Here is a 288,358-nt window from a genome sequence, read left to right on the forward strand (position 1 = left end):
CTATCAGGTATAAATATACCTCCCTTTGCCCATGTAAACCTGAGGAGACCAAAACGTCCATGCCTACAGTCTGACCTGAGACGCTGCAGCCTGCGTCATGCCACAGCTCCAGCTGGCAGAAGTCCATCCACCCATCCTGGAGGGTCCAGCTCGAGATCAGGATAAAGTCGCACTAAGGTAATGGGGTTAGACTAAATCCTAGGGGGATTCTTGGCTCTCTAAGACCTACACACATGCTATGTACACTTAGGTACATCTAGTTATTCATCATAGGGGTATAGGCTTTATCTTAAAGCATTCTGTATTTCATGTATGTGCTCATTACTATTGCAAAATGGTAGAACTATACAATGCCTTTTTATTTAACTGCACTGCTGGCCTTATTTCTCTGCTACTGTCCAACAGTTGTCGCAGCACATATAACCAGTACTAGAATAACAACTGTGCAATACATTTTATTGTAAACACACCCGACTGTTTCTTCTATGTACTTCTCTGAGATAAGTGACTGAATGAAAAGTAGTATATTGTTTCCACGATCCCGAGGGACCAGGGTTTTATGTTATGTGGTTGCCAGAAGCTATTCCCTTCTTGTCTTCAAGCAGTTTCTAGTGCCCTCTAAGCTAGCAGCTGGCACACAGTAATTAAGTTTAATATACACAATAGGGGCATACTGACCTCAGTCCTATGCCAAGCCTATCGTGTATGTTATTCCAATGAGCAGAACCTATCAGGGAAATAGAAACTACACTACACTACATGGCAAGAACTTTTTCCAAATTAGCTTGGTCAATTTGGCGTAGGCGCAACGCAGCCTCCATTTGTGATAGTTTCCACAATTCATTGTACGCTTCATAAATAAATCGTTTTGATCTAGGTGATTTGAGACCTAAAATAAATTCATCCAAATCGATGTCACCAGACAAAAGAGAAAGGTGTTGTTTCACTGACAACAGCGCAGAGTGACCTAACCATTGCAGACACTATTTACCCATCGAATACGTGGTGACTGAATGGGAATGCGGGAAACGTGGATCAGGTCTGCTTTGTGTGAACCCCGGAGTTGCATTAAGAAAATGCAGTTAAATGTTAAATGTTGTATACTTGTAAAGCGCACAGCTGCCCCAGCAAAGGGGCGTCCCGGCGCTGTATACCGCTGGGGAACCCGTCCTGGCTTTCCCTGTGGGATGGTCCCTACTGGGAATCCCCAAGGTGGAGCCAGGCATCCCCGGCGTTGATGGGGCCGTTGTGGAGATTAGGCAAGCTAATGCCCAGAGTTGCCGAGTGGGACCCCAGGTTAGAGTAGGCACCGAGGCGAGAATTGTCGAGTCCGCTGACCCTGGTCCACGACCCTGCCGCGTCGGGAATTGAACCCTGGTCCCGGGCCGACTTTTGCTCCCGGGTCTGCCGCCTCTAACCAGTGAGCCACACCACTCCATTGGTACTTGTTTGCAACAACATCCATCCCAAGGGGTCGACATTAGAAACATTTATACTACCATTTTAAAACAGGGCAGGAAACACATCAGTCGTAAAATTTGTGTGCGTATTCCACAAATGATCATCAGCTAATCAGAGAATAGAGGGGACATTCACATTTTTGGCCGTAGACAAACCAAAACAAGTAGTTTTTTGTACTGTGTCATTTAAAAAATAAATTTGAGTTGGAATTAGACATGCACGATGTAGAGCGTCTATGCCTCATACCTGCCAAAGTTTAGTACCCCAAATTGATTTTAAATCAATGGTGTTCTTCCAATGATTGTAACCATGCAAGGCCAAATCAGTCCTTAAGGAATTAGAATAAATCGATTTAGTGTGAGTTAATATGAATTTAGATTGAGAAGGCAATTTTAATTTATAGAAATAGGACTCTGGATTGGATGTATTGTAATCGAAAACTTACTCCATTGAGTTTTCGAACTCCCCTGTAAAGGAGTCGGACAGTGCTCCCACTGAGTCAAATTAAACCTCGGTCTTAACGTATTCGTTTTATGCAACAAATGATGGCCATAATGTTGGTAATAGAACAAATCTGCGTATTGGCTGAATTGAAATATGAGTCTTCAGCTTCAAAAGCAGCATAATATTTTAAATCAGAAAACAATTAATGAACTCCCAGGACATTTCAGTTGTCTGAGTGTATGTCCTGTGATACCACAACTTCTAGTGAAAGGCAGAACACAAATGGAATGTTCAGGATCTCCGTCAGACCATGGATATCGAATGCAACTTCATCCCAAACGATGCCATCTGCGACAGGAAAGGCCGAAATGTTCTTGAGGGCTTTATCTCTTTTCATTATATGGGACGATGTATGAGGAGCCAGAACTCCATCAATAAATTTCACAGCCAAGCGTTCAGGCAAATAATGACTGCTGATGAGCAAGGGGAACACTATCACACACCCAATCCACATGAAAAGGATTATTAGTGTGAGCACCAACCAGATGTATGTCCAGGGTGGGATCAGGTAAGCCTTTTTTTGAACCAAGCAATGAAAAGACATGTACGAGTCAGAGGGGTCGTCACAGATGAAGACGAAGAAGATGAGTCTAAGGAGAAAAGTGCACGATCCATATAATAACCACTCGCTCCCAAACGAAACAATGTAGGATGGGCAGCATCACACTGACCATGTAGAGTACTGTCAGGAATATCAATGACAAACTCAAATGGTGGAGAATCATACTCAATGTCTGTATTAGTGAAAGTAGAATTCATGACAGGCAAGAAATCAATAGAAGTCGACAACTCCCCCTCCATTTCGCGGGGAGTAGACGAGCAAACTGAAGCCATTGGATTCAGAGAATGATCTTGGCTCGGAATACTTCAGTATCGGCCATATGGTGTAGCTTGACATTGTCAATAGAAATAAATCTGTTTTTCTTGTGGCCAGGCAATGGAGGCAAAATCACTGTAAGAGTACCCTTCAGTTAAAAAACTGGGACAGGTGCTCAATAAGAAGGACTAATTCTTTTTTGTTCTCCATCTTTTCTCGGACCGGATCACCAACTTTCGGAAGCCAGGCAGTAACCGGAATCAGCACCACTGCTTCAGTGGATGAGGGCGAATAATCTTTAGCCAGTGTGTCATCGGTCTTTTGTGGTTCCTGCAACATAGTAGAGTGGTTATCTACGTCAAATGTCGCGGCACAACATCTACACCATGGGTACTTACGAACTTTCTGTCGGGCCAAAATTACAGCGTGGTTTGTGGCCGAGGGCCGCACCTGTAGGGGTGGGATCAGTAGGGGGTGGGGTCAGTAAGGGGGCAGGGTTAGAGTACTGCCATCACACACCCTTGATCTACTACCCACAGGCACTATCAGTGTAGCTGACTGTTCCGATAATTTTTTGTGGGCTCGCTTAGGACGGCTTCAGACATCTTTCACAGCTTTGTATACAATATAACATAGAGTGGGCTTTGGTTCAGCCCCCTGCTCATGATTGCAAGGCTTTTTGTTAAGCATGGGCGAATTTTGCGAATTCGCGATTCGCGAATTTGCGTATTCGCGTATTCGTGGATCCGCAAATTCACGAATTTGCGGATTTGCTAATTTTTTTAATGAGGGGGGTCTTCTGTGGGAGTTCAAGTGCCTCTTGTGTGTATAAATGCTCAGAGACCGATCAGAGCAGCAGATGAAGAGAAAGAAGCTCCTGGTCACAGGAACAGCACGAGGATTGCGCTCGTGAAAGTCAAGGATACAAAGGCCTCTATCCAGCATCACAGCTGATTTTCGACGGTAGATTTGGGAAGAAAGCACACCTGCCCTGCCCAGCCTCGACAACGCTCACTATTGTTTTTGGGCTGATAAATGCATCACTGAATTTGAGCTTCAACTGTCCATCATAGTTTGTAAATGGCGGGAACACTGTGCATACCGCGAGTGTGTGGGCGGGGCCAAACGGGCGGGGCTTCCATGCGAGTTCACATGCCTCTAGTGTGTATAAAAGGTCAGAGACCGATCAGAGCAGCAGATAAGGAGAAGGAAGCTCCTGGTCACAGGAACAGCACGGCGATTGCGCTCGTAAAAGTCAAGGATGCAAAGGCCTCTATCCAGCATCACAGCTGATTTTCGACAGTAGATTTGGGAAGAAAGCACACCTGCCCTGCCCAGCCTCGACAAAGCTCACTATTGTTTTTGGGCTGATAAATGCGTCACTGAATTTGAGCTTCAACTGTCCATCATAGTGGGTAAATGGTGGGAACACTGTGCATACCGCGAGTGTGTGGGCGGGGCCAAACGGGCGGGGCTTCCATGCGAGTTCACATGCCTCTAGTGTGTATAAAAGGTCAAAGATCGATCAGAGCAGCAGATAAGGAGAAGGAAGCTCCTGGTCACAGGAACAGCACGGCGATTGCGCTCGTAAAAGTCAAGGATGCAAAGGCCTCTATCCAGCATCACAGCTGATTTTCGACGGTAGATTTGGGAAGAAAGCACACCTGCCCTGCCCAGCCTCGACAACGCTCACTATTGTTTTTGGGCTGATAAATGCGTCACTGAATTTGAGCTTCAACTGTCCATCATAGTGGGTAAATGGCGGGAACACTGTGCATACCGCAAGTGTGTGGGCGGGGCCAAACGGGCGGGGCTTCCATGCGAGTTCACATGCCTCTAGTGTGTATAAAAGGTCAGAGACCGATCAGAGCAGCAGATAAGGAGAAGGAAGCTCCTGGTCACAGGAACAGCACGGCAATTGCGCTCGTAAAAGTCAAGGATGCAAAGGCCTCTATCCAGCATCACAGCTGATTTTCGACGGTAGATTTGGGAAGAAAGCACACCTGCCCAGCCTCGACAACGCTCACTATTGTTTTTGGGCTGATAAATGCGTCACTGAATTTGAGCTTCAACTAGGGCACATGCTTTATTGATATCTGTAAGTGCTTCCTGTTGAGGTTTAATTTTTGTGAAAGGACCATCGTGCCAGAATGAACTCTGCCCTTCATATCACAGATGTACGCAGGGGTCGCTTGAGTGAGCTGTCCATCATCCTGTAACTATTTTAGGATGGCGCCGGCAAGCTGCCAGCGCCATCCTAAAATAGTTACTAAGTTAGCTTCAACAGGAAGCACTAATAGATAAAATAAAGCAGGTGCTCGAGCACCAGCTTTATTTTATCTATTAGTGCTTCCTGTTGAAGCTAACTTAGTAACTATTTTAGGATGGCGCTGGCAGCTTGCCGGCACCATCCTAAAATAGTTACAACAACTTCAAGCTTGAAGGCTTGAACTTTTGCCCCCCCGGATCCGCCGCTCGCGGATTTTTGGTAAATTCGCGGGAGTTCACGGATCGCGAATTTACCGAAAATCTGCAAAATCCGCGAGCGGAACGGATTTTGTGCTCATGCTTACTTTTTGTCCATTCCATTGCCAGATGCTGATTTAAATTATTTTCTCTCTATTTGTGTGCTGGTCCAATTCCTAGAGGAATTTCGCTTTACCCTGATTGAATGAGTTGTTTCCTTGAAATGCTGATATCAGCGAACAACTTTTCTTTTATTTCCTTACCATTTAGGTTTACCACTCCAGGGAAGTGCATGTCCCCCCTTTCCCCTATACTTCTCTCTTTATTTAGCTTTACCTTTTCTAGCTCATGCTCTTCTTCATCTTTTGATGTTTCCTCCCTTTGGCACAAAAGTACTGACGTCTCTCTCTCTCTGTCTCTCTCTCAGCCAGTTTCTCTCTCTCTCTCTATCTCAGTCAGTCAGTCAGTCTCTCTCTCTCAGTCAGTCAGTCTCTCTGTCAGTCAGTCTCTCTCAGTCAGTTAGTCAGTCTGTCTCTCTCTCTCTCAGCCAGTCTCTCTCGCTGTCAGTCAGTCTGTCTCTCTCTCCCAGTCAGTCTCTCGGTAAGTCAGTCTCTCTCTCTCTGAGTCAGTCAGTCTGTCTCTCTTAGTCAGTCCCTTTCTATCTCTCTCTCTGTCAGTCAGTCTCTATCTCTCACTCTCTCTGTCAGTCTCTCTCCCAGTCAGTCTCTCTCTCTCTGTCAGTCAGTCAGTCAGTCTCTCTCTCTCCAAGTCAGTCAGTCTCTCTCAGTCAGTGTATGTATGTATGTATGTATACTTGTAAAGCGCACTGTTACCTCGTTACGTGGTGTCCTGGCGCTGTATACCACTGGGGAACCCGTCCTGGCTTTCCCTGTGAGAGGGCACCCCAAGGTGAAGCCAGGCATCCCCGGCGCTGCTGGGGCCGTTGTGGAGATTAAGCAAGCTATTGCCCAGAGTTGCAGAGTGGGACCCATGGTTAGCGTAGGCACCTAAGCGAGAATTATCGAGACCCCGGACATTGACCCAAGACCCTGCCGCGTCGGGAATTGAACCCTGGTTCCGGGCCGACCTCTGCTTCAGGGTCTGCCACTTCTAACCGGTGAGCTACACTTCTCCACCCACCAGTCAGTCAGTCTGTTTCTCGCAGTCTCCCTCTCTGTCAGTCAGGCTTTCTCTCTTTTAATCAGTCTCTCTCTCAGTCATCATCCCTCTCTCAATCAGTCAGTCTCTCTCTTTCTGCCAGTCAGTTTCTCTCTTAGTCAGTCTCTCTCTCTCTCTCTCTCTCTCTCTCTCTCTCAGTCAGTCAGTCAGTCTCTCTCTGTCAGTCTCTCCCTCAGCCAGTCTCTCTGTCAGTCAGCCTGTCTCTCTCTGTCTCTCTCTGTCAGTCTCTCTCAGTCAGTCTCTCTCTGTCAGTCTCTCTCTTTCTTTCAGTCAGTCTCTCCCTCTCTCAGTCAGTCTCTCTCTCTATGTCTCTTTCTCATTCATTCAGTGTCTCTCTCTGAGTCTGTCAGTCTCTCTCTCCCTCAGTTAGTCTCCCTCTCTCTGTCAGTCAGTCTCTCTCAGTCAGTCTTAGTCCGTCAGTCAGTCTCTCTCTCTCTGTCAGTCTCTCTCTCTCTGTCAGTCAGTCTCTCTCTCTCTCTCTCTGTCAGTCAGTCTCTCTCGCTCAGTCAGTCAGTCTCTCTCTCCCAGTCAGTCTCTCTCTCATTCAGTCTCCCTGTCAGTTACTCTCTCTCTCTGTCAGTCAGTCAGTCTCTCTCTCCACTCTCTCTCTCTCTCTCTCTCCACTCTCCCTCTCTCTCTCTACACTCTCTTATGTCACTCGTAATATTGGGTTTACCTTACCTGCAAGGTCCGCAGGCCACCAAGGAAGGCCTGCCAGGCCGCAGGCCGCCCGTGGGCTGTACTATGAGTACCACGGGTGTAGACCATTAAGGTCTGGCACAAACATCTTAATGCCAAAGAGCATTTCGTATGGGGTCCGCCCACCCAGAGATCCTCTAGGGAGATTATTTAGTGCACGTTGAACCCCATACAAATGAGTAGGCCAACCACTGCCAGTACCTAAGACTCTAGTTGTCAAAAGTTTATTTAAGTCACCGTTCATTCACTCCACTATAGAATTGTACTCAGGCCTGTATGGAGATGAAAACTGCACCAGCACCCCCAGAGACCTCATTGCGTCCTTGTATGCCTGTCAGTCAGTTTCTCTCTCGCAGTCATTCAGTTTCTCTCTCTGAGTCAGTCAGTCTCTCTCTGTCAGTCTCTCTGTCCCTCAGTTAGTCTCTCTCTCTCTCTCTGTCAGTCAGCTTCTCTCAGTTAGTCTTAGTCATTCTGCCTCTCTCTTAGTCAGTCTCTCTCTCTGTCAGTCAGTCCCTCTCGCTCTCAGTCAGTCAGTCCCTCTCTGTCAGTCGCTTTCTCAGTCAGTCTCTCTCCCTCAGTCAGTCAGTCTCTCTCTCCCAGTCAGTCTTTCTGTCAGTCACTCTGTCACTCAGTCAGTCTCTCTCTCCACTCTCTCTCTCTCCACTCTCCCTCTCCACTTTCTACTTCTCTTCACTCTCTTCTGTCACTCGTAATATTGGGTTTACATTACCTGCAAGGTCCGCAGGCTACCAAGGAAGGCCTGCCGGGCCACAGGCCGCCTGTGGGCCATACTATGAGTACTATGGGTGTAGACCATTAAGGTCTGGCACAAACATCTTAATGCCAAAGAGCATTTTGTATGAGGTCCGCCCACCCAGAGATCTTCTTGGGAGATTAGTTAGCCAAATCCTGCCAGTAGCTAAGACTCTAGCTGTCAAAAGTTTATTTAAGTCACTGTTCATTCGCTTCACTATAGAATTGGCCTGTATATGGAGACAAAAACTGCACCAGCACCCCCAGAGACCTCATTGCGTCCTTGTAGGAACTTGGTCAGAATAGAAGGTGCCACTGGCAAAACTCCCGACAAAGACATGCAAATCTCTAATGACATTTCGAGCGTCAGCACTGCGTTGCGGCAAAACCGAAAGGAATCTTGTGCACGAATCCACTGCAACAAAAATATGTTTATTTGCAGTGTCTGATGACAAAGGAACCCAGTGATCAAGATCATTACAACCAAATGGTTGATTTGAAATGTACAATTGTGTATGTGGTGGAATTGTAATCGTAGAGGTCTTAATCTGTTCACAAATGTCACCACACAGGACATAATTACGGGTTTGTTTGTTAAACCACGCCACCAATAACGTTGCTGTGAAATAGAAACTTGCTGAAAGTCCGGTATGTGCAGAAGCCATGCCTTCATGTGCGGCTATGATTAAAGGAACTCTGAGGTCCTCATTGCGTATCAGCTGATCTCCAACGGATGGAATCGTAGCAAATGGGACTTGTTCAGGTGACAAATGATAAGAATATTTAGAAGGGGAACCTTGCGGGAACTCCGTCCCACCATTCGTAGCAGCAGTAGTCATTTTGAGACAAAAAGAATATGTTATCATTGAAAGCCTGTACACAGTAGTAGGAATCACACATAACAAGAGTGTTCACATCAGGATCAGCGAATTCTAGAGCCAAAATCAATGCACGCAGCTCGGCTAATTAGCTGTACAGTCCCCAAGCACCTGTGTATGGACAATAGAAGACTTAAAACCACCATTTACAATCAAACCAGCTACTATAGCGCAAGCCGGCACATAAGCATGCTTTGACCCAACGGCTGGCAGAGCAGACCCGTCGGTATAGGTGATACATTTGTACCGGTCTAGAGGAAGCAATGATATCGGAGGAGGATGAAGATGTTCATATTGTAAAAACTCCTGTTTCTGCAAAGAAAGATCGAAGATAAAAGTGACATCAGTCGATGTCAAAGAACTAGCCCATTGTATCCAATGTCGATGCAAGGCTTTAGAATTCGGAACACTGGCCTTGGTCACTGCCTCTAAAGCAGGTACAGGCGAGACCATAAGAATGTGATTTCCCTACAACAGAGAGCGTTCTTTCAGAATCGCCATCTGCACAACCCTCAATATTTTTTCAATTATGGAAAAGCGCATTTCCGCAGAAGTGTACAAATGCAATTTTTAAGCTGTTGGTACTGTGTCACCTTCATTGAACGTCAAATAAGTGAAACCTACTGTCCCTGGCACAATTGGTATAACCAAATTCGTAGAATTTTCACGTGTTAACAAGAAGTTGGTCGCAAGCAGATCCGACTGCAAAGACCGAAGGATCATGCTATGTTCAGGAAGCCGGCTGGAAGACGAATAGGTTGGTTGTATCAACGCGTAAAGCGGTTTGATACGCTGGGCATAATCAGGAATGTATGTCCTCACGTAATTTAATATTCCCAGCATGGATTGTAATTTTTTCAATGTTGATTGAGGTTGCAACTGCACATTTCTCCAAAAAGTGGGGAGCTAACCTCCGACCTTCATTATTCGATTCCTATCCCAGAAAAAGTACAGCTAAGCAAGAGATATGGGATTTTGCAAAGTTGAATTTGTAACCTAAGTCGGCAAAACTCAGTATGATACGATCCAAGCAAACAAGATGTGGAATCAATTCGTCGTCCATCAAATAGATATCATCGAAGTAGGAGAAAGCCTCTGGATCGATCTCATGCAAAAGCGATACTATACGTGCTGCAAAAGTACCGGGATAATTCTTAAAACCCATTGGCAAACACGTAAATCATTTTGAGTGCCGACAGTGGTGAATGCCGTCCAACTACTACTTTCAGTAGCCAAATTGTGATTATAAAAACCATTGGATATATCCAGGGTAGTTTTATACTTTTTGGAAACAATATTATTCACTAACGCAGATCTGTGTGTGTTTTGTACTGCAAATTTACACATGACTGTTTAAATGTCTGTAATCTAAAACTATGCGATATCAACCATCCAGTTTAGATATCGTAAAAAGAGGATTATTGATTGACGATACAGAGGGTTCAATGACACCCTGGTACTGTTAACAGTGTCAAAATCTCACTTACGGAGCTTTTGTCTCCCATTTTATCAGATATTGTGATTGCGGCTGTGGCATAAATCGCAAAGGAATTTTTATGCACTGGTGAATCTTTATCCCAGCTCACCTCATTACTATACACACCCGGCACTAGAGCTAAAGCCCATTCTGACCTGTAAGCTTGCTTCGCCTTCTATGAAACGTAACAGGAAAAACTCAGGAGAATCACATCCTCCACTAGGGGACAAGCCAAAACGAATGGAGGAGGCCAATCCACCTCTGCCAATAAAATGTCATAAAAGGAGGAAAAGATGTCCCAGCAGACCGCATTAATTGTCCTTTTGATATCACCTTCAATTTGTAGGACTATTTCATAAAGCCTATCAGGGGTGCAACACGTGTATCTGCTATTTTTAGTTGCTTTAACCTCCAGACAAGGATGGAGTGCCTCTTGGACTTTGGTAACTTCCGCCGCGCTGTCGAGGAGTGTCACCACCCATCTCCAATCGAGGAGCAGCGTGCTCACTGTCTGAGGCATATTTCACTGTTAAAGCGGCAACTTTTGTCTTCTGAAACGGGGGTCAAAAAGGAGGCAGTCCCTCTGGTCTGGCTTTTATGTCAAACTAGCGTGGTGGATCACGTCGCTGCTGCGTGGTCTTGTCTTTTCTGCAATCCTGCACTCTACACCACTGAACTGTGGATCCGAAGATTCCTGAAAGGAACGAGGAGAGCACAGATCAGGAACTTGAAACCTCTCTGGTGTCTTAATTTTGAGCGGTCACGCAAATCATATCTATGTTCAGAAGCTTCAGGTATCGGTGAACCTGCATGCGAACCTTGCTTCTGCTGCTGCTGCCGCTGATTTCTATTCCAAGCCTTTTTAGGAACGACTGATGCCCCTCCTTTTCAGGCTGGGGCTTATTCTGCATTTGAGTCTGGTACTTAAACATGAGACCCCTGAGTGGCGCTTGTGCTTGTCCACAATACTCTCTCACCAGTTTCAGAGACGTCCGTGGTGCTAGGGAGTAACTTCCTATATGTGAAAGTTATAGGCTTTTCAAGCTTGAATTTTTAAATGGTTTTCTTAGTTCTAACGCCCATTTTTGAGCTACCATTTCTTCTGCTTGTTTCTAGCTCTTGTTACGCAATGGCTGCCCATCTTGTGGTATTGGGCAGACCCCGCCAATTGCAACTGTACCATGACCGAATGCAACAACTTTTTGGAGGCTTGCCATTGGTGACCCTTGGTGTGAGTTATGGACTTATATTTTGCTTGCCTACTTTACTTGTGTGCAACCTGTATTCTGTTGCCAACTGTGCCCTCTCTGTTGGGCTTTGGATATCTGCCTCTCCAATACATCTGGTGCTGAACTGGATTACGATATGTTAATGGATCCCATAGTAGCCCTTGAGTTGGCCTGTTCTGGGGACAGCCGTTTGATTTATTCCGCTGCAGGCTGGAAACCTGTGAGGCTGTCCAGCACCTCTTGGAACTGAGTTTAATCGAGTATCACGCAAGTTGCCCAGACATGCTCATGGAGGCATTGGATAATGAGGAACATGCGTGTTCCTCTGAACTGCTCAACTGGATGGCATCCCTCTTTGCGATGAATGACAGGGATGACCTTTTGGAACAGCTTGCATTCCACGGTGCACATAATCTGATGAATTTTCCAGACTCACCTTAAAAACGTTTTTTTGTTTTTTTCCTTTGCACTTTTTACAATTTTGCCTTTTTTACAAGCCCTTTGATTCTGCTTCCCATTGCATTCTGTTTTTCTATATGCTATTTATTCTGAACATTGTGAGCAGGGTTAATAAACAATGCCCTTTGTTATTCTGTTTTGGTCAGTTCCTAGAACCTAGACACAACATGCTAATGCAGCTGTTGCTGGAAACTCGTACTGTGATATTATGGGGATGCATGTTTAGGAAACATACACTTGGAGAAGGAGCTTTCCAGGGAGAAGAGCAATGTGGTTTCTATGATGTAGATCTAGGCATTAAGGTATGGGGTTGTAATGACGTGTTTCTCCTTATGTTTTGGTGCTTCTGTCAGTCACCAGGTCATTACTTACCACATCCTTTCTCAGGTTACAGAAAGACACCACATTTCACAATACTTACCCAAGAAAGGAATAAACACTGACAATATATAATACCATTGCTGAGGAGCTCGCAAATAACAACAAGTCACAACACCTCCCAATCTAAGAGGGTACGCAGAAATTCACAACACCTCCTAATCTAAGAGGGTACACAACGCATGCTCCTCCTGGCAATGTAATTTAGACATCCCTGATGGGAGGCATTTTCCCTTCCGTATCAACAATTACCCATTAGAGGGGAATCGCCCATCCCTCTGTAAGTACTTGGTAAAAAAAGGGTCTCAACCTTCCCTCACAAGGAATACCAACAAATGATATGCTCTAGGGTTTCTTTATTACATGATAATAGGATGACAAAAGAAAGAAATACCTCAACATCACAGTAAACATTAGCAGCAATCATAGATATACATAGAGCCTGAAAATAAAAGCATAGTTAGATAAAGTTAGATATACTTCGAACACCTCACCATAATCTTAGGCGTCTTGTCATCTGAAGAAGGGTCCGTCTCTCTTCCCCTCACTGGTTGGTTCCGGACTCTCTGTGGCACACACACGTTTGCACGTCTGCACCGTGATGTATCAGCAGACCGCCAAAACACCAGACCGGCATCTCAGCTCAGCATATCAGCATCTCAGCTCTCTGCCTCTCAGAAACTCTCTGAATCTGACCCTCTCTCGGACCCCCTTTCTCTAATATAGAACTCTATCGAAGCTTCTGGAAGAACGCGCCTACCTTTCTCACAAGATTCCTGTACTTTTCCACACCAAGCACCCAACAGTAGCTGGCCAAGCCGTTTGTTATGGCGCCAATGCGAAGAAGGCACATTCCTCCTGATAAGAACTGGTCTGCTCTGGTTCACTGCCGGTGAACAACACATGTAATCTCAAATATCACCTCTCACCTACAGAGGCTCAGAAGATGGCTGCAGTTTAGAAAATGGAGTTGCTCAAGCATAGGCCTCTACTACTTGGAAAGCAGAATGCTATTATACCACGTCAAAGCCAATAGGCTAAAGTCATACTTCACCTAACTCAAATAACACTATGCACTTAATCCCTCAGTATCCCCTATGGAGCACATGTGTGCACCATCACCAACAACACTGCACCTTGACATCCCATACCTTCTATTCTTTGGCAAGATTATTCTATTGCAAGACCACTCTAAATTAAGGCTAAAGGAGCATAGCATACTAAAGTCAGTACACAATGGTGGTGATCGAGGGTCATCACAGATCATCACACCACTAAAGTGGCTCATTCACTACAGGGGTCTGTGGACAAAAGCCCAGAGCTTGCATTCCACGGTGCACATAATCTGATGAATTTTCCAGACTCACCATAAAAAACTTTTTTTGTTTTTTTCCCTTTGCACTTTTTATAATTTGGCCTTTTTTAGAAGCCCTTTAATTCTGCTTCCCATTGCATTCTGTTTTTCTATATTCTACAGCCTTACCAAGGGGAGGGTGTCACGTGGCCGATAAGGACAGTGTCAACATCGCTAAGTTAGCATGAGCCCAGCAGCCATGATGCTGCTTTTCAGCACGTTCCTACATGGCTTTATTGATAAAAACACTGTTTATGTCTTTCACATGAGAAATGTCTGATGCATTTGTTTCTGCCTGCTCCTGGAGTTTATTCTGACCATTTTGAGCAGGGTGATAAACAATGCCCCTTGTTATTCTGTTCTGGTCAGACCCTAGCACCTAGACAAAACATGCTAATAATGTATGTTTAGGGAACAAACACTTGGAGAGGGAGCTTTCCAGGGAGAAGAGCAATGTGGATTCTATGATGTAGATCTAGGCACTAAGGTATGGGGTTTGCGGACAAAAGCCCAGAGATCTTCTATTATATAATAATTTCTTGTACTTACCAAGGGGTGGGTGGTTAGGAGTTATAGTCCTTTTTCCACTGTCCTTATAAGATGACATCTCCCTTTATGATATATGGCCTAGCTGCAATGCTAACTGTAATAGATATATGCATTTTTCTGCTGTTTGTGGCTCGTATTCTGCATTTTAGAACACGATAGTTAAAATAAACATTTTAAACTATATTCGTGTTTCAGTCAGTTCTTATTGTGGACAGGTATGAGGGTGTGAGCGAAAAGGTGTGTCTTGTTACCCCGATTCCCGATTGATCCGGGAGTGTTGTGTTCTGTGGTGTCTTATCATTTGCTTCTTCATGAGTGTGTAGGAGAGCAAGTGAGACACTATAGCTAGTCAGTCCTGGGTTCATGGGCATTGAGGCAGTGGGAAGGCTTAGCCCCTATACACCGAGGTCCCAAATTCCTACGCATAGTTCTGTGTATGTGTCGAATCCCTGCAACAGCAGAGTGTTCGTAAGAGACCAGCATCCTGAAAGCAAATTTAGACTGCTATTTCAGTACCATCCCTTGGTTGGCATGTAAATGTATGTAAATGTATTGCGACTTATATAGCGCACGTATCACCCGAAGGCATCAAGGCGCTTGCCTTGGGAACCCGTCCTGGCTTTTCCCTGTGAGATAACACCTACTGGGTATCCCCAGGGTGAAAGCCAAGCATCCCGCAGTGGGTGGGCCGCCGTAGTGGAGATTAAGCAACTATTGCCCAGAGCTGCAGCGTGGGACCCCATGATTAGAATAGGCACCGAGGCGAGAATTATCGAGTCCGTGGACATTTTGGGCTCAGGACCCTGCTGCGTCGGGAATTGAACCCTGGTCCCGGGCCAGAACTCTGCATCAGGGTCTGCCGCTCTAATCAGTGAGCCACACTCCTCTGCGAAGAAAGGGGTATCATGATCACTGACCAGAGACAGGACAAGGAAGTCACTTGCAACATCTCATTTTTCAAGCGGGCTAGAGGATACATTAATGATGAACACCCTCACTCCGTGTCTAACTGCCCTTTGCCCGAGTGACGTCCCCTGTTCTTATCACCCAACAACTCTGCCCAGGCAGAGAACCCTGATGGCCCCGTCTAGCAGGAACTTCCCCTGTAGTCTCATGCAGAGCCTCTGAGGAAGGCCATACCCTTGCCCCCTGAAGGATGGGATGGTTGTACTACATACTCTTTATGAAGCATCCCTGCGCAATCCCCCCACTTAAAGAACAATCCCGTGTTGCACTATTGAAGTACTTATGATTTTTGTGTAATAGGTTTTTGTTTAATTAAAGTTAAGGAGAAATGCAATGTGGTAGGGTAAAAGAAGTAAACTCCAAAAGACATGAGATAGGAAAACCAAAATTAGCTTTATTCCTGTAAGTACAGGAATTCACTACACCGAGCTCCATCTCTGTCTGAGTTCATCAAGCAACTGCCCAACGGAAGAATCGAACAGTGAGAGAGCCCACAATCGGAGTCACTATAGCAAAATGGAATGCAACAGTGGTGTAACGAAACTTGAGGGGGCCCCCCTGCAAAGTACATGGCGGCCCGGTCTACCACCTAACACTTTGCCCCACCACCCAAAAATCTGGCACCCTTAAGATTGCCAGCCTTTGCCCACATTGGGCCCCCTCCCTGCCAGCAATCAATCAGGAGAGCACCAGGACTCCAGGGCTGCCTCTCTGTCCACGGGACCCAACAGGATGTGAGGCAGCCCCAACATGAACAATTACAACACACAGATCCCTCTTAGCTGCCTAAGTGTGACACTGACTTGGGAATGGACAGGTACCATACTGGCAGTACTGCATTATCTACAGGCTGTGGCAGGAGCTGTGCAGTAATCCCACAGCAAAACCAACAGCTAGTATGACTGTCAGTGGAGACCCACCTGTTTTAAAGTACCCCCAAGATAAAAACCAATTACAGCTGCCAGAAAGCCAGCTGCATTTGCCAACAAGCTATAACATAATATGCACTCGTACCTGCGGCATTGCTGCCATGATTTTTTTGATTGCTTATGTGCGACATACATTTCAATTGCGATCATGAGGTATCTAAAATATAGAGAAATAATACCATAACAATACATAAGCACTATTCAATAAGATGTTATGGAGATTACACTGCAGGAACTTAAGTGGAGCTTGATTCATGGTCGGTCTTCGTTACAGCACCAAACTACAGCAGGCACCGTCCGCCGGGCATGATTTTGGGCAAGCCAGCCTCAGGCTCTGTGAGGCACACACTTGGTTGCAGCGAGAAGTCCACTGCCTACTGGCAGCCTGAGCCTAGAGCCTGCAGCCATGCCCAGCAGCCCAGGGGAGATTGAACTTCAGGCAGCTGATCGTGCGTTGCCGCGTATACTGAAAAATGAATTGTTAACTTAACACGCTGTTTGCAGGGCTGGCTGTCATTGTTGTCTGACTTACTTCAGCTTGCCACTGCCAGCCAGTCCCCGAGCTGCCTGTGGCGTGATCCTTGAACCAGTGACCTCCTGAAAAGGACACTAAAGAGTGTTTAGAACCTGCAGAGTCATTCAGCACGTTCTTGCTCTTTGTCTATGATTGGCTCAAGGGCATCTGATACCTTTTAGACTCACAGACAGAATGTAAGTAGCTAAGACACATTACAAGAATGGAAACCACATGGTACAACATGGAAAGGGTGTGACATCTACAGTTATCACAAGAGCAATCATAAGTAGACACTGATGGACGAAATGTAAATGCACACTTATGTACATAACACTGCAAACCGCAATATTTCATACCAAAGCGCTCCCTCAATATTGGCAGCCAGTATCACAAAATGTGCTGTAGTGGGGAACCCATGATCTTGGCCGACGTCTCCTCGATCCAAAGTATGCATCTTGGCCACAAGCCACTACATAATCTCCCTGAGAGGGCCACACGTTCTATCATGCTTCTTCAATCGCCTTCTTACTGGATCCCCATAGAATCAATCTCATGGCCAGTTTTGTCTATAGGCTTACTCATTTGTTCTTCATGGGGTCTGTCCTTGATGATATTTCCTCATATGTGAACGTTCCTCAACATAGCAAATGTCATGCACTGTTTTCACTGGAGGTTCCATTAATAAATGAACATCAGGAACGAACTTCCCTGCCAACTGCGCGAAATCCAGAACCTCCTACTACATTACAGGAAGCTGTTAAAAATCTTTATCTTCTGAGGTGTGTTTGTCTGGCTGAAGCACGCTACCCCAGCGCGGAAATATCCCTGACGGGGTGATTTGGGCCCTATATAAACATATAAATATCAAATATCACCGAAACCATATTCAAGGTAGGCAGTTACTGTAATAGCTTTCTTGCACAAAATTAACAAACTAGAACTGCAGTGACCGGCAGGAGTGTGTGACCCAGGCTGCAGTTTTATTTTACTCTACAGCACAGTGTATGTGTTCTACTTCTATACCGCACATCTCGCTGTGACTCTATTAATCTACAGATTCTACAGTCATCTGTGTCCCCTGCTGCACATCACCCTTTGGTGCCGGATGCACAAACTACACATCACTTAGTAGTCACCACTTTGTGAACAACACCCAATGCGGCCCTGGCACTAGCACTCACGAATCCCTTCCTGCCCATTACCCTGGGTTCCCCTGGTACATACACATCTGGTACACATCATCCTGTGGTCCCCTAAAGACGACAACAGTGTGCCCCTTTGACACATTACCCTGTGCTCCTCTGGGGACCATCGCCATATCAATCCTGCTGCGCATCATTCTGTGCCTCCTGAGTGTTATGTGCACATTATTTACCCCAGTGTGCATGGTGGCCCGTGTTAATTTTGGCCTGTTTTATGCTTGTTTGTATATTTTTGGACAGTATGCATTGGTGGCTGTCTGTTTGTTAGTCTCTGTTAATGGGTGCCTGTAAGTGTGTTTGTCTCTCTGCTCGTTTTTGTGATTTATGCTTAGTGCGTTTGTGTACAGTCAGTATACAAAAGCCAGACATATTGCCTTTGTCCATGCGTGTTTACCGTTACAGTCAAATGAATTAACTTGATTTTTCCTTTGCTCAAAACGAGAAGTTTTAACATTTGCATCAATAAATAAATGGAAAAATAAGCATGCAATTTGGGGTTTTCATTTCAGATAGAGTGAGAATTATAAAAAACAAAATGTAACAGCGACAAAACATCATAGAGTCACAATAGCTAAAAAAGAAGAAAGCGTGTATGTGGTATACATTCAGAATCCCGTTAGGCCACCTCTCTAAAACATAAACGTAAAAATAGCAAAATAAGTTTGAAGATTGTAGCAGTCAGATGAATAGTTGGATTGGGACTCAGAGGCACTGAGATTGACATAAAAATACCACCACAAGCAGTGACAGATTGGTAATGTTGGCACAGTTGCTGGGTACTAGCAGTCGAGCTGCTGTTATTGAATATTTCGTATTGGGGCTTCTTAAAACAGTCTTAATATACTGTGATATTACACTTTATACATTACGTGGCTGATTGAGTTTTTCTTAGGCATTTATCACAAGATTTTGAGAGCCCTCAGCCTCTCACACGAGATTAGGTAGATAAATACAGTTTTGCTTCAGTCGTCGCTGTATTGTGATATAGGGTATACGGATTACTAGAACCCGGAGTGTGTGACACGACATCCAGTCCCCTCCAGGAGTGGTCACGTCATGATAATAGCGCCCCGGGATGTTACACAGAAGACCATTGTGTCTGCGCAGGTGGATAATAACGAGAGGACTAGGTATTGAGTCATGCTTTAAAGTAAGGTTATTGTGGCCTACTCGGTGCTTGTGTGATGAGGGGATTAGTCTCAGATTACTGTGTGGGCTTTCAGGACCAAAGGCCTTCATGCAAATCAGGGGTTATGAATTCTGTACCTGCAACTGTGCCCCCCCATAACAGTTACTGTCACCCCCTTCCTGGATACCAGTTACTGCCACCCCCCTCCCCAATAGTATGTGGCCATCATCTCGCTATGCTGATGGTATGTGGTTTTTAATCATGATGATCGGGCAATAAACACGCCTCACACCAAGCTGGGGTAAAAGGCCGCTTTATTCGACAGGTAGGCAGAATAAAATATGCATACAACTTATACATAAACATTATTATGAACTAACACCCCATGTTCCTAAGCCCTGACCCCTTAACCACTAGTTCCCCCCCTTGTACCTCCTACGTCCTTCCCCAAGTGCCTAACTCAGTCTCCTGCCTACCTGTTGTCTCCAACTCCTCCCCCCCCTGCATCCCTATGTGGCAACCTGATCGTAATGCCCCCAACCCCTTCCTGCCTGTCTTACTTTCCTCCCAATCTGCCACCAGGAAAAACCCCATCACGGGCGTTTTTCCTGTCTCCCCAAGGCGAAAAAAACTTGCGGCCTAATAAGCAATGTAAATGAAAGAAACACTGTCGCCAAACAGAGTACAATTTATTACAAGTACATGTACCAAATAGCCTGAAAAACCAGGAAAACCTTAGAAAAAACACACTGTCGCTGTAACAGGGAGAAAAGTTGAAACCTGAAAATGAAAAGAAGGGGGAAACTGGGGCGGAGATGGGGAGAGAGGGAATAAAAGGCTTTAGTGTACAATGAACCAGAAAAAACGAGGAAGAATGTATCAAAAAACAGTTACACCTAAGAAATGATGAAACAACGTGAAAACACTGTCGCTGTAACAGTCTACAGTTCATCAGCACCATGGGTTAATACCCAACAAGCCGGCCAGTATGTCTTCGATATTTAGCAGATACATTTCATTTCCTAAAAAAGATAAATGCACCCCATCATGCCGGAAAAAGTAAAAGTCCATGGAAGTGACCGCCTCATGTACCAGCCAGGCAATTTTGTGAAAGGTGCAAAAACGCTGCATCTCCCGGTTGACTTTTCGTCGTGCCCTTTCAACGGCAGTGTAGCTCCCAGCACCAATCCAGATGTGGCGCGGCATGAGAGCCGTTAAAACGAGTTCAGTGTGTGGCCAACTTTTCATGAAAATTTCCAAATCGTGTTTCATTTCAATCATGAGACCCAGCCCCGAAAGTTGAACAAGATCATTTTCCCCCAAGTGCAGTAATAAAATGTCAGGCATATTGTCCCTATCAAATTCTCCCATCAAAGGCAGAAATTGCCCCCACCTCATACCACTCTGTCCCCGCCAAGAAAGAGCCACTGCCGTTGAAGAGAAACCGAGATTCCTCCCGAAATGGCATTTGTCCGCTTGAGTGGCTGCCCACTTAATAAAGGAATGCCCAATGAGCCACACCTGCTTGCACTTGAACCGCAAACCTGCAAAGAAAACACAATTAGCTTGCGAAATCAACTTAAATGTTCCAAACCTCTAATATAACGTAAAAAGCAATCTGAAGACAATCTCCCCAAATGTTTGATATCCCCAACAGAAAAATCCCACCTAGCAGCTTCAGAGGCCGCCCCAATGCGAAAGCAATGGGTTCCAAAATGTTGTGGGTTCATACCAATGTGTCCCAATGCCTTCCTACAAATAGTCAATAACTGTGGAGCTGTAAGGCGGGACCCATTAACGTGCCGAAAAACAAATAAAGAGGTTGCCCCACCCACTCCTAAAAATGCAGACCAGGCCTGTAAAGGGCATAACAGACCGTCAATAGCCTGCAACGTGACCACAGCACCCTTGCCAGTTTGGTCAGTCTTTGATTGCTCTAGAAAAATTTCAATATGGGAAGCAAATCTAGAAACATTAGAAACCTTTAAATATCCTTGTGTGGCAGAGCCCAAAAGATCCGATACTCTAAAGGCTCCAAAGAAAAGCTAAACCATGCACAATTTAACCAAGTGCAACTCAAAAACAGAAAAGCAAATATAGGGTAATACTGAAAGGAGTCTAGCCAGTAGCTTCAGGGAAATGGGCTCCCTATAACGTGCCACCCTTTTCTTGGTTTTCGCCCAACCATTTCTTAGCCCCAAAAAGCCTTCCCATAAAAAGCTATTCCTGCCAATTTCCCAGCAATGGTTGTAGGGGAAATATTTTTGTGAATGTTAAGCATGATAAAATGTACCACATCCTCTCTACGCTGTTGACAACCCAACCCAGTACAAAGTCTGAAAACAGCACCTGACCCTAAAAATTCCAGCCATGCTCTTCGGTAAGCCAATTTGGTGCTCTGCGCTAATGAATTTTCGATGAGCTGAGAAGCCGTCAGCTCCCCAAACTCCAAAGATCGCAGGGAAAAGGGGTCTTGTTAAAATCCGCTCCGGGCGCCAAACCACGGAATCTCTCCAACTGAAAACGAGATAGTGCATCCGCAATGTCATTAGAAGAACCTGCAATATGCTAAGCCTTAAAGACAATGTTAAATGTTAAGCATCCTAACATGAAAATCTGCAGCAGTTTTAACACATGTTTGTCTTTAGCTTTCTGTCCATTAACTAGATCCACCACTGTCTTGTTATCCACATTGAATAAAACTGTCTTGTTAGCCAAATAAGAACCCCAAACTTTGAGTGCAACAATGAGTGGAAAAAATTCCAAAAATGCTATGCTCTTTTTCTGTCTTAACCAACTTGCAGGCCACCATTCAGCACACCATTTTCCATCCCAAAAAAGACTGAAACCATGAGCACCGGAGGCGTTGGAAAAGAGCTGTAACTGCCAACAAAATTCTTCATCCAGTGACCAAAGGGAAATTCCATTGAAATCAGCCAAAAAGATGGACCAAACTTCTAAGTCAGCTCTCATATGTGCCGTCACCCGAAGTCTGTGATGCAGAAGGTGTAAACCAGACATCGAGAAACCCAACCTCCTGCAAAAGGTCCTACCAGCGCTCATGACTTTACAAGCAAAATTAAGATGACCCAACAAAGACTGCGCCTCTGATAATGTCAACTTCTGTGCTGAGCGTGCGTGTACTAAAAGGCTAGTAAGTTCAGAAATCTTTTTACTGGGCAAACGTGCTTGCATAGTAATGGTATCAATCTCTATGCCCAAATAAGTAAGACAACAAGACGGGCCTTCAGTTTTGTCTTCAGCTAATGGGACTCCCAGCGTGTGAGCAAAAACTTTGAAATCAGACAAAGCAGCTGCGCACTGGTGTGAATTGGCAGCCCCCAAAAACAGAAAATCATCCAAATAGTGTGTGACACCTGAGTGACCTGTCTAAAAAGCAAAACACTATTGCAAACAAGAGCTAAAGGCTTCAAAAAGCTTACAGGAGATGGCACAACCCATGGGAAGAGTTTTGTCAACATAGTATTTTCCTTCAAAAAATATGCCAATCAATGAAAAATCAGAAGGATGTATTGGTAGTAACCGAAAAGCAGATTTTATGTCACACTTCGCCAACAGTGACCCCACACCCATATCCTTGACCATGAGCAGGGCAGCATCTACAGATTCAAAATGAACCAAGGAATCCTCTTTGGCAATGAAATCATTCACAGAACAACCTGGCGGCCAGGATAAGTGTTGGATCATCCTGAACTCCCCTTTCGCTTTCTTTGGGACCACCCCTACTGGAGAAACAATTAAGTTGTCTAAAGGGCAATGATCAAAAGGTCCCACCATTCTCCCTTCACGGACCTCAGCTAACAACTTTGCTTGGACCACATGGGGAAAAGTCTGCGCTGATTTCAAATTCTGTGCAAATCTGGGATGTCGCGGACCTTGATACCCCAGCCTGAAGCCCTCCCGGAAACCCCAATACAGTAAATTAGCATTGTGGGAGTCTGGATACCACTGTAAGAAATCACATAGAATGTCCACCATGATGGGAGTAAAAGCCTTTGTTACCAAACTGTGATGGAAATCCTCTCCCTCTACCTTGGAAAGAGGGACCCCATTGTCCTTGTTCCCCAAAACATTGCAAAACTGCGTATTTCCCCCCACACCTGGAGCATTCATGCTTGTATTTACAGGGGTTTCTGGTGCAATATCCTTTGTTAAAGTTCCAGCAGGCACCGGAAGGAGGTATGGACTGTCTGTTCCAGGAACCCACCCCCCCAAGGGTGAGTCGGGCCTGAAAAGGCCTATAAGCTACTGCTAAGCCGCTGGCCGTGTGTAAAGACGGAGGCGGCCTTTGAGGGTACATCCATTGAACCCAGAGTTCATTGTCCACCTCCCCCCAAGGTTTGTGTGGCATCAGCGTGAGATGAGCCCTGAATTCTTCATCATAATGAAGCCAAGCATAACCCCCAAACTCATTAGCAGCTTTCCGAATTGTATCCATGTATTTAAAAAGGGAAACCGCCCTGTCAGGGAATTGCTCACAATATACACTAGCAAATATGAAAAAGGCATAAGTCCATGAATCTATGTTAGTAGGAACCCTGGGCCGCCTTGACAATTCCCACGCTTCTTCTTTGGAGCCCTCTTTAGCTTGAATGTCCCTGTGCAACAATTTAAAAATGTCCATAAAATCCCCAGACCAAATCTTTTCTTTGGTAGCCTTGCTCAAATGGGCAGCTAAAGCCATAGCCACCCCCATGTAAGGCAATCTCTTGAAAATAACCCGTTTAGCCTCCGAAACCTGTGCCGTGGCAGCTCCGGTCAGCGACAAGGTTGATACAGTATCAGAAACAGTACCCCTCTGATCAGGAATTTGAGACAAAGGCACAAGTCCCTCTCCAACTGCACCCCCAAAACCCACCAACCTGGAGCGTTTAGGCAATGGACAAGGAAGCTCACCTTTTGGATTGAGGGCTGGTGCCGCGAAAAGTTGGTCCATTCTGGAGCGCTGAGTAGGTGCTGAAGGACGTGCTTGTGCGCTACCCCACTTGACATTCTGTGAGTGAGACAGACTAGAAACAACTTTAGTAACCCCCCCTTCCCAACATCCCGTGACCTAAGGACCTCATTGTCAGTAGAATCCAGGATTTCCCCCTCATCCAAAGAAACATTATCGCATTCCCCAAGAAAAGCAGGAACAGACCCACTAAAACTGGGTAACTGACCGTCCCCTATCCCACAATCATATTCTGACCAATTGATAGCATCATTAGAAATGGCTGTGCTTGTGGAGTCCAAAGGAGAAGGAAAAGCCGCCTGAACTTTCCTCTGTTGTGAATTTCGGACGTTGCCGGACGCTTGAAGCCGGTTCGCCAACACCTCACTGCCCTCTCTCTAGTTTGGCAGAGTTGATCCCTCGATGGACTGAGAAATGCTAGATTTCGCAGCCGTACCCCTACAAACGCCGTGAAAATACGAGAGCCTATCCTTATCCACAATATCCTGGGGGATCCAGACCCACTCACCAGGCTGACCCGGCGGAGCGCTGCAAGAAACCTGCCTGTCAAATATAGGTGGAGGCTTAGTGCTAGGAAAAGGAAATGTAGCACCAGACAAAGACTGACCATGTGGCACAAAAGACAACTTTGCTCTGAGTGGGTGTCCTGAAACGTCTTGTGAAGGCATGGTATGTGAAGCCTCGTGCTCCAAAAAGAAATTCCCCTGCGCACTCGCTATCATAGGTGACAAACCCCTGTCCTGAGTTGAAACAGGAGAAAAAACAGAGTCGACCTTGTTAATAGGGTCACAAACACCAATATGCTCATGAACAGTACTAGACATGGGAGCTAAAACACAACCATTCTTACCATGCCTACTATGTATAGCCCTTTGTGCAAGAAGTGCCTTCTTAAGAGGCGCCCTCTTCGTAACCTTGTCCTTATTTACAACAGCCTTTGCTTTTGAAATGGCCACCTTTTCTACTGTACCCACGGGCTGCCTCCCTTGTTTGCCCTTCTGTGGTGCCCTGACAGGCACTGGTACTGCCCTTATAGCGCCACCCTGCGAACCAACAACATTACCACTGTCAAGCAATACAGCACAAGGAAGCTCACCTCTGTCAGAAGCAGCCGGCGAGCAGTCACTGGAATAGCATGCGACCACCGCCGCAGAAACACCTCCTGCCGCCTGACACTGTGTCTTCTCAAGGCCAACCCACGCTTGTGAAAGGGTACCTGGCACTATTAGGTCCGCTCTGCCTGCTGCTGCAATAACATGAAGGGCTTCTCTCACTGCCTCTGAAGCCTCCATGCTCTGTCACCACGCCCTGCCACAAAGAGGTAACTAAAACTCACAAACGTGAGCAAGAAAACCAAAGGGCAATAAAACACTTCTAAACGGCAAAAAACGCGACTAAAAACGCCCTTCACACCTCAGGAAAAATCCTCCCATGTGAAGAGACGCTCGCGCTGCCTCCCTAATGAGCGCCAACTGTCACAACAAGCTGCGCGCGTTACCGGCAAGGGGAAGGGGCGTACCACTGCCCGAAATATCCCGGGGGTGAACACGCTGCGCGTGTCACCCCCAGCAGCCCATTGTCACTGTGACAATCTCTGCCTCTGGCACCCTTTCATCCTTCATAATCCTGGCATTGTACTTCTGAAACCTGCAGTTGTGCCGGAGATACATTGGCAATAGCAACCATAACAACTGGAATGGTGGTGCAGACCCGATCAAGGCTATAAGGACAGGCCTGCGTCTGAGGCCTATGTGGCAGTGCCAGGCACAACATGCCTGGCACTTGTGAGTGGACTACAAGGAGCTGGTGGGACCGTTAGAAGGCCTAGTGGCTAGATGTGCTGGTGGAGGTGACTGTGTGCGAGAACTCCCATCTGGGGGACAAGACGTGCAGAGCCCAGGAGCAAACATAAAAAGGAACCCTGCCTGCCAGTGCGGGAACCCGGTCAGGAGCAATAATAGCCGTTATCTGCAGCACTGTCCCGCCTAAACCTCGGGTGGATGGATGGAGGCATGTGACTCTCATGAGTAAAATTTTTTATTTATTGCAGCCAGCCACGCCACGCCCCGCGACTGGTGCGCAAGCCGCAGTCCCCACCTCACTCTGCTCTCACTGAAACTGGAAAAATGTATCTTCACGGTCTCCATTACACAGAACCGGGCCGGGTCTATATTAACTTTAGTTTTTAATCCCAGACCGCCCTGCCCATGATAATGCATACTTCTCTCTCTCCCACATTCCACCAGACTGTTTGGAACCAACATACGCACCTGCGCGGGCCCCAGAAGACAGGGCAAACAGTCTCTCAATCGTCTCTGGCCTGGGATGCTCCTCGCCTCACCAGTCATGCGCACTTTTAATTGCCGAGCCGCAATGCGCATGACAATGGTTAGTCACACACCTGCCCCACCCTAAGACCCGCAGACGTGGCAGCAGAGACATCTGCACGCTGCGAAGAGTGCACATTACCATTTTTAAATTTTAGGGTTTACCATTTAATTTATGAAGACAAGTCTAGAGGCTTGAGCGAGCGTAAGTTTGTTACATAACTGGCTGCTAGTGCTACCTATTAATTGATTACCATCACGCCGGATGTGTAGGGCTGGCTGGAGCACAACCCCCCCTTTAATTTATGAAGTCTAGAGCGAGCGTATCGTAACGTAAGTTACATAACCACTACCTATTAATTAATTACCTATTAAAAACGGTCAAAGATGTGTATTGTGTAGTGCTTACTGGCTTTTTGCTGAGGGGGCCCCCGGAGAGCGCCCCCCCCCCCCCCGCAACGCAGGGGCTGCAGGGGCCTGTGTTAAAAGTCAAAAGGAAACATAGCACAAGGGAGCAATAAACATGGAAATACCATAAACTCCCCTTTTGAACAATAAACTAATAGAGAACATAGTCATGTAACCTAGAAGGTGGTTTGAGGATACGTTGAGAGTGAGAAGACACATTTTCCAGGCTTGTTACTTTTTGCATGACAGAAGCAACCAAACCATCATCAAAACTTTAAGAAATGGATGTCAGCACTTTGAGGAGTGTAGTTTTGGTTAGAGCATTTGTTCGAAGGACAGAATACATTCTTACAGCTTGGCTCGAGATCATAGCTCAAAGAGGAATCTTCAACACCTTCTCTATCAGCAGGGATACGATTGAAAAAATCAACTTGTTGTTTACTCAAACAAATAACATTGTCCTTGTTCCACCAACCTTTCCCTTCAAGTAAAACAGAAGGTTTGCTGACCCTTAGAATGCTTACAGGAAGAGACATTTGGACTGCCCTTTGGAGAGTGTACATGGTTTTTTAATCAGCACCCAATAATTGAAGGCAAAATGAGATCATTTTTGACCTTATGTTTATTGTCATGTAGTAGTTTTTTTGTCAACTGTTTTGGGGCCACTCTGTTTCTGACCAATTGGGCATTGCTCTCTAAATTCCTACTTTGAAGCAAGTCTTGATCCACAGAATACTTTTGAAACCAATCAGACATAAGACTAGAGTTTGGTTCCCTCCCTCTGAGAGCTTTGAATGGAGTAACTCCAGGGGTGGAGCGGGGAGAAATAATGTAAGCTCAAACCTTTTCTTGCAAGAAATCTGCTACACAGATGTTAGCTGCCAAAGCAGTTTGGATGCCCTCTTTGAGAAATCTATTAGCCCTTTCAACAAATCCATTTGAAGTCGGACTATAGAGTGAAACTTATAAATGTTTTACACCAAATTTCTTCAGAAAGGCCTCCATCTGTTTGGAAACAAAATGCAAACCATTGTTGGTGAAAATTGCACATGGAGGCCTCTCTACCTTAAAAATGTTTTCAAGAAAATGAATCACAGAAGAGGTGTTTGCTGTCTCGACAAAAGAATTATAAATCCATTTCGAGAAGTAGTCAATGGCTACCAACAAATACCTCATCTCACCAGGAAGCATGGAAAAAGGCCCAGCAAAATCCATTGGAATTTGTTCCCAAGGTCTAGCAGGAAAAAGAACAGGATGTAATAGTTTCTTGGCCATCTTCCAGTGCTTGTTGGACACTACACATTGAGGATAGTACTCTATTACAGTGACTACCTGAGAGTCCGTTCCTAGCCACCCAAACATTTGCCTCAACTTCTTGGAAGTGGCCGAAATCCCCAAGTGTCCCTTGTGAACTATATTGATGATCTTGGGTCTGAGTTTGGTGGGGGTAACAAAAAGACCTATCCTGGTACACATACTACCCTCAAAAGATAACTCTTTGGAAACCTGATTGTAACATCTCATTTCAGTGGAAAGATTTTTTTCAGAGGGCCATCTATATTATATATATTTTGTATAGTTCTCAACTTTTACAAAACTAAAATTTTCTACCATAGCTTCTTCCCACTCTTGTTGGGAAATGGATCCATGGCAAGGGAATACAGCATCCACAAGTTCAACCACACATTCATGCGAATCCCCACTTGAACCCAAAGGCAGCCAAGACAGACAGTCAGCTTGGACATTTTCCCCTCCTTTGATGTATTTAACCACCAAATCATACTCTTGAAGTTTGGACAACAAACAAACCAGGCAAGCAGAGGCCTGGCCCAAACCATTACCTACCAACAAGAATACTAATGGCTTGTAGTCGGTGAAAATTTCACGCAAGTTACCCCAAATGTAGGATTTAAATTTTTGCACAGCCCACACTATCGCCAATGCCTCTCTCTCAATGGTGCTATAGTTAGTTTCAGCACTTGACAACGCCCTAGAAGCAAAAGCAAAAGTATTCTCTTGGCCATTAAACCACTGTCCAAAAAAGCACCTTGTCCCTTGAAATGGGCATCAACCATGATGAACGGTTTGCCTGTGGAAACAAAAGGTTGTAAGTCAGGGGCATTGACCACCAATATTGTTAGAGTTCTTCAAAAATGTCATTAACAGTTTCTGTCTAAATTAATGTGGCTCCTTTTCTCAATATAGATCGCAACAGTTGAAATGTGAGAGCATACCCAGGATCAAATCTGGCATAATATTAGCATAGTCCCAAATATGAATGCAATTCATCTTCATCAGAGGGAACAGGGGCTTTCTGAATAGTCTCCACATTACAAAATGTTAGGTTTAATGCTCTTACTAGAGATGAGATGGCCCAAATACTCCACTTCTGCATCAAGAGTTTACAATTACTAGGTTTGACTGGCATCTCTCTGTCTTGAAGAATGCTTAATGCCTTGTGCAAAGTTAGCACATGTTGTTCCTCAGTTTCTGTGTAGATAAGAATATCATCCTGAAATGCTTGCACATGCGGCATATCACCAAACAAACTATCCATTAACTTTTCAGACACACTCGCTGCTGATGTGAGCCAGAAAGGCAACCTCAAAAACTTGAAGACATCAACTGGAGTCACAAAAGGCAGTGAAATGTTGAGATTCCTCTGAAAGTTGTACTTGGTGATATGCTGTCAAGGTCAAGATATGTAATCTTACCAAGAACTTGCACAGGAACATAGACGCTGGTTCCCAACTCCCTCTCAAAGATAATCCGGAGATCTAGTACCTAGACTCCAATACTACCTTCAAGGGGGAAGGGGGAGTGGATAAAATAACAAATCAAGAAGAGACTGGTCCTGAAACTCTGGTCCTCTCTTTGCTCGTCTACTTCTTCTTCAATTCTGTAGACTGTATGAGAACCTTAAAACAATAACACAGAATAATGACACCTACTCTACTCTACTTCTATGCTTTATTATGGTTCTACTATCTTACCTACCCTAAGTTTCAAGTACTGTGCCTCTCCTCTGTGTGTATTTTAAATGCAGATTCTTATTTCTCTGCTGTTCTTATTGCTGTCTCCCAACCTTGTTCACCTGTTAAACAAAATCTCTTTAGTCACTACCTTCTGTCAAGCCAACCTTTCATATATGTCTATATGAAAATGTGTACTGAGACTTTCTTATTACTTACTTCTTCTATGGGAGGATATATTCTCGATATTATCTTCACTTGAGCTTTTCCTAGTACTCTGTTATTCCTACTATTGTTTTAATATTCAACCATTTTATCTTCTAATAATGTTTTATGTGGTACAATAACATTCCTTTTGTCCTTCTTACTTTCTTTATCCTTACAGGTCAAGCCTTAGTCACTAACACAGGTAAGCTATATTTACGCTATTTAACTATTTAATATTTCCTTATTCACATCTTGCTTTTCACTCGACATTTCTATGTATCATTTTCACATGTTGTCTTCTTATTATTGTCCCTTAGGTGGCGCTGTGGTAGCAGGAATGCCGAGTTGAAGCTGCTTACTGGAAATAAAAACTGCTCGAAGGTAAGGAGCGACGCTCAACTTCTTCGTGGTTTTTTCTTGTATTTCTCTCGTGTTTCTATGAATGTCAAAAGGAGTTATAGCCCTAACTACTCCCGACAAAGGTATAGGGCGGAAAACCGTACAACTTCCCGATGTTTTGAACTGTCTAACTGTATTTACTCTGGAACTCTGATTTCTAGATGCGTACTGGGAATTCGCCTCAGAGAAGTGCGTGTTTATCACAGAGCGTGCGCTTCACCTAGCCTCCTAACACCTGTGGGGAAAAGACTGGACCGCCGCTATGAGATTGGAAGCAGCAGCCATCTTTGAATTCCTTTGCCAATTCAATACTGTCCAATGATTGCTCTTAGGTTGTCTTTTCACCTTTTGGCAATATTCTTTTTTTAGTATTGCGCCTACAATTGTCATGTCAGCATTCAGAGGTCTGACATATGCAGAGTCCAAGACAATTATAGAAAAGAAAATGGAAGAGGCAATGTTAGCCAACATCTCATGAATATATGGCAAGGGGTGACAATCCAAAACTATGTTATGGTTAAGGGACCTCAAGTCCACACACAGCCTGACATCCCCGGTCCTTTTCTTTGTCTAAACAATGGGAGAACCCCACTCAGAAGCATCAATAGGTGCTTTAATGTTCTCTTACTTGAGTTTATTCAATAAGATTTTGAGATCCTCCTTTATACTCAAAAGAACGGGTCTAACTTTATGAACCACTAGTAGGACATCTTTCTTAAATATGATGCAGTATCCAAAGTCAGACTCTGCCCCAACAACATCCTTAAAAACATTGGAATGAGCATCAAAGAAGTTAGGTATTACATTCCAATTGGTGTTCATGTAAGGCATGTCTATGGGTGGTTCTCCTAAAGTGAAGGAAGGATCTTGCCCAGGTCGTAGAATGATTCCAAGCTTTGCAAGGTCATTCCAACCCACAATATCTCTACCTTTGACAGCCATGTAGACTTTTGTGTTAATGGACCTACCCAAGCACTCCACAGAAGACCAAAGAAAACCAAGAAGATCAATGTCTTGCTCTCCAAACACTTTGGGATTGATGTCAGGAGGAAATAGAACGATCCCAGCAGGCCAAGCATTAAAGAAAGTGAGATCTGCCAAAATCGTAACATGTGCACCGGAATCGGCCATGACATGCACAAGTTTCTCATCAATACATGCATCCATAGTGGGTCCTTTGAAAATTCTCTCCGAACTGACAGATGCAACAGTGGAAAGATCCACTGTTAATAACACACTTGAAAACTTGGATGTATTATCACGCATCTCACTCTCAACATTCTCAAGATTCACACTGCTAATTCTAACTCTATTGTTGTAATTGCTTACAGGAGTAGTACTCCTGCATACTCCTTGAAAGTGACCTTGTTGCATCTTTTGCAAACAGCAGGACAAGAAGGATTGTTACTGATATGCTCTTGGAACCACATCTATAACATATTTGTTGACCACAAGTTTGTTGATTCCTGAAAGGCTTCTTATCATTGGTAAATGTATCTGAAGCAGTACACACAATATCTTCATTTACAATGGAACTTACAGAAGGCTGTGATTGCGGCGCATAATTTGACAAAACGTTTGAGGTCACCATGGACCTCTCAATACCCTTAGCCACATACAAGGGTTCTGCCAAGTGGGATTACGACATGTAAGCAAACGCTCTTGGATTTTTTGGGGAAAACAATAAAATACAAACTGGTCTTGTATATGGTTGTCAACATTTGGTCCAAATTCACATTTTGCTGCAAGTACCCTAAGGGTGGCTACATAGGCTTCAACAGACTCTTCTTGTGATTGTTTGAACATAGCAGAATTAAATCTCTCAAGTAACACACTAGATTCTTCGGAGAATTGTTTTCTCATTCTTTCCTTAGCTTCTAGATAAGGGTTCTAAGGAATACCCTCTACACCAGGTACAGGAACAGGAGGAAGGTTGTCAAATACTCTTTGCGCAGTTATGCCAAGGTGAATAAATAACACAGCCAATTTACTGGTGGGAGAAAATGTGTCAGCATCTATGGCAGCCAAATCATTTTCAATAAATCCAAGCCATTTTTCCCGTTTGACTTCCAGTCTGCCAGGCTTAGAGAGAAAAGATGGAGGTTGAATCAACCCTTGTGCAGTAGCCATTTGCAGTCAATAAAAGAATGCGAATATAAAAGATGAAGCGGTAAAATCTTAAGGAAATAAAGAAGTAAGCAATAGTTTGATGCAATAGCTGCTCCAAGAAATACTTCACACTTTCCACAGTGCAGGTACAAGTTAGTCAAAACAGAAATTGTAAATTTGCCCAAAAACTCTCACGTCGCTGGACTTGCAGAATACCCAGGAACATATAAAGCGCAGCACTACAGTATAACAGTTACACTCACCTCCGTAGTGAAATAATCATGGAAATGAGACTTTCAGCTGGCTGAAGCGGTGAAATCAGCTGAACTTGAGTTCAAAATGGCTGCACGTAAATGTGACGACCTGACGTAGCACCCGGTGAAAGAGTGGTGCTCAATTCCCTGCCTAGCAACCCCCGAAGGAACTCAGTCACAGGACGACGTCCCACTGTGACGTGATTAGCAGGGGTGGGCCAGGTGACGATTGCAGCAAAATTCCAGGCACGAGCTGCACGGAGTTCACATGCGCTGCATGCGACGACCCCAGAATTGACAGCTGGGCATAAAATAAATGGAACAGCTCACCCAATGAAGCAGGAAGTACGAGGTCAGAAGAGGAGCGTGAAATTTCCAGCGATTCAGTGATGATCGGAAGAGAAGAAAAGCAGGTGGGTGTGGCTCCGCGGTCGGAGTGTGAAAGCACAGGCAACACTACTCCTGGTACCAAAATGTGGTGGGGTAAAAGAAGAAAACTTCAAATGTCACAAGGTAGGAAAATCAACATTAACTTTATGCCTGTAAGTACAGGGACCCACAACAGCAAGCTCCCTCTCCGTCCGAGTCCAGCAAGCAACTGTCCAACAGAAGAATCGAACGTTGTGAGAGCCCGCAAACGGAGTTACAATAGCAAAATTGAAGCATTACAAAGTCAAAGGGAAAAATAGCACAGGGGAGAAATAAACATGGAATACCACACGTTACAGTGTAGGAAGAAAGGAAGAACCTGAGAATCCTGGAGAAACAATGGAGACAATCTTCATCCACCACTAATCTTTCTATTCTACGTTCAGCAAGATCAAAATACCTAAAAACACATCTTCCATGAAAAAACATCACACTTCAGAACCCTTCTCGACTCGCCAAAAACAGACCCAAAAAACTATTGTGACCTCATCAAAAATCCAAACTGCTCTCCCTCAACCATCAAGCCTGACGATTCTCCAAAGAAAGCAGCAGAATTCACCATATTCTTTTATTCACTGGTGGATCAGGTCATTTATCCTACCCCCCTAGAGGAGTGCGAATCAGTAGTAATTTGGCAGAACTTTCACATCATCTCGGAAGATGCCCTCCTCAAATGCATCCTCGAAACAAAACCCTCTAACCATTCGTTTGACCCCATCCCTAGTGACATTGCCATTGAGTTCTACACCCATTCTCTTTCCTATTGGACCAGTCTGGTTAACCTCTTCCTCAGCCAAGGCTCCCTTCCTGTTGCCCTTAAAACAGGACAGTTTACCCCACTTCTTAAAAAACCCACTGCTGATGCGAACGACCTCAACAACTTCCGCCCCATCACTGACCTCCCTTTTCTTGCGAAAATCAGAGAAAGATGTGTAGCGAAACAACTTTCCCTACATATTAAGGATAATAATCTTCTTGACAATTTCTAGTATGGTTTCACTAAAAACTGCAGTACCGAAACAGCTGTGCTGCAAGCAATCGACGATGCCCTGCATGTACTCGATTTGGGGGAGTCTTGTCTTCTGATTCTTCTAGGCCTTTCTGCAGCCTTTGACACTGTTAATCACAACACTCTCTTTAACAATCTTCAACAGAGAATGGGCTTTTAAGGCACAGTGCTTAAATGGTTTCCCTCATTCCTCTCGGACAGATCTCAAATTATCAAAATAGAGAACTGTCTTTCGTCTTCATTGGCGGTAGGTCAAGGCGACCCTCAAGGTTCTATCCTTGCACCCACTTTGTTCAATCTTTATTTGGAACCATTGGGAAATCTCCTAAGTAAATCTGTGATCCTTTACCATCTCTATGCGGATGACACTCAAATCTACCTTAAGGTGACTTCCGCACACACTATCTCAATTCTCAACTCTACTCTCATTCTATTCAAAACTGGAGGTTAGGTCTTCAACTCATTCTGAATCCTTTCAAAACTGAATTCCTCCTCCTCTCTACCTCACTCTCTCCTCCTCCTGTTCAATCTTGGATGGATCAGCTGAATGTACTCATCAATAAACCTATCATTGTCGACAGCGTAAAATCCTTTGGTGTAATACCTGACTAAAGGCTCAATCTACTCTCCCACATCAATTCCTTTGCAAAGAATGCACAATACCAACTGCGCCTTCTCTGGGGGATTCAACGTTTCTTTCCAAATCAAGACCTAAAAACCTTGGTCCAATCTCTGGTTCTCTCTACATTGGATCATTGCAATTCTCTTCTTGCTGGCCTCCCCAAATCTCACCTTTCCCTTCTTAAATCCGTTCTCCATTCAGTGACTTGTTTTGTCTTTGGGGCCAAAAGAAGTGACCACATCACACCCATTTTGTCTTCTCTTCGGTGGTTTCCGATCGAAGCAAGAGTAACCTACAAGACTGCCTGTATTACCCACAAAGCCTAGTACACTTCCTCCTCTCGATACCTGGCAATTAACTTCAAAATCTCTGGAGGCTCTAGACCTTCTCATAATGCAGACAATCTACTGCTTGAGCCCCCCACCTTCAAAAGGGAAAGATCGATGGCTCAATCCTTCTCAGGAAATAGGGTTAAAATCTGGAACTCACTTCCTCCACTACTACGTACCACCACCTCTACCTTGGACCTTCCCTTTTCGTGTCCCTCAAGGAAGTTCTTTCGATATTGTACATTTGTAATCTATGCCTGTACGATCTTCATCCTGTGTTTCTTGTGTGACTGCCATCTATTGTTTTATTCTACTTTTTCTTCTTTCTCGTTTGTTCCTGTAACATGTAACTATGTAAAATTCTACAAAAATCAAAATTAGGGAGTGAAGAGGTGGTGTTGATCAGCACCAAGGTGGACGCACCCTCCTCCCGTAAATGGTTCAGATAATCAAAAAGGTCCAACCTCAAGTAGTTAACTGTGAGTACAGATATTGTTGGCATACACAGTGTTTGTTAAAATACCCCTCACACACCAAAAGGGCCCTTGGTGTCATGCTTCATCATCGGGGTCTTCCCGTTCCGCTGCGGGACGGGGCGTGCTACCACTAGCGACTACGCTGGAGCACCTTAAATAATTGTGAGTGCTATGTGAGTTGGAGTGAGTGTAGGTAGTGAATCTAAAATGATACCTGGCTTTGTGAAAGCAAAAAACTATTTATTAGTCACAAGCTGGTGTCGTTAAAAACGGTGTAGTGGAGACTGATAGGCTTGACAATGCGCTTAATCTCCTAGTGGCTTCAACATGTTTCGAGGCAGAACGCCTCTTCGTCAGGACGGGGTCTGATCCATCTGTCACTCACTAATGTTGATTAACAGTATGTGCAATGTGTATATACAGGTGAAGATAATCTATACCTATGTGGTATGTATTAATTCCTATAGTGTTCAGTCCTATCAGTATTGCTGAATAGTGGGCTGTCACAAGCAGGGGTTAATGCCCCATGAGCCGATAGGGATGAGGGGTAAATGGAACTTCCATTAGGCCACGAATAGTTCTCGCATCCTCCCTCGTCCTCGGCTTCCGTGTTGTGTCACAAAAATGGATTGTGATTCTTTTTCTCTTACTTTTGCAGCCCTGATGATGTCCTAAGGAGGACTAAACACATTGGCTGCGTGTAACAATAAATTGTATTTTTGGATAAAAGGATTGGAATAACTGTGACATGGGATTGAATTACCAGAGAACCCACTTTTTGTGTTGGAATGTTTGAAGTTGTAATCTCCTGAACTTTCTTGCATTTGAATAAAGAAGATTTATTGATTCTTGAATTCTGACGCTCTTTCATTTTCTATAAACTGGAAAAAAAAGGACAGTGCGGTAACCAGGAGGGACTAAAAAGACTCAGTTACAATCAAAAGACACTGTTTACCATAACGAATGACGCAAACCAGTCACAATAACAGGCGGCGTCGAAACACCACTTCAGAAAGTGTATTGATTACAAGAAGCCCTCACAGAGCGAGCAGCACATGTGCTGCAAAACTAAGCGAGACCTAAAAACAGACGCACATGGGCAAAAGAGGGCAGTTGGGTCATGAGGTGAGGGCACAGAAGCATGCGGGAGACAGCAACATGCGGCACGGAGGTTGCACAGAAGCACACTTTGCTTGAGAGTGATAAGGGTGTGGTGCCTAAAGAAGGATACAATTGAGACAGCTAGTTAAAACATGCACTTACATGGAGAAAAAAAGAGTGCCCGAAAAATAAGCTCTCATAGAAGAACCAAAGGAGAAAATCAGAGAGGTGGTAAAGAGGCTATGATCCACGGGAGAGGCATAGACATACTGCATGGGCTAAAACACATAGGGGCAGATTTACAAGCCCCTTGCGACATCTTTACCACACTGTTGCGTCACTTCTGTGATGCAGCGGCGTCGTAAACAATGTGCCTCTATGCAACAGATTTAAAACCTGATGCATCTAGTGAGATGCGTCACGTTGTAAACCCCTGCGCTACATTATACCTGCATCCGGTATAATGATGTATGCAGGGTGGGCGTTCTGTCGCAAGGAAGCCCCGTAAAAGTGATGCAGTGAAATCTACAAGATTTCACTGAGTCACTTTTACGTCCCGCTGCGTCAAAACCTTATGCCTGCTTGTAGCAGGCGTAAGGGGTGACGCAGCACAATAAGTATAGGTCGCCCCTGAGCATTGATGGAGGTGTGTCGTGCTTGCGACACGACTCCAGCAATGTGCTGCCCTTCATACATAAGGTGCGACACGCATCTGACTATCCTTGCGCCACTGTGCGTCGCATTGTAAATGTGACACATCAGTGGAGGCGCAAGGGAATTCCTACATGTCGTATCTTTACTGGTACATCCCTGCTAATATGCAGGGATGGCCAGTCCTTGTAAATCTGCCCCTTAGAGCCACCAAACAGAAAATAAGCACCTGTAACCACAAAATCAATGTCAAGAAATGACCAGAATGCATTCTTAGATAAACTTTCAGCATGTCCCCAGTATTTGTTTGCAACAGGTAGGCTTTGACATAAATACCGTGCCCCAGTACTGGCTCTAGCCCATGAGGGGAGTGCCCAGTGGTAAAACAAGCATTTGCAATGCAATCGGTCTCGCCTTTAGGACCTTAAAAGTGTTTAGCCATGCAGCACATTATCCTAGGTGTTATATCTTCTGTTTTCATTTAGCCTTACACAATGCCCTGTACGTGAAACACTATTTGGAACTTGGAAGCAATGCACTGAAGCAACACATTTTAATACTCCTTCATTACCTCATAACGGTAGTATCCAAATACGATAATAAAATGCCATGTTTTAAGCGGCCGAGGCTATTGATAATTTGTACAGTATGGGAGTAGAGACATAAAACAAGGTGAATATGTGGTTTACTGCCCAAGTTGTGAACTATAGAACCACTATATTTATATTAAAAAACACGCCTACATAAAAGCATTCTTCCTAATTCTCAAATGCCTTTAGGACCTTAAAAGCATTTAAAAGCTGCTGACAATGGACACGGGCGCCATTGTTAAAGTGTGGCAATCTGGGGTTGTTGAAAAAATAAAACGATGTCTAAAAGTTGATTTTGACCAGCCCCAGAACAAATGAAAAGCGCGTGCCGCCATTAAAAATGTTTGCATTTGCATTGAAGTTCTCTCGGTGGAACCCTCCGCTCGTTTTCTCTGTTTTAGCTGGTGCAGCCCTGTCCTTTTGCATTCAGTGGTGTCTCACTGGCACATTAAATGACAAATGCATGTTTCTCAGTTTCTTAAATTCCATAGTAAATTAGCAATCTTCAGAGAATGTGGCAAATGCATTCATGCCATTGTAACAGTGCTAAATATAAAACCGAGCCAATGCAGAGTGAATGGTGGATGAGGAGAGCTGCCACTGGCTGTGTACACAAACATGCCCAGACAGGGAGTTTCTCCCCAGCAGGTGGCAGTCAAACAATCACATTGATCTAGCAGATTGCCTGGTTTGTGTATACACCCTGTGAAGACCAGTGCGGGGGGAAGCTTTTACAATTTTGCCAGCGGGGGCTGAAAAGCGATCACCTCTAAACCATCAGGTCTCCCCCTCCACCTTCCCCTCCTAATAATTCTAAGTTCTAACCCTGGGCGTTGTTTGGATAGTCGTGCTACGTGTAACTACGCGAACTTGCACTTGCGCTTCGTGAGATACGCAAGAGTGCATAGTTGCTTGTCCCGCTCGTTCGCGATGCATTTTTTCTTGCTCGCCAACTCATATTTGGTGTTCGATTGTCTGTTTGCGTACTCGGGGATAGTATCTTGCGAACTTACCCATGCGGTTGCCTAGGGGCGCGGCCATCTTGTTTTTCACTAGTCCTGCCCATTCGTGATGCCTTATTTCCTGTTCCGGGTCACGTATAGTGTGTTCGCGATGCGCATTTCATGTTCGGAAACGCGTTATACATGTTTGCGATGCTTTTTGCATGCTCGCAGGGCAATATTGCGGGATCTTACCCATGCAGTCGCAACAGGCGCGGCCATCTTGTTTTTTCACTGTCTGCTATGGTTCTGGGGCCTGCTTATCTATTCTCCCTCCATCTTTGCCATCCTTAGGTTTTTACACTGTTTTTCTGATCTTTTTTATTTATTATCTATCACTCTCTGTCCCTAAGTCTATATTTAGCATTTTATTTCTACTTTTACTCCCTTTTTTTCACTTTTCTACTGTTTTATATTACTTACTTCTTTAAGCTCCTACTTCTTCCTCTAACTTTATTTTTTCCCTTCTAATTTTTTTCCCGACTCCGCTCACCCCAGAACCATGCCTAAGGGCACTAACGGCTCCAAGAAGGACAAGGCACCTGCACCCAAGACCCGCCTGGCTTGCGGCAGACTGCTGTAGTGTAGTTCCTATATTCCCAATAGGCTCTGCGCATTGGAATAATATATCCTATAGATATGACTTAGGTCTTAGGTCAGTAGGTCTCTATGGAATAAACTAAACCTAATTGTGAGTGCCAGCTAGCTCAGAGGTCACTAGAAACTTTCTATACTACACAAGAAGGGATTAGTTTCTGACAACCGCATAAACATGACAACTTTGTTTCCCTAGGAATGGAAAATATCTTCAGAGTCATAGAAACAATAGATAACTATTAGACTCAGTCAATCGGGCATGCTTAGTTTCTACAGAGTTGCAGAGAAATAGTGAGAGGGGTGTTTTCAATAAAAGATTTATTGAACAGTCTTCTTTCTCATGCAAGAGAGGTGAACTGCTACAATCGCTATACAGAATGTAAAGTATAATGCGTAAACAGAGAATAGTATTATAAAATAATACTGTAATAGCATTGTATGGGTTCTAAGCCATATAAAAATACATACATAAATAACACAGGCTAAAATACTCAACTGGTGCTTCTAAAATACGCCTACCCCAATGTACCTAACCTAAATCTAGTACGAGGGAAGCAGTAAGTATTGTTTAGCATAAGTTTTAGTTCTGACAAGAATTGCCAAAGGTTTCTCTAGGTTCTAATCAGCTCCACACCTTAGAATGAAGGAGGTTGGTATCTCTGTCTCGGACTCGATTTCCCAACACCCCACAAGGGGAGTCAGAAATACTGGAGTTGGATTCTCGGCAGAGGAGGACAGCTTCTTGTCAGTGTGTCAGCTGGAGAGTCGGCTTCCTTCGGCACTTGCTGTAGTGAGCTGCGTGGGGCAAGTTGGTCGTTGAACTGCACTGAACCACACCAAGCTTTGCTATAGCAAGTGAAGGTATATTTACACCTTGAAGGTGTTTAGGAATGCCAGCTTTGACGTAAAGTCGGGCATATGAACGTCATGGATAAACCCCTAAGGAATAGTTGTTCATGCATAATAATGAGTTTCTTGAAGAAATCAATATCCAGGCTAGGGGAAGTCCCTTCTGCTTAAGACTCTGGTTTTTCAAGAAATCGTTGTGACGTTGATGAAAGGATGGAAGTAGCCATGCCTGTATTTGAGCCGCATGGGCTATGCCTAAATAGGAGCTTGATTACCATGCCTATATAAGGGCAACGTGGATTGTACCTATATAAGGGCAGGAATCAGGAAAATTCATTCGGAATCCAAAACACCATACACCACTGTGCCCTGCAGGGGTGCAGGCCAAAGAGCTTTTGGCGAGGCGGGGTAGCCACCTTGGTTTTTTTTGTGCAGCGCCACCACCCCTTGACCATGGCAACAGGCGGCAGGCCTGGCTCCAGGTACCTGACCCAAGAGGGTCACCGCCAGTGGGCGAAGGTGCGCCAGGCTGTATTTCGGCAATCAGGGGTCCATCACCAGCTGGCCCATCAGTGGTCAAACATCTTGGATCGTGAGTAGGACCTGCTACGTGTTGAGGTTGTGGGGCTTGGTGAGTAGCTAATATACTAGTAGTATAAGTATTGTGTATAGTTTTGCTCCGAATAGCAAGAATACTGCTGCTTACATTGCAGGTAAATTAAGTTTCAAAATCTTCTGTTATTGTAGGACACAGGTGCTCGGTGCTGCTCTTACTTGTTTGCAACTTTGCACTCGCTGGGCTGATTATGTAAGAGTTTATTTAGAGAACTTAAGTTAGGTAATTCTATTGCTAGAGAGACTCTAGTCCTTCCTTTGCCCTCCTGTCACTAAGAAGAGATAGTGGTGGATGGATTGATAGGTTTAGTTAATATTAGTTGGTAATGTTTTAGAGGTCTGCGTGACGTATCCTCTCTGTTACTGAGTACTGCTTACCCCAGTCCTTGGTAGAACCTTTTGTAGTTTGTTTAGTGAGTAGTAAGGCTTAGCAGTGTCACTATCATAACATCAGACGCAACCACCAACCAACAATTTGGTGTATGCACACATTTATGCATGTTTCCTACACCTATGCATTTTTTAGGGCTAAATTGAAATGCAGACTTATTGAACAATTGGCCCATCTGGAATATGTGGGCTAGGTCAGGTGGTAGATAGATTTAGTTAGTATTCTGGAATCATAATGGAACACTGGATTAGTGTTCATAAATAATAAGAAGACTGTCTGTGAGTCCCGCAATAATAATACTACTAGCCGAACTGATGAGATAGGTCAATTTTATTGCAATTGTTGTTTCCTAAAAGGTTTTTTGATCGTTTTTTAAAATATTTTATTTGTTTCACAGTACACCAATCATTAATGTTTGTCTCTTTCTTTGTTATATCTTACATGATCAGCACCCAGGGGCAAGACGACGGGGTCACAGGCGGCGGGACAAGAACATCAACATGCCTCCCATGGCCAGGACGGCGACTATACCGAGGGCTCTGCTGCTGGCCCCAGTAAGTCCTCCAGTGGTTATATTAATAATGATATTTCCCTAACTTTTACTGCACTTTATTTTTTTCGAACTATTATTTCTGTTTCCAAATTTCTTTTTTCTAAATCTTCTTCGATCTAGACTGTTTCTAAATTCTTGTCGTTATTCCTGCCTCAAACTGCCTCTGCTATGAGCCTTTGACTCTCTGTACTACTACTATTAGTCTGTCTGTAGCTAAGCTTGCCCAGTTGGCCACTTTTTATTTAAAAGATTTTAAATCAAACTCAGATTTACCAATAGCTCTATCAACGGAGTCTATTCCTTTGGGTTGTCCTCTTCTGGTCTTCTTAATCTTTCTTGAGGCTTTTGGACAATTCCCACCAACAAAATGCCCAACCAGATACTTGACTATTTTTGATAGGATATACTACTACTGTTGTAGGGATTCTGCACAGCCACATACATAACTATGCACAAGGAAATAAGATGTTGGTGATGGGAGGTTGGACCTTCCTCACACCTCAGTCGGAGCGCCCAATCCCCTGACCGACTATCTATACTCTCTCATTAGGTCCCCAAACACCTCCCTAAGATACCCAATGATTACACAACCCAGAACATAATAACACCCATTCACTCACTCACTCGTGTAGGTCCACCACACCAAATACCACAGAGTCTTTGTGTAAGTTGAAGTTCAAAAGGTTTATTTTCAACTGACAAGCTATGTACGTTGTTCTACAATGCATATCATTATACTATACGAGCCAGCTACAAAATGCAAAATGCATAAGATTAAAACAATAAACATTGTTACAAGTCCACAGAAGCATCATACAAACGATCTCTGTGCGAATTCTGAGGTACCCCTCACCTTAGAACATAGAAGTACTGGTTACATCATAAGCTCTGCAAAGCTCTAGTTCGTTCCTAGAAGGGAATCATCCGCCTGTTATGAGAAAAATGGTGCGCGTTAGATAGTATAATGCAAGCACTTCTCAGTCATGCCAAAAAGTGTAGCATTATGCCTAAGCAATACGGACTGACCAGAACTTCATAACAAAGTTGCTTGTTATGGCATCTAAAAATGTGTAATTTTTTTTCGAGGCGTACTACCGACCACCACCAGTGCCAGGGCCAGCGGCGATGCGACCACTCCAGAGAGAGAGCAGGAGATGAGGCAGCGGAACCTGCAAGAGCTACTACTACAGGGGGTGAGCCAGCAGCAGTGGTGGGCGGTGGTAAGTTATGTTCCTTACTTATTGACATTACACTAGCGGGAAGGGTGTACTGTACACTCACTGTACTGTTGAGACTTAGTAAGTATGAAGTTACAGTGAACATTAGAAAACAGTTGAAGACACCCTTTAATTAGCAATGGCATTAGCAACAATTGCATTAGCAGCGTGAGTTGAGTAACCAATGGCCTCTTCTATCTGTCTCCAACTCAGCTGTGAGCTTTATGGAGAAGACTAAAAGTCAGATCAGATCAGATGACCTTGATGGATGTGTTGAACAAAAAGGGAAATAAGGGTGGAAGGAGGAAAGACAGGCAAGATGTAATATGACTGGCAGAGAAGGATACTTTGGCAGCATGCATAGATGGCTAATAGGAATCAGATGCATGGGTTGTTGAAGGATGGGTCGAAGGTCAAAGAAAAGATGCCTGCATGGGTGCCCACACCATATGGGTAGGATAGCAAGAATCAACAGCGGTGTGTGGGTCAAACTCAAAACCATGGCAAGCAAGGAAGGACACATTGGTGGTTGTTGGTGAAACAAACTAAGGTTTGTTGAGAGATTAGTAAGAATGTTAGACGTGTACTTTGAATGAATGGATGCCTGGATGTATAGATAGCATAGGTGGCGCTGTCACTGGATGCAGACCAGAGTCTTTGAAGAGATTGTAAATGAAATCGCGCCACAGTAGCAAAGCTGAGGGGAATATATAAGTTGTATTTTCAGAATACTCCCTTGACTCACAGTAGTTTGCAAGCACATCATATATATATTGTGTATGTATGTACTTATCAGCGCCTTCCTCCGACTTAGAGGACCACTCCCTACCTATATTAATTTTACTGTCAGCCAGCCTGCTATGGGTGTGGCCTATCTGTTGGTTAACAATCAATCAAAATAAAGTACCTCATGTGTCGGCCCATATATAAGCAGTGCTCATTGGATCAGATATATAATCTGCAGTTTTAGGTTTTGCCTACACAGTGCGCATGCACTGCATAGGAGAGAGACCTGTAGCCATCAGCACAGCTTTCCCTGCAAATACGTGCACGCGTTGCATTGCTTGCCATATGGTCGCACTCTCCTGCAAGGGAATCTTGAAGGCCCCATCCCCTGCTGCCGCACGAGGCTCCCGCTTGTTCCCCAATTTAACCTCTCCTCGCCCTCGTCCACTCACTCCCCGGCTTCCCTTGATCACTCATCGGTTTAATGGTTTTGCATGTTCACAAACACCAGTCAAGGGGCGGTGTGCACTAGGAAATGAGTCACAACTTTTAAGGAAGCAGATAAAACCGCCAGAGGATGAGAAAAAAATACATTGGGCCTCATTTATGAGGCTGTGCGTCACTTTTACGCCGCTGGTGCGTCACTTTTTGTGACGCACCAGTGGCGTAAAAAATGCGCCTTGTTGCGCCTTATTTACAAAATGACGCATCTAGGTAGATGCGTCACTTTGTAAACCCCTGCGCCACATTATACCTGCGCCAGGTATAATGTATGCAAGGGGGGCGTTTTGACGCAGAAAGGGTCATGGAAGTGACGCCGTGAAATCTATAAGATTTCACTGTGCCATTTCTTAGCCGCTAATGCGTCAAAATCTTACGCCTACTTCATGGCAGGCGGAAGACTGATGCAGGCACTAACAACATGGGACTTGCCCATGTGAAAGTGCACATTGCTGGAGTTGCGTCGCTTTTGTGACACACTCCAGCAATGCGTCACTTTTGCGCCTATAGATACGTCAGAAATACTGATGTATCTGTAACTCCTTGCGACATGATGCGTCATATTATAAATATGACGCATCAATCATGAGGCAAGGAGTGCGCTCTGAGAAGTGACGCATCGCTGCTTTCACGCAGCAATGCGTCATTTCTCATAAATGAGGCCCCCTGTGTTTGTGCTCCTTTCTTTGTATCATTTTAAACATTACCCTCTTTACTTGAGAATGTGGAAACGGCATTGGGCGCAGACTGTTTTCAATAAAAAGCTACTTTCTCCTTCTTTGAACGGAAACCTTGTACCCGTGTGAACACACAAAAATCGCAGACTGTGAAGCTTCCAAGAAATGCCCAACCCCCACGCGGCTGACCGCGGACTGCTGGGAGCAGACAGCGCGTGCCTCGAGATTAGGGTAGGGTTTACCACCTGAACATGTCCGTTTGCAGCGAGTCTTTCGATATGTACCTAAACACGCCACGTGCTATTAACATCGTGGTAAAGATATCACGATGAGTTAATGCTCTTTCGGCAGAAACGCATGCTCACTCTCAATTTAACCTTTTAAGCCCAGTTTAAAAATTAATATGATTAAGGCGAACATTCATTCATTCATTGTTATCTTTATTTCGGTAATTTATCACCATAAAAGAAATTAGTATCCATTTCATATTTGTAAAAACAATAAAACAGTAAAACATTTCAAGATACGTCAGAGGCCATAGGAATGTTCAATAATACAGGGTATCACATTTTACTGCGTAAAAATCAATGACCAGCTTTGAGGCGCTGACTTCTCAGAAACCACATCGCACCTAGATATTTAGCTACTGCAAAGACAATATGATCCGACAGGTCTGTTTTCAGCACTCTAAACGCGGCCAGACACTCTACAAACCCCAAATTCCTGCATATAGGGACAATCCATTTCTTGCGGGTCGCGTTATAGGCAGGACAGAAGAAAATAACGTGGAGCTCAGATTCATTGGCCACTCTGCAAGCCGGGCATAAGCTGTCTGCTGATTCGCTCCACTTACTAGTTAGAGCTCGAAGTGGAAGGGTCCCATGCCTCCATTGCAAATAGAGTTTCCTAAGTAAGGCAGGATATAATTTGTCCAGGGCTGGTTCGAAGCTGTAAATATCCTTGATGCGTAAAAATGACTCTGTGAGTGTCCCAAGGTTTTGCCGACGACAGAGTGCCGCTATTTTGCTGTCGTAGTAGACCTTTGCCAGTCTCTTTTTGGGAATTAAGGGACAAGCGGATGAAGGATCAGACCAGAGTGTCGATAGGCCTAGACCCTCCAACTCAGTTTTAATATATTTAAGCCATTTAATTTTCCCAGCATTGGGCATGGCAAGCACCTCCTGAAGCCCCTGCCTATAGCTAATCAGTTCTGGGACTGCCCACAGCCTACGCCAATAGACCAAGGGGCGCAGTGCCAGTTCTTCACCAAGGGGTCGTAACCCCAGATCTAACCTTAGTGGAACAAGGGGCGTGCTGGGCGGGAGTTCTACCACCCGCCTAATGAACTTGTTCTCCTCTCTAACCAGGTCTGGAGAAGCTACATGACCCCAGAGCTCACAACCATACATGGCAGCCCCCCTTGCCTGTGCCCTATAGATCTGTAGGGGTGGGCCAACGGGTTTGATTGATGACCTGTTTTTTCCCATAAGCTTCATGACCCCTCCCGAGTACTGGACCAATTTGAGTAGTGCTTTCTCTTGGTGTGTGCTCCAGGACATATTTTCATTTAGCATGACTCCAAGATACTCAAAGGTTTGCACCCTTTCGAGTCTACTTTGCCCGATGCTGGGGCTAGATCGTAGTTTTGGTGGGGGGTTAAAAACCATATATTTGGTCTTTAAGGTGTTGATTTCTAAACCGTGTTCCCCACAGAACTCCACAAAGCCGTTTAAAACGCGCTGGAGCCCCATTGGGGACTTTGAAAGCAGCAGGGTGTCGTCAGCGAACATAATCGCCGGCACCCTGCTGCCTGCCAACTTGGGAGCGTCAGAATTGACAACCCCATTCAGGTGGGAGATTACCCCGTTGACGTAGAGGCAGAACAGGGTCGGTGCGAGCACGCAACCCTGCCTTACCCCCCTGTCAACGGGGAACCGGTTCGACAGTGCCCCCTCCTTGCCACACCTCACCTGAGCAAAGTTGGCAGTATGGAGACAAATGATCATCTCCAGCAAGCCCTTAGGGACCCCCAATTTGGCCAGCACCTCCCAGAGCTTTCCACGGGGAACCAGGTCGAAGGCCGCCCTCAGGTCCACGAATACAGTGTAGAGGCTGCCCCCCTCCAGCTGTACCGTTTTCCAAAAGATGAGGGCGAGACGAAAGACCTGGTCTGTGGTGGAGACCTTCCTTCTGAACCCCGCCTGGAATGGACTCAGAATATCATATTCCAACATCCATTCCGATAAGCGATCCAGAAGTAACCTGGTGAAGAGCTTCTGGGAAACGTCTATCAGGCTTATTGGCCTGTAATTGGCTAGGAGCAGAGGCGAGCCCCTCTTAAATATGGGGACTATCTCAGCCCCCAGCCAAGTTGAGGGGACCGTCATGCCGTTCAAAATTGCATTGAACAGCACCCTCAAATACGGGGCCCAGATCTTCATTTCGTGCCTGTAGAGGTCGCCTGGGAGCTTGTCCAGGCCTGGCGCCTTTCCAGCAGCGAGGCCCATGATAGCCACAGTGATTTCTTCCAGAGTAAACCCATCCATCGGGGATGTACTTTCAGGGGGTTTGGCCATTGCTGGTTCAGGAAGGTTCCCCAATTGATCTAAATGGGGCGCGCTATACAAAGTTTTAAAGTGATCCTCCCACACAGCAGAAGCAATATTTGCATCTACTGTCGCTATAGGTTCAGCTGAGCCGTGCCTGACGATATGCCAGAATTTCTGGGCATCTCGAAGTGCAAGGGCAGCCGACATTTCAGACCAGTTGTCATGGTCCCATTCTATTTTGGCATTGCGGAGGATAAACTTATAGGCCAGCCGCTTTTCCCTAATCTTGCTAGGGGTTTCCTGGGTTTTAAGAGACTCCAGTAGGTCGGCCTTTGCTCTCCTGCAGGAAGCATTGAACCATGAGGCTCTTTTCCCCTTGGCCTTTTTCGTCCTGGCCACTGGGTTCAGTACTTCCGCTAGGTTGGAACAAAGCTCAGAGTGAATATCCCCGAGCACGGAGAGATTATCAGGGAAGGGTAACTGAGGGATGAGATCCCCAACTTTTTTCAAGGACAGGGACAACAGCCGCATATAGCCTCTGGATATTTTTGGGGTTCTCCACTAGTCTTGGCCATCTAATCCTGCGTCTATTGCTGGTGGCGACTAGACCCACAGGGAATGCTAAATTTTCTTGTGTGATACCCGTAGGCATTCCTTGGACAGCGAACCTCAGTGACAATGCGTTGTGGTCACTGTCAGTCCTTGTGACTATCGTGAAATCCCTCACTTTGGCCCAATCATTCGTTGTGACCAGGATATAATCTATCCGTGACTCATGCCCTGGTCTACTAAAAGTGGGCTGGGGTGGGATATCTCCCTTAAGCCGCCCGTTACAAGCCCTCAATGAATGGGATAGGGTAAGAGATGTTATTTGGGTGGCTAGGGGTGACCATGATTTTACTGGTGGACCCATCAAGATGGGTATCTCCCACAGATCGTCCTCTTCGCCAATTACCCCTTCCAAGTAATCCGGAAGGGGCTCGTACTGAATGTTAAAATCCCCGCCAACTATGAGTGATGGACAGAGGGTGGCAGAGTCGAGGAACAAAGCTAAGTCTTCAATTGTCCCTGAAGTGCCTGTAGACCCAACCGGTCTAGAGTATAGATTTATTAATGCTACACTCGCACCAGATGCCCACTCCAGGACAACACACTGAAGGTCTGGTGAGTTGGTTTCGAGATTTCTCGCCCTACATCCTAGGTGGGAAGATACCCAAATCAGCAAGCCACCAGACGGTCGGCCCTTCCCACCCCATTTTGCCGCGGTCGCAAAGGAAGCGTACCCTGTGCGGGACTGTTGTTCTATAGCCCACGTTTCTTGGAACAGACATATGTCATATTCCTCAATAAAATCCACCCACTCTGGGGAATCTAGTTTGTTGGCCAACCCGGCAACATTCCGGGAGAGTATCGAAACTGCACCGGAGGCCCCCGCCTTATCAATAGTACCAAGACCCAGGGAACACCTGCTTGTCCTGCACTGGCTGTACTTGGGACAAAACAGTCCCTCGATTGCCAGCGAACGTGTTGCAAACGGCGCCTCAGGAAGGGCGTTATCCTTGTTATTTTGGGCAGCTAAACCTGAGTTGGTAATATAATCTTTTGTGGGCTCAATGAGTATGCCCCCCCCACAAACGAACAAGTTGTTACTTGTTTTAAGCATATACCAATATGCGAGTTAGCAGGCTCGAGATAAAAAAACTATATTACAAAATTACATCATGCACACAACTTTTTGTTGCAACTGACGCTATCAGCGACCACAATGTGAATATAAGGGAATTTTATTTATTTGTACATTTGGAATTTTTTCCCCTAAAGCACGAACGTGATCCCAACTGTGTGCCAGAGGCGCCACAACTTATAGAACATCATTATACAATGTACATAGGTGGCTTATACATTGCATGGTGGTAGTTAAGAAAGCATAAGGTACCTAAATAGGTCACATGTTGCATTCAAGGCTTCTGCCGACGATGTTGGTGGTGCTTTGTGCCATTTTAAACTTGACTAGAAGCTGTGAGGGGTCAGTAAGGATTGAAAACAGTAATGTGAACCTGGGAGAAGAAAGGAAGGCAGACTGAAGAACGCAGTTTTCATGCATTGATATTCCTCAAGGCGCTAGTATCTCACCGGATGGAGCAAGAATGCTTTGTGGCCATCTGAACGTAGGCGCCTGCCAGCAGATAGTGAGGGCGAAAATAGAAATAGGAAGCAGAGAAGGAAACAAAACGAGTAGTCAAGGGAAGCAGGGACGGGGCGGAGAACGGGCTTAAATAGAGGGAAATTTAATTTGCACCCGCCATGCAAATACCATTCATCCAAGTACAATGGTTTAAATTGTTCATCCCTGAAACCCTGAAAATATTTTCTGTCTGGAGTTAAAACTAATATGGAAGAAGTGCAGTTAGAGACTTCAAGCAGTTCAAAAACTTACTTAACAAGCGTTGGCATAGCCAATAGGTCTTGCTTTTGGGACCTTAAGTATTTAGTTACACAGCACAATATCCTTAGTGCAACAACACCAACTGTTGAATGGCTAAACACTTGTAAGGTCCCAAAGGCGAGACCTATGGGCTATGCCAATGCTTGTTATAGTAGTCAGGGCAGGGTGAAAGTGAAATTAAGCATTTGCCCTTAATGTAACAGAGAGACTATGTCCTCCACAGTGACACCAGTAATAGAAAATGACGAGCTTCCCCACTGCAGACAGTAGTAAATATAACTAACGTGAGTCTGCTTCATGAGTCAGACTCGAGTATGTTTGTCTTGGGTGCAAGCTGAGTGAGCTGGCATGCCGGATCCAACAAGGTTATGTAATTTTGCTAACTAACAGAAAAAGAAGACTGGTGTACTGTGCCATAGTGCTAGTATAATGCCTGCAACTCCCACAAATGTTAGAGGCTGAGGAAGTGGGAGAACAGATACATACCACAAATTATATGTACTATGCTTGCTAGTGCTACAGCTACTATGCCACTATGTGTTGAATTAATCTTGTGTTACTGTTTTGCTAAGAGTATTGGTAAAATATATATTTTTTTCTTTCTTGATATAGCTCCTCCAAAATCAATGAGGAAGGAGTTGGCAGTCATGGCCCGGCGCCGGAAGCTGGAGACCATCTGCCCGAGTACCGTTGGAAGGTGGCTCTGCCGGAGGAGGAGGCTGCAGCAGCTGCAGCCTCCTCCAATGCCCCGGGCTCCAGCCAGGCCCCTCCAGTTGTTCGGCACCGTGGTCAGGCAGCCACCTGTCAGCACCTGCCACCAACAACATCCAGCACTACTGCTGCCGCCCCTGTGGATGCAACTGCAGGGCATATGCGCGCCGCATGGTCCTCCGAAATGTGCAACTGGAGGAGGAGCTAGAGGAGGCCAAGAAGAGGCTCATGGTCATGGAGAGCGACATCAGAAGATTACGAGCCCGCCGCTCAAGATCCAGTTCAATTGCCCCTTTTTTATAGGTTTTTTTGGTGGGTGGGAATCGGGCATTGCGTTTTTATGGACAATTGGACATTTGATTTTTTGGATTTTTTCGTTTTGGACATTGGTTGGGGTTAGGGAGAGGGGTGGGTCAGGTGTTGTGGGATTTTTTTACGTAGTTTATTTTTGTTAGGGGATTAAATTATATATATTTATACTTTACATACAATGTGGTTAATTAATTAATTGGCTGACTTTTGTAAGACACAAACAGATAGATGTGGTACCCCTCACTGAGTGACTTATCCTACTAGTACAGTCAGTCTCTCCTCCTCCTAGTCCATTATTATACCTCCCCCAAACATCTTTTCTTTCCTGACCTGTGATTGATGTTTAAGTTAGGTACTTCGATGGCTGCACGACGATGCAAGTTGGGTTTCCGAAGAGAATGCAGAATCAGATGCCATGGTTGTGGTGGTAGTAGTAGTAGACACTGGCAGTAGCATTTACAAAAAAAGGAAAATGAGACAGTCAGTCACCTGAGAGAGACTCTGGGAGGAGTAGTAGAGCAAAGTAAATAAACCATAATGGTGGAGGGGATAGCCTAGAACAAGTTACAAACTGTAGTTGTTTTCAAGTCACTCAACTAGGCCTACACTAGACACACGCGTAACCTGTAGCCTGTGTGTAATAGTAAGGATGACAATCGATGCTGCCAATTAATGATGAATGGATTAGGTTCCTTTGTTAAAATAGTTAACTCACAAATATACTTATCATCATGAGTGGGCAAGCTGAAGAAGATCCTCCCACTGCCTTGAAATTGAATTAGTGTTGCTTTTGCCATGTCCGCCCTAGCAAGCGTGTGATTAATTATCGGTGAACATTTAGTTTAGTCACACCTCAATAAATCACACAGCCCGGGGGAAGAGGGTTAGGGTTTGATGAATGGTTGGGAAGAGGGGTTTGGGGAAAGGTTTGACAAAGAAAAAAACAGTACACTTGGACAAACAACAAAGGAAACACATTCTTTGTAGAATACCATATCCATAAATCAGTTAAGGGTGAAAACGGAAATGCATGCATGATGATGATTGATAACTTGATGGTTAATGATAAGTAAAACTACCACTAGACAATTAGACAGTACAGGGCATCAGTCTATCAATATTATGCACTGTTCTGTTGTACCGGGCTTACATTTAAAGATATCAAAGAAATTTAAAAATAGCTCTAGGGATGAATTATAACTAAGCAAAGAGCAAACATAATTAATAATAACAATAATACACAGTCATAACGATTGAAGACAAAAAATGAATCAAATGATTTAAAAGATTATGACAGTTGATACTGTTACTGTGTTATCCTTGGTCCTCAGTCCCTTCCATGGATGTTCCGTCCATCTTTCTTGGCTGACGCCACTGCCTGCCTAGCAGATGTAGATTCATTGGTAAGGTAAGTGTGCATTGTTTTTCCAAGTAAAGCACAGGGTAAAAGCCTGTAAGTGTAAATGGAAAAAAGAAATGGGATGTTGAAATATCAATGAATTAAAAAATGCATCAATTACGGCTGGTTGCAACAAGAGAAGAGAACACTTTCAAGACTATGGCGGCATGGATAGGATACATCATGTCTCTGTTTACAGCATTTTAAGTTAAAACAACAGGACAGAGCAGGTCCGCGACACCGGGCGGTGAGTGACCAAACCTCTACTTAGCTTAAATTTTGACAGAGCCAGACAAAGCACATAACCAGCAACCTATAATTTTCTAAATTAAGTGACTAAATCAATGCACCACTGTCAGTCATACCACTGCACTCGACTCCACCACTACACAGACATGTAGGTCTGGTGTAGCTCTTGTTGACTTATGTTTACCTTTTATGCCACTTCATGAAATGCAGTTCTTCCATCAACCATCTCCGATCCTACTGACTGACTGCGAAGATAGTATGGTCATCATCATGGTGTTGTACGTGTGTTTTTGTCCAAGTCCAAATCAGTCTGTAGTGTACCGAGTAGAACTCGAAGTCCACATTCCATATTAAAAAATGCAACGGATATTGGCCTGCAGTAGTAGGAATACAATTTGGTTATTAAGCAAGAAAGGAAACATAACAATGACTGTCACTTGAGTCCCTTTGAGTTGGTAGATTAATTACGAGTACAGTTCAACTTCATTCATGCACAATGTGTCATCAACACAAAAAACAGCAATCACTCTGAGTCTGCATACAACGCATGCTATCATTACCTGTCTTGATCTTCGCTTTGGCCATCAGATGCCTCATTAGTTCATCTGACAGGTGTGTGTGTTTTTTTAGTGAGGCAGTGGCCTCATTATTACTCCACATACATTTTGAGTGTTAGTCGTTGTGTCGGTTTTCATATTCATCTGTGTCACTTTGTCGCTGTTGAAGTTGGTTCACATTGTCAGTGCTGTGAGATGGGCTGCGGCCTGCGTAGCGGTCATTGGTCATTTGAATTTGCAGAAATGAAACATGTCAGGCGTCAGGAAGTTTCTTTGAAGAGTCCTGTCTTTCTCTGCCAAGTACCTTCTGTTCTGACATTGATGAGCTTTTGAATGCCTGCTGACTCCGAGGCGGTAGCCTAGTTCTGACAGTGATGTTTTCGGCTCGGAATCAAAAGGCAGATAGCTATAGTCACGTTCCAATTGTTCTGGAGGGACTGTTAGAGGTAACATTTCTTGTACTGTTCTCCATCCAATGTCTGGCTTCAGGGAAAAAAATGCATTTAGGGCGAGTCAGGAAGATGGAGCAGGACTCTGAGGAGTAGACAGTGAAATGCACAGAGGTGCAACTCCAATGTGGAAATCAAATAACAAGAGAAGACGGTTGTGGTTCGAACCAGAAAGACAGAGACACACACAAATAAAGTAAGGAAGAAAGTAACAATTTGAAAGCCTAGTTGTCAGGGAAGAGGAGCTTGTCCTCAAACTCTGGTGGTTCAACCAGAAATAGCAGGCCATCTAACAGTAACAAATTACTTCTGTCACTTAAGTCGCTCTCCTCTTCATGCTGTGATTCAGCTATTTTGTACTCCAGTGGTATAAAGTGAGGAGAGAGACTGGTCCTTTTCACAGTTACAATGGCGCCAGCAGCACTTAAAAAATGCTCAGAAGACACACTTGCATCAGGGCAAGCCAGATACTTTAGCGCCAGCCTGCTGAGCACTGGCCATTGGCTTCTTTTCCCATACCAATACACCAATGGTCTTTGATCCGTGAAGACCTCTGTTGTGTCATCCAGATAGGCCTGGACCATCCACTCAATGTTCAGGGGTGCTCTGATTTGCTTGGCCTCTTTTGCCTTTGCATCAGCAATGGACTTACCATAACCTTTCCATAGAAACCAATCAGTTGCCGATTTTGATGTGGCTGATGATCCTGTTGTTGCTGTTGTTGATGTTATTGGTAGTCTTTGTGACTGCTGGGAGCCAAACGTACTGCTCTCAGGCTCTGAAGTAGAACTTGACTATGGATGCCCTGTAGTACTTGTTCCGGCCTGGGGTGGTGGGCAACTAATTAAGAGCCGTTTGTTTTTGAAGTCAGCGGCTTCCTCAGCTATCAAAGTTTTGTACTTGGCAACATCCACTTCTGAAAAAGGAATTACTGCATTACTGTTCAGCAATACTTTGTACCGTGGATCCAAAATTGAGGCAGTAATGTAATGTGGATGTGACACAATGTTATTTTGAATCCTTGTATTATCAGATAAGCAAACGGCTAAGGGGTCCGCCAAATAATATGCGTTTACTTTGTCATCCACACCTGCGTACGTTTCAGAAACCTCCTTCAGCTGTTGCTCTAGCATGTGCCACAATGGGATAGCTTTGCCCATAGTACAGTCCTCCCTGCTGACTTCACGTGTGAAGACCTCAAAAGGAAGTAGCATCTCTGTCAGGCATTTAACAAGGTCCCATTGGCCCATCTTAATGGTCATGCCTCTCACAGTAGGATTTCCTAATCTTTTCATTACATAAGCATAGAGTGGTGTGTACTGATCAAACAGACGATCAAGCATGTAATAAGTTGAGTTCCAACGTGTTGGCACCTCCTGGGTGGGTGCTTTGACTGGCATTTTATGCTCACGTTGATTGGCCCTAAGCTGCTTCCGGGCTTTAAAAGAATGGTTGAAATGTGTGCATATTCTTCTGCAGGTGGTCAGTAAGTTGCTGACTTTGCATTCATTTTTCAGAAATTCTTGAACAACAATGTTAATGCAGTGTGCCAAACACGGGACCCTGATATAGCCACCATCTTTCATGGCCCTAACTACATTACTGCCCTGGGACCCATCCCAGTCCGGCTTCCGCAGCAACCACAGCACCAAGACCGCCCTCATTGCCGCCACCGACGACATCAGGATCCTTATGGACAAAGGAGAAACAACCGCCCTAATCCTTCTGGACCTATCAGCAGCCTTCAACAGGGTCTACCACAGCACCCTAACAGCACGCCTCCATGAGGCCAGAATCCAATAGAAGGCCCTGGCCTGGACCACGACCTTCCTCTCCGGCAGAACCCAGAGCGTCCGCCTCCCTCCCTTCCGCTCCAAGACCACCAAGATCATCTGCGGCGTTCCACAGGGATCATCCCTCAGCCCGACGCTGTTCAAAATCTACATGCCACCTCTCGCCCACGTCGCACGACAACATAACCTCAACATCATCTCCTACGCCAACGACACCCAGCTGATCATATCCCTCACGAAGACCCCCACATCGCCAAAGCCAACCTCCATAGAGGAATGAAGGCCATCGCCGAATGGATGAAGGACAGCAGGCTGAAGCTGAACTCAGACAAGACGGAGGTCCTCATCCTCGGTCCCACCCCCTCAGCCTGGGACGACTCCAGGTGGCCAACAGCACTAGGAATGGCCCCAGAACCAACCGACCACGCACGCAACCTGGGGGTCATCCTCGACTCCACCATCTCCATGACCAGGCAGATCAACACCGTCTCCGCCACCTGCTTCAACACCCTCCGAATGCTCCACATGATCTTCAAATGGATCCCCCCGATACAAGAAGTACCGTCACCCAGGCCCTGGTCATCAGCAGACTGGACTACGGGAGCACCCTCTACGCAGGAACAACAACCAAGCTCCTGCGACGGCTGCAACGCATCCAGAACGCCTCGGCACGACTGATCCTCGATGTCCCCCGACGCAACCACATCACACCCCACCTGAGAGGCCTGCATTGGCACACTGTCAACAACAGGATCACCTTCAAACTCCTCATCCAGGCACACAAAGCCCTACACAATGCCGGACCATCATACCTCAACAACCTACTCAGCTTCCACCCACCCACCCGCAGCCTCTGCTCTGCCAACTTTGCCCTCGCCACTGTTCCACCCATCCGGAAAACCACCGCCTGGAATACCCTCCCTACCAACCTACGTCAGACCCAGCACATGCTGGCCTTCAGAAGACTTCTCAAGACCTGGCTTTTCGATCAGTAGCTACCCCCCACAGCGCCTTGAGACCCTCATGGGTATGTAGCGCGCTTTACAAATGGTAATGATTGATTGATTGATTAACTGCCTTAATCCGTGGCAACAAAAGCAATATTATGCCCTCTTGGGTGCAGCCACTCAAAGACCTTGCTGTTAAACTTATCCAAAATGTTTGCAGCAGTACGAGATTTCTCCATAGAAAACATGGCTACAGTTGCATGTTTGCGAGAGTCATTAAAAATCTCAGCAGTGTCAACACCTGCAGATATCTTTTCTCCAACACTCGAAAAAGAGATCCAGTGTGCAGTGATGCACATGTAATCAGTGGCTTGGAAACTGCTCCACATGTCTGTTGTCAGGTGGATACCCTGAACAACACTCTGTTTTAAGGCTTTTCCAAGCAATTGCAGCACGTCATGATGTAGTGCTGGATCAGCAACTCTGGCGAAATAGTAGCAGCTGGGAACCTTCCATTTTGGGCTAATGGTTGTCACAAATTCCAGAGAACCCACCCCTTCAACAAAAGAAAAAGGGAGAAGGTCCAGTGCTAACATTTTAGCCAGCTTTGCAATGTATAAACATGCTATTGGGTGTTTGCATTCATACTGCCCCTCTGGCCTAGTAAACATGCTAATAATGGTAGGCTGCGTGGTCATATTTTCTGTTAGGCTCAACGCCGCACTTCTTTTCATTGCAGTACTCCTTGGTGTCTCAGGCTGACTCTTACTCTTGTACCGCTGAAATATTGCTGATGATGTGGGCGGTACCACTGCAGTGCTGGGGATAGGGCTACTTTGTGTTCCACTACCAGAGAGAATGTCTCCCTCTTCTTCCGGTTCCACCGTGATCGGACCTTCTACTTGTTTATCCCCACCAACAGCAATGGTTCCAGTTTTTATGCGCCGAAGGTGGTCCTCCCAGTTGATCGAGTGGTGTTTTTTCAGATGGGTCGTTTGGCCTCCGGTACCATAGTTTGTACCAAGCTTACCCCCGACTAACAGAGGTATTACAAATGGAGCATATAGCAATGTTCTCCTCCTTTTCGCTAACCGTAACGAAGTCCCACACTGGAGAGCTTAACTTTTGTCTCCTGCTGGAGGTGCCACTTCCAATGCCGGATGAACTGGGGGGTCCAGTGCTAACATTTTAGCCAGCTTCGCAATGTACAAACGTGCTATTGGGTGGTTGCTTTCGTACTGCCCCTACAGCCTAGTAAACATGGTAATAATGGCAGGCTGCGTGATGTTCCTTTCTGTTAGGCTCAACGCCGCATTTTTTTTCATTGCAATACTCCTTGGTGTCTCGGGCTGACTCTTACTCTTGTGCCACTGAGATATTGCTGAGGATGTGGGCGGTACCACTGCAGTGCTGGGGACAGGGCTACTTTGTGTACCACTACCAGAGAGAATGTCTCCCACTTCTTCCTGTTCCACCATGATCGGAACTTCTACTTGTTTATCCCCACCAACAGCAATGGTTCCTGTTTTTATGTGCCGAAGGTGGTCCTCCCAGTTGATCGAGCGTTGTTTTTTCAGATGGGTCATTTGGCCTCTGGAACCATAGTTTGTACCAAGCTTACCCCGACTAACAGAGGTATTACAAATGGAGCATATAGCAATGTTCTCCTCCTTTTCATTAACCGTAAAGAAGTCCCACACTGGGGAGCTTAACTTTTGTCGCCTGCTGGAGGTGCCACTTCCAATGCTGGATGAACTGGAGGGTGTGCGTTGAGTTTGACTCTGTGCAGTACCACTACCCGCATCTACTGAGGTGGAGCTTGTGCTGGATGTAGGACGCTGCCGAGCCTTTGATAATGTAAATATGGAAGCTGGGGGTCGTGTTGGTGTAACCTGTGTTGGAGGTATGCGTGCTACATCCCTCGCAGCCATTTTGGATAGGGTAATAATGTTGGTCTACATCTCATCAGGCTGGGAGTGATGTTTGTGATGACTGGCTCATCATCATTATCCTGCTGTTCTACATCGACCTCCATAAGTGTAAGGATTTCTGGAACCTTCCTTTTCTCTTGCCTGGTCTTGGGATGTGTCTCCCTCTCATGCTCAGGTTGTTGTGGCTCTAAAGTGACATCTAGATCATCAGAAGGGATGCTTGGTGAAGAACTCGATGGATTAACCCTCCTTTTCCTTGCTGGGGATTTGGAAGACAAGGGATCTCCTGAATGAGTGGCTTCCTCTTCTTCCTCTGCATGAGGCTCAATTTCCTGAACTGCTCCTACTTCAGGAGGAACAACAACTACTATTGCCGGCGGTAATAGCTGCTGTTGTTGTTGTTGACCACTTATCTGCTGTGTTTCCTCCTGCGTTGATTGTGTACTACTTTGAGATAGCTATAAGTTTAGGTCAGGCTCAGCATCACTGGTTTCCACCATTAGGCTGGCTACCTCTTCCACACTCATCTGCTTGGGCCTGGGTTGGTGGGTTGGGCCCACTGATGCAGAGGTGCTGCCCCCAGCTTGGCCACCGGACACCGCCGCTGGAGGCGCATTTTTGGTTTCCCAAAAAAGCTTTTGGGCGGCACACCAGACTTAAGTGACACTTCCTTCTTCTGTTCCTTCTTCTCAATAGCAACTTTCTTGGTACTGGAGGACCTGGTACTTTTTCTTTGAGGGCATCTTCTTCAGATGTCAGCAGCACTCAGTTGCACAAGTTGCAGAGATGTCTCGTCAGGTCACTCACACGTCACGTCATGTACAGCAGCAGGACGTCTGTCTGGCACCACAAAGGGCGATGATGACACACCTCCTCCTCAGTCTTTTGTGCACCTAAAAGCAAAAAAGCCAGAAGAAAATCATTCGAACGATAGTACAATCAAACTAATATAATATATAACTTCTTAGTGTGTGGTGGTCACAATTATTAAATTTTAGTAACTCAGTGAACAACAACAGTGTAGCCATTTATGAGACTTTGACAACAAGGCCAGGGCTTTCCTGGTGTACTGTACTGTGTACACTCAGGAAGAATAAGAATAGCAAATAACAAAAACATAAATGTAGTGGAGCCTGTTTGCCCTAAATTTGTGCATCACAGTGGGATAGATGCAGCATCAGGGAGCAACAACAACACATACACATGCAAAAAATTTATTTATTTAACGCACCCAAAAACTGAAATATACCCTAGAAAAAACCCCCACATTTTGCAATTCAATCCAATGCCATCCATGCCATACATTATGTTAAAATTCAACAGACAACTCAAAAACAGTTGTTTAACTTTCATGCACCCATGATGATTGATGAGTACCTCTGGGCCTACTGGCAGACCACGCCACAAGCTTGGAGGCCTGTGGCAAAAGCACAGTGGTTGGTCCCACAAAATGGTCACCACCACTTGGTCAGGCCACCAACAAAAACAAGAAAAGGAAAACCGTTTCGCTAACCGTAACGAAGTCCCACACTGGAGAGCTTAACTTTTGTCTCCTGCTGGAGGTGCCACTTCAAATGCCGGATGAACTGGGGGGTCCAGTGCTAACATTTTAGCCAGCTTCGCAATGTACAAACGTGCTATTGGGTGGTTGCTTTCGTACTGCCCCTACAGCCTAGTAAACATGGTAATAATGGCAGGCTGCGTGATGTTCCTTTCTGTTAGGCTTTTTCATTGCAATACTCCTTGGTGTCTCGGGCTGACTCTTACTCTTGTGCCACTGAGATATTGCTGAGGATGTGGGCGGTACCACTGCAGTGCTGGGGACAGGGCTACTTTGTGTACCACTACCAGAGAGAATGTCTCCCACTTCTTCCTGTTCCACCATGATCGGAACTTCTACTTGTTTATCCCCACCAACAGCAATGGTTCCTGTTTTTATGTGCCGAAGGTGGTCCTCCCAGTTGATCGAGCGTTGTTTTTTCAGATGGGTCATTTGGCCTCTGGAACCATAGTTTGTACCAAGCTTACCCCGACTAACAGAGGTATTACAAATGGAGCATATAGCAATGTTCTCCTCCTTTTCATTAACCGTAAAGAAGTCCCACACTGGGGAGCTTAACTTTTGTCGCCTGCTGGAGGTGCCACTTCCAATGCTGGATGAACTGGAGGGTGTGCGTTGAGTTTGACTCTGTGCAGTACCACTATCCGCATCTACTGAGGTGGAGCTTGTGCTGGATGTAGGACGCTGCCGGGCCTTTGCTAATGTAAATATGGAAGCTGGGGGTCGTGTTGGTGTAACCTGTGTTGGAGGTATGCGTGCTACATCCCTCGCAGCCATTTTGGATAGGGTAATAATGTTGGTCTACATCTCATCAGGCTGGGAGTGATGTTTGTGATGACTGGCTCATCATCATTATCCTGCTGTTGTACATCGACCTCCATAAGTGTAAGGATTTCTGGAACCTTCCTTTTCTCTTGCCTGGTCTTGGGATGTGTCTCCCTCTCATGCTCAGGTTGTTGTGGCTCTAAAGTGACATCTAGATCATCAGAAGGGATGCTTGGTGAAGAACTCAATGGATTAACCCTCCTTTTCCTTGCTGGGGATTTGGAAGACAAGGGATCTCCTGAATGAGTGGCTTCCTCTTCTTCCTCTGCATGAGGCTCAATTTCCTGAACTGCTCCTACTTCAGGAGGAACAACAACTACTATTGCGGGCGGTAATAGCTGCTGTTGTTGTTGTTGACCACTTATCTGCTGTGTTTCCTCCTGCGTTGATTGTGTACTACTTTGAGATAGCTATAAGTTTAGGTCAAGCTCAGCATCACTGGTTTCCACCATTAGGCTGGCTATCTCTTCCACACTCATCTGCTTGGGCCTGGGTTGGTGGGTTGGGCCCACTGATGCAGAGGTGCTGCCCCCAGCTTGGCCACCGGACACCGCCGCTGGAGGCGCATTTTTGGTTTCCCAAAAAAGCTTTTGGGCGGCACACCAGACTTAAGTGACACTTCCTTCTTCTGTTCCTTCTTCTCAATAGCAACTTTCTTGGTACTGGAGGACCTGGTACTTTTTCTTTGAGGGCATCTTCTTCAGATGTCAGCAGCACTCAGTTGCACAAGTTGCAGAGATGTCTCGTCAGGTCACTCACACGTCACGTCATGTACAGCAGCAGGACGTCTGTCTGGCACCACAAAGGGCGATGATGACACACCTCCTCCTCAGTCTTTTGTGCACCTAAAAGCAAAAAAGCCAGAAGAACATCATTCGAACTATAGTACAATCAAACTAATATAATATATAACTTCTTAGTGTGTGGTGGTCACAATTATTAAATTTTAGTAACTCAGTGAACAACAACAGTGTAGCCATTTATGAGACGTTGACAACAAGGCCAGGGCTTTCCTGGTGTACTGTACTGTGTACACTCAGGAAGAATAAGAATAGCAAATAACAAAAACATAAATGTAGTGGAGCCTGTTTGCCCTAAATTTGTGTATCACAGTGGGATAGATGCAGCATCAGGGAGCAACAACAACACATACACATGCAAAAAATGTATTTATTTAACACACCCAAAAACTGAAATATACCCTAGAAAACCCCCGCACATTTTGCAATTCAATCCAATGCCATCCATGCCATACATTATGTTAAAATTCAACAGACAACTCAAAAACAGTTGTTTAACTTTCATGCACCCATGATGATTGATGAGTACCTCTGGGCCTACTGGCAGACTACGCCACAAGCTTGGAGGCCTGTGGCAAAAGCACAGTGGTTGGTCCCACAAAATGGTCACCACCACTTGGCCAGGCCACCAACAAAAACAAGAAAAGGAAAACAAGACAGACAATGCAGGCCTATGGCAAAAGCACAATGCCTGGCTTCTCAAACTGGCCGCCACCGGAACAGGAAGTTGGAGTCTCTGGGGAACTTCCTCCCTCTTTTAAAAAATTGTAAAAAAAAGAAAAATGACTCCATGCTCGAAAAACTACAGCCAAATGACAACCTGAGGAGTGTTTTTAGCAAAATGAACAAAATCATCATTTTCGAGAAGGTTTTATGCTGCTGACTGACTGACTGACTGACTGACTGAAGTACTTATAAAGCGCTCGAATGCCGTGGCGTCTTGGCGCTGCAGTGACGAGGGGAGCGGTGAGAACAGATCTTAATGTGAGGAAAAAAGCCAAGTCTTCAGTGCCTTTCTAAAACAGAGTTTGGATTTTTGTGAGCACAGAGCAGGAGGCAGAGAGTTCCATAGTCTGGAAGCTTGGTGCGAAAAGGACCTGCCGCCCCATCGCATTCTTTTTATTCTTGGCTGACATATCAGATCAAGACTGGCTGACCTTAACGTACGTGAAGGCAAATATCGAGGGAGGAGTTTGGACATGTCTTTTGGTCCCGTGCCATGCAAGGATTTGTGGACTAAACAGAGGGCCTTAAACTGTATTCTGGATCTGACTGGGAGCCAGTGAAGTTCCTTGATGGCTTTGGACATTGGATGGCGGTAGGGTAGATTTAACAGAACCCTAGCTGCGGCATTTTGGATCGCCTGAAGTTTGTTCAGTTGTTTTTCTCCTGTGCCCAGATAGAGTGAGTTGCAATAGTCCACTCGGGACATTACCAATGCACTCAGTACAGTTTTTTTAGTGTTGGAGGGATGTAGGGTAAAACTTTCCTAAGAACTTTAATGGTGTAGAAGCAGGTGGAGGTAACCTGGTTAATCTGAGCTTTACAGGAGAGATCTTTATCCACCAAGAAGCCAAGATTTCTAACCTTGTCTGCAGGACTAGGGCAAGTGCCTGCCTCCGGAGGCCACCAGAGGTCGCTCCAGACGGATGATTTCTGACCGAATTCGATTATCTCGGTTTTGTCCGTATTCAATTTCAAAAAATTACAGCTCATCCAGTTTTTTACACCGAGAAGGCATTTCTTAAAACATTCTGCCGTAGCTTCAATGGACTGGGATACTGACACTATAATTTGAGTGTCATCTGCGTAAGACACTAATTGCAGGCCATGAGATTGGATTAGGGCAGCTAAGGGGGTCACATATAGGTTAAACAGGGTGGGCCACAGCGCCGAACCCTGAGGGACCCCACCGGGGAGGGAGAACTCATCTGATTGTAAACCTTCCCAGTGTACTTGCTGGATTCGAGAATCCAGAAAGGATGTTAGAAGAGTTAGGGCAGTACCAGTAAAGCCTACGGTTTTTAATCTATTTAATAGAATCGAGTGGTTCACGGTGTCGAACGCCGCCGTTAGATCTAGTAGGATCAGGGCCGTTCTACCACCCTCGTCCATTTTTCTTCGAATGTTTTCGGTTGCCATGATCAGGGCAGACTCTGTTGAATGGAAGGGGCAAAAGCCATGCTGAGAGGCGTCTAGGAGCTTGTTGTGGTCAACATATCGCATAATTTCTTTATTTATGGCTTTTTCCGGGATTTTAGCTGGCAAGGGTAGGCAGGATATTGGTCGGTAATGCTTGAGTACCGTAGGATCTAATGAGTCCTTCTTAAGGATTGGTCGAATGCAGGCTTTTTTCCAGCTACTGGGGAAATCCCCAGACGTGATAATATTATTTATCAGGGGGGTCAGGACAGCTGCCACCGTCTGTGGGATCATATGTAATATGCGTGGCGGGCATGGATCTAATGGGGACCCTGACTGCATCTGTATAATAAGGTCTGTCACCTGTGTCTCCTCTAATAAAGGGAAGCAGGAGTAGCTGGACCCGGTTCGGGAGGCAGTGTCATTGTTATCGTTGGACATAGTTGGTGCAGAAGAGCTCAGGTCATCGTAAACTGTCTGAACCTTTTGCTGGAAAAAGGTTGCAATATTAGTAACGAGATTCTGGTCAGGGCTAAAAACAATATCGCGGGGGCTCTTGGTCAATTGGGTGACAGTTTTGAATAGTTATTTTGTAGTGCTAGTGGCTGCCTGAATTTTGTTTGTAAAATATGTTGATTTGGCCTGAACTATTGCTGTCTTATATTCCTGCAGGGCTGTGGTATATGCTGTTTTGTTTTGAGCACTATAATCCGAACGCCACAACCGCTCAAGTCATCGACATTTCATTTTTACGTGCTTCACCTCTGCGGAGTACCACAGCGCAGTTGCAGATCGCCTTCTAACTTTTTTTTATTTCAACAGGCGCCAGTTGATCAACTGCCTGACTGATCCAATTTTGAAATTTGATGGCTCCCATATTTGTGTTGCCAGTTCCGAGAGCAGGAGGGTTATTAGCAAGTGTGTCAGCCAGAAGGACAGGTTCAAGTTTGTTCCAGGGGCGTGTTTTTTCAGGAAGTGTGAGGCCCCTACGGGGATTTGGCAAGTTATTCTGAGGCAGGTTAAAAAAGATGGCACCATGATCCGACCAGGGGACTGCTTGGATCGAGATAGCCTTGATATGGCTATTGTTTGTGAAAATGCCATCAAGGGTGGGAAAAATTTAAAAATAAGTTTTGTGCCAAAAACGAGTTATTTACAGTGGTATATACAGAGTAACGATTTACACATTCACCTCAGCACACGAGTCCCGGCTTTCCGCCTCAGGACTATCAACCACGCAACGCTCTCAACTGCTCTAGAGATATTCTTCACCAGATTGCAAATTCTGCATGTTCGGCATCGCGATCTGTACAAAAAGTCGTTATCGCGTGCGCGAACCCGCCTATTGACTGCGCGAAGAAGACAAAAACGGTAAGTCAGGGTTGCCGCGCTGTGCAGAGGTGCCAAAACTACGCAAGCTGAATGCCTAGGGTTACCTACTGGTTGAAAAGCCCTATTTATTTAACATACACCCAAAAACTGAAATTCCACCCCCAAAAAACACATTTTGCAATTCGTTCCAATCCCATATGTGATGTTAAAATTCAACAGACAACACAGAAACAGTTTTTATACACCCATGATGATGACTACCTCTGGGCCTACCGGCAGACTAGGCCACAAGCTTGAAACTGAAGCCTATGGCAAAAGCAAGCACTTTGCCTGGATGGCTCCACAAAATGGCCACTAGCCACCCACAACAAAAAGTAACGGAAGACAGACAATGCAAGCCTATGCCAAAAGCACACTGCCTGCCTTCTCAAAATGTCCGCCACCCACATGGCCAGGCCACAACAACAAGCATAAGCCAATGGGAACAAAGAAAAGACATGCAGACCTATATGGAAAATGAAGCACACTACTAAACTATCACCACAAAATGGCCCAAAGCCACATGGTCACTCACAGTCCCAACAAAGGAGGCCTGCTGAACAACACAGCTTTAATACAAATATGCAAAAACGAAAATCAATAGGGCTACGAAAGGTTGGAAAGTTACACATCAAGCACACACACACATCCAACAAAGGTATTTAACACACACACCTAAACAGTGAAATACACCACAACCACATTTAGCAATTCAATCCTATGCCATCCATGCCCTACATGATGTTTACATTCAACAGACACCACAGAAACATGCACCCATGGGTACCTCTGGGCCTACTGGCTGAAATTACAAAGAAAAACAACTAGGACCCTACTGAAACTACATGCCACCTACAACAATAAATCCCCAGAAAAATGTAGGTACAAACAAGCCTCAATCAAACAAACATGTACACCAATTCTCCAACTTAATTGTAAAATGAAATCTCAAATCCAATCCAATGATATGATGCAGCAGACAGACACAAAAAGTGATACTTCCAGCTCCAAATCCAAATGAAAGTGAACAGCACATGGACAAAGTACTGGGAGGAGCCTGCTGGGCAGGAACAGGAAGTTGGAGACTCAGGCGCACTTCCTTCCTCTTGAAAAAAGAGTTAAAAAAAAGGGACTCCTTGCACAAAAAACTACAGCCAAATCACAATCTGAGGAGTTTTTCTGAGCAAAATGAAGGTTTATGGTGCTCGAGATATATTCTTTGCCAGATTGTAGTTTCTGCGTGTTCTGCGTCATGATCTTACCAACACTGCCGCCGGAAGGAAGATAGCGCGTCCGAATGACGTGTTCGCACAGTCTCGCAGGATCGTGCGGCCGGATTCCAAATCTCGTGGTGCACGCGAACAGATAGAAAATCGAGTCGTTACCGGGCACTTGAGAATGCATATTGAGCATGCGAAGAAGAAAAACAGCTTCGCTACGTTGTAGATTGCGTAGTATTCGGTAACTACGCGCTGTACGCTAACTGCGAAGTTACCGAAACTTCGCAAACCCTGCAAGCGGAGCGTAGTTCACCACCCAGGGTTACTCGGGGCCATATTATCACCACTTTTATCGGCAGGAAACAAAGGATGCCAAGTGATGGATACAGAATGGCAAACAACAACATACAAACCTGAGACCTCTTCAATGGGAGCTAAATCAATTGGAAGAGGGTATAATTATAAGAAACACCAAAAGATAATTGTGAGGCCCCCACCCTTCCTTACAGTCCAGGAGAATGCAACACTTTAAAGCTGTTCAGACAAAAGCAAGATCAGGAGAAGAAGCTTTGGTAGTCCAGGACTCCGTGACAACTCAGATGTCTAGTTGAAGATTTGGTGAAAGGTTGTGAACTTCAGTTGAATGTTTAAACAAAGAATGAGCATTTGTTAGAGCACAGTTCAAATGAGTTAGTTGTGTACTAGAAGAAAGTCATTTAAAGTGCCTCATGTTCACATTGGGTAGCCCTTTGCTAGAGGAGGAAAGGAAATAAAGCAGGTAGTCATAAAAGCACAAAAATGACCGCATAGAAGTGTGGTGAGAATCTGGGGCCATATTATCAAGAACAGGCGATAAAATTATTGCCGCTTTATCGGCAGGAAACTGCCGCTAAAGCAGCGATAATGGGCTTGATAATATGCACTTGTGAATTCCCATAGAAGCCCAGGTTCTGGTGTTAACCTGGGCTTCTATTTGAATTCACAATGGCATATTATCAAGCCCATTATCGCCGCTTTACCGGCAGTTTACTGCCGATAAAAGCGGCGATAATGTATCGCCCTTGCTTGATAATATGGCCCTCAGTTCACTATTCAGACCATCTCTCCTGTCAGAACTAACCAGCCTTCTTCTTACCGGGCACCCTCATTTAGGAATCTTATCCCTATCGCCCTTACCAGCTCAAACACCACCATCACCAAAACAGTTGCATCAGAGCTGCACTGTTTGCTCCACAACTGCAGATCTGCAAACAAACATGAACTGGAAATTTCTGACACTATCACCCACCACAACCTTGACATGTTCTTCCTCACTGAGACCTGGTTTATCGACTCCTTTCATACTTTGTTTGATCCCACTGACTACTCTATCCTCAGAAATGACAGAACAGACAAAATTGTTGGGGTATCGCTATCATCTTCAGAAATTCCCTTCAAATTAAAGCCTTTTCTACCACCTTCTTCCATACATTCAAATGCCTATCCCTACAACTTCAAGTACATCAGGGCTCACCCTTCAGATTCCATGCCATCTACCACCCGCCCGGTAACTGCTATTCCTTTTTGGAGGAACTCACCAACTTCATCAGTGTCCAATATTCTCAAAGTGACAGACAGATCTTCCTGGGTGACTCCAATCTCCACTGGGGCTCTTTGGAAGACTCGGCTGCCAACAATCTTGCCACCTTTCAGCCAATGATCTCTTCCAACATTGCTCGGAAATTACACACTCCAAGGGCTCAATTCTGGACCTTGTTATATCCAAAGCAGACCTGCTTACTATTGCTTCCCCCATCCATGTAGACTGGTCAGACCACTTCCTCATTCCTTTCCGTTTTCATCAATAGCACATTATAATTCTTGGCCAACCTAAAAGAGCTTCTACCTGGTTCTGCAACACTAAATACTACTGAAGTTGTGTTTGCGGGAACCGCAGGTACATCCCCAATGAGGCACACCGAAGAATGATCACACAAAAGTGCTTCGTTTCTTGCTAGAATTTTTCACGTTTTATTTTCTTAAGAATTACTTCATTTGAGAGTTGTTTGTAGTTTACTGATATTTAAAGCATATCAAAAGACAACATCATTAGTCGGGTTCATTTTTTAACACAGGCCAATGTTTGCAGATAATCTTTTTAAACTTGCAACTAGCTGTTGAATACTTGGACACGAGCACCATGCGTTGTTTTGAATCCTTTTGAGACTTAGTCATACTGTCACTTCTAGAGATGGTGGTGACACGATCACGTGCTTGTTTCAAGATGTTGTGGGGATATCCTCGTTCAAGAAATCTGTTTTCCATTTCTGTGATACGTTCTTCTACCAGCTGTTCGTTAGACACTATGCGTTTAACGCGTAGCATCTGGGAGAATGGGAGGTGTTTTTTAAGGGAGCCTTGATGAAAACTAGAATAGTGTAAAGCATTGTTTCGATCAGTACTTTTCCTATAAACGCGTTATTCTGCAAGCTTTAAACCATCACGCAACCGTTTGTGTACGGAGCACGCCCACGTCGGCTTTAAAGTTAAAGTTTGTGTTCTAGACCTACATGTTTCCCATCAGTAGGAATTGCCGTATTATAGTTACGAGTTAACTACGTTTCTTCATCCGTTCTTTATCACTTTTGGTTACTATTTTTTCACGTCATCCACAACATATTATCCGTCTTTTTTAATCGCACTATGAGCACTTTGCACACACTATTTACGCTATATGCTTGAGCTTCATCCCTTACACTCGTCTTTCTTTACTCTTCCTCCTCAGCTTATCCGTGACCAAGGGCCCATCAGCCCGAAATGCATAGGATATCACAGTTCGGATGCATAATGATGTTGTCTTTTGATATGCTTTAAATATCAGTAAACTACAAACAACTCTCAAATGAAGTAATTCTTAAGAAAATAAAACGTGAAAAATTCTAGCAAGAAACGAAGCACTTTTGTGTGATCATTCTTCGGTGTGCCTCATTGGGGATGTACCTGCGGTTCCCGCAAACACAACTTCAGTAGTATCTAGTGGTGTGAAGACGGACAACACCACCCGGTGAGAGCACCCTAAAATTGCAACAACTTTTGCAAGAACCTCCTGAGTAACCTTGCTGTGCACCTCCCAAACCTTTGTCTGCAACACTAAAAACATTGATCTTGAGGCTCTTTGTGATTCTGCTATGCTCGCACTTCCTAGACTAGACCCTAACATGGATGTCAATGATCTTATTTCCCATTGCCTCTCAGTCCTTGCAGTCGAAATAAATCGATAATCTCGCTCCACTCCAAAGCAAAAGGAAAAGACCTTTCGAAAATCACAGAAAAATGTGTTCCAAAACAACTTTCCCTACAAATTATGGACAATAATCTCCTCGACGTTTTCCAATCTGGCTTCATTCAAAATTGCAGCACTGAAACAGCCCTGCTGCAAGTGATTGATGATGTGCTGCATATACTCAACTCTGGGGAATCGTATCTTCGGATTCTTCTAGACCTCTCTGCAGCCTTTAACACTGTTACTCATAACACACCTCCTTAACACTATCCAATGGAGAATGGGCTGGGAAGGCACAGTGCTTAAATGGTTTGCTTATTTCTCTCCGACAGATCCCAAATGATCAAGATAGCGAACCGTCTGTCGTCTCAATTGGCTGTAGGTCAAGGCGTTCTTGAGGCTCTATCCTTGCACCCACTTTGCTTAATCTCTACCTGGAACATTAGGGAACCTCCTAAGTAAATCTGGGATCCCTTACCATCTCTATGCGGATGACACTCAAATCTATCTCAAGGTGTCTTCCGCACACGATCTCTCACTACTCAACTCTACTCTCAACTCTATTCAAAACTGGATGTTAGCTCACCAACTCATTCTAAATCCCTCCAAAGCTGATTTCCTCCTCCTAACTACCTCTCTCTCCCCTCCTCCTGTTCAATCTTGAATGGATGAGCTGAACTTACTTAACAACAAACCCATCATTGTCGACAGCGATAAATCCCTAGGTGTCATACTTGACAAAAAAATCAACCTAATCTCCCACATTAACTCTATTGCTAATAACGCAGGTTACCAATTGCGCCTTCTGTTGGGGATTTGTCAGTTCTTCCTGGAGAAAGACCTAAAAACCTTGGTACAATCGCTGGTTCTCTCTAGACTGGATTATTGCAATTCTCTTCTGACAGGCCTACCCAAATCCCACCTCTCCCCTCTCAAATCCATCCTCCATTCAGCAGCTTGCTTTATTTCAGGGTCTAAACCAGGGGTACTCATAGTACGGCCCGCGGGCAGTCAGCGGCCCAGCAAGCCTTCCCTGGCGGCCCGTGGACCTTGCAGACAATTTACCCATGTTTAAAATGAAAAAATTAAGAGTGTCTGCAAACACTGCGTGCCGAGACTCTGCTGCTCTGTGGGGGCCCGGGCATTCCAGTGATGGTCCGAGTGGAGCTGCAGGGGCGCCAAGAGGTGAAATAAGAAAAAAGCCTCATTAACATAGGAATGGTCTTTTAACGACCTGTGAAGTGCTCGGGTGCGGCTGTGATGAAACCTGATTGACAGTTACGGCTGGGCATTGCAGGGCTTAAACCTAAAGCCCTTGGGCTGCCTGCAAGGCTGATGCCGGAGTGCGTCACAAATGGGGTGGGGGTCTAGGTGTGTGAGACCCCTGAGGCCAGGGCTGGGACTTTGCTTAATTCTGCCGCTCTCTGAAGTGCTCCGTCTAAATACTTTCAGCTTTGTAAGTGACTCAAATCGAGTTAAAAGTGAAGTTGAAAATCATACTGCCATTGTGCGGCGTTGTGACAAGAGTCTTTTGAGTTACTCATATACCCTTAAGGGAGCATCCTTAATGCACTCTATCATCAGTGCGCGTGCTCTGCATTTTCAATGCCTTGTTGTAAAATTGCATAAACAAGGCCCCCGTTTAATCCTGACTGTGGGTGTCCCTGCTGATCCAGATCTCGTGTGACATCCCCGGGGAACAGGGGGTTAAAACAGAGGCCGTTTGTAGCAGAGAGCCTCTCCAGCTCTTGCCTGAGCGCCGCGCTACTCCGAGGCCCGGGTGACGACATCGAGTGATGTGCACTTTTCACAAGTGCATCTCTACGGTGTCCCCGTTCTCCCAGCAACAGCATCCCCACATGACCTGGGAGGTAATCTTGTACATGGCATCCGCGTGCAGCCAAGGAGGGAGGGAAAGTAGGGAGGGAGTTAAAGAAAGGCAGCAGAGGGAGAGCGAGGGAGGGAAGGAAAGGAGGGAGGGAAAGGAAGGCAGACAGAGGGAGAGTGAAGGAGGGAGGAAAAGGGAGACAGAGAGAGGGAGACAGAGAAAGGGAGACAGACAAAGGGAGAGGGAGACGTACAGAGGGAGGGAGACAGACGGAGACAGACAGAGGGAGGGAGGGAGACAGACAGACGGAGGGAGGGCGACAGAGTGAGGAGGGTGACAGAGTGAGGAGGGAGACAGAGTGAGGAGGGAGACAGAGAGGGAAGGATAGAGAGGGAGACAGAGAGGGAGAGGTAAGGAGAGAGAGACAGACTGAGTGAGAGAGGGAGACAGATAGAGAGGGAGACAGAAAGAGAGAGAGAGAGAGAGGGAGACAGAGAGAGAGAGGGACTGAGACAGTCCGAGTGAGTGAGACAGGTAATCAGGGAGACAAAGAGAGAGGGAGTTAGAGGGAGTGAGACAGTCTGGGGGAGAGGGAGACAGGTAGGGAGACAGACAGAGGGAGGGAGACCGACAGAGGGAGACAAACAGAGGGAGGGAGACAGACAGATGGAAACAGAGAGAGGTCGACAGACAGACAGAGGGAGGAGGGAAGCAGAGGGAGGAGAGGGACAGAGGAAGGAAGACAAAGAGAGGGAGACAGACAGAGGGAGACAAAGAGAGGGAGAGGGAGGGAGACAGAGGGATACCGACAGAGGTAAACAAAGAGAGGGAGAGGGAAGGAGACAGAGAAAGGGAGAGGGAGGGAGACAAAGAGGGGAGAGGGAAGGAGACAGAGAAAGGGAGAGGGAGGTGACAGAGAAAGGGAGAAGATGACGGAGAACGGGAGATGGAGGGTGACAGAGAAAGGGAGAGGAAGTCTGAGAAAGGGAGACAGAGGGAGACAGAGAAAGGGAGTGGAAGACAGAGAAAAAGAGACAGAGGGTGACAGAGAAAGGGAGAGGAAGACAGAGAAAGGGAGATAGAGGGTGACAGAGAAAGGGAGAGGAAGACAGAGAAAGGGAGACAGAGGGTGACAGAGAAAGGGAGAGGAAGACAGAGAAAGGGAGACAGAGGGTGCCAGAGAAAGGGAGAGGAAGACAGAGAAAGGGAGACAGAGGGTGACAGAGAAAGGGAGAGGAAGACAGAGAAAGAGAGATAGAGGGTGACAGAGAAAGGGAGAGGACGACAGAGAAAGGGAGACGGAGGGTGACAGAGAAAGGGAAAGGAAGACAGAGAAAGGGAGACAGAGGGTGACAGAGAAAGGGAGAGGACGACAGAGAAAGGGAGACAGAGGGTGACAGAGAAAGGGAGAGGAAGACAGAGAAAGGAAGACAGAGGGTGACAGACAGAGAAAGGGAGACAGAGGGTGACAGACAGAGAACGGGAGACAGAGGGTGACAGACAGAGGGAGGGTGGGAGGGAGGAGGGTGACAGACAGAGGGAGGGAGGAGGGAGGAAGGAGGGTGACAGACAGAGGGAGGGAGGAGGGTGACAGACAGAGGGAGGGAGAATGGTGACAGACAGAGGGAGGGAGGAGGGAGTGGGAGGTTGACAGAGTGAGGAGGGTGACAGAGTGAGGAGGGCGACAGAATGAGGAGGGCGACAGAGTGAGGAGGGCAACAGAGTGGGCAGGGTGACAGAGTGAGGAGGGCGACAGAGTGAGGAGGGCGACAGAGTGAGCAGGGCGACAGAGTGAGGAGGGCGACAGAGTGAGAAGGGTGACAGAGAGGGAGACAGAGAGGGAGAGGGAAGGAGAGAGAGGGAGACAGAAAGGGAGAGGGAGGAGAGAGAGGGAGACAGAGAGGCAAGGAGAGAGAGGGAGACAGAGAGGAGACAGAGAGGGAGAGGGAAGGAGAGACAGACAGAGAGGGAGAGGGAAGGAGAGAAAGGGAGAATGAGGGAGAGGGAAGGAGAGACAGACAGAGAGGGAGAGGGGAAAGGAGAGAGAGGGAGACTGAGAGAGAGAGTTAAGGAGAGACAGAGAGAGGGAGACAGAGAGGGAGAGGTAAGGAGAGACAGACAGAGAGAGAGAGAGAGGGAGTGAGACAGTCAGAGTGAGTGAGACAGAGGTAATCAGGGAGACAGAGAGAGTGGGAGAGAGAGGGAGTGAGACAGTCAGAGTGAGTGAGACAGAGGGAATCAGGAAGAGAGAGACGGAGTGAGACAGTCTGAGGGAGAGGGAGAGAGAGGGAGAGGGAGAGAGAGGGAGAGAGGGGGTGAGAGGGAGAGGGGGGAGAGGGAGAGAGAGGGAGAAAGAGGGAGAGAGGGAGAGAGAGAGGGGGAGAGGGAGGGGGAGAGGGGGAAGGGGAGAGAGGGAGAGAGGGGGAGAGGGTGGGGGAGAGAGGGAGAGAGTGAGAGAGGGAGAGAGGGAGAGGGAGAGGGAGAGAGAGGGAGAGAGAGGGAGAGAAAGGGAGAGAGGGAGGAGGAGAGAGGGAGAGAGGGAGGGGGAGAGAGGGGGAGAGAGAGGGAGAGATAGGGAGAGAGGGAGAGAGGGCGGGGGAGAGAGGGAGGGGGAGAGAGGGAGAGGCAGAGAGAGAGAGAGAGAGATATGTGTGTATGCGGGGTCTGGTGGCTCAGTGGATGAAGCCGTCCGCTGGAGGGACCTGTGTTGAACCTCATGGTCACAGTTTTTTTTGTTGCTCTTGCCCCGCCCCCTCCCCCAATGACCCCACCCCCACTGGTGCGGCCCTCGGACACAACCCACACTGTAAATTTGGCCCCGAGAGAAAGTTCGTGAGCACCCATGGTCTAAACGAAGCGACCACATCACACATATCCTGTCTTCTCTTCGATGGCTTCCCATAGAGGAGAGATCTATTTTCAAAAGTGCCTGCGTCACCCACAAAGCCTTGCACACTTTCTCCCCTTGTTACCTGGCGAATAAATTTGAATTGTCGGGAGGCTCTAGACCTTCTCGCAATGCAGAAAAGTTTCTGTTTGAGCCCCCCTCCTTCAAAAGGGAAAGTTCAATGGCGCAATCCTTTTCAGGTAATGCAGTCAGAATCTGGAACTCGCTACTTCCATTGCTCCATGCCACCTCAAATTTCTTCTCTTCCAAAGACACTTTCAGAACTAATACTTTCATTCTGAGACCACTCTAGAAAGTTCGCTCATCATTGTAAATTTGCAATTTTTTCCTGTACATTCCTCACCCTTGATTGCTGTGTTGGATATTGTGTTTGTGTACCAAAAACCAAAAATATGAAAAGGGGTCCAAGGGGAAATCAGTATTTATAGACCTGCTTGTATCTTGTCCCCCAACTGAACAATATATTGACACACGAAAGATATCAAGGGTCTTTTGTAATTTACACTATGGTCGGTACCTATTGGTGGTATCCGAACTCACAAATACCAAGAGGTTATCCAGGAGGTTACAGAGGAGAGAGAAAAGAAGGATCAAAGATAAAGAAAGAATACCCATCAGCCCACCCATTGGCGGAGCTTCATCATCTGGGTTTTTGTGGAAAGATGGTGTCCGCTAGACACTTCCTCAGAGAATTTCTTGAGGATTGCTAGCATTGGATCATCAAGTCAGACCATCAACCAAGAGATGAGAGTTTTTAGGCTGAAGGGGCAAGTTGCAGTGCTCAGAAAGTGTGAAAAGTATAAACAAATATAGTGGTGATGTAAAAATACCTGTTTTGATGTCTAAGAAAGCCTTATTAGGTGCGACCATCAAGACGGCATATTTAAAAACAGAGTGAAAATAATATATAAAGAATTACTATTCATCAAAGATTGTAGTTGGTCAACATGTTTCAGCCCCCACGGGCTTTTATCAGGACCTGACTGTGAACAAAGGCTTCAGGGAGTCTGAGGGGATTCCAATCCCCTTACGCTCCAATAAGGCTCTGTTTTTTTTTTTAGAACATTCTGCCCTCTAGTGGCAGAATGTTCTATTAGCCCTATAGCCCTTCGTAGCTGGGCTTTACCGGCTATTAAAGTCCCTCTCCCTTGTTAAACGCTGGAGAGGGCCTTTAATAGCCGGTATAGCCCTTTACGGCGGGCTATAAGGCTATAATATGGTGGTACAGATGTTGCTGACCTGCAGAAGTGAAGCTGCCAAAGCAACTGGCCCTTATTTCCATCATCCGGTTCCTTAACATGTAAATGCTGCACAGTAACCAGCGGCTGTTTTGTTGGTAGTGAAAGCTCATACTACCACAGTGGACACGCGAGACACAGAGATATAAAGAAATAATTTTACAGGAAATGAGGATGAACTGAGATCGGCCTGCAGTACGAAGGAAAGAAGATCCCACTGTTTTCCACCCAGGAATCAGAAATGACGTGAAAAAACACTGAACATGAAGATAGAACTTTCAGAATATTTCATTGAAGGCTCAACATACGTGAATCGCAGAGTAAAAATTCCATATAAAAAAAAGCTGCCGCTCCAATTCTACAACTGAGAAAATCTGTAATTCTGCAGTTGGTTGTACTGATGATGAACAATGTGTCTGCTCGTTACTATTCCTTGTTAAAAGCAAGGCTGTCAGGGGCACCTATGAAGGAAGTAAATAAGCGCTGGCCGCTATAGTTAAAGTGTATCGAAATAATATTCAACTGTTGATGCTGCTCATCTTTAAATTAAACCAAACAGCGCCACCATGTGGCAGCTGTCATAAGTGCAGGTGTTGACAATTAAAAGCTGGTCCCAAGCACCTGAAACTACCGGCTCAAATTAAGCACTGATCAGCACCAGACCAATGTCTGGGAACAGCTCACACACTTGGGGCATCACAGTCAGGAAAACAAAAGAGAAGGGTGGAATTATTCAATTCCTCTCAGCAATGGCTGGAGGTGCATAGTGGGTGAAACATGGTCTGGAATGTGGCCCAGGTAATTACCAGTGGCTAGAATCAATTCAAGTCCTCCACCCACCACCATCGCTTCACTGGACTGGATGAAGACATCAGTGGACATGCAGCAGAGCTCACGTGCGTCCGCTCGGATCCATGCCTTCCTGCTTACGTGTATTGTTTCCTTGTAATTGTATGTATATAGCGCTTACTAACCCTGACGAGGCAAGGAGGCCCACCGAGTGCCAAGAGGGGGAAAGGACTAGCTTGCGTCCCCCCTCGCTAGAGAATCCTAGGAGCTAACCTGCCCCCAAAGCAACATATAACTGACCCTCTTTTACAGTGTTTAATTTGTAAAAAACGTAGTGCCGGGGCCCTCAATAGGAAGACACTAGAGCTTGCACCATCCATTGCCCCTGGCAGCACTGCCAAGGACAGCACCAGTACACTACTAATAATCACACTCTTAAAAGTGTGACAATTCATATTATTACAGGCCCCCAAAGCTATAAGAATGGCTTTGGAAGCAAATACTATTAATTGGAAATTTAAATTGGTATAATAAACAGAAGTTGTTATGCTTGTACCTAAATTGGCAGACACCACTATCATGTGGCACACAGATTTAAGCCCCGGATCTGGCAATTAAGTGCCGGTGCTGAGCAACGGAAAGCACCAGCACAAATTAAGATCTGCTTCTATTATGGTTACTGTTGGAACCGGGTCCTCCGGCCCTCTTAAGGTAGCATGGCACTGGGTGCAAAGGCTAAATCTGGAAGGCAATTGTGACGTGCTTGCATCATACACACTACAACACCCAAGTGCAGACCCACCAAAAAATGACACCACACCATCTTAGTTAAATAGAATATAGAGTAGCTTTATCTCTTTATATTGTGAAGGACGAATGAGGATTTCAATATTCAGTAAATTGTTCTTGGTCATTCCTACCAAAGATTAAATACAATATCTGGTCAGTACATCATATCACTTATAGCAGACCAAATGCCCAAATCTTAAATACATTCAGTTTGAGCTACAGCAGACAATATACTCTGAATGGTTTAACTGTAACTGGTTGTTATTTCTCTGATCAAGTAGGTACATTGACTAATATCATCACAAATATGTGCAACTGTTAAACATAAAAGATTAATGACATTCAATTTCAGCAGTGTTTTGTGATGTATTTCCTATGGGAACTGTACCAATATACCTGGCCATACAACGGCACAGAAACCCGTTTTCTGATTAGGTCATAGCGCATGCTACCACGTTAGGCAAGCACTATTCCCCCAGCCCCCATAGAAAGCATACCGAGTTCTCAAAACAAATCAAACCTCCAGCAACCTGGGAAATCCCCCGCAGCTATTGTTTTGATTTAACCAAGAACTCCAGTAAAGAATGTACAAACAACCAGTTCTTACGACATCCTTATTGACGTATTTATGTCCATCCTTACGTCAATCTCGGCACCTTTCAGGTATAAATATTACCGTCATTGCCCTAAGCAAACACACGGTGGTGACGAGATTGGAACAGCGATACTTGCCGAGGAGCCCAGCTGATGCAGAAAAAGCCCACGGACGCTGCCCCTCCCTTTTGATGCGCTGAGAGAGAGACGCTGCCTTTTCTCTTGCCGAGAAATCCAGCTCCGGCGTTCCTAGCCGCCCTTGCGGGCAACTGGGATATCGAGTCCTGAGATTGAGATACCAGCCCTCCAGCCTTCTAAATCCCAGGTACTGAACTGAATAACCCCTCACAGAGAATTCTTGAATCAGATCCATGGCAAAGCAAACTTAACTTAAACTACTTATCTACTCCCACCCACGTATTAGGCTTAGGTCAGGTACACCGGGGTAGGCGTAGTTAGAAGCACCAGTTGAGTACGATTAGTCAAATGTATATATGTATATAACTTTTATCCATTTTAGTATCATATGGCTAAAAAACCATATAAATGCTTTTACAGTATCATTTTATAATTCTGTTTTTACTGTATGCACTTTACTTAACTATAATTATTGCAATAATAGCGATTCATTTCTCCTGTATGAGAAAAGAGACTGATCAATAAAATAACATCTTTTTATTGAACCACGCCCATCTCTTATTTCTCTACAAACTGGTGAAACTAAGAATGCACGTACTGACTGAGTAAAATAAGTTGTCTTTTGTTTTCACACGACTCTAGAGATATACTCTTGATTAGGGGAGAGCAAAGTTGTCATGTTCTATGATTGTCAGAAACTAAATCCCTTCTTGTCTATCCAGGGAGGTTAAACTCCTCCTTGCCTATTCGAGAAAGTTTCTAGTGAACTCTGAGCTAGCTGGCACACACATAACTTTTAAGTCTAATATCGTCAGTAGAAGACCTAGTTAACCACAGTCCTACGTCTATACTATTGAAGATATTATTCCAATGCGCAGAGCCTATTGGGATAATAGGAACTACACTACATGGCGCCCAACGGTTTGGATAGGCGATAAATCTAACGCAAGACATTAGAGTAACTCAGTCGTGCTTTTTCACACAGACCCCTTTTTCCATAATACTCCAAAGACGTCTGGAGTGGGTGAAAGGTTAAATCCGCCAAAACTTCGTAGGAGGAGACTCCTATGTATGGTTCTTGGTTTATTCAACGTTGAAGGATACACTGTTCCAAAAATATTGTGCATCTAATTTTTGTTTCCATAGAAACCTGATCTGCAAATAAACAAAATAACCTTCCTGACAGTAAAATGTCAGAAACTGAAGAAGATAGGGAGGCAGCTAGAATAGCAGCTCAACTCCTAGCAAATGACAATAGTCTCCTACAACAAGACCCGGAGGCAATACTAATCCCGGTCAGCATAAGGAAAACTATAACGTTAAAACTTATAGAAAATGGACTGACACCAAGAGGTGGTACAGTCATATTCGTAATTGAGGCACACGAATATCGGCAGACAGAGGTATTCTACTCATGGATAAACTTTCCAGCAGCGAACGCTGTAACAAAAGAGTTCCACTATTATAAAATAGAGGAACCACCGGATATCTATACTCCTTTCGAGGAAGTGGAGATATCATTCAAATACCAAGAGCACCTGCTCTGGTTTAATGGCGCCCTAAAACATAATAATCACATCACCAGGCTCGGTCCACTAGGTAGACCAGGAGCAACGTGGCCGGTCCTAGCCGGATACACACTACATCCAGACATTGAAGAAATGTCTGCACCAGATCTTTTAGCACAGCTAAAACAACTGATTAAAATACGCAGACAATTAGTCCAATATATAATGCGGACTTCAACAGTCCAACCAGCTATTAAAGTTCCACAGCTGACCCCTCATCAGGGGAACACAAATAAAATTACACCACAGAACATGCAGTCCTGTTTAGGTAAAGTACCCGCAAAACGGGAACAAATTCCATTCTGGTTAGCACAAAAAATCACTCAAATAGAGGCGGTATTTCCGGATACCACCCCGGTTGAGAAACACAGGATTCTGACTATCTGTCTTCCAATGGGAATCGCACCACATGTGGAGGACTGTGACACTTGGGGTACAGTATTTGCTTCCGTTTACACAAATACACATGGTGTTCCATCCATGTCAGTAATACCAGATGTGCTAAAACAAATTCAAGATGAATACGGTCCAGAACCTGCCTTAACTCTTGGTATGAAATTACTAAAAGACTTCAAGCAGGTCTCGGCAATATTACTAGCCAATATAAAGGGAGAAGCAGCAAATGTGGCGATACGCCAGAGGTTGAAAGAGACAGATATAGCAGACCAACCATTTGAAATTGCCAGAATCATAGAAAAATCCTATGAAGAACTAGGAAGAGATAGTTTGGGTGGAATACCTGTGAAACCCCAACTAATTGAAAATCCTGAAAAGATATTTATTAAAAATAATCTAAACACTCAAAAAAAGAGCTGGGATGGAAATAAACAATCAACTGCTAAAGAAAAAAGATTCCAAACCAGAGGAAGGTCTCCTCGGTGGAGAGAAAGATCTCCGGACCAAGGACGCAAGTCTCCCGAAAGGGAGCCCTCTGTGAAAAAATTAACCCTGGGCGTAGTGTGCGGAGTGGGGCTCCGCGGAGCTACGCGAAGTGGGCACACAACTACGCCCACCCGTGCACTCCGCGTAGCCCCACTCCGCGCCGCCCGCCTCCCTCCCGCCCTCCCTAAATACATAAATAAAAGTATAAAAAGCTTTTAAAAACACTTACCTTGTCTGCCGCGTCCCCGGGGCTCCCTCTCGCCGTCCCGCGATTCGCGCCGCCACCGATTCGGATCCTAATGCGCATGCGCGGGCGGCCGCGCATGCGCATTCCTCATGAGAAATGCGCATGTGCGGCCGCCCGCGAATGCGCATTAGGATCCGCAATGGCGGCGCGAATCGCGGGACGGCGAGAGGGAGCCCCGGGGACGCGACAGACAAGGTAAGTGTTTTTAAAAGCTTTTTATACTGTTTATTTATGTATTTAGGGAGGGCGGGAGGGAGGCGGGTGGCGGCCGGCTATGCACCGTCTGCGGAGCGCGCGTAGTGCCGCCTGGCTACGCCCGCTACGCAAAATGCGTAGGAGACGGCACTCCGTGCACGGAGCGTAGCTGGCCGCCCAGGGTTAGAAAAAATACAACCTTAGAAATAGGGATAATATAAAGAAACCTGACAGATATCAAGATATTGATACACGTCCCTCTCAATCTTTTCAGACTTCCTCGCAGAAATCGGAAAGAAGAGGACGATCAGAATAGAGGGAAGAGCACGTAAAGTCCAAATACAAGGAACCTCCTCATCAAAATAAAAAATTACAATTTCCAAAGAAGAAGGTAGCCAGTATTAAAGTAATCAACCATGCCGAGAATACTGAGGACACAACTGAAAAACGGAGAATGGGCTCAGACAATGCTAGACAGTGCAGCAGAAGTGAGCATAGCTCGCAAGATCCTGATGAATCATCTGGAGACAGTGGACACGAATGAGTACATTCAGGTGGAAACTGCAGATACCAGAGTTAGCAAACCTCATAAAATATATGAAATAACATTGCGTATAGAAGGGGATAAGACTAGGAAAATAAGGGGTCTATTTTGGGATAATCTCTCTAAAGGCTATGACATCCTTCTAGCCGAAAAAGACTGGCCACCAGAGTTTGTCAGGGAGTGCCCTCATGGCGAAGAAATAATTATGCCTGCCTTCTCTAATCGTATTCCAATACATAAAAAGTATACACTTGCAAGAAAGTGGGCAGTAGCCCAAGCTCCTGCATTATATACAAATCATGTGGGATGGGATGAGGACTCTCCTCCTCACAAAATCCAGTTAAAATCACAACCTACTGCACAGAGGCAGTACCCAATTAAGCAAGAAGCTAAAAAACAGGTAAAAGAGATCCTAGATCAACTTGAATACCAGGGGGTGATTGAAACTTGCACCTCACAAATGAACAATCCTTTGTTTCCTGTCTCCAAACCAGATAATTCATATCGTCTTGTTTTGGACTACAGACACTTGAACTCATGTTGCAAAACTTTTGCAGTGCAAAACTCACACAGTGCAGCACTAATGAATAGCATAGTGCGCAAAAAATACAAAACAACATTAGACATCTCTAATGGATTCTTTTGTCAAAATATAGCACCTGAAAGCAGATATTTGACCGCTTTCTCAATAAATGGCTCGCAGAAAAATTTCTGTCGTTTGCCTCAAGGGTTCAAGAACAGCCCAGGATTATTCTCAGCAAGAGTAACAGAGTTACTACAAATGTATGATGATGAGGCATTATCTTATGTCGATGACATCTATCTAACAGACGATGACTTGGATACTCACTTGAAAAGAGTGAACACCATAATACTTGGGTTCGCAGCAGAGGGTTACAAATTCAACTTCAAGAAGTCAAGAATTGCCCATCTGACTGTCCTATTTTTAGGATATGAATTATCAAGTGAAGGCAAAAGCCTGGCTAAAGATTTCCTAGAGAAATGTGCTGTAATCCAAGCACCTAGGACACTGAAAAACTTGCAATCAATTCTAGGTTTCCTGAATTTCGGAAGAACTTACATTATAAACTATGCAGAGAGGGTTAAACCCCTCTATGATTTAATAAAACCAGATTTTAAAAGAATCAACTGGTCTCAAAAACACACAGAAATTTTGAGATCTTTACAAACAGACATGTTAGTTAAAACAAAACTACAAACACGTGACAACACACGCAACCTTGTGATTCGAGTCATCCCAGGAAGATGCGGATTCACATACCTGACCTCTAATGAGGGAGAAAAGGTACCGATAGCATACAAATCACATTTGTACACAGAAGCTGAAAAAAGATGCAGCATTAAAGAAAACATTGTTCATGCAGTTCAAACAGCTGTAGCAAGAGAAAAATACCAAGCTGACGGTAGACGTATTACAGTCAGAACAGCAGAATCAGCTTTTGAGGCATTAACAACCCCAGGTAACTTACCAACAACGGCACTGAATCCAGAATGGATACAGTGGGTAAATTCTGTTGCTAGAGACAAAATAAAATACTATTTTGATCCAAAAATGAATGAATTAAAATATATAGAATATGAGAGAGAATATCCTCTGCCAATCGACATTCTACCTTTACGACAGTACGCCTGTGTAATCTATACAGACGGACATGCTCAACCCTCAGTATGGGGAGAGCAAGCGTACAACGCCACATGCGAGATTGTAAAAGACGTATGGCGCGGAGGTAAACTGAGACCTCTATTTACAAAAACACACTCAGTAGAAAATAATTCAGAACAACAAACTGAAATAATAGCGTTAAAAATGGCGCTAGATAATGCCGATCGCGAATTCCCGACACTTATAGTGTGCGATTCGTATTACTGCGTCAAATCATACAATAACGATTTACAGAAATGGATTCAAAATGGTTACAAAGATGACACAGGTGCAACAATAAAGCAGAAATCGCTTTGGGAACAAGTAGTTCTTTTACAGAAAGAACTACCAAATACTCACGTGATACATTCACTGAGTCATCAACGTGATGGCGTTCACGTTGCAGGGAATTCATTGGCTGAGACAGCCACAGCGGTAGCAACTAAATCGGCTTCCGTAGCTACAAAAAAGCGTTCAGTAAAATACATTGACGGTGAAACAGTGCTGGCGGTGAAAACGTCATCAAAAGGCGATTGCTCAGCTTTACCGATCAACTATACACTCAATTATACATACATAATCGATGCAAACTCCGTTCCTTTTGCTCGAATCCCTGGAGTGGGGGATAGAGTGATTCCAAACATGAACAGGAGAGTCTTGTTAATAGAAGACGCACATATTGGCGAGGGTCTTAGACATCGCACAATTAAGGATTCTCTAGTAGAATTACAATCAACAAACTGGTGGCCAGGAATGAGTCTGGACCAACACGTATTCGCGAAAAACTGTTCAAACTGCAACAGAGATCGCAGTGGTGAACGAAACGGTGTATTCCCACGGCTTTTTTCTTAATAAGGAATAAGCTAACAACATTAACTCACCCAGTATGAATAATGCGTCTTATTAACATGTAGAGACTATTTTCACTTGTAATGTAGACCACAACTTTCGGCTGACGTCTGAACTGTTATAAAAAGATTTGCGAGTCTTTATCGGCACATACGCAATTGGCATGCTGCATTCTGACCAGGGTCCCGCTTTTAGCTCTCGGGCTTATAAGGAGGCCATGACCAGCATGGATATTGCATTGCGGTACCCTTGTCCCTTTCATCCTGAGGGAAACGGAATCGTGGAAAGAAAAAACCGTGACATAAAGCAATCGATAACAGCAAAGGTATTAGGTTCGGGAGCTGGGTGGGTCAAACATTTAATAAGTGTCCAACGTAGTCTTAATAATCTGCCAAGAAATTCTCTGAGAGGTCTCAGTCCGTACGAACTATTGTTTGGGACTAGAATGTTAGTCCAGGACTTAGATAGTCAGACTTCAGTGGTTAAAGAAAAATGCTTTGATATCAAAGATCGCTTGGCTATTTTACAGGACTTAAATGAAACAAGAAGAGACCTGAGCAACATAAAGTTGAAACAACAGCCAACAACCACTGAAGAGAAACCACCTGTCCCAGCAAGGCCTGTCTGGATTCCAAAAATCGGGGATCTGGTCAGAGAGAAGATCGCGGTAAAGAAGGAATTTGGGCCTTCTTACAGAAAAGCAGTTCCTGTCTTGTCTATCAACGGGACGAGATCAGTAGTATTACCGCCCCTTGCTGGTAAAAAGGAGAACCGAGTTGTATCCATCGACCTGGTTAAACCACAATCATGTGGCCAATAACAAGTAGTAGGCCAAGTGGACTCCCAAGAAGTAGTAGAACACCAAAGTTTGCTACATCCACAGAGGTTCCAACTGAAAGACTGATCACATTTGAAAAATCTACAGTGAACCAACAAGGACTATGCAACAAAGCAATAGAACTTGAACCTCTTAAAACCCAAATCAAAACTTTACATCAAGAAACTCCACTCTACAATGATGTAACGGACTATGCTAATGAAACAAAGCAAATCCTAAAAACAAAAAGTAATCCAGATGCAATTGAAACAATTGACAGAACGGCATCCGGCTACTTCATCAATTTCGATGATTTTTCTGAAGATCTGAATGAACCTGACGATCATCCAACAAAAAGAACTTTTAAAGACAAAGCAAAGAAACTTTTTCATCAACTGAAAGAAACCTATCTGATTTCTCCATGGATTGAAATTTGGGTGGCATTTGGTGCATTTATCTTCATACTTTGGCTCATCATGGTACTATGCTTGGGACATTTCATTGAGGAAAAATATGCTAAAATGGACACAGCAAGCCAGAATATCAACTTGGTCCTTAAACCACACACATCTTCACACGTCGAGAAAAGAGAACTTTCGTCTGTAAACTTCACAGCCAATCCTATACCCGGCGGGGTAGCATGGGACAAAACTGAATATGAAATATATGGTCCGGTTGAACTACTGAAGTACCCACACCAATTTAAGATTTCATTAAGTGACTTTGTAAAACCAAGCACATTCGCTGATGATTGGGATTTTGAAAGTATTAATGATATGATGTCTGATCTAGTGATGTCAGCCAAATTTACAGAACATGATTATTTACAAGGTTCATCAAATTACGATCAAATGTTTTGCTATAATCATTATGGTAACCATTATCTGCATAAATCTACCCAGCCTAGAAATGTTTTTAATTTTAACCAATGGGAACATTGTGCAACTCCACCAAAAGGCAGTTCAAAAACATTTTATGATAAATATTCATACTTTTCAGGGTTTAACACAAGTAATGCAGAAACATTCTATTTCAAATTGTTAAATAAGACAGGGGTTAAAACCATGCTTACAAACACAAAATTGATATATTCAGACTCATTTTTTGAAAAAATGAATACATTTGGTTTTGATTTCTGGAATGATAACATTGAAATGAAAATGATCTGGGGCACAAAAGATTGGCAAGTACAAGGTATAGAATCTTTATTTAGAGCCTGCATGATCCCAGAACAAATTATATTTTTGAATGACACAATTCAGCAGACCACCTGTCTTGGTCTAGCCAAAATCAAAGACTTAAACAAACCGTCTATTCCAAAGCCAACTATGGATAGTAATAGCACCTCTGATGTTGAGATAGACGTAACCAGTATTTTAAACCAAAACAGAACACATCTGAATGGAAACAATGGTTGATCTGGCCCACAGACACAAATAACTGTCAAGACAGATTCCTGAACAAAATACAGGGTTTCACATTGACCAGGCCAGACCCTAGATACTTCCAAAGACAACATCCAGGGATTGTAACTACTTACAGTGTGGGAAAGCTCTGCCTTCAATGGCTACATACATCCACACTGGCGGAAATTAAGCAACACCTAACTTTACTTAAAGAAGGTGCTGACTTGCGCGATTTCATTATGGGACCACGCAAACAGCGTCAAAAACGTTTCATAGCGGCCTCTATATATGCAGCTTATAATGAAGCTTGGAAAGTAACTCAAATTGAGACAGCAGAAAAAATACGGGAAATTGACAGTGTTAATTTGGAAAAATCACTTTCTGTTGTAGACAATGGGTTAATGACTCTGTCCTCCAGAATATATTCACTGGACAGTATTGTGTCTTCAGCAATCGATATAATAGAGCAAGACTTACTGATGTTACAACACGGTCAGTCTCAATTGCGTTCTATTGTACAGCTTGGCTGGACGTTACAAAAACTGCGTTCATGGTTGTGTGCCTTGGCGTTTAATCAACACAACGTCATTATTTAATATCTTTAACCTTACTGATAAACAAATCAGTTTGGCACAGAAGGGTGCTGACTATACAATTCTGAGCATTGAAAAACTTGAGAGATTACCATTGACAATGTCAGAACGACCTGTCATTGAATGGATAATACATGGGATAATAAATATTCCGATAACAACTTTCCAGTTTCAATACTGCCAAAAATATATACAGGCAGGCCAGTATGAAAGGTTGGGTAAAGGATACATTAAGTCGACATGGGACTTGCCCTATACACACACTTGTGTTAGTAACAAAGGACAGAGTGTATTTCTTAGTGGCAATAATTGTGCAAAATCACTAAGTGGTATACTTCTGTGTCAGGGTTTAAGTTTGCATGGGGCCTGTGAAGGGACTTCAAATAACCTTTCATGTCACCAGCTAGGCACACCTGCAACACGAATAGAACCATTCTTTAGGAGACTCTCGAACGGGAGTTACATTCTAATTGTAGATCGCAGATGTTGCAGCCTAATGCCCGGAAAACCTTATCTCGTGAGCGTGACTACCAGGGTCATGTGCTGTGAAAGAGTATTGTTCCCGAACGATACTCCAGACAGGGAGGCAAGGTTATGGCCCAGTTTTAATTTCTCTTCTATTCAAATTGATACTTTAAGCAGAATGAAGACTGTGCTCCTACAGACACCAACCAGGTTGACGTCATCAAAAGAAACGTATGATCTCCAAGTTGCAAGGACAACGGCAGAGATTCATTCACTGCTATCAACGAATAGCCCCCTACACTTCGCAGAAATACTAAACGAAATCTTAAATATTTCTGATGCCAGTGGTATCGCCAGTGTATTTAAGACAGTTTTTTCAGGCGCTTTAACACCATTCAAAGCGATCCTGGGTATTTTTCCAAACTTCGTCCATTCTCTCTTTGGCGGACTACCTCTCTTGTTGGGACTAGTAGCAGGCGTCCTATTTTTGCTACTTTTGCTTCGATATGGCAAACCGTGTCACAGACATGACTCCAACAACAATGGAAGAAACGATACTAGCTATCCACTACCGGGACCGCATAACTAAAGTCCTTGGATTAGCACAGCTACGCGATTTAAATATGACTTGGTTTCTTTTATTCAGACCCTTGTGGCAGACCTGTGTTATGCCTGTATTAAGGTGCTTGCTATGCGGCGAAGAATGCGTGTTGGACACCTGTCTCACACTACAATCGGAAGTGCCATTGGATGCAGAAACTTTGTTGAGTCCAGTTAAGGCTCATGCATTGTGCTGTCCCCAGCGGCTACCAATCCTGATGACGGCATTCGTGGAGACTTCACCACTGCGATTGAAGGGTAGTGAAGTACAAGATGAAAGCAGCATCGATCAGGTACGACCATCTGTCAGCTATGCTGATCAAACCATCACTGAAAGCAATCATGCTCATGACTGCATGGTAGCGTCATTTTCCAACCTTGTCGAACTCTCACCAGAAGCTGTTGACTGTTTTTTTGAACATCTAAATGATATGATGTTTTCACCAGAACAGAAAGAATGACTTTGAGCAAACGTGCACACAGCGTTCCCTGAACTCTGAATTTGGCCTTCAAATTTAAAAATAAAGCCACTAACAATTCTTCGAGTCTGCTCCTGCAAACAGGAACGTTCTCCAAACATCCAAAATATTTACCTTTCAGGCACTTATCTTCTGCTTAAAGTAAACTATTCTTAGAGAACAGACACTTCTATTTTTAGGTACCTCTAGGAGACATTACCTCGAACTCTAGGTTACTTACACATACGATTGTATTTCTATGTGATGAAATGGACTCGCACTTTTTCTTCTGTATTAAGAGCCATTTCATGTGTTATTTTCGCAAATCATTCGTGCAGATATAAAATGTGCATCCTCTTTGAATGATTACACTGCTTGAATGCATACAGTAACTATATTCATTTTCATGTATTACGCTAATCCAAAATTTAATGCATATTAATGTATTTTGGGCGGGTTTGAAAACACATACAATATTAGTTATGTTTACTATGCTTAGGTTAGTAAATATGGACATAGATTCCGTGGAGTGGGTGTGATGTATTTCCTATGGGAACTGTACCAATATACCTGTTTCTGACCCTTGTCCGGTTAATATATCAATAGTGGCCATACAACGGCACAGAAACCCGTTTTCTTATTAGGTCATAGCGCATGCTACCACGTTAGGCAAGCACTATTCCCCCAGCCCCCATAGAAAGCACACCGAGTTCTCAAAACAAATCAAACCTCCAGCAACCTGGGAAATCCCCCGCAGCTATTGTTTTGATTTAACCAAGAACTCCAGTAAAGAATGTACGAACGACCAGTTCTTATGACATCCTTATTGACGTATTTATGTCCATCCTTACGTCAATCTCGGCACCTTTCAGGTATAAATATTACCGACATTGCCCTAAGCAAACATACGGTGGTGACGAGATTGGGGCAGCGATACTTGCCGAGGAACCCAGCTGATGCAGAAAAAGCCCACGGACGCTGCCCCTCCCTTTTAACGCGCTGAGAGAGAGACGCTGCCTTTTCTCTTGCCAAGAAATCCAGCTCCGGCGTTCCTAGCCGCCCTTGCGGGCAACTGGGATATCGAGTCCTGAGATTGAGATACCAGCCCTCCAGCCTTCTAAATCCCAGGTACTGAACTGAATAACCCCTCACAGAGAATTCTTGAATCAGATCCTTGGCAAAGCAAACTTAACTTAAACTACTTATCTACTCCCACCCACGTATTAGGCTTAGGTCAGGTACACCGGGGTAGGCGTAGTTAGAAGCACCAGTTGAGTACGATTAGTCAAATGTATATATGTATATAACTTTTATCCATTTTAGTATCATATGGCTAAAAAACCATATAAATGCTTTTACAGTATTATTTTATAATTCTGTTTTTACTCTATGCACTTTACTTAACTATAAGTATTGCAATAATAGAGATTCATTTCTCTTGTATGAGAAAAGAGACTGATCAATAAAATAACATCTTTTTATTGAACCACGCCCATCTCTTATTTCTCTACAAACTGGTGAAACTAAGAATGCACGTACTGACTGAGTAAAATAAGTTGTCTTTTGTTTTCACACGACTCTAGAGATATACTCTTGATTAGGGGAGAGCAAAGTTGTCATGTTCTATGGTTGTCAGAAACTAAATCCCTTCTTGTCTATCCAGGGAGGTTAAACTCCTCCTTGCCTATTCGAGAAAGTTTCTAGTGAACTCTGAGCTAGCTGGCACACACATAACTTTTAAGTCTAATATCGTCAGTAGAAGACCTAGTTAACCACAGTCCTACGTCTATACTATTGAAGATATTATTCCAATGCGCAGAGCCTATTGGGATAATAGGAACTACACTACAGTTTTCCTTTCTTATCATTCTAAATTAATCTGGAGAAGGCATTTATTCTAGAGTCACCACTAGGTTGAATTAGAGTGCACTGTCTCTTTTATCCCCTGGGCAAGAAATATGCTTTAGCTGGATCTAATTTCGGGGGAGTTTGAGGTCTGAGATCCACTCCCACAAATCTAGTTAGTCACATAAAGAAGAACGAGTGAATTTCTCTGGGCCTGGTTCCTGTCACATCCCCCGTTCCTTGGCAGTCCCTCTCCCTGCACAGTTCCACTCTTTCCTTCCCCACCCTTCGGTGTGGGGTTCCCAATTTACCTTTGCGCCCGACCGGCGCCTTATTCAAAATTACCGGGGATCAAGCCGGCGGCCCGGTCTTCCCTCTACCTCCAGCTCAGGTCTTAACACACTACCTGAAGCGGAACAGGGACCGTGACCGGACCACGTTGTAACTCCTCTGTGGCCTCGCATCTGACAGGCCACACTCCGCGCACACTCCCGATCCTCCGGGGAGTCAGCCGCGGGACAGCCTGGCACCGCTGATGAACCGCCCTACTTCCGCCTCAGAAGAGCTCCGTCTTGACAAGGAGAGGCAATGCGCTGGGCGGGAGTCTGGTTGCTAAGCGACCCCGCCCAGCACCTCTCCTCGGCTGGCGCTGCTCCACCTCACCTCGCGCCTTGAGCGGGAATCTCTCGATCACGCTACCTCGGCAACACAAAAGCTCAGGAAGGGCATGAAAAGAGGGGGTAATATGAGAGCTCTGCCAGATACACTGGAGACAGAGCTGGCGACCTGCAACATCAGGTTGGACAGCACCACTCCAATAAGGCAAATCGGCCAGTCAGAGCAAGTTTTATGACTCCGGGTTATTTCAGGGGTATTAATCAAGGTTCCTGCTTCCACTTTGCCAAATCATCCAGCAGCACCACCCTCAAAGGTCCCTAGGGTAGGGCCTGGTCACTCTCACCGGTTGGTTGTGTGGTTTAGTCCTTTTTATCTGGTAGTCACCCAGGAATGGTATTCTCTCCTTCTCCTCAAGCAGGGCCAGACCAGCAGGAAGGAGGGCAGCACCACTACTAACTAGCAGCCCCTAAGAGCAATCAAGTCAGCCTGAGTCACAATCCCCCTACTCTGTAGTCTGCACTCCAGCCAGCCCAGTCATGACAAAATGGCCGCCCAGTGTCCTCCCTTATATAGTCTAGGCCTAGGTCACTAGAGTGGACTGGAAGGTTCTGGAACCCTCTAATGTAATCCTATGGGTCAGAGCTCTGAGGTAATTTCTAGCAGGCGTCCATCTTAGGTACTCATTCTACCCACCATTTTAGGAAGGCGCACCTGTGCCACAGCACTGATTAGCAGTGGGGGGCACTCGGAGTCCTAAGGCCACTCAAAAAGGTATGGTGGAAAAAATAATGGGAGGCAGAAAAGGACAAAAATAAGGGGAGAGCATCCAAAAAGCTCACAGGTCTAACATACGTCCCCCCCAACTGAAAGTGGGGAGAGCTACCCAATCCCTTGGGAGTTCTTGTCACTAAGGTGGAAAAACCTCGAGAGACCATCAGCATTGGCATGGTCCATTCAGGGCCGGTGTTCCACCCTAAAGTCCATTCCCTGTGGGGAGATGGACCACCTTAGCAACTTGGGATTCTCACCCCTCATCTGCATAAGCCACCAGAGGGGCCGGTGGTCGGTCTGAACAAGGAAGTGTGAACCAAACAGATATGGCCGCAACTTCTTCAGGGCCCAAACCACCGCAAAGGCTTCCCGCTCTATCGCACTCCACTTCTGTTCCCGGGGGAGCAGTCTCCTGGAAAGGAAAACCACAGGTTGGTCCAGACCCTCTTCATTGAGCTGCGATAACACTGCCCCAATGCCATGCTCAAACGCGTCTGTTTGGACTATGAATTCCTTGGAAAAGTCTGGGGCCCTGAGCACCGGAGCCGTGCACATAGCTTTCTTTAAGGTGTCAAAGGCTCGTTGGCATGCCTCAGTCCAGATTACCTGTCGAGGGTGTTTCTTGGATGTAAACTCAGTCAAGGGAGCACAATGGTACCATATCCCTTGACAAAGCGGCGGTAGTAACTGGTGAGGCCCAGAAAAGCCCGGACCTCAGTCTGTGTCTTGGGGGTTCCCAGGCCATGATTGTTTCAATCTTGGCCTGGAGGGGTTGCACCTTATTCATCAGAAAGGAGGGATGAGGAATTTATGTCCAATTCAGTTCCCCGGGAACGATACTATGGTAATCAATAGGAAAAGGACACTGGTATCTACTATAACCATTGGTTATATTTGACAACCCTCATAGGCGCTTAAGATTATAACGATGCAGTGTATTTGTTTCTCCGCCCCTCATCTAGCGTCATGGCATAGTCATTGGGTCGTCAAAAGTGTAATATGCCTGCCTCCCCGAGGCAACCTCTGGCAAAAGTAGAAGTGTCCAGAAATATTGTGACACCTACAGAGGAATGATGTCTGAAGCAAACTTAGAGGGTGGGTTTAAAAAACAGTTTCTCACCAAAAGAATTTTTTTTATTAAGAAAGGTGGATCCTGTTAGTAAAATGATTCGGTATATTCGATAATCGAGTTACTGGATTATCATATGTGACTCTGTAGGACGGTTGACATGTTTCAGCTCGTATGGGCCCAGCCGGGTCTAAAGAGCTTTCGTCAGGACAAAACAAAAAGGGGTACTCACACAACTTGTGTAGTATTCTTGTACGAAATGGAATTCACATACTAGTATTCCTGCATATTGGAAATAAGAACAGAACATAATACTATTCACTTAGGCATACATCACATGTAAAATCATTATTCATGAATCACAAAACCATAAGCAGTCATTATATTAGATGGGTGCTTATTTTTATCGTGCACGACAATGAGTGCACTAAAGCTGAAAAGGGCAGTGAAGAGAGGGGCAAATGGGTCCAGGTCTGTACTGGAAGTAAACTCTCCAAATAATGCAGAGCAGTATAGGTTGTGATAAAAAATCCACAGTGTGTTGTAATGGATCAGCACCTATTATTCATATGGAAGACTGAAGTCATGCAACAGCATCTAGGTGCATTCTTAATAATTTACCTCAAAATAACTTCTACCAGCATACCGTGATCATATTAATACGCTTTTACTACCTTAATGTTAAAAACGCTTTAAATACGCTTTAAATACCTTCGTGTCGAGAAAAATTCTCCTCTTCAGGGTGCGAAGAGTCGCTATAGTGGTAATGCATACTACAGAAGAAGAAGCAAAGAAAACGATATGTAAATACCTTCAAATAGCAGCAAGGCACGGCTCCCGTAAGGAGTCAGAGACGCCATTCTTACCCACGAGGAGTCTTTGCGCTCCTGTGCTGACTCTGCCCCTGGAAACAAGGGCGCGGTCAGTTCGCCTCGTCTATAGCCTCACACGTAGACATAGAAGAGGTCGTTCTTGAAGAAAAGAGACTTTAGTGAAGTAAACTTAACGTAGTTCTGATAGCAGCCAAATCTTTTGGAAGGTACTAAATACATACAATATTAAAAGGAACGATTGCTGATGTTACAGGGCTATTAGACATGAAATTAGTTTCGGGCATTGGATCCCAGGTATTTAAAGCGTATTTAAAGCGTTTTTAACACTAAGGTAGTAAAAGCGTATTAATATGATCACGGTATGCTGGTAGAAGTTATTTTGAGGTAAATTATTAAGAATGCACCTAGATGCTGTTGCATGACTTCAGTCTTCCATATGAATAATAGGTGCTGATCCATTACAACACACTGTGGATTTTTTATCACAACCTATACTGCTCTGCATTATTTGGAGAGTTTACTTCCAGTACAGACCTGGACCCATTTGCCCCTCTCTTCACTGCCCTTTTCAGCTTTAGTGCACTCATTGTCGTGCACGATAAAAATAAGCACCCATCTAATATAATGACTGCTTATGGTTTTGTGATTCATGAATAATGATTTTACATGTGATGTATGCCTAAGTGAATAGTATTATGTTCTGTTCTTATTTCCAATATGCAGAAATACTAGTATGTGAATTCCACTACGTACAAGAATACTACACAAGTTGTGTGAGTACCCCTTTTTGTTTTGTCCTGACGAAAGCTCTTTAGACCCGGCTGGGCCCATACGAGCTGAAACATGTCGACCGGCCTACAAAGTCACATATGATAATCCAGTAACTCGATTATCGAATATACCGAATCATTTTACTAACAGGATCCACCTTTCTTAATAAAAATTTTTCTTTTGGTGAGAAACTGTTTTTTAAACCCACCCTCTAAGTTTGCTTCAGACATCATTCCTCTTTAGGTGTCACAATATTTCTGGACACTTCTACTTTTGCCAGAGGTTGCCTCGGGGAGGCAGGCATATTACACTTTTGACGACCCAATGACTATGCCATGACGCTAGATGAGGGGCGGAGAAACAAATACACCGCATCGTTATAATCTTAAGCGCCTATGAGGGTTGTCAAATATAACCAGGGGTTGCACCTTACCCTGACCCACCAAATGGCCTAGGTACACCACCGACCCCTGCCCGATCTGGCATTTGCTGGCCTTGATCGTCAGGCCTGCCTGCTGCAGGGCCTGAAGTACTTTCCGAAGGTGACACAAATGGTCCTCCCAGGTGCTGCTGAAGACAGCGATGTCATCAAGGTAAGCAGCAGAAAAGGTCTCCATTCCGGAGAGGACCTGGTTCACCAGCCGCTGAAAGGTAACAGGGGCGTTCTTGAGCCCAAAGGGCATCACTCGGAACTGGTGTTGACTCTCAGGGGTGGAAAAGGAAGACCTCTGCTTCGTCCCATCTGGCAGGGAGATTTGCCAGTACCCTGACGTGAGATCAAAGGTACTCAAGTATTGGACAGCTCCCAGCCGGTCAATGAGCTCATCCGCCCTCGGAATGGGATAAGCGTCAGTCTTAGTCACTGAGTTCAGTCCCCTGTAATCCACACAGAACCTGAGTTCCAGTGTGGTGCCCAGTAGGGCAGCTTTTCGGTACCAGTACCACTGGACTGGACCAGGGGCTGTCGAAGGGTTCAATCACTCCCAATTCCAGCATCTTAGTGATCTCACTGTGGATGCTGGCCTTCACCTTATCTGACAGCCGGTAGGACTTGGACTTCACAGGTGGGCTGTCTCCTGTGTCCACATCATGGGTACACAGGTGGGTCCTCCCTGGGATAAGGGAGAACAGCGAGGAGTACTGCTCCAAGATTTGGCGGCAGTCCCTCTGCTGTTCGGGAGTCAGGGATGGTGAGGGGACCACTCCTCCCACTGACCCATCCAGGGCCGGACTGGCAATGCCGGGCACCGGGCAATCCCCCGGTAGGCTGGACGGGGGTGGGGGCCGGTTTGGTGACAGGGGGCCGGATTTATGTTGCTGGCGCTGATTTGGGCCCTGAGGCATGACTGAGCAAACACATGCAGCTGTTGGAGCTGCAGTGCACGCACCGTTCGGGACCGTGTCCGACATGATGTCACTCACCCGACTTTATTTTATTAATAAAAAATGCACCTGTGACCTGGGTTGGGTGGGTGTACTGTGATGCGCAGCGTGCAGTGACGTCTACTCTTAATCTAGTCTATCTCTCTTAATCTTAGTCTACTCTACTCTTAATCTGCACGCTGTAGTAACCTATAGTAACCACCCTTAGGGTGGAGTCTGAAGACAGCGCAAGCGCATTGGGGGTCGCGCTGCGCAACACAATACAGACAGACAGACAGACAGGCTGGCATGGAGCGGAGCCTGCTCCCGTGTCTGCCGCCCCGGCGCCCGCAGCCGAAGGTGAGTGACAGGCCGTCCCCTGCTTGAGTTTCCTGGCCAGGTGTGGGGCGTATGGTGGGGGGTGTTAGAGTGAGCGTGATAATCGTGACAGGGCCCGGGCCGCAATTTAAAGCAAAAGCCATTAGGCCCCGGCCTACCCATGAGGGCAGCGCTGGGTGAAGGAGCAGGTTGTGATTGCAAATCATGAAGGTCCGATCTGTGAACTCAGTACCAGATCCCAGGTCTTTCAAAAATGCTGGGGCGCTTTACTTTTGGATGGACCAGCAGCTTCCTAATGAACACGAGCGACGGTGTTGGCCCCTTTCTGATCATTCAATGAGGGCAAAATGAAGGTTTTGGACCCTTGTCACCCACTTTGATTTCGAGAATCATTGCGATTGCTTTGTAGTGACACACTCTGGAGAAGGCACTGTGGTAGTGAGGGACATGATCGCTCTACATCAGCAGTGGATACAGCAAAGATATTGCAGCGCAGGGGTGGAAGCTTGATCTGTAATTAATATTTGCAAAGTGCCAACACATCAACCCTTAAGGGTTTCTAGGCACTTGGGGCCGTTGAGGCCGTGAGTATTGCCCAGAGCGACATGATGCTGATCTGAGCTGCCGCCGGCGATCGAATTGTCAGCCCGTGCTCGGAGTCAGCCGCTCGAGGTGCTGCGCCACACCTCTCCCTTACTATTATGACCAAGAACAAAATGTGTCAATACAAAGTAAGCTGTTTTACTTTTTGATCTTTTCTCTTACAGCAGCTATATACTAACTTTGATTAAATTTCTTAAAATAAGTGATTTTCAGAATCTTTGGTATTTTACTACCATGTGACCAGTACAGTGCATGAATAATGCAGCATTATTAAAAAAGTGATGCTGGCACGATCCCTCATTGCCTGACTTTTTAGGGCATCGAAGAAAGATACAGTGTATATTACATAGTGCCTAATTTTACGAGCTTTAACTTCTAGAACATAGATCTGAGGCACAGGTAGACAAAATGGATTGTCTCGAATAATAGAGTTCATTTTGTCATTCTGTTTCCCAACCGACAGATTGCCAACTAGAACAAATCCCCTATCCTAAACTATTGAAGGTAGGAAAGTGGCAGGCTATCTAAATCCAGTATTCTACTGACTGTCTATGTTTCTATTTTCCTTGCTATTTTAGGAAATGTTTATTCTTTTTGTTTTCCCTGAGGCAATTCAAGGTAATTGTCTGAATAGGTGATCTGTGTGGTTCGATAAGTTAACTTTTATGTGCTGCATCATTATTTTACCTAGCTGATTCTTTATTATCACGTTTTCAAAATCTAACGGTCCAGCTGGTACACAGTCCATGGGAATTTATCAGAGTGTGTTTGCTAAACAGCCTGCCAGAGCTTGGCGTTAACCCAGCCTTGCAACATTGGGCTACTTTACAGACAATGTGACTGTGTTTGCAAACCGTATGTGGGTGTTGCACACACATACCTCACAGGCTCTTAGGCAGTGGATTTTACTATCACTCAACTTTATGGTGCTCCGTTATGTGTGCCTAGTCGCAGGGGGATGATGTAGCCTTAGAGCCGATTGTATGACAGAGGTCTGCATGGCTGAACCACGTGTGCCTCTACAATGCCATCCTCACCACGCATGACTATACCATGCAATTTTGTGGTAAAGGCATGATTGGTAAAAGGATATGCGTGGAAAAGATTACCACCACTACCCTCCCACTCCCCGCCCTCAGCCCTAAAATCCTATCTCCCTCCCCCCGCCCTTAGTCCTAACACCTACCCTGATCCTAAAACTACCCCCGACCCCAGCCCCCCTACCCGGAGCCCTAAAACTTACCCCGCGCTGTCCTTAGAACGACCCCTTCCACTGCCCTGAGGCCTAAAACTCTGCCCCCATTAAATAAACTACCCGGACCCCCTGAGCCCTAAAACCGACTCACACCCCTAAAACCTCCCCCAAAACCCAGCTCCTAAAACTATCCCAACCCCCTCCCGGTCCTAAAACCCTGCTCTTTCCAAAAAACTACACCGACTGCCCCACCCGAGGCCTAAAACCAAACCCCACCCCTGGAAACTATCCCACCCAAACCCGTCCCCAGTCCCAGTTATCTGTCTGGAGCTTCCTCTTCTTCTCCCCACCCATCTGAACACTAGACGCTATCTGCCTTAACCATGCATATGTGTAGTTAAGGCAGATACGTGGTTCAGGCAAGCACGGTTGCGCTTGCGGGGAAACGGCACACGTGGCTCAGCCCGAGTTTTAAAGGCCGTTTCCCCTTACAACCAGTTTGAGTCTTGGCATCAGCTCAAAATCCTGTGAGTGTAGCTGAATCACTTAATCTTCCCTGCTTTAAAAAAATTAATGTGACGTTGTGTAATGTAACTGGTGCACATGTAAAGTGATCCAATACCTTCGGGTCAAGTTTGCACTATATATAAGAAACACTGCAAACTGCACAGATACGCTCCTGAGCCGTTGGCTAAGTGAGGCGAGACCTGTGTGCTAAGAAACACTGGACCACCACCTCTGGGATTTGCTGTCATAACAGTCTGCCACTTTAAATCTCCTCACATGGGCAAAATGCAGGTCACCCAAGATGCCACTGAACACACCAGGGAATGTTGAGTCATATGGGGTAATTCCTCATGGCTCTATATATTTTTTGGGCTTGTGGAGGCAGTTTTGGATTGTTGTTTGCCATTTTTGCAAGCCGAGTGGCTTAATTCATGAAAAGCTTTCCCATATATTGATACCACCTACCTTTCTGCTCAGCTGTACAACTTTGCCTAAACATGCTAGAAATAAATATATAGTTTTCTGAATTTGGGAAGAGACCAGAACAGAGTGACATTTCCCTGGAAACCTGAGTGCTTTGCATCAGAATTGCTACCACTTCAGTCAGTCTATTTGGCCAGTTGAAATGGTGGAATCAGAAGACATGGTTTTTAATCCTGGTCTCTCTATTTGGCCAAATGGTGTGCTCGTGGGCAATCACTTTTAAAACATATTCCTTTTCTCTCTTTTAGCAAGATTGGCAGTATTTAAAATCAATGAAAAATCTGGTAGTAAGTGTGTGGTCATAAAGACTGGACTGGCTCTCCTGTGGGGGAGGGAAAACAGTACCCAGTCTAACTGTATAGTACCCCCAAATGCAGTGGTTTAAATGTATAGCCTTTGGAGCAAGTAGCAGTGTGCTGCAGTTTTGGGTCTCCTACTTTAACAAACTGTTTAATCCTAGGAAAATTATTGTCTCCCTGTGCCATTGTCCGTTAATCTGACAATACAAGAGTACTTTTAAACAGGCCTATTTGAATAAATAAACATCAATGCCGAGTTCCATGCAAAGGACTCCAGTATGGTCTTCATTCACACATATGACTGGGCATCCTGGTGCACTGTAAAGGCATCATTTCAGCTATAAAAGCGAATTAAATTGGAATATATAATGAAAAATGTGTTTTAGGATGCACCATAATAGACATTTTTTTCCAAATGTACTCTTCAGTGATTAGGCCTACTCGCTGCACTTGATATGCACCATACGGGGGCTGGTCTGACAACATTTGCCAGGGCTGCTTTGGGTTCCCAGTCCGGCCCTGGAACCATCCTTCTCCTGGGACGCAAATAGGTCAGGGAGAGGCTCACTTTCCTCTTCCTCTGCCCCATCAGTCACCATCATCAAGGTGACCTCGGACCTCTCATGGTGGGGCTTGAGGCTGTTGACATGGAGCACCTGATGGGGCTGCCTGGGGGTCATAAGATCTACACGTAGGTGACCTTGCCCTTCTTTTCAACCACTTCAAAGGGGCCTGTCCAGCGGTCCTGGAGGGCACTAAGCTCTCCAGACTCCATGACCCACACCTTCTGTCCAGGCTCCAACACCACGGGGTGAGCCTTGTGGTCGTACCACTCTTTCATGACTGTCTGGCTGGCTTCAAGGTTGTCAGAAGCTTGCTTCCACAACTTAGCCATTTGGCTACGGAAAGCCAGCATGTAACTCACCACATCCTGGGGAAGCCTCCTGGGAGTCTTTTCCCATCCATCTTTTACCAAGCTGAGAGGTCCTCTAACAGGGTGCCCATACAGAAGCTCAAAGGGGCTGAAGCCCACCGCCTTCTGTGGCACTTCCCTGTATGAGAACAACAGACAGGGTAGGAGGATGTCCCATTTCCTCCGTAGGTCCTTGGGTAGACTTCTGATCATACCTTTTAGGGTTTTGTTAAACCTTTCCACCAGGCCATTGGTCTGGGGATGGTAAGGGGTGGAGAACCTGTAAGTGACTCCACATTCCTTCCACATAGCCTTCATGTATGCCGACATGAAGTTAGCCCCCCTGTCGGACACAACTTCCTTGGGGAAACCCACTCAGGTAAAAATCCCCATCAGGGACCGGGCCACTGCAGGTGCAGTAATGGTCCTCAGAGGAATAGCCTCTGGGTACCGGGTGGCATGATCCACCAGCACCAGGATGAACCTGTGACCGGCTGAAGTAGGTGGATCCAATGGCCCAACAATGTTGATGCCCGCCCTTTCAAAGGGGGTGCTAACGGGTAGTGGTTCCAGAGCAGCCTTCAGCTTAACCCCCGTTTTCCCACTGGTATGACACACACGTCCTTTAAAAAGTGTCGGACGCAACCATCATTGAGGCCTATAGAAGTGTGGAACAAGCCGGGCAAAGGTCTTGTCCTGTCCCTGGTGTCCTGCCAAAAGAATTTCATGAGCCAACTCCAAAAGGAAGACTTGGTAACGCTGTGGGACAACCAAAGCCCGGGACGAGCCTTGCACCGGAGCCTTGGGCTCACTGTAGAGGATGCCATCCTCTCAGTAGATATGAAAGTTCCCTGTCGCATTACCTGCTGCCTGGGCTTCGGGTTGTCGCCTCAGACCCTCAAAGGTAGGGCACTCTTTCTGCCCTTGACAGAGCTCCTCCCTGGTGGGTCCTCCTTCCACCTGCCACTCCGCGGGGATAGGTAAGTCCTCCAAGGAGACAACACCCCGCTCCTTGGACTCTGGGAACACCACCTCAGGTGTCCCCTCCATCTCACGGTGTGTGGACGCCGGGGCAGGTTTTCCCCGACCCCGGATAGGTCCCTTTTTGGCAGCGGGCTGGGCCTTTGTTTCAGGCTCCAACCCCTGTGAACTCCCCTTCTGGGCAGTCACGGACCGCGTGCTTGCACAAGCCCAATCAGAAGGTCCCAGCATCTCCGTATGTGTCTGAATCTCTACCTCTTTCCAAGCATTGTGCTCAAGATCGTTCCCCAACAGACAGTCAACTGCCACAGCAGGGCTCACCGCAACTCGTAGAAGGCCCGAGACCCCTCCCCACTCAAAGGGAAACTCAGCCACGGAATAGTGACCCACTCTGCCGTCAGCCATCACAACTGGGTGGAGTACGTTGGGAATCACCTGCTCTGGGGACATCAGCTGTCTTCTTAGCATGGTCATACTGGCACCTGTGTCCCTCTGGCCATTGATTTTGACCCATTGCCTATACTTTGTGGTATTTGGGGGCACATGGATCTTAGGAACCATCTCGCTGTCTCCGAAGGATAATAGGGTCAGCCCTGCTCACTCACCCCCTTTGTCTAAGTGCAGCTCCTCCACGAGCACTACACTCGCCACCCCTGGAGTTTTTCCTCCAGTGGGAGGGTGCGCTCTCTTTGGACACTTTGGGTCTGCTTTATAGTGTCCAACTTCGCCGCACTCGTAGCACCGGACAATTCTGGGCTGCTGACTACGGTCAGGATAAGTGGGTTTTTGGTGGCAAGACTTGGCAAGGGGACATGACTCATTCCCTTCCGAGCTATTTTGGGGGCCTCTGTAGAACCCCTTCTTTTTATTTCCCCCCTCTTTCTTCTGGGAAGAACCCTGTCCAGGTTTTTGGGAGTCCCCCCCTCCAGATCCCTTACTGGTACTAGCCCAGGTGTCTGCCTCCTCTGCAAGCTTCCTAGGGCTAGTCAGCTTGCTGTCCACCAGGTGCTGGCGCAGCTCCAGAAAACAATTCTCGAGGAGTTGCTCCTTTAAGAAAAGGTTGTACAATCCCTCGTAATCAGTAACCTCACTGCCCTGCACCCACCCCTCTAATGCCTTATGAGCGTAGTCCAAAAAATCCACCCAGTTTTGCGTGGGAAGCTTGTGGCTGTTCCGGAATTTCTGCTGGTACTTTTCAGGGGTCAGCCCAAACTTCCCGACTAAGGCAATCTTCATTGTGGGGTAATTGGTCTGTTCCTGCTGTACTAGCGCTAGAAGGGCATCCCTCCCCGCTGGAGGCATGTACTTATACAGGCCACCCCCCCAATGACTTTCAGGAACCTAATGGGCTCTCAACGAGACCTCATAGGCGGCTAACCACTTGCCAATGTCGTCCCCTATGCTAAAACTAGCGATTACATCCTTGGGCAGGTAGAGTCTAGGCTCCCTGGTAACTTCCTTAGGTACGTTGCCACGAATGGGATTACTGGGGGTTCCTATCTGTAGGGCTTTAAGATCCAGTTCCCTTAAAGTAAGCTCATGGATAAACCTCCTCTCCTTCCTCTCTTTCTCCAACCATGCTAGCTCCAATTTTAGTTGTCTCTTCTCCCTCCTGTCCGCTAATTCTACTGAGGAGAGGCTCCTTCCAGACACACTACTGCCCGCCCTAGAAGGGGTCCCAGGCCCTGGTAACAGGTTGCCGCCTTCAGGTTGATACAGTAGGTCTAATTCCGCGGTGATGTTAGGCTCCATCCCTTCCTCTTCCCTCCCCCCATCCGGGTGAGCTGCTTCCCATGCTCTCAAGCTGGTTTGAAGTTCTGCTTTCTTCGCACCACGCTTAAAGAACACCCCTTTTTCCTGGCAAAATTCTTTACGCTGCCCCACTGAGTAAGTTTTCATCTCAGCCAGCTCGAACTCCACCTTGCCAGATGGGCCCTCAGACATTTGCATGGGATGCTTGATAGAAAGGCATTAAATAGGAGCTACCTACAACCACCACCTCAAGAAGGATTTTGGAAAAACCAAAAATGCCAATTAAAGAGACTAAACCTTGATAGACAAAATTATCAGACAGAAAAAGAACAACAATTAGGTGTAAGGTGCGTGGTGCACACTAATTTGCTGTAGGGTGTACGGAAGCACAGATCCAATCCCACCACTGAGCACCAGTATGTTGGAACCGGGTCCTCTGGCCCTCTTAACCACTTGGCTGCTAAGGGGTTTTCCCCTCCCGTGCTGCAGAGTTATGTTTCCCATTATACATGACGAGTTGACCTTGTCATGAGCACAGATTAAGTGTGCCTCATGACGAGTTCACCTTGTCATTAGCATGCAAGTGGTTAAGGTAGCATGGCACTGGGTGGAAAGGCTAAATCTGGAAGGCAATTGTGACGTGCTTGCATCATACACACTACAACACCCCAGTGCAGACCCACAAAAAAATGACACCACACCGTCTTAGTTAAATAGAATACAGAGTAGCTTTATCTCTTTATATTGTGAAGGACGAGTCGAGGATTTCAATATTCAGTAAATTGTTCTTGGTCATTCCTACCAAAGATTAAATACAATATCTGGTCAGTACATCATATCACTTATGGCAGACGAAACGCCCAAATCTTAAATACATTCAGTTTGAGCTACAGCAGACAATAGACTCTGAATGGTTTAACTGTAACTGGTTGTCATTTCTCTGATCAAGTAGGTACATTGACTAATATCATAACAAATATGTGCAACTGTTAAATTTCAGCAGGGTTTTCCTTTCTGATCATTCTGAATTAATCTGGAGAAAGCATTCATTCTAGAGTCACCAACAGGTTGAATTAGAGTGCACTGTCTCTTTTATCCCCTGGGCAAGAAATATGCTTTAGCTGGATCTAATTTCGGGGGTGTTTGAGGTCTGAGATCCACTCCCACAAATCTAGTTAGTCACATAAAGAACAAAGAGTGAATTTCTGGTTCCTGTCTCATTCCCCGTTCCTTGGCAGACCCTCTCCCTGCACAGTTCCACTCTTTCCTTCCCCACCCTTCGCTGTGGGGTTCCCAATCTACCTTTGCGTCCGACCGGCGCCTTATTCAAATTTACCGGGGATCGAGCCGGTGGCCCGGTCTTCCCCACACCTCCCGCTCGGGTCTTAACACACTACCCGAAGCGGAGCAGGAACTGTGACCGGACCGCGTTGTAACTTCTCTGTGGCCCCGCAGCTGACAGGCCACACTCCACGCACACTCCCGATCCTCCGGGGAGTCAGCCGCGGGACAGCCTGGCACCGCTGACGGACCGCCCTACTGCCACCTCAGAAGAGCTCCGTCTTGACAAGGAGAGGCAATGCGCTGGGCGGGAGTCCGGTTGCTAAGCGACCCCGCCCAGCGTCTCTCCCCGGCTGGCGCTGCTCCACCTCACCTCACGCCTTGAGCGGGAATCGCTCGATCACGCTACTTCGGCGACACAAAAGCTCAGGAAGGGCATGAAGAGAGGGGAAAATATGAGAGCTCTGCCAGATACACTGGCGATAGAGCTGGCGACCTGCAACATCAGGTAGTACAGCACCACTCCAATAAGGCAAATCGGCCAGTCAGAGCAAGTTTTATGACTCCGGGTTATTTATGGGGTATTAATCAAGGTTCCTGCTTCCACTTTGCCAAATCATCCAGCAGCACCACCCTCAAAGGTCCCTAGGATAGGGCCAGGTCACTCTCACCTTGGTTATGTGGTTTAGTCCTTTTTATCTAGTGGTCACCCAGGAATGGTATTCTCTCCTTCTCCTCCAGCAGGGCCAGATCAGCAGGAAGGAGGGCAACACCCACTACTAACTAGCAGCCCCTAAGAGCAATCAAGTCAGCTTGATTCACAATCCCCCTACTCTGTAGTCTGCACTCCAGCCAGCCCAGTCATGACAAAATGGCCGCCCAGTGTCCTCCCTTATATAGTCTAGGCCTAGGTCACTAGAGTGGACTGGAAGGTTCTGGAACCCTCTAATGTAATCCTATGGGCCAGAGCTCTGAGGTAATTTCTAGCAGGCGTCCATCTTAGGTACTCATTCTACCCACCATTTTAGGAAGGCGCACCTGTGCCACAGCACTGATAAGCAGTGGTGGGGCACTCGGAGTCCTAAGGCCACACAAAAAGGTGTGGTGGAAAAACTAATGGGCGGCAGAAAAGGAAAAAAATAAGGGGAGACATCCAAAAAGCTGACAAGTCTAACAGTTACCTAAACCCGTGCACTTGAGCAATCAGCAATTTACCACTATTGTATCTATCGCGATGACAATTCCAACAGTGCCTCTGTTGTGTCATATGCGTCGAACTGCGCAAAATTGTGCCTGTAAGACCACAAGCTGGAGAGAGTGTGGCAAAAACGGCTAGGGCGGTCGACCTCGGCAGCTGGGGAACCAGGTTTGAGTCTCAGCAGGGACGCTCAACATTCTGTCATTCTGCGCAAATCACTTAAATCTCCCGGTGCCGAACAAAAATGAATGTGTCTGCCTGTAATGTAACTGGTGCTTATGTAAAGCGCTCTGATACCTTCACGTCTGGTTCGCACTATATCAAACTCTGGGGAAAAAAAATATATATCATTTTAAAAAATGTTATCTAATGTAATATATAATTTTAGAAAATGTATCACTATATAGAATGTTATAGAACCACATGGGTACTTCATAAGAGACAAGTGTATTTAGAACGTGAATAGAAACTCCTTTCAGAAAAAAACACGAAAATATCATTCTTATTGGCATGAAATATATTGCTGGCTTTGAATTACTATAACATGAAGACATAGTTTAAAAACACAAGTAGGACTAATACAACAATTAACAAGCATTGGCAATGCAAATAGGTCTCACCTTTGAGACTATTCCCTCTGGCTTTTCCTTTTGTTCATGTGAATTGGAGTTATTTGGTGTGGAGTGAAATGATGTGGTGTGGGGTGAAATTATGTGGGTTGAAATTGTGTGGCATGTAATTGTTGCATTTCGTGGAATTTTGTGGAGTGGAATTATTTGTTTGGTATAGAGTGAAATTATGTGGACTGTAAATATGTGGCATGGAGTGCAATGATATGGAGTGGTTTTGAGGAGTAGCATGGATTTGAATTACGTTTTGGTGGGGTTGAATTATGTTTTGTAGAGTGGAATTATATCGTATTTGGTGGGGTAGAATTGTGTGGTATGTGGTGTGGAATTGTGTAGTATAGATTGTTGTTGTGTAATGCGGAATTATTTGGAGTACAATTGTGTGGTGTGGAACTGTGTGGTGCTGAGTGGAATTATTTTGAGTGGTATTATGTGGCATAGAGCAGAGCTGCATTTTGTGGAGTGCAATTATGTGGTGTGGAGTGGAACTATGTGGGTTGGAATTATGTGGCATGGAATTGTGTGGAGTTGAGTTCTGTGGTATGAAGGGGAGTGGAATAATATATTATGGAGTAGATGTATGCGATGTTGAGTTGAAATGTATGTAGTGTAAATATTTGGAATGGTGTGAAGTGTAATTATGTGGAGTGTAATTATGTTGCATGGTGTGGGTGTGGGTGTACGTGGAGTGGCATTGTGTGGTATGTAGTGCCATGTAATTATGTAAAAAGAACAACTGATGTGCAGAATGCTGAACAATGTCAAACATTCACCCCTGTACAGAGATCTGGAGCTAAATCCATGTTTTTTTTACTACGCATGCCATCCAGTTTAAGCCCAGCCATATGCAAATCAGTTTTGACCCTGCTACCCATGGAAACTATCCAGCCCAAACTGCCAGGACAGATTTTCATATTATCTGGCATCTTAATGAATTAAATTGTTTGGATTGCAATTATGAGGTGTGGAGTGGGATTATGTGAGTTTGAGTGGAATTGTGTTTCATGGAACTGTGTTTCATTGAATTGTGTGGCATTCGTTGATTGGAGTTATGTGTAGTGGAATTATGTGGCATAGTAATTATGTGGTATTGAGTTTAGTGGGATTGCGTTGAGTGGTACTGTGTGTCATGGAGTGGAATTATGTGGAGTGGTGTTGTGTGGTGAAGTGGCATGAGTGGAATAGAATTATTTGGCATGATGTGGAATTATGTGGTGTGGATTGGTTGTATGTGGTGTGTAGTGCAACTATGTGTTGTGGAGTAGAAATATGTTTTGGTGTGCAATTATGTGATGTGCAGTGGAATTATGCGGCGTTGTGTTGTGTGGTGTGTATTTATGCAGAGTGTTGCTATGTGGCGTGGATTGGATTTATGTGAAGACCAATTATGTGGTGTGGACTGGTGTGATATTACGTGGAGTTGAATTATATGGTGTAATTATGTTGCATGGTGTGAAATTGTGTGAAATTATGTGACATGGTTTGTAGTGGAATTATGTGACATGGTGCGTGTTTGAATTTTGTGGATTTTAATTATGTCTCTGAGCGGATATATATGAAGTGCCAATGTGTAGCATGGAGTGTAACTATGTGTAGTGTAATTATCTGGAGTTGAATTGTATTGTGTGTAATTATGTGGAGTGGAGTGGAACTATGTTGTGTGAAGTGGTATTGTATGAAGTGGAATTATGTGGCATGGAGTGTAATGGTTTGTAACTGAAATGTGAGATGTTGAAATGTGTTGTGTGTAGTGAAGTTATGCAGTGTGAATTTGTGTGTTGTGGTATTGCGTGGCACTTAACTGTGTAACGTTGTGTTGAATTATGCAGAGTTGAATTATGTGGAATGTAATTGTGAGGCATGGAGTGGGGTTGAATTAAGTGTAGTGGCATTGTTTGGCATGGAGTGGGTTTAGGGGGAGTAGAATGGCGGTGGGAGAAGAAGAAAGAGGGGCGTGGCAGAAGGGGATGGATGCAAATGCATGTTTCCCAGAAAGCTCGCCAGTGTAGAGGTTGTGGCATAATGGCCAAAGCTACCAAATTTGAAGCTGGGAAAACAGGTTTGAGTCTCTGTGCTGGCTCAACATCCTGTGACTCTGGGCGAATCACATAATCTCCCCATGACCTTCACAAAATGTATGTGTCCTTGTGTAGAGTGATACAACACTTTTGGGTTGAGTTTGCGCTATATAAAAGCTGAAGCAAAAGTCAACAGATAGGACAAAGGGATCTGGTCTTCTGGCTCATGTATTGTGCTGGGTGGGGGCACGGCAATGAGAGGGAGGGAGGGGCATCATCCACTAGGATGAAGCAGATGACAGAGCCAGCTAGGAAAGATGCACTCTGAAGAGTGGCTCAAGAAAAAGAAACAAATAGCTCCCAAAATCACGAATCAGTGTTAGGATACAAATACTAGGGCAATGCTCTAGGGGACGGTCACATGCGAGGAGAGGGCAGTACAGACCGCAGAGCTTGCCAGAAGGAAGCAAGCAATTGAGAGTGGATTTGAAACCCTCCAATGGTAAGTAATGGGAGGGATCCAAGCCCATTAACAGTAAACAAAATATCTTGAAGAGGCAAAACATGCGCTGTCTACGCGAGACCTAAAAAGCTAAGCCTGCCTCATTCCAGTTGCCAGCTGTGAAGGGACTCCAAAGGGTGCTCATAGTGCATTGTGCCCTGTCTACACGTTCAACCCCCTTAACCCAGCTCTCCAGGAAGGCCTACATGTTGCAGCAATGATCATTATCAATTCTTTACACATACATAGAGTAGGCTTTACCCCCAAGAATATTGCCCTCTTACCACAAACTACTGGCAGTTGGTGTATCATTCCGCCTCCTGAGGAGTCTGCATTGCAATGCATGAGGGGACAATTTCACATCTCAAACATACACACTGAAGCATCACACATTATGTGCTTTGTCTCAGGCACATTCAGTGTACAATAAAGCACTCTTTCATGTTTTCATTTTTAAAGCAGCAGGCTTTTAAAAAATGTTATTCAAGACCTCAAATGCAAGCCAGACCTATTGACTTTGTCAATGCTTGTTTTACACACAAGTCATACTCTCTGAACTGTGCATAACCCTGGCACTGCTACGAGTGCTTGAAGAGTTTATGAGAAGGGTTCACACTATCAGCTAGCTGCCAATACTCTGCAAATAGGCATATCAGAAGCCCTGAGATTGCCAAACAGACTCTGGTGCTCTAAGCAGGGAGAGGAACCTCATGACATTTGCTGCAGGGAAGGAGAAACCCCCTTTTGCTTCTCTTTACCAGGCCTCTCAGCTTTGCTTGAATTCAGGTAGTGCATGTGTTCTGTGTGTGGTGCCTAAGTCCGGGGCTTTGGTTCTAAGGTGTGATGACATGTGTCTTGTATGTTTGTAGTGACTCTTGAAATTGAGGAGCATGCCACAGAGAGCAAAGTACCCATGTTCATTAACCAGTAGGAAAACTCGGGGTGAGCATAAGTGCATAACACATAAGGTTATCCCCAACCTTTTTTTAACACTTGAATCACTTTTAATGTAAACAGGAACACATGTCAGACCATCAAGCCTGCGTGCCACACGGTATCAACATGTGTCCCCTGGTGACCAGGTGAACAGACTTCACCACAAAGTGGACCTGAGTGTGTTTGCACATGTTGTCTGGAGAATATGCCTTGCATTCATCCGCTGTGGGTTTTACCAGTGCTTGATGACATGGACTGTCCTTGCTCTGTGCAGAAGGGTGGGTGCAGCTTGTGTGTACAGAGTGGTCTCTACAAAGTCCCTCGACGGACCCCACCCCTCTCCAAGCCCCCTAAACTCCTCTACCTGCCCATGGATTGACCACATTGGACATCAGGCTGAAGGACACCTGTGGGCACACACTGTGGCAGATTTACAATTACTGGCGCATCCCTGCATATCGGCAAGGATGCGCCAGTAATTGTGCGCCGCAGCTCCGCCACCATGGGGCAAAAATGACACAGATGCGTCACGCATCTTTGCTGTAAAAGCGGCGCATTGCTTAAGTTGCGGCGCAAGCGCAACGCAGCTCCAGCGATGCTCTGGGGGGCCCTATGTGTACAATGCTGCGTCAATCCTTACGCCTGCTTCAAGCAGGCGCAGGGTTTTGACGCAGCATGGGCCCAAAAGTGACTGAGTGAAATCTTGTAGATTTCAATGAGCCCCTTTTGGGAGGCGTTCCTGCGGAGGAACGCCTCCCCCTGCGATGGTACGCCTCTTCTGGCGCAGGGCTTTACAATGTGACGCATCTGGGAGAAGCATCACGTTGTAAATACACCGCACCATGGTGCATCTTTTGCGCCGCCGCTGCGTCAAAAAAGTGACGCAACAGAGGTGTAAAAGCGGAGCAAGGGGTTTGTAAATCTGCCCCACTGAACTCAATTACGATAACGCATACATGCACACTGACCACAGCCCCCTCTTCCCACTAGACAGATTGCCCACTGGAATCTAGGGTATCTTTTCACAAGCTTTCGCGATAAGAATGCCAATGAATTGCTCAACACTCCATTTCAGTGCCAAGAGATATGAAGTTTGTGCGATATATGCACTGAAATGTTCTGAGAGGCCACGTTTGTTAAATTAGTGTAATAAACACCTTTACTTTCCATCACCGCTGACCGTATTACTCGCCTTCCTTGCCCCCTTCATTGCTGAGCCCCTGGTGCTCACGCTGTGTATGTTTGAGGCTAATTCGCGGACGTCAGACATGGCATCTACTAAGTACTGTTTTGCTCGTCCCATGTGCTTGGCTTGAGATAAAAATACACTTTGCTAACAAGTACAGATCCTGGAGCTATTTTGAGACCGACAGGTCTGCGCCAGTGCTGAGGCTGGCCCGTGCCAGCGCCAAGGCAGGACCATGCCAGCACCAAGGCAGGACCATGCCAGCGCCGAGGGAGGCCCTTGCCAGTGCTGGATCGGTTGTGGCACAGTAAAACAGACAGGTGTGTAGACGAGAAAGCCCTTGCAGAGGGATCTGCTGCAAGAGAGAGGAAGCTGGGTTAAAACAAGGAAAGGGGCAGGAGCAAAGACAACATGAGGAGAGCTCAAGAGGCAGGAGCAGGTCAAAGACGAGCTTTTCACCAATAAAATGAAAGGAATTTCGAAAGGTACATTAAACAACAAATGGAAAGTGGTGGGATTGGTCTAACCCCACAGACAGATTACTGCATGCCTCGCAGATCATCGCATGCAGATCATCAGCTTGACCTAATAAAAAGGTATAAAGAATGGAATGAAAAACCATTGGCTAAGAAAAACATTGGCACACCATCCATGACAGGGAAATGCACTACTGCTTAGGTGGGTGCACATGTGATGTGGTAAAACGCTGTTGTTCACAATATGAGACAGTCAAGGGCTGGAATGGGCAGACTCATTGCCTCGTGATGTTTTCTCTGCTGGGTGCAAGTGATGGAGCGAGATTCAGAAATGTTTTTCATTTCAGCTCGTGAAGTCATATTTCCATAATTTAATTAATTATATTAATGATCTGTGCTGTGTGTGTATTAATTCAACCTAGTTTAAAGTTGCATACACAAAAGACAGGTGGGAAACTAACATGTGTGCTCATAAATGTGCATTATGTTGCATTCTCATGTATGTGGAAAATAATTAATTAATCTTGTCTATTGTCATGTCATAACTAATAGCAGCTGTTTTAAATAATGGCATGTGCTTATTTTGCTTCCCTGTCTATGTGGTGTCACTCTATTCTCTATAGGTGCATAAAGAACCCTGCTGGATTAAATGAAGAATGGTAGATATAAAATGCTGCTTTATTTGTGCATTACAGCTAGGTAATTTAGACTAATGGGTTAATCATTAGCAATGATGGGTGGCAACAGAACAAATGGTATTTCTTTCATTAATTACTCTTTTGTGTTTGTTTATATATTAGTTATACAAATGAAGCTTAGAGATGGCTGCAGAAAAATAGTACACTTTTAAAAAAGTGACGCAAAAGAGGTGGCGCAGAAAAATGACGCTTTCTGAAAAGAGGCCTATTGATGAAAATGGCACAAGAGAAAATATTTCTGAAAAGGATGGAAAAAGCCTCTGAGCTTTTATTTTGAAAGGTTTTGGAAAGAACTGCTAAAAGATGACTCTGTGGAGAAATTTTGCTAACGTACCACGGGAGCTCAGAACGGACAGGCTCAAGGTTGGAAGGAAGAGACGTGATAGATTTGCATTGCTTGAACTCCTTTCGCTACAAATTGTAGCAGCCTGAGGAAATGCTGCCAAGACTTCTGCATGAACAATGAACTAGTGAATTTGCCCGGACATGTGGAAAGGAGATGTCACAATTTACGGTGGCACGAGGTGGCTCAGCCAATGGAGAGCTAGAATTCGTCTGATGGAATGTGAAAAATAGTTAGCTCAGCTTATTTTAGGGTATAAGAATGGGCTCAGACAACAGTCATTTGGCTTGCGCTCGAGATTCCTGAGGGACGTGATATGCTGATGGACTACAATCGTAAGGAAAGGGGTCTTTATTATATGCTTTATTTCTAGGTGATGAGGGTAGAAACAGAGAGATAGTTAGGATTTGGAAATGCTTAATTATACTTATTTCTGCTAATGAATAATAATTCTTGATTTATGCTCTTTTTATTAATTCTGAATAAACCTCTCTTTATGACATTTTCTAATGCTTACTTAATAAAATTCCAAAACCTGAATTTTTCTAGATGTGTTTAAATAAACTTTCAAAATGACAAGCTGGTCTTGATTATTTTGGATAGTTTAAAACAACATATTTAGATCTTATCGCCTCATGATTCAGTCGCTCTATTGTTGATATGGGCCTAGTGTTGTAGTGTAAGTTTAGTGGTAGTAGATAGAGTCATTGATAAATAATTTTGGTGAGAGCGCTGGATCAATTCCCTGGTAGCCATCGGACGGTCATATGTTGTTTATATGTTGTTTTTGACATACATGTTACATGCATGATACATATATGTTGGTATATTCATAGGATTAAGGTTTAACATATGTTGAGTTAGTCAGTTTGTTTTATGTAAGGGTTTTTTCCAGCAGTGTGAAACTTCCCAGGTTAGCCATGGCTAGAGATGTGTAATGCTGTGATCAGGACGCTGATATGTAAGCAGGTTACACAAGCACATTTGTTCTGCTTCTGAAGGTGGTATCGCCGTGTATCACCAGTGTTGTCGCCGTGCAACACATGTTAGGGCTAGGTGTGAATGTATGCATAGTGAGGATTATCTAAGAAATTTAAGCAGCATGAGCATAGGGACAATGAGCCTGTTGTAAAACTCACTGTGATAAGAGTAATAGTATATATTCAAGCTTAAGTGAAGGGTAAGATAACGCCGGTGCATGATTATCTATAAACAGGTGAGAGTCCTGTAGGGATAACATGTATGTATGATTTTAGGGTTTTCCGTTTGAAAGTGCGTAATTGTTTTGTAATGGTGTTCAAGTTAAACTTTGAATTGTCACTTGGTTGTGCATTCTGAGGGAAATGAGTTCATTATTATCTGTTAGAATGTTAGAGTAAGAATTGCTCTACTAGCAATTGAAATTATTCTATGAGAATAGCGCCGACTATTCCAAGCTAAGAATACTTGAATGAATGTAAAACTATCCTATTTAGAGAAGCAGGCAGATGAGTCCGTTTTATGTAATTACTAAAATGTACCAAAAGTAATTTTAAGGTACTTAGGAATGTTCAAGATAAAGTCTGTGCTATTTAAAAGACTTTATAAGATATTGTGCACTGTTTAAATACATTTAAAAGCTCTGCACGCTATTTAAATCAATTGAAAAGTAACACGATCGAAAATTGTGAAGGAGGGGCTATTTTAGAGAGCGAGATCGTGTGGGGAGAGCCTGAAGCTGCAGCAGCTGTATGCGTCATGAGCAGCCGCGCTCTGATTGGGTGAGGAGTCCGGAGCGTCATAGTAAAACTGCGCTCTGATTGGTTAAGACGCCTAAAGCCTCACAACAAAGCAGTGAGAGCATTATATTGATTTAGGTGGTCGTGCAATGATTAGTTGATGTGCACCACCACAATTATCCAAATTGTTTATAAATTCAAGTGTCCCCGTTTTTAAATTTCTTATTTGACCACTACCACTACCACTCTGAAGTCGCTGCTGCAATTGTGCGAGCGCAAGCTTTTCCAGCCTATTTTTAAAACTTGATGTATATGTTTGTAGCGTGACAAGATTTTTTAACTTACTATTGCCTGTTTGCACAATTTTATTCTTTGCACAGAGGACGACAGCGAGTTAGGCTGCTCCTCCTATTTTTAGACTATTATTGTGTTTCTTGTGTCACACGCTGCTTACTGGCTCACATCCACGAGGAAGTCAGCGAGTTAGGCTGCTCCTCTGATTCACCACTTACTTTGGTCGCCGAATCCCGAGCTTCGTTCCACCACGGCTGGGTGCCGATTGAGTGGAGAGCTCATGGGGAGGTAGGCGGACCAATCAGGGACACTCCAGCAAGCCGGAGGGCGGAGACAGGTGCCCGCGCCTCCCGCTATTTCAAGCCATCATCATTTAGTGCGCAGCCTACCACTCTGAAGTCGCTGCTGCAATTGTGCGAGCGCAAGCTTTTCCAGCCTATTTTTAAAACTTGATGTATATGTTTGTAGCGTGACAAGATTTTTTAACTTACTATTGCCTGTTTGCCCAATTTTATTCTTTGCACAGAGGACGACAGCGAGTTAGGCTGCTCCTCCCTAGACTATTATTGTGTTTCTTGTGTCACACGCTGCTTACTGGCTCACATCCACGAGGAAGTCAGCGAGTTAGGCTGCTCCTCTGATTCACCACTTACTTTGGTCGCCGAATCCCGAGCTTCGTTCCACCACGGCTGGGTGCCGATTGAGTGGAGAGCTCATGGGGAGGTAGGCGGACCAATCAGGGACACTCCAGCAAGCCGGAGGGTGGAGACAGGTGCCCGCGCCTCCCGCTACCCTTATTTTCCCTACTTATCCTCATGTGCTGGTGGGGGCGCAGCGGGCGCAGCGGGCGCGCCGAATGCGCGCCGAAGGTGCGCCTAAGGTAAGCCCATCTGCGCCCGTCCACGCCTGGCCCGTGCCCAGTGCCGGTCCGGCTGCCCTGCCACCTTCAGACATCTTGAGTCCCTTGTCTTACAGTCGTGACACCTTGATCTCCCTGAACCCTGGTTCTCATTCGGGGCTGCAGAGGTGTTCGCCGAGCTCCGACACGATATGGGATTGTAAGGTTTGTAATTTTCACCTTCCCTCATGCCTATCACACGCATCTTCCAAAAACCAGAGTGCGCATCCAATCAAGGCAGCTCTCATCAATGCCCGTTCTATGGTGAAACATGCTGAGAATGTATTCGAGCTCATTAGAGACAATAATCTAGACATTCTGTTCGTCACAGAAACGTGGCTAAGCGACTCATGTGCCCCAGTAGTTGAACTGGCAGTCCCACGTGGTTATCGCCTGGCTAGAGCCGATCGCTCCTCAGGCAGAAGGGGCGGCACTGCTGTTATATTCAGAGAAACATGGGCTTTCTCCTGTGACAAATCTTTGAGCGTGCTGGATGGTGAAGCCCTTGACTTCTCCTTTACTCTCTCTCCCCATTTTACCCTGGGAGGGACCTTGATCTACAGACCGCCGGGGCCGATTGGCTCCTTCCTGAACTCCTTGGGAGATACTTTGATGGACCGTGCATTACGTTTCCCAAAGTTTCTCCTTCTGGGAGATTTTAATATTCATTTAGATTCCATTAGCTCCTCGGACTCATTGGATCTTCAAGACCTTTTGGCCATAACGCACCTAACTCAGTGGGTTTCGAAACCAACGCATTCTCATGGACATGTGTTGGACTTGGTATGCTCCAACTTTGCCTTGGTCCTCGATGATCCCCAGCCAGTTACCTGGTCCGACCATGCCGTCATTATTTTCACCTGGCATGTGTCATTGCCACTCCACCACCTTCCCCCCCCAGTCAGGCCCCTTAGCACGAAAAATTAATATTCCTGGACTGGTGGAAGCTCTCACGCACTCCCAAATGGTCCGGACTAACAACCTAGAGAGCCAAGTGGATCTCTTTAACATCTGGGTCAGTCGGGGGGTTGAGTCCATTTCCAAACCGGCTCGGAATATTTCTCGACGCGTGTTACCTTCCCAACCTTGGTATACGCCAGCATTAAAAGAACAAAAAAGGTCCTGCAAAGAATTTGAGCGGCTCTGGAGGGTCGCATACTCCCCGCAAACTAAAGCAGACCTTCGTGCAGCCCAAAGAGAGTACTTCACTGCAGTCAAGACTGCGAAAGGTTCCTACTTTGCGGCTAGGATCTTAAAAGCGGACAATAACGACAAGGAAATCTTTGCTATTGTTCAAAGCTTTCTATCACCTATAGCGGAGCATAAAAGGATCCCGGTTTCTGCCGAATGGTGTGAGGAGCTTTCTTCCTTCTTTATTAATAAGATCAGGCTTATTGAAGAGGGATTAGCTTTGAGTAACGCTGCCTCACTCCCCTTGGAGCTGGCATCTAGTGCCCCTGCTAGTAGTTGCCTTGCCAAATTCACTATGGTAGATCAATTGGACATCCTAACACTTCTGAAATCTTTAAAATCAGGCTCCCCCTCGGACCCATGTCCAGCAAGAGTTCTGGCGGGAGTAGCAGACTGTGTAGGGTCTGAGGTCACTACTTTGATCAATTGGTCTTTACAATCGGCAGTGGTACCTAGGCAGTGGAAGCAAGCTAAACTCCTGCCTCTCCTGAAGAAACCCTCGGCAGACCCCGCTACAGCAGCCAACTACCGCCCCATCTCCTTGCTCCCGGCACTGGCGAAAGTCTGTGAAAAGGTTGTTTTCCGGCAGCTGAACGCCTTTGTAGAGGAGTCTGGTGCACTTCATCCAGCCCAGTCGGGCTTCAGGGCCTCCTTCAGCACTGAGACAGCCTTGGTGGAGGTGGTGGAAGCCATTAGGGAGTGCACGGACAAGGGTGGCAGAGCGGTGCTAATCTTATTGGACCTCTCTGCCGCCTTTGATACGGTTCCTCACCAACTCCTCCTGGCTCGCCTCTCTGAGATAGGCATCATGGGGGCTGTGTGGTCCTGGTTGGAGTCTTTTCTGGACTCCCGCTATCAGCAAGTCTGGATGCCCCCGTACTCTTCCTCGGCCAGGTTTGTTCAGACCGGGGTCCCACAGGGCTCTACATTGAGCCCGCTTCTTTTTAACATCTATATGACCCCGCTGATCTACCTGGCCGAGGAGTTGGGTGCAAAAATTATGGCCTACGCTGATGACACCCAGCTCCTGTTTACATGGGGCAACTTGACACTAGAAACAGAAGCAGCACAAAAATGCCTGGCAGCCGTCTTTACCTGGTTAGCTCATTCCAAACTTAAATGTAATGAGGGAAAATCAGAGATCTTACTATACGGTCAATTTCCAAGCCAATTCACTGAATCGGTTTGGCCTCCGGATTTTCCCCGTCCCCTCTCCGAAGGTGGCCCTGCTAAGAACCTGGGCATTTGGTTCAACGAAGATCTGAGGTTCGCAGAGCAGATCAAGCGTTTGACGGGTGCCTGCTTCGGGACCCTCTGATCTTTGAGTAGATTTTTCCCTCTTTTACCCCAGCCAGCTAAAGAAACGGTCGCTAGAGCCCTCATACTGTCCCGCCTGGATTATGCTAACGCTTTGTATCTGGGTTCCCCCTACTTTCTGGTAAACAAATTGCAGCTTATCCAGAATGCGGCTGCGAGACTCTTGTTGGGTATCTCTAGACGAAATAGCATAAGATCGCATTTAGCCAATCTTCACTGGCTGCCGGTGGCCCAAAGAGTTCAATTCAAGGCCCTGGTACTCACGCATCGAGCCCTTCATGATATTGGCCCTGCCTATCTCAGGAAAAGAGTGACTTTTCATGTCCCAAGTCGCCACCTTAGGTCGGCCTCCCAACGCCGGATGGTAGTCCCCCGCTTCCGGCGAACCAGATTTGGCGGTCAATCCTTTTCGGTTAAAGCCGCTGCCCTCTGGAATTCCCTCCCATTTACTCTCAGGGACACCAGAGACCTTGGCTGCTTTAAGAAGCTTCTTAACCCCTTCGGGGCTGATGACGAGCTGGGCTCGTCATGGAGTAGGGCGCTCGCACGCTGATGACGAGCCCAGCTCGTCATGAGCCCCACCCTCGGTGGAAGCGCCAGCGCTCCCACCGAGTCTGTCCGATCGTTAGGTTTTTGGCTGGGATGGCAGGGGAAGACCGTCCCCTGCCTCCCCCCGCCCTCCCCGCCCGCGTCATCAATGACGTCAGCGCGCGAGGCGCGCTGACGTCACTGGGGGTTCCTGTTGTTTACCGACGCGCAGGGAAGCCATTTGCTTCCTGCGCGTCGGAGGATTCAGAGGTTAGTTTTGCGGCTGGGGCAGGGGAGAAAGTTTAGAAAAGGCCATCGAGTGAAAGGAAAGGCTTTTCCTTTCACTCGTTGCAAGTTTAGAGCATTCCTGCTGCACGATCGTGCGATCGTGCAGCTGGAATGGTAGGGAGTTTTTTTTTTCTTTTGTGGACAATTTCGTTGTTCGGGGAGCAGCCCCTTGGGGAAGGGTCGCTCCCCTTTTTGGGGTAACATTAATTTTGAATTGTTTTCCTGCCTCTGGTATGAAAAAATGTTGATTTGTTGCAAAAAAAAAACAGATGGGGTCATTTCCAAAATGTGAATGTAGTGCTGATTTTATTGAAGGATGCAAGTGCCTCTGTCCTTCATCTCTTTTATTTTTTGTGTACCTGAAGTGGCTGAAAAACACACCTGTGCTGCCTAGGCAAAGCTCACTAGTGTTTTTGGGCTGATGAATGTTTTTTTTTGTGTGCTGCTTTTCAAACACATGCTTTGTCTCCAGTGACCATGTGTGTGTTACTATGCCATGTGCGAAGGGGTCCCTTGAGTGAGCTGTCCATCATAGTGGGAAGCTCACAAATGTTTTTGGGCTGATGATTGTTTCCTGAATTTGTGCTGCAACTCGAGCGCCATCTTTGTCTCCATTGACCATGTGTGCGTTACTATGCAATCGCACAAATGTGCGCAGGGATCCCCTGTGTGAGCTGTCCTTCATAGTGGAAAGGTCACAAATGTTTTTGGGCTGATGAATGATTTCCTGAATTTGTGCTGCAACTCGATCACCTGCTTTGTCTCCAGTGACCTTTGTGTGTGTTATTATGCCATTGCACCGATGTGCGCAGGGGTCCCTTGAGTGAGCTGTCCATCATAGTGGGAAGCTCACAAATGTTTTTGTGTTGATGATTGTTTTCCTGAGTTTGTGCTGCAACTCGAGCGCCATCTTTGTCTCCAGTGTCCATGTGTGCGTTACTATGCAATTGCACAGATGTGCGCAGGGGTCCCTTGTGTGAGCTGTCCATCATAGTGGGAAGGTCACAAATGTTTTTGGGCTGATGATTGCTTTCCTGAGTTTGTGCTGCAACTCGAGCGCCATCTTTGTCTCCAGTGTCCATGTGTGCGTTACTATGCAATCGCACAGATGTGCGCAGGGGTCCCTTGTGTGAGCTGTCCATCATAGTGGAAAGGTCACAAATGTTTTTGGGCTGATGAATGTTTTACTGAATTGGTGCTGCAACTCGATCACCTGCTTTGTCTCTAGTGACCTTTGTGTGTGTTATTATGCCATTGCACCGATGTGCGCAGGGGTCCCTTGAGTGAGCTGTCCATCATAGTGGGAAGTTCACAAATGTTTTTGGGCTGATGATTGTTTTCCTGAATTTGTGCTGCAACTCGAGCGCCATCTTTGTCTCCAGTGTCCATGTGTGCGTTACTATGCAATTGCACAGATGTGCGCAGGGGTCCCTTGTGTGAGCTGTGCATCATAGTGGGAAGGTCACAAATGTTTTTGGGCTGATGAATGTTTTCCTGAATTTGTGCTGCAACTCGAGCGCTTGCTTTGTCTCCAGTGTCCGTGTGTGTTACTATGCCATCGCACCAATGTGTGCACAGGTCCCTTGAGTGAGCTGTCCATCATAGTGGGTAAATTTAGGAAAGATGGTGCACTCCACTAGTTGGTGGGCGTTGCCAAACGGGGATCTTCTGTGTGAGTTCACATGCCTCTTATGTGTATAAATGGTCAGAGACTGATGAGAGTAGCAGATGGGGAGAAAGAAGCTCCTGGTCATAGGAACTGTTTTTGGATTGCGCTTGTGAAAATCAAGGATGCAAGTGCCTCTGTCCAGCATCACAGTTAACCACAGTAATTCTGTTGTCCCCCTCCCCATGAGAATCCCTGATGACATCAGCGCGCACAGCACGCACCAACATCTTCAGGGATTCCCAGGCGGTCGGGAAGCCATTTGCTTCCTGCGCCTGGAGGTGTTAGGTTGGTTTTGAGATATTTGGGGGGGTTTTCAAAGAGGCATCAGGGGAGAGGTAAGTGAATTTCCTCTCTTCTGATGTCTCTTTGCAGGGCATTTCTGGCTCACGGTCGCGCACAGCATTGCGATTGTGCGGTGGAAATGCCCCCACTAGCACCAGGGATTTTATTTTAGATTGTAGGAAGTGACCCATTGGGCAAGGGTCGCTTTCAGGTGGGTCGGATTTTAATTTAGATTTTCTGGCCTCCCCCCCGGTGGGCAAATCAACCCGTACTTTTGTCCGTTTTGCCCTTTTTGATGGCCCATCTGTGTGGATGTGATTTTGGGGGTAAATTGGTGTATTGTTTATTCATTTGTTATGTTGTTTGTGAAATGTATTAAATTATTTTTTTTCTTCTTTGTTTTTGATCCAGGCTTTTGCTGTTTGTATTGGTGTAGGTTGTGGTTCGGTTAATGCTGGTTTTGCAGCTTGTGTAGTTGCATGTGCTTGGTAAGTAAATGTTTTTTGTACTATTTTTCCTAGATAAATGTGTTTTTATGAAAAGTGAAGTTATTGCTGTTTGTGTGGCTTTGTGTTTCTTGATTGTTAACTTTTTTTTGTATTGCTGCTTGATGTGTACTTTGTCTAATCTATACTTTTTTTCTTTCCAGTGGAATTTCCTTTCTTTTTCCTGTGTTTCAGCAGAGTAGGTGCTGGTGAGTCTTCTTATATTTGGTTAGATTTGAATTGTTTTTGAGTGTATTGATTTTTGTGTGAAGACTCTACCTTGTTCACTTCTTACTTTGCACAGTGTAGGTTGTTGTTCACTTGTGTGTGTAGTCGTCTTGATTTGTAAGGATAATGGCTGCTCGCAGGATTACTGCTAAGCAGGTTGTTAGTTTGCTTTTTGAGTCTTCCTCTGACCATGGTCCAGACACTGACTCCGATTCGGAGCATGAGGTAGGTGCAGAAGATTCAGGCAGTGAGTTTTCTCTTCGCATGGTATCATCGGATGATGATTCTTCTTCTAGTGCTGATGAAGTGCCTGTGGTAGAGAGGGACATTGATGTGCCGGTAGAGAGGCAAGAGCCATGTGAGCGGCAGCCTAGGTCCTCAAGGTTTCCCTTTTTTTCTCGTCGGGAACAGGCAAGTGTGGTAAAGGCTGCGCCCAAAAGGTTTCACATTGCTGTGGTGCGCCAAAGGTTATCTGGTGCTGCTAGTCTTCCTGTTGTAGAGCAGCATGAGGCATCTGGTGCTGCTATTCTTTCTGTTGTTGTTGAGCAGCAAGTGGCATCTGGGGATGCAAGTTCTTCTGTTGATGTTGAGATGCAAGAGGCAGCTGGGGATGTGAGTTCTCCTGTTGGTGAAGAGATGCAAAATGTATCTGGGGATGCTAGTATTCCTGTTGGTGTAGTGATGCAAGAGGCATCTGGGGATGCTAGTGTTCCTGTTGATGTAGTGCAGCAAGAGGCATCTGGCCTGCAGGCTAGGGTGGCTTCTTCTCCTCATGTTAGTGATGACGTCTGGGTTGCCCCTGGCATGGTGCAGCCGGAATTGCCAGACTTCACTGGTGTTCCAGGGTGTAGAGTGAATACTGACAATTTTTTGCCAATTCAATTTTTTCAGTTGTTTTTTGACGATGAGTTTTTGCAGGAGATTGTGGAGCAAACTAATTTGTATGCAGAGCAGTATTTGAGGGACCACAGTGCCAGCCTTAAGCCCCATTCTAGAGCTACCCATTGGTCTCCCACATATGTTGAAGAGATGAAGAAGTTTTTGGGATTAACTTTTTTGATGGGCTTGCTAAGGAAGCCATCAATGTCTTCTTATTGGTCCACTAGTCCCTTGATGGCAACATCTATATTTCCAGCAGTTATGACTCGTGATCGATATATGCTTCTTCTTCGCATGATGCATTTTGTTGATAATGATTTAGCGTTGCCACGCGATCACCCTGATTGTGACCGTCTTTTTAAGATTCGGCCTGTCCTTGATCACTTTGTTGATCGTTTTCCTGAGATCTTTGCACCTGGAAGAGAAATAGCTGTGGACGAGTCTTTGGTATTGTTCAAGGGCCGCTTGGTTTTTAGGCAATACATTCCTAGTAAGAGGGCACGCTATGGCATCAAACTGTATATGCTGTGTGACAGTGAGACTGGATATGTTTATAATTTCAGGGTGTACACCGGTGAGGATTCCAGCATTAACACTTCTGCTTGTCCGTCCACTTTTGGAGTGACTGAGAAAATTGTGTGGAAACTAGGTAGACGATTATTTAACAAAGGCCACCATTTATATGTAGATAACTTCTACACTAGTGTGTGTTTGTTCAAGGAGTTGGCCAAAGTGGGCACTGTTGCATGTGGCACGATGCGCAGTAACCGGAAAGGTTTCCCAATAGAACTTGTTTGCAAAAGGCTTGTGCGGGGACAGTCTACTGCATTGCGATGTGGGAAGCTTCTAGCTGTGAAGTTTTCAGACAGGAGAGATGTTTACATGCTGACTACTATCCATGACGAAAGCACTGAAGCTCTGCCAGTTCGGGGTGAGACTGCTGAAGTGCGTAAACCTGTGTGCATTTTAGACTATAATAGGCACATGGGTGGTGTTGACAGAGTAGATCAGAGGTTGGAACCTTATGCTGCTCTTCGAAAGGCTTACGTTTGGTACAAGAAGTTGGCTATCCATCTTTTCCACTTGGCATCCTTTAATGCTTTTGTTGTTTTCCAGAAATCTTGTCCTGAGTCAAAGATGCCTTTTGTTAAGTTTCAGGAGACTATAATAGGCAGCCTTGTACTAGTGGAACAGGCAAGTGTGCCAAGATTTGGAGTGGTGGAGGAAGTGGCTAGACTGAAAGATCGCCACTTTCCAGAATACATTCCTCCCACAACTGCAAAAGACAATCCCACTAAAAGATGTAGAGTCTGTTGGCGAAGAGAAGTGCGGAGGGAGTCTCGTATGCACTGTCCTGACTGTCCTTCAAATCCTGGATTGTGTGTGCCAGCTTGTTTTAAATCGTACCACACACAAAAGAAGTTTTGGGAGTTTCATTAAGCTTGTAAGTGTACTGTCTGGTCTGTTTTCTGTAATATTTTTTAGTTTGCTTTTAGGTTTGCATTAGTGCAAAGCATTTAGTTTTTGAATTTGTGTTAGCAGATTTGTAGGTTTCTACATTTGATTTGTGGTATTTCTTTAAAAAATTCTAATTTCGATGGTGGTGTGTGCAGGATTGTGCTTGGATTGTTGGTGTGCGTGGACTGGCGCTTGGCTGGTGGTGTGCGTGGTCTGGTGCTTGGCTGGCATAGTGCATGGATTGGAGTTGTGCTGGGGGGGTGAGTGGATTTTTGCTTGGCTGGCGGAGTGCATGGTTAGGTGCTTGGCTGGTGGTGTGAGTGGATGGCGCTTGGCTGGTGGTGTGCGTGGTCTGGTGCTTGGCTGGCATAGTGCATGGATTGGAGTTGTGCTGGGGGGGTGCGTGGATTTTTGCTTGGCTGGCGGAGTGCATGGTTAGGTGCTTGGCTGGCGGTGTGAGTGGAGTGGTGCTTGGCTGGCGGTGTGTGTGGAGTGGTGCTTGGCTGGCGGCGTGTGTGGAGTGGTGCTTGGATGGTGTTGTGTTTGTGGAGTGGCGCTTGGCTGGTGGTGTGCGTGGAGTGATGCTTGGCTGGCGGTGTGTGTGGAGTGGTGCTTGGCTGGTGTTGTGTTTGTGGAGTGGCGCCTGGCTGGTGGTGTGCGTGGAGTGATGCTTGGCTGGTGGTGTGTGTGGAGTGGTAGTTGGCTGTCGGTGTGCGCTGAGTGGTGTTTGGCTGGCAGTGTGCATGGTCTGGTGCTTGGATGGTGGTGTGGGTGGACTGGCGCTCGGCAGGTGGTGTGTGAGTAGTTACTTTCTGTTGGTCAATACACACACTGCTAGTTGAGTGACACTCCACACAGTCCATCATTTTGTGTAGTTGCAGTGTCAGAAATGTGGGCGTGTGAAAGTGATGGGCCCTTGAATGGCGCTGTTTGTTGGTGTGAGTGTTGAAATGTGATGGGTCCGCGGCTGGCGGTGTGAATGTTTTGTATGTGTCACGCGTACAAAAGGTGTATGAATGGCCTGTAAAGAGGTTGGTGCCTTGACGTGGCTTTACAGCTCACGAGCTGTGAGTCAGTGGTTCAGTTTATCATACGTTCAATTATACGCAGTGTATTTCATTTTTGATGAAATTACTTGCGTATCCAATTGTATGTACTGAATCATCACTCACCCTCGTGCCAAATCCAACCAGTATGTGTGTGTGCTTGCGGATTAGATGGGTGTGCAGTAATAATTGTTTTTTTTCTCTTTCTGCAGTAGGGTGTACCTTGCCCCTTATTGTGATTGTTGTTATGTGTTGCTTTTCCATTCGGATGGTGTCAATGGTCTGGTTTGTATCAGGTATGAAAGGTGCGTGAATGGCCTGTAAAACGGTTGGTGCCTTGTCGTGGCTTTACAGCTCACGAGTTGCGAGTCACTGGTTCAGTTTTTATGCATTTATTTATTGACAGAGCATTTCATTTTTTTGAAATATCTTGTTAATAAAATTTTATGTACTGAACCATCACTCGCCCTCGTGCCAAATCCAACCTGTATGTGTGTGTCTTTGAGGAATAGATAGCCGTGCTTGAATGTTTGACTTTTGAGTAACTCTGTTAAGGTGTGGTATCCTTTTACTCGGGAGAACAAGGGGAACGCAGGGTGGTAGGACATTTTTGCCGGCACGGCGATCCCACGCCAAAATGTTTGGAAAAGTGCTATTTTTACCTATTTTTAAGGTTTGCAAAGAGTTCTGGGTAGGAAAACATTGGGGGACCCACACATGCCATACCTCCCTGGACTTTCCCGGGTGTCTAGTTTTCAGAACTGTTTGGGTTTGCTACTTTCCAAAGAATACCACCCAGCCCCGGGCCAAAAACTCAGGTGCCCCCCCCCCCAAATCAAAGTTATATTGCTTCAGGGTATTTTATATTCACCACCGTTAGATTTGGACCTTTTCCTGTTGCAGCCACTATGGCTACCCACGCAAGTGAGGTACCGTTTTTATTGGGAGACCTGGGGGAACGCTGGGTGGGAGGTAATTTGTGTGAGACCAGTGATGCCACGCTTTCCCAGACTACAACGTGTGAAAAAATTGATTTTTTTCTGCTAAAATTGAGGTTTGCAAGGGATTCTGGGTAAAGGAACGTTGGAGGATCCACGCAAGCCATGCCTCCTTGGAAGCCCCCGGGTGTCTACTTTTCAGAAATGTGTGGGTTTGGTAGGTTTCCATAGATGGCTGTCTCGCACGGGGCCAAAAACCCAGGTAACCCCTCTTGCAAAAGCTGGTGAATTTAACAATGGTGAAAATGTTAAGTCCACCAGCTTTTGCAAGAGGGGTTACCTGGGTTTTTGGCCCCGTGCGAGACAGCCATCTAGGGAAACTTACCAATCCCACACATTTCTGAAAAGTAGACACCCGGGGGCTTCCAAGGAGGTATGGCTTGCGTGGATCCTCCAACGTTCCTTTACCCAGAATCCCTTGCAAACCTCATTTTTTGCTTGGAAAAAATCCGTTTTTTCACACGTTTTAGTGTGGGAAAGCGTGGCATCACTGGGCTCACACAAATTACCTCCCACCCAGCGTTCCCCAAGGTCTCCCGATAAAAATGGTACCTCACTTGCGTGGGTAGGCATAGCGGCTGCTTTAGGAAAAGGACCAATTCATACTGTGGAGACCAAAACATTACCTTTAGCCAAATAATCTTATTTTTTGAGGGGGTCACCTTAGCTTTTGGCCCGGGGCTCAGTGGCCATCTTTTGAAACTATCAAACCCAAACAGTTCTGAGAACTAGACACCCGGGGGAGTCCAGGGAGGTATGGCATGCGTGGGTCCCCCAATGTTTTCCTACCCAGAAACCCCTGCAAACCTGAAATTTTGGTCCAAAAACGCACTTTTCCATACTTTTTTGGGTGGGATCTCGCTGCCGGAACAAATGTCCTACCACCCAGCGTTTCCCTTGTTCTCCCGAGTAAAATGATACCTCACTTGTGTGGGTGGGCCAAAGGCATGTGACTCAGGCTGGGGTGCTTAATTTGTAAAACTTAAATATGACTAAAAACTACTTTTTCCAAAATACATTTTTGGCGTGTTCTGCTTTGGGGCACCAAGCACAATTAAACAGAACCTCAATAAGGACCTATATTTCTTTTTAACATTGAGTCAATCTTATCATTTTCTAAAACGATGCCAAAAGAGAGAACATGTGAATGATTATTTGAACAAGTTTATTAGTATTTTTTCATTTTTATAGAAAAGAGTTATTTTAACACATTTTTGCAACTGAATTAATCATTATCATAACAAACATTAGAATTACTCAATTTACATATGAGCTTTCTTAAGAGACATTAAGAGTGCCCTCTAATAACAACTAATCTAGTCTTTCATACATACATCCTGACATGGCAATCATACTATAATCTAGACCTAAAATGACATATATTTCTTCATATACACAAAAAATAAATTTATACTAAACAAAAAAGACAAATACATTTGGCAGTTGTGAGGTGTACTAAGTGGAATACACAGGGAATCCAAGATGGTATGGGTCATCTAGTTATGGTGGCATGAACTAGCTTGTATCCAAGACAGTTGGTGTTAGGCCGACGTACGTTTCGGTAAGAAACCTTCCTCAGGGCCAAGGACAGTGTAGAGCAAACAATTTAACAACACAATATATTAAAAGGGTTTGAGGGCATCAAACTAATTTCTGAAAAGTAAAAAAAGTACAGCAAAAAACATTATTATTACTTTTACATACTCTGTTTCTTTTACATGACATACTCAATCTGTGGCATCATGAACCAAAATTTTTTACATTAAATAATAACAAATATTTACTCATAGCTAGTTATTGCTCCTTGCTAGCGATTACTCCTAATGGATAGTTTAGATTTGGTAAAACATAAAAATGAATTTTTAACAGTGAACAGGAATAGAGATCAGATCCTGAATATTCCCTTTATATAATATGCACCAAAAGAGAGGGTGAGTTATAGAGCATGCAGTGCTTGTAGGATTTATGAGAAGGTTCTAGAATTTAATAATGACAAAAATGGGCAACATAATTTACCGATTAATTTGATCTTTATAGGTACAAAATGCAGATCCTGGTCAGTCTTTGATGGATACGTTAGAACTGGAAAATTAAAAAGAGCTTTCATGATTATGTGGGCATAGGGTACGGTTAGAAATTGTCAAGTAGGCTCCTGTTGTTATTACCTCTAAGGCGGTGAACCGCAGTTTTTAAATCCTGGAGGCTATGTTGGCGCGGGGTCAGCCACTTCCAAGTGAGTGAGTGGCGCAATTCTCTGTGAGAGCAACAGAGATAGCATGTTAGGTTACTGACCGTATGTTGTGTAGCAATTATGTAGAATTAGGTTAGCAATATAGGAGACATGATTATATGTATTTTTTATAAATGAGTTACTAATTTTTTCCATGGGCCATTATTTGTGTATTTAAACACATAACATAGAATAGTATTGCTATGTATTGGGGCGAACACCAATTCGAGTTCCAACTTCACTTTAAAGATAGGAATAGGATTAGAAACTAACATGTTTCTCTGTTGGCACAGAGTGGTATTAGGAAAGTGCCATTGGCTACTGCTATTATACATCTAGCGATGGTTACTGGTCTAAGGATTATGTGATCTGTTGATCGAAAGGGCATGAGGCTTACGTAAAAATAGCAAATATTCTGTGTGAACAAGAAATCGCCCATGAGATATCCTAGTTGTTTTACTTCATTACAGATATATGGAATCAAGTCCCCAAATATAAACAAATTACCTGTTTACATGTTGTAGTAGAAGTTTAGACACTTTTTAGACACTTTTTCCGTGCGTATTTGGTTATGTGCTAGAACAGATAAAACAAAACAGAGAGGCGTAAAGCGCTATAATGGAATTTGGTCTTCTACATCTTTTATATAAAAGATTGTTATAATATAGCGGGTGTGTAATCCTGGCTTTTTAAGTTAAGGTTTGCTGACTGGTGGAATTATCACGCAGCAAAAACCAGTATTGATGGAATTATCACAAAAATGAAAAAATACTAATAAACTTGTTCAAATAATCATTCACATGTTCTCTCTTTTGGCATCGTTTTAGAAAATGATAAGATTGACTCAATGTTAAAAAGAAATATAGGTCCTTATTGAGGTTCTGTTTAATTGTGCTTGGTTTATCTCTCCCCCCTCTGGACCTTTAAGTATTTGGGAGAACTCTTTCTTACTGCTTTGGGGCACCCACACAAGTGAGGTATCCTTTTACTCGGGAGAACAAGGGGAACGCAGGGTGGTAGGACATTTTTGCCGGCACGGCGATCCCACGCCAAAATGTTTGGAAAAGTGCTATTTTTACCTATTTTTAAGGTTTGCAAAGAGTTCTGGGTAGGAAAACATTGGGGGACCCACACATGCCATACCTCCCTGGACTCTCCCGGGTGTCTAGTTTTCAGAACTGTTTGGGTTTGCTACTTTCCAAAGAATACCACCCAGCCCCGGGCCAAAAACTCAGGTGCCCCCCTCCCAAAATCAAGGTAGTTTTGCAATGAGGTAATGTAAATTCACCACCGTACCATTTGAACCGTTTCCTGTTGTAGCCACTATGTCTACCCACGCAAGTTAGGTACCATTTTTTTCGGGAGACCTGGGGGCACGCTGGGTGGGTGGAAATTTGTTGATCCACGCAGATTCCAGAACTTTCCACCACAGAAATGTGAGGAAAATGTGTTTTTTTGGTCAAATTTTTATGTTTGCAAGGGATTCTGGGTAACAAAACCTGGGGGTAGGCAGACGAGTTACCCCATCCTGAATTGCCCTGGGTGTCTAGTTTTCAAAAATGTATAGGTTTGCTAGGTTTCCCTAGGTGCTGGCAGAGCTACGGCGCAAAAACAAAAGGTAGTCTTTTTGTCCGAATCGTGCTAAATTTCACTGGGAAATTGAGGTGCGACCATGCTGCGTTTTGCGCTGTTTCATGTCGCAGCCACTATGCCTACCCACGCAAGTGAGGTACCATTTTTTTTGGGAGACCTGGGGGCATGCTGGGTAGGGGGAAATTTGTTGATCCACGCAGATTCCAGAAGTTTCCACCACAGAAATGTGAGGAAAATGTGTTTTTTTGGTCAAATTCTTATGTTTGCAAGGGATTCTGGGTAACAAAACCTGGGGGTAGGCAGACGAGTCACCCCATCCTGAATTGCCCTGGGTGTCTAGTTTTCAAAAATGTATAGGTTTGCTAGGTTTCCCTAGGTGCTGGCAGAGCTACGGCGCAAAAACAAAAGGTAGTCTTTTTGTCCGAATCGTGCTAAATTTCACTGGGAAATTGAGGTGCGACCATGCTGCGTTTTGCGCTGTTTCATGTCGGAGCCACTATGCCTACCCACGCAAGTGAGGTACCATTTTTTTCGAGAGACCTGGGGGCACGCTGGGTGGGTGGAAATTTGTTGATCCACGCAGATTCCAGAACTTTCCACCACAGAAATGTGAGGAAAATGTGTTTTTTTGGTCAAATTGTTATGTTTGCAAGGGATTCTGGGTAACAAAACCTGGGGTAGGCAGACGAGTCACCCCATCCTGAATTGCCCTGGGTGTCTAGTTTTCAAAAATGTATAAGTTTGCTAGGTTTCCCTAGGTGCTGGCAGAGCTACGGCGCAAAAACAAAAGGTAGTCTTTTTGTCCGAATCGTGCTAAATTTCACTGGGAAATTGAGGTGCAACCATGCTGCGTTTTGCGCTGTTTCATGTCGCAGCCACTATGCCTACCCACGCAAGTAAGGTACCATTTTTTTTGGGAGACCTGGGGGCACGCTGGGTGGGTGGAAATTTGTTGATCCACGCAGATTCCAGAACTTTCCACCACAGAAATGTGAGGAAAATGTGTTTTTTTGGTCAAATTGTTACGTTTGCAAGGGATTCTGGGTAACAAAACCTGGGGGTAGGCAGACGAGTCGCCCCATACTGAATTGCCCTGGGTGTCTAGTTTTCAAAAATGTATAGGTTTGCTAGGTTTCCCTAGGTGCTGGCAGAGCTACGGCGCAAAAACAAAAGGTAGTCTTTTTGTCCGAATCGTGCTAAATTTCACTGGGAAATTGAGGTGCGACCATGCTGCTTTTTGCGCTGTTTCATGTCGCAGCCACTATGCCTACCCACGCAAGTGAGGTACCATTGTTTTCGCGAGACCTGGGGGCACGCTGGGTGGGTGCAAATTTGTTGATCCACGCAGATTCCAGAACTTTCCACCACAGAAATGTGAGGAAAATTTGTTTTTTTGGTCAAATTTTTATGTTTGCAAGGGATTCTGGGTAACAACACCTGGGGGTAGGCAGACGAGTCACCCCATCCTGAATTGCCCTGGGTGTCTAGTTTTCAAAAATGTATAGGTTTGCTAGGTTTCCCTAGGTGCTGGCAGAGCTACGGCGCAAAAACAAAAGGTAGTCTTTTTGTCCGAATCGTGCTAAATTTCACTGGGAAATTGAGGTGCGACCATGCTGCGTTTTGCGCTGTTTCATGTCGCAGCCACTATGCCTACCCACGCAAGTGAGGTACCATTTTTTTTGGGAGACCTGGGGGCACGCTGGGTGGGTGGAAATTTGTTGATCCACGCAGATTCCAGAACTTTCCACCACAGAAATGTGAGAAAAATGTGTTTTTTTGGTCAAATTTTTATGTGTGCAAGGGATTCTGGGTAACAAAACCTGGGGTAGGCAGACGAGTCACCCCATCCTGAATTGCCCTGGGTGTCTAGTTTTCAAAAATGTATAGGTTTGCTAGGTTTCCCTAGGTGCTGGCAGAGCTACGGCGCAAAAACAAAAGGTAGTCTTTTTGTCCGAATCGTGCTAAATTTCACTGGGAAATTGAGGTGCGACCATGCTGCGTTTTGCGCTGTTTCATGTCGCAGCCACTATGCCAACCCACGCAAGTGAGGTACCATTTTTTTCGGGAGACCTGGGGGCACGCTGGGTGGGTGGAAATTTGTTGATCCATGCAGATTCCAGAACTTTCCACCACAGAAATGTGAGGAAAATGTGTTTTTTTGGTCAAATGTTTATGTTTGCAAGGGATTCTGGGTAACAAAACCTGGGGGTAGGCAGACGAGTCACCCCATCCTGAATTGCCCTGGGTGTCTAGTTTTCAAAAATGTATAGGTTTGCTAGGTTTCCCTAGGTGCTGGTAGAGCTACGGCGCAAAAACAAAAGGTAGTCTTTTTGTCCGAATCGTGCTAAATTTCACTGGGAAATTGAGGTGCGACCATGCTGCGTTTTGCGCTGTTTCATGTCGCAGCCACTATGCCTACCCACGCAAGTGAGGTACCATTTTTTTCGGGAGACCTGGGGGCACGCTGGGTGGGTGGAAATTTGTTGATCCACGCAGATTCCAGAACTTTCCACCACAGAAATGTGAGGAAAATGTGTTTTTTTGGTCAAATTTATATGTTTGCAAGGGATTCTGGGTAACAAAACCTGGGGGTAGGCAGACGAGTCACCCTATCCTGAATTGCCCTGGGTGTCTAGTTTTCAAAAATGTATAGGTTTCCTAGGTTTCCCTAGGTGCTGGCAGAGCTACGGCTCAAAAACAAAAGGTAGTCTCTTTGTCCAAAGAACATAAAATTTCACTGGGAAATTGAGGTGCGACCACGTTGCATTTTGTGCCATTTCCTGTCGTAGGCACAAGGCCGACCCACACAAGTGAGGTACTGTTTTTATCTGGAGACCTGGGGGAACGCTGGGTGGGTGGAAATGTGTTGATCCACGCAGATTCCAGAACTTTCCACCACAGAAATGTGAGGAAAATGTGTTTATTTTGTCAAAATCTTAGCTTTGCAAGGGATTCTGGGTAACAAAACCTGGGGGTAGGCAGTCGAGTCACCCCATCCTGAATTCCCCTGGGTGTCTACTTTTCAAAAATGTATAGGTTTGCTAGGTTTCCCTAGGTGCCGGCAGAGCTAGGGTGCAAAAACTACAGGTAGGCACTTTGCCAAAAAAGGGTCAATTTGTAACTGCTAAATTTAGGTGTGACCACGTTGCATTTTGCGCCGTTTCCTGTCGCAGGCACAAGGCCGACCCACACAAGTGAGGTACCGTTTTTATCGGGACACTTGGGGTAATGCAGATTTGTAAATCAACTGTTATTACCAATTGAGCTTTCATGCATTTCTCCCTTTGAATGAAAGACATTGTGTAAAAAAAAAATCTTTATGAAAATTGACCAATAATTCTCATGCTAGTATGAGTATTCCCAACTTTGAAAATGTGCAATTATATACTGTTTCTGAACTCTATAATTTGTACCCAATTCAGAAATACATAGGTGTCTTTCATACAGATTATTCCATGTATACATTTTCCAAGACAAAGTGCACTATACCTAGTAAATGAAAAAATACCATTGCAAGTTGCTGCTCAGTTTTTGGATCTGGGATCGTCGGCTTCTTGGTGAAACTACAAGTCCTATATATCCCCACAACCAGGAAGGTCTAACGAATGTAACGGTATATTGCTTTCCAAGAGCTGTCAAAATTAGAAAAAGTTATAGGTGAAAACGTTGAGACAAAAGGCTGTTTTTTTCAACATAATTTCAAATATTCCAATATCTAACTGTTAGTTTCTATAACGAAACCTTCATGGATTTAGACAAATGACCCCTTTCTGAATTCAAAATGTTGTCTACTTCTCGAAAATGTATAGCTTTCCAGGATCCATTATTGCTTTCAAACTCATTTCTACCATTAACTGGAAGGAGGTGGAAAGCTCTAAAAATAGCAAAAATAGGCTATGTCCCAGAAAAATGCCAAAACTGAGTGAAAAATTTCGGTTCTCTGACAAAAGTCTGTCATTCCCTGAAAGCTGAGATAATGGAGATTTCAGCCCCACAAACCCTTTTGTGATACCATTTTCAGGGAAAAACCCAGAGGCTTTCATTTGCAGCCCGTTTTTCCCATTTTTCTGAAAAAAACAAAAAAATCACTATATTTTGGTTAATTTATGGGACCCCTCCAAGGGAATCCACAAACCCTGGGCGCCTTTAGAATCCACATGATGTTGGAAGAAAAGGACGCAAATTTGGCGTGGATACCTTATGTGGTCAAAAAGTTACAAGGGCCTAAGCGCGCACTACTCCAAAACGCCAAAAAAAGCCTCAGCACAGGAGGGGAAAAGGCCTAGCAGCGAAGGGGTTAAGACTCATCTTTTTAATGTAGCCTATTAAAGTTGTTATGTTCTGCTGTTCAGCTCTCGACTTCTCTGTGGTTATGCTTCGCGCCGGGATACTCACGAGTAACTGTGCGCGCAATAAATATCCATATAACATAACATAACATAACATTTGCAAGCAATCACGCAAATAAATAATGCGTATATCACAGATAAATGAATTATTTCTATTTTAAAAGTGTGCCTGATTTGATTCCTTACTTCACTTTAACAGTGTTTGTTACAACTGATAACGGCCGGTGAATACATTTTTTTCAAATCCTGTAAGAGAGGGGCAGTCTAAGGAGTGGAAGCGCTAAGAGAGAGCTGGAGCCGCATCGGCTATGGGTGTGTGAGAGCCGCCGCGCTCTGATTGGTTAAAGCTGCCGAGAGTCATAATAGAGTAGCTCACTGATTGGCTGGAGCTGCTGAGTTACTTACTAATGTCCCTGTTTTGATTTTATCGTAAATTGCGCTATTAATTTAATAAAAAAGCTTGTCACATCTAAAGTGAATAACAAACGTTGTGCGCTGTATTCTAATGAAAAAGAAACTATTTAGAGCGCGAGGGAAGAGAAACTGCAGTAGCAGTGTAAATGTTAAAGTTATAGCTGTACTGTGATTGGCTGAACGTCTCGAAAGCCACGTTCTGATTGGCTGAGGCGTCGTGTAAAGCTGCTTTGTAATTGGTTGACAGCGTTTCTGTGTTGTGCTCTAATTGGCTAATGCGCGTCATCACTGGCTGCCGAGAATTTTATATTTAGTAAATGTCCCCAAGTCAATTGCATAAGTAAGGAGCACGTCCTAGTGGATCAGTTATCTACATGGACTGATGTCCGATATATAGTAAAGATAGGAAAGAATCACCGCTTTGATTTTCCTCGTTACAACCACGCTGTTGTTTTAAAGAGAAGCGTGTCACAAGTGTAGCGCGCTCTGTTGAAATCAAATTTTGTGAAGGAGTGGCTGCTTGGAGCGTAAGGGGAGAGCTGCCAGCTGCAGCGGCTGTCTACGTCACAGCCGCCGCGCTCTCATTGGACAGAGTGTCACAGCGTCATAACAGGGCTGCTCTCTGATTGGTTAAAAGAGCCGTAGTGTCACAGTAGAACTGCACTGTGATTCGCTGACAGCGCTTCTGTGTTTGGAGTGGTTGCCTGCCGAAAATTCTATTAAAATTTAACAAGTGTCCCCAAGTTTATAAGAAAACACTTGAATGTATAGATAAATCCCTGTTTCAGTTCTCTCTTTATCGCGCTATTGTGTATTGTCTGAAACGCGAGGGGAGAGGGAAAGACTGTAAGGCAGTATAAGTCATGTGTGCTGCGATTGGAGGAGGTATTTAGAGACGCGCTCTGATTGGCTGAAGCGCTGCTATATTATTTACAAAATTAAAAGTGTCCCTGTTCAGTTTTGTTAATTATTACAGCCGTAATTGACACAATTAATATGTTTAGAGAAGAGTGATTGTTGAAGTGGTCACGGTTGATGCGCGTTATCTCTAGGCCGCGCTGAGATTTGTTAAGGCGTCTATAGCATCAGGACAAGCCAGCGCTCTAATTGGCTGGGAGATCCGGCGAGTCACAGCGAAGCAAAGCTGTGATTGACTGAGGCTTTGGCAACAGCGCTGTGATTAACAGAAGCGCGATAACTCTGTATTGGTTCCCTTCATCGCCGCGCTGTTGTTTCAAAGGAAGAAGAAAAAGTAACACAGCTGATTCATTGCGTGTTACATGTTAATTAGTGTATATCTGCCGGCGAACGTTGCATGCTGTGTTAAAATTGATGACTCATTATTATGAGTAGATGTGTTTCTCATGTCAAGTATTGAGAGCTTATTTCCAAAGAAGGGACTGAGCGCGAGAGAAAGAGAGAGACTGATAGCTACAGCCACGCTGAGATTGGCTGAATATCACTAAAGCTACGTTCTGATAGGCTGAAACGTTCGTGATGTCACAGCAAAGTCGCGCTGTGATTGGGTGAAACGCTACAGTAAAATTTTTGTTATGAGAGTCCCCGTTTTTAATTTCTGTCCTCGTTACAGCCACACTGTTAATTAAAAAGGAAGTGTGAGGCAAACATTGTGCGCATTTTATAAGGGAAATAGTTGAAAATGAAGGGAGAAATACTGCAACAACAGTAATACATGTCAAAACAAAGGCTGCACTGTGACTAACTGAGCTTTGTGAAACATTGTGATTGACTGAAGAGTTTCTGGTAGTTTGTTTATATTTTACAATTATACTAGCTTTAGGTTTCCTTTTCTGCTTCAGCCTCATTATTATCACAGCTGATGTGTGTTTTGGGTTTTGAAACAACTGGCTAATGTCAAGTGCTGTATTTAAAGTGTGATTTACTCTGAGTGTTTTTAGTTTTGTTCTTTCTTTGATGTGAGTGCCCAGCACTGATTTAAAACGATAAAATTATCCCAGTGGTGTGGTTCATGGTTGTTGGAGTGGTTGATCACAGTATAGCAATTACCAACACCCTATTAAAATTAAGAGCAGGGGGATATATATTGACAGTAAAGCATTAGCAACTGACAATAGAAATGCAAATACAGTTATGGAGCACACCAAAGAAGGAATAAAAGTGGCTAATATCAGCAACATTGTATCACATTTGGTGATTTGTGATTTCCAAGTCAAATTAAATTATTGGTTTAAAGAAATTAACAGAAGGAGTCTAAAGGTTTTTGCAGCCAAACATTTTATTTAAATTAAAGGCAATCAGATTAAGTTTATTTTTTTTACAGCTGTTGATGCAGAAAGGTTTGTAAGTGCAAATAATGACATTTTAAACATACCAAATCACATTTAGGTGTTTTGTTGTTGCAAATTGAATAATTTATATTGCTGTTTTTGCAAATTAATGTTTTTTTTTCCAGGTTTATTAAAATTAGTAATGTAGGTACATTAGGAGGAATATTAAATTGACCAAGTTATAAGGTTTTTCTACATCTGATATTGTTAAATTAATTAATTAATTGATCAGCAAACGCTGTAAGGCAAATTAAGAGAGTGCATTTATCTATTAAAATTATTTTTAACTATTTTTAACTTGGATAACAATTATCTAAAGAAAGAGAAAATGACTTCCTGGTATAAGAAAATGAAAAAGGTTGTTGATAAATGTGAGAGTAAATTAAAATTTCCCAAATTAGCGAAAATAAATAATAAAAGTGTCAGTGTAGAAATTATTGATCAGAGTGAAGAAGATGTTGTAAATACAGTCCAAAGAAAAAGTCCAATTTCAAACAAAACCCCAGAACAGATTAATATAACGCCAAAAGTCTCAGATCAGATTGATAGAGTGCCAGCTCAGACTTCTACTAAAAATGATGCAATAGAAAAGCATGATGAAATGCCTAGTACTTCTGGAATTAATATTCCTGATCATGTGAATTTATCAAATGATTTGAAACAGTCCATGAATTATATGGAAGCAATGATAGTCCCTGTGCTTGGAAAAGATGAAACTAGTCCCACAGCTTTATCAGTCCCATTAAATTCTGAAATTCAAAATTGTTCTGAAAAACTTAATTCTATTGTACTTAAAATTGAATTGGTAATGATTACAAATCAGCAAGAAAGAGTGATGACTCCAGTTCTAGCTAGTGAGAAGTCTGACATTGATCTGATAGAATTAACACAACCTGATGAGTCAAAATTATGGTCAAAGGAAAAGGAGATTGAAATAAATGAGCTAAATGAACAGCTACAAATACAACAACATGTGATGATTGAGTATAATGAGATGGCTTCATCGCCATTGCAAAATTATGTAAATAAGCAGACAGACAACTCAGATACAGGATTAAATAAAGAACAAGAAAACAGACCACAAAGAATAAGTGTACTTCCAGTATCTTGGAATGAATATGATGGTCTTTTAAGTGAAGACATTCAAGTAACAAATGAAATTGATCAACAGATTAAAACATTGACTTCTACAAGTTCACCTATCAGAAATGCAAATTTAATTAAAGAATTGATTGATAACATTCAGTTGGTAGAAGGGATTCTTGTCATGAAAGGTACAGCATACAAAAAGAATGATGAACATGCTTTGAGTTCACTAATACTAACATCTATAGTTGAAACTTGGCAGGGAGTCAAAGATTTACAAGATGAAGCAACTCATGAGGAGAAAAACACATGGTTGAGAGCAGAATGTAGACAGCGAGATGAGGATGAAATTTGGACACACAAAGAAGGCAGAGTAGTTTTACCAAATAACATGATTGATGACATGGCAAGAATGTATTATAGAATTGTAGAATTTCTTTATCAGAAGTGTCTGTCTTGCCAACAAGTGAACACAATTAAGGAAATAGTTGTGGGAATGGGAACAGAAAGACAGGAGAGTGATCTATTGACCAGATTACAAATGGAATTCATTGAGATGGCACTGTATAACAATCTGTGCTACGTTTTTGTGATTATCTGTTTGATTTCAAAATGGGTTGAAACATTTCTTACGCGACATAATGATGAAATTACTGTTGAAAAGTTATCAGATGACAGAAGACATATTGAAAACAGACTGCTCCATTGTACAAATAGACCAGAAATTTCAGGTGTTGAGGAGCAAGAGAACGGTACTATAAAGAACAGAGATGCAAAAATGAGCCTAGCTACAGGTACAAAGTGGATAGATGTCTTTCCACTTATTTTGATGTTTCTGAAAAGTACTACTGATAAAAAGACAGATTTAAGTCCACGTGATAATATGATGGACAAGGTCATGAGACAGGCATTCATACCAGTGAAAAGAATGATGACTATCAATGATAGAATCAATTTGGAGTACTGCAAGAATTTATCTGATGAAATGACTTCTGTGTCTAATGAAGATGGAACTGAAGTGCAAACAAGAGAAAAAGAGCAAGCACATGATCTGTTACCAGGTGAAAGGATCAGGAAAAAGGTTCGTCTAAAAAGAAATTGTCTAGTGCCAAGGTGGCAGAAAGGGAGGCCAGTTAGTCTTGTCACAACAAATGCAGTGAAGTGGAAAAGACTGAAGAGGTGGATTGACACTGGCCATACTTTTGGTGTACCTATACTGGAAAATTCTGATGAAGATAGTGTCACCACTACTGATACAGATTCTGAAGAAGAACCTGAAAGAAATCCAGATCTTGAAGATCGACAAGTTGGTCGACATCTGGAGAATATGAATAGAAAACAAGCCTTTAATAAAGAAGACTTGAAAGTTGTGACTGAAGACTCAGAAATTGATGAAGATCTGCCAGAAAAAGAAGCACAAGAAGAATCTGATCAGATTGTGATTCAAGACCAGGAGAGTATTGAAAAGCAGAAAAAGAACTCTGAAAGCAGGAACATGAAATGTGAAACTGGGAAGTTGAAGGTAATTGAAGAAGAAGAAGAAGATACATTTCCAAGTACCAGCTACAAAGATGATGTTCCTAACAGAGTGAAGCTGCCGAGTAAAGAAGTACCTGAGTCCAGAATTAAAATTTCTGACAGTGAAACTAATAACAGTGATGAAAATTCTCAAATAAGAAAATTGAGAAAAGGAGCTTGGAGAACAGAATGTAATGTGACCAAGCAAAAGAAGAATTTATCAAGAAAAGATGGTGATTGGCCAGAAGAAAATGAAAGCCTTGATTTCAAATTGGTACACAGATCAAAAGAACAGATTGATGAGATATCAAGTCAAAATGGTTCTGAAAAGAAAAGTGAGGCAGGAAAGAAATTAGAGGTGAAACTTGTAGTGAAGGTAAATAGTAGCAGTCAGAAAGAGATTGAAGACAATAGTGACAATGATTGAAGTATTTACCTGTTAAAAAATTTAGGTTTTCTGTTTTTGGCATAAGGCTGAAGAAAATGTGTTAAGTGACACAAGGTCGAAGAAATTGTGTTAGCTGGAAAATAACTTGTGACGCAAGGTCGGAGAAAAACTGTTAGAAGGTTTAAGGTTATATAAAAAAAATATATATATATTTTTTGAAAAGGGGGACAACATTTTTAAAATTTTTGTTTTATTTTTCCTTGCAAGCTTAATGAGAATACTTTATGTTTTTGTAAAAACAATTCAAGATGCTTATTCTTAAAGGGATGTTGTAAGATGTCTCTGATATATATGCTCCTAATAATTTTACTTTAGTTAGTTTTAGTTGTCATTTTCACTTGAGAAAAAGCAGAGAATTTACAAAATGAGAAAGGCATAAGAGAGAAAGGTAGAACTGAAGGGGTTTCTTAAAACTCAATATGAGAGTTGTAGATAAACTGATAAGATAAGTCTTTAGAATTTACTAACACAGGTGAAATTGAATCATGTTCATCTTAGATAAAAATGTTGCTAACATTTTTGGTGGTGTTTGGTGATTTTAAAATTCTCAGATGGGGGAGTTGATGGAGCGAGATTCAGAAATGTTTTTCATTTCAGCTCGTGAAGTTATATTTCCATAATTTAATTAATTATATTAATGATCTGTGCTGTGTGTGTATTAATTCAACCTAGTTTAAAGTTGCATACACAAAAGACACGTGGGAAACTAACATGTGTGCTCATAAATGTGCATTATGTTGCATTCTCATGTATGTGGAAAATAATAAATTAATCTTGTCTATTGTCATGTCATAACTAATAGCAGCTGTTTTAAATAATGGCATGTGCTTATTTTGCTTCCCTGTCTATGTGGTGTCACTCTATTCTCTATAGGTGCATAAAGAACCCTGCTGGATTAAATGAAGAATGGTAGATATAAAATGCTGCTTTATTTGTGCATTACAGCTAGGTAATTTAGACTAATGGGTTAATCATTAGCAATGATGGGTGGCAACAGAACAAACTGTATTTCTTTCATTAATTACTCTTTTGTGTTTGTTTATATATTAGTTATACAAATGAAGCTTAGAGATGGCTGCAGAAAAATAGTACACTTTTAAAAAAGTGACGCAAGAGAGGTGGCGCAGAAAAATGACGCTTTCTGAAAAGAGGCCTATTGATGAAAATGGCACAAGAGAAAATATTTCTGAAAAGGATGGAAAGAGCCTCTGAGCTTTTATTTTGAAAGGTTTTGGAAAGAACTGCTAAAAGATGACTCTGTGGAGAAATTTTGCTAACGTACCACGGGAGCTCAGAACGGACAGGCTCAAGGTTGGAAGGAAGAGACGTGATAGATTTGCATTGCTTAAACTCCTTTCGCTACAAATTGTAGCAGCCTGAGGAAATGCTGCCAAGACTTCTGCATGAACAATGAACTAGTGAATTTGCCCGGACATGTGGAAAGGAGATGTCACAATTTACGGTGGCACGAGGTGGCTCAGCCAAGGGAGAGCTAGAATTCGTCTGATGGAATGTGAAAAATAGTTAGCTCAGCTTATTTTAGGGTATGAGAATGGGCTCAGACAACAGTCATTTGGCTTGTGCTCGAGATTCCTGAGGGACGTGATATGCTGATGGACTACAATCGTAAGGAAAGGGGTCTTTATTATATGCTTTATTTCTAGGTGATGAGGGTAGAAACAGAGAGATAGTTAGGATTTGGAAATGCTTAATTATACTTATTTCTGCTAATGAATAATAATTCTTGATTTATGCTCTTTTTATTAATTCTGAATAAACCTCTCTTTATGACATTTTCTAATGCTTACTTAATAAAATTCCAAAACCTGAATTTTTCTAGATGTGTTTAAATAAACTTTCAAAATGACAAGCTGGTCTTGATTATTGTGGATAGTTTAAAACAACATATTTAGATCTTATCGCCTCATGATTCAGTCGCTCTATTGTTGATATGGGCCTAGTGTTGTAGTGTAAGTTTAGTGGTAGTAGATAGAGTCATTTATGAATAATTTTGGTGAGAGCGCTGGATCACAAGCACAAAGTGAAAGGCAGTCAGACTGACCAGTACATCGAGAGGGTTGAGCCAAAGCCCTAGATCTGCATGTGTATTGTATATATATTTTATATTCAGCGTTTATAGAGGAGTTTTTTAATGACATGAGGCTGACGAACAGCTAAAGCTGTCTCTATGCCGGAATTAAATAATGTTTTATGTGTCTATGTGTATATAACATAATCATAATCTTAACCACCTGGAATTACTCAGGACATCATTCCATTTTTTCTTATTTACCTTTGGATTTTTAAGTGAATGACATTCAATGTAGGAGGTTTTAAGACTAATGCATGTGTGTGTGTTTGTATACATGGAATGCTGTCCTGAGTAATTCCCAGTGGTTAAGATTGAGTCAAACTCTCATGCAGACACCTTATGGGCATCCTGATTTCAGTACTTTAGAACAGAGGTCACATTAATATTTCTTTCAGGTAGCAGACACCCAGGTGAGAAGGTCTGTTTCTTCTTTAGAACACTGTCCCTCCTTCACCTTCACAGCACAGTGGACTCCCCTGGCCCCAAACCTCTCCCCATCAACTCTCCCTTCACTTTCACCCAGAGACACATCAGGATTTGCATTAACCATTCAGGGGAGTGTTGTGTACTTCCTAAAAATTCATAGGATCTGCGTGTTAAGACAACATAAACTACGGGATTGGTGTCCAGACTGAGTCCAGACACCCCCAAAGGATATGTTAGCCTTTAGACCAGCTACCTCACAGTGCCACCATAAGCCCCCTAACCTTATCAAGGAGTGAATAGTTTCTGGCAGCTATCGAACATGACACCCCTTGATCCTTCAGGGATCGTGGAAACAGTGCAGTACTTTTCGCTCAGTCAATCGTGCTCACTTAGTCTCAGAGAGATAGATAGAATTAATGATGGGAAAGTTTTCAATAAGTATTTATTGAACCAGCGTCATTTTAGTATAAAACATTCTTGCTGCGAGAATCATTAGACAGAAACAGATGTTTAAGATTAGAAGCACCAACAGGGTAAATAAAAGGTAGAATTCTAACATGGTGCTAAAACACTGAATATATGCAGGCATATAGATACATGACAGCAATTAGGCACACTCCTATGATGCAAACCCTACATAAGTGTACCTAGCATGTATGTGGGTGTATAGCCAAGAATCCCCCAGGAAAGAGCCAATCCGATTACCAGATGGGAGAGATCGAAGGACTCCCGTCTTGGTCTCTAGTTGGACACCCCACTAGGGATGGCAGACCGTTGCGTGTTGTAGCTTCTGCAGGCCAGGACCTCAGCGTCTAGTGTCAGCGTGTAAGCTTCTCCTCTGCCAATCTAGTGTTGGTATGGTTCTTTTATACCTTAGAGATAGCCTCTGCGTTCCCTACACAATCGATATGTTGTGAGTACGAATATGTAAATGAGCCTAAATCAATACCTGCAATTATGCAAAGTAGTACTTTCGGCCTAGGATGAAGATGAGCATGACTTTTATACAAAGTATGTTAATCCTGTTATGCGCGTCATGTGCAGGGACTTTTCTAAGAATCCTCATGCTTAATAAATGAGGCTGGTTTCAAGGAAACTGATCGACATTTATTTAGCACATAACTGGGTAAAAGGTCAGTGCTAGAACTGTTATGCAGAGCAAGGTAGGACAAATTTAGGGAAAAGGTTGTGTAGCTGCCTATAACGGGGAACATAACAGGAGGTTGTTTTTTTTACAAAACGTATGTGCACAGTCGGTACTATATATTCCAAAGCACAAGCCTATCGATCCCCTTAAATCCTGTCCAGTTCAAACTCTGTTCAGATGGCATTTGAGGTGTGAAGGATGGTGGCAGGGAGACCATCAAAGTCACATTCAGACACAGAGACTTGGTTGTCTGGACCCCAGGGGTTCAGATTAATGGCCCAGGAGGACCCCCCCTCTTTTTAGGTCTTGCTGAGCAATGTGTAAGCTTAGTGGCGATATTCTAGTAACCGGTCCGAAAACTCTACCAAAACTGCGGATTAAACACAGTTCATTTGAGACAGGCGCGTGCACAAGCCAGCCACGTAACACCACCATTTGTCTGTGCCTCGCATCAGACTTCAAAGGCTGCCGCTCCCCCCCAATCAGACTTCAAAGGCTGCCGCTCCCCCCGTCCCCCGCATCAGACTTCAAAGGAATGCGCGCCCACTCCCCCCCCCCCCCACAGCAATGTGAGAGCTTGTTTCTGGACGAAAGTGAAAGCCTACCGTCCTTGTCTACAGTAGCCTTGCTCCTCAAATGCTGTTGCTGTGTTGCCATCTCTCTAGAGACACTCAGCTTGAAAACACTCGACTTGCTAGCTGCAATGCTACATCCGCTATGCTTTGCCTCTAGACATGTTGATTCCTCGCAGACTGTGCTGACTCTGCCCCTCCTGATTCTGAAACTGACTAACGTAGTCACCACGCAGTCACCACTTCTCTCTGTCTTATGATGTCTTCCCTGCCATCATTTACTTCGGACCCTCACCCTCACACATCCTCACACACCCTCACACCCTCACCCACCCTCACATACTCTCACTCACCCTCACACCCTCACCCTCACAACCCTCTCACCCTCACTCACCCTCACCCACCTCACACCCTCACCCTCACAACCCACCCCCTCACACCCCCTCACCCTCACACCCCCTCACCCTCACACCCCCTCATCCTCACCCCCTCACCCTCACACACCTCCTCACCCTCACCCCCTCACACCCCCTCACCGTCACACCCCCTCACCCTCACATACCCTCACACACCCTCACTTCGGCTGACATTTCTGTTTTGAGTAATGGGACCAGCCCTGGTTCCAGCGTCCTTCCCTGCTTTCCTGGAATCTCAAGATTGTCGAACTTGCATTGCAAAGGAAAAGAGGGCATTTAAATCAGACTTTCCTTCTGATTTACACGGTAACAGCGCTTCTGCGCTGTTTATGTTTATATTATTATTTTTTGTGTTACTTACCTAATTCAGTGCTCCTGCGCTGTGGACTTCGCTCCTCTCTTGTTTCTTAGAGAGAATTTAAGCCTTAAGTATTTGTACCTGCATGAAGGAGATTTAATTTAGTTATTCTCATTTGGACTATTTTCAAAGAGCTACATACAAGTACAAAACATTTACATTTTTAACATTTATATTTATTTACATTTACATCAGGATAGGCATATAAATAGACAAGCTTAGTCATACCTTTAGCCCATTACCCTAACATAAGTGATTGTACTTAATGTATTCTGTTTCATTTTTAGCACCAGAAATGATACTATACCCTTGCACAAGCAATCACGCATTATACAATTGATGAAGGGAAACTCAAGGTAGTTATACAACAAGTAGTAAGTAATACAATAGGCCATAGTTATATTTGCACTCTTGTAATTTCTACTTTTCTATTCACAGCATATCCTCTTCCAGACGGTTCCTGAGGTGTTGAAGAACCCATTGTGTTTTCTTTGATCCTTGTTTTGTTTCCCTTCTTCCCCGAATTACCATTGTTGCCTGGCCGAGATAAAGTGTCGGTAGCAAGTGGTGAATTGGCGAAGTTGAGGACAATATTTCAGATCCATGACGTTCCTGCGAAAACAATCTAGGTGAGATCCTGACACACACACCCTCACACCCTCACCCACCCTCACTCACTAACCCTCACTCACTCACCCTCACCCCCCTCGCCCTCTCAAGCCTCTCACCCTCACCCCCCTCACCCTCACCCCCCTCGCCCTCACAAACCTCTCACCCTCACAAACCTCTCACCCTCACTCACTCACTCGCCCTCACCACCCTCACCCTCCTCGCCCCCCTCGCCCTCACCCATCCTCACCCACTCTCACCCACCCTCACCCACCCTCACCCACCCTGAAACACCCTCACACACCCTCACACACCCTCACCCACCTTCACCCACCGTCACACACCCTCACCCCTCACAACCCTCTGACCCACACTCACCCTGACCCCCCACCCGCCCTCACCCTCACAACCCTCTCGCCCTCACCCTCACAACCCTCAAACCATCACTCACCCCCCACCCGCCCTCACCCCCACCCCCTCACCCTCACACCCTCATCCTCACACACCCTCACCCTCACACCACCACACCTTCACACCACCTCACCCTCACAACCCCACACCAATGCCACACCCTCACCCTCACAACCCCACACCCTCACACCCCCACACCCTTGCACCCCTCACCCTCTCACACCCCGCACACCCTCTCACACCCCCGCACACCCTCTCACACCCTCTCACACCCCCGCACACCCTCTCACATCCTCTCTCACCCACTCACCCACTCACCCACTCACCCCTTCACCCCTTCACCCCCTCACCCCTTCACCCCCTCACCCCTTCACCCCCTCACCCCCTCACCCTCACACAACCTCATCCTCACACAACCTCATCCTCACACAACCTCATCCTCACACAACCTCATCCTCACACCCCTTCACCCTCACACAACCTCACCATGACACCCCCTCACCCCTTCACCCTCACACCCCCTCACCCTCACACACCCTCACTCACCCTCACTCACCCTGAAACACCCTCACACACCCTCACTCACCCTCACACACCCTCACTTACCCTCACTCACCCTCACACACCCTCACTCACCCTCACTCACCCTCACTCACTCACCCTCACTCACCCTCACCCACCAGCATAGCATAACAAAACATAGCATTGCATTGCATAACAAAACATAGCATAACAAAACAAAACAGCATAGCATAACAAAACAAAGCATAGCATAACATAATGCATAGCAAAACAAAACATAGCATAGCATAACATAATGCAAAGCAAAACAAAACATAGCATAGTATAACAAAACATAGCATTGCATAACATAACATAACAAAACATAGCATAACATAAAACAAAGCATAGCTTAACAAAACATAGGATAACAAAACAGCAAAACACAACAAAACATAGCATAACAAAACAAAGCATAGCATAACATAATGCATAGCAAAACAAAACATAGCATAGTATAACAAAACATAGCATTGCATTACATAACATAACAAAACATAGCATAACGTAAAACAAAGCATAGCTTAACAAAACATAGCATAACAAAACAGCACAACAAAACATAGCATAACAAAATAAGGCATAGCATAACATAATGCATAGCAAAACAAAACATAGCATAGTATAACAGAACATAGCATAGCATAACATAACATAACAAAAAATAGCATAACATAACATCAAACAAAGCATAGCAACAAAACATAGCATAACAATTCATAGCATAACACACAACAAAACATAGCATACATAACAAAACATAGCATTGCAAAGCACAGAAAAACATAACATAGCATAACAAAACACAACAAAGCATAGCATAACACAACACAGCATAGCATAGCATAGCAAAACAAAGCTTAGCATAGCATAACAAAACATAGCATAACAAAGCATAGCATAGCATAGCATAACAAAACATAGCATAGCAAAACAAAGCATAGCATAATAAAGCATAGCATAACAAAAGCATAGCATAGCAAAACACAACAAAACATAGCATAGCATAACAAAACACAAACAAACATAGCATAACAAAACAAAGCATAGGATAGCAAAACTAAACCTAGCATAACAAAACAAAGCATGGGATAGCCAAAACATAGCATAGCATAACAAAACATAGCATAACAAAACATAGCATAACAAAACAAAGCATAGAATAACAAAACGCAACACATAGCATAAATAAACATAGCAAAAGACAACAAAACATAGCATAGCTTATCAAAACGTAGCATAGCAAAACAAAACATATAATAGCATAGCAAAACATAGCATACCAAACACAACAAAGCATAGCATAGCATAACAAAACATAACATAGCAAAACAAAGCATAGTGTAATAAAACACAACAAAACATATCATAGCATAACAAAACATAGCATAGCATAACAAAGCATAGCATAGGAAAACATAGCATAGCATAACAAAGCATAGCATAGCACAGGGGTACTCATAGTACGGCCCGCGGGCCGCTGGCGGCCCGACAAGCCTTCCCTGGCGGCCCGCGGACCTTGTACACATCATACCAGTGTTTTAATTTTTTTTTAAAAGAGTGTCTGCAAACTAAGTTACAGCAGCGCGACTCCGAGACTCTGCTGCTCTGTGGGGGCCGGCCGGGCAATTCTTGCCATAGTTTGAGTGGAGCTGCAGGGCGCTAAGAGGCGAACAACACAGCCTCATTAACATGCTAATGGTCTTTTAAAGACCTGTTAAAGGGCTCTGTGCAGCTATGTGTGTGTGTGTGCTCCGAAGCTGTCTCAACCCAGGCGAACACAGAGGCAGGGTGAGATGACAGAGGGAGAGGGAAAGAAAGGGAGACAAAGTGAGGAAGGGAAAGGGAGACCGGGTGAGGGAGTAAGAGAGGGAAGGAGGGAAAGGGAGGGAGGGAGGAAGGGAATGGGAGGGTGAGGGAGGGAATGGTAGTGACAGTGAGGGAGTGAGGGAGGGAAAGGGAGAACAGGTGAGGGAGTGAGAGAGGGAAAGGGTAGGAGGGAAAGGGAGGGAGGAAGGGAAGGGGAGGGGGAGGAAGGGAAAGGGAGTGACAGTGAGGGAGTGAGGGAGGGAAAGGGAGATCGGGTGAGGGAGTGAGAGAGGGAAAGGGTAGGAGGGAAAGGGAGGGAGGAAGGAAAAGGGAGGGGGAGGGAGTGAAAGGGAGTAACAGTGAGGGAGTGAGGGAGGGAAAGGGAGACCGGGTGAGGGAGTGAGAGAGGGAAAGTGAGACAGAGTGAGGGAGGGAGGGAGGGAAAGGGAGACAGAGTGAGGGAGTGAGGGAGGGAAAGGGAGTGACAGAGTGAGGGAGTAAGGGAGGGAAAGGGAGACAGAGCGAGGGAGGGAAAGGGAGACAGAGTGAGGGAGTGAGAGGGAAATGGATGCAGGGAAAGGGAGGGAGGGTAAGGGGTGGAGGGAAAGGGAGGGAGAGAAAGGGAGTGACAGAGTGAGGGAGTGAGGGAGGGAAAGGGAGACAGAGTGAGGGAGTGAGGTAGGAAAAGAGAGGCAGAGTGAGGGAGTGAGAGAGGGAAAGGGAGACAGAGTGAGGGAGTGAAAGAGGGAAAGGGAGGGAGAGAAAGGAAGGGAGGGAAAGGGAGTGACAGAGAGAGGGAGTGAGAGAGGGAAAGGGAGGGAGGGAAAGGAAGGGAGGGAAAGGGAGTGACAGAGTGAGGGAGTGAGAGAGGGAAAGGGAGACTGAGGGAGGGGGATGGAGGGAGGGGGACAGAGTAAGGGAGAGTGAGGGAGGGAGAGGGAGGGAGGGAGGGAGACAGAGAGAGAAAGAGAGCGAGAGAGAGATGTGTGTATGCCGGGTCTGGTGGCTCAGTGGACGAAGGTGTCCGCTGCAGGGACCAGTGATCAACCTCATGGTCTGTTTTTTTTGTTGCTCTAGGCCCGCCCCCTCCCCCACTGACCCCACCCCCACTGGTGCGGCCCTTGGACACAAACCACAGTGTAAATTTGGCCCCTGAGATAAAGTTTGTGAGTACCCATGGCATAGCATAACAAAACACAAAGAATAATAAATCAAAGCATAGGATAGCAAAACATAGTATAGCATAACAAAACATAGCATAGCAAAACATAGCATAGCATACAGCATCACTCCGCACCACCACAGCATCACTCAGGGGCACCACAACATCACTATGCGGTACCACAGCATCACTGAAGCCACAGCATCACTCACTTGTTCGCCATCACAACATCACTCAGCGCCGCCACAGCATCAATCTGTGCAACCGTTCAACAACACCGGGTTCACATATGTTCTCTCAATGTTTCAAGCTTAATTACAAATGTAATAAAAAGATGTTAATATTTCACTTCTGTTCTTGGATTTTCGTCACAATAAAATACACTGAACATAATCTTCACAAAAGTTATTTACAAAACTTTAAGCTAGTGCCATTATAAATTACAATAACTTTCATTTAAGTATTAATTATTGAAAAAAATTAAAAGCCATTGTTATTTGTAATATCAATGCATGTAAGTCACGTAAATACAGCACATATTGCATTACAAATGCTATAGGTGTCACATTTGCGAAAGTTATAACTATTGGCATTGTTAATGACAAAGCTATTAAATTCCCAAATTTCAAAAACAAAACATAAATAAAAAATTTGTCATTTACAAATGCTTGTTTATACAAAGGGGCAGGCAACCTGCTTTGGGCCTCAGACTGGGCAGAGAAGACAGCCTGCTTCACAGGGCTGTGAATACCAGTGGGGCTACAGGTGCAGTTGCCCTGGTGCCCAGTGGAGTGAGGGTACAACCAAACCCCAATTAGGTTGTTTTTCTCTTTTACTAAACGTTCTTTGCTTGCATTAGGGCACACTGTAACCTTTCTGTGCCCGTGTTGGTTTGGGCTTCAGACTAATGGCTCATGGGAGGGGAAACTAAAGCAGAGGAGGCACCTTGGCTGGACCTCTGAGAGATGACAAAGAGGGGGGGATGAGGCAAAACAGGGGCCCTTGCTTTTAACAAAAGGCAGAGGAGACTGTACAGTTTGCAAGGGAGTAGCTATCATTGGCAAAGTAGGTGCAATGGTACTAGTTCCAAGAGGTGTGAGTGACTCACTGAATCACAATTATGACTTTCTTTACCAAAGTGGCATGGGGGCTAATTTTCCATGTTAACGTTAGCGCAGAGGGAACCCTTGCTGCAAAGAGGAGGGCAACACCAAGGAGCTAATTATTTTTTCTGAAAGGGACAAAGAGTCTGCGTCAAGATTGGAGTGATGGTCATATATGGTGGCGAAGGGCTGAAATAGGCAGAGGAGACAGCATGCTACTCAGGGCTGCAGCTATCATTAGTACAGCAGATGCAGTTGCATTGGCATCCAGCTGTGTAACAGGCTTCCAACACCCGATTATGGGTTGTAATGGATTTTGCTTACAAGTCTGATATTTTGCGTGGATTTTTTGAGCTATTGAAAAAGTACCTCTGAAATGATCTAAAAAACCACATCATGCACACATCTCTGCCCTTCCCATTCCCACGATTCGAGCCATAAAACTTTGGAGGGCGACCAGATTTCAAACAAGGTTGCCTACAGGGTCTCAGAGCAAAAAAGATTGAAGACCTCTGCTTAAGAAGCTAAGAAATTTGTGGGCAAACTTGAGTTAAAAAAATCCATGATTACCATTTAAACTGAAGGAAGTGTGGTAATCTGACATAGAGAACATAATTATCGAGACTGGAAAGAATGCACTTGTGATTCCATCAGAAATAGCAATCTAAGCACATTTTAGGTTAATCCAGTTAAAATATTTACACATGGTGTACATCCCCCGCACGGCAACTCCTACTTCCTTATAATCCCTTAAAGAGAGGAGAGATTTTATACGTAGAATATGGAGTTGATATGTGGGCCAGACTATTTGGGTGGCAGATGCTGAGCTTCTATTAAGGGTCTTGGGATATAGATTCATTCTAATTCTTAGGGTTTCACATTTGGGCTTATTAGAGGAACTTGAGATGGTTAGCTGCAGTAAGTGTTTAATAATTCATGGGCTGCACACAGCCAAGTGATACATTGTACCAATCTGGCAGGCCAAAGAGACAGCGGAAGTTAGATGGTGGATCATCGACATGGACAAATTTATTTTTATGGAGCTTTGGCTTGCCTGAAAAAGCATCAGAAAATGTAAGGGCTTTGTGTCTTGGCCTGACATGAGCAAGAGAAAGGTAACAATGGCCCTCCTGTGCAGTGTAAAGGATTTATGAGAATGCAGAGTTAAAGTCTGAGTTACGGTACCTGAATGCTGTGAAAGACCAGGCAGTGGGGATGAAACACAAGAGGAAGGCCTTCCGGATTAAGAAAAAAGTATGAACCAATCAGAAGAATGGCAATGGTGCTTAAGAAACAATTTCAGAAGGAGAGTCAGCCGGAACAGGTTGAATTGCAACTGCTTTGGTGGTATGGTTGCCTCGATTGATCAAGTTGTCCACCATTTTGAGTTTTGCACCAATTTTTTCTTCTGCCAGGCTCCAGATAACCAAAACAACAACCAAGATGCCAATACTGATCAACAATTTAAATCACTTTGAAAAATGGCGCAAGAACCATAAAGCAATGCATCCATATGCTCATCAATAGCTTTTATTTCAATAACGCAAATTATTCTTTCTTTTGTTTTCTTATATCAAAAAGGAAACATACTAATACAGGTGATAGACAAAAATGATTTATAAATAGTGAGAACTCTACACAATTTAAAAACTGCACAAAAGTTTTTTAACCCGTCATACTTAAGTGCATTTCACTCCACTTCCATTTAAACACTCTCATTCAATCCAATCTCCTCATTCAATCCCCACATTCACCACACACAATAGTCGTCCTAGGGGCAAATATAGATCAATTCTACAACCTGTAGAAAGCCCCAAACAACCGCCAAACAAAGCAATGGTTAATCCTAGAGTTCCTAGTGCACGTTATGAAATATTCACAATAATTTGCATTAACAAAATATGTAAAACAACATCTCAAAGGACCAACGGGAGGCGCTTGTCTCACTAAAAAATGATTCCTCTGTTACCATCAAACAGGCGGATAAAGTTGGTTCAATTGTGATATGGGGACCAACTGAATATATCAATGAGGTTTGGAAACAATTGAACTACCCGGAATGCTATAAAAGAATTCCAAAATACACCACATTAGAGCTTCAAGGACATCTACTTTCCATCTTGAAAGAGGTCTTTGAACAAGGATTTTTGGGCCCGAAAGAATACAACTTTTTGCAGAATAAACATCCTCGGGTCCCAGTTTTTTATGTTTTACCAAAAATCCGTAAGAACGAGACAAACCCACCGGGGAGACCAATTGTTTCTTGCTGCGGGTCCCTGGTTGAGCCAATTTCTAAATACGTAGATTGCTTTTTGAAAGAGTTTATGAGGTATGTTATATCTTACCCCCAAGACACAACAGATTTCATTAATAAATTGGAGAAGGTACCGTTTGAACATGGCAAAGATTTAATGGTGACCCTTGATGTCACCGCATTGTACACCCAAATCCCACAGGATGAAGCAGTGGCAGTCCTTACTCATTTTTTAGAAAAGAGAGATAAACCTGTCAGAGTTCCAACACAATTTATTGTTGATATGGCCTCTTTTGCTCTCAGGAAAAATTATTTTTCCTTTTGAGTTGAGTTCTTTTTCCAGACAAAAGGTGTGGCAATGGGGTGCCCTTTTGCTCCAGAACTAGCCTTGTTATCCATGTCGATGTTCAAAGACACATTTGTTTATAATAACAATCCATTTTCTCAATATATAACAACTTGGTTACGTTTCATCGACAATATCTTTCTGGTTTGGACAAGGGACAAGGAACAACTTATGTTTTTTTACAACTGGCTTAATCTAAGGACATCGGATACTAAATTTAGTATTTCCCATTCAGTACACAAAATATCTTTCCTCAATGTGGAAGTATACCCAGCTGAAGGGGGTCTGGTGACAACTCATTATAAAAAGTCTATAGACAGGAACAAAGCACTTTTGTTTTCTAGTAACCACCCAAGAAGTTTGAGAGAAAATCTGCAGTGTGGGCAGTTTTTAAGGATCCGCTGAAATTGCTTTTACAAGGATGAATACAGCCTGCATGTCAATAATTTGGTTGAGAATTTGCGGGACCATGGGTATCCCAAGAAATTGGTTAAAACGGCGATGAAACTAGCATGGTGTACACCTAGAGAAACACTTCTAGAGAGACGAGAAAAATCACCTATGCAGCCCCAAGTATGTGTTACAACTTTGTGCCCAAACTCAAACAACCTTAAAAAAAAGTGATAACTCAGAATTGGCCCTCGATTAAGAATTTGGATCAGGACTTCTCGTCTGCCCCACTTATTGCTTTCAAAAAAAAAAGTAGTATCTCTAATCATATAGTGAGGGTAGCGATCAAAAAAACTCCCAAACCATCACTAAGGGAACTAATGGGACTCGCACCAGAAACAGGACATCATGAGTGTGGCACATACGTCTGCTGTGATCAAACGGTGCAGGGATCCTTATTTTCACATAAGGGCGTATACTGGAAACATGAAGCATTCACAAATTGCAAGACAAAATATGTCATTTATGGAATAACTAGCCCATGTGAATTGTTATACATTGGCAAAACAAATCAAGAAATAAGCCAGAGGATCTCACAACATAAGTCCCGCATTAGGAAGAATGTGGAAACAGCGCCTCTGGTGAACCACTTGACAAAACAAATCCGTAACGGAAAGAGACTTACGTTGGACAACAATTTCCAAAGTGGAAAGTGACCCTCGAGGGGGCGACATTGAATTAAAATTATCACAGAGAGGCTATGCTTATTGTGAAATTTGACACAGCAGTATCAGGTCTGAATGAAATCTCAGAATTATACAAACTATAGATACATCACATCTTTTATGTGGCCTTTCCATATGACTCCATGGTGGAAAAAAAAAAACCACGGTCCGCAATATTCGGCATTTGAATCAAGGTCCCCTTGTGTTTAGATTCAAATTTGGGGAGGTTTATATACAGATGTGGGTGTAGAATTTAGAGGGGACAAGACAACACCAGTTGTGCCCCCTCCAGGTCCAGTTGGCATAATTGCGTTTGCAAGTCTGTGCTGGGTGCAGATTAAATTTACTTGTGAGGTCGTGCTGGTATTATGCGCTTGATATATTGATAGAACACACAGGAGTTAGGCATATATGACTACAGGCTCGCATGACGTGAACGATATATCTGGAAAGTCCGTGGAAGTTGTCGTTTTAATTTTAATTTTAATTTTTGACGAGAGTATGCCTTAATTTTTGGAGGAGTTTACGCTCTGAACATCAAATCCCAGAATACCCGACATCCGGGAAATTATTTACACGTTTCAACATGAAGCTATGTTGTACGCCACTCACGCTTGCTAAACTATACGTTCGAGCTATGGTGAAGGGAATGCCGTGTTTAAAACTGGTATGCCTTATGGGGAATAATAGAGGATATTGTATGTTACAACCAGGTAAACAAGCCTGTTAATAGGGGGTTTATGTCGTTCCAAACAGCAGTGCCGAGCAGATTGATTTACAAAAGTCAAAGCCGTACGCGGGTGTTGTTTACTAGCGCTGGAAGGCGCTTGAGGTATGTCAACGTTGTTCATACAAAATTAAAAGAGGATGAGTGCGAGTTAGTTTTTTACAGCATCAGCTTAGTTAAGTCTTCTCAACTTTTGTTACGGACACGAACGCTGTAAAACATCGGTTGTGATTTGGAGCAATTGAAAGCAATTAGTTCAGCAGTGGCTGTTGTATATCGAATAACCTGGGAAATATCAAGTAAGTGGAAGCAGGCATGCTCTGATGTCCTTCATAATTTTGCATGCGATTGAAAGACAAGACAAACTTTTGTTTCTTTTCTTTCTTTAGAGTCACACCAATAGTCCAGCTTCTTTGAAATTTCAACCTTCTGGTTTTTCTAGAATAGGTAAGTAGTGTCTGAGGTGGCATTCGCAGTGTGGGCTGCTTTCAGAGGAGAACATGGCAGCCAGATAAGGACGCCAGCCGGGAGCTCCCGACTCCCATGGGCAGAGTAACAGATCGGCAGCGAAAATGAGGGTCCGGACCAACACGGCACTGCAAGTGTAAACTGTTTAAATTCATATAGTGCAAAAAGGAAGGGAAAGATTAGCGCAGCTTACCTCGGGTGGCTCGGTCTGCTCGGTCAGCCTCGCAGCGTGTACTGCGCGCAGGCTACTTCCGGGATCGCCGATCGGCTGCAATCAAAGTGGAATGCGGGGGGAGTCTCGGTGTCTCTCGAGACGGTGGATTCTCGTATTGCAGCAATTGGGTGGGGTCGGCTCCGTGCTTCGAGCCAGATCCCGGCAGTAACCCTTGGTAGGGCGGAGAGACCCAGGGACACGCTGTGGAGTGAGGCGGGGTGGTGCTCAGACAGAGCAGGAAGGCTGCTATTAGGATTTCCTATTGGTCAAAGGCATCAGCCAGCCCCGGCAGCAAGGGGGCCATTGAGAAGGAGAGGACACAGGGTGAAGAGCTGGCAGGCGGAGGAGAACAGCCAAAAGGCAGCAGGGCTGCTAATTCCTCAAAAGGGGACTGGAACAAGACTTGGAAAATAACAAAGAAGGGCCCTGTAATAACGCAAGTATGTGAAATATCTGACATATATTTGGGAAGCACAACAGTAAAAATAGAGGAATTTGGCTGTAAAGGAGGGTGTGGAAGGGGGTAAGACCACTGTTACGGTTACTGATAACTTGGTTACTGATTGTGCTACTGACCTTGTAGACAATTTGCCTAAGAGAGGTAAAAGATATTGTCTAAGAAGCAAGTATTTCTCAGGGGCCACATTAAATTCTGAAGCAATTCAAAAAGAGAAGGAGAAAAGGGAGAAAATTAAAGAAAAAAACAAAGTAGTGTCTCCACCACAAATCCTGGAGTCAAAAATAGTTCCAATACGGTCCAAAGTAGTAACACAAAAGGTTAAAATGACCCCCTCTCTTCGCACCTACTTTAAGGTAAAGAATACCCTTCCTAAAGACTCAAAAGATCAAAACCCAGAGAAGGAGAGTGTAGTTATCTACTCAGAAAGGGACTCACCACAACTTACAATGGCTGAGAAAAATCTAACTGCAGGTATCCCACACAGCCCCAACCGTTTCAGTGAGCTAGCAACAACAGAGCAAGATAAGGAAGTGGAGAGTGAGGAAAATATACAGGAAAATACACAGATACTCAGCCCCCAGCCAGGGGAATACACAGCCCCCAGTGAGGGGACCAGAACAAGACTTGGAAAATAACAGGACCCTGTAATTACCCATGTAAGTGAAATATCTGACATATATTTGGGAAGCACAGATCAATTAATGGAAATTGTGATCATGGATATGAGATTGAGCGTTGCGATATCAGAAAAAAATCAACTCATGGGGGTAGGGTTCTCGAATAGGCAGGACAGGCCTGCCGAAGAGTAAAGGGAGGGTTCTCCAGGGGAGGGGAAAACTGGGGAGGAGGGGGGGACACAGTCTTTGTATAAAATATGGTGCACATGATGTGGGAGCATATTGAGGAAAATGTATTTTTTTAAATCTTGTTCCCGATCACGCAAAGCTAAGAGGGAAAGTGCCCTTACCACCTTAAATCATGGGAATCAAAATTCTTTCATGGAACGTGAATGGCTTGAGAGTTAGATCAAGAAGGCAAAGGATCTTAGAATACCTCAAAAATAAAGATTGGGACATAATTATTCTTCAAGAAACCCATCTCTTGTTATCTGAATGGGAAGGAATAATGGAAGGCCATCTCTGGGTAGATTTTTATATTTGTACGAAACAAACATGCTGTGTTAAAGTTGTAATCATTATGTGTAAAAGAAATCAGCAAAGGCAACTATGGAGGCTCATAAAGTCGACGTAAAAGGGAGATGGGCTGTTGGAAATATACGTCTAGAAGGCAGAACACTAGTGATTGGAGGGTATTACAGGCCCAATATCGAGGATCCCTTAGCATTGCAGGAGCTTTATGCACACCTGTTGGACACACCAGGGCCCATCATCCTTGGTGGCGATTTTTACATTTTGTTAGACCCGGTATTAGATAGGAGTCCTCCAAAAAATAGACACACTTTGCCTAAAATTAGGAGGTGGCTTAAGTCTTACCAAGAAGATCTAGGGCTAATAGATGTATGAAGAGATAAGGGAGAAAAAACAAACCATTTGTTTACATTTAAAAATAAAAAAATGGGACATTCTCCTAGAATTGACTACTTCTTAATAGATAAAGCATTATTGGGGGAAGTTAAAAAGGTTAGGCATTTACCTGAACACTTGTCAGATCATTCTGCAGTAATATTAGAAATTGAGTTTGACAAACTTTGGACTCAGCCAAGGTGGACTCTAGATAAAGTAATACTTTTAGAGGACAACATGATAGAGGTTCTCAAGGATGAAACTTTATCATATTTTCAATTAAATCAGGAACAGACCACTAGTCAGATTAGATGGGAGGCCTACAAGGCGGTGCTTAGAGGTAAAATGATCAGCCTAACGGCCCCCAGAAATAAAATAAAGAAGAAGGAAATAGAGAGTTTAGAGGGTGAAATACACAGGTGGGAAAATAATATTAATGAAGAAACATCAGCTGTAATAAAAGAAACTCTAGGAAGGAACTGATTAAGGCAAAAAATAACCTAATAAATATACTAGATTCTAGAATTAAGAAGAGGTGGGAAGCGAGTAAGTTAGTTCATTATCAATACTGGGAGGGGTGTGGCAAGCTTTTAGCTTGGAAAACAAAGACCGATCCAACTAAAAACAAAATCACAAGCATTCAAGAGACAAAGGGTATTAGACCACTTGTGGAAGAAGCAGATTTAAAAAATGCTTTCTTTGAATTTTTCTCAGAACTATACAAGGATGATACAAAAAATAGCGAGGCTTTAAGTCAAGAATATCTTAGGCAATGGGTTAAACAAACTTTGTCAGAAGATCAAAAGGAGAAACTAAATGCAGAATTTATGGAATCTGAGGTCGACAAGGTGATTAAAGGTCTGAAAAGCGCCAAAGCAGCTGGGCCTGATGCCTTGCCTAATAAATTCTATAAAGTATTGCGTGGGGTGTTGGTTCCAGAACTTACCAATCTGTTCAACAACATATTTATAAGAGGACAAATACCTCCTAAATCATGGAACGAAGCTACTATCTGCATAATATTGAAACCAGGGAAAGACCCTAAACGCTGCGGGTCATACAGGCCGATCTCTATGTTAAACTGCGACTACAAGATCTTTACGCAGCTACTGGCAAAGAGTCTAGGACATTTAATCCACACAGATCAGAAAACGTTTATAAGGGGTAGACAGATTCAGGAACCTTTGATGCCGCTAAGGCCTTTAACAGGGTCAAGTGGAGTTTTTTACACAACACATTGGAAGCTTATAATTTAGGCAATAACTTTTCAAGAGCGGTTAGAGCTATATACAGCTCTCCAACTTCATGTGTGTTGGTTAACGGGTCCCTGACAGAGAGAATATATATAGAAAGAGGTACTAGGCAGGAGTGCCCGTTATCCCCTATATTGTTTAATCTCTACATTGAGCCCCTGGCCTGTGCCTTAAGATCCAACCCACACATATCTCCTTTTAGCTGTAGGAAATGGGAAAAGAAAGTTGCGCTTTACGCGGACGACTTAATGATATACACAAACAACTTGACTGGCTGTTTTCCCAAAATAATAGGTACACTACAGTAGTTTGGAAGCCTATCAGGCTACCAAATTAACCAACAAAAGACTGAAATAATGTGTTGGAAAACTCAGGCTAACTACCCTTTAGAAAAACTGCGAATCAGATTCTTAGGGATCTTAATTGTAAAAGAAGTAGAATTGTAAAATTGAAATCAAGAAGATTGCTCAGATAAACTTTAATAGGGTACAATCTGAGGTCAAAAAACTATGTTCGCTCCCTCTGTCATTTATAGGTCGCTATAATCTGGTCAAGATGATGATTTTACCAAAATTTACATACCTTTTCTACTCAATACCGTTAGAATTTAAAAAAGATTCAATAGCCAAAATACAGGGCGAAATCAATAGCTTTATTTAATTTCATGAAGAAGTTGAGAAGGAAACAGGAACATGGAGGGATAGCCAGCCCAGACCTTCTCCAATATTATAGGGCGTTCCATTTTAAGAATATTAGAGTGCTGTTTAAAACAATCAACTGTTTTCCAGCGTATATGGAAGCAATGACATGTCCAGAAGGGGACTATTTTTTGTACAAATTCGGTCACACAAACTTTTTCAAGAAGATTAAATTGAAAATCTTGGGAGCAGCCATTAGATTGTGGGTCCAGATGAGACTCTTATGGAAGATACCCTATCATAGTCATTACGCCCCCATCTGGGATTCACCTGGCATGCCTCAATGCTTAAAGGATGTGCTATCAGCTCCACTGAAAGAAAACGGAATAGTGGAATGGGGACAAATAGTAACTGGTACTAACATTATTGACTTGGAAAAACTTGTAGACTTAACAAACGGAAGTCTGTCAAAATTTAATTACTACCAGTTAGCAAGCTTGGCTAAAACCCTAGGAAAAGATGGTCCAGGAAACTTAGAATTAGAAGCGAAGATCCAACAAATATTTGAGAAGAAAGAAGTAGCCTACTGGTACTGGGCGCTTATCAATGAGGGACAAGAGGATTTCACCCTACCAAACGAGATATCAGGGAAGGCGCTGCCGTCGCAGGATGTATCAGCACTATGGCAATTATCTGTGGCTGCATGCAGGGATGTGATTAAATCCGCACCCTTGAAAAAGAACTTCTTGTTTACTCTGCATAGAGCATATTGGACACTGTTGCAAAGTCATCCTGTGCCCTGAGCACCCCCCAACTTTTTGCTGACTGGAACTGGTGGGAACTGACTCTGACTGACCCTGAGCTCTGTTTAACCAGGCCCAGTGCCAGTGCCAACCTAAAAGGAACAAATTAGAATACAGTTGAGACACCCAACATACACTAGGGTACAATATGGTACTAGCCCCTAGTATGTAATAGGGCAGGGGATTGAAACTACCTAGAAGTCTCCAGTATCCTGGGGTATGGTAGTTTAGAGGCCAGCAGATTTTCTGCACTAGCATGTGTGCAGTGCTGAAGCCTGAGGTCAGTTTAAAAGCATCCCTGGTGGCCAGGACAGCTTTTAAACCTTAAATTGTGCCCAAACTCGACTTTGGGGGTACGGGCCCTTAAAAATGAAAAACCTACCACGTTTTTGCATAATAGGGACCCCCAGGGTCACCCCTAGGTATCCCTGGGATGGGGGGTCAGTTATCTATAAGGAGCGCCTTGATAAAATGAGTTTGAATATTCCTGGGTAAAGTGAAATTTTACATTTCACTCCCCACATTGTGTTAAAGAGCTGCTCAAATTCGATTTTGATGCTAGAAGAATTGCGTATGGATAATCTGCATGATTTCTGCAGATTCAGAACCCCTGAAGTCTCCCCTAGGTGCACAGGGTGTGGGGGTCCTGTAGAAATTAGGGACATACTTATAAAATATGGTTTTATAAACCCTGGTGCTACAAAAGTGGCCTCAGTCATTTTCCCCATTGCAAACCCCACGGCCCATAGGTTAACATGGTAGGAAGTTATTGATTAATAAATATTGATAGGAGAGGACTAGCCGGACCATTCAAAGAATTCCCAGAATGGTAGTAGTAAATCCAACAATATTATATTGTTGAATTTCTCCTAAAGTGTACATACAAGAAGTTATAAGACTTTCTTGTTTGTAAGTCCAAATACAGCCTTCCAGTGGTCTGCCCTGATTGCTCAGAGTTAAGTGGATTAGCCAGGCTGCTTTGAAGAGTTGATAAGAAACCCCTCCTGTTAATCACTCTGCGGGGAGGGCAGTGGGCTGGTCTATATGAATGCCAGGCCAGGAGGTGGCATCGGAAACTATGCTCTTCAAAGGTAGAGGGGAGGCCTGGGTTTCAGTCCACTCAGACAGTCTTGACCCAGAGTCAGGGCTAGGCTTAAGGAAGGCATGTGCAGATTGTAAGGGGAGAGTCCATGGAAATAAGCAATCCCAGGGGGTGTGTTTAGTCAGCTCTTACCTCCTTGCTGGGAATTCAGCCATTATGGATTTAGAAGAATGATGCACTCTGGGACAGACTAATGCCACACTCTACAGGATGTGGTCATAACTATGAGGAGTTGCCCTGCTCTCATTGGTCAGCAGTGACCTGGTGCTTGACCCAGAGAATTTTGAATAAGTATCTGAGAGGGGCAGAGCCCTCCAGATCTGCTGCTTGAAACTGAATGAAGCAAGAAGTGCCCTGCAGGAAGGTTTTATTTTTGCTGTGCAAGGAACACTAAGGCCTGACCTATGAAGACTGCACCATCTGAAACTACAGCCCTGTGGATTACCTTGCTGCCAAAGAACTAAGAGTGGACTCCCTGCAAGCTACAGGTTAACAGAGCTCACCTGGACAGCCCCACAAAGAATTCAAAGCCTGGAGTACCAGTGGATCTGTAAGGATTTTGTTCAAGTGGATTGCGGAATTGAGGTTTCACACTTTCAAGGACCCTCTTGGAGATTCCAGAACCTTGGATTGCGCTAAGCATGGGCGTAAAATCCGCTCCGATGGCGGATTTTTCGGATTTTCGGCAAATTCGCAATCCGCGAACTCTCGCGAATTTGTCGAAAATCCGTGAATCCGCTCGCGGCGGATTTTTTGCTTGGTTGCGGCGCGCGGCGTGGTGCACGGCGTTCACTTTCCGTCATTTTAGCGTTTGCCGAGTTGTTTTTCTTTGCGAGTGACGCGCCATTTTAGATCTTGCTGCGTGTTCCCGCGGGAGTTTGTCGCCCGCGAATACGTACTCGCGGCTTGCCACCTTGCACAGCACACCTCGCGAGAGTTCGCAATTGCGAACACGTAGTTGCGGCGGAAAGGAACAATCTCGCACTTGCGAAATAGAGATTTTGCAATTTCGCACAAGAAAATCACCAGCAAACAGGATAAACCTTCAGAAAATTATGATTTTTATCAGAATCACTCCTCAGGTTGACATTTGCATGGCCTTTTTTTTTGCAAGGAGTCCATTTTGGGGGGGGGGGGGAGGAAGGAAGTGCCCCACAGTCTCCAACTTCCTGTTCCTGTCCAGCAGGCTCCTCCCAGTGCTTTGTCCATCTCCTGGTCACTTTCATTTGGATCTGGAGCTGGAAGGATTACTTTTTGTGGGTGCTGCTGGATATTTGGATTTGAGGCCTTTTTGACTGTCTTTGGATCACTTTTGGATTAGAAATCAACTTTCACAAGTAAGTTTGTTTGGGGCATTACAGTTGCTGCAAGTACAATTTTGGAACTTTTTCAGAAAATTAAATAAATTATATTGTGGGTAGCCACAGTATCCAGTAGGACCAGGGTTGGTTATGGGTGCATGATACAACTGTTTTGTTGAATTTAAACACCATTGAGGCCATGGATGGGCTGGGATTGTGCAGATTTTATTGTTTTTTGTCGTTTTTTTGGGCCTGCTGGTGTGGCCCTTTGCCCAGGGCTGGTGAGTGTTGCATGGGCCTAGTCTTTCTGTGGGGTGTCTTCTTGAATTTAAACATAATTGAGGCCATGGATGGGCTGGGATTGTGCTTATTTTATTGTTTTTTGTCGTTTTTGGGGGGCTGCTGGTGTGGCCTTTTGCTTGCCCAGGGGTGGTGGTGGTGCATGGACTGAGTGTGCCTGTGGTGTTGTCTCACTCTCTTTGATGTAAACATCATGGATGGCATTGGATTGTGGTGATTTCTGGCTGTTTTTCAGTTTTTTGGGGGTGTACTGTTGATGTGGTCTGGCCATGTGGGTGGTGGTGGTGGCCATCTTGAGTGCTGGCTGGTACAGGCAACATGTGCTTGGGGTGTAAGGGGGCCATTTTGAGGAGAGGCAGTGTCTGAGGCCTGCACTTATTTTGCCTACTTTTCATCCCTTATGCCCAGGGGTAGTGAGTGTTGCATGGGCCTAGTGTTTCTGAGGGGTGTCTTCTTGAATTTAAACACCATTGAGGCCATGGATGGGCTGGGATTGTGCAGATTTAATTGTTTTTTGTCGTTTTTTTGGGCCTGCTGGTGTGGCCCTTTGCCCAGGGGTGGTGAGTGTTGCATGGGCCTAGTCTTTCTGTGGGGTGTCTTCTTGAATTTAAACACCATTGAGGCCATGGATGGGCTGGGATTGTGCAGATTTTATTGGTTTTTGTCGTTTTTTTGGGCCTGCTGGTGTGGCCCTTTGCCCAGGGGTGGTGAGTGTTGCATGGGCCTAGTCTTTCTGTGGGGTGTCTTCTTGAATTTAAACATAATTGAGGCCATGGATGGGCTGGGATTGTGCTTATTTTATTGTTTTTTGTCGTTTTTGGGGGGCTGCTGGTGTGGCCTTTTGCTTGCCCAGGGGTGGTGGTGGTGCATGGACTGAGTGTGCCTGTGGTGTGGTCTCACTCTCTTTGATGTAAACATCATGGATGGCATTGGATTGTGGTGATTTCTGGCTGTTTTTCTGTTTTTTGGGGGTGTACTGTTGATGTGGACTGGCCATGTGGGTGGTGGTGGTGGCCATCTTGAGTGCTGGCTGGTACAGGCAACATGTGCTTGGGGTGTAAGGGGGCCATTTTGAGGAGAGGCAGTGTCTGAGGCCTGCACTTATTTTGCCTACTTTTCATCCCTTATGCCCAGGGGTAGTGAGTGTTGCATGGGCCTAGTGTTTCTGAGGGGTGTCTTCTTGAATTTAAACACCATTGAGGCCATGGATGGGCTGGGATTGTGCAGATTTTATTGTTTTTAGTCGTTTTTCTGGGCCTGCTGGTGTGGCCCTTTGCCCAGGGGTGGTGAGTGTTGCATGGGCCTAGTCTTTCTGTGGGGTGTCTTCTTGAATTTAAACATAATTGAGGCCATGGATGGGTTGGGATTGTGCTTATTTTATTGTTTTTTGTCGTTTTTGGGGGGCTGCTGGTGTGGCCTTTTGCTTGCCCAGGGGTGGGGTGCATGGACTGAGTGTGCCTGTGGTGTGGTCTCACTCTCTTTGATGTAAACATCATGGATGGCATTGGATTGTGGTGATTTCTGGCTGTTTTTCTGTTTTTTGGGGGTGTACTGTTGATGTGGACTGGCCATGTGGGTGGTGGTGGTGGCCATCTTGAGTGCTGGCTGGTACAGGCAACATGTGCTTGGGGTGTAAGGGGGCCATTTTGAGGAGAGGCAGTGTCTGAGGCCTGCACTTATTTTGCCTACTTTTCATCCCTTATGCCCAGGGGTAGTGAGTGTTGCATGGGCCTAGTGTTTCTGAGGGGTGTCTTCTTGAATTTAAACACCATTGAGGCCATGGATGGGCTGGGATTGTGCAGATTTTATTGTTTTTTGTCGTTTTTTTGGGCCTGCTGGTGTGGCCCTTTGCCCAGGGGTGGTGAGTGTTGCATGGGCCTAGTCTTTCTGTGGGGTGTCTTCTTGAATTTAAACACCATTGAGGCCATGGATGGGCTGGGATTGTGCAGATTTTATTGGTTTTTGTCGTTTTTTTGGGCCTGCTGGTGTGGCCCTTTGCTCAGGGGTGGTGAGTGTTGCATGGGCCTAGTCTTTCTGTGGGATGTCTTCTTGAATTTAAACATAATTGAGGCCATGGATGGGCTGGGATTGTGCTTATTTTATTGTTTTTTGTCGTTTTTGGGGGGCTGCTGGTGTGGCCTTTTGCTTGCCCAGGGGTGGTGGTGGTGCATGGACTGAGTGTGCCTGTGGTGTTGTCTCACTCTCTTTGATGTAAACATCATGGATGGCATTGGATTGTGGTGATTTCTGGCTGTTTTTCTGTTTTTGGGGGGTGTACTGTTGATGTGGACTGGCCATGTGGGTGGTGGTGGTGGCCATCTTGAGTGCTGGCTGGTACAGGCAATATGTGCTTGGGGTGTAAGGGGGCCATTTTGAGGAGAGGCAGTGTCTGAGGCCTGCACTTATTTTGCCTACTTTTCATCCCTTATGCCCAGGGGTAGTGAGTGTTGCATACTTGCATGTCCCTAGTCTTTCTGTGGGGTGTCTTCAATGTAAACATCATGGATGGCATGGGATTGTGCTCATTTTTCTGTGTTTTGTCGATTTTTTGGGGTGTATAACTGAACTGATGTTCCTCTGTCTTCCATTGCTTTTAGGTGCACAAGAAGACTCAATAGAACCACCAGTGCCAGGAAGAAGTCCTGCAGCTGTGTGTGCAGCATAACGTCACGCGACGTCACGTCTGGACACAGAACCCTCTGCAACTCGTGCAACTGCTGCCTGCTGACCTGCTCTGAAGAAGATGGCCCCAAAAAAAGTAACCCGTAGCTCCTCTAGCAAGAAAGGTGCCAGTAAGGAGCAGAAGAAGCAAGTTACCAAGGACACTGGTGTGCCGCCCGCCCCTTTTTTTGTGAGTAAAAAAAAAAGTATGCCTGCAGCAGCTGCAGCGGGATCTGCTGGGGACCAAGCTGGCAGCAGCACCCCCGCTCCATTGGGCTCAGTGCCACCACCACCACCACGCCAACTTAAGTCCAAGCCCTTGAGTGCTGCAGAGGCAGCCAGTATACTTCTTCAATCACCATCGACCAGTGATGTTGGCTCATCGCAAGAAAGCAGCAGCAATGTCCCTCAATCAACACAGGTTGTTGTAGCTCATCTGACGAGTGTTGAACAACCACAGCGGCAACAACAATCACATGTGCAAGTACAAGCCCAAGTACATGTGGAAGGAGAGGCAGCGCAAGGAGATGCGCAAGCAGAGGTGCATGGAGGGTCACAACAAGTGCCCACAATAGTTGTTCCTCCCGAAGTAGGGGCACATCAGGAAATCGACAATCAAGGCGAGGTATCATTTGAGGAAGCCACTCCTCCTGATGATCCTTCATTGTCTTCCACACCCCTAGCAAGGAAGAGATCAAGGGTGGTGTCTACATCCTCTTCAAGCACACCTCCTTCTGATGATACGGATCAAACTTGGGAACAAACAAAGGTAGTTAAGCGTAAAAGGAAGCTCGTCCAAAGTCTCAGAGTTATGGAGTGTGATGAGTCTCAACAAGAAGTGGCGGATACTGCTGCTGATGAAGACTCTGCCAACGACGACCCAGTCATCATAAAGGTCACTGCAGCCCCAGCGGGCATGCAGCAAACAGACATTTTGACCCTAGCCCGAAGAGCTGCTGAGCGTGATGATGATGTTGTCGATGAGGAGGCAGTGGAAACACCACAATCATTGGAGTTAAGTAGTACACCAACTCGTCCCGCTTCCATATTTCTTTCTGGCAAGAAGAGACCTCCGTCAATCTCGACCTTAATTAGTGGCGGTGAAAGTGCAAAACGTACAAAAGTTGGGCAATCCACATCCTCCACTTCATCTGGCATTAGCTTCATGACCACCACCACCAGTATCGCCGCCTCCTCCATGTCCCACAGACACTTCAAGTCCCCAGTTTGGGACTTCTTTACTGTTTGTCCAAAAAATCCAAAGTTTGCCATTTGTACCATTTGTAAGCAAGCAGTTAGTCGTGGTAAGCCAGGTACCAACTATGGTACCGGAGGCCAGAGAGGTCATCTTAGGAGACAGCACACTGTCAAATGGTTTGCGCACCTAGATGCGATCAAGAAAGGCCAAATTCAAGGAAACGTTGATGTTTCATCTGATGATGACGAGCAGGAAGAAGACGTGTCAAACACTTCCCTTACACCCAGTACCCCTGTCAGCAGCACACCCAATGTGAGGCACACTAAGAGTGTTGGAGCGAGTGAGACACCAACGCACAAAAGTTCACCAGCGAGCAAAATTGGGTCAACGAAGTCATTATCAGCCCGTAAATGCTTGGTCCAGGGCAACATTAGAACAATGCTTACTTCAGACGTGCCATATGAACGCAACCACCCACTGACGCGTCTGTATAACACTAAGCTGGCTAAAATGCTAGCTGTGGACCTTCTACCTTTTTCTTTTGTAGAAGCGGTAGGTTTTCTTGAATTAGTGGCAACGCTCTGCCCTAAATGGAAGGTTCCGAGCCGGTTCTATTTTGCCAGAGTTGCGGTTCCAGCACTACATGAAGATGTGCTGCAGGCGATTGGGGCAGCTTTGCAGAAGAGTGCTGTTCACACAATACATCTGACAACAGACATGTGGACCAGTGGCCCAGGCGATGATTACATGTGCATCACTGCACACTGGGTCTCTTTTTCAGGTGTTATAGCAAAGCTAAACGCAGGTGTTGACCCGGACCAAGTTTTCAAAGCTGCTCGGAAACATGCAACACTAGCCATGTTTGGCTTGGAGAAAAGTCACACAGCAGAAAACCTTTTGGAGGAGTTTGACAAAAAGGTCTTGACAATGCTATCCCCCCTAAAACGCAAGATTGGTTATGTTTCCACGGATAATGGCGCCAATGTAGTTAAGGCCATGTCGAAGGGTGACCATGTTAGAGTGCCGTGTTTGGCGCACTGTATCAACCTGGTAGTTCAAAAATTCTTGAGTGATAAAGAGAGTCCAGCGTTCGAGGTAATGGCCACCTGCCGCAAAATGTGCAACCATTTCAGCCATTCTTTTAAGGCCCGGAAGCATCTGCGGAGACTGCTACTTGAACGTGGAATGCCAGTGAAAGCACTCATCCAGGAGGTGGCAACACGTTGGAACTCAACCTTCTACATGCTTGAGCGTCTGTATGAGCAGTATACGGTACTCGATCACTATTTCTTGACAGAGGCTACATCTCAGAAGGAGGACCTGCGGATGAGTAAGGCGCAATGGGCCATAGTTAAAAGCCTGACAGACATGCTTCGTCCTTTTGAGTTCTTCACGCGTGCAGTCAGCCAGGAGGACTGTAATTTGGGAAAAGCTATCCCATTGTTGTGCATACTGGAGCACCAACTGATGGCGGTTTCTTCTGAGTTTCAAAAAGATGAAAAAAAAAAACCCATTTCATTTTGTCTGAGAAATTATTACATCGCCTACGTGGTGATGAACGTCTTAAAAACATCAACTCAGATCAGCATTACATTTGTGCTACTATTCTGGATCCACGCTACAAAAAGGCGCTGGCAGACAACGCATTCTTTCCTTTCGCTGATGCAGATGTTCAAAAGTACAAACATTGGTTAGCCTGGTCAGCCAAGAGGTTTGAAAAAGAACGGCAGGTTATTGAAGGAGAAGCCAGTACATCAGCATCAGCATCAGCAGGCCATCCGCAGTCACAAGAATCCACTTCTGCACCTGTGGCTGGGGCACAAGTGACCTCTCAGCCGTTAAAGACACCGGCAACTGGATCATCTGCACCACACACAATGACAACACTAACAGTGGCTGGGGAGGAGGATTGGCTAAGTTTGATGGGGTATGGTTCTCGAAAAAATGTCACAGCCAGCACAGCAAAAAGTAAGCAAAGTGGAGGAACAGTTGATGACCTTGAGTCGATGGTGCAGGACTATCTGAATGACTCAACAGTGGTCTTTCTTAATGAGGAGCCATTGCAGTATTGGCATGGCAAAAAACAATTGTGGCCACAGCTCTACAACCTGGCTATAAACTATTTGTCTTGCCCACTCGCAAGTGTGTCTTCTGAACGTGTTTTCAGTGCTGCTGGTGGCATTGTAACTCCCAAACGGAGCCGCCTCTCGCCCAAAAATGTGGAGCGGCTGACAATGATCAAAATGAATCAGCACCTCATACCACCAGATTACAAAGTACGAGAAAGCACGCCGCATGAAGACGAGGAGGACAGCAACGTAGATGAGGGGATTTTTTCTCTGTTCGGTGCCACTGACCTCATCCAGCCTGAATTCGCAGAGTATGATGACGAAATCTTGTTCTTATTCCCTGACACCGAGCCCTGAAAATGAGACAATCAATCAAGAACTTTCTTTTTCGTCCTTATTCACTTTTATTCCTGTGTGCTTTGTGTCTCTCTTTCTTTGTTTTGCACAGTTAATTTAATTCAAACTTTAATCACCTAATCCCAAAAACAAGACCATCATCAGAACTGTCTTCACTTGTTTGCTTATTGATTTGAAGGTGCCGCAGTCTACATTCCTCAGGTTCACAAGTTCTGAAGAACATGCTCCTCTATCCTCCTCCTCCAGACTGCGATTTCCCTCCAAGCAGAGTGCTGGATTACGCACAATGAAGAAAGACTCAGCACTTGTGGGGGTGTTGTACTTCTTTGCGGGTGAGTTGACGGTTTTGGGCCCATTGCTGTGAAGCTCTAATAATGGACAAAAGTGTTTTGGACCAAATATGAGGTGGAAATTTCTTGCCGTTTTTGCTGACTTGCTTGCCTTTGAGGTGCTCTTTGGCGGGGTTCCGGGGGTTTGTGTGTAATTTTTGGTGTCTGTCGAAGCACTGCTGCGACAGTCTAATCTTGATTGCATTTGCTTTTCAGGAAATCCGTGGTGGAAAACAGGAGTTATGATGATTGATGATGATGACGACCTAGCTGCACAGCGCCGCGTTTGGACCGAAGGCCGAGAGACATTGTAAGTATGAGATTTAGCTTTTCCGCTGTTTGGGGGTGTTGTGTCGGGTGTTTTTTTGCGGGTGGGTTGGCAGGTCTTGCCTGGGGCATTCCTGGGAAGGTCTAATACCGGATACAAGTGTTTTGGACAAAATCCATAAGGAACAGCCTTTTTTTTGCCATTTCTTCAGACATCTTGCTCAATGTAGCGTTTTGGGGGGCTTCCTGCTGTTCGTGGGTGGGTTGCGGCCGGGGTCTCTGTCGAAGCACTGCTGCGACAGTCTAATCTTGATTGCATTTGCTTTTCAGGAAATCCGTGGTGGAAAACAGGAGTTATGATGATTGATGATGACCTAGCTGCACAGCGCGTTACTTTGGACCGAAGGCCGAGAGATATTGTAAGTATGAGATTTAGCTTTTTCGCTGTTTGGGGGTGTTGTCGCGTGTTTTTTTGCGGGTGGGTTGGCGGGTCTTGGCTGGGGCATTCCTGGGAAGGTCTAATGCCGGATAGAAGTGTTTTGGACAAAATCCTTAAGGAAAAGCCTTTTTTTTGCCATTTCTTCAGACATCTTGCTCAATGTAGCGTTTTGGGGGGCTTCCTGCTGTTCGTGGGTGGGTTGCGGCCGGGGTCTCTGTCGAAGCACTGCTGCGACAGTCTAATCTTGATTGCATTTGCTTTTCAGGAAATCCGTGGTGGAAAACAGGAGTTATGATGATTGATGATGACCTAGCTGCACAGCGCGTTACTTTGGACCGAAGGCCGAGAGATATTGTAAGTATGAGATTTAGCTTTTTCGCTGTTTGGGGGTGTTGTCGCGTGTTTTTTTGCGTGTGGGTTGGCGGGTCTTGCCTGGGGCATTCCTGGGAAGGTCTAATACCGGCTAGAAGTTTGTTGGACAAAATCCATAAGGAAACACCAGTTTTGGCACTTTTTGTAAGTTAGGGTTCGTTAGGGTTAGCCCTAGCAGCAGGATTGCATGTGTTTAGGGGGGTTCTATTGCAACGCGGTTCTGTTGTTGTAGAGCACTGTTGGAGCGATGCTGGCTATGGATACTTTTGCTTGCAGGCAAGTGGTTTGAATACAATCCACGGTCTGTATTTGGGTCTACTGTTACTTTCAAAGTACGTTTTGTAACCATTTTTCTGCTAGGCATCGTTTTTGGAGATATGATTGGGTTCTTCTACATTTTTGCGACTGGCTTTAGTAAGGGTCTTGGTGGGAGCATTGCTGGGAAGGTCAAATTTTGTTCTAAAACACAGTAGTACACCCACCTTGAGGGGAAAGATCCGCTATAATATTTTGGCCATACTTATTGATCCTTAAAAAGGTGACTCAGACAGAGCACGCAATTTCAAAAATATTGTACTGTCTATTAGGGAAATCAAAGTGTCACTTTTTGAACCACACAGCGTACATACCTTTTATTTATTTATCAGTGGTATTGTAATAGCACTTCCTGTTTTCCGTTCAATAATTACAGGCCGGGTTTCAGTCAACATCCGCCAGGCAGGCAGTGGACAGGGTGTCTCTTCTGTCAGTGGTCACCACCACATTGATGGACGAAGCGTCAGCTGGAATGGAGGAGTGCCGCCAATAAGAGGAATTGTTTGCTGCATGCAACTTACTTACCAATTTCAACAGGACAACTCCAACAACATACGCAATACAGATACAGTATCCATTGTTGTCTTTTATTCTATGAGTGTGACTGCATGTGCTTACCTTTAGTTTGTAACCAAAGATTGTCTGTAAACTCTGTATCTTCAATTATTGTTTGTCCATGCTCTGCTTTTTTTTTCTTCTCTCAACAAAACCTACCCAAAAAGAAACCCCCATTCCCATCCATTTTACAAACCCTAACCCTCTTCCCCCGGGCTGTGTTGTTTTGCTTGATGTCTGACTAAAATGACATCAATAATTCCACACACTTGCTGGGGAGGATAAGGTGATAGCAGCAACAGGCTGGTGAAGGAATACGAGGATATCTTCTAGACTTACTCAGCTTCAGTACTATATCTTCTAGTAGTAGTAGCCAATGTCAAATAAATTCAACGCAAGTACTAGTTATACTTGCAATACTTTACCATTTGTTAGGCTACATTATGGCACTGTTCTAGTGTACTGTCACCTGCTATTTTCTCGATCGTACCGTAACCGTTGTAATGCTACAGTAAGGAGTACAAACAAGGTTTCGTTTTCTTTTTTTCCATAGGCATGCAACTGCCACTGTGTCACACCACTAGTACCACCGCAATGAGGAAATGTCACCCGCCCAGGAATGACAACGTTAATCCCCATTTCACCTGGAGCCAGCCCTGGGCCTAGCCCTAATTTCTAACACAAATTACAGGTAAGATAAGCGTTTGGTGGGAGGTAGTATAATGGAGTATTATTTCGGAGTAGACAAGAGATTGACGGTTGTACTACTAAAGTCCTACGACTGTTCAGGAAAACAAAGTTACTGTTACACCCCCGCCCCCCACCCACCAGACTGAAAAGCAGTAAAAAACAGGTATGGTCAGATAAAGTTGAAAAATATATTTATTTATCCCTAACAAAATAATCTCCCTCACCCACCCTAACCCCAACGATTGTCTCTGAAACGTCCCAAAACGATCCCAACTCCCAAATCCCACCCCCCAAAAGTCTATAAAAAAAGGGCAAGGGACACTCCACTACTGGAGGGTGCTGGTGCTGGTGCATGATGCGGCATGGGCATCATACTCCTTGCGGAGGGTGGCAAGCTCGGAGCGGAGGCCCTTAACCAAGGTCTTATACCTCAGGACCTCCTGCTCCAGGTTGGACATGCGGACTCGTAGGCGGCGTTGGCGTTCCTTGCAGCTCCTGTGGGGGGCAGCTGGTATTTCGGTTGCTTGGCGGTGGCGGTCGGCTTTCTTAGCCCGGCTCGGTCCCGCTGGCTTAGTCACGGAGGAGGATGCAGTGGTCACAGTCGAAGATGTTGCCCCGCTCGACTGCGTGTCCTCCTCCTCCTCCAGGGCCACCAGCCGCCGATACTCGGCGACTGTGGCCTCCAGCCTCCGTTGCCGGGCCAATCTAGCCTGCTCCCTCCTTGTTGTTGATTTGGAAGGAGCAACTATATGAAGAAAGAAAGACATAGTCTGTAACCAATGCTCCTTATTAATAACACAAAGTGATTGAGCCGAAAGTTGGGTCACAGAGTACAAGTAGCAAATTGAAAGCACAGTACATAACTATTGAGGACAGTATCTATGTAACCTCCCACTTCTGCATCCTTGCTCTAACAGTAGTGGTAGTTTAATGAACTAATTCTACGACCACTATGGACTTCCATTACAGTCGACTATGACAGTACACCAGTCTTATTCTTCTTCTTCTCTCTTGTTTAGGGAAATGGGTACGTTATCTTATGCAAGCCGGCAGAATGACATGGACACAGCACAGTGAAGTTGCACCCGAGAAAAAAAGTTGCACACCATGATGATGGAGACAGACTTGCGTTACTGTACCGGTCCAGTACATGCAGGTGGTGAAGCTATTACTTTTCTATTACGGGTGGCACTGAGAATACTCTGTTACAAGGGCTACTGCTTAATTAATTTACCTTTCACCCTACAGTGCAAATGAGTACTAGAAAAGGAAACTGAAGAAGCTAACTAATTTGATTATCTATCACTTCACATGGGACGTATTTAATGACAGATGAGATGACTTTAGGTGCTTTGCTTAATATTGAGTGAACAGTGATACACCCACACATGAATGACGTACTACAAGTAAACTAAAGTTATTAAGAGAGGTACGGAGTGTCCACCGTAATAACCAGATATATGCTGTGAATGCAAACGCAATACAAAGTACTGCTACTATTCATGGTAGTATTGGACACATTTACAATTTCTTTTCCTTGCCTTCCCTGCACTGGGACGGACGTGCGGGTGCGGTGGTACATGCTCTTCAAGGTAACACTTACTTCACCTGGCGACCATCTACTCTCTCTAGATACACATGTGCTATGTAAGAGTCAGAGAATACCATGCTCCAGGCATCCATTCAGTCAAAGTATACGCACACATACAGTTTCTGTTTCACCCACCCAGGCTGCTGTCCTTCCACCCATCCTTGCTTCATCATTGACCCAGCCATGCACCATACCATATTCTTTCCTTCCCAGCCACCTCTGGGTCCAAGCAAACACATATCGTTCTTCTTTGCCAGCCATCATACAAGTTCGCGTCCCACTTACTTACACCCTTCTTTCGCTTTTCGTTCATCCCATCCATCACGTTCGTCTAAGAACTTATTGGGATTCTTCTCACCAAAAACTTCACAGCTAAGTCGAAGTACATTTCGAGGAGGCTACTACCTGGTTGATTTGTAATTGTAATACACCCGTGCAGAAAGCACACTATGCAGTCTTCAATCTCAATAAGTAAGGAATATATAGCTTACCTGTTTCCGCCACCACCGTTTGATCCCCCACAGGAACGGCCACCAGCTCTTCTAACGCCGCCTCCTCCCCAGAGGCCTCCGAGTCCAAGTCCAACACAGCCACCTCCGCGCTGGCCCCGTCACCAGATGTTACACCTACAAAGTACATTTAAGAATGTTAGAATACACCACTCACTACTATATAATATTTGGTCTAGGAGAAATGTTAAAAAAACAGAATACAATGTAATAATTTGTGACTGTCTACTCCATAGTAAAAATGTCCCATTTTCCAGGGAAGGCTGTTGTCTTGCTGCACTTTTATGCACAACTGATGAATGCTTGCTTTTGATTTTTAACACGCACCACTTTTTCTCCTAACAGACAGAAGCTTGACTCCTGAGTCCTAAGAACACGACCAGGATCAAGTTCAAACTAGGTGAGAGTTCGGCTCGACCACAAGAAATGTGTCCAATTAATCGTCAGCACTAACCACTTTTCCGTTTACAGTTAAATAGTTTTATGACAAAGTAGATTTTAATAAATGTGTTTACTTTTAATAAAGCTTTTACACTTAAATAGACTCTGTGGTTTTTGTTCCTCTAGACTAGAGTGGATGAGCTAAAGGTTTTGGAATTTTTGCAAGCATGAGTGCCTCTGACACTTCTTGACTGTGCTGTGACTCCGTACTACTCTCTTGTCCTGCGTACGATAATCTAGAGATCATTGGGGATCTATAATCGGTGACTTCGGGAGCTGAATGACTCTGCCACACTATCTAGTCAGTAAGGAGACAGTGCATAGAGGTATTGCTGAATATAATGGGAGTCCAATGGAATTGCCAAATGTCCAATCTTAGTTAGCTACACAGACAGACTAATAAGAATAGTCTAGTAATACCACAGGGAGTCATATTCGAGGCAGGATAAGAATTTATATCCAGTCTACAAGAAGATCAAAGACGATTTAGAAAAAATCGAATGAGGAACGCTAGGAAAAAATAGGTACTGTTTATTAAAATGTAAACTTACTGGGGCCAGCAAAGGAGCCCTCGCCTGCCCGATCCTGGCCTGCATCCTCAGCACCCTCCTCCTGTGTCCTCTTGCCCTTGGGGGGAGCTGATGTACAACATGAAAGAAAGAAAAACCAGAAAACATGGATGAGATTTTTCAACCAAATCAAACATTTCAAAAGAACAATAACAACATATTTTGGAAAAATAGCAAATAGATAGACAACTATTCCACGGGATCTATCTCATGTGGTATACTACGTTATTCGTATTGCCTGATTTGCGGAACGTTGACTTAGAAAGTTCCTATGTAACTCAATAAACAGACTACTAAAGAGGTTTGCCTAGGCCTGGCACTGCAGGCAGCAGTGCGCAACACGTGACAGACAAAGTCCATCCTGCTTGCAGATCAGTGAATACTCAAACTATCAATCCACCCGCCACCACCGCCACTATTTCTTCTGATAGCCATGTGACTGTCTAAAGGAAGGACTGGACTTCAGTCTGTTGGGGCTGATTTATAAGTCCCTTGCGGAAGTTGCGGCTGATTTTCCTCCATTGTTGCGTGCCTTTTCTGACGCAGCGGCAGAACAAAAGACTCGCCATGGTGTTGGTGCGGCGTATATATTAAAAAAAAAAACACATATGGGCATATGGGCGATGCATCACGTTGTAAAGCCCTGCGCCATCAGGGGGCGTTCCGGCGCAAGGGAGGGCGTACCTGCGCAGGAACGAATCCTAAAAGTGGCTGAGGGAAATCTACAAGATGTCAATCAGTCATTTTTAGGACAATGATGCATGACTCAAACCCTGCGCGCTTGAAGCCGACGTACGGCTTGATGCAGCATTGGGGAGATAGGGTACCCCAGAGCATTGCTGGAGCTGCGCCATCGTTGGCACGCAACTCCAGCAATGCGCTGCCTTTACGGCACAGATGCGTAAGGCTTCTGTGACGTTTTGGGCCAATGGGTGGTGGTGGCATGGCACACAATTACTGCCGCATCCCTGCTACTTTGCAGGGATGCGCCGGTAATTGAAAATATGACCCTTACTGTCTAGCATTACGCAGTTCTTTTCTTTACAGTACACTCATACATAATTTCTCAGGCCAATGAAATGCTTCTGAACACAACATACAAAACAAAGAAGCATAGTAGCAAGCAAGGCTACTGAGAAGGAGAGCAGTGCACCTGAAAATGAAATGCATAGAAGATTTTGAAATATAATTTACCTCAATGTAATCGGCAGCATTATTGCTCTTGGTAAAGAACAAAGATTTGCAAATAACAGAGCAGGATAAAACAGAGTAGTAAATGTACTACTACTACTACTCACCAAGCCCGGGGACCTCTACGCCGAGCGCGTCCAGCAAGTCCCGCTCCCGGTCCATGACATCGGTCCAGCGGTGGGTGGCCTGGTTTTATGTGCGCCGGACCCCAGAGATCTTGTACATGGCCCGGCACACCTTCTCCCACCGCTGGCGGCGCTCCCGGATGCCATAGCCGGTCGCGATCTTGCCGCCTCCCAGGATCGTCTTGGGGAGGCGGCGCTGGACGTGGAAGATCAGTGCCGCCACTTCCTCCGCGCTGAAGATCTCCCTCGGGACCACTTGCTCCCCCCTTAAACGCCCGCACGGGAGCCGGGCACGGGGTGCGGGACCCTTCCCCTTCTCAGGGTGCTTCCCGGCTCCCTTTACCATGGTCTGGGCAGAAATAAACTTAAATGATAAAGAAGAAATAGAATAGTGAAGAAGAAAAGAAAAGAGTTTAAAAAAGTAGTTTAAAAGTAAATAAAAGCTGCAGAAAACACAAAAATATAGAGCTAGAAAAATAGAGGGTTAGATAATAAGTAAAATTAGATCAAAAAAACTTCAAACAAGCAAAGGATGGCAGAGATTGAGAGAGGATACAGAAAGCATGCCCAGAACCATAGCAATGAATGAGGAACAAGATGGCCGCGCCCGTTCACGACCGCGTGGGTAAGTTCGCGCGAGATTTTCCTTGCGAGTACGCGCGAAATTGTACTAGCGAGCAGCACACTTTGCGAGATTACACATAGCGGGCGGAAACGGAATTACGTCACGCCAACAAGATGGCCGCGCCCGTGTACGACCGATAGGGTAACTTGGCAAACGAATAGCTAGAAGCGCCTCGCGAACACGCGCAAGATCACGCGAACATACACGTCGCAACAAAAACAATTTTGTATTCGCACGTATTCGCGGCTTCCGAAATCGATCTCGCACGGATTCGCGCCCCAAATAACGCGCGAAATTGCAAAAAAAACGATTTTAGCTAAAATGAAAGCAATGAGCAGGTGCAAAAGTTCAAACTTAACATTAGTAACATTCAAGGTAGTGCTTCCTGATGGGCCCCTCCAGAGTTTGCAACAATTCTATGACCCTGCTATGACCCAAACAGCAGGCTCATAGAATAGCACCATAAAGGTCCTGTAAAAAAAAAAAAATAACTGCAACAAAAAGCAAATTACAGATAAGGAAGGAAGCAGGTGCCAGCCAGACTGGAACTTTCAAAATTACTGACACATTAATGAAACACAAATTAATTGATGGCAGTTGAAGAAGGGCAGGTGTGCTTGCTTTTTTCAACCACCATAATCTACAGTGATAAATAAACCTAATAGGTGCCAGTGAGGATGTACTAGAGGGTGGCATGGGTGTCCCAGAGGGTGGCAGTGGTGAAACAGAGGGTGCTGTGAACCTGTGATGATAAACCAGACGTAGAAACAACATAGTCGCGGCCGTTGCAAGCCGAAAAGTAAGTTCGCAATTGCGAACTTGTCCCAAAATCGGCGCGAACACGCGCCAACACAAAAAACGGAAAAATCCGCAAATCCGCTAGAGTTCGCGGATCTTCGCGGATTGCGAATCCGTAAATCCGCAATTTCGCGTACGCGAGATCCGCTAGATCCGCCCATGCTTAGGGTTGGATACTTTGGGACCCGCAAGCAGAACGCCAGGAAGGTGTTCTAACTGGACCCCGCTTGCTGAAGAAGGCGGCCCACTACAGTGGTGAGAATTCTTCAGAACAATTTATAAAGGTATGTCCCTGACAGAGAAAACGAAATGACTTAAAGGGGAGCTGTTGGTTTCTAACCACTAGAAAGTGACTAATCTTTCAAAATTCATATCTCTGGTTCCCTACAGTGGATTATTTTCGTTTTGGTGTCATTTAAAAGATAATAATATTACCTATTTTAATAAATTGGTGCTGGATTTTTATTTTGTGCTGTGCCTTAATTATTTACTGAAATTGTGTTTTTGAATGCTTTACATACCTGTCTTTAAAGTTAAGCATGTCTGCTCGCAGCCACGTTACCAAGGGTTGAGCAAAGGAATAATTTTCTAAGATCTATGCTGAGTCCTATCATGTGTTAGTGGCCTTATTGCCAGTGGCAGACCTACATTTGCCCCTACCAATAAACAACTTTCCAACATTGGGTGTTCAGCGGTGTGGATGAGGACTTGTGTTTAAAAACTACACCTTTCAGTGAATAATTTAAGATGATAAAAATCCTCTAAATTGCCTTAGAACAAAACTTTTGAGTTTGATTTGTCGAATTTGGACTAAACTGTTTTTAATCCATTCTTTTGATTTTTCCAAATTGTTCTAAGTCTATTGTGCCTATTTTTTGTGGCCCAAAACTAAGGAACCATGGAGCTGGACCTGGCTAAACTGTCCCAGTTTAAGATGGTGGATCTTAGGGAACAATGTAGGCTTAGGGGGCTGAGTCCTGCAAAGAAGATGAGGAAGGCAGGGTTGCTTGAGTCCCTAAAAGCCTGGGCCAGGGCAGCGGAGGAGAACCCAAGGGGGTGGGAAGATGTTCCCTCCAACCTCAACCGAGAGAGGGGTGAGGATGAGACCTTTCCCATTGTGACTAGTGTTAGCCGGGTGAATCAAGGTGGTGGTGGGAGTGGGGAAGGGTCCCTTACTCAGGGACCACTACTGTCACTTGCAGAGAGACAGCTTCAGGCTCAATTAGAGTTGATAGCCTTGGAGAAGGAGAAATTTGAATTGGCAAAGAGAAAATGGGATAGGGAGAAGGAGAAAAGGAATGGTGGCAGCAAAAGTGAAGAAGATGCTGAGATGTCCAGCGGTGGTAGATTTGAACCTAAACTTATTACCCAAGTACACTGAGGGGGATGACATTGAAAAGTGGCTAGCAGCTTTTGAGAGGGCCCTTAAAATGAATAGGGTTCACCCTAGATTTTGGGGTGCACTCCTGTGGAAGTTGAATCCAGTAGCTGGGAGGGATATGCTCCTGACCCTGAAGGGAGAGGATGCAGAATCATACCTGCAGATGAAGGCATGCTTAGTCAAGAGATTTGGTCTGACTCCAGAACAGAACAGGGTGAAGTTTAGAGGCACGCAGAAATTGAGTTCAAAGTCTTGGGTAGACTTTGAGGACGTTACAGTAAAGGCACTGGAAGGCTGGATTGTTGGTAACAAAGTTGACACATATGAGGGATTGTATAATTTGTTTTTGAAAGAACACATTTTGACTCATTGTGCAGAAGATAAGTTGCGCTAGTATCTAGTGGACTCTAAGCTGCCAGGCCCCAGAGAGCTGGGGGAATCAGCTGATGAGTGAGTGAGAACCTGGGTTTCCATTCAGCACCAGGGGGGTGACTAGAAGAAAGGAGGACAGGTCCGTCCCCAGGGAAATGAAGGTCAAAAACCTAAGGAGTCCTCCAAAGACCGACAAAAACCTGCACAAGAAGGTGGGGGGTGAGCCAACCTAAATTCAAAGGGAGGGGGATTCAGGGAAAGCCTTGTAGGTTATTTGATCCCTCAAAGGTGGGTAAGTGCTTTGACTATAACCAGCCAGGACATTAGCTGGGAGATGCTGTCTGCACCAAGAAGCTCCCCCCTAAGGGGCCATCCACAGGGATTGCCAGTGTCAGTGTAGGGGTGGAGGGTGGTGTTAAGAACAGTCAGGTGGTGCAAGCAACCTTAGTATCCCTGGGAGTGGTGAGTATTGCCACCCTTGCTGCCTTACCTCCAAACACGGACAAGTACAGGCAGAGGCCTAAAGTGAATGGGACTGAGGTTGAGGCTATCAGAGACACTGGGGCTAGTGTAACTATGGTCCTGGATGAACTGGTGCCCCCAGAGAGGTTGTTACCTGGTGAGGTTCACCAGGTGACATATGCAGACAGCACTATCAAACTCAATCCCATGGCTGTGGTGGATTTGGAATGGGGAGGTGTGACAGGGACTATGAAGGTAGCTGTGTCAAAGGTTCTCCCATTCCAGTGTTTACTGGGCAATGATCTTGGAGACTCTGCATGGTCAGAGGTGGAGAGAGGACTCCATATGAAAATATTGGAGCTCCCTGAGTGGGTATGTGCTGTGACTAGGTCACAGACCAGCCAGATGGGAGGGGCTGGACACTTGGACCCTGGAACAAAGGGCCAAGCATCCAAGGACCAGGACACTGGGCCTGGTGAGCCAGCCCAGGGAACTCCAGAGGTGCAGGAAGAATCTAACCCTGATGGGGAGGATCTGGCCTCTAAGGGAGGGACTCCATCCCTGCCAGAGCTGTCAGATTTGGCAGAACTGACAGGAGCAGGTGGACCCTCCAGAGAGGAGTTCAGTCAGGGACAGAGTGACTGTCCCACCCTTGAGAGCTTGAGGCGGATTGCTTCTAAGCAAGAGGAGGGGGATGACAGTGGGTTTCACAAACTCTACTGGGAAGATGGACTGCTTTATACTGGGGCCAGAAACCTCAAGGAGGGGGCCACCAGGAGATTGGTGGTACCCCAGAAGTACAGAGAGTTCATCCTGACTTTGGGTCATGATATCCCCTTGGCAGGACATTTGGGAAGTACAAAGACATGGAACCGGTTGGTGAACCATTTCTACTGGCCCAATATGTCTGAAAAGGTAAAGGAGTTTTGCAACTCCTGTGTCACCTCCCAGGCCAGTGGCAAGGCAGGGGGCAAGACAAAGGCTACCCTAATACCACTGCCAGTGGTTGGGGTTCCTTTTGAAAGGGTGGGGATGGACATTGTTGGTCCCCTGGACCCACCTACTGCATCAGGGAATAGGCATATCTTAGTGGTAGTTGACCATTCTACTAGATACCCTGAAGCCATACCTCTTAGAACCATTGATGCACCTGCAGTGGCTAGAGCACTTCTTGGTGTGTTCACCAGAATGGGTTTTCCAAAAGAGGTGGTGTCAGATAGGGGCACAAACTTCCTGTCCAGCTATTTTCCTGCTATGTGGGATGAGTGTGGTGTCAACTACAAGTTCACCACCCCCTATCACCCACAAGGAAATGGTCTTGTTAAGATATTCAACAAAACCCTGAATGGCATGATAAATGGGTTGTCAGAGAAACTCAGGAGGAGATCTGATGTTATCCTCCCATGCTTACTGTTTGCCTACAGGGAGGTGCCACAGAAAGGAATTGGTTTCAGTCCTTTTGAGTTGGTGTTTGGACACCCTGTGAGGGGGCCATTGAGCCTGCTAAGAGAAACTTTAGAGAAGCATCTTAAAGAAGCTAGGGACAATGTGCTTGATTATTTGCTAGGCCTGAGATCTAGAATGGCGGAGTACATGTACAAGGCAAACAGGAAACTGGAGGCCAACTAGGAGCTCATGAAGCACTGATATGATCAAAAGGCTACTATGTCTGAGTAAACTCCAGGACAGTTGGTGTGGGTGTTGGAGCCTGTGGCTCTCAGGGCCCTCCATGACAAGTGGAGTGTGCCCTTTCCAATCTTAGAAAAGAAGGGTGATGTTACCTATTTGGTTGACCTTGGCACCCCCAGGAACCCTCAGAGGGTCCTGCACGTGAATAGACTGAAACCCCACCATGACAGGGCGGACATGACCATGTTTCCTGGTCACTGATGAGGGTGTAGAGGAGGAAACTGAGCCTGTGCCCGACCTCCTCTCCACTAATGTGCAAGATGGGTCAGTGGAGGGAGTTGTACTCTCTCCCAAATTGACAGACCAGCAGCACAGAGACTGTAAGCAGGTGCTGGAGCAGTTTGCTGGCCTGTTCTCTTTGCCCCCAGGCATCACTGAGTGGTGTGTGCACCACATTGACACTGGTGACAGCCTACCTGTCAAAAATAAACTTTACAGGTCGTCTGACCATGTCAGAGCCAGCATTTAAGCTGAGGTTGCTAAGATCCTGGAGCTGGGGATAATTGAACCATCTGAGAGTCCATGGGCCAGTCCAGTGGTACTGGTACCTAAACCTAACCCTCATGGGGGACCCAATGAGTTAAGTTTCTGTGTGGACTACAGAGGTTTGATTGCAGTCACAAAGACGGACGCTCACCCTATACCTAGAGTTGATGAGCTCATTGATGGGTTAGGGGCTGCTAAGTACCTGAGTACTTTTGATTTGACTTCAGGTTACTGGCAGATTGCCCTCACGGATGGAGCAAAGGAGAGGTCAGCATTCTCCACACCAGAGGGACATTATCAGTTCAAGGTAATGCCCTTTGGATTAAAGAATTCACCTGCCACCTTCCAAAGGTTGGTGAACAGGGTCTTGTCTGGGTTGGAACAGTTCAGTGCAGCTTATCTGGATGATATAGCTGTATACAGTTCTACCTGGGGGGATCACTTAAACCACCTAAGGGAAGTGCTTCAGGCCATGCAGCAGGCAGGACTGACTATTAAGGCAAGCAAATGCCAAATACCGCAGAGTTATGTAGTGTACCTGGGCCACCTGGTAGGTGGGGGCCATGTACAGCCTCTCCAAGCTAAAATCCCAAATATTTTGGATTGGACAGCTCCTGATACCCAGACTCAGGTCAGGGCATTCCTTGGACTGGCAGGGTACTATAGAAGGTTTGTTCACAATTATGGGACCATTGTGGGGTCCCTAACAGAACTGACTTCTAAAAAGAGGCCCAAAAAGGTGATTTGGACCCCAGAGTGTCAGAAGGCTTTTGACACTCTGAAAGCTGATATGTGTTCAGCACCAGTGTTACTGGCCCCTGACTACACAAAAGAATTTGTAGTTAAGACTGATGCTTCAGAGCAAGGGATCGGGGCAGTCTTATCACAGCTAAATGAAGGGGGTCTTGACCAGCCAGTTGCCTTTATTAGCAGGAGGCTTCTCCCCAGAGAGCAGAGGTGGAGTGCCATTGAGGGAGAGGCTTTTGCTGTGGTGTGGTCACTGAAAAAGTTGAGACCATATTTGTTTGGGACGCACTTTTGGGTTCAAACTGACCACAGGCCTCTCAGGTGGCTCATGCAGATGAGAGGGGGGAATCCCAAGCTGTTAAGGTGGTCCATTTCCCTACAGGGAATGGACTTTACAGTGGAACACAAACCTGGGGCTGCCGAGGACAATGCAGATGGACTTTCCAGGTTTTTCCACTTAGCCGATGAGGACTACCAGGGTGTATGTTAGTAACCCTTCACCTTTCGTTTGTGGGGGGCTATGTTGCAAAGTCATCCTGTGCCCTGGGCACCCCCCAACTTTTTGCTGACTGGAACTGGTGGTAACTGACTCTGACTGACCCTGGGCTCTGTTTAACCAGGCCCAGTGCCAGTGCCAAGCTAAAAGGAACACATTAGAATACAGTTGAGACACCCAACATACACTAGGGTACACTATGATATGGTGGGGTACCCCTGTAATTGGCATGATCCACCCCTTAAGCCCCTAGTATGTAATAGGGCAGGGGATTGAAACTACCTAGAAGTCTCCAGTATCCTGGGGCATGGCAATTTAGAGGCCAGCAGATTTTCTGCACTAGCATGTGTGCAGTGCTGAAGCCTGAGGTCAGTTTAAAAGCATCCCTGGTGGCCAGGACAGCTTTTAAACCTTAAATTGTGCCGAAACTCGTCTTTGGGGGTAGGGGCCCTTAAAAATGAAAAACCTACCATGTTTTTGCATAATACGGAGCCTCAGGGTCACCCCTAGGTATCCCAGGGGTGGGGGGTCAGTTATCTATAAGGAGCGCCTTTATAAAATGAGTTTGTATATTCCTGGATAAAGTGAAATGTTATATTTCACTCCCCACATTGTGTTAAAGAGCTGCTCAAATTTGACTTTGATGCTAGTAGAATTGGGTAAGGATAATCTGCATGATTTCTGCAGATTCAGAACCCCTGAAGTCTCCCCTAGGTGCACAGGGGGTGGGGATCCTGTAGAAATTAGGGACATACTTATAAAATATGGTTTTATAAGCCCTGGTGCTACAAAAGTGGCCCCAGTCATTTTCCCCATTGCAAACCCCAAGGCCCATAGGTTAACATGGTAGGAAGTTATTGACTAATAAATATTGATAGGAGAGGCCTAGCTGGACCATTCAAAGACTTCCCAGAATGGTAGTAGTAAATGCAACAATATTATATTGTTGAATTTCCCCTAAAGTGTACATACAAGAAGTTATAAGACTTTCTTGTTTGTAAGTCCAAATACAGCCTTCCAGTGGTCTCCCCTGATTGGTCAGAGTTAAGTGGATTAGCCAGGCTGCTGTGAAGAGTTGATAAGGAACCCCTCCTGTTAATCACTCTGCAGGGAGGGCAGTGAGCTGGTCTATATGAATGCCAGGCCAGGAGGTGGCGTTGTAAACTATGCTCTTCAAAGGTAGAGGGGAGGCCTGGGCTTCAGTCCACTTGGAAAGTCTTGACCCAGAGTCAGGGCTAGGCTTAAGGAAGGTATGTGCAGATGGTAGGGGGAGAGTCCATGGAAATAAGCAATCCCAGGGGGTTTATTTAGCCAGCTCTTACCTCCTGGCTTGAAATTCAGCCATTATTGATCTGGAAAAACGATGCACTCTGGGACAAATTAATGCCACACTCTACAGGATGTGGTCCTAACTATGAGGAGTTGCTCTGCTCTTATTGGTAAGCAGTGACCTGGTGCTTGACCCCGAGAATTTTGAATAAGTATCTGAGTGGGGCAGAGCCCTCCAGATCTGCTGCTTGAAACTGAATGAAGTAAGAAGTGCCCTGCTGGAAAGTTTTTTTTTGCTGTGCAAGGAACTCTGAGGCCTGGCCTATGAAGACGGATTTTGGAAAAGGGGGGTGGTGATGGACAGAGTTTCTGAATGATGCAGAATACTCTTACCAAGTCAATAGATCATGGTTTTAGTTCATCACCGTTTTTTAGCTCACTGCACCATCCCAGCTCAGAACCTGGCTATATGCAAATTAGTCTGTTCCTGTCCCAGTGCATGATGGGAACAGGGCAAACCAAACTTCCAAGCCAATTCCTATACTGGGAAGGAAACAAGCTTCCGGGGACCGGTTTCTGGCATCACAGCCTTCTTCGGCCCGGCTTGCTTGAATCCTGATGGTGCAATGAGCAAGGGACTCACGTCTGAGTATACCCTCCCACACATAGTGTGGATAAAACCGATTTTGGAAAAGGGGGGTGGTGATGGACAGAGTTTCTGAATGATGCAGAATACTCTTACCAAGTCAATAGATCATGGTTTTAATCCATCACCGTTTTTTAGCTCACTGCACCATCCCAGCTCAGAACCTGGCTATATGCAAATTAGTCTGTTCCTGTCCCAGTGCATGATGGGAACAGGGCAAACCAAACTACCAAGCCAATTCTTATACTGGGAAGGAAACAAGCTTCCGGGGACCGGTTTCTGGCATCACAGCCTTCTTCGGCCCGGCTTGCTTGAATCCTGATGGTGCACTGAGCAAGGGACTCACGTCTGAGTATACCCTCCCACACATAGTGTGGATAAAACTGATTTTGGAAAAGGGGGGTGGTGATGGACAGAGTTTCTGAATGATGCAGAATACTCTTACCAAGTCAATAGATCATGGTTTTAATCCATCACCGTTTTTAGCTCACTGCACCATCCCAGCTCAGAGCCTGGCTATATGCAAATTAGTCTGTTCCTGTCCCAGTGCATGATGGGAACAGGGCAAACCGAACTACCAAGCCAATTCTTATACTGGGAAGGAAACAAGCTTCCGGGGACCGGTTTCTGGCATCACAGCCTTCTTCGGCCCGGCTTGCTTGAATCCTGATGGTGCAATGAGCAAGGGACTCACGTCTGAGTATACCCTCCCACACATAGTGTGGATAAAACCGATTTTGGAAAAGGGGGGTGGTGATGGACAGAGTTTCTGAATGATGCAGAATACTCTTACCAAGTCAATAGATCATGGTTTTAATCCATCACCGTTTTTTAGCTCACTGCACCATCCCAGCTCAGAACCTGGCTATATGCAAATTAGTCTGTTCCTGTCCCAGTGCATGATGGGAACAGGGCAAACCAAACTACCAAGCCAATTCTTATACTGGGAAGGAAACAAGCTTCCGGGGACCGGTTTCTGGCATCACAGCCTTCTTCGGCCCGGCTTGCTTGAATCCTGATGGTGCAATGAGCAAGGGACTCACGTCTGAGTATACCCTCCCACACATAGTGTGGATAAAACCGATTTTGGAAAAGGGGGGTGGTGATGGACAGAGTTTCTGAATGATGCAGAATACTCTTACCAAGTCAATGGATCATGGTTTTAATCCATCACCGTTTTTTAGCTCACTGCACCATCCCAGCTCAGAACCTGGCTATATGCAAATTAGTCTGTTCCTGTCCCAGTGCATGATGGGAACAGGGCAAACCAAACTACCAAGCCAATTCTTATACTGGGAAGGAAACAAGCTTCCGGGGACCGGTTTCTGGCATCACAGCCTTCTTCGGCCCGGCTTGCTTGAATCCTGATGGTGCAATGAGCAAGGGACTCACGTCTGAGTATACCCTCCCACACATAGTGTGGATAAAACCGATTTTGGAAAAGGGGGGTGGTGATGGACAGAGTTTCTGAATGATGCAGAATACTCTTACCAAGTCAATAGATCATGGTTTTAATCCATCACCGTTTTTTAGCTCACTGCACCATCCCAGCTCAGAACCTGGCTATATGCAAATTAGTCTGTTCCTGTCCCAGTGCATGATGGGAACAGGGCAAACCAAACTACCAAGCCAATTCTTATACTGGGAAGGAAACAAGCTTCCGGGGACCGGTTTCTGGCATCACAGCCTTCTTCGGCCCGGCTTGCTTGAATCCTGATGGTGCAATGAGCAAGGGACTCACGTCTGAGTATACCCTCCCACACATAGTGTGGATAAAACCGATTTTGGAAAAGGGGGGTGGTGATGGACAGAGTTTCTGAATGATGCAGAATACTCTTACCAAGTCAATAGATCATGGTTTTAATCCATCACCGTTTTTTAGCTCACTGCACCATCCCAGCTCAGAACCTGGCTATATGCAAATTAGTCTGTTCCTGTCCCAGTGCATGATGGGAACAGGGCAAACCAAACTACCAAGCCAATTCTTATACTGGGAAGGAAACAAGCTTCCGGGGACCGGTTTCTGGCATCACAGCCTTCTTCGGCCCGGCTTGCTTGAATCCTGATGGTGCAATGAGCAAGGGACTCATGTCTGAGTATACCCTCCCACACATAGTGTGGATAAAACCGATTTTGGAAAAGGGGGGTGGTGATGGACAGAGTTTCTGAATGATGCAGAATATTCTTACCAAGTCAATAGATCATGGTTTTAATCCATCACCGTTTTTTAGCTCACTGCACCATCCCAGCTCAGAACCTGGCTATATGCAAATTAGTCTGTTCCTGTCCCAGTGCATGATGGGAACAGGGCAAACCAAACTACCAAGCCAATTCTTATACTGGGAAGGAAACAAGCTTCCGGGGACCGGTTTCTGGCATCACAGCCTTCTTCGGCCCGGCTTGTTTGAATCCTGATGGTGCAATGAGCAAGGGACTCACGTCTGAGTATACCCTCCCACACATAGTGTGGATAAAACCGATTTTGGAAAAGGGGGGTGGTGATGGACAGAGTTTCTGAATGATGCAGAATACTCTTACCAAGTCAATAGATCATGGTTTTAATCCATCACCGTTTTTTAGCTCACTGCACCATCCCAGCTCAGAACCTGGCTATATGCAAATTAGTCTGTTCCTGTCCCAGTGCATGATGGGAACAGGGCAAACCAAACTACCAAGCCAATTCTTATACTGGGAAGGAAACAAGCTTCCGGGGACCGGTTTCTGGCATCACAGCCTTCTTCGGCCCGGCTTGCTTGAATCCTGATGGTGCAATGAGCAAGGGACTCACGTCTGAGTATACCCTCCCACATATAGTGTGGATAAAACCGATTTTGGAAAAGGGGGGTGGTGATGGACAGAGTTTCTGAATGATGCAGAATACTCTTACCAAGTCAATAGATCATGGTTTTAATCCATCACCGTTTTTTAGCTCACTGCACCATCCCAGCTCAGAACCTGGCTATATGCAAATTAGTCTGTTCCTGTCCCAGTGCATGATGGGAACAGGGCAAACCAAACTACCAAGCCAATTCTTGTACTGGGAAGGAAACAAGCTTCCGGGGACCGGTTTCTGGCATCACAGCCTTCTTCGGCCCGGCTTGCTTGAATCCTGATGGTGCAATGAGCAAGGGACTCACGTCTGAGTATACCCTCCCACACATAGTGTGGATAAAACCGATTTTGGAAAAGGGGGGTGGTGATGGACAGAGTTTCTGAATGATGCAGAATACTCTTACCAAGTCAATAGATCATGGTTTTAATCCATCACCGTTTTTTAGCTCACTGCACCATCCCAGCTCAGAACCTGGCTATATGCAAATTAGTCTGTTCCTGTCCCAGTGCATGATGGGAACAGGGCAAACCAAACTACCAAGCCAATTCTTATACTGGGAAGGAAACAAGCTTCCGGGGACCGGTTTTTGGCGTCACAGCCTTCTTCGGCCCGGCTTGCTTGAATCCTGATGGTGCAATGAGCAAGGGACTCACGTCTGAGTATACCCTCCCACACATAGTGTGGATAAAACCGATTTTGGAAAAGGGGGGTGGTGATGGACAGAGTTTCTGAATGATGCAGAATACTCTTACCAAGTCAATAGATCATGGTTTTAATCCATCACCGTTTTTTAGCTCACTGCACCATCCCAGCTCAGAACCTGGCTATATGCAAATTAGTCTGTTCCTGTCCCAGTGCATGATGGGAACAGGGCAAACCAAACTACCAAGCCAATTCTTATACTGGGAAGGAAACAAGCTTCCGGGGACCGGTTTCTGGCATCACAGCCTTCTTCGGCCCGGCTTGCTTGAATCCTGATGGTGCAATGAGCAAGGGACTCACGTCTGAGTATACCCTCCCACACATAGTGTGGATAAAACCGATTTTGGAAAAGGGGGGTGGTGATGGACAGAGTTTCTGAATGATGCAGAATACTCTTACCAAGTCAATAGATCATGGTTTTAATCCATCACCGTTTTTTAGCTCACTGCACCATCCCAGCTCAGAACCTGGCTATATGCAAATGAGTCTGTTCCTGTCCCAGTGCATGATGGGAACAGGGCAAACCAAACTACCAAGCCAATTCTTATACTGGGAAGGAAACAAGCTTCCGGGGACCGGTTTCTGGCATCACAGCCTTCTTCGGCCCGGCTTGCTTGAATCCTGATGGTGCAATGAGCAAGGGACTCACTTCTGAGTATACCCTCCCACACATAGTGTGGATAAAACCGATTTTGGAAAAGGGGGGTGGTGATGGACAGAGTTTCTGAATGATGCAGAATACTCTTACCAAGTCAATAGATCATGGTTTTAATCCATCACCGTTTTTTAGCTCACTGCACCATCCCAGCTCAGAACCTGGCTATATGCAAATTAGTCTGTTCCTGTCCCAGTGCATGATGGGAACAGGGCAAACCAAACTACCAAGCCAATTCTTATACTGGGAAGGAAACAAGCTTCCCGGGACCGGTTTCTGGCATCACAGCCTTCTTCGGCCCGGCTTGCTTGAATCCTGATGGTGCAATGAGCAAGGGACTCACGTCTGAGTATACCCTCCCACACATAGTGTGGATAAAACCGATTTTGGAAAAGGGGGGTGCTGATGGGCAGAGTTTCTGAATGATGCAGAATACTCTTACCAAGTCAATAGATCATGGTTTTAATCCATCACCGTTTTTTAGCTCACTGCACCATCCCAGCTCAGAACCTGGCTATATGCAAATTAGTCTGTTCCTGTCCCAGTGCATGATGGGAACAGGGCAAACCAAACTACCAAGCCAATTCTTATACTGGGAAGGAAACAAGCTTCCGGGGACCGGTTTCTGGCATCACAGCCTTCTTCGGCCCGGCTTGCTTGAATCCTGATGGTGCAATGAGCAAGGGACTCACGTCTGAGTATACCCTCCCACACATAGTGTGGATAAAACCGATTTTGGAAAAGGGACCATCCCAGCTCAGAATCGGTTTTATCCACACTATGTGTGGGAGGGTATACTCAGACGTCCCCGGAAGCTTGTTTCCTTCCCAGTATAAGAATTGGCTTGGTAGTTTGGTTTGCCCTGTTCCCATCATGTACTGGGACAGGAACAGACTAATTTGCATATAGCCAGGTTCTGAGCTGGGATGGTGCAGTGAGCTAAAAAACGGTGATGGATTAAAACCATGAACTATTGACTTGGTAAGAGTATTCTGCATCATTCAGAAACTCTGTCCATCACCACCCTCCTTTTCCAAAATCGGTTTTATCCACACTATGTGTGGGAGGGTATACTCAGACGTGAGTCCCTTGCTCATTGCACCATCAGGATTCAAGCAAGCCGGGCCGAAGAAGGCTGTGATGCCAGAAACCGGTCCCCGGAAGCTTGTTTCCTTCCCAGTATAAGAATTGGCTTGGTAGTTTGGTTTGCCCTGTTCCCATCATGCACTGGGACAGGAACAGACTAATTGGCATATAGCCAGGTTCTGAGCTGGGATGGTGCAGTGAGCTAAAAAACGGTGATGGATTAAAACCATGATCTATTGACTTGGTAAGAGTATTCTGCATCATTCAGAAACTCTGTCCATCACCACCCCCCTTTTCCAAAATCGGTTTTATCCACACTATGTGTGGGAGGGTATACTCAGACGTGAGTCCCTTGCTCATTGCACCATCAGGATTCAAGCAAGCCGGGACGAAGAAGGCTGTGATGCCAGAAACCGGTCCCCGGAAGCTTGTTTCCTTCCCAGTATAAGAATTGGCTTGGTAGTTTGGTTTGCCCTGTTCCCATCATGCACTGGGACAGGAACAGACTAATTTGCATATAGCCAGGTTCTGAGCTGGGATGGTGCAGTGAGCTAAAAAACGGTGATGGATTAAAACCATGATATATTGACTTGGTAAGAGTATTCTGCATCATTCAGAAACTCTGTCCATCACCACCCCCCTTTTCCAAAATCGGTTTTATCCACACTATGTGTGGGAGGGTACACTCAGACGTGAGTCCCTTGCTCATTGCACCATCAGGATTCAAGCAAGCCGGGCCGAAGAAGGCTGTGATGCCAGAAACCGGTCCCGGGAAGCTTGTTTCCTTCCCAGTATAAGAATTGGCTTGGTAGTTTGGTTTGCCCTGTTCCCATCATGCACTGGGACAGGAACAGACTAATTTGCATATAGCCAGGTTCTGAGCTGGGATGGTGCAGTGAGCTAAAAAACGGTGATGGATTAAAACCATGATCTATTGACTTGGTAAGAGTATTCTGCATCATTCAGAAACTCTGTCCATCACCACCCCCCTTTTCCAAAAATCGGTTTTATCCACACTATGTGTGGGAGGGTATACTCAGACGTGAGCCCCTTGCTCATTGCACCATCAGGATTCAAGCAAGCCGGGCCGAAGAAGGCTGTGATGCCAGAAACCGGTCCCCGGAAGCTTGTTTCCTTCCCAGTATAAGAATTGGCTTGGTAGTTTGGTTTGCCCTGTTCCCATCATGCACTGGGACAGGAACAGACTAATTTGCATATAGCCAGGTTCTGAGCTGGGATGGTGCAGTGAGCTAAAAAACGGTGATGGATTAAAACCATGATCTATTGACTTGGTAAGAGTATTCTGCATCATTCAGAAACTCTGTCCATCACCACCCCCCTTTTCCAAAATCGGTTTTATCCACACTATGTGTGGGAGGGTATACTCAGACGTGAGTCCCTTGCTCATTTCACCATCAGGATTCAAGCAAGCCGGGCCGAAGAAGGCTGTGATGCCAGAAACCGGTCCCCGGAAGCTTGTTTCCTTCCCAGTATAAGAATTGGCTTGGTAGTTTGGTTTGCCCTGTTCCCATCATGCACTGGGACAGGAACAGACTAATTTGTATATAGCCAGGTTCTGAGCTGGGATGGTGCAGTGAGCTAAAAAACGGTGATGGATTAAAACCATGATCTATTGACTTGGTAAGAGTATTCTGCATCATTCAGAAACTCTGTCCATCACCACCCCCCTTTTCCAAAATCGGTTTTATCCACACTATGTGTGGGAGGGTATACTCAGACGTGAGTCCCTTGCTCATTGCACCATCAGGATTCAAGCAAGCCGGGCCGAAGAAGGCTGTGATGCCAGAAACCGGTCCCCGGAAGCTTGTTTCCTTCCCAGTATAAGAATTGGCTTGGTAGTTTGGTTTGCCCTGTTCCCATCATGCACTGGGACAGGAACAGACTAATTGGCATATAGCCAGGTTCTGAGCTGGGATGGTGCAGTGAGCTAAAAAACGGTGATGGATTAAAACCATGATCTATTGACTTGGTAAGAGTATTCTGCATCATTCAGAAGCTCTGTCCATCACCACCCCCCTTTTCCAAAATCGGTTTTATCCACACTATGTGTGGGAGGGTATACTCAGACGTGAGTCCCTTGCTCATTGCACCATCAGGATTCAAGCAAGCCGGGCCGAAGAAGGCTGTGATGCCAGAAACCGGTCCCCGGAAGCTTGTTTCCTTCCCAGTATAAGAATTGGCTTGGTAGTTTGGTTTGCCCTGTTCCCATCATGCACTGGGACAGGAACAGACTAATTTGCATATAGCCAGGTTCTGAGCTGGGATGGTGCAGTGAGCTAAAAAACGGTGATGGATTAAAACCATGATCTATTGACTTGGTAAGAGTATTCTGCATCATTCAGAAACTCTGTCCATCACCACCCCCCTTTTCCAAAATCGGTTTTATCCACACTATGTGTGGGAGGGTATACTCAGACGTGAGTCCCTTGCTCATTGCACCATCAGGATTCAAGCAAGCCGGGCCGAAGAAGGCTGTGATGCCAGAAACCGGTCCCCGGAAGCTTGTTTCCTTCCCAGTATAAGAATTGGCTTGGTAGTTTGGTTTGCCCTGTTCCCATCATGCACTGGGACAGGAACAGACTAATTTGCATATAGCCAGGTTCTGAGCTGGGATGGTGCAGTGAGCTAAAAAACGGTGATGGATTAAAACCATGATCTATTGACTTGGTAAGAGTATTCTGCATCATTCAGAAACTCTGTCCATCACCACCCCCCTTTTCCAAAATCGGTTTTATCCACACTATGTGTGGGAGGGTATACTCAGACGTGAGTCCCTTGCTCATTGCGCCATCAGGATTCAAGCAAGCCGGGCCGAAGAAGGCTGTGATGCCAGAAACCGGTCCCCGGAAGCTTGTTTCCTTCCCAGTATAAGAATTGGCTTGGTAGTTTGGTTTGTCCTGTTCCCATCATGCACTGGGACAGGAACAGACTAATTTGCATATAGCCAGGTTCTGAGCTGGGATGGTGCAGTGAGCTAAAAAACGGTGATGGATTAAAACCATGATCTATTGACTTGGTAAGAGTATTCTGCATCATTCAGAAACTCTGTCCATCACCACCCCCCTTTTCCAAAATCGGTTTTATCCACACTATGTGTGGGAGGGTATACTCAGACGTGAGTCCCTTGCTCATTGCACCATCAGGATTCAAGCAAGCCGGGCCGAAGAAGGCTGTGATGCCAGAAACCGGTCCCCGGAAGCTTGTTTCCTTCCCAGTATAAGAATTGGCTTGGTAGTTTGGTTTGCCCTGTTCCCATCATGCACTGGGACAGGAACAGACTAATTTGCATATAGCCAGGTTCTGAGCTGGGATGGTGCAGTGAGCTAAAAAACGGTGATGGATTAAAACCATGATCTATTGACTTGGTAAGAGTATTCTGCATCATTCAGAAACTCTGTCCATCACCACCCCCCTTTTCCAAAATCGGTTTTATCCACACTATGTGTGGGAGGGTATACTCAGACGTGAGTCCCTTGCTCATTGCACCATCAGGATTCAAGCAAGCCGGGCCGAAGAAGGCTGTGATGCCAGAAACCGGTCCCCGGAAGCTTGTTTCCTTCCCAGTATAAGAATTGGCTTGGTAGTTTGGTTTGCCCTGTTCCCATCATGCACTGGGACAGGAACAGACTAATTTGCATATAGCCAGGTTCTGAGCTGGGATGGTGCAGTGAGCTAAAAAACGGTGATGGATTAAAACCATGATCTATTGACTTGGTAAGAGTATTCTGCATCATTCAGAAACTCTGTCCATCACCACCCCCCTTTTCCAAAATCGGTTTTATCCACACTATGTGTGGGAGGGTATACTCAGACGTGAGTCCCTTGCTCATTGCACCATCAGGATTCAAGCAAGCCGGGCCGAAGAAGGCTGTGATGCCAGAAACCGGTCCCCGGAAGCTTGTTTCCTTCCCAGTATAAGAATTGGCTTGGTAGTTTGGTTTGCCCTGTTCCCATCATGCACTGGGACAGGAACAGACTAATTTGCATATAGCCAGGTTCTGAGATGGGATGGTGCAGTGAGCTAAAAAACGGTGATGGATTAAAACCATGATCTATTGACTTGGTAAGAGTATTCTGCATCATTCAGAAACTCTGTCCATCACCACCCCCCTTTTCCAAAATCGGTTTTATCCACACTATGTGTGGGAGGGTATACTCAGACGTGAGTCCCTTGCTCATTGCACCATCAGGATTCAAGCAAGCCGGGCCGAAGAAGGCTGTGATGCCAGAAACCGGTCCCCGGAAGCTTGTTTCCTTCCCAGTATAAGAATTGTCTTGGTAGTTTGGTTTGCCCTGTTCCCATCATGCACTGGGACAGGAACAGACTAATTTGCATATAGCCAGGTTCTGAGCTGGGATGGTGCAGTGAGCTAAAAAACGGTGATGGATTAAAACCATGATCTATTGACTTGGTAAGAGTATTCTGCATCATTCAGAAACTCTGTCCATCACCACCCCCCTTTTCCAAAATCTGTTTTATCCACACTATGTGTGGGAGGGTATACTCAGACGTGAGTCCCTTGCTCATTGCACCATCAGGATTCAAGCAAGCCGGGCCGAAGAAGGCTGTGATGCCAGAAACCGGTCCCCGGAAGCTTGTTTCCTTCCCAGTATAAGAATTGGCTTGGTAGTTTGGTTTGCCCTGTTCCCATCATGCACTGGGACAGGAACAGACTAATTTGCATATAGCCAGGTTCTGAGCTGGGATGGTGCAGTGAGCTAAAAAACGGTGATGGATTAAAACCATGATCTATTGACTTGGTAAGAGTATTCTGCATCATTCAGAAACTCTGTCCATCACCACCCCCCTTTTCCAAAATCGGTTTTATCCACACTATGTGTGGGAGGGTATACTCAGACGTGAGTCCCTTGCTCATTGCACCATCAGGATTCAAGCAAGCCGGGCCGAAGAAGGCTGTGATGCCAGAAACCGGTCCCCGGAAGCTTGTTTCCTTCCCAGTATAAGAATTGGCTTGGTAGTTTGGTTTGCCTTGTTCACATCATGCACTGGGACAGGAACAGACTAATTTGCATATAGCCAGGTTCTGAGCTGGGATGGTGCAGTGAGCTAAAAAACGGTGATGGATTAAAACCATGATCTATTGACTTGGTAAGAGTATTCTGCATCATTCAGAAACTCTGTCCATCACCACCCCCCTTTTCCAAAATCGGTTTTATCCACACTATGTGTGGGAGGGTATACTCAGACGTGAGTCCCTTGCTCATTGCACCATCAGGATTCAAGCAAGCCGGGCCGAAGAAGGCTGTGATGCCAGAAACCGGTCCCCGGAAGCTTGTTTCCTTCCCAGTATAAGAATTGGCTTGGTAGTTTGGTTTGCCCTGTTCCCATCATGCACTGGGACAGGAACAGACTAATTTGCATATAGCCAGGTTCTGAGCTGGGATGGTGCAGTGAGCTAAAAAACGGTGATGGATTAAAACCATGATCTATTGACTTGGTAAGAGTATTCTGCATCATTCAGAAACTCTGTCCATCACCACCCCCCTTTTCCAAAATCGGTTTTATCCACACTATGTGTGGGAGGGTATACTCAGACGTGAGTCCCTTGCTCATTGCACCATCAGGATTCAAGCAAGCCGGGCCGAAGAAGGCTGTGATGCCAGAAACCGGTCCCCGGAAGCTTGTTTCCTTCCCAGTATAAGAATTGGCTTGGTAGTTTGGTTTGCCCTGTTCCCATCATGCACTGGGACAGGAACAGACTAATTTGCATATAGCCAGGTTCTGAGCTGGGATGGTGCAGTGAGCTAAAAAACGGTGATGGATTAAAACCATGATCTATTGACTTGGTAAGAGTATTCTGCATCATTCAGAAACTCTGTCCATCACCACCCCCCTTTTCCAAAATCGGTTTTATCCACACTATGTGTGGGAGGGTATACTCAGACGTGAGTCCCTTGCTCATTGCACCATCAGGATTCAAGCAAGCCGGGCCGAAGAAGGCTGTGATGCCAGAAACCGGTCCCCGGAAGCTTGTTTCCTTCCCAGTATAAGAATTGGCTTGGTAGTTTGGTTTGCCCTGTTCACATCATGCACTGGGACAGGAACAGACTAATTTGCATATAGCCAGGTTCTGAGCTGGGATGGTGCAGTGAGCTAAAAAATGGTGATGGATTAAAACCATGATCTATTGACTTGGTAAGAGTATTCTGCATCATTCAGAAACTCTGTCCATCACCACCCCCCTTTTCCAAAATCGGTTTTATCCACACTATGTGTGGGAGGGTATACTCAGACGTGAGTCCCTTGCTCATTGCACCATCAGGATTCAAGCAAGCCGGGCCGAAGAAGGCTGTGATGCCAGAAACCGGTCCCCGGAAGCTTGTTTCCTTCCCAGTATAAGAATTGGCTTGGTAGTTTGGTTTGCCCTGTTCCCATCATGCACTGGGACAGGAACAGACTAATTTGCATATAGCCAGGTTCTGAGCTGGGATGGTGCAGTGAGCTAAAAAACGGTGATGGATTAAAACCATGATCTATTGACTTGGTAAGAGTATTCTGCATCATTCAGAAACTCTGTCCATCACCACCCCCCTTTTCCAAAATCGGTTTTATCCACACTATGTGTGGGAGGGTATACTCAGACGTGAGTCCCTTGCTCATTGCACCATCAGGATTCAAGCAAGCCGGGCCGAAGAAGGCTGTGATGCCAGAAACCGGTCCCCGGAAGCTTGTTTCCTTCCCAGTATAAGAATTGGCTTGGTAGTTTGGTTTGCCCTGTTCCCATCATGCACTGGGACAGGAACAGACTAATTTGCATATAGCCAGGTTCTGAGCTGGGATGGTGCAGTGAGCTAAAAAACTGTGATGGATTAAAACCATGATCTATTGACTTGGTAAGAGAATTCTGCATCATTCAGAAACTCTGTCCATCACCACCCCCCTTTTCCAAAATCGGTTTTATCCACACTATGTGTGGGAGGGTATACTCAGACGTGAGTCCCTTGCTCATTGCACCATCAGGATTCAAGCAAGCCGGGCCGAAGAAGGCTGTGATGCCAGAAACCGGTCCCCGGAAGCTTGTTTCCTTCCCAGTATAAGAATTGGCTTGGTAGTTTGGTTTGCCCTGTTCCCATCATGCACTGGGACAGGAACAGACTAATTTGCATATAGCCAGGTTCTGAGCTGGGATGGTGCAGTGAGCTAAAAAACGGTGATGGATTAAAACCATGATCTATTGACTTGGTAAGAGTATTCTGCATCATTCAGAAACTCTGTCCATCACCACCCCCCTTTTCCAAAATCTGACTGCACCATCTGAAACTACAGCCCTGTGGATTACCTTGCTTCCAAAGGACTAAGAGTGGACTCCCTGGAAGCTACAGGTTAACAGAGCTCGTCTGGACAGCCCCACAAAGAATTCAAAGCCTTGAGTACCAGTGGATTTGTAAGGGTTTTGTTCAAGCGGATTGCGGAATTGAAGTTTCACACTTTCAAGGACCCTCTTGGAGATTCCAGAACCTTGGATTGCGTGTTGGATACTTTGGGACCCGCCAGCAGAACGCCATGAAGGTGTTCTAACTGGACCCCGCTTGCTGAAGAAGGCGGCCCACTACAGTGGTGAGAGTCCTTCAGAACAATTTATAAAGGTGTGTCCCTGACAGAGAAAACGAAAGGACTTAAAGGGGCGCTGTTGGTTTTTAAGCACTACAAAGTGACTAATCTTTGAAAATTCATATCTCTGGTTCCCTACAGTGGATTATTTTCGTTTTGGTGTCATTTAAAAGATAAAACGAGTACCTATTTTTATAAATTGGTGCTGGATTTTTATTTTGTGTTGTGTCTTGATTATTTACTGAAATTGTGTTTTTGAATGCTTTACATACCTGTCTTTAAAGTTAAGCCTGTCTGCTCGCAGCCACGTTACCAAGGGTTGAGCAAAGGAATAATTTTCTAAGACCTATGCTAAGTCCTACCATGTGTTAGTGGCCTTATTGCCAGTGGCAGACCTACATTTGCCCCTACCAATAACTCACTTTCCAACATTTGGTGTTCAGCGGTGTGGATGAGGACTTGTGTTTTAAAACGACACCTTTCAGTGAATAATTTAAGATTATAAAAATCCTCTAAATTGCCTTAGAACAAAACTTTTGAGTTTGATTTTTCGAATTTGGACTAAACTGTTTTTAATCCATTCTTTTGATGTTTCCAAATTGTTCTAAGTCTATTGTGCCTAGTTTTTGTGACCCAAAACTAGGGAACCATGGAGCTGGACCTGGCTAAGCTGTCCCAGTTTAAGATGGCGGATCTTAGGGAACAGTGTAGGCTTAGGGGGCTGCGTCCTGCAAAGAAGATGAGGAAGGCAGGGTTGCTTGAGTCCCTAAAAGCCTGGGCCAGGGCAGCGGAGGAGAAACCAAGGGGGTGGGAAGATGTTCCCCCAAACCTCACCCGAGAGAGGGGTGAGGATGAGACCTTTCCCATTGTGACTAGTGTTAGCCAGGTGAATCAAGGTCGTGGGGGGAGTGGGGAAGGGTCCCTTACTCAGGCACCACTACTGTCACTTGCAGAAAGACAGCTTCAGGCTCAATTAGAGTTGATAGCCTTGGAGAAGGAGAAATTCGAATTGGCTAAGAGAAAATGGGATAGGGAGAAGGAGAAAAGGAATGGTGGCAGCGAAAGTGAAGAAGATGCTGAGATGTCCAGGGGTGGTAGATTTGAACCTAAACTTCCCAAAGGCATAGTACCCAAGTACACTGAGGGGGATGACATTGACAAGTGGCTAGCAGCTTTTGAGAGGGCCCTTAAAATGAGTAGGGTTCACTCTAGATATTGTGGTGCACTCCTGTGGGAGTTGATTCCAGTAGCTGGGAGGGATAGGCTCCTGACCCTGAAGGGAGAGGATGCAGAATCATACCAACAGATGAAGGCATGCTTAGTCAAGAGATTTGCTCTGACTCCAGAACAGTACAGGGTGAGGTTTAGAGGCATGCAGAAATTGAGTTCAAAGTCTTGTGTAGACTTTGTGGACGTTTCAGTAAAGGCACTGGAAGGCTGGATTGTTGGTAACAAAGTTGACACATATGTGGGATTGTATAATTTATTTTTGAAAGAACACATTTTGACTCATTGTGCAGAAGAAAAGTTACGCCAGTATCTAGTGGACTTTAAGCGGACAGACCCCAGAGAGCTGGGGGAATCAGCTGATGAGTGGGTGAGAACCTGGGTTTCCATTCAGCACCAGGGGGTGACCAGAAGAAAGGAGGACAGGTCCCTTCCCAGGGAAATGAAGGTCAAAAACCTAAGGAGTCCTCCAACGACCCACAAAAGCCTGCAAAAGGAGGGGGTGCCCGAGCCAACCTACATTCAAAGGGAGGGGGTTTCAGGGAAAGCCTGGTAGGTTCTTTCATCCCTCAAAGGTGGGTAAGGGCTTTGACTGTAACCAGCCAGGGCATAAGCAGGGAGATGCTGTCTGCACCAAAAAGCTCCCCCCTAAGGGGCCATCCACAGGGATTGCCAGTGTCAGTGTAGGGGTGGAGGGTGGTGTACAGAACAGGCAGGTGGTGCAAGCAACCTTAGTGTCCCTGGGAGTGGTGAGTATTGCCACCCTTGCTGCCTTACCTCTAAACATGGACAAGTACAAGCAAAGGCCTAAAGTGAATGGGACTGAGGTTGAGGCTATCAGAGACACTGGGGCTAGTGTAACTATGGTCCTGGGTGAACTGGTGCCCCCCCAGAGAGGTTGTTACCTGGTGAGTTTCACCAGGTGACATCTGCAGACAGCACTATCAAACTCCATCCGATGGCTGTGGTGGATTTGGAATGGGGAGGTGTGACAGGCCCTATGAAGGTAGCTGTGTCAAAGGTGCTCCCAGTCCAGTGTTTACTGGGCAATGATCTTGAAGCCTCGGTGTGGTCAGAGGTGGAGAGAGGACTCCATATGAAAATATTGGAGCTCCCTGAGTGGGTATGTGCTCTGACTAGGTCACAGACTAGCCAAAAGGGAGGGGCTCGACACTTGGACCCTGGAACAAATGGCCAAGCATCCAAGGACCAGGGCACTGGGTCTGGTGAGCCACCCCAGGGAACTCCAGAGGTGCAAGAAGAATCTAACCCTGATGGGGAGGATCTGGCCTGTAAGGGAGGGACTCCATCCCTGCCAGAGCTGTCAGATTTGGCAGAACTGACAGGAGCAGGTGGACCCTCCAGAGAGGAGTTCAGTCAGGGATACCCATGAGAGCTTGAGGCGGATTGCTTCTAAGCAAGAGGAGGGGGATGACAGTGAGTTTCACAAACTCTACTGGGAAGATGGACTGCTTTATACTGAGGCCAGTAACCTCAAGGAGGGGGCCACCAGGAGATTGGTTGTGCCCCAGAAGTACAGAGAGTTCATCCTGACTTTGGGTCATGATATCCCCTTGGCAGGACATTTGGGACGGACAAAGACATGGAACCGGTTGGTGAACCATTTCTACTGGCCCAATATGTCTGAAAAGGTAAAGGAGTTTTGCAGCTCCTGTGTCACCTGTCAGGCCAGTGGCAAGGCAGGGGGGCAAGACAAAGGCTACCCTAATACCACTGCCATTGGGAGGGGATGGACATTGTTGGTCTAAAGCACTGCTCTAGAAATCTGATATTTATGATGCTGTTGGCAGCCAGAAGTGAGATCTGTATAAAATGGGTTAATGCCCTTCCCCACACAGTAGAAGAATGGTCTAATTCAGTTATTAGAATAAATTAATTGGATAAAGCGGGGCCATATAGTAAAAAGCTGGAGTTTTGGAATAACTGGGAACAGTACTGGGACCAGTACTGGGCGGAAAGAGTATAAGAAACCATGATTTGGCAAACCTTGAGGTCCAATGATTAAGCGCATAGTTTTGAGATTCGGGTACAGAATATAGCCTGTGTAAGGAGTGGGCAAGCTGCTTAAGAGATGCCAAATAAGGTGGTAGGATACCCCCACGAAGATTATGGAGTGATCCTAGTGTCGGGGAAGGGCCACGGAAGGTACAGTTAGTCCGAAAGGCTCTTTTTAGGTGGTCAATTTGCTAAAACACTCTACTATTCGAAACTTTGCGTGATGAGGACTAAAACAAAACAAAATAAAAAGTAGTGGCTGAGGTGGCTAATGGGTGGTGAGCGTTAAGCAATTTGAATTGGCAAAGGTCAAAAATATTTTTTCTTCTTTTTTCTTTTTACAGTGTTGTCTGGTCCTGATGAGAACCCAGTGACCAAGGGAGTTTGAAACACGTACACCTTGGTTATTGTTTTGTGCCAAGCAATTGTTATTCAAATAATTTTGGTTATTCTGTGCACATTTAATATAATTTTCATTAAATGCTAATTATTTTGAATATTTCATAACGTGCACTAGGAACTCTAGAATTAACCATTGCTTAGTTTGGCGGTTGGTTGGGGCTTTCTACAGGTTGTGGAATTGAACAATATTTGCCCCAAGGATGACTGTTGTGTGTGGTGAATGTGGCGATTGAATGAGGAGATTGGATTGAATGAGAGTGTTTGAATGGAAGTGAAGTGAAAGTGGCCTTAAGTATGATGGGTTAAACTTTTGAGCAGGTTTTAAACTGTGGAGAGTTCTCACTATTTATAAATCATTTTTGTCTATCACATGTATTAGTATGTTCCCTTTTTGTTATACGAAAACAAAAGAATAATTTGTGTTATTGAATTAAAAGCTATTGATGAGCTTATGGATGAATTGCTTTATGGTTCTTGCGTCATTTTACAAGGTGATTTAAATTGTTGATCAGTATTGGCATCTTGTTTGTTGTTTTGGTTCAAAGTACTCAGCGTTACTGATTTGAGTCACACCCGTTATTGGTATATAGAGGCTCCAGTTAACAGCATCTCATCGTGCTTCTGAGCTCGTCTCCAGATGCTTTCTGGGTTCAGCACCAGCTTTACCACTGGGAGCATCGGGTGAGTCAATATTTGTTAAGACTAAGCCTGGTTAGATTACGACAGACAGGCAAGCATTCTGAAGACCAAGTTCTTGACACGCGGATACCCGCATAGGTTAGTTCGTAAATCATATAAACAGGCTCGTTTTTATGATAGGGACTCATTATTGGAGCCTAAAACCAAACAAATCAAGGACCAACTGGTCTGTGTCACTAGACATTCCACTTTAAACAACACAGTTAGACACATCGTGACCACAAATTGGCATATCTTGAACAGCGGTGCAGAAGAAAAAGACACCATGCCAAAACCTATGTTTGCACATAGAAGAAATAGAAACATCAAAGATCTTGTTACTCATTCAAGATTCAAAGAAAATCACCTGTTGGTTCAGAAGACTATCGATGGTAGTTCGCCAGTTACCGGCACCTACACCTGCAATACGTGTATGGCATGTAAATCAGCTATAACTGGTCCCAGTTTCATCTATCAAGGGATCACCATATGCCCAGCCCATATGTCTAACTGCAAATCCAAAAATATCATCTACCTACTCCTATGCCCCTGCGGGCTAGGGTATGTTGGAGAGACGGCTAGATCTTTATGTACCAGGCTGACAGAACACCGTTCAGCGATCCGTACGTCCAAAGTTAATGCCCCTCTTGTAAAGCACTACCTCGAACACAAACATAAACACACTGATATCAGATGGTATATCATTGAAAATTGCAACTAAACCCCTTCCATCAATATGGAATACAAACGTAAAAAACTTGAGGTTTTTTGGATTTTTAGTTTGGCATCATATCCCAAAGGGTTGAATAACGAGATACCTTGGGAAAATGCCATTAAATACAACACTAAATAATCGGCAGTCTTTTATCTATGTCCATGCTTCAGCCTTCTTGTATCATCCCCATTCTAGTTGTTTCTCCGACGCATATGGGCCATCATGTATGACGTCATCCATATGAGACACCACCGGCACCCGGCGCCATGGCGCTTTGGCGCCCACACTATATAATGCGGCGTGCCGGTAGCTTCGTTATATATATCAGAACCCCTCCAGACGCTGTGGTCGCTCCTAACGGCAAGTAAGTTTCCCCATTCGGACTAGCGTTTTTTTCGGCATTTGACGTCTGTAAAATAGAGTATCTATCGTCTAACCTCACTGACAGAATTCACTGATGTAACGCTATGGTTAGAAGTATTTAGTATAAAATAGAGCAGTTAGTGCTCAATACTTTCGAGAGATGTAACTCATGTTATCCTCTATCCAAACGCATTTGGCTTAAGGAATTCCCTGTTTTATTTTAGATACTGCCATTGGTTCTAAGGGGCCATCAATGCCCAACTTAAACCACTAAGCGAAACCTGACCCACAATCTATTCAGGTAATCCTAAATTCCATCTTTGATCTAAATGAAAGTAATGGAAGTACGATATCATCATTGATGCACATTTCATCATTTATTTAACTGATTGTCCCCAGACGACATCATCACATTGCATGTTAAGTATTTTAAAATTCTTTACATCCCTACATAAAGCCTATCCAGAGTTACGTAAGGCACCGCCTACATCACATCAACGTCGGACGATATACTAGGTACATTCATAATCGAGTTAACAAGTTTTAAATTTATGCCACATTCTCTAGCAACAACCTCAACTGAGCTACTAGTTTTGCATTGTCTCCCATGCAGGTTGCTTCTCATTTTGAGGAAGGTGTTAAATTAATCCCAACCTTCTATTATTCAACTGAGGGTTAGCCATCACGCTTTTTAAATAGACGACTGTGATTCCAATGTGACTTCTTAACCATCAGTCCATAAATAGGTAACTTTAAAGGACACTTAATATTTGACGCAACTTAACCAATACAGTTTCTAATTCCACACTGTCAGAATAACCCTATGTCATTTTACTTCTTTCTAAAACAGGCAGATGATTCATGCCCTATATGTTTTGATATCTGAATCCAGTAAACTCACATATCTTTAAAAGAAATTTTAGGTAAGGGTTTCTAAATCACCAAGTTACCGCCACCATCTGGGGTCGCTTCATCCATTGGTTTACTTCCATCTAAATCTAGGGTTGCCACCCTATTTTTGAACTTACCCTTCACATGTTAGGGTTTCTCTCCATAGCAGACACATCCCTTGAGTCTACGTTAACTTTGATTGAATTTCCGCACTTACGGGTTTGGTGATTTGGACTTTCTTCTTCTTTTGGCACAAACCAGCTTCTCCACCCTTATTCAGCCTCTTGTTATGCCAAACAGCATATGTGAATCTTAGCAGTGTACGTGTTTAAGATATATCTATTTATTATTTCTTTTTAAGAAATTACTAATTTATCCACTTGTTTACATGAATGTATATTGTTTTTATTAATGTATGTAATCTGATTTTAAACATGATGGAGTATACATGCTGAAATCTCCTATATTACCTGTCTCATAGATTGATTGTTTCATGTTTTTTAATAAATTCATGCTATGTATTTATAAATAAATAAGATTCATATGATATTGTTTTTCAGTTTATCTTTCCGGTACACTGCTTTACTCTATATATTTGTTGTGCTTGTATCAATGTGTGTGTCATTGTACCTGATATCCTTACAGGACCCCATAGTTGCCTAGGAATTGTTATTTTGATAAACAGAACTCTACGAAGTGCATGAAAAAACTACACTAAGCTCCGCAAGTGGCAGAGTGTATTGGATAAATGCTGTTTGCTGTGATTTTCAGTGCAAGGTGCTTGGCTGCTTTTTGCAATCACCACAAACAGCACCATGCACAGCGCAAGCTGGCGATGCTTCCTCTCTGCTGCTCTAGTAGATTTTTACTCGAGCAGCAGCTTTCTCAACGCAAACAGACAGTTTCTCAACATTAGCGGTCTCGAGCATACACAACCACTCGCAATGAGAAATCTGACCGCCTTGCGATGAAAAATCTCACCAGGAGATTGATTTTCCACGATCCCAAAATTGATGATGACGAGCGCAAACAAGGAAAAATCTCGCTGGGAGGTGAATTTTCCTCGCTCGCGCTTGCCAACTTGACGTTGATGTACGCAAGCAAGAAATAAAACTCCTCTCTGCGCGCTCTGTGTAACGCGTAGTACGGAAATCTCAGCAAACTCCTTGACTGGAGCGTAGTTCACCGCCCAGACTTAGTCAAGACCCGACTTAATTATTACACCCATTAAACTAATACAGATATCCATATTTGCAGTGTGTATTTATGTCATTAGACATGTGCAATGTGTCTGAATGTTACCACTGCTGCTGCCTCATCCAATCTAAGGCTGTGTCAACCATCCCAAATATCGAGTAGACAAAGCAAGATACATTGAATGTTTTCTCTCTTGCTTCCCTATCCCCCTCACCCATTTTCCCCTGACATGATCAAGTTCGTTCAGGTTTTGTTTGTGTCTGGCTTATGAATCTCTGTTGCCGAAGGATTGGTGGATCTCCATGGACTCCGATTTTAACACCATCCAAGCGGTGGCTCAGGCTATTAATAAGATACAAGAAGATCTTGAGGTTGCCTGACAAGAAGGAAGCCTTTTGTTAAGTAGAATGAGAAGATTTTGTAAAGGTAAAGAATATCCAGAAATCAGTAGCTCCAGTATAGCTTTGGTTTCGGAAATTTCCATGAAATCCAGAGATATTTTGGCAACTCTTAACATAGGAACTGGTATACCCAATATAAGGACATGAACGATTCCTCCTTAGAAGTATGCATGAGGCCGACACATGGTTCAAGCATTTTTGGCTCAATGTCACCTATATTTTTTGAAGAAGCCACCAGCCATCCATGCTGATATTACAAACGCTTTGTGTATTCTCTCAAATGTAACCGAAGAAACAATTATCTAGGCCATTCTTTGATTAATATAGAGAGACTCCCACTGTCCAATTTACAGAACTTTTTGACTAGCTTAATTAATATGTTTTATCAGTGTCAGGCTACTCAGTCAGCTCATTTAGTCCTACTGACAATTAGGCAAGGGAACAGAGACATAGGGCCATATGTATCAAGCAAATTTTTAGTAGTAAACGCTGTGAATTGCAAAAAACAGCGTTTACGAATAAAAATTCGCCATTTCCAATGTATGAAGCAAAATCGCATCACAAAATGAGAAATCGCAAAAATAGCAATTCCTTATGTTGCGAGACCCAGAATTCTGCGAATTCCCTAGCGATTACTTATTTTGCAATTTCTCAGTTAGCGAAATTCGCAAACGGGAATTCGCAAAATAAGAAATTGCTATGGAATGTATGAAAAAATCGCAATTTGCGAATTCACGAAAATCGCAATTTAGAGAATCGCAAATACCACCAAGTAGGAGCAGGTGGTAACCAGGTGCAAACTATTTAAGGAGTCCCTGAATGCAACAGACTCTTTCCACAATGGCTGGGCTGTAAGTGATAGCCAGGAGGCTGTGACCCAGAGCTGCTGCACAGAGGAGGAGATGCCAGGAGAGGATATTCAGTTCGAGCATTACAATGTTGCAGCGCACTGAAGAGGAGATCTATACACACTACAGACTGGATGAAGAGAGTATCCTTGATTTAATTGTGGAACTCAAACCCTTCCTTGAACACCCCACACACAGGACACACTCCATCCCCACCCACATGCAGGTCCTGTGCTCACTGCACCTCTTGGCATCAGGTAGTTTCCAGGGGGTGATAGCCTCAGCAGGAGGGGTGTCACAGAGTGCACTTTCGCGCTTTTTCTACACGTTCCTTGATGCCATGGTACATAAGCCTCACCACATTCACTTCCCAAGCACCCCACAGGCACTAGACCAGACCAAGCAGAAGTTCTATCAAATAGCTCAATTTCCCCACGGCATTGGAGGCATGGATGGGACACGTGTTGCAATACCCCCTCCCAGAATGAGTACATGTTCAGGAATCGCTAATCCTACCATTCCCTGAACATACAGGTGGTGTGTGATGCCAAACACATCATCACGGACATTGTTGCTAAATACCGAGGCAGCACGCACGACGCTTTCATCTTCCGTCACAGTGGGATACACCGTAGACTCACAAGTGGGGAGTTTGGCGAGGGATATTTACTAGGTAAATGCATTTGAACAGAGGCCACACTTGTTAAGTATAGCATGTGCAGGACAGTGTTTAACCATATCAATCCCACCCCACAGGTGACAGTGCGTATGCGGTCCAGGACTTCATACTTACGCCCTACCTGAATCCAGCCAACACTGGGGAGCGGCGGTACAACAGCGCCCACATAGCAACCAGAGGCACCATTGAGTGTACATTCAGGATACTCAAGAGCAGATTCAGATGCCTACACAAGAGTGGAGGGGCACTACAATTCAGCCTCCAGACCTTTTGCAAGATAGTTGTAGCATGTGTCATACTACACAACATCGAGACAAGGAAAGGCACACCGGTGGAGCTCAGAGAATCGGATTCATCAGATGTGGAGGGGCCTGCTCCAGGACGTATGCCATCTGGTGTAGCTGGTGCAGCTACTGGGCGCCAGAGGTGAGATGAGATTACACGCAACTATTTCTAGGTAAGAAAATATGACATATTGCTAGATATCATTTGTTAGACAGTGTTTTATTCCTTAACTTCAGGATGAATTATGTCACACAGCCTGAATGACACCCAAGGTCTCTCCCAATGTCCAGCACATGTTATCGTCACAGTGCAAGTCTTTCATCAGGAGCAAGTGTACATGTAAAGTGGGTAGCTGCACCCATCCAGTGGTCACATTTGGTACACCTCAAATGCGGCGCAATAGTGAGGAAGCCCCTGTTTGGGATTGCACAGTGCCCTCCTCACTAGGCCCACTAGGCCTACTGGTACGGCCACCACGGTGCCTATCCATGGTGGGCGGGGGGCGGATGATGCTCCTTCCTGACTGTGGATCCTCATCTGGGGGAGTCAGGACTCCTGGCCCAGTAGTGCGAACTGCCCGCAGCTCGTCTACTGCAGATGTTATTTGGACCAGTGCCCTTGCAACGTCCTGGCTGCTGTGTGCCACCTCGCGCTGCATGAAGATACTGCGTCTTGATAGGACATTGTTGGCAGAGGACAGGCGGTTCACCGCTCGTGTGTACAGGTCTAGGCACTGAATCTCTCTGCGCCTAGCTGCACGGTCAGCCTTAAGTTCCGCACAGAGTGCCTCCAGGGCACCCGTCATGCCCCTGAAGCCTGCCATCACTTCCCTCTGTAACAATTTTATATTTTTTGCCTGCAGGCGCTGTACCTGCAACATGTGCATCTCCAGTCCGCCAAACACTGTGTCATCCCCTGGATCTGCAGCACTGCTGGATGTACGAGAGCAACGCCTGGTTGGGACTGTTGGGATTGGATCAGCATGTGCACAGTGTTGTCGCTCTGGCTGTGTTGGCTCAGGTTGCACATCGCCATTGCTGTCTTGGCTCTCGTCCTCCAATGGGGTAGTGGTGGGAGTACATGTCTCCTGCGGCACTTTGGAGGGTTGACTGGGCTGTCCTCCTCCTCTGTGTCCTCCTCTTGCCCTTGCTGCTTCTCTGTTTGGTGAATCACCCTGTCTTCCACTACCTGTTGGCTGTGTTCCAGATGGTGCTGTGGACGTAAATGCACATATTTATTTACTGTTCTGACTTGCACTTGTCAATTATTAAATATCACTGTTTGGGATTACATGTGTCTTGTATTTGCCTTTCCTGATGTGCACATGCTATTGGGGACGGGCTGGGTGTAAATGCACCACTGTAATATGCATGTGACTACATCTCCCATAATGCATTGCAGTGTGTGCTTGTGTACCTGCACTGGACTACTAGTTTTGTCCTGCCCCAAGGTCGCAGCTGGGTGTGTGGGGGTGGTTGGGCGGTGTCAGGGGTGTGATGGCATGCTTCTTACCTTGTCCTGGTACCGGGGGGTCGGAGCTGTCTAGGTCAGCCACGCCCATTACCCTTTCAGGAAGCAGGGTCCCCTTCACCAGTTCCTCAAGAGGTGTGGAGTCAGTGGCTGTGGAGGTCCCTTCACCGGTCTTCCTGGCCTGTTCCAACCTGGCAGCCACCTTCTCCTTGGAGCTCTGGCGCATATTGTACCAGCGCTTTCTTAAGTCTTCCACACTCCTGTGTGTAACACCAACAGCGTTCACTTTCTGCTGGATTTATGCCCATATACACCGCTTGCGTGTCTCAAGCACCCGGAGTGAGTTTTTGCCAAATAGGTGCTCATGGCTGACCATCATTTCTTGGATGAGCACCTCCAACTCTACCTCAGAAAACGTGTGCTTCCTTTTCCTCTGGCCTTCCCCCTGCTGCTGCTGCTGTGTGTTCTGGCTGGCCATGTCTCCAGTGTCTGCCATTCTTTTCACCACGGCAGAGTTCCCTCTCCACCACTCCTTCTCTCTGACTGTGCTCCAGAAACTCATGTGCAGCATGGTTAGTCACAATTCCTGGTTGTGATGTCATCCAGCTGCACCTGAGTTTCCGATTAGCAGATTTGGGAAATTCGCAACATTGCGATTTTCTATGTTAAGGAATCGCAAATATGCGATTTTTTTACCTTAAGGAATCACTATTGGGGGTATTGCAATGCAAATAACGATTTTTACAGAATCGCTATTTTATTGCGATTTTTTTACATACATACCATTTTGAGATTCTGAATTTGCGATTTGCGAAAAATCGCAAATTCAGAATCGCAAAAGGAGAGCTTGATACATATGGCCCATAGTTAACATCATTCATTTCCAACAGCCCCAAGCTGGAGATAACTGAACAAATGGGTCTACAAATCTGTCATTTTATAATAGGCCTCTAGAGAAGCCAAAAGCTGGTGGTAAATCGCCCCACTGATTGTGAACCAAGCCAGCAGGCTTGTCATTAAGGAGCAAACCCCGGACACACCCCTGCTATCAAAAATTCAAATTTTAACATATGGAATACCTATAATACCCCTCAGGAATTTTAAATACTACTGCACTGACAGATTGCTGAACATCTGTTTGTTTCAGTGATAAAGCTTTTTGTAAAAAGCAAAAATTTCCACTTATAAAAAAAGACTGGTAGAAGCTATTGTTGGCATTGATGTCACACCGCTGGGGTCAGACGTACTATGTGAAACAAGACTCTTACTTGCAATGGAAAAGGGCAATCTAGAATCTTTAACTCCTGACGTAGTCACCTCCCCAATATTTTTATTAGTTCTCTGAACCACTTGGCTATAAACACACCATCCTGAGATCAACGGAAGGAGGAATACAGGATTATCGGAAATAAATACTTCAGACAGAATTGTTGGCTAACATCAGAAGTACATTTCAACATATCATTATTATGCTTTGCCAATCATGCTCATCAGAAAGAACTGAATATTTCTCCTACTTATAGGGACTTCCAAGACGTATTTAGCAAGAAGAGAGTACATGAATTCCCTCCACAACTAATATATGAAAGTGCTATTGACCTTCAACCAAGTGCTCAGATTTCACATGGGAGAAGCTACGCATTATCACCAAAGGAAGATATTGTTTTAAAAGATTATTTTGAAAAAACCCTGCCTAGAGGATTTGTCCACCATCGGGATTCTCCTGCAGGTGCTGCTCTATTTTTGATACCAAAACCAGATGATGAATTTCAGCAATGGATGGATTATAGATTTAAATGCAATTATCATTCACAATCTCCATCCTCTCCCCCTCATTTCAGTCCTCTTAGATGTAGTTAAAATAGCCAAGGTGTTTCCCAGCTTCGATCTCAGTGAAGCCTACAGCTCGGTCCAGAGCAGGGAGGGGTGTAAAAGGAAACATCTTGAAACAGCAAGTGTAGGCATTATGAATATCTGCCCCCACTATCCTCCAGGATTTTGTAAACAACATATTTCAAGACATTCTAGATACTTGTGTTGGAATATTTCTAGATATATTTTGGTATTTTTCACAAACTTTGCAAGACCCTAGAAGATATCTCAAGGAAGTTTTAAATATCTTAAGAATTCCTTATATGCTAAGTTGGAAATATGCATGTTTGAAACCAACTCTGGTTTGTTTCTGGATTTTTTCATTGTGATAATAGAATTCAGATGGATACAGGGAAAGTATTGTCCAGCTCCGAAGGCAATTAAACAGGTACAAACATTTCTAGGGTTTGCGAAGTCAGATTAATAAAAAATTATAACTACGTTACACAGCGAATTTGTAAGCAGAGTTCCACATAAAATATCCACATTATGGTGAGAATTGCCATCAATATGTCAGAAGTGCACTTTATCAAGCCAGAGATGGTTCAAAACTAACTGGCACCCACCTGCATGGAGATTCCACAGGTCAATGATAAAGCCAGGGGTGCTAAAGAGACTGAGATAAGGAGGGTGACAGGGATAGGGAGGGAAGGATGACATGGATGGGGTGGTGACAGACACAGGGACAGTGAAAGTGATCGTGAGTGTAACAGGCAGGGAGTGGGTGATAATGATTGGAAATATCATAGACGTGGGGATGGTGACAAGGTCTGGGAGTGGGACAGGGTGCCAGGGACGGGGAAGGTGTTACATATGGGTAGAGTTAAAGGTAATAGGGATACTTAAGCTAAAACTGGAATGTAAGTGTGACAGTGATAGGGAGCAACAGGGAAGATGGGGTGGTGGGGAAGAGGAAGGTGCTAGGGATGTGGCAGGTGACAAGGAAGGGACGGGTGATAGAGTTTGTGAGTGGGAGAGGAATTGGCATGGTGCTAGGGACTGGTAATGTTGTGAGTGTGACAGTGACTTGATTGGCGAAAGGGCCTGTGAGGGTCAGGGAATGGGAATAGTTACAGGGTGTGGGGGGTTGATAGGGACTGGGTTCAGACAGTGATAAGGAGGGTGGCAGTGATAAGGAGTATAAGCACCTGTCACTACCCAGGGAGACACAGGTGGCAGTGATAGGGAGGGCGACAAAGTTAAAGAGAGTGACATGGATGGCAAGGTTGATGGGTAATAGGAGTGTGACAATATTTGGTTGGTGACAAGGAGGGAAGGGGTGACTGGAAGAAATTAGAATTGTGCAGAGATGGGAGTGTGACAGTTACTCTAAGATGACAGGGACTGGTAAAGTGATAGTGACTCAGAGGGCGACAGGGACGTGATGGGTGACAGGGACTGTGACAGCACGAGGGACTTAAAGTGTAACATGGACAAGGAAGGTAACAGAGAGGGAGAGACACAAGGGCGGTGGCAGGGATAAGGTGGGTGACGGGGACTGGGGGGTGTGAGATGGGGAGGGTGGCAGTGATATGATTGTGATTGGCCTGAAGACCTGGCTTTTTGATAAATAAACTTTTTCTTTTTTCTAGCTATGCATTAGGGAGAAGTTACTAGTGCCTGGACACCTCCAGGTAATCGTGCGCTTTAAAATTTGCCATAACATAACATTGGGTCGCCTAGGAGTGTGATAGGTATTGGGATGACAAAAGGGACTGGGAATGTGATAAAGTAAAATGAAAAGGGTTACAAGGATTGCAAGAGTGGCAGGGATTGCTGGTGTGAAAGACAGATAAAGGAACAGGGAGAATGGCATGATTTGTGGTGAGACCGGGACTGGGACTGTGAAGGATCGAAGGTGATAATGGTAGCGAGAGTGGTAGGAACTGTGTGCAGAGATGGGGAAGAGTGGCAGTGATGTGTTATGACAGCGATTGAGACGGCAAAGTGACAGGGACTGGGAGGTGACAGGGATGTAGAGAGCGGCAGGGACGGGGAGGGTAAGAAGATCCAGTAGGGTGATAAGGAGGACAACAAATCCTGAGAGCATTAGAGGTGGGGATGGTGACAGGGATATGACTGGGATAGGGTTCGAGAGCGAGGTGGGTATTGGGATGGTGACACAGGATTGGGAGTGCGATAGGACTCAGGAAAATCCACCTGCTCCCACTGCAGATGTATCATCCAAGCTAGCCACACGCTCCCTAAAGCCCCCCCCTACTTATTAGCCAAATCTCATTTACCCCTACCCCCAATCAAAACCCACCTGCACCCAGCTCCGTCACCAGCCACCTCGTTACTTACCTGAGCCATTTCCCTCCACACACCCCATCCCACCAACTAGTAGCTGACTGGCACAACTCCCTCCACAACCCGGCCCACACCACATTCACTAACCACCAGCTCCTACACCCTTGGGTTACTTTAGCCACTCGCCTACCGCACCCGTCACAACCTACTTGCTTCCACATCCTCTACCAGCCTTACCTCTACACCCCTGCCTCACCTCAGGCACAATCCACCTGACTCACCTCAGTCACTACTCACCTGTACCAAAATGTATTGCTAGCCACCTCTCACTTGGTGACTGGCTGCCACAGCTTTATCTCATATCAGTCATTTCATTTCAAAAAGCTTTATTTGATTTTTTGTATAAAATCATAAAAGCATACAATTTTAAAATACATTCATAATTAAAAATAAGGTACATACATATGAAACACAGATATCTCCAAGATAAAAGAATAATCAAACATTTGCGCATCCTATGAATATAACTTCCTACCAATAGCATACTTTACAATGTTCATGATATCAGTTCTTCCTTTTCATCAAAAGGGAATGTGCAAGGGGTAACAATGAGTTAAAAAATACTAAACGGTATTTCAGATCTATTTGGGGCGGAAATACTACAAACAAGCGGTAAACAAGATCCTCTGCCCAGGCTGGTACAATCCCCAGTCGTTGGCCTAGCGGCGCGAGTATACAATGTGCTGGGATAGAAGTCATGTAGGTCCCAGATGGATATGGGACCATCCCCTTCTTTAGGTTGCCAAGTTCGAAGAAGTGGGGCAATGTTTCTGCTTCTGAATCTTATTAGTATCAGGTCACCAATAATGTTTTTCGGAAGGGGGCCCAGCCAACCTACTCTCCTTACGCTCACAATCCCACCGTCACAGTCACGGGGCAGGGGTCTATTTTTTGATAACCAAAACTGGACCTTATTTAACAGGTCATCCTGTCTCTCTATTTTACCCTTTTTTAGTTGCGGAACTCCCGAGAGGATGCATACAAACGGAGCTGCCTCTGGGGGTAGATGCATTCTGTGAACCCTGTTTCGCTCTACCCTGGGGACAGAATTTTTCGGTGTAGTGGAATTAAGAGAGGCTTTAGAAATGTTTAGGGGAAGATTAGTGGGAACTGATACTCGAATTTGGGCAACTTTATTTTGGGTAGCTTTATTTTGAATGGCAGGTATGGGCTTATTTAAGGTAACAATTGTCAAAGGATGGGGGGGTATAGAAGCATGGCTAGAGGTTAACAGATTAGAGTTTATTTTTTCCTCAATCCCTGCCAATCTATCCCCCAGGATGTTTATTTTATCGATTAGGGGGTCTATGGTGGATTTGATCAGTTGTTCGATCATTGACAATAGGGCACTCTGGGAGGAGGGAGCAAGGTCGTCTAATTTATCTGCCACCTCTCCGATTTGGGGAAGAATGATGGGGGTTGGACTCGAGGTTGGGGATTCAAATTGTATTATTTGTACTTTCGATTGGATCTCGTTGTATTTATCCCCGTCCTCCTTACTTTTGTTAGGTGTGGCCCGGGCGAATACTCGACATTGCATATTTGTTTTGGAAAATATGGGGAAAGGTTCCAGCATTCTCTCTTTTGTAGTTAATAAATTAATATTATTTGGAGGGGCTGGTGATCCCGCAGGGACATAGCTGGTCTTACACAAACAGTTTAATTCCTCCAACAGTGAGAGACTACACATTGTATTGTTTGGTTGAGGAGGAGAGTGATTACAAGATAGACTGGCTACAGGCTGGTGGCAGTTGTTTTTATCCGCCTCTATAGGTAAGGGTAGCATTATGTTATTTATGTACTTATCTTGCGACCTCAGACAGGTAGTCGGCCGAGGCGCTAGTTTTGTGGCAACCCCTTTCTGGTTCATGATATAGCTTGGATGTGGACAAGGTAATATAGAGTTTGTTGGGGTAATACTATTGACCGGAACAGTATGTAAAATGGGCTTTACCTTCTCCGGGAAAACCAAGTGGCGGAGCCCGTCCCGTCCTCCTCGTGCCTCTGAGGGCCACAGAGGGCCCGCCCTTTGCCCGGGCTTAGCCCGCGCGCGAGCCCGCTATGCGAGGGCTGTCCTTCTCTTTCTATCCCCTCCGGGGGCGGAAGTAGCAGCAGAGGAGTCTGGGGGATGTAGTTTCCCCACCCCACGGCAGCCACTATCCTGTAGTTCTGCGGCGGCGGGGGAGAGGCATCAAGGATTCCCAAATGTCCTGTGGGCAGCAGTGAGCAGGTAGGGGTGATTCTCCCCCCAAAACGAGTCTTATACCCCCCACAACGAGTGTTCAAAGGCATATCACTCACTACCCAGTTGCCACCACACCCCCTGCCACCACCTCAGACACTGCCCACTCCAAGCCCCTACCCTACCAACATAACCACCACACCCCAATCCCACCTGGCCGCCTGCTCAGCTGCCCCCACAAAGGCTGCAATATAGCTGCCCCCAGTGGGGTAACACAGGCCCTTGCAGCCCCAGTAGTGCGGGAGAGTGGGGGAGCTACAGGCCCCCCTTCAGTGCAGTATCCTGGCCTGAGATCTCCTGATTAAGTCCGGTAGGGTGCCCCTCCATGCACTTTGCAGTGGGGCCCCTTCAAGTTTCCTTACGGCACTGCTTTCCAGACAAAGAGAGAAAATCACCCCAGCCCTGCTGGCCCCAGAGACACCATACAGCAGTGTACAGGTACACTTCTCCCTCACTGTGCCCCTGGAGATGCCAATACATGTTCCCATCCATCCCCAAAACCCGAGATATCACCCTATTTCCACTTTTCTTAAGCCCCTCTAACCCAGAGGCCCTCAGATCACTGAACATCCAGCATTACCCCCATGCACCCAGCCAGCCTGCTGTGTTCTCCTTATAACTTACACAAAAGGATTTTTGCCTGACCCCTTTCCTAGGGGTCTCTTTGTTTGCCTGTCGGTAGCAGCCCAGCCCCAGAGACACTGCACCTGATGCTCTATCGTCTTCTGGATGACAGTACCTAGCCGTGCCCTGGTAGATCACGATGCGGCATGCACCTGCACTTGCTGAGGTAACCCAATAAGACGACCCACACATGCTGAGGTAACACAAGAAGACGAAACAATGAATTGCACAGCATTTCCTTTAATGCGCAAGCAATACATTCGCAAAATGTAAGCCAGAAAGATAAGGACTGGGTCCACTTTTGCAAGCTAATTGCTGACATTTTAGTCTTACATGCAATTTATGTTTGTGTGAATTTCCACAACCCCTCCCTTCTTCCCACATACTCAAGACACAAGGTTATGGTAAAAGAAAAGGCCGCAGTTTATTGCGTATCACATAAAGCATGGATCAACATTTCACAACGTTCATGGTTGGTCATCCGGGACCCATGCTTTGTCATAACTATGCATCTCTTGGTAATCATGTCCCACTAGTCCTGTTTCGTTTTAGCAGACAGCCTAACTCCTGAGAAGAGGTCAGTTCCGCAGGTAAACCAGTGATTACGGATTCTAGGCTTCTCTTGCTACCGACCTCATGGACGGCTGTTAGACCTGGCCCGGGCTGCAAGTGCCATTTCACTTGGATGTCCTCCTGATGACCGTTCCCTGCTCCTCCGTACCCATGTCGTGTGGCTTTTTTTCACAGGCTTTGCCGCGCCAACCCCCCCCACCCCCGGGACTCGTTCTGCAGCCGTGAGGGGTTCCCCGTGGGCCCCCATTGGTCAGCTGCAGTTCCAAACCACGCTACTTCACACCAGCCCAAAGGGGGGACACCAGAAACAAAATATAAGCTGCAGATGGGGGGAGAGGGCGTGGCATCTTTGACCTCCTTTTAAATCTGCCACTGACGTGACACTGAAATAAGTGGTGCAAGCATGCCTAAAACACAGGGCAGGAGACACACACATTCTTTCCAAGAACCGGAAGGCAGATGTCCACATAGGTTTATTATTTAGGAATGTTGAGTATGTGCTGAACAAAGACAACGTGTTAGCAGATGCACAGTCCAGTTCTTTGAAGCACTTTTCCGTCTTCGTACCCGTAGGCTTTAGAGTTGAGTACTCAAGTGCGTCCGTCTCGCTGCAAGAGGAAAGAACAAGGCGGATTATTAGGTTTTACCACTGGCATGCTTTTGACATTTGCATGGTGAAAAGATGTTACCAAGCTTCAAGTCACAGTATGGATAGCAACCGCAGGGCGAGCTCCCTTTATACACAGACAGTATAGTACAGCACCAGTACTGCAGATTTCCCTTGCGCATACCGGGTGCAATGACAGTACATGCCTTCCTCCTGCCCACTGCACAGTAATAGCACAAGCAGCAGCAGGAGACTCCAATTACACAGAGGAGAGGTGTGCTACATCCAGGAGTTCTGTGCTGCACAAGAGGAGAGGAGGTAAAGTATGAGCAGCAAGTGTCCAAGCATCCATCACAGGCACAGAACAGTCCCAGTACAAGCAGCAGCTGCACAAGCTTCTGTTAGACAGACAGACGACAGAGAGCACAGGCAACATGTGCTATTTTCCCTTGCGCTCATTCAAAACAGTCACAGAACAAGCAGCATTTGTGAAAGCTTCTGTTAAACAGAGACAAGACTGAGAGCACAGGCAACAGTGCCAGCTTCCCTGCGCACACTCATAACAGTCACAGTACAAGCAGCATTTGTGCAAGCTTCTGTTAGACTGACACAAGACTGAGAGCACAGGCAAAAGTGCCAGCTTCCCTTGTGCTGACAAAGAACAGTCACAGTGCCACCAGCATTTGTGCAAGCTTCTGTTAGACGGACACAAGAGTGAGAGCACAGGCAACAGTGCCAGCTTCCCCTGCGATCACTCATAACAGTCACAGTACCAGCAGCATTTTTGCAAGCTTTTGTTAGACAGACACAAGAGTGAGAGCACATGCAACAGTGCTAGGTTTCCCTGCACTCACATAGATCAGTCACAGACCAAGCAGCATCTGTGCAAGCTTCTGTTAGACAGACAGAAGACTCATAGCACAGGCAACAGGACTAACTTCCCTTGCCACACAGAACAGTCACAGTAGAAGCAGCATTTGTGCAAGCTTCTCTTAGACAGACAGAAGACTCAGAGCACAGGCAACAGGGCTAGCTTCCCTTGCGCACACATAGAACAGTTGCAATGCAATGAGCAGCTGCGCAAGCTTCTGTTAGACAGACACAAGAGTGAGGGCAAATGCAACAAGTGCTCACTTCAATTGTGCTCAGATAGAACAGTCACAGTTCAAGCAGCAGCTGTGCAAGCTTCTGTTAGACAGACACAAGAATGGGAGCACAGGCAACAGTGCTAGCTTCCCCTGTGCTCACACAGAACAGTCCCAGCACAAGCAGCAGATGTGCAAGCTTCTGTTAGACAGACACAAGAGTGAAAGCACAGGCAACAGGGCTAGCTTCCCTTGCACTCACAAAGAACAGTCACAGTACAACCAGCATTTGTGCAAGCTTCTGTTAAACAAAAGACAGGGAGCACAAGCAACAGTGCTAGCTTCCCTTGCATCACACAGAACAGTTATAGCACTATAAGTGACAGTGCACACCCCCACGCAAAGACCAATCACATCACAGGCAGCAGCACTGCAAGATTTCCTTGCTTTTGAGTATTTTCAAGATTGAATGTAGGATGACCTCAAGGCAGGTAAACAATATGACAAGACCTTGTGGAAAGTAGAAGGAATGTTAAAATGTAAAGGGAGAGAACAAAACCTGCAGAAAAGGGAGGATGCGTTACAGCTGTTCAGTGTACATCACAATATACCTAGCTATGGAATAGACAGGGATGTGGAAGGTTTTCTATACTTTAACGAGAACATTTAAGGTCATACTTACGAGGGCTTATCGCCACAGAAACATGACTTTTTGTGACATTCCTGTGGCGATAATCCCTTCACTTTCTTTACAAGGCGGCGTTAAACTACATTAAGTGGCTTAACACCACCTTGTAAATAGGGCCCCCTTCCATGCTACAATTTGCGTGAAAGGGACGGGTAATGGGCATTGCGGTGGGAATCCCACTGCAACACTAAATGATTTTGACGCTGCCCCTACTTACAAGTGTGGTGTAAATATAGGGCAGCTCCAAAATTAAGACCAAGAAAAACTTGGTCTTAACATGGAGAATTGAGGAAAAAAGTTTAATTTCTCCTCTTTTTTGCTGTTTCTACGTGTGCTGCATTGTGCAGCACACATAGAAGCAGCAAATAGCCATGAATGAGTGTTTATGTGCAGGAAGGTGTCCTTTCATGCACATAAACAATCATTAAGAAAATGACGATTTGAAACTTCTATGTGTGCTGCACAATGCAGGACAGTTAGGAGTTACATATCACCATTAGTGATTGTTTATGTGCAGGAAGGAGCACCTTCCTGTACATAAACAATCATTCCCTCAACGCAGACACCCTTGCACTATGGTGCAAGGGTGCCGGCGTTGGCGATAGGCAGCTAAGTTTAGTGCCAGCACTAGGGAAAACACAGGGATGTGTTGTAACATTGTAAATAAGGCTAATCCCTGCATTTTCGGAATGGCGGAGCATGGCGTTAGCAATTTTTGCTTAACGCCACGCTTCGCCATTCACTTGTAAATATGTCCCATAAACTCATGAACGCAGAGGGAAGCAAAGCATACATTTCAAGAAGGATCAGCATTGAGTTAGTACAGATCGGAAAAGTCATGCAAAATGTGAATACTGATCTACAGATAAACCATAAAATAACATGACGTATATTATTAGCACCAAGTGACAATGCTGGGTACACTAATAGTATAATACTGAGGTATAAAGAAGGCACACTCCCTGGGTGCCTCCATGTATTACAGTAGTCCCCACACCATTCCATAAATTACAAAGCAACATAAACTACATGAAGTGAGTCGCTTATGACGCGCTTGTTTACTTACAGCAATACAACCTGTTGATCTTTGTGATGTCGGTTTCGGTGAACTGTCGAGATTGCCCAATAGGGACATTAGGATCAGGCTTGGGCAAAATGGTGGGCCTCCCATTGCGTGAGAAGGCATCCCTGTAACAAGACACAAGTATGAGCAGATGCAACAAAATCTTCTACTATTGTGCCTTGTCCACATAGAGGCAATGACCCCTCTGTGAACACTCTAAGTGAAAAGGCTGGTCATCTTGCAAATACATTGTAAGAGTATTTGACAAGCCTGCATGTTGATGGCAGCATGTGAGCTGGAGTCAATGTTAGTTTCCATTAATCGTGAACACCAATTGTGTTAAATCTTAAGATCTAAGTACATCTCTATAAACTATAGCAAACTCTTTGCATTGATTTCAAGATGGGGTACAACCTTCTACATCCGTTAGCGAGGGTGTCCAATAACCTGATCTCAGATATGTTAGCTTTAGACAGAACTTGATGTCTTTTTGGTAAAGCATAATATTAACCACTCTTTCTAGTAGGCTTTTCCTTGATTTAATCTTCGATTTACCTAAGTGAGATTGCATTTCCTGCACCATTTTCTGTATCACTTCAGGAGACAATGCAATAGTTTGTGACTCAAAGTCAAAGAAAGCTTTATTCGATTGCTATATCAGACAATCATAAAAGCACATGAAAAAGCATTAAAAAACATATCCACGAGTACATAAGTTAATAATATCATACAAATGTACACATAGTCTCTGGTATGGTACATGGTTAAAAAGAAGCAGTGTTAAATTAAAAATATTAAAAAACATATCAGGCAATACATTATTTACAAAATAAATGAACCTACACATAACCAATAGTATAATACAACATTTAAGAAACAGTATTTAATTAAGACAATATTAAATTGAAATCTTTATCTGATTAGAATCGATTAAATATGCATGCTTTTCCTTTGACTCAGAACTTCCTTCAGAAAGATTACAATTCTAAAAACACTATGCTCGTTATCTAGGTGTTGTAGTGCAAGAAGAGCAGGTCGACATTGGCGGAGCCCAAACAGTTGTAAAACTGGTACTAAGTACATTTTCCTTACATGGGTATAGAATCTACAAAAAAGAACCACATGTATTGTAGATTGGCTGGAGTTATTGTCACAGGGGAAGGGTCGAAGGTTATGAGTCCAATCATTTATTATGGGTAAAGTAACTAGTCTGTGAATTACCTCCATCCTGAATCTGGTTAATAAAAACCTATTATATACTCCAGGTACGAAAGTCAAATAAGGTTGAAGGCTAAAAGTGGATAAAATCAGCTAGTGGTGCAGGACTGTTGATTTCAGTATCTCAGAGGAGAATATAATAGAGTCAAGCAACACAAGGCCTTCCTTTCGTAATTCTTTTCTTGTTATTGTCCCAATAGTTTGGGGGTTTTTAAAGCAGTCTATAAGACCAAGATCTTGTAAGAAGTTGCATGGGATCATTAAGACCCCTTCTATTTTCAGAATATCTAGTAAATTGTCTCTGTTTAATTTAGTCTCATCTTTGGTCCAAAGCCTGTGCCATAAAAGCACAGTCTCAAGCTTTCTTAAATCAGAGATGAAGGGTAGTTCCAGCTCCGGGTGACATATACAAGACTGTTTGGGACAGATAAAATGTACCTTAGAAAATGATTTTCAATACGTTGGATAGACAGCAAGTCAGGGAACCCCCAGACCCCTGCGCCATACACTGCTGAAGAGACACACTTTGCCTTATTTTAACCAGCTTCTCAGGTGGCCTTTTTCAAAGTTTCCTGGCAAAGTTAGTAAGGGCAGCTGTTGTTCTAAGGAGTACCAATTTTTTTCGCTGCCAAAGTTTGTGCCCAAATATCATTATGAGCAAAAAGGATTCCCAGATATGAGAACCTTTTGGTTACCCCGATCTTCTGACCTGCCACAAACATATCTTTAGATTTCTTAACACCAGATCCACATTGCATAATAAAAGTCTTAGAGGAGTTTACTCTTTACCCTAGATCTTTCATAAAGTGGTAAAAACTGTCCAGCACCCTCTGTAGACCTACTTGTGTGCGGGACATCAGCACCACGTCATCTGCATAAAGAAGGGCTGGAATTGGACATCGTGCTACCTGAGGAATATCATTATTATCCTTCAAGAGGGCCTCTTCCAGGCCATTGGTATAAAGATTAAAAAGGAACAGAGCCAGACGCAACCTTGCCTGACTCCGCTCCTGATCTGGAATGCAGCCGAACACTCAGGCCATTGCGGATGCGCGCCTTGGCATCACAATGAAAACGCTTAAGAAAATCAATGATCTGGACATCAATAACCAATAACTTTTCAAATAGACCAGAGTTTGCTGTGGACGCCACAGTCGAACGCGGCTGTGAGATCCACAAATGCTAAAAATAGGTTCCCCTTCTTTGCCCTCGTGTACTTCCCTACCAGGATAGACAGATTTAAACCCAGTTCCACCGTCCCTAATCCTGCTCGAAATCCGTATTGCAGGTTGGTTAGGACAGAGTTATCATCTGCCCTGTCCTGGAGGCATTCTAAAATAATCGTACCTATAACTTTAGTTACTGCGTCCAGCAGAGAGATTAGACAGTGACAGCCAGGGTCCTGTCTGTACCCCTTTTTAAGGATAGGGACAATTGTAGATTCTACCCAAGTCGATGGGAAGGTGGTGCTGCAGCTTGCGGTAATTACCTGAACCAGAATGGGTCCCCACAACAAAATGTTTGATTTGAATAGATCTATGGGGACCCCATCTGGTCCAGGAGCCTTACTACCCCTGCTTAAGGATAAGGGCCGCTCCACCTCGTCCAGGGTAAATAACAGGCCAGAATAGGGTGGAGGGGACTTCAAGTTACAATCTTCCAAAGTAAAAAACAAATCACACCAGGGTTACCCTCGCCACTGTATACTCTAGAGAAATGTTTGATCCATTCTTCATCAGCGATTGCAATTTCAATAGAAGGACCAGCCTCACTTTACAAGACAGGAACTTTAACTACCTTTCAAAAAGCTGAACTGTCATTCGTTATTGAGGCCTTATGTAAGTCTCCATGGCCTCATTTTTCAGGTTATTTTTTCTGACCTTAATAGCTTTTTTATATCCCACTTTAGCACTCCTCACATCATCTAGATTTCTGCGAGTTTTATGTAACTCCTTTTTTAAGAGGGAGTATGCCCGGGTACACCTGGAATCAAACCATCCGTTTGAGTGTCTCCTGCTGCTAGTATGTTTTAGAAGGGATTCTTTTATTTCGTTGGATATCAAGTCAAGTCAAATATATCTTTATTACGGCCAACATGGCCCAAAAAGTACACATGTTGCAGCAAAGATAGTTTTAAAAACTGATTTAAAAATAAAACTATGGTTAAAATCTAATACAAAAGTTAAGAAGTGCATCATGGAAAACATATTAAAATAGAATGTGAGTTTCAATTCAAAGTGCATTGTGCCTTATAGTAATAATTAATACAATCTATTGATGATTCCCATTTCTATACATGTTCCCCCTGAGCTGAAATGGACAGTTTAGGCCTGGCCCAAAATAGGGAACGTTAGTGCTTCATCAATTGGGGGGATATATTTCCACACGGTTCATCACGTAAACCCACATTTAGCTCTTTTCTATTAGCTTGGCTGGAGATTTAAGATAGGCACCCAAAGAAAACATGGAGTTCGGATTCTTTGGGGTGGTTACACGCGGGGCAACCCTCCTCGTTCTGCAACTTCCATTTGGAGGTCACAGAACGTAAGGGCAAGACTCCAAATCTGAACTGGAGGTACAATTTTATAGCCATTGGAGGTTTGATCAAGTCAATAGCTCTTTCAAATACTGGGGTATCCTTTATCTCCAGAAAGTTTAAAGTTGATTTGCATGAGTTTGGATTAGCGAGCATCAGGGATGATCTATTGTCCTTATAGATGGTCTTTAATTGTTTTTTTGGAATGCGGTGACAAGCTTCCCCCGGGTCAGACCAGCAATCCCCTAACCCCATGCTAGTTAGTAAGCATTTAACATGGGAGAGCCATGGTAGCCTAACAGCACCACTCATTTTTAGTACTTCTGACAGTTCCTCTCTGTAGGGTAGAAGCTCCGGGGTTGACCATAGGCGTCTCCAGTATAAAAGTGGTCTAAGGGATATTATCGCCTACATTTCCGTCAACCCCAGGTCTAAGCGGAGAGGAGTTAAGGGGGTGCTACGTTGCAGTCTAAAGAGATTCCTGATGTATTGGTTCTCAATCTGTATTAGGGATATTGGCCTACAGTAGCCCCAAAATTCTGCTCCATATAGAGCGCCCCCGCAAGCCTGGACTTTATAAATCTCTAATGCTCACTATACTCCTGCTGGTATTATTGAATACCTTCAATATTCCACCAGTTGATTATGCTAGCTTTAAAGATTATTTCCCTATGTGAACCCCCTAATCCATAGTGTCCGTAATAGTGATACCTAAGTATTTGAAGGATGTCACTCTTTCTAAGGGTTCCTTATTTAAAACAGGGTTTGGACGTGTACTCCTTGGTTTATTAAAAACCATGAATTTCGTCTTCTGGAGATTAATCTCCAACCGTCTGTCCTCACAAAACAGCTGGAATCTATTCAGCACCTTTTGGATCCCCATGGGGGATTTGGATACCAGTAAGGTATCGTCGGCGAACATCAATGCCAATATTCTCCTTGAGGCCAATTTGGGTGCGTCCTGGCCTTCCTTTTTTGCCAAGATGTCTATCAGATTATTTATGTAGAGGCTAAAGAGTGTAGGAGCGAGTACGCATCCTTGACGCAAGCCTCGGTTAATTTGTATGGGGGCCGATAAAATGCCATTCCTTCCGAATCCTATTTGAGCAAAGTTGTTTTCGTGTCATTGCTTAATGAGTTGGACAAGTTATAATGGGGCCACCAGCTCGAGTAAGACCGACCATAATTTTGCCCTGGGCACCAGGTCGAAAGCCGATCTAAGATCAACAAATATCATATACAAACTACCCCTCTCGAGGCAAACTGTCTTCCAGTGGAGTAGTTGCAGTCTTAGGACCTGGTCCAGGGTAGAAGTTTTTTCCCTAAACCCTGCCTGGAGCGGAGAGAGAATACTCTCCTCATCCATCCAGGATCGTAGTCTGAATAGGAGCACTCGTGCAAAGATCTTTTGTGGAATATCTATCAGACTAATCGGTCTGTAATTGCTTGGCAATAGAGAGGAGCCCTTTTTGAAAGTGGGTATTATTTCTTTAGAAGGGATTCTTTTATTTCGTTGGATATCACTTGGAATGAGGCCATAATATTATCTAGCGCTGCTGACTCATTCAAACAAGTCCCGATGGCAGATCTAGATCTGTCCACCACTATGTTTGTTGTTGCAACCTGGTCCACCATAGCCCAACGCAGGGAATACCCATTCGATATGTTTTCTAAAAGCTGGTCATTTTTATCAAATCTAAGTGCTCTACTCTAGGGTAATATCACTGACAAACACAGTGGAAAATGATCGCTGAGAGAGTTATCTGAGACAGTAAATGAGTGCAACCTATGCGCATCATTACATGATGTTAAAATGTAATCTATGGTGGTGGGAAAACCCCTACCCTTAAATGTCCAAGGCATGGGGATGGATGGCTGACATAATTCGTTTACAAAGCCCAAAGTTAAGGCTAAAAATTAATTCATTAAATTGCTCTTCCAACACAGAATGTCGAAAGTGGGATGAGCATGCCCCTTCTTCAATCAGAACACCACATAATTTATCATCGTTGGTGCACAGTTAAAATCCCCAGCCAGTATTACTATCAAATCTTTTGCCTTATTTTTCCAAGCAGATTTCAGCGATTTGATCATACCTTTTACTACATTTTCAATTTTATCAGATGGAATATTATTGTAAAAGTTGGTCAGGACTATACAGTGTTTTGTGTCCAATTCTAGAATGACAATTTGGTAGTAAGGATCACTAACAAACATCGTTATTACCTCTACTTTTAAGCTGCATGATATGTAGTTGCATAGCCCACCCTTAGCCCTACCACTTACACTAATTATGGCTGGAGTGTGGTACGTCCTCTAACCATTCATATGTGTCACCTCCCTTGACCAGGTTTCTTGAAAGCATAAAACTTTGAATTGCAATATAAAGTCTCACCACAAAGAATTATTTAGCTTGAAAGAGATGCCCACAATGTTCCATGAAGCAATATTACAAAAAAATAGTTTACCAATGTCGGGATGTTAGTAGGGGTTTATAGCCTCTGTGATTCCGTAGGTGTGTTACTATGTAGATGGAAGTTATCTGTACAAACCACTGGATCCATTAGGACTACCGATTTTGGAACTGTTGTCCCTAGGTCCTCATCTGTATGGCCTTCACCAGTGAAAGTGGGCAAGGGAAAACATTTCCTGCCTTAGCTAACCCTCCATTGCCCCTAACTTCAGACCGAACTGGTAGGGTTTTGGATTGACCAAACTCCAATGGGCCCAGTCAATCAATCTCTTCTAGTGAGCTCAAGAAATTAAAATGGTTGCTTACATGTACCAAATATCTGGGTTCCCTGTTACCCTTAAAGTTTTCACCTACAGGCGCACGCCATCGTGGTTTGAAATGGTTGGGCGGTTGGTAGTAAAAGCCCAATGGTAGGATGTTGATGTCATTAGGATTCACAGACCTATTACCTCCCCTCTCCAGGATTGTATATACCAGAGCTGGCAAACTAAAAGTTAGAACAACACAGTTTCCCTTCAAAGTTTTTGCTGAGGTGCCCACCCACCCTATTCTCCGTACCATTTTAAATTTTTGAGAAAAAGGTACCACTAATGCCAGTCCTTGAACTTAGGAAGTGCAATAATTTATTTTTTAAAGTTGACCAGTGTTTGTGAGTCAATTGAATGGTCAAAATTCATAAATGTAGCTAATTAATTATCCGGTGGCCACCTGAGGCCTAACAAAACCAAGATTTTAAGAAAATAAATGGAGAATGAGTTTTTAGCCCTGAGAGAAAATTCTGTTTTTCAGTGTCCTGAGTACTGAGGAATTTTAAGAGGAATGTTTTCAGTGTTCTTTCTTGTCCTTAGGAGCCTGTGGGCTACACTGGGGATGTAGAATGATACATGACACTATTCTCATTCGTTCACCGTTTACCCTTATACACGCTTGGTATAGCAGTTGCACCAGAGCGAAAGTGGCAGATACCCCAAGCCCGCTTTTTGTAAAACCTGGTAGTGAGATTTAACACGCTTGCTTTATATCTCATTTCCATACTTTACCTGTGCCGTCTAGAAATGTTAGAATGACAGTGAATAATAGGTGTATCGGTTTAGGTGAGTCGGTGAAGGCATATGCAAGTGATAATAAGAGTAGCTCTGATGTTGAGAGAAATTTCGTAACCAACGCGGATTTGAACACACCAGCCATCACCACGCCACTATGGCTCTCTCCACAATGCCGATGTGACGGTCTCCAATGTACACAACCATTTCATATATCTTCATGAGCCGCTGGCGTGATAGTACCGCTTAAGCGAAACTACCATAAAAAAGTCCCCTGATGAAGCGTTAAGCCCGAATGCATTTTTTTTGCAGAGTTTTATATAGCACGAACTAGACCCGAACCGAATCAGGTATCAGAGCGCTTTACATAGCACCAGTTACGTTACATGAGGATGGACACACATTCATTTTAGGCACAGGGAGATTAAGTGATTTGCCCAGAATCACAGGAGGTTTTTGGCGTCGTTACCGAGACTCGAACCCAGATCCCCAGGTCCGAGGTCGAGCGCCCTAGCCGTCAGGCCAACTCCTCTCCCCTTCATTTCTGCATTGGGCAGAAATGAATGAATAATTATGAAAGATGTGCATACTATGGAAAGAATAGTATCAATTTGAAACCAATAAAAAAACACAACTTCATGAACAAAGTACACGGAAACTTGGAATTTATTTGAAAGGTGTGGCCGTTGGGGACGCTTCTCCTACGGGAGATAGCATTTTTCGCTAGAAGCTATCAGGGGCCATATTACACAAAGTGCTTCGGGTGTGCAACTGGCATTTGCGCCTGCTTTGCAAGCCCTGGGGCACTTTGGTGTTACATAAGGGGGCGCAGATGCTTGTGCAGCCCATTGTAATACCAGTAGCACTGGCACTTATTGGTGTACATAAAACACCAGCGCTATCACAGAGACAAAGAAGCTGTCAGGATGCGAACTGACAGTGTGCCCCCAAAGAGAAGCTCTCTGGAGCAGCAAAGGGGGTCCTATGGACCCCTAGACATCCCCTTTGAAAGTCCAGGCGGGTGCCGCCTGCACTCGAAAAACACGGAGCGCCTTCCAAGCAGACGCCTGGTTTTTCACTTGAATGCACTGCCCCCAGCGCATCACGAGTTTGTGGCTGCCCTGGGGCGAGCGCATTAATCATAATACAGTGCATTTTCCTTCATTGCACAGGCAAACTTTTTAAAAGGTGCGCCCAGCGCAATGAAGGAAAATGCACTGCATGTATAATGCGTCCCCTGATGCCATATCCAACCCAAGATTCCCAAGATCCGATAAATCATTTAGGTAATATTTCATGATGCAAAAACCGCTGTTCTCTTTTGAGCAATGGCATCTTGAATTTTGTTTCACAAAACGTACCTTGAGTAGTGCATAATTGAAGCATAGTCATAACGTGTGCCAAGATTATTGGTGTTCACCTTCTGAAAAGCACCTTCCAAGCCTAAGAAAAAATAATTACAAGCAATCATTGTTCATTTTATTACAATACAAGTTAATCAAGTCTCATGTTCAGTTTCCAATAATATCATGACAAATAGTAAATTAAGGTACTAATAAGAAGAAGTGTACTTCCGCACTGCATATAGTAAGGAATGAGACAAGGAAAGCTAGATGAGGAGGCCTCTCGTTCTCAAGACAACTGAAAAATTCTCTGAGGCAACTGAAGGTCCTGTGCAATTTGGAGTAACTCATGGTCCCCTTAATGTGGAATAACATAGGAGGCACAGAGAGAACAAGGAATCTGTTTGCATTGTCGGTGCCATCTTTCCGTGAACATCTTAATCATCTTCAGGAGCGGCTTGTGTTTAGGAAAAGAGGTGAGACAGGGAGGGTGCAGGGGGATGGATGGATGGGTGGACGATAGAGACAAATAAAAAAAAAACTACCTGCCGCCCTCCAGGATTGCGATTAACCTGCTCCTCTCCTCTCCACTGCAGGCACGCTCAGGCTCCCAGACTGTCCTGCGTCCAATCCTGAAGCCCATATACCCTCGCCCTCATAGCATCCCAAAAAAAGCAGATTTGCAGAATACAGCAGTTCACCAAACCCAGGTAAATAAAACCAATATATATTCTATGACATGTACAGGGCACAGAATAGATCAAGTTTTAACCCAGCTTAGTTACCTTGCACCATCTAAACTTACCCGGCATCACATTCTGGAGGAAGATGGTGACAAAGTTATCGCGGTCGCTGCGGTTCTGTTCATGGTAGAAGCCCAGGGCATGGATGAGCTCGTGCTGCACGATGCCGGTGGAGACACATCCATTCCTCTGTAAGGACACCACCTGACGACCCCCGATCCGTCCAATGAAGGACCAGCATCTGCAGAGGGGGAAGGGCGCACTGTGATGAACACTCTTACACTGGCTGCTCGTCTATACTAGACTCTCACCCGGCTACCTGTAGGCCTCACTGCCCTTCAAGACATGGAACTAAGGGTAGTGGGCGAAATATATGTGTCCAAGGATGTCCTTTAACAGGTTCTCACCACTTCAATAATGAAACCCTAAGTAAATACTGCATTTCCTTCTTTTCTAATGGTGTTTTAGTGAACCTCCTTACGGAATAAGTTTCTTTATGTTGCCACTCCTAACATAGAGAGCCCATCGTTCCTCTATTGATAACCCCCATACACCTATTACTAACAGTGCAAAGTGAGTCCTTCACTTATTGGCTTGTGAATCAATGCAAAACCGTCCCACTGTACCAAAACCTCCCCACACCACCCCGGCCCATCGGGGGAATGCTCGCTGCCCACTACGGCCAGATCAGCCCTGCCGGGATTAGTTGAGAATTCTATCCCTTTAGTATCTCAAGCCCGCAGAATCCACAATTCGATTATCATTTATACTCAAGTTGTGTTAGCCCAACTTTGAGTTTACCTAACTCATACCAGTAAAGCCACACTATGCTTATGCAGTACTTACAACCTTGTACATTGTCCTTATCTTTTTAGGGCTTCCAATGATTGCTGTACAATTGCTATATATTCTTCATCAGATGTGCTGATGTCAAACAGCATCACTCACATATACACATGCACTCACCTGAGAATCAGCCATTAGACAGTGCCATCAACTGCAATCACATAACCTGTCATAAAAATGTCTCATCTGGCACTATGCCAACAATGCCCTATCAGACACTGTGCCATGTATGTATGTATGTATGTATAGGCATTTATATAGCGCACTACTTACCCGTAGGGTCCCAAGGCGCTTCGACCGCTGCGAAACCCTTCCTGGCTTCCCTGAGAGATGGTCCCTTAATGGGTATCTCCAGGGTGAGACCAGGCATCCCCGGCGGTCTGGTGGGGCCGTTAGTGAAGATGAGGCAAGCTAATGCCCAGAGTTGCCGAGTGTGAACGCTGATCAGAGTGGGCACCGAGGCGAGAGAATTATCAAGTCCGCTGACCCTGGTCCAGAAACCTGCCGCGCCGGGAATTGAACCCTGGTCCCGGGCCGTCCTCTGCTCTCGGGTCTGCCGCCTCTAACCAGTGAGCCACACTACTTCATCACATGGGCTGTCGAGAAATACCCATCAAACACTTCTCTTGAAAATGCCCCAAGAAGCACACATACTGACCCATTCTGTGGTTCGATGAAGAGATAGTCGCGTTCGTTTGTTCGAGGTCTGAACGAAATACAGGTGCGTGCGGCGAATGATTGTATCGCGCCCATTATCACTGCTCGCTCATTCGGGGCTAATAGGAACAGAGAATCAGAGAAACAGGTCAAAACACTAGTTGTGAGTTCACAAAATTATTGCAAGAACAGCCACTCCTAAAGAGGCAGTCTACATTATTTATGACAAACTCAATGAAACTGTTAATCACCGTTTTATTTTTATGGGACTGCATGCAAGTGATGAGACCAGGTTTTTCATGAATAATATCCAATTGCAGGAACAACTTAAAATCCATAAAAGTTTGTTAAACAAACAATGACTTATTACTTACAGTAGGCGGGAGAGATCTCAAAGGGCACTAGCACCTGCCCGTTGGCAGCGCTGGGCCAGCGGCACCGGTCGGAGGCACATCGGTCTGCGTTTCCCAGGGGGTCCACTGCGATATCATCAAACACAAGGGCTGGCGAACCAAAGGGAGATTCACCTGAGAACAGTGAAGACAGGAGAAGAGCAACTGAGGTTATATTCTGAATATTTCAGCCATCTACTGCAAAAGCTGGCAGGCTTCATGCTTGTTATGAACTCCTTTGCAGTTAATGCTTGCACCCTCACCACTATAGCCACAGAGTACAAGCAGCTTTATCGAAACCTCTTTTTCGAACCCTTCTGCCTGTAGTTATCTGTTTATGAACCCTACATGGTGCTCTCTTACACACATTGTTGCATGCCTGGAGAGCAGGAATATGTCAGCATGTTACTACAAATTGTGAAATAAAAACAGATTCTGAAAGCAACTCACGTTAATGGTTTTAACTGAAGAATTTGCTACAAATTTCTAGGTGAAAGTGTATTACCTTCATTTCCATAGGATAGGGATGTGGGTGTCTAAAATACACCCTGTCAAAAGTAGGTAGGATATGAATTCTGCTAGAGGTCTTGCAGTTCCGCTGCATCAAACGCATCCAGCCTACTTCCTCCATAGAGTGACCACACCCCTGCAGGACATGCAAGATGGAGATGAAATATCAGCCATATGTATGTACAGCCTGAATGTCCGAGGAAATGCATGGTATGGCATGGTCTGTATTACATGTATTTACCAGCAGGATCAATTCCGTACTTTGCACTTGGTAGTAACACCGTATATACAGTGGGTTATTTATTGTTTAAAATACATTAATCTATCACCTCCCACAGAGTCATCAAAGAAATGTTAATGGTTCTTGAACAATTAAAATGGGCCTGTGTGTCATGCCAAAAATGCAAACGTCATCTGTGTGAGCTAGGGAGCTAGAAAATATCTAACTTCCCATTCTTTCGGTTCTTTGGTGGCACCAAAAAGTGGTGGGGTAAGAGGTGTTAGGGTGACATTTAATTTAACTGGCCTTGTTGTGTTATCTTGCTTTCACCTATGTTGTTATTCCATGTTACTTTCATTGCAGCCTGTAAGAAGCTGCTTCTGATTCCAGAATGCTTAAGGTTTGAGGGTCAGCAGTTGCCGCAGGGAAATCGGAGACGTTGGACAGGCATTTATGTACTGCAGTTTATGAGGAACAAACTTGGATTTTGAGATTAAAGACAGCGTTGTGTCTTTACATTTGGTGACTAGTATTAAATGCCAGGAGAACCATGCGGTGCAGTGGCGGAGCTACAAAAAGGATTCATTGGCAGTTTTATAAACCTTTCCTACTGACAGTGGAGACTAATTGGTGGACAGAAATAGTAAAACGGAATGTGGCTTATGGTAAGCCTGAGACTACATTAGGACATTTTAGACCTACAGTATTTTTATACCATAGATGAGGAAGGAAAGATGTTGGAGAATCAGAAGAAGAAGATATTTTTGCATTTTGTTGGTCCAGAGGGATTGAAAGTATATGAATATATGGTTAAAAATACAGGGGAGGGAGGTGGTGCGAATGTTTTTGATAGGGCATAAGTGGCTTTGATCGATATTCTGCACCTAATCTGTGTAGTAGTATGAATGATTTGGAAAACACAAGAGGGCTTATTTACAAGGCCCTTGCGCCACTTTTGCATCATTTTTAACATGGAAAAGTGGCGCAAGGGGGTTGTAAATCTGCCCCATGGTGTTTATCAAAGAAATATCTTTCAATCATGGTGGATAGTTGTGGGACATTTAAATTGCTTCCACTTATCTAAGAATATGCTAAACTCGCATGTGTACTAAAAGTTACGTGACTGTCAAGGATGCGTTAGGTTTGCATGCTGGTGAGGCACTTTGAGGAAGGTTTGACTACAGGGCCCACCTACTCACAGTATCCCAAGGTGGAACAAGCTACCTATAATTAAGCCTGGATACAAGTACTGTCTTCACTAACAGTGGGTGTTCTGTAAGTATTGACTGCACAACAGCGAGAGCTTATCATATTCTTTGGTCCTGAAGAAAGCCAATCTGACCCTGAAAGGCAAAAAATCTAGCTGAAACATGTTGACCACATCAAGGATTAGCAGAAGCAATTTAAATATCCCACAACTATCCCCCATGATTTTTTAATATTAACTGGGAGTCCTGAAAATAAAATCACAACATGTGGATAGGAGTCTCAAGTTAATTTTATTTTCACCTCACGCTGGCACACAAAAAGCCACAAGATCACTCCATCATAGAAATCAGCTCTGCTGTAATCAGGCGTTGCAGCACACCCTGGAAGCATTTGGCCACCGGGGTGGGAACCCAATGATGAAGCATGTCACCTACTAGGTAGGTGAGTGAGGGTTTGTTTATAAACACTATGGGCCTAATTACAAAGTCGTTCCTGGGACCGACCAACCTCAGGTCAGTGGTCCCAACCACCTAATTAGGATGCGACCGAACACTGTTTGGTTGCACTCCTACATTTCCCTATGGTTGCATGCATTATGACCATAAACCCGCTGTAATACATGCTCCCATAGGGAAATTAGAGGTGCTGTTCATCCTTGCACCCTGTCCCAGGCACCTCAAAGTGCCTACCATGAGGTGAAGGGATCAACGGGAGGCACCATAGGTGCCCCCCGTTCTCTAACCAGAGGCTGCACACACAAGGGGGCCATGCTGAGGGCCCCCAAACACACTTTCCGACATAATTTCCATGTTGCATAGGCCGGCAATAAAACCTTTCTGGAAACCGAGCATCATAATCCCAAAGGCGGACAGGCCCGCACTTTGGGATTACGAGCCGGTTCCAACTGGATGACAGGCTCCTTTAGTCCATCGGAATCCATCTGAAATTACTGGCCAGTTTTTAATTCCGACCTGCTGATACATAATCAGCCAGTCAGAATTGAAACCGACGATTGGGGTCGGAAAGCCTCTGACCGAAGGTCGGGGGCTTTCCGACCTCCATCGTAATCGGCCGACTTGAGTTCTCCAAATCAATGACACTTTGAACAGCAACAAAATAAGGTTACGGAAAAGACAAAAAATATATAGGTAGAAGACTCATTTTATTGTTGTTGCAAATTTTTTAACTAAAAGGAAAGCAATCAAGTATATACTTCTTCCTCTCCCTTGTGGTAGTGGTATAATTTGAAGCAAATTCATAAAGTGGAAAGAGGAACTTAACACACCAATTGATGAATATGTGGCGGATCTCAAAAGATAAGCACTAGATTGCAAGTTTAGATTCATACAAGAAGAATTAGTAAGGAAAATAGTTGTAATGCATGATAGAGATCCCCCAATTCAAGAGAGGTAAATAGGGATGCAGACTTAAAGGACATTTTAGCTATAGTCCATGTGAACGGGTCAGGACCAATAAGTGCTGGTGCCGACCACTGGCAAATACTAGCTCAAGTCAAGTACTACCCATAGCAGTCATCATGGCACCTTGCAGATCTTCTGTAACCTCTAGCCATTGCTCCCAGCCATCGCCCTTGCTCTTATGTTATGTTATTAAAACTTCTATAGTGCACAGCTGCCCCAGCAAAGGGGCGTCCCGGCGCTTAGGACATCCATGGCGCTTAGCCATCCATTACCAGGACTCACCAGAAGCTTCATTAACTTTCAGGATTTGAGTTGAAGGTTCAGGGTCTTCCTCCCCAGATCCGTACTCCCTCTGCGCATCGTACCATTCTACAACAACAAATCAATGATAATTTAAAGTGAGGCATTGGATAATGGGACTTTGACATGAGAAAATAAAGTGACAATCAGCTCTCCCTCAAGCATTCACATGGCATTGAATCATTACCTAGGTGTTGTTTCTTCTCCCACGAAGCACCATGCCATCCTTTGCCAATGGGCCAACTCTGTGCCTGTGGAAAATCAACATATCTGTGAAATACCACACCTCGCTAGCCTCGACTTTAAAACCATTAACCAATTGATAAGGTAGTCGTCAACATCAAATGACAAAGCTCGAGGAATTATTGTGCTAACAAGGCACATATAGGCACCAACTGGGCTTCTCATCACTGGCCGGCTAAAGACTAGATAATAGGAAAAGGGACACCAAACCCTTTATCATAGCCCAGAGAGGAGTTAGGACAAGTACTTCTTGGAAGAGGAAGATGTTGCATTTGTCAGGAACATCGAAATGCTCACTGTGGCTTTACCAGAACCATAACGTTTACGCGGTTTCGCACATTCAATGGCTCTGCAATCATTCAGCCACCATGGAGGCATTTGGCACACTTTAACACGAAATCCATTGGAAATGCTTGTTGAAAAATGTGGTGCTTATTTGTCATGTGGTATGAAACCACTGCTTCTGATAGTAAGAATAATTGATGAACAATTGATGGAAAGTTATAAATAAGCCAGCAAAACGTCACTTGCGTCCACATATGAGCCCTAGCAGTCAGACGCTTTTGTGGGGAATTGACTTTACATTTTGCCTATACTTTACCAAAGGGAGAAAACCGCCCCGGTGGCAGGCATCTCTTTAAGGTAAAGTATAGGGAAAAGTAAAAACATTTAATAAGACTTGAAAAAATTGTTAAAAATATTTGTAATGTTAAACAGTAATGCAAATTAATGTGATATATTTATTTTAAATGTAGAACAAAATAAAAGATGGTAAAGCACTATTAACTTATTTGGAATTAAATGTTTAATTAATTTAAATATATTACATTAAATAGAAGTTCGTTATCTAAAGTTTAATTCATAAAATCTTCATCTAAAGTTTAAAATATATATTTTTGAATTTTGTACTAATATTCGATAAATGTAATGTATTGAATTATTTAAAAGTAATAAAACTAACAACACTGATACATTAATTTTACAATTTTTTAAATGGTTGTGAATATATTTTTTTTTAAAAATGTTTTCTTTTTGGATATTGTTTTAATTTTAAATTACATTTATATATATTATTAAATAGTTAAAATCATTTAATTTAATTTAACATTATTTCCTACAGGCCTTTATTTTAAGTCTTTACCTTCATTTTTTTCTCAGTAAATTTTAATAGTTTTTACACAGCAACAATAATAAGTTTCATACATTATCAAGTATATGTCCTCTAACATACACAGGAGATTACAGAACAGGGGAAATACCTAATCTTGCCTTACAGAATTAGCAAATATTTCTAATTGCACGTTTATTTACCAACCAACATTAAACCATGAGAACATAGGAAAGTGACTCATCCGAGTACTGTAGCACCGCACCCCCATTCAGTCAGCTTCCCAGTCCATTTACAAGCATGTCTGTGTACAATTTCTTTGAGCCCTTTCATCGCACAAGCTAAGCTACAAAAGTGTTTTTCAGTGTTAGGGCCAAATCCAATATGTTCCAATCCACACAATACTCATTTTTACTTCAATGATGTTGATTCGAGGTTATTGCAGTTCCACTGGTTGGCCATGTGTGGTGCTGGACTTACTCCAGTGCTGAATTGGAGCATATTTACTACTGTTTCGGGTCATTTTTGGCTGTAGTAACTTTAGAATGCAGTTTGTAAATAGCAATGCATTTACTCTTTTTGTGTGTGCGTGCACACCCCTTTCATGTTCCTCACTAGACTCCCATAACTTGTTCTTACTCCTCCCTAAACCCCGCTCATTTTGTAGAAACTACATCCCATTTATTAACAACTCCTCTGGTCTCTCCCACATTTACTAATAATTAATAGACTGGCATGCGTGATGATCGCTCCACAGAAAAGAAATGAGAATTGAAAGTGGGGATTTACACTAATAGGTTTGTGAACAGTATTTTGTAGTACCACTAAAAGTACATTAAAATGCAGTTTGTGACTAAGTCTCAAAATAAATCCACTCCCAATGCTTAGTACCCATCAACACTGTGACTGTCTCATCTCACATACACAGGGGCTTCAGTGAAAGTCATGGCCCTTGACATCTTTGTCACACTCCAGAGACCCACAGCTCACAACTTACTACACACTCACACATGTAGCAGTCCTGGCTGTAGCCATGGTGACCACCATTACAGCATTGGCCAACGAACAGTTTGTTGCATCCTACCAAACCTTGATCTCAATGCAGGGTGTTATAAGCTCCAGCTCTATCCACACTCTCACCACACCGCAATGTTTACTAATCACAAGAGCCTGCATATAGAAGTGCCTCAGCTTCAGAGTCTTCTCTGCAGCTGATAATTTCAAGAATGAATTTAGTGAGAGTATTGGTGGCCTGTCGACTATCAGGAAGGTTAGTGATGCCACTGGGGTTCCTGGGCAATTCCAATGACAGCACAGACTCCTTCTGACGCTTCAGGAGCTGCGGCTCAAGCTGCCTAAAGACAAGCACCAGTTAGGGTTTGTCGCATCAGCAGTGTGCAACTTCTACCCCAGCAAGGCCAAAGCCAGTCACCAAAATGTGAATCCTTAGACCTGTACACGACAGTGCCAGGGTCAGAGCCAGGCTTACCGCCAACTAAATATTCGGACTCGCTCAGCCACGGTATTAAATACCGCCCCCCTCCCCTTCCCCCTCCCCCCTACCCCCCCCCCCCCCCGCCCATACAGCTTCAAATGTCTTTGTTTCATTCGCCTCTTTTTAAGGCTGGTAATATCAATAGGAAGGGGTCTCTCTGTGCTCCCAGATCAGACCTAGCTGACTGCCTCCCAGCAGAGAGCAGCCTGGGAACACACAGCGACCCCTCACCCCCTCGCCTGAATCATCTATTTTGTGCCCCAGCTCGTTTTCGCCTGTACAAAATTGGGGCAGAGGGGCAAGGAGAGGGTGGTAGGATGATGGAAGGAAAGGGAAACAGGAAGAGTAAGGAACTGATAAGAGGGCCAGGACAAAGCAAGCGTTGGCATAAGTGAGCTTCATAACAGATCTACAGGATGCTGAGCCAAGGCCATGATTTGAACCTGGGGCCGCACAGGCGTCGGCGGCCCCTTCTGTAACACCAAAGTGCCCCGGGGGCACACATGCCTGTTGCACCCCTAGTGCACTTTCTATAATAAGGCCCCAGACTGTATCACTGCATTGAGACATTTATTAAAAGTGATAGTTATTAAAAGTGAACTTAAAAACATTTTCACCCATCTGCCCTGCCCACACGACAAAGCCATTGCGTAACTAAGAGCCAAGTTATTTTTTGTGTACCCTTCATGTGGCCTAGGTTCTAACTAAAGATTGAGCAACCTGATAGTCCATTAAAACAAACACAACAGGGTTTTGTACAGCACTGATCCTGAACTTATTTGAACGTGCTCTTGGATTCGATAATGAGGAAAAATATGTTTAGGCAAAATAAAATATTTGCCCAGGATCGCACAACTTGGTTAAGTAGGAAAGCCGGATTGAATGCCAGGTTTTCTTGTTACGCATTTGGCAATTCAGCCACTAGATGGAAATCTCTTTCCCTTGCCTGTTTGGTATCGGAGGTTAATGCTTTGACGTTCATTCTTAGCCCGTGAGGTGAGAGTGTGGGTAGCAGGTAGAAGCCACCCTCAAAGCTCGTTTTGGGTTCGATGGTCCGAGGGCGCTAGAGCGGAGCCAGGCGGGATCCGGCGTGGCCTTTCAGTGGCTCGCGCACCTCTGCTAGCAGATCCGACCTGGCCTACACCATCCGCCCACTGCACTCTCTTTGCCCGTTTGATAAGACTGTCGAATTCTGTCCTTGATTTTGTATTTCCCTTTAAGGCGACCAAAACCTACCAAAAGGAGCCACTAAAGCATACATGAAACCCCTAAATCCATACCAAGACGACACATAAGTTAATACATAAGGGAGTTAATTGGAGCGCTTAAAACGGAGAAAGTTTAACATGAGGCGGTACATATACTTGAAAAGCAGCTATTATTATCATCCATCTCACCATTCTGGCGCGACCTGGCAGCGGGCCCCCGAGGGGCGTGGCCGGGAGCAGGGCGAGGGCAGCGCACAGGAGCAGCAGGGTCATGGTTCCTCCAGGTTCGGGCGGACTTCTGGCGCTCTCCGTGACCCCTGCTTTATACCCCTGTCCAAGGTGCAGCAGGAGGCCTCTGGAAGGGAGGAAGTCTTTGGTAACCCTCTGTGTGTCCCAACCGACGGATCCCCCGCTGGCCAGAGTCGTCCTAAATGTGGCGCCAAACTCCAAGAACAGGGACATGTTATGGATTTTGGGGGCCCCTGTTCAGAACGGCTTCGAAATAATAATCCAGTTTCGGCTCTTTCATGCCCTCTTTGCACAGACACAGGTCTAAATTCTTAATGTGTTTACATCTAATATTCAGAGATGGTGACTTTTTTGTGATATTGTAACACAGGAACAGCTCACTAATATTACTGCAAATAATCTCTGTGACACCCTTCCATTTCTGATATATAGGTCCTGTTTTGAACTAAAAGAAACTTTTTTAAGGATGAGCATGAAACATGAATACATTTCTCTGAAAAACGTCTGTAATAGACTGTCAAACATCACCCACATTAAAAAATAAATTTAAAGGAAAAAGGGATTTAAAACAATCTGTTTAAGAATTATTCAAGGTCACCAGGGTAAGACTCCCTGCAAAGCAGAGCTGCTTCTGTAGGCGGCCCCCTATAATGCTGGGGCCCTGGGCCAGAGCCCACTTTGCCCATACCTTAAAACGTCTCTGTCCACGAGTGGTGCGCAGAGCAGAGAGAGCACGCGTGCACCAGAACTGTTAGTCACTGTCTTTATCTCCCAAAAACATGTCACGCGCCTGCACCTTCATGCCGCTCAAAAGATTTAGTTAGAAACGATTTGAAAATATGAAGTGTGCTTTTTGCAATGCAGTGAAATAAACCAGCAAAAGAGCTTCAGTGTTGCCGCAATAAATGTATACTTCATACAAGTTTACATTGTTTTGCTGAGACATTTGTGTAGCGCTTCATAACCCCTAAGAAGACCCTAGGCGCTTTCGATTGAAGGACAGCACAGCACCCTAAACTGTATATGTTGGACCGGGGTGAGAAGTAATTGGGCTAATATGGACTTTTTTCTTTACCAAGTCGGCAATGCGATAATTATCAAGTGCGCTTCAGGTGAAGGAGGCCTTCTCGGGAGCGGGGCTCGGATGGGCCCTAAAACCATAACACAGTATAACCCGGTACTTCCTAAAGCGCAAACTAATCACTGCTAGGAGTCTCAAAGCGCTGAGTGCCGTCAGGAAGATTAAGCGAGCAATTGCCCGGAGTCACAGGGTGCTGGGCTGAGCTTCCGGCAGGGCCGGCCTAAGGCATGTGCAAGCTGTGCACCTGCACAGGGCCGCTAAACCCCAGGGGCCGCCACGCCGATATATATCCTTAGATACAGTGCTTTAAATGGGCCGGTACTCACCGGTACTGAGTACCGGCACTTCCTAAATTTGTCACTTTGAGTACCGGCACTTCTCTACTGCCCGAGGAGAGTACCGGTACTCATGAAAAGGTCTGCTCGTGGCTGTGCTTGTGGGCCGGAGTGGGACATGTCACTGGCAGCCGAGTCGCCGCTTCTGCAGCCCCCTCCCGCCCATCAGAGCCCCAGCTGAGCTATTCAGCAGGGCTCTTTTAAATAATGTCCGATGCTCGCCGTCATGCTGTGCTTGACAGAGATGGGTGGAGATTCATTTTACCTGCTAGTGTGCGCGCGTGTGCTTTTCAAAGCGCAGCACTTCAGGTAGTGAAAGAAAGTCAGTGCAGGGTAAACGGCGGCGGAATTTCACACGTCCTTTCTCTTGATGTGAGTGTTAATGCCCTGTCTGGGCATTAACCCTACAGTTAGATTGACGCTCCAGGGGCCTCTTCGATCGCATTGTCTATGCGATGGAAGAGGCCCCTGGAGCGCTAATCTAACTGTTTTCTGCACTGAGGCGCCCACCTTCCTAACGCCAAATGCCTCAAGGTCTGTTTCTTATATGCCCAGGCTGTGGCAGGATGTTGCCTTTCCTGCCAGCCAGCCGGCCCCAGTGCACCCATGAAATTCCCCTGATGCATGGAGTTGGAATTTAATGTGCAAAATAAAGGCTACGCCCTGGTTAAAACACCACAAGTGCTTTTCTTTCCTGAGAGCCCGCTGGTGCCTGTTGTGGTGGTGGATGGCGACTTGCACGTTGTGCTCTTCGCACTATATTTATACTGTGTGAGGAAGAGCTGGCAGCGAAAGACTGCCTCCTTCCTAAAGAAATGTAAATGTGGTGAATAAGTTAATTAGCAAAGCTAAAGGTCTCCTGGAGGACACTGTATGGCTTTGGTTTGGAATGGAAACGGTTACAAAAGGCTTACACTAGTTTCCAACCATGTTTGGTAATGTGTTTGTGTTCTGGATTTTACGCGACACAGAGCATTTACCATATCAGCAGAAGAGTACTCTAACACTAGGATACTTGCAACCTGCAGAGGGTCCGGGTTCAGCACCTGCACACCTCCTCCTGACCTCTGCCCCAGACTCACCATGCCATTGTGAGTCTCATGGTGGGAGCAGAGGGCACAGGCAGAGACACTGCACCAGGGCTCGCTGTCTGACTCCCTGAGGAAGAGACAGGCCAGAGATCCCTGCGGTGCCAGCCAGCAGCTCCTTGGTGGATCGTTCTGACAGCTGTAAAGAGATAATTTAATATTCTCCTGCTGCTGACATTTAAAATGTTTGTTACGAAAATTATTATGGGGCTCCAGCACGGCAGGGGGCCTTGCAAATGGGCACACTAGAGTCTGGGCTTAATATGCACTACGTTTTGTCTAAACTAGCAGTTTTGGCAATCCCCTGGCAGTGGCAATTAAAAAAGCCATATTGAAGAGTATAACATGGCTTTTAACATACCGAAATCTTTTGTGTGTCTGCTTATGTTTGTCTGTTTGCCTGCATTTGTAAGCCTGTTTTTTTAAAGCAAAACAAGTGAGAGAGAAAGAATCAAGAAACTCTCAGGAGTTATTTTAAAGAAAATGGGTGGCCCTTTGTGTGTACATGTCTGCTCGGCGACAAAGGTTCATAAATAACAGTAGGGAGGGTTGGTCAGTGAGTGAGTGGATGGGTGGATGAGTGAGCCAGGGTGGATGTGCAGATGAATGGATGGATGGATGAGTGAATGGATGGGTGAAAGAGGGTGGATGATTGGATATAAGGGCAGATGATGGGTGGATAAGTTAAATATTGGATGGATGAATGAAAGGTAGAGAGGATGGATGAAAGGGGGGATAATGGATGAGTGAAAGGAGGGATTGGTTGAAAGGGTGGATGGAATGAAAGGGCGGATGGTATTAAGGAGTGAAAGGGTTGATGGATAGATGAGCGAAAGGATTGATGGATGAGTGAAAAGGTGGATAAAGAGATGGATGAGTGAAAAGATTAATGGATAGGTTTAGGGAAGGATGGATAGGTTTGGATATGAAAGGTGGACAGACGGAAAGGTGAAAATCAACTGAATGATGGATGAAAAACTGAATAGACAACAGAATGTAAATGGTGAACATCAGCAGGTAAATGGTTGGATGAAAGGATGAATGGATAGATGGATGGAAGAGACAAGAGATATGTTCTGGGGAGGGTCATGATGATTTGCTTGGTGCCATAAGAGCTTTGGTTCGAAGTGGGGATATTTTCAGTTTCTTCCTACTCACTTGCTCAAAAATATATAGTATTGTGCTAAACAACAGCAATTGACAGTATGGCATTAAGAAGGTGTAACTATTGCAAAAAAAAGGAAATGTTAACATATTATTGCATTTCTCTTTCATTTTGTGTAATGAGTTAACCTGCTTTGTTTATATAAACACATTTATCATGTGTTTTGCTGTGTGATGCAACTATTATAGAAGTCGTTAAGTATCATCATGTCCTGCCCTTAGCCCCGCCCCTAGCCCCGCCCACTCACTACACCTCTTGCGCATTTTAATGAGTACCTGCACTTATTTTTTCCCATTTAAAGCACTGCTTAGATACATATTTGCGTGGCGGCCCCTGGCAGGGATTTGGCGACCTCGGGCCCCCTACCTACACTCCCTGCTCAGGGCCTCCGTGAGCCTAGAGCCGGCCCTGCTTCCGGGAATCAAACCGTAACCCCTAAGCCCATGCTCCGAGTCAGCCGCCCTGGCCGCTGCGCCACACCTCTCCCACAGTATAAAAGGCCACGCTTCTTTCCTTTTCTAGCAAAACTAATTACATTATTTAATAATTGATTATATATACATATGTGTGTATATACACATATGTATGTTATATATATATATATATATATATATATATATACACATACACATACATACACACACACACACAAATATTAGGGTTAATCTATGGCAAAGAAATGGGTCAAAGTACTATTAACAAAAAGTAATGCAAGAGAGTTCATGATAGTGGTAACATGAATATAATACATAGCCTCAAGATCTGATGGTGTATTGGTAGTGCTACAGTCACAGATTAATGTAGTATCATACAACATTAAAAAAGACCTGTCGCGCTTTGGTAATCAGTGTGGTACTTTTTCTGGACATTTAATGCTAAGTACCTACACAGCCCTGAACCCTTTCATTCCTGTTCATAGGGAGGCCTAGGCAAAGCCTGTCCTGAACTAATGTCACACATGATAACAGCGCTGGTGCATACGTCCCTGTCGATGCACAGCATCTGTGGAACTGGGGAACAGTAGGAGGTGTTACATTAGCACGATTGGAGCTGTAGTCAAAAGAATATAGTGTTAGTGAATTATCCGTCTATGGAGGGTGCGATCCCAAGGCTTGGTATGGTGGGTAAGAAGGGGCAGTGGTTACATTCAGCCCTAAATCAGCAGTGGAGCAGCCCTGAAAGCAACTATGCAGCTGGTCAACTCAACCAGTCTAATGGTGAGATCACTGCAGGGCTGGCTGTTGTTTAGCTTCGCCAAGGAAAGGCCAAGGGCCTCCCAGGGCTTTAAGTGGAATGAAACAGGGGGGTCTCTCAAAGGGGCGTGACCAATGTAATTATGGGGCGTGGTTTAAAAATACATAACTTAAAAATCTGTGCTTAGCATGGCGTGTCGCCCGACTTGTATTTTGCTGTTTCTGTCATTGCATCCAGATATATGATACAGCAAGTAACATCATACCTACAACAAGTCAGCACTATTGGGTTTGTCAATGGCTGTTAGTTGCATAAGATAAATAAGCAGCAACTATGGCTTGTATATATTATTGAAAAAGCTTCCACTTAAAGCCTTGGTAACACCACAACAATGTTGCTGCAGCTGAGTTTCAAAAAGAGAAGGGGTAATCCAGAGAAAAAATGAGTCTCTTTGAAGGATTTCCCTTCCCCTACAACGCTCACCTGTACCTGCTGTCACTGCAGTCCGGTAAAAAACGGACGCTGTGCCCGGGCACAAAACAGAGCTCGAGAGAGACCCGTTTCGAGGCCCCCTTTAAAAAACTGCCCGACGCCTTTAATAAACTGCTCAGCACCGGTGAGACCCGGCCCACTTGAAGCCTTGGGTCCCCCTTCTCCTCCTCCAGTTGAGTTTCCAAGAGTGAATGAGAGCTCGGCTCATTGATGGATTTCCCTCTAAAGGCCCAAGAAAGACGGATGATCTATTATGAGACTTGGCTATGTCATACTTAGGGACAGTCATCCCTGAACAACAGAGGGGGCACTGGTTAAGGGACCCCCGCCCTTGTGGTGTGCTGGCACTTGGGCACCAGGGCCATTCAGAACCAGTCTGGCACGAGCCCCAGGGGCACTCCTAGTAGAATTAGGTCTGGCAAGGGATCTCGTTGGACCAGGCGGCCCTCACAGCACCTGCATTCTTGACATTCTTCGTGATACCAGAGACATCCTCATTGGACCTGGAGTCAAAGGGTGCCTGTCCTTATACTTCTGTCGATAAAACAATGTTATAGAGATTCACTTAATGTATGTTTTTAACTGTAACAGACATTGAGTGGTGTAAATGAAAAACACATACATATATACATTGTTAGCCCTTCCCTTCTAATTTAAGCCCAGTGACCTGTGACAAATGGAGTCGATTAATGTTTACTTTTTTAAAATTAGTTTGAATAGATGCAAATGTTATGTGCCTAGCTTTCACGAAAACGAACGCAAACATAAGAACATAAGCAACAGTTGTGTTGACTATTTCTTTACGGTTGCGATCAGATGACCACAAACAAGTTTTGGGATGAAATAACAGGAGCAAATGTAGGATGGCTGATACCTGCAAAGAATCTACAAGGACAGCCCCACCCCCTTTGTTTCTCTCCTGCTTTCTTTGTCCAAGGTGCTGCCTGAGAAGCAAACAAAATGTTTCTGTCCGCAGCCGGCGAGTACCTGAGATTGTATCTAGCTGGTGTCATGTGGGCAACAGGCCATTCCGGGCAGAGGATGACTTTCAGAGAAGCCAGGATGAGGAGGAAAACTCTGCCACAACCTGGGTATGTAGGATTTCTAATCGCAGAAATAAACATGTCAATAGAGATATCATTTGATACTTACATTGATAGACCTCCATGCTTTTAGAGCTTTTGGAGAGGAGCGCTGCCCATTTCGCGAGGCTAGGATCGCAATAGACGGGTCAGATGGCCTGACCTGCTGTGGACCTTGCCTGTGCCAAAGCCACAGTCAAAAAGAAGAATTCAAAGATGTAGATACAGTGCTTGGAAGCCCCTGCTTTCATTTACCAGAGACCAGAAGAGGTTTACAAGGCATCTAAATGTGTGGGTGAGTTGAAGTTTTGACTGTGACAGACACACACCCTCCCTGCCTACCTTTTATTGCTTTGAACCCTTGCAGTCTGCCCTTTCTTGCAGAGATACAGTACCCAGCTGGTTTGTGCCGCAGCCAGATCTAGAGACCCCAAAAAGGACCCTAATGATCCCTAGATGCGATCTAGTTCCTGTGGGTTCCCACCACATTGTAGTTATGGGTGACATGTCTTCCCCAACTTCATCTCTGAAAAGTCGTTCACCTGAAATGACAAGGGTCCCCAGTCTCCTTGGTTTACCATTATGTGTTCATTGGGTAATCTTTCTTTTCTATTGGGTATTTCAACTTGTGAGCTTTTTATTATTTGACCACATCTTTTACTGTACAAACATAGATTTCTCAGTTATTAACATGTTGTAATATCCAACGTGGTTGGATATTAAAATGTTTCTAGCATCTCTGATAGCTGTGTTATATTCTACCTCTACCCCATATCACATCATCTCACAAATACAGAGTGTCTATAATAATGTTCACTCTAGTCTGTCTCCTGCTATGTTATGTTTCAGCCAATATAATTAAAGTACCTTGAGGGGACATCTTTGAGCGGATATTAATCTAGGGTAAATCCTTTTTCCTTAATATCCCATTGGCTGCATGCATAACACTAAATGTTACGCTTAGGGTGCTTTAAAGTGCACAGCACAGCAAAGGAAGAGGATGGACACAAAGAGGGCACAAGTCGGGGGTAAATGCGGGTATATGTCATCTCTATATGTATATGAGGTGTTAACCACTAACGTTTTGCGAGATACCCGATCCCAACTTGACTGAGTGTGTGCTGGGAACCTGCTAACCAGGCCCGGCACCTATGTTCTTTTCTAAGACTTTACCTTTGTACCCACAATTGGCACACCTCTGGGCTACCTGTAGGTCCCTTGTAAAAGGTAGCCCTGGACCAAGATCCTAGTGACCACAGAGGGCCTTTGAGGGCTGCAGCATGTATAATGCCACCCTCAGAGACCCCTCACCTTAACACTCCCACCCTGACAGTAAGGACTAAACTAAAGAGTCGACATGGCACGCATACCTGTATGTTATGCCCAACCAACACTGTCTATGGCATGGGTAAGTCACCCCTCTAGCAGCCTTACAGCCCTAAAGGCAGGGGGCACCATATCCAGGTGAGGGAATATCTGCAAGAGCAATATGTCCCTACAGTGTCTGTGACATTGTAAGTGCAGTGAAGCCATTTTGAGTACATGGGCTGGTAGTTTGTTAACACAAACTCCACAGCTCCAGGGCGGCTTTACTGAAATCTGGAACATTGTGTATCAAACTTTCCAGCACATTAAACTCACATTATTGCCAGTGTTGGATTTAATAACAAATGCACACAGAGGGCATCTTAGAGATGCCCCCTGAAAAACCACCAACTATGGTGTGGTTTCTGACTGGCTGCCAACCATCTGCCAGCACCAGACAGATTTCTTGGCCCATGGGTAGAGAGCCCTCCACTCTCTGGGAACAAAGCACACCCTGGGCAGAGGTGTCAAGCCTCCTTCCCAGAGTGGGCAGGGTCCATGAAAAGGGAGCTTCAAATGCCTGACACCTTTGTGAGTTAGTCCCAGCCTTTTGATACAATCAGCAACTAGCTCCCACTGGTTCTGACCCCCATTTTGGGCACAAGAACCAGCAGGAAAACATAGCCAGGAAGGGAGATGTGCCCACCTTTGTCAGCTTCACCCTTCTGGTGTGGGAGGTGAGGTGAAGCAGACATCCCAGTTGCCGCCAACTAGTACATGGGGGGACCCCTCCAATCAGTAAGAGGCTTATGCCTCCTCCCCCTGGAGGATGGCATACTAGGGAGTGTAGATGCCCCTGGGAAGGGACCCATTGGTCCCACCATGCACACCCCTGTAGCACCCCTAAATCTAGTATTTAAGTGAAACCCTGAACCTTGCCTCTTCAGATTCAAAGTGACAAGAAGAAGAAGGACTGAAGAGCTGTGCTGCTGAAGAGGATGGCCATGACAACTGCTTTTGCCCCACCCCTACCGGCCTGTCCCCTGCTCTGACCCCCTGCAAGCTGAACCCGGCGTGTACTGCAGCCAGCAACCTCCAGGAACTCCGGGGACCTGCCCTGCCTTCTAAAAGGACTCATCTCCCTTGGACATCGGATTTGTCCAACAGCAACCCAAACCAGGACTCCAGAACCAGCCGGATCTGCGAGTCCTCACCACTCTGCGCCAGATGTCCATTGCCCAAGTCCGAGTAGCCCAAAACCCCAGGAAGGTCCCACCAGCGATCGTGACCGGAGGGGCAGTGTTGATTGACCTCCTCCGACCTTCTCCTCAACGGCTGCAGCTTAATCCTGAAGGGTCCCCCACCACGACCGGAACCAGTGAGAAGAATCAGACACAAAAGGACACCCCTGCACCCACAGCTCCTGAGTCCTGAGATGCCTGACCAATGGTGTCCTGGTGTCCAGAAACTCTTCATCTTCATCCTCCAGTCGATGGTTCCCTTCACCCAAGCTTCTGGCTTCAGCCTGTAGTACTTTTCCATGACAGACTGCGCTGCTGGTGGTGTGGACTTGGTTGCAACCTTGGACTCCCTTTGCGCTGGCCTAACCATAGGAGCTTGGCTTCTGAGACAGAGTGGCCTGTCCGTGAGCAGCCACCAACCAAGGTGCCCCCTATCGCCATTGGCTGGCATTGGTGTCCTGCACTCTGCACCCGGCCACCCTAGTGCCGCTGCTGGTGCCCCTTGAGTGCAACTGGGACCTTGGGGAACTCCAATCCTAAAACCGTTTCAGTCACCTGTAAACTTAACACTTAATTTTCCCAAAGGACAGAATGGTAGGTTTTTCTGAAAATTCCTCTAAGAGTTGAACTGTCTTGCACTGCACAAAAAGTAACATATTGCCTTCAGACATTAACCTGCTTAAAAGTCCTGTGTAGTCTACACTGAGTTAGGCGTGTGTTTCATACCAAACTAGAACAGTAATCGAAAAGTAATCGAAAGGCAATTACAAGCATTTTTGAACAGTTTACAAATCATTTCCTCAATTGAACAAGTAATCTGGCTTACAAAATCAATGTTCACTGTTTTTTGAAAGTCACCTTGTATGAAGAGTTTAACTTACCTGTTAATAAGTAAATCTTGGTTCTAGAAATAAAACAGCAAAATAACTTTTTATACAAACAATTGGTCTGGATTCAGTCTTTGAGTGTGTGATATAATTTCTTGCTTGAGTGTGTACAACAAATGCTTAACACTACCCTCCTGATAAACCTGACTGCTCAACCACTCTACCACAAAATATAGTAAGGTATTATCTACTTTAGCTTCTGCTATACCTCAAGGGATCCACTGCACTCCGTGTGCACTACACCCTACTTTGGTATAGTATATACAGAGCCAGTACATTGGTGCATCGGTGATGGGGGTCTACAAAATGTTTGGACCACTTGGTCAACATCTGATCACACAACTACAATCCCAAAAATTGCATTTAGTTCAACTCATTTCTCGAATTGACAATTTTTCTCCAAATTCCCAAAAGTCTTGTAACGGCCTTGCTTAAGTCCCTCTAGCAATTTAAAAAGTCTCAACCTCACTGTAGTTAGGGGTAAAAGGGTTTAGAAGTTTTTGACCTCTTTTAAAAAGATCCGAAACATGTCTAAAGTAATAGCTGACATAGAGAACAGGGTGAATGAGCTCGACATCACCCCTTACCTTCATCTAGAGATGGCCAGATTAAGATCTCTATGCAAACGTAAGAAAATACCTGTGCGGTCACATCCTTCCAAGGTCAAGCTCCAGGCGCTCTTGGCAGAATATTCAAAGAACCACCCTTCTGAGAGGGAAGATCACACCTCAGTAATAGATAAAACGAGTGATGGGGAGGATCTCATACAACCAATGCCGGCTTTAGTGCTCGCGGCACCCTGTGCAACAATGTCTGTTGGCGCCCACCTCTGCCACGGATTCCCTCACAAGCACCCGTTAACAGTGCCTCTTAAGTCTCCATAACCACTGTCAGATTCATTTAGTTTTATAGCACCACTCATACCAGTGTAAGGTGTCAGAGCACTTTACACCACACACGCATTGCACACAGACATTCATATGTGTGTAAATCAGTGTATAGGAAATGTTACTTCAGACAGTACTACAAGTTGTAGTGTGGTAGTGACATGTCATCGATACTGATAGGCAATATAGTTAAGTTCTTATTCAGGAAAGGCACAAATTCAGAATTTAAAACATAAAATCATTGTTAGGGGTTCTCTTTCATAATAAGAATTGTTTTCTACACAAATGAACCCTTTTCACAAGATTAGGATAATGAAAGACTGGGCAAAAAACATATTGCTCTAACAAATATACCTTGCATTTCGCAGCAACTCTAGGGTAATAGTTAATAGCTCAATGTTCTATATTAGGATTTTGATTTATAAATGACAAGTAACAAAAGGAGCTTTCTTACAGAAGCAGTAACCCACTGACCTATTTACATTATATGCACTTCCTTATCTGAATGGTACACATTCTTAGCAGCAGGCATTTTAACCCACTAGACAAACCTCCAGTCTCTTTCCAGGAAGACGATTAATCAACGGACTTCTCTTGACATTTTAATTGATGTCTGAAAAATGCTGGAGGCCCGGGACGAGACAGCAGGTGCTTTTAAAATGTTAATACATATTTTCCAAAATGATGCCCCATCCCAAGTCAACGCCCCGTGTGGTTGCGCCGATCTCACCGCCCTAGAGCCTGCCCTGCATCCAACCCCCACCAGTAGGTAGGGAGAACAGGGCCCATGTAGCCCTGACTTCAAGGTTAGCACTCACCAACCCTAGAACCCACACATGTGGGCCAGGTCTTGGTGAAATCACTGACGACAAACTCAGTGAAGAGGACAACCTTCTAGCAAGGTTGACCACATGATTAGACCTAGAGTCCAGACTCCTGGCTCTAGAAAAAGAAATATTAGAGATGGGCTTAGCCCCCATCAATGATGGCAGCAATATCAAATGTAGGGAGAGTGAACGTTTTCATGACCCTAAAATCCCCAAAGGGATTGTCCACAAATATTAGGAAGCTGGTGACATCACAAAATGGTTCATAGCATGTGAGGGGGCTTGTCAAATGAGGCAAGTGAAGAAGTCACACTGGGGGCGTTTACTTTGGGAACTGTTCTATGGTAACTGCAGAGACAGACTACTCATCCTCACTGGGCCAGATACTGAGTCCAATGACCTCATGAAGGGCACCCTGATTGAGGGCTTTGGACTCACAACTGAGAACTATAGAATTAGATTATGGGGGCTCACAAAACCCCAAGCCAATCCTGGGTTGACTTAATGGACTACTTTAGTAAACACATTAGATGTTTGGTTGCCTGGAAGTGATGTGTATGACTATATTGGGCTTTACAATCTCCTGATGAAAGATTATATGTTAAGTAATTGCACTAATGAAAAGTTGCACCAGTATCTGGTAGACCTAGGTCGGATTTCTCCCCAAGAATTGGGAAAGAAGGCAGATTCTTGGGTCAAGACAATGGTGTCCAAAACATTCACTAGGTGTGACCAAAAAAGGTGGTACAAAACCTCCCCAGGGGAAAGGGGATGATCCCCAAAAGATAAAAACCAAGAGTCCTTTAAAGGCATCCAACAACCTGTTCAGTAGGGTGGGTCCCATAAGTCTTCCCAGTCCATTGGTTGATATAAGGGTAAACATTTTGATCCTCTAAAGGCCTGGTGCCGAAACTGTAAGAAGGTTGGACACCCTACTGGAGATGCTGCCTGCACCAACACGAACATCCCTAGTCCCCCTTCAGTTAGCACTGGTGTGGCAAATCTCCAGATGGGATCAACAGTGTGCCCAGAGCAAATCGGGGTTTACACTGAGGCAGTTCTAGTCTCTGAAGAGGAGGGAGGGTTAGCCACTATGGCTGTCTGAACCCTAGCTTGAAATAGTACTTACAATACCCCTTAGTGAATACGACCAGGCTAGAAGCCCTGAGGGATACAGGTGCCCGTGTCACTATTGTGAGAGATACACTAGTTTCCCCAGAGAAATTTGTGACTGGAAAAACGTATCCACCAATGCTGACAGTGTCACTACTAACCATGCCATGGCTATGGTGACATTGGAATGGGAGGAAGTTGTTTTTGGCCTGAAACGGGTAGTAGTCTCTTCAAAATTCACAACTGCCTAGCTGCTTGGAAATTACCTGGAAACCACAGAATAGACTGAGGTGGAAAGAAAGACACATGCTGATATGCTGCAAATCCCTGAGATAGTGTGTGTGTGTGTGTGTGTGAAGACAAGAGCACAAACTCGAGAAAAGGAGAGTTGGAGCCTGAAAGGATGGCCCAACCTTCCAAGAGAAAGGGTAAAAAGACTGGGGGACCAGCTTCTACACAGCAATACGCTCAGGTCCCCTCTCCTCAGGGAGAGGACTTGTCAGCCCCAGAGGGAACCGAGCCCATGGAACTTGGACATTACCAGGTTGAGCTCTTGGGCCCAGGGGGACCCTCTAGGGAACAGCTGTACCTTGGACTGCAAGTCTATCCACCTCTTGAGAGCCTTTGACAGCAAGCTGCTGACCAGAAAAAGGGAGATGTCAGTGGCTACCACAGGGTCTATTGAGAGGAGGGACTCCTGTACACTAACACCAAAGTCTCCAAACCTGGTGCCACTAGGAGAGTGGTAGTGCCTCAACTGTATAGGGAGTTCTTGCTCACTTTAGGCCATGACATCCCCCTAGCTGGGCACCTAGCCCAGACCAAAACTTGGGAAAGGCGTGTCACCTATCTCTACTGGCCCCATATGTCCAAAAAATGAAGGCCAGCTCCTGTGTCACCTGTCAAGCCAGTAACAAAACAGGTGGACACCCAAAGTCCCCCTTAATTCTACTACCATTGGTTGGGGTTCCCTTTGAAAGGATTGGTGTTGACATAGTGGGCCCACTGAAACCGCCCACAGGCTCAGGAAACAAATTCATACTGGTAGTAGCAGATCATGCTACCAGGTATCCTGAAGCAATTCCCGTAGGCCCTCATTGGTGTCTTCACCACGCTAGGGTTTCCTTAGGAGATTGTGTTAGAACAGGTACCAACTTCATGTCTGCATACCTGAAGCAAATGTGGGATGAGTGTGGGGTGAACTTCAAATTCACTACACCCTACCACCCATAAATTAATGCTTGTTGAGAAATATAACAGGACATTGAAGGGCATGATGTCCTCTTGCCATGCCTGCTCTTTGCTTACAGGGATGTGCCTCAGAAGGGGGGTAGGGGTTTCCCTCTTTGAACTTCTGTTTGGCCATCCTATGAGGGGACAACTTGCACTTGTAAAAGAAGGTTGGGAGAGACCTTTCCATGAACCTAAACAAGATGTACAGGACTATGTGCGAGCCCATTATTTCAGGATGTGTGAGTACATGGAAAAGACATTTAAAAATCTTGAGGCCAACTTACAGCTCCAGAAACTGTGCTTTGACCAAAAAAGCTGCACTGGCAAAGTTCCAACCAGGGCAACAGGTGTGGGCTTTGGAGCCTGTGGCACCAAGGGCCCTCCAGGACAAATTGAGTGGCCCTTACCCTATCCTAGAGAGAAAAAGGGAGGTCACCTACTTGGTAGACCTGGGCACTAGCAGGCACCCAGGTACCCTCCGAATAAAACACATTGTTTAGGTATACCTGTAGGTATTTTTACTATCACTCATCTGGTTCCCTGCATGACCAGTATTTCCTTTATAATAGAACTCCCATTACATCTATGGTTGAGTCCGCACGGGTAGCACCATCTTACTCGGGTGTGGATAGGCGCCTATGATGAGGCATGTCCTGTTAAGTGAGTGAGGCATCTACTCCAATATCTTTGGATACCCCATCGACCAAAGATTAAGCGGAGGGAGACTATCATATCCTGGTAGAATTCTAGTTCTTCTCCATTTTTTAAAGAAAAAATGGCCTGAATTCCTAACTTGAATTCATATGACAGCGGTTGCTTATATGTGATAAAACAAAAAACACAGTCAACATGGCACACTTCCATGTGTGCCATGCCCACCAACACTGCCTGTGGCATGGGTAAGTCACCCCTCTAGCAGGCCTCACACCCCTAAAGGCAGGGCACACCATATTCAGGCGAGGGAATATTTGCAAGAGCAATATGCCCTATTCACAGACATTGCAAGTTCAGTGAAGCAATTTTGAGTACATGAGCTGGGAGTTTGTCAACACGAACTCCACTGCTCCATGATGGCTTTACTGAAGTCGGGAACATTTGGTATCAAACTCCCAGCACATTAAAACCCACACTAATGGCAGTGTTGGGTTTAATGAAAAATGCACACAGAGGGCATCTTAGAGATGCACCCCTGAAAAACAACCAACTCTGGTGTGGTTTCTGATTGGCTCCCAGTCATCTGTGACCACCAGACAGATTTCTGGGTAGAGAGTCCTCCGCAATCTGGGTCCATGATCAAAGCACATCCTGAGCAGAGGTGTCATGCCTTGCCCCCCAGGATGGGATGGGTCCTCGAAGATGGAGCTTCAAAGGCCTGACACCTTTGTTAGCTACCCTCAGCCTTTTGCTCCTATCAGCAACTGGCTCACACCGGTCTGACCCAATTTTGGCTGTGAGAAACAGTGGGAAAACCTAGCCAGGAAGAAAGGTATGCCCATATTTGCCAACTCTTCCCCTCAGGTGGGGCAGGCGAGGTGAGGCACACATCTCATTCTCCACCATCTTGTAGATGGGGGACCCCTCAAATTAGGAATAGGATTATGCCCCCCTACCAGTGGAGTGTGGCATAATAGGGTGTGTAGACACCCCAAAGAAGGGACCTATTGGTCCCAACCTGGCCACCCCTGTAACGCCCCTAAATCTGGGATTTTGGGCCACCCATGAACCATGCCTCTTCAAATGCGACGTGACAAGAAGAAGAATGACCTAAGAGCCATGCTGCAGAAGAGAAGGACAACAACAATTGCGTTGGGCCCCGTCCTACTGGCCTGTCTCCTGCTCCAAACCCCTGAGAGCTGAAACCAGCGTGTCCTGCAGCCAGGAACCCTGGGGACCTGCCCTTCCTTCTAAAAGAACTCTTATCTCCCGTGACACTGGATTTGTCCAACCTAAGTGAGGACCCCAGATCCAACCGGATCCGCGAGTACTCACCACTCTGCACCCAACACCCACGACCCAAGTGGCCCAACAGCTCAGCGAGGTCCCCCCAACGATCCTGACCTGAGTGGCAGTGTTGGGCGACCTCCATTGACCTTCTCGATGCCTGAAACCTAATCCGGAAGGGTCCCCCCAACCGCGACCAGAACCGGTGAGAAGAATCCAGCATGAAAGGATACCCTTGCACCCGCAGCTCCTGAGTCCAGAGGTGCCCGACCGACTATGTTCTGGTATCCAGAAACCCTTCATCTTTAAACTCCAGTCATTAGTTCCCTTCATCCAGTCTTCTGGCTCCATCCTACAGTCCCTTTCCGTGTCCGACGCCCTCCATTGAAAAGCATTGGGCTCCCAACACCTTTTGAGCACCCTGTACCTGGCCGTCACTGAGCCGCTGGTGGTGTGGGCTTGGTGCCCACCTGGGACCCACTTTACCCTGACCTTAACCCTGGGACCTTGGCTCCTGAGAATGCGTGGCCTGCCCTTGAGTAATCTCCAACCAAGGTGCTCCCAGCCCAATTGGCACACATTCGTACCCTGCACTTTGCACCCGCCCGTCTTAGTGCACTGGTGGTGCCTCTCGAGTGTCAACCTGAACCTTGGAAAACTATAGTTCTACCCCCCAAAATTCCAATCCTATTGCCTTCACAAGAATTAACCTCCTTACAAATGTCTTGTGCTGTATCAACTGTGTTAGGAGTGTGTTTCATGCAAAACTAGAAAAGTTATCTACAAGAAATTGAAGAGTAATCAAAAAGTAATTACAAGCATTTTTTTTAACAGTTTAGACATCATTTTCTCACTTCAAAAAAGTTATCTGAATGTTTCTACAAAAACCAGTGTTCACTGTATTTTGAAAAGTCACATTGCAACAAGGATTTAACTTACCTGCTACTAAATAAATCTTGGTTCTAGAAATTAAACAGCAAAATAACAATGCAAACAATTGGTCTGGATTAAGTCTTTGAGTGTGTGATATCATTTATTGCCTGAGTGTGTACAACAAATGCTTAACACTACCCTCTGATAAGCCAGACTGCTCAACCACACTAGCACAAAAGAGAGTGAGGTATTATCTACTTTAGCCTCTGCGATACCCCTGGGGATCCACTGGACTCTGGGAACACTATACCCTACATTGTTATAGTATATACAGAGCTAGCTTCCTACAGCTTTCTACCCACTCTTTCTACAGGGTGGACGCTGTCTCCCGTCAAGAAGTTGTGCCCCACAGAAATATACTAAACTCGTCCTGGGGACACATTGAGCAGCGCCTGCATGTTGTCTGCTTTCATTCCGAGCAACAATGTGTAGGAGGTGTTATTTTAAAGGCTGAAGTTAAGGGTCCATTAGACCTCCTTTCAATTGAGTATCCAGGCTGGGAACTATCTTAAACCACACACCTACCTGCAAATGCAATTGAGGGGAAACAAAGTCTCACAGCTTATTATTTGACAGGTACTTAAGAGAAGCATGCTTTTGACTTTGTTCAGTCCCTCTTTATAACACATGTGCTTGCACTGTAAGAATGCCAGATGTGTTGGTCTGTCTCAGTATTTACTGAAGTAACAATTTAACCCGTTACCTGCGCCGAACGTTCCGCACTAGTGCGGAACGTTCTATTGCGCGGGCGGGGCCGCGATGTCCAATGGACATGCGCAGCACTACCGAGGTAGTGCACGTGACGTCCGTTGGACGTCGCAAGCAGCAATGGGGTTAAATGCCACTATTTTGTTGTATTTTTTTGCGACTCATCCCAATCCAGTGTGTGGGAGCAATTTACATTAGGTACACATTATACATTAATAATAAATATTATGTGTGTAAACCAATTTACAAGATATGTTACATAAGACAGTGAGGGTTACAAGGTGTTGGAGTCAGATGTTCTTCGTAGCTCACTGTGCTCTAGAATAAGAATAAAAAATTATAAATAGCAAGTAACAAAAGGATCTCTGTGTTAAAAGCAGTAACCCACTTACCCATCTACATAAAATAACAATTGTCAACTTTGTATCACATGATGTGCTTTGCAGGAAACATTAACCCTCTATGTTACTTTGATTCAAAACTGGAACTAGAAAAAACACAGATCTCTGCAGCACGTGCTTTAACGGCAACAGATATTTTAAAATGCAGACTTTGCAACCAATTAGGCAGAACAGATTTACTCCCACATTTCTCCTTGTTGTCAAATTGTTTGTGGCGGAGTTAAAAAAACAAAACATATATATATATATATATATATATATATATATATATATATATATATATATATATATATTATAGATGCACAGATTTTGTGTCCAGTTTGTAGCACTTTTTTTGCACAACTCCGATGAAAAATCTCATTTGTTAACGGTTGTAATGTGCTCAAATGTACTCATGATAGACCTACTAAACATATGTGTCCTATGAGGTCCTAAGATCTGATGTCACTTCTTGTGATATAACTTCCTGTGAGGTCATGGTTTGTGAGGTCACTTCCTGTGATGCCATGCTCGCCGACACACGCTGTGATGTCTTGCGCCATTATGTCACTTACATACTGCCTAACTTGATTAGGCCTCCCACTTCTTTTTGTAGGGACTTGTGCCCTGGACACACAGCACATGGGAAAAAAACAAAGAACGAGGGAGGGAAAAAGGAAACATGTAAATAGCTCAATGTCCCTGTTAGGCTTCTTCAACAGCAAAAAGTAACAGATGTGAATGCTTGAAATAACTAGAAAACATATAATCACTCTGAGTGCATTCCATATGGACATTTTTTGTCTCATTTACGACACTACAGAAGACGAACACCCATATGCTAAGCAGTCCTTGTCCTGATGCAGTCGTGAACTATCCAGCCAAACAGGACATGTGCTCTCCGAATGGAAAAACAAGTTACTCCTGATGTACTTAGGTCTTGTGAAGTCTCATCAGTAAGGTGCAGGTTAGGTTCCTATGGCACAGCATAGAAGGAAGAGATGCCTGGACATACTCACACCTCTTAAGGCGAGCCGCTTAGACAGCAAACAGGTGATGGAGGGCAATTCATGAACTTATCTGAACCAGTGTTAATTACTCTGTGTCAATTCCATACAATCGCCTTTTAGCTTGTTTGTGCCATTCCAGAAGAATGACAAACTACAAGCCAGCCTGCCATGCCCCATTAGGAACGGTCCTGCCAAGGTGTAGGCCACATCCCCAATGAACGAGAACACAAGCAGCCCCACCTGGTTTTAACTTTGTTGAGCCTCAACAATGTGTTGCAGCTTGAGTGCCTATAGCACATCAAGCAAATTACCCTTATCTGGGTAAACCCACAACACTTAGGGCAATTCTAACAGCAAATAAGTCACTTATTCCCTGGTAATTACACTGGGGGCATTAGATAACACTGTTTGTTATCCTTATCTGTGCCACTGCAGAATTGCACCAACCATATGCAAATCAGACTTGGTCCAATGCTGATGTGAACAGTTCTGCGTTAGCCCCTGCCCGCTGAATGGCAACACAACAACCATAGACTGGCTCCAGCCTTGTTGGGTCTCATCAGTGCAGCCCAGGGAGCCAGAGGGAAGGACTTGCTCCTTTGAAGCACTACAGGTAAGAGGAGAAGAATGTAGACAGAGTGGCCAGGAGAAAGGAAGGGAATGGAAGGAAAGGGAAGGGAGAGGGGACAGTATGTTTTTTCGGGCTGGTTGCTTGCATGACCTTTGTGATGTCTCCAAAGTGTTGAGGGGGGACCTAAGGATTAGCATGGAACGCACCACTGACTGACCCATGTTTTGAAATATGATCAACAGACTGCAAGAACCACCTCAAACAAGAATACATTACAGGAGGATTTGTAACCTTAAGAGAACTCTGCCCATCCCAATATCCACTATACTTAGGACATGACATCCAATGCTGACACTTCCAATGATACCCAAGCCATTAAGAAGTTTGAGCTTGCGCGCTGCATTTGCTTTGTACAACATAGAAGTGACATTAAACGTTCTCCGGGCTGGCTGAGGCTCTTGCTAAACCCCGAATATATTCCGGCCAACACCACGAGCCCCCAGCAAATCAACAGCCCTTCTCTTTGCTGTAAAGAACCAGCGCGCGCTACTTTCTCACTTATGTAATAGCCACTTAGCGGCTTCTGATTACAAACGGGAGGAAACGAACGGAGGTTGAGAAATTCACAAATGAACAAGCGCCTGAAACAACGTCCACCCACAGGGCAGTTTGCAAAATCCCACCGTCACGACGAGGGAAGCGGACTACCGCCCGCAGCGCATGATGGGTGCACAAAACATTTCTCAACACCAGCTCAGAAGAGCATCTGAAACCTGCCGGTCAGTGTGCCCAGGTTCACGACCTGTAGAGTCAGGTGACCAAACGAGCAAACTGTGGTGTACACACCACGCAAAACGTAAGCAGCACCAACCAAAGGGAAGCCAGTGGCCCACTGCTTAATTTGTGCAAGTGGATACTTGTAGTAGAGGGCACAACTATTTTGGGACCATGTTTTATTTTTCATCATCAGACTTTGACACAGAGCAAGAGAGAAAAGGGCTGCGAGAAAGTTAGAGGAAAAAAAGAAAGGAAAACAACGAAAAAGCGAGAAAGCAAGGATGCAAATAAGCACTGGCAAAGTCAACACATTTTAATACGAGAATAGGCCACAAAATAAAATGAAAAAAGAAAATGCAGCACCTAATCGTGGACGCTATTATGCTCGCAATCATTTTTATTACATTAAACATTCAGTCGCTTCCTAGTGATGTTTAGAAATAACAGCCATTTCAGTTGTATCATGCATTTTATTATTATTTCTTGTGAAGGGGATACGAATAAAATCACCATCAAATCAAACACTCAGATTGCAGGCACAATGTTTTCTTTTCACTTAAACTTCAAGAAGGAGATGGAAAATAAATCCTCGTCTAATGCAATATCCAAAGTGCATGCAATCATAATAGCCGGTTGTTAAGGTTAAAATTAAAAATAATAAACAAAGGCACACTTTGAATCAACTTTGTCTCTGAAGAGAAATTAACTATTTTTAGGCAGACGGGAACAATATGCACAGGCTTTGTACAGTCGCTCAAAGTGAAGGGAGCCAAGGGTTAAAGTGTGCTGACACATTGCCCCATGCTGTTTGCTGCAAGGAGGCGGAAGCAGGATGTGAATGACAGTTTAATAATAGTTTATCAGACCAAAGGATGAAGTCCTCTGAATAAAAGCCCCTCTCCCTATGCATGTTACCTATGATTCTTTTTGGAAAAGCAATAGTCTGGCAAAACAGCTAAACCTGCCTCAAACTCAAATCCTACAGAACCTACTGAGTGACAGGGCCGGACTGGCCATAGCAGGCATCAGGCGTTTCCCAGGAGGGGTCTGGTTCTGCAGTGGTGGGGGCCGGTTTTGTTACTAGGGGCCGGTTTAGCAGCAGTGTTGAGATATCAGCCCCCAGTAGCAAACGTAGCAGTGCTTCACACTTGCACCCCTCACCAGCCCCAAGGGGACTGGGCTTACAAAATTGCCAGAGCTGCTTTGCGTTCCCAGTCCGGCCCTGCTGAGTTAGCCAAGAAGTGTGGGGGTGGAAAAAGAGGCACGTGGCTCAATCAAAAGTAGGCTTCCTTAGTACACAGTTTGCTCCTAAGAAAAACTTTGAGCCCCTGAACATATAATTTTGCAAATCAGTCTTGACCCTGCACCCAATGGGAACAGTCCAGCCCGAACTGCCAGGCCAGATCCTCCCTGGACTGGAAACAAGTATCCTAAGACTGGTTTTGGGCTTTCAGCCCTCATTAGCCAGGATAGCTTGACTCCAGTGGGATGGAGAGCACAGCACCCATGTCTGGGCATACCCGCCCCAATCTGGGTGACAAATGCAAAAAGAACAATTGATGGACAGCATGCAGAACAATGTACAGCGATCTGGGCCTAAATCCATCATTTTTTGCTCACCATGCCTTTCCAGTTTGGACCCAGCTATATGCAAATCAGTCTTGACCCTGCGCCAAAAGGGAACAGTCCAACCCGAACTGGCAGGCCGGGTCCTCCCTGGACTGGAAAAAAGCATCCTAGGACTGGGTTTGGGCTTTCAGCCCTCATCAGCCAGGATAGCTTGACTCCAGTGGCATGGAGAGCACGGGACCCACGTCAGGGCATACCCGTCCCACTCTGGGTGACAAATGCAATCAAATGTTACCCAGAAACCGTTCCCAGGTTGCTTGTTCCTGGTCCAGGGAAGACATGGCTTGGCAGTTTGGGATGGACTGTTCCCATGAGGAACAGCGCCAAGACTAATTTGCATATAGGTATGTTTGAACTGGGGTGGCAAAGTGAGCTAAAGAATGATTATGGATTCAACTCAGATCTGTGACTGGAGGTGAGAGTCTGAAAAGTTTCAGCGCTCTGTCCATCATCTCTTTGTGTCCTTTTTTTTTAGTGTGTTCTATTGCGTGACCAAGACCCTGAGTAGGGTATCAGAGCACTTTACAATACAAAGCAAAGCAAGTATAAAAACATTTTAGTAAGGTTCGGCAGAGAGTAGAACGATAATAGAGATGATTTGTTCAGTGAAGTAGGAACAAGTTCAAGTACGAGCAAATCATATAAACGAGGGTGTCACTACAGGAGCTATAGAAACAAGTTTGTAGTAGTAGATTGGTTTAAAGCAGGCAGGAGTGAAATCGGGAGTAGAGTTTCAAGGGCAAGTCAGAGAGTTAACTGGTGTGATTGATAGGGCCCACGATGGCGAGGATTGTTAAGGGAGGAATTTGCTGATCAGGAATGATTTGACTTCCCTTTTGAATAATGATGCTGAAAAGATTTTTCTGGTGCTCGGAGGGAGTGAGTTCCATATTCTTGGTGCAGATCCGGAGAATGCTCTGTCAAAAGCTTTTTTCTTGCTGAAGCGTGAAGGTTTGAGCAGTAGATTGTCGGAGCTCCTAGAGTGCCTGTTTCCTCCGGATATTGTACGTTTCTGGGAAAGGTATGGGGGGTATTGTGGTCAACGCTTTATGAGTGATGCAGGCCATCTTTAGGTGAATTCTAGCTTTGTAGGGTAGCCAGTTGAGCACTTTCAGGTGTGGCGAGATATGGTAAAATGTCCTAGATCCTGTTAGGAGTCTTGCTGCTGCATTGAGACAGGCTTTTAAAGGGGCTATTGAGATTTTGGGAAGCCCCAAAGGGAAGTACATCTGTACTCCAACCTCGAAATGACTAAAGCCTGACATGCATTTTTTAGGACAGTTTTCTCGATGAATTGTTTCATTTTTCTGGGATAGCTGAGGTGAAAGCGGGCATTATTAGCCAACAGGTTGATGTGTGTTTGCATATTACCGTTCTTATCCAGTGTGATTCCTAGCGATTTGGTGGAGTCCAGCAGAATTGGGGTGCAATTTAGAGCAGTGATCATCTTGGTCCTTTCCTTTATCACCGGAGAGTTTTTTGGAGGGGAAATTTAAAGAAATTCTGTTTTTTGCTAGTTTAGCTTGAGGAAGTTAGTCGTTAGCCAGTGGACGTTTTTCTCAAGAGCTTGATTCATCATCTAGATCTCTTCAATTGAAGTGATCTTGATGTACAGTTGAGCGTCATCCGCGTACATGTGGAAGGAGATCTTCGCCTGCTGTAGTACTTCGATTAGTGGTTCGACATAGAGGTTGAATAGCGCAGGGGATAAAGTTGAACCTTGTGGTACTCCTAGTAAGTTAGGGGAAGAGGGAGAGAGATTTTTATTCACCATAAATGTTTGCCTTCTGTTTTCGAGAAATGATTTGAGCCATTGAAGGACTGTGCCAGATAGTCCCATCCTGTCTCCAGTTTTTAGTATTTTGTCGTGATTGACAGTGTAGAAGGCAGACGAGAGATCAAGCAGGACTAGTAGACAAGTTTCATTACGGTCGAGAGCGAGTAGAACGTCATCGACTATATGAAGAATTGCTGTTTCTGTGCTATGCCCTTGCTGAAACCCGATTAGCAGTCGTCCAGTAGTTTGAAATCATTGATGTGTTGGTTTAATTGTCGCTGAACACATTTTTTTCAAAAACCTTGGCTAGCATGGGAATGTTGGTTATTCGTCGGAAGTTATTAGGGTAAGAGGGGTTATCTGTCGTTTTTTTTAGAATAGGTGTGACTTGACAGATTTTTAGGCAATCCGGGATGTGACCTTGCGAGAGCGAGGCATTGATGATTTTGGTCCTGAGAGGGGAGATGATATGGTAGTTGGGAGGTAGGCAATTTGAGGGGAGAGGGTCATTAAAGTGGTTATTGGGTTTGATAGTCGCTAAGGTATTTTTAATATCATTGATCGTAAAGTTTGAAGGTAGACCAATGAAAGTTGTTTTTATGCAAAGGCAGATCAAGTTGAATAGGATTTTCAACTCGTGTGGTCTTTAGGGTAGCTAAGTTGTTTGCTGCAGGCCTGAACTCGTGTTGGAGGGAGTTGGTTTTAGCCGTTAAGAATGAAGAAAAGTCTTCACTGCTTAGCTGCGATTTCAAAGTCATGAGTGCGGTTTTGGCCAATTTGTTTGATTGCTGTTTTAGCATTTCAAAGAGTTTCTTTTGTCTATTTTTGGCATTGTCTAGTTACGATCTGAAGAAGTCTTTTTTTGATTGTAGAATACTTTCGTTATAGGAGTTTCTAGATTTTCTTAGTAGTTTGAGTTGAAGGGTGGAGAAATTTTGTCTCCATTTCCATTCAGATTGTCTTAGTTTATGTCTCTCTTCATTCAGGGCTCAGTTGAAACACAGGTTTTTGTCTTTATCCGTTATTCTTTTGAGTTTTGGTGGGGCTACTTGGTCAAATAATTTGGTAACAGTGGGGTTGTAGTGAGCAGGGAGATCATTGACATCGGGCATGTTATTAGTAGGAGTGAGTACTTTCTCACAGTGGCAGGCTAGATTGTTCCATTTAAGGTTTTTCGAGTCTCTGAGATTCAGGAGAGATAGAGATAGAGGAAACAGTTTGTTCCAGGTGGACAATGGGTGGAGTGTCAGCTTTTAGAGTGGAAAAGTATATGTCGAATTGTTCTAGGTCTTTTTTGGCTGCTTGAATAAGAACAGAGCCAGACAGCTTAGAAAAGGAAGTTGCCATTAAGCCATTTTTCTAGTGAAAAATATAAGGTCATTGATTATTATACCTTTCTTTGCTTCGAAGGAGGGGTCAAGGAACAGAATTTCTGTTTTTTTGGGGGGGAAGTTGTGTTTGAAGGTTTTGGAAGCATTCTTAGATAGATTATCAGCGTATAGAATAGAATAGGCGTTGCTTCCTCTAGGTTTCATAGATGGTCCAGCCATGATGTGGTTTTCCTTGTTTTGGGTGGAGGGACCGGTTCGCACTCCTTTTGAGGAAAAGCTAGGAATATGTATTTCATAGGGAGAAGTAAGGGGACAAAGCAGGCCAGGGAGGGAGAACATTTATTTTCGAGGGCATTAAAGAAGAGGAAATCTGCACAGAATAGTTAGATGGACCAAATGCAGCAAAGACGTTACAAGATGGCTGCCATTTTGTGGGTTGTAGCAGAGGATGTGTTGTAGCCTTTATAAACATGGAGAAGTAGTCCTCTGTTTTTTTTTACTATAGCAAGATTGTACTTTTGCATCTTAGGCAGGAGAAAGATGGCCCAGGCTAACTTAAGATGGTTGCCTGTTTGTAGGCAACATCCGGGTGTTTAGTCTACTTTTGCTTTTTATTTACTTTATTGCTCTTTGTAGGCTCCAACGTGTTTTTTTTTTGGCGCTCAGAGGAGGGTGAGAAAGGCCCTCCGGGATCACCCCTCCCTGCAATCCATTGATCCCAGACTGCAGTCCATTTTGTGAGCAATGGAGATGGAGCAACACGCCCCAGCAGCAGGGAACACGACCATCGGCTGATCGGAACCTGGGGGGAGGAGGGCGGGCAGTCCAGACAAAGCCTCTAGGGGGCTCTGCAGCTACGATGCAGCTGGCCGGCCAACGGGAGCAGACAGGAGGGAGCAACTTCCAAAACAATTGTATTCCAAAGGGGCTCTGGGCCCTGTTGATGCCCATAACCCGCTTGCCCCCAATTCAGATGGCTCTGGAGTGAAAATGGCAGGAGGCACAGTGGAAAAGCACAAACTGCCTTCCCAGTTCCGCAGCAACGTGTGCGGCTGCCAGGAAACATGAGGAGAAAGGAGGGAGCAGCTCTGAAAAACAGATCTCCCAAGGAGCTCTGCGCCCCGGCGATGCCGCCAAGCAGCTTGCCCCCAATTTGGCCGGCTCTGAAGGAAAGATTGCGGGCAGCGCAGTGGGAGAGCATAAGGAGCCTCCCCAGTTCTGCGGCAGCGTGCAGAACCTCCAGGCAGCTCGAGTCTGCACCTGGAAGGGGACTCACCGTGGGTCTACGGCTGTTTTCCTCTTCACTCGAGATGTAGGTGCGGCCTTCCAGTAACCCTATACCCTCTTGCAAGTGGGAAATCACTCTGCGGCAGCGACGGTGCCTTCTGGACCGAAAAAGTGACTGTAGGTGCTGACGGGGCGACAAAGAGCACTTCTCGGCTGCAGGGTCCACAGCCAGAACCCGGTGTCCTTCCCGGTGAGAGGCGATCGAAGAGCTGGATGCCGGATCGACGACGCGACCTAGGTTGGCCCTGAGGTTGGTGTGTTTGAGAAGGCGGTGGGCACTAAAATCCAGAGCCTTGCCAAATATGTCCCCAAATCAGGTTATAATCTTGGATATGATGAGTACCAGGCCTTAAAGAATTTGTCGGCTGACAATTCTGTAATCATTAAACCATGTGACAAGGGAGGTGGCATCGCCCTTTTGGATAGTTCCACATATAAAGAGCATATTGTATCTATGCTCAACTGTTCAAAAAACTACACCAAGGTCAGCAACTATCCAGCGAGAAGAATTATGACAAAAATCTTTGACATTACCAACGATGCCCTATCTAGAGGCTCAATCTGTAGTCAGGAGTTCGACTAGTTGAATAAAACCTTTTTCAAAATACCGGTGTTATACGGACTCCCTAAACTACATAGAAATCTTACAGAACCACCCTTTAGACCTATTGTGTCCACCATTGGATCACTGACAGAACCGCTTTCAAAGTATGTGGATGCTTGCCTTACCCCCGTTGTATGTAGCATCCCTGCTTTTATACGTGATACTGGGCATTTGATTTCCAAAATTGAAGGGTTAGAATTTAATCCTCAGACTGACCTCCTCGTCTCAATGGATATTGAGGCGCTATACTCGAATATTCCACAAAAAGGGGCACTGGAAGCAGTCAAAAAGATGCTAGACAGTGCCGAATGTTCTTTTGAAAAATTATTTGTTCTTGAATGCCATGCCGTAGTTTTGAAAGAGAATTTCTTCGAATTTGATAAAACCATTTACAAGCAAATTCTGGGAATTAGCATGGGAGCAGCTTGTGCCCCTAATGTAGCTAATGCCTATATGGGGATGTTCGAAGAAAAGCATATCTACAACGAACTTGCCCCCTTCTTTGAGAATGTTACCCAGTATAATAGGTATATCGATGACATCTTCTTTATCTGGCATGGCCCCTCAGAACAATTGGAAGAGTTCATTCTGTGGATTAACCTCTGCGATCCACACCTCAAATTCAGCACTAATATCAGCTCGAATAAAATAGAGTTCTTGGATGTCTGGATCCTAGAGAATAACAACAAGATCGAAGTATCTCTCTACACTAAGCCCTCTGCACGCAACACTCTGCTCTTGTATGATAGCTATCACCCGCGGAGCCAAAGAAACAGTATTCCATTCAGCCAGTTTCTTAGGCTCCGCCAGAACTGTTCTGAATTAAGTAATTTTGAATACCATGCCGGAATTATGAAAAAGAAATTCATAAACAGAGGCTACCCCAAAAGGCACATCAGGGACTCATATAAAAGAGCGAAGTACTACAATAGGGAGAGTCTATTGAAACCGAAAGATAAAACAGAGGACAATAAACTTGTGATGATCTCAACTCATTCAAATTTTAATGACAAACTAAGGTTTGTTATTAATTCTCACTGGCACCTTCTCAATTTGGACAAAACCTCAGACAGATTAGAAAAACCCATTTTTGCGTTCAGACGCAATAAGAACCTTAAAAACTTCTTAGTGAGGGCATCGGTACCTGAGCCCATAGGTTCTGTTCAAAGAAGCATTACTGGTACTAACCCCATTACGGCCAGTCACAAATGTGGCGGATGCCACGCCTGTGACCAAGTTATCTGTACCCCTGAGCTAAAATGGGGAAAAAGGAAAATCAACTTTAAAGAGATGACCAATTGTAAGACCAACAACGTGGTCTATCTACTTACCTGTCCCTGTTCGAAGGGCTATGTGGGGGAAACAAGCAGAGAATTCCGTCTGCGTTTCTCTGAACATAAATCATGTATCAGAAACTCCCGGCCGGGAGCTCCTCTTGTGGCCCACTGGATAGATGTCGGACATAAGATTGAAGACCTTAGGTGGCTTATTCTGGAGCGGATCCACTGTCCAAAGGATGGAAATTCTGACGCTCTGCGGAGCAAAAGGGAGGTGTATTGGATTGTTATTCTGGAGACGGCTGTCTCTGGATTAAATGAATCCATTCCTTGGGAGAATGTGATTCAATAAAGAAATGTTCTTCCAGAGTTCTTACAATTCATTTTCTAGTTTTGACATTCCCTTTGTTTTCTGGTGAATCCCACACACCGATATTAGGTTTCATTTTTCTATTTTTTATTTTTTTATTTTTTTATGTGCCCCCCCCTTCTTCCATTCATTCCTTATTTCTTATACATATTGTGATAATATATTTTTTTGTTCCACGGAGCTGTACCTTCCAGTCCTTTGTCTATGGTTATTCCTCCATAGAAAGAGAGTATGTTTTGCTAGGAATTAATATACCTTCTGTATACGGGGTTTTTGATACCACTCTGCATCCAATTAATTACAGATTCACTGTCTGTCTAATTGAGAGGGAATTTGGAGCCTTGCTTTTTTTTAAAAAAACGCAGGCGACGTACTAATTCGTTGTCACTTTTTAGTTTCTCGCCTAGTAAACAAGATATTTAAAAATTGCGCCATTTTCGCTCCCTGGGTTTAACATCACGCGGGATTGAAGTTATCGGTCCAGTTCCATCTGACCGTTTTAACACAAGTGCACCATATTCTCCAGTTCGAACGCGGTATAAATCGGGTCTTTTACCCGGGGATACTCCTTCCGGTTCGGCGCTGAGGTTCCTCCCGGTCAGAGATATTTTTTGAGAGCTCCGCTATACGTTTACAAGTAAGTTCTTCACTAGCAGTGAGTCCTTATGTCTGTAGTTAGCTTGTTCTGAGCCTATCTACGATCGGGTGCTTAATCGTGCACTTTGATATCTTTTTAGAAAATACATTATAAACCGGGTCCTTCACCCGGGGACATTCCTTCCGGTTTGGCGCTGAGGGTTCTCCCGGTCAAGGATATTTTGAGAGCTCCGTAATACGTTTACAAGTAAGTTCTTCACTAGCAGTGAGCCCTGTACTGTCCTACGGGACACGTTCTAGTGTTTGCCAGCTTCCTGTCTGCCAGCCACTCCCTCGAGGGCTGGGCACACTACACCCCCTCACCCATCCATCACGGGTGTCACGAATCATGTGACCCCGCTAATAAAAGGCCCCGGGTGCACGTGCTCGAGGCCAGTGTACCCACCTACTATCCTGTGTCGGCGTCACTCATTGCAGCGTCATGTGGGCCTCAGGCCCAACACCACATTGGCGACGAGGCGGGTAGCTGACCCCGCATGCCTGCTGAGCTGCCCTTTTGTTGCTCCGCATAAGAAGGAGGAGATAATCCCGGCAAGCAGCACCCCGGCGTGCTCGGTCACACCACCTGTGACAGAGGTGAAGTGGGTCGTCCATTCACGCCTCCTTGCCCCGGAAGGATCAGTGCACAGAGGATCGCACATGGCCCCATCGCTGGTTCCACAGCCGTGGCCGCGCGGCGGAGGACGGAGGACACCAACTCTCTGAACCGGCATCCCAGCTGAAGGTCCGGGCAGGAGCCCACTCACTGCCGACAATGCACCCCCGGTACCGGGCTGCAATGCAACCGAGGTCAGTCAAAGTCGCTGCGAGCCCTAAAGCACCACAGGCTATCACGCTCGCTGAGCCTGCACTAAGAGGGAAGGAAGAAGAGACTGCTCCCAGCAGTCGCCTGAACCCCAAGAGAGCGCTGAACCCCGCCATGCCCGAAGGTACCTACATCTGCGCAGAGGTAGCCGCCTCCCTGACCCACACAGTCCAGCGACCCTAAGAAGACCGCAACATTGCGACACTCAAAGCCCCACCCGCTCCCTCTCACTGCGTTACCGTGAGCACCACGACAGTCCTCACACGGTGATGTATGCCCAGCAGAGACGTGCCACAGAGGGTGGTGTCGATCGGCAAGAGACCCTGAGCCAATTCACTGTGATGGGACGGAGCCTGCAGGCAGCGCCGTCTGGCGGCCGCCCCGCAGGCAATATATCCGGAGACACACAACAGTGAGAGAGCCGCAGCGCGCTCTGTGAAATAAACTGTGCCTGCATTGTTTCATACCGGGCGGTGATACAGTTCTCCTCCGCCAGGCACTGTTGGCGGCCAACAACTCCCCACGGGGGCCCCTCGAACGCCTGCACACAGGACTGAACTCTTGCCTGCCCTGTTGATTCCACGTAGCCGGCACTCGGAATAAAATAAAAAGCTACGGCACGCCGCAGGTGCCGCCAGCGGCCCCAGTGCCCATTTGTTCCCTCCACACCAGGACACCATAAAAGGCCTGCACGAACACAACCACAACGCTCCACCTACCTCCACAGAAGACTTACAGCACACAGGGTAGCCTCCCCACGTCGCAGCCAGGAGCTCCACGACCTGCAGTTTAAAGAACGAATGCCAGGACCGGAACAACCGAAGTGCTGTACTGCTACCCAGTGGCCACATGTGCTACTGCAGCTACACCACTCTAATACGGTACAAAGGAAGTCCTGCAGTTACAGAATGGGAACTTCGTCATGCAAGGAAGATCCCAGACCCCGTCTTCACAGAAATGCTGACACTGATGGGCCCCATGCCCAGTGGTAATGCTAAGTTGAGATGAATGTCTAAGCCCACACAGGTATAAGGAGCAGCCACGTCACCCTAGCCCAAAGGAAATCACGTAGTGTCCTCAGCTCCCACAAAGTGGCCAACAACAGACCATAAAGAGCATCCTGCAAGGACTGGGGCCCACCAAGCTGTGCGCGGCCCCACACCTGCATCATCACTCCAGCATGGTTTCGCAGTGGCAGCAAGCCGAACCAGCACCTGAACTGTAGCCACAGTGTCCCCAGTAGTAGTGCACAACACAGCACCTCCACACAGCATGCACAACGCTCGCAGCAAGAGGAATCCCACCAAGGATCAGCGGAATGCCGTGCACAGCCAAAGGAGCCACAGCTACACAGGAGAAGTAGTCGGTGGCAGCGCAAATGCGTCCATGCCCACCCAAAGGCCCCAAGAAGTCCAAGACACAGACCAGCCGCTAGAGTCAGACGGCGACACTCACCGCAGTAGGAGCGCTACTGTAGACTCCACACCGCCGCAAGCAAGCTGAACAGACAGCAACGACTCAAGGGAGCTGTCCCCGTTGACAGCACAAGGATAAGACTGGTGCAGAACAAGCACCCCACATGCCAGGAAAAGCGTCCACAAACGAGACCAAGCACTCAAAAGGACACGCCAAGCTAGAAGCGCGCAGGAGGTCGCGCCGGTGAACTTGACTGCACAGTCAGCACCCAGGAAACCTCTCCACACAGGAACACTGCTGGACGCAGGTTGGAGAGCACACACACCTCCACCGCCACAGCGAAGCCCTACAGTAGGCCGAAGGCCACCAACAGTGTCCTCCCTCGCACTGCCTCCAGATGGAGTCGGCAGGGACCCACCACAGGCAAGAGAGGAGTCGCACACCCCACGTGGCAGGCCGCCACAGCACCATGTGCTCCAACAAACAGCGACACAAGACCGGACGTCACGTCGCCCAGCAAGCAGGAAACACGTCACCAAGTGACTAATCCATACAAGCACGCCAGAGCAGATGCAGAAGCCGGTGCCACAACAGCACTGCCTCGAGGTCCACACGCAACGCCCTCGGAGAAAAGAAGAAGAGTGACAGCACAGACCGGATGAGCACAGGTGGGCTGAACAAAGCCAACAAAGGGAGGAAACCGAGGACTCACAGCCAGCCAAGGAGCACACCCTGACACGCCAGACAGCCACCAAGGCGGACCGACGTCCCAGGATGCAGCGCCACGGTTGGACCAAGCATGTGCTGCAGCGAGCGCAGCCCACATCTCATCCCAACGTTTTCCCAGGCGACCGTCCATCCCGAGCGTCAGCAGTCTGAGTCGACCAGCATCCATGCTCCTGTCCTCCGGTATCAAGGGTGGAGATCAGCCCAGAGTGTCCGTCCATCCACCGCCTCAAGATGGAGTCGGCAGTGGCCCCAAGCCAGGCAAGGGAGGACCCCCACACTCTGTGTCAAGCCGTCATAGACACTCCAGCTCAGAAAGGCAGAGGCACACGGCTGCCAAGTCCACCTGGACACCCAACACTCCCAGCAAGTCACCACCATCTGTCATTCCATCACCACATGGCTGGCCACTGCCTCCACGCCAGCCGTCATCACCTGCGTCAAACATCACCACTCCCAGAAGATCGGCGGACTGGGGTCCTGCACCGTCAACACACCAGCAGACAAAAGAAACCAGAGGCCCCCTGTGAACCGGGCATACACCGGAACCGAATCGGCAAAGGCAAGTCTAGTCCACGACTCATGCACCCGTGGGAGTTGGGCGGTCGACTAAGCAATGGCTCCTCCGCGGCCCTGCAGCTGCCACCAGCTGGCACACAAGCAGCTCTCAGCGCAGCCCTACTACAGTCCCGCAGCAACCCCGACAACGGGCCTCCCCAGGCGGGAGAGCGAGCAGAGACTCTGCCCCACCGACAGGTATCTGGTCACAACCCAGCCGTTCAACAAGGACCGTCGGCTTAGCCACACCTCTGTGAACTCTCCTGTAGGACTCCATCCATTTTTGTGACGCAGCCCACTACACTGAACTGTTAGAAACCACCACGGACCATCACGGATGTCAGCAAAAGGGGAAACCAGGCAAAGCAGCAAGACATATCACCATCAATGAGCTGTCGGCAAGCCAAGGATATCTCAGGTTAAACTATGGGTGCCGCCAAGAAGGTTCCTCCGCAAGCCAAGCCACCAGTCCAGGTCTGCTGTCGTCCAGCCACCTGACTCCAGAGACTGATGGACCCTGTGGTAACTAGTCCACTGTGTCTTTTTATCCCCACTGGTTGGACTAGCATTTTGTTTGTTCATCAATAAAGTTGGGGAGGAATGTACTGTCCTGCGGGACACGTTCTAGTGTTTGCCAGCTTCCTGTCTGCCAGCCACTCCCTCGAGGGCTGGGCACACTACACCCCCTCACCCATCCATCACGGGTGTCATGAATCACGTGACCCCGCTAATAAAAGGCCCCGGGTGCACGTGCTCGAGGCCAGTGTACCCACCTGTAGAGAGCCACTCGGGCTCTCACCTACAATGTATCCTTTCTAGCATGCACGCACACGCAGCCTTGGGGCGGGCTCGCCCCTAGGTATAAATAAACAAGCGGAAGACCGCTCGTGGTCTTTCCGACTAACTAGTAATCAGTGCCTGTGTCCATTGCTAGTTGTGCTCTGTCCACGTGTTAGGCCTTACCGTCCACCTTTACATTGGCGACGAGGCCGGCTCTCTTCCCACGTGTGCCCGGTGCCTCCGGCCTGCTGCGCTGCCTGCCTCCGGCTGCGGTGCCCACCCGCTGTTGTGTGCTGGTTCCCCTCCTGACGAGGCCCGCCCACGCGTCTCCCGTGAGGGAGCGCCTTCAGCCGGCAGGACTCGTGGAGCCGGCGCGCTGCTTCTGGATCCTGCGGGTGAGTGTGCCGTCTGCCCCGCCTGCGCGGCCTCGCCTCGCAAGACTGCGCGGAGGAGGTGCGCCTGCCGGCCGCTGGTGTTCCCCGGATCCCCGACGCCATACCACGTGGCTGCTGCCTGCGGAGGATCCGCCTTCACTCCCGGCAGAGGCGCGCGTGCAGCGCCCCTACCGCGCAATGCACGGAGCGCGGCACCAAGCCCCTCCCGCTCCACTCCTGCCCTCGCAGCACACCGGCCGCCTACAATCACAGCTGCTCCGTGGGCCTCTGCGAGCACAAGGAAAATTGAAGGGGATTAATCAGGGAGAGTGAACTATTGCAAAAGGCACACTACATCAAGCATTGGCAAATGCAAGGACTTTTGCAGGGCATATAGCGCAACACAGCAAGCAAGGGCTTTTGCGAGACACCAGCTACCGTCAAGGGCTCCAAGTGCCCCACACACATCGCGTCTGCGCCCCCTGCGCCCGGGGTCAAGGCCTTGACCCCGTCTACACGACACCCACATCCGGAAAGCACCTGCACGGCCTGCGTGACGCCACGCCATGAGCCAGAACGCGACAGGGGCAGCCCAGGACGGGGCTGGCCAGCCCCCCCAGCAGGCGATCCAGCCGCCACCGGTCTTGCCCGCAGCTCAACCACAGGCTCAAGCTCAAGCTGGAGCGGTGGCCCCAGTGGGTCCCCCCACACCTGCGCCTCATGCGCATCAGCATGCCGGCGCAGCACCCATCCCGCCGTTCAGCGAATCTGCGGACCCAGCGACGGCTGCTATCCGCTGGAAAGCATGGGTCGGTCGCCTCAACCTTTACTTCAAAGGCACTAGGGAAACAGACGGGACGGTGAAGAGGGCGCTCCTCATCCTATATGGGGGTCAAGAGATTTATGATCTGTTTGAGTCGCTCCCCAACACCGGGCCTGAGGATAACTACGATGCCGCTGTCGCGGCCCTCAACGCGCATTTTGATCCTCAGCTTAACAATGACTTTGAAAAGTTCAAGTTCAAACGTGCATGGCAGATAGACTCAGAGTCGGTCGACATGTATTACACTCGACTCCGACGGCTTGCAAGCACGTGTCCGTTCACCAATCCTCGTGACGAAATCAGGGATCAAATCATAGTTGGCTGCAAGTCAAAGCTACTGAGGAAGCTAATACTTAGGCAACCAGGAATCACTCTCGACGAGATCCTCATCCTGGCTAGATCGCACGAACTGTCCGATGCCCGTGCAGAGGAGATGGAGGTAGCGCTGCGCACCCCGGTGATCGCCCCGTCGGCGGCGAGGGCACCGACCATCAAAGAAGAACGAGTGGATGCGGTCCACAGACGATTCCCGCCTGCAAGGCCGCGAGGTGGCCCGCCAAGAGGCAATCAATGCGGGTATTGCGGGGAAGACCACCCTGCCACAGCCACGTGTGGCGCCAAAGGCAAGACGTGCCTCAAGTGCGGACGTCTGAATCATTTTGCCGCCGTCTGTCGGGGAGGGAAGTTCCGATCAGCAGGCCCGCGCGCCAGAACAGTAGCACAGCGTGTCCGACAGCTGTCTCTCGACCAGGAGAGGCCCCCTCCCGACACAGAGGCACAAGACCGCCGGCCCAGGTACGAAGACGATAAAGACGACGAAGTGTATGTCATCTCCTACGTGAGCCGTGCATCCACGAAAAGGCGGCCGCCTCCCATGTGTTCCGTCTCAGTTGACGGGACGAGTGTCAACGCGCTGATCGATACAGGGGCGTCCGTGAATGTTATGGACTCGGACCAGTACGAGCGCATGTCCCCGAAACCAACGTTGGCACCGTCCGCGGCACGCATCTACACCTATGGAGGGACGGAACCCATGCCTCTTTGTGGAGTGATCCAAACCACCGTTGTCAATGGGGAGTACTCCACAGTGACCAAGTTTCATATCACCGAGGGCAAGAAGGGCACCCTCCTGAGCTGCCACACAGCAGAGGACCTGGGACTGGTGTTCTTCGCCAACCAAGTGCACCAGGCTCATGCAGACTTCATGCTAAAAGACTTCCCGGAACTGTTCAAAGGCCTCGGCAAGCTCAAAGGAAAGAAGTTTAAGCTGCATATCGACGCAACCGTGAAACCTGTTGCTCTCAGGCACCGGCGAGTGCCTTTCAACCTCAGGCCTCAAGTGGAGGAAGAACTTCGCAAACTTGAAGAATTGGGGGTAATCGAGAAGGTGTCGGGCCCGACGCCCTGGGTCTCACCCCTGGTGGTCGCCCCCAAGCCGAAGCAGCCGGGAGCCATACGTTTGTGCGTGGACATGAGGCTCCCCAACACCGCTGTCAAGCGTGAACGGCACATCACCCCTACTATGGATGACATCATAGCTGACCTCAACGGGGCGAAGTGGTTCTCAAAGCTGGACCTCAACTCAGGATATCACCAGCTTGAGTTAGAGCCGGCTAGCAGATACATCACCACCTTTTCGACGCACGTGGGGCTGCGTCGCTACACTCGGCTCAGCTTTGGTGTCTCATCGGCAGCCGAAGTTTTTCAAAACGCCATTCGCGAGGTGCTATCCGGCCTACGAGGGGTGATCAACCTGAGTGATGACATCCTGGTGTACTCAACGACCCTCGAGGAACACCATGCCAACTTGAGAGCGACCCTGCAAAGACTCGCCGACAGCGGCCTGACCTTGCACCGAGCTAAATGTGCGTTCTATCAAGAGTCAGTGGATTTCTTTGGATACACGTTTACGAGGGAAGGCCTAAAAGTGGATCCCAAGAAGGCGGAAGCCATCAAAGCAGCCAGCACCCCACGGAGTCAAACTGAAGTCCGCAGCTTCTTGGGCATGGCCACATACTGCGGCCGGTTCATCCCGAACCTCGCTGCCATTGCGGAGCCCCTCCGAGCCCTCACCCGTGCTGATCAGAAATGGGACTGGACCGCCGCCGCTAACAAAGCGTTCCAGACCATCAAGGCCAGCCTTTTGGACAACACCACCATGGCCTACTTCCAGCCCCGCAGGCGGACCGAATTGATTGTAGATGCCAGTCCAGTAGGGTTGGGGGCCGTTCTGCTGCAAGAGTACGGGCCTGAAGAGTGGAAACCGGTTGCCTATGCCAGCAAGGCCCTGTCGGACACTGAGACCAGGTACGCCCAAATTGAGAGAGAAGCCCTGGCCATCAAATGGGCGTGCCAGCACTTTCACCTCTACCTCTGCGGACAGGAATTCACAGTGGTCACAGACCACAAACCCCTTCTGCCTCTCTTTGCGGGAACGTCACGACTAGCTCCCCCGCGCATCGAACGATGGGCTGTCCAGCTGCAGGGATACCGGTTCAAGGTGGTGTTCAGACCGGGAGCACACAATCCCGCCGACTACCTGTCGCGACATCCTGACGTCGTCCCGCCACCGTCCCTCGCCGAAGACGGAGAAGAAGTAGAGGAGATCGTGCACATGATCACCCTAGCAGCGTGCCCTGAGAACATGACGCTCAAGGAGATTGGCGACGCCACGGCGGCGGATGAGACCCTAGTGAAAGTTCGACAGGCCCTTGAAGGAAATCGCTGGGCCCATTTTCTTGACGGCGCCTCCAGCCTCCGGCCAGAAGTGAGTCATGCCAGGCAGCAGTTGTGGCAAATACGCAGTGAACTAAGCATCGGAGATGAGGGAGTGGTGCTACGCGGACATCTCATCGTCATGCCCGAAGGTCTTCAGCAACGAGCCCTGAGCCTGGCTCACGTAGGGCACCAAGGTATGGCTAAGACCAAGGCCCGCTTGAGGAGTAAAGTGTGGTTTCCCGCGATGGACAGCCAGGTGGAAGCAATGATACGGTCTTGCCACGCATGCACGATCACTGGCGGGGAGCCTGCCCCAGCACCCGTGCTCACGGAAGAAGCACCCCAGACCCCGTGGGCTCAACTCAGCATTGACTTTGGCAGCTTCCCGGACGGCCGGCACATGCTGGTGCTGGTTGATTCGTTCTCAAAATTCCCAATCGTGGAGGTCATCGCGTCCACTGCATTCCCGCAAGTAAAGAAGGTCTTAAACCGGGTGTTCGCCACGATGGGGCTCCCCGAAGAAATCAAGTCCGACAACGGACCGCCCTTTCAAGGGAGGGAGTTCCAGGCCTACCTGGAAGCTCTCCGGATCAAGCACCGTAAAATCACACCCCTGTGGCCCCAAGCCAATGGAGAAGTCGAGAGGCTGATGCGAACATTAAATAGAGCACTCAGGATAGCCGTAGACAATGGTGAAGACCCGGAGACTGCCCTGGACCAATTCCTCGGAGCCTACCGTCAGACGCCCCACTCAACGACCAAGTGTGCTCCCTCCCATGTACTGTTCAAGCGAGCTCCGAGAGACGGCATCCCCACTGCAAGCACGTGGGTGCCGGAAGAGAGGGACGCTGAGGCCATACAAGCTCGACGCCAAGCCACGAACATTAAAGCAAGTGTGCATCGTCACGCTAAAGAACCAGCCCTCCGACAGGGGGATGCGGTCATTGTCAAGGATCGCCATCCCGGATGGAAGTTTCGGACGCCCTTTGAGCCCGAAGTGTGGATAGTGGAACGAGTGCAAGGGACCATGATCACAGCGAGAAGAGACGGCCAAGCTGTGACGAGAAATGTCTCATGCTTCAGGAAGGTAACCGACACCATCGATGTGCCTCAGAGAGCAGAGAGAGTGGAACCCAGAGACCCAGAAGACGTGGACTTCGACAACTCTCCTGGTCCAGCACCTACCCCGTCAAGAGAGGGCACTTCGCCAAGGCCAATGCCACCAGTCCCCGATGTCGGGCGGAGTCAGCCAAGGGTCGAAGATGTAAGCGAAGGTCCGAGGACAACCCCGGCTGGGGTTGTCGAACTACCTCGGACCCAGGATCGTCGCTACAACTTGCGGCCCAATCCGAGGCCGAGTCAACGGTTGCTGGACTTTGCCTGGTCATCTCCCTGAACACGAGTCTCAGAAAGTGCCTGCTGAAAAGGACTAAAATCAAGGAGGGATGTAGAGAGCCACTCGGGCTCTCACCTACAATGTATCCTTTCTAGCATGCACGCACACGCAGCCTTGGGGCGGGCTCGCCCCTAGGTATAAATAAACAAGCGGAAGACCGCTCGTGGTCTTTCCGACTAACTAGTAATCAGTGCCTGTGTCCATTGCTAGTTGTGCTCTGTCCACGTGTTAGGCCTTACCGTCCACCTTTACACCACCTACTATCCTGTGTCGGCGTCACTCATTGCAGCGTCATGTGGGCCTCAGGCCCAACACCACAAGCCCATATGCCTGTAGTGAGCTTGTTCTGAGCCTATCTATGATCGGGTGCTTAATCATGCACTTTGATATTTTTTTAGAAAATACATCAAAAGTGCAATTCTTGCCTTTACTGTGCCTGTCCTAATGGATATACCGATAACTGGTCCTACTCGCCCGCATATTTATCCGTGATAACCGGGAGGTAACTATCTACATCTGGTTATTTTGAAACATACACGCTTGAATTACATTTAGTGGACATTCAGTGTTTGCATTGGTTCAGTCGTTGTTTTCCATCCTCACTGTTAATTGGCTCCCTATCTTAAACCAACTTAGAAAGCAATTTTGGTTGGGCCCTTGTCTAACTATTCCTGTTTATCTTGAGATAAAACGAGAATTGCCATATATATACTTTCTATCTCTTCCTTCACAGTGTCTCAACCTATACACGTTTCCTGTACTCGCGATTGTGGTGACTGCTGCATTTCTGCCTCCCGGCTGTATTTTTGTTGATGTGAAAATATAGGTGAGGAGCCTCTGTTCCATCTTTAATCAAACCGTATGTATCATCCCAGATATTAGGAATGTATTTATTCTTAGAAACTCTTTTTTATACAGTCCTCAGAGTTCGTCCATCATTCGTCCTTTGCCCTGCTAGCGGTCTACTTCTGAGAGATCTCCTTCCTTTGGTTTAAAAGGTGCAGATATTGCTGTTTTTTCTCTGGTAGGTAAAATGACGAAAATATGTTCAGGCGACCCTATGCCTATTTGTATGGTGGTTAGTATTACCTTTTGTAGTAATAAGGTTCCTTTCCCCTTTCGTTTCCCCCCCGCCCCCCCACCCCCTTGCTATTTACCTACACTTATCCTCAGACATTGGATACTACTAATACAGAGCAAGATTTGTATTTTGCTTCTGTGGAAAATGTTTTGCTTGTAGATATGTGTGTCTATGTATGATTTGCATTGTGTTTACACTCCAATTTTGACCTGTCTCTTTTCTCCCCGTTTTTTTAATTAAAATAAATATTGCCTATACTTTGGCTTACACAAATTGTTTTTGCCCACAGATACGCTGTGATAAGCTGCTGTATGCCCAGAAACTCTCGAATTGAGTAAAAACTTCATTCCTTTTCACATGTTGGAGGATCATGATGGCTACATATAAATGAATGTCTTGCTCCCTGATGAAGGAATACCCTATGGTGGCACTTTTTCCGAAACGCGCGTCGGCGCTTTCTTCTGCCTGTTGTTTGAGAATGTGGTTGTAGTTTATAGCATTTTTGTTGTATGTGGTGACTTTTGGATGTGGGTATGCCTGATGGTATGAGTGATTATTGTACATAAAATGTTTTTATTGTCCTGTGGTGTTCTGGGCTGATGCTACATTAATTTTGTATATTTATAGATTCCTTGAAGTAATGAAATAATAATTTGTACGTATAAAAAAATAAAAATGATTTGATAACAGCAGTTGTCTCTGTGGGCAAATATCTATATTGTAATCCACTTGTCCTTTAGATCTATGGGAACTTCCCGTTCATGTTGCTCTTATTATTGACTTCCCTGGTGGGTTGTTCCCTGGTATCCTTTGATTAGGGTCAGGGTTCCCTTTGTGTTTTGTATTCACCACAGAAGACGTCACTCCAGTGCTGAGGCTGAGAGGAAAGGATTCCCACACCGCAAGTGCTAGAACTGCTCACCTGTCACACTGCGTGTGTTGTGATCTCTACACTGTGATGCTGGAAGCATTGACGACCATCATATCCTTGTGTTTGCATGTAACATTGGCTCCATGGTCTGGAAAATCTTTTTCTGCTTCTGGCCTTTCCTATCATATGCTTTTCCTCCATTGAATTCAATACTCTGCGAGTCCACCGAAGGGGCTCAGTATTGTCATCTTGTCAGTTTCAGATATCAGCTTTCGTACTAAAGAAAATGGTTGCTAGCTTCCATTTTTTTTTTGAAGAAACGGAAATGATACAAACTCTGGGGCATATTTATCAAATGTTAGCGCAATGTATTGAGCCACCTTGCTGTACTGCGCTGTGTGAAAGGGAGAGGGCAGGAATGCCCCATATTTAACATTATATGGCACATTCCTGCTCTCTCCCTGCGCTGGTCCGCAAACTGCTGCCTAGAGCCAATGCAGGCACCCTTGCGTCATTTGAAGGAACCCTTGCACAATGGTGCAAGGGTGCCTGCGTTGTAGGCAGGATGTTTTTGTGCCGGATACCTTCCTGCACAAAAACAATCCTCTGAGCCTTTTTTATCTTTCTACATGTGCTGAGTGATAACAGAACATACGTTTAAATCCCAGCAAGGCAAACACTGGCTTCCCTGATTCTGAAGCTCATAAGCTACCATAGCATTTGTTAATTGTAACACCTTCCATTTTAAATGCTCAGAAAACTGTGTGTTTTGAAGCACTATCGAGTAATGAAAATCATTGTATTGATCCTAATTTGGAATATGAGTTACAAACAATGATGTGTACGAAATTGCAGATCATAAACTGACCATGACTTACTCCAACCCTTGACTCCAACACTGCCTTCCTAATTTGTGGGTTTCTGGAGTATTAATAATCTTTATTGTATATGGTAAATTGAAAATATTTACATTGTGCAATACTGATAACTGTTCGAGATGATAAATGAAAGCAAATTACTGAAACATTATAGAAGAACCAGATTTAAAAAAAATGATGAATGCATGAATGCAAAATGATCAAACAAGTCCCTTCAAGTGCTGACAGCAAATTAACTACATCTATTGACTTAAATAAAATGCAGGTGCTGCTTAATAATAGCAGCTATTTGTTCATTAAAAATAAGTAACGTTAATATTATTAAGCACCAATGTCGCAAAAAGCAGCAGACAAGTTATAGCATGGCATCTTCGCAGGACACACTCCAGAGCATTACGTAGGCACATAGGAGACAGCTTTCTGCATCGCTTCCATGGGGGAGAGGCTTATAAGGTGCTGGTACAGGGCTTGAGTGATGGCCGGGTAGATGCACATTATCCAAGAGGCATAATAGGTGGAACTGCTGAGCCATCCAGTAGGCCTTCTAAGCCCCTAAACCTTTTGTATGGACATATTTAGTCAGCCGGATGTTTAAAGCGTTGTTGTCTGGATTAAACACTGCTATTATGCCCTGCTGGCAAGTTCGATCTCCCAGGCTGTTCCACTCACCCCAGAGTCTAGTTTTACACTCATCCAAAAGGGGTGGGCAAAGGCACAGGACTTGCGCAAAGGATTTCATCCCCTGCATTTAATCCTCTCTGTTGGACGGCGTCAACGGGCTAGATGCTTCAGAGACAGCCACATGCTGAGCCTGAGAGCCATGATTCTTGCTTCAGATGATAGGAATATATGCAGATGAGGTATGGGGAGCGGGTGCAGGCTGAACTCAGTTGATAACTACCCATGCATGCTTGCATTTCGCTAGATTTGGTCTGTTTGAATGGTAGGAGCAGAGATGAACACGTTTTTAATACTCAGTTTAAATGTCAATTAACTGAGATTCATGTCCTAAAGTTCGTAGCAGTCAAAACCTGCTCAGAGTCCTTTAAGAATTGGTGGTGCGATCCATGAGGCCCGTTGGTGCTGATGTCTGTCCATAACAGGGCCTCAAGAGAACCAGCTCTGGCCCCGCAGCTTGTGGCACAGATTAAGAAAGGCTCCGGTGCCCACAGCTCTTTGGTCCAGAAGGCCAAGTTCCAGCTTCATCTGAGCGGCAGATGAAGGCCTCAGCAGACGCAGAATGCATTTGTAAATCCCTGAAATGAGCTTGTTCAGTAAACTGCTGTCCTTGCCTAAAAGGATTTCAGCACCATAAGTTAATGTGGGAGAGACCTTTGTTCACATGGTTCCAGCAGGGGTGAACGACTTGGCCCCAAGCAACGATTTAGAGAGTTTAGGTAGTCACTTGAAGAGCCACAGCCTTTACTGCGGTTTCGTTCTGATGCCTTGCCCTAGGAGTCAAGGGTACCCCCAGATACTTGTATGATTGTTGCGCCACTATCTTGTTGCTTTTGTATGTCCAGCCTCCCCCGTGACCTTTTCTACTAAACGTGACTACCTTTGTCTTCTTCTATGATTGAGTATGTGGGAAGCTGATTAAGCAGGCATTGCAAACCTACTTTCATGAGGCTGAATAGAGCAATGTCGTCAGCATACAGAAGGCTGCTTGTTAGAAATGGGGGTCTCTGTTTGGCAATTGTGTGTACCTTTGTCCAAGTGGGGACCCTCTGTTACTAGTCAAGATAAGGGAGTTACACTCCTAAAGTAACCCCTGCTCACCCCATTGGTAGCTTGGCACCAGTGGCGTAACGAAACATGAGAGCCCCCCCCCCCTGCAAAGCACAGTGAGGGCCTCCCAGCAGTTTACAAAGGTGTGTTGACCGTGCACCTCACATAGAGCATACAGCTGACTGTTGTGGTGCACTGTAGCACCCAACAACACTTTTCAAAAATGTACACCACACGCAGACACGTAATAGCGCTCACTGGGTTGAGCTTATATAGCACATAGCTCAGAAATACCATACTCTCTGGCTAATTTAGAGATGACCCTAACAACAGTTAATTATTAACGCAAAATACATTAAAATCGAATATTTCCTGCCACCCAAGAAATTCCTATTGTTTTGGGGCCTGAAACAGTCCGAACTGTCACACTTGTAAGAGTGTGAATGTTAGTACTTCTGCTGTCACTATCATCGGCTGCGTTGGCAGGGGCAATGTGTGGCGCAAGGTGCAGTGTCCTCCTGATGACAGCCCTGGAATTTATTTTTCTGCAAATTAAGCACTACTTCAAACCTGGTAGTGGGCAAAGCACCGTGCCCTTCTCCGGGGTGGATGCAATACTTCCCGCCAGCACCGGCACTGGTATCCTAGAAGTAGGCATAACAGGTAGTCCATTCCCTAGATCCACCATTTTAAGAAGGCACAGAAGGCAGAACTTCCTTCATCATGATACACATTCTTGCACTGGCTGCCAATGTGAGGATTCCCCGTTCTCCTCGTGGGTAGCCCTCCCTAGTGGTAAGGACCGAACAGGAATTTGCATACGGAGTGGCCCAGATACCTGGTGAGAGAAACCACCAGGGGAGTTCAGGTTATGGGCTGATCCAACTAATCTGAAGGCAGGGTGTTTGGAATACCTTTTAGGTTTTTGTGGGAGCGTTCGTGTCTCTATGGGACCCCTGACCATATCCAAAGCACTGGGTGATTGCCCCAATGTGTTTTTCCCTGTGGGAGCGCCCTGTACCTCCCTTAATACATGAGTATTTAGCACTTTGCTGTGGCATCCATGGTGGAGGAGAAGGGGAGAGACACGGGTGCAGTGGCACGGTTCTTTAGTTCCTGGATGGCTAAAAAACTCCAAGTTCTAGTTTTGTTGAACTGAGGTACTGTACAAGGGAAGACTTGCACTGTACACACCCTTGCTCTGGACTTTTACCCACCTCCTCCTCATTCACCACTAAAGTATCTAGTTCCTAGGCATGTGGCGACAGTGTGTTACACCCTGATCTAAGGCCATCATTGTCTGAGGTGGGGGGATGAGGCTGCAGAGAAGACAGAGGGAATGGAGGACTTAAGGGGGTGAACGAATGTTTAAAGCAAGTGGGGATACAGGGATAAAGAGTTTAACGAGCTGGGGATTTAAAGGGGTAGAAAGAATAGGCGTGCAGGTGCTCGGGAGGAAGAAGCTGCGGATGGCTTCATTCCCACCCCACCCACCCACTGAGGCACCTCGCCACCACGGACCACTCCTGCCTTGGCTCAGACAGACTCACCTGAGGCCTGGAATGCAGCTTCAGTGGCAGGTGCAAGAAGGCAGCAGAAGAGGACAAATGCAGGGGCTAGTAATAATTGAATTATGTCCAGGGCGCTGCACGGTGACGGCCTTTCTCAGTAGTCTGGGTGGGTCCTGGGATGCCTCACCTCACTCGTCACGCGCACTTTTAATTGTGCTGCTGCGCAATGCGCATGACTGTATGGCATTGGTCACCAGCCCCACCCTGAAGACGCGCAGACAAGGAGACATCTGTATAGCTGCCAAGGTTTCAGATTGCTATGTGTGATATTTTCATAATTTCAGTGTAATTATGAGTGACATTCAACAACGCTTGCTGTTTCCCTCTGAGGCGGAAGCCGGAGGTCTACTGTGCTCTCTTGCACCTTTGCTAAAAAAACGATTGATTTACTAATTGTTTACTAATTGTTTTAAAAATTGTACCATATTTTATTTGGAGCGCTTTTAAACATCCCTGACACCCCCTACAGCGAGACTACTTCGCTGAGGCACAAACACCCCCTTTCCACAGCCTCGCTCTATCGAGGCGCAGGGAAGCTTTGAACACCACTTTGGCAGCCATCTTAGATTGGGCAGGCTCGCCGGAGAGCTCGGCGCCCCTCCCGCCCTCCCTGGGTATTTAACAGGGCGTAAATCGTTTCCGCGTGATAATGCTTGCTGTTTCCCTCTGAGGCGGAAGCCGGAGGTCTACTGTGCTCTCTTGCACCTTTGCTAAAAAAACGATTGATTTACTAATTGTTTACTAATTGTTTTAAAAATTGTACCATATTTTATTTGGAGCGCTTTTAAACATCCCTGACACCCCCTACAGCGAGACTACTTCGCTGAGGCACAAACACCCCCTTTCCACAGCGTCGCTCTATCGAGGCGCAGGGAAGCTTTGAACACCCCTTTGGCAGCCATCTTAGATTGGGCAGGCTCGCCGGAGAGCTCGGCGCCCCTCCCACCCTCCTCCCGCCCCGCCCAAAGTATGTATAAAAACAACAACATCGCCCGTCCGCGCAGCGGGCGGGCGCAGCGGGCGCGCCGGCGGCGCGCCGGAGGCGCGCCAGAGGCAAGCCCGTCTGCGCCCCTCAGCGCCGGACACGCGCCCAGCGCCATACCCCCTGTGTCATTTGATATCGAAAGGACTACTTACTCCTCTGAAGAAATACGTAAGTTGAACCCAGGACAATTGACGACTTGTAGCCAGCACAACCCAGAGGATCTTTCAGATCAAGCTGAAATTGGGTGTAGGGATTGCAAATCCATCATTCCCCTAATTAATAACAAAGTCAAACATCTGACTGATGGCACCGCCAAACATTCTGCCATATCCATTTCCCTCATTAACGCTCGCTCCCTGGCTAGGCATAGGCAGGATATCGCTGATCTAATTGTGGACCACGCAATAGATATCCTTTTTGTAACCGAAACATGGATGGATGATACATCCGAGCCCGACCTTCAGGTAGCAGTACCAGACGGCTTTAAGGTGTATAGGCGGGACAGACAGGGGGGAAAAAGAGGAGGAGGCCTGGCAATCATTACCAGGGATATTTTCCCAGTTAGAATTTCCCCGGTACCAGCGCCGGCATGTGAGGCGTTACACTTTGCCATCAACTTGAACGCTTCACACAACCTTAAGGGAGTGCTCATCTATAGACCACCAGGACCTCGCGCAGAATTTCTTTCCGCCTTTACTTCTTGGATGGAACCTCTAGCCATTGAGGACTCCTTTATGGCATTAGGAGATATAAATTTCCATCTGGACAAGACAGACGAGGCTGATACACAAGCTCTACTGGCAGAATGTCACACACTGGGCTTAAACCAGCACATAAAAGCACCAACACATGATGCTGGACATACCTTGGACGCCATCTTTTCCAACATCAGTGAGTTGGAGGTATTTAAAATTCTGCCTCTCACATGGACAGATCACCATGCCATTTTGTGTCAGTTACCGATTAAACGAACCAACCCCGCTAAACAGACCCTTTTCCAAAATAAATTCAGAGTATGGAAGGACATCGATTACGAAACCTTTAGGATGTCCTTGTCTAATACTTGCCCGAATATTCAGTCTGACCCCACTGAAGCAGTGGGGCAGTTTCTCAATTGGGTAGGCAATGCGGTGGATATGCATGCTCCACTAAAAACTATATCGAAAAACAGGAAAGTACCTTCAGCTCCGTGGTACTCAGAGACCCTCGGAAAGCAAAAACAGATCTGCAGGAACCAGGAAAGAACCTGGCGCAAGACGTATGACAACATAAGCAAAGCCAAGTACAAAGACGAACTTACCATCTATAAAAAAATGATTCAGGTGGAAAAAAAAAACTACTTTGAGCAGCAAATTAACAAATCAAAAAACTCAAGTCGACAATTGTTTGAAGTAGTTAAGACTCTGGCAGGGAAAGTGGTAGACTTGAGCCCTCCCCATTCACAGGAATTCTGCAATAATTTAGCAGGTTTCTTCTTTTCAAAAGTAAACGACATATATTCGGAATTTTCGGTTACTTCATCAAATACCAACACACAATCTAAACCACCTAGAAATAATCCGGACTGTTCGTTTACTAGATTCAGGGATGTGACGAATCAGGAGATAAGAGATCTCATGAGACAGGTAAAAACAGGCTCATCCCTAGATCCCTGCCCCCCTAAAATCTTCATTCCAGTAATTGACGTAGTTAGTAAAGTCATTACTCCTATTTGCAACGCCATGTTCCAATCCGGGATCTTCCCAGATAAGTTAAAAAACACTCTACTGAAACCTCTCCTTAAAAAAACGGGTCTAGATAAAACAACTCTCAAAAACTATAGACCTATCGCCAGTTTGCCTTTCCTGGCCAAAATAGTGGAGAAAGCAATGAACAGCCAACTAGCTGAATATATTGAACAAAACAACCTCCTGGATGAGTCTCAGTTTGGGTTCCGGAAACTTCATGGAACAGAGACTGCTCTCATAAAGGCTGCCGATGACATCAGAACCATCAGGGACCAAGGAGGAACAGCGATACTGGTCCTGCTGGATCTCTCGGCGGCCTTCGACACGGTCAATCATGCTGTCTTGATTGACCGTGTCGAGGAAATGGGCATTCGCTCAAGGGCCAAGGAGCTTCTGGCTTCATTTCTGTCCAACAGAACGCAAGCAGTGACACTGGGCGCATTTCAATCTACTGAGCTCGCCCTCCCATGTGGCGTTCCGCAAGGCTCATCCCTAAGTCCGACACTCTTTAACATCTATGTGTCGGACTTAGCAAGGGTAATCAAGAACTACCGGATGAGCCTTACCTCATACGCCGACGACACCCAATTGGTGATCGCAATTAAGAACGATGGTGAGGAGGTAGCCGTAAGGTTTCAAGAAGGCATGCTGGCCATAAAGGAATGGATGTCTGAGAACTGCTTACGTCTAAACTCTGATAAAACTGAGGTAATGATTTTTGGAAGACTATCGCCACAGTGGTCCACCTTTTGGTGGCCGACCCCACTCGGAGCCCCCCCAGAACCTGTGCAAAAGGTCAGGAATCTAGGAATTATATTCGACGACAATCTTAACTTTTCCAGCCATGCCAATCAGGTTGCGTCGTCTGCCTTCTATAAGCTTAAGATCATCAGGAAAATCCTGCCCTATCTTCCTGAGACTGCAGGGAAAACAGTGGTGAGTTCCTTAGTACTCTCATCACTTGATTATTGCAATGGATTGTTTGTAAATGCTCAGGCACGGGTGGTGGCCAAACTGCAGCTTATACAAAACGCTGCCGCAAGGCTACTAGCTGGCATTCCCAAGTTTCAGTCCACCAAGCAAGCTATAAGGAACTACCACTGGTTAACAGTGAGAAATCGCATTAGATTCAAGACCTTGTGTCTCACCTATAAAGCCCTCAAGGGTCTTGGACCAGCATTTCTCAAACAGAAACTTTTCTATTACCTACCGAACAGATCCTTACGATCTGAACAGAGACATCTACTGGTAGTGCCACGCACTAGGACGGTGACATGGGGCGATAGATGCTTCACCAACTCTGCAGCCAGACTTTGGAATACGCTTCCAGAGGAAATAAAATTGGCACCCTCGCTACTTCAATTCAGAAAATTGATAAAAACCTGGTTATTTGACCAATAAACTGATCAGGACAATACTTTCTAAGGTAGACTCATGCTCCCTCTGAGATTTTCAGCTAAGTCATAGCGCCAAGACACCTACGGGTATACGCTGCGCTTTATACATTTTTAAAATAAATAAATAAATAAATAAATAAAACTATGAGTTACACTTTCTAGCGAGCAAAATGAAAGCAATGAAGGCAAGTGTAACAAATATCAGAACCCACGTGCCCCATATAAAGTAAATTAAATGAGTGGCACAACTTTGCAGACAGACTAGTGACTGCTGAGTTTGGTGTGCCCTCGATCTCTGTATGACTCGGGGCGCTGCACGCATCAGGTCTTGGCCCCGTGTGCA

General features: G+C 45.5%; 1 protein-coding gene and 1 long non-coding RNA gene across 2 annotated transcripts; one reads left to right on the forward strand and one right to left on the reverse strand.

Annotated features, from left to right (window-relative positions):
- Positions 1 to 42,676: 42,676 nt before the first annotated feature.
- On the reverse strand, positions 42,677 to 239,033 carry LOC144755591 (hatching enzyme 1.2-like). Its single transcript, XM_078644700.1, has 10 exons — positions 238,940 to 239,033; positions 234,884 to 234,947; positions 234,679 to 234,765; positions 231,019 to 231,171; positions 230,646 to 230,763; positions 229,204 to 229,382; positions 228,417 to 228,498; positions 219,789 to 219,910; positions 143,875 to 143,952; positions 42,677 to 42,738 (listed from the first exon to the last, which is right to left on the reverse strand). The coding sequence occupies exons 1-9, from the start codon at positions 239,021 to 239,023 to the stop codon at positions 143,939 to 143,941; spliced, it is 903 nt and encodes a 300-aa protein (XP_078500826.1). The 5' UTR covers positions 239,024 to 239,033; the 3' UTR covers positions 42,677 to 42,738; positions 143,875 to 143,938.
- A 28,951-nt stretch (positions 239,034 to 267,984) lies between these two features.
- Positions 267,985 to 279,451, forward strand: LOC144755592 (uncharacterized). The gene is made up of 5 exons (XR_013594939.1): positions 267,985 to 268,161; positions 268,262 to 268,368; positions 278,511 to 278,603; positions 278,696 to 278,801; positions 279,148 to 279,451. It is a non-coding gene; the product is annotated as an uncharacterized LOC144755592 (long non-coding RNA).
- Positions 279,452 to 288,358: the final 8,907 nt, after the last annotated feature.

This window comes from Lissotriton helveticus, chromosome 5_1 (genome assembly GCF_964261635.1).
Source record: "Lissotriton helveticus chromosome 5_1, aLisHel1.1, whole genome shotgun sequence".
NCBI classification, from domain to species: domain Eukaryota; kingdom Metazoa; phylum Chordata; class Amphibia; order Caudata; family Salamandridae; genus Lissotriton; species Lissotriton helveticus.

Excerpts from the sequence above, each read along its gene's own strand:
- LOC144755591 (XM_078644700.1), bottom strand. The coding sequence starts at position 239,023 with ATGACCCTGCTGCTCCTGTGCGCTGCCCTCGCCCTGCTCCCGGCCACG. Across the intron at positions 234,948-238,939 it reads TGCCAGGTCGCGCCAGAATG|GCACAGAGTTGGCCCATTGG; the intron begins GTGAGATGGATG and ends GATTTTCCACAG. Across the intron at positions 231,172-234,678 it reads GAAAGTTAATGAAGCTTCTG|GTGAATCTCCCTTTGGTTCG; the intron begins GTGAGTCCTGGT and ends CACTGTTCTCAG.